This window comes from Pipistrellus hanaki, assembly GCF_964339955.1.
Source record: "Pipistrellus hanaki genome assembly, chromosome: 5".
NCBI lineage: Eukaryota > Metazoa > Chordata > Mammalia > Chiroptera > Vespertilionidae > Pipistrellus > Pipistrellus hanaki.
Window position 1 is genome coordinate 69,893,371 of NC_140507.1, and position 221,899 is coordinate 70,115,269.

Here is a 221,899-nt window from a genome sequence, read left to right on the forward strand (position 1 = left end):
GGCTTAAAACAGCACGTATATTATTTATCTCACAGTTTTCAGGCTGCAGAGCTAGATTCTCTGCTCCGGCCACATCAATGGCATTGGCCAGCACTGTTTCCCCGAAAATAAGACAGTGTCTTATATTAATTTTTTTCTCGCAAAGTTGCGCTAGGTCTTATTTTCAGGGTGTCTTATCTTTCCATGCGCTAGGTCTTATTTTCGGAGGATGTCTTATTCTCGGGGAAACACTGGTAGGTAGGCTAGACTGGGGAAGGTCCCCGCTCAGCTCCCGCAGGGTGTCGGGGGATTTATTCACATATTGTCATAGGATGGGCCCTCCTCCTTGCTGGCTGTTAGCTGGAAGCCACTCTCAGTTTCTGGCCCTGTATTAGCCTTTTACCCCAAGTGAGGCGAGAGCCAGGGAGGATTTGGGGCAGAGGAGGGGCGTGGTCTGGTGTTAGAGGAAGGGGAGAGTCAAAATGGCTGCTGATTTCTTTAGTTGTTCATTTTCCATTTCCTCCATGTCACAGGCACATATGCACACGCACGGGAAGAGGCAGGAGCCGAACCCCTTGTGTCCTGGGTCCAGAACAGCACTGGCCCATGGCAGATGCACAGCAAATACCTGTTGAAGAGAAGGGTGAAGGGGGTCTCGCATCAACATTGTTGCTGCTGCTGGCCTGAGTTTTCAGCATCCTTTCCTAAAATCATTTGGGGCTGCAAGTAAGGACACACACACACACACACACACACCCGCCCAGGAGGCTGGGTTTATCTGGTGACCGGTTGTCTTCTGCCCTTGGTGCACAGGAAGTGGCTGGCCAGGTGTTCCCAAGAGCTGCCACGCCATCCAGTGTCAGCCCACTCCTGCTCTGTCACTTCCCACCTCCCCGGTGCCTCAAAATTGTCCTTTGTCCGGTGGCCAGTCTCCTGACTCAGACTCACGTGCCTCTGTGGCCGCCTGCCCCCTTTTCCGTGGGCCTCTAACAAGGAAGCCTTGTTCTTCCCAGAGGACTAGGACGCAGAGAACCTGCCAGCCACCCCCCCACCCCCCTTATCCTAGAAAAAGCTGGCTCTGCATATGGGACCGAAACAGCTTTGTTCTACTGGGTGCCCCGCTGCCCGGCTGCCAGGCCCCCATTTTACAGACGCGGACCCTGAGATTCGGAGGAAGAGGTGGCTCACATTCAGAGAGAGGACTGGGGGACGGAAGAGGGGTGTCAGCGGCCTTCCCTGGAGCCACACAGTCCTACTGACCATGGGCTTTCTCCTCTCTGGCTTTATCCGTCCCTCCGGTACAGTCCCTCCGGCCCCTTGTCCCCTTGCCTTCACCCCCCTTTTTTGTTTTTATTTTTGAGAACAATGAATACGTTTATTACAAGAACTAAGATAGGAGGGAGGGGAATTTATCTGCCTTTCTGGGCCTTGGTTTTCCTCAGCCAGAACTCCAACGCATAGCCATCTGCATGGCCACACTGGTCTGCTGTTTTTATCCTTACCCAAGGAGTGAGGATCTTGTCTCCATTTATTTGTTAGAGCGGAAGGGGAGGGGGAGGAGGAGGAGGAGAGATAGAGAAACATCAAGATAAGAGAGACACATTGATTGACTGCCACACACACACACACACACACACACTCTTCACTGGGGTCCGAAAATCACCCACCCAGGTATGTGCCCTTGACCAGGAATCGAACCCGATACCCTCCAGTACCCAGGCTGGCACTCTAATCACTGAACCACTTGGGTGAGGCACTGGCGTGCTCTTGAAGCAAAGTGTGCAAGAAGTGTGCCCTGCTGGAACTGCTCCTCTAGAAAATTGCTGATTTGGGCATTCTTTTCCCTTCCATCATATATTTTTTAAATTTTCTTTGATTTGTTTGTTTGTTTGTTTGTTTGTTTGTTTAAAATATCTTTCACCTCAGTAGCTGGCTTGGCCTCCTTCTTGTGGCCCAGGCGCAGTGCATAGTGGGATTTGTACCACTGTCAATGAGCACCAAGCAGTTCTTTACCAGGGTTTTGGTGCAAACTAGGTCATTGTTGGATGCATTGTAGACAACATCAATAACCCCTGTTTTGCACATACAACACTCTGAGCCCCAGGAGAAGTTGCCCATGTCCAGCCTCCCTGCGTGCAGTCTGAGTGTATTCAGTAAGGGCCAGTCTCAGTGGTAACAGCAGGGTTCCCGGCTCCTATATTCGGTTTCTGTGGTAGAGCATTCTCTTGCCCCTGACCCTATGGTGCTTGTGCCAGTTGTCCTGAGAGATGCCCACGGCTCAGCACCCTCTATAAAAGAGGCGGCCCACCTGCTTTTTAAAACATTCCAGGTAACCCAGCCAGGCGTGACTCAGTGGCTTAGAGTCTACCTGTGAAATAGGTCACAGTTCGATTCCTGGCCAGGGCACATGCCCAGGTTATGGGCTTAATCCCCAGCATGGGGTGTGCAGGAGGCGGCTGGTCAATGATTCTCTCATCATTGGTGTTTTTGTTTCTCTCTCCCTCTCCCTTCCTCTCTAAAATCAATAAAAATTCAAAATAAAACAAAACAAATAAACAAACAAAAGACACCAGGTAGCCCTGGCGGGTGAGGCTCAGTTGGTTGGAACCTTGTCCTGTGCTGAGGGTTTGATTCTAAGACAGGGCACATATCCAGGTTGCAGGTTAGATCCCAGTTGGAGTGCCTGAAGGAGGCAACTTATCGATGTCTCCCTCTCTCTCCCTCTCTCTCTCTCTCCCCTGCCTCCCTTCCTCCTCCTCCTCCTCCTCCTCCTCCTCCTCCTCCTCCTTCTTCTTCTTCTTCTTCTTCTTCTTCTTCTTCTTCTTCTTCTTCTTTCTCTCTCTCTCTCTCTCTCTCTCTCTCTCTCTCTCTCTCTCTCTCTCTCATCAATAGAAATCTATCCTCAGGTGAGGATTTAAAAAAAAAAAAAAAAAAAAAAAAGCTCCAGGTAGCCGGGACCGGTTTGGCTCAGTGGATAGAGCGTCGGCCTGCGGACTGAAGGGTCCCGGGTTCGATTCCGATTGAGGGCATGTACCTTGGTTGTGGGCACATCCCCGGCGGGGGGTGTGCAGGAGGCAGTTGATCGATGATTCTCTCTCATCGATGTTTCTAAATCTCTATCCCTCTCTCTTCCTCTCCGTGAAAAATCAATAAAATATTTTTAAAAAATACTTCTTAAAAAGCTCCAGGTAGCTCCAGCCTCAGGGCCTTCGCACTCACTGTACCTTCTACCTGGCACATCCTTTCCCACACAGATGCTTGTCAATTCTCTTCCCTTCCTGCAAGTTGTTGCTCACACTTGTTGATCTGAACAAATCTTTCTCTGACCATCCAACTTGATTCTACAGCTTGCCCCAGCCGCATATTGCTAACCCCCGCTTCCATTTCACTTTTTCCTTGTCTCCTCACTTATTGCCAGCTGGGCACCCAGCTACGAGTGTTTGTAGGGCAGTTACTTGTTGCACGATGGGGGCCGGAATTTGTCAGAGGAGTAAAATGTGCAGTGTCACAAGCTGGCTGATGTAGCTGTGATGCAAGAATCAGGACTCACCACAAAGCAGGACTTTTTGCCCCGGAGCGCCAGTCCTTCAACATTTGCAGTTGTCTGTCTATTATGCCTAATGTTTGTGGTTACCCTGGGCCCCCTTAGAATCTAAGTTCCTGGGACAGGGGTCTGCCCACCTTGCTCTCTGCTGTCACCCTGGCACCTAGGACAATGCTTGGCAACTAGTTGGCACTCAAAAGTATCCAAGGTTGAGGGTTCGATCCCCAGTCAGGGCACACACAAGAATCAATGAAGGAATGCATAAATAAAGGGAACAACAAATTGATGTTTCTCTCCTTTCCTCTCTCTAAATATCAATAAATAAAACATTTAAAATAAATATTTGTTGAATTAATGAGTGGCCCTCATCCGTAGCAACTGATGCTCACAAAGTAGGACCCTCCTGACAAAATTGCTCCTCAGCACACCCAGATCCCTGGCACCATTGTGTCAGTTCCAGAAGCATCTTTTCAACCTTAGATAAAACAGTGGCTGCTCCCTAGAACCTTGATCCTTGGCCAGGCAATAAATAAGACTCTGGATGCCTTAGCAACGTGACTCCATCCAAACAACACGGCCTTTATCATCATCCCATAGCGAGATGCCCAAGCAGCTCCCGGCTTCCTGATCCCAGCCCTGGGGGCGGGGGGGGGGCGGGCATAGAAGAAACGCTATGGCCTCGGACCCAGGTCCCCGGGATCATCCTCTGTGCGTTCATTCAGCACCTTGAGCACCCGTCCTCAGGGCTGAGAGATGCAGTACCTTCTTACCTTCCCCGTGACCTCCCCCAAGCAACGCGACCTGCCCCTGTCCCTCTAGGTCTAGGAAATGCATTGCTGCCAGGAAACTGGGGGGCAGAAGTTGGTTTAAAGAAGCACGGGGGGGGGGGGCCCAAACCGGTTTGGCTCAGTGGATAGAGCATCGGGCTGCGGACTGAAGGGTCCCGGTTCGATTCCAGTCAAGGGCATGTACCTTGGTTGCGAGCACATCCCCAGTAGGGGGTGATCGATGACTCTCTCATTGATGTTTCTAACTATCTCTCTTCCTCTCTGGAAAAAAAATCAATAAAATATATTTTAAGAAAGAAAGAAAGAAAGAAAGAAAGAAAGAAAGAAAGAAAGCAAGCAAGCAAGCAAGCAAGCACGGGATTTTGTAAAAAGGGGGAGAGGGAGGAAGGGAGGAATGAATGGAGAGAGGGAGGGAGGGAGGGAAGTGCGGTGGCGCTGGGTCCGTGAAGGTGGCACAGGGATGCGGTGACAGGCGAGTGGGAAGGGGGGGTGGGCTGCGGTGCGCGTGGCCTTGTGGGAAACGCAGCCCCTGGCCGCAGACCCGCGCGCCCGGAGCATGCTGGGAGGTTTGGTCCCGCAAAGGCCAGGAGGCCCCGGAGCCGCCGGGAGGGACGGGGGCGCGATGCGCGGCGATGGCAGCGGAAGCGGCGACCGAGTCCGGCCGGTCTTGCTGACGCGGTCGAAGCCAGGCCGAGCCGGGGACCGCGGCCGGGGCACCGTGCCCGTGAGAGGAAGCGGATGGACCGCAAAGATCTGCTGATCAAGGAGGTCATCCAAGGATGGTGGAGCCGTGAGCCGGAGGGCCGGCCCCCGCCGCTGCCGCTGACGGCCGGCACCCACAGCCCACCCGGACCCGCTGAGACTCAGCGTCCGCCCTGGAAGATGAGCCCTGGCCTCACTCCCCACTCAGGACCCGCAAACCCAGCCTGGCCCACCCAGGCTCAGTCCTGCAACCCTGGCTCCCCACCCTCCCTGCAGATCCACCCCAACTCCACCGGGACCCTCCTCTGAATCTGGCCGCACCGCATCGCCAGCCTGGCTGCCAGCCTCCCACCCCGCCCGATCCCGCCCCACTCGTGTAGACACTGCGACTGAACGAGGCTCCTTCGGCAGAGAACTTCCCGGAGGGGCTCTGGTCCGGGCGCGGACCGAGACACACCCCCAGCCCCTCCCCCGCTACTGTCAGGCCTCTCCCACGGGGTTTCCCAGCCCCTGACATTCCCAGCACTGCTGGCATTGGGACCTGACTGTTCTCAGGGCATTGTGGGGTGTCCAGCAGCACCTCTGGCCCCCACCCCCCTGATGTCAGGAGCACCTCCAATCTTAATAACCACTGATGTCCCCAAACACCACCCAGTGTCCGCCAGGGTGGGGAGTGGACAAAATTACCCCCTGGTGAGAACCTCTGTCCCAACCCCTTCAAACAGCAGGGGTTCCCAGGTCTCTGCCTGAGGTGAGGGAGAGAGGGGAGTCATCACGTGACCAAAAATATTTCCATTCGGTGTCCCAGGAGGGCCACAGACCCCTGCCCACCAGAAATGGAATTTGAGCTACACAAGATCATTTGAATTCTCCAGCAGCCAAGTTGAAAAACAAAAAGAAAAGAAATAGGTGGCATAAGTAAAATTAGTTTTAGAAAATATAAAATAAAATGTACTTTCCGACCAAAACTGGTTTGGCTCAGTGGATAGAGCGTCAGCCTGCGGACTGAAAGGTCCACTACCTGGGTATATATATATATATATTTTATTGATTTCAAAGAGGAAGGGAGAAGAAGAGATAGAAACATCAATGATGAGAGAAACTCATTGAATGGCTGTTTCCTGTACGCCCCCTACTGAGGATCGAGCCCGAAACCTGGGCATGCGCCCTGGACCAGAATCAAACTGGAGACCCACTATCCACAGAGCCAAACTGGCTAGGGCCGTGAGTGCTCTTGGGACCAATCAAACTGAAGATTTGGAGTCCTCATTTACATGAGAACTGACCGATCAGGAATGGGCTGGAACTCCTGTTTATATAAACCAGCTTTACTTCTGTCTCTGCGGAGGGCACTTTCAGTTTTCATTAAGGACTGTTTCCCTGACTGAAGTTTTCCAGTAACTGAGTTAAGTATCTGTTTTTAAGTTGAAATTAAAATTAAAATTTACAGCCTTGACCCATGTGGTTCAATTGGTGGAGCATCATCCAAAAGATTGCTGGCCGCATTGCCAGTCAGGGCACATACCCAGGTAGTGGATTCCGTGCCCGGTTGGGGTGCATATGGGAGGCAACCAGTTCGTGTTTCTTGCATTGATGTTTCTCTCTCTCCCTCTCCCTTCCTCTCACTCTCTAAAAATAAAATAAGCCCTAGCCGGTTTGGCTCAGTGAATGGAGCATTGGCCTGCAGACTGGAGGGTCCCGGATTCTATTCCAGTCAAGGGCACATGCTCAGGTTGAGGGCTTGATACCCAGGAGGGGGCGTGCAGGAGGCAGCCGATCAATGATTCTCATCACTGATGTTTCTATCTTTGTCTCTCCCTTCCTCTCTGAAATCAATAAAAATATATTTTAAAAAATAATAATAAATAAAAATAAAATATAAATGTTAAATGACATTTCAGGTGGTCAGTAGCCGAGAGTGGCTCAGGGCTGTGCCCTGTCCTGTTTGTTGTGTGACCTGGTTGTTCTCTGCTGGGTCAGTTATCCAGGGGCGGCCAGCTGGTCTGGGACAGGAAATTGCACACATGGGGCCCACAGCTAGCTCTGGTACCCACGCCAAATCCCTCTGTTTTCATTCATCCCCACCACCCACGCTCCAAAGTAGACCACGTTCAGGCCACTCTTCCTCTTCTGCACCTGCTCCCAGAGCCCCTTTCATCGGCCAGCACAAGCACCTGGCCCTGTGGCCCAACACCCACAAGAAGCCCAGTGATGAGTCCTTGAGGCTCCTCTCCCCCCACCCACTCACCCACCCTACCCCACCCCTGCAATTCCCCAGTAAGGAGCTGCTTCTAAAGAACAGCATGGCCTCAGGTAGCCGCAGGGCCTGAGGTCAGAGATCAAGCTTCAGATCCTCTGCCTCGGGGTGATAGAGCCAGCACTCCCAAATCCGCTCTCACCAAGACGTGCCTCCCTGCCCTGTGGGGCAAGTGAGGGGCCCTGGCCCCCTCAGAGCTCCTCCCTACACCTATCTCCCGTGGAGTTGCTCGCCTGAACCCTGTTCCCCAATGGGGGACCAGCTGCCGTCTCTGGGGAGCTTCTCGCCACTTCCAACCAGTCTGAACCCAGGTGTCACCACTCAAAGCCTTGGCTCCCCTTGACACTCCCGGTGACTTGAATCTCGGGCCCCCGACGGCCAGAGGGGCTGGGCCGCATGCAGACCCATTGGACGGCCACCTGCCACCACCTGTTTGGCCAAACTTGAGCTCAGCTTCATCAAACAGATTCATCAAACAATGCTGTCTTCACAGGCATTCTGTTAGTTATTTATTCGGGCTCCTGACCCCCCAGTGTGGTGCCCTGGGTGTCACTCCTGCCACGCCCCCTCAGCTTAGCTCAGGGGCCAGCAGGGGATGGAAGACCTGATGAACTGAAACATCCCTTCCTGCTCTAGAGCCTTCTGTGTGGTCATTTATTACACAGACCCACCCAGGCCTCCACCATCCCCAAGACTCACCAAAACAGGGAGTGACCCCAAGGGGCAGGACTTGGGCTGACATTTCAGGTATGGGGTCCCCCAGCACCAGAGATGGGGGGGGATCTGACAGCAGTCCCAAAGGACCCACCTGCCCTCACAGCTGCAGCCCACCACAAAGAAAGAGCCTCGAGGCCCCCCACTGACCAGTGGTGCCGGTGAGGGGAGCTCGGCCAGGCTGGCGAGGTGTTCCTGGAGGGAAAGGGCGTCTCCAGGGCTCCCTCTCCTGGACACCCTCCTGGCCCAGGTCCCTGCAGAGCACAGTGTGGTCCTGGGGCAGGAAAGGCCAGGATGCTGGGTCTTGGAGAGGGGGCTGGGACCCTCCGTGGGAAGGCAGCTTCCTGCCGTGGCCGCTGAGGACTTCCTCCCCGGTGGGGACAATGCCGGGAAGGGGATCTGGGGAGAGTCTGCAGGAAGCCCAGGCCAAGGGTTGCGGGGAGGAAGGATTGAGCAAGGACCTCAGCCCAAAACCCGGCGGCTCCCGTGGACTGAGTCTTCCAGGGACAGCACCACATGTCCCAGATGCAGGTGTGAATTTGGCTCAGTCCACAGCTATTGTTGCCCTCAGGCTTCCAGGGGTCTCCCCCTCCCCCCTCCCTGAGGCCCACCCAGACTCCTGCCCTATCCCTTCTCTCCCATGCCCCCCTCCTCCCCCCCTCACTTTGTCTGTCTCTTTCTCCACCCCCTTCTTTTTCCTTTCCCTAGGCTGCACCTCTGCCCAGAACCTTCCTCATCTATTCAGCCCACCTATCCTCAGGGTGGTGGCACTGACCACCCACCCCAGGCCATGGGGTTCTCCTCAGTGCTCTCTTACAGCGACGTGAACCTGAATGTGAAGGTGCACCCACCGCTTACACAGGTAGAGCTCAGACCTGGGAGCCTGGGGTGGGCAACAGCGGGGGAGGCAGGGCCCGAGAGCTGGGCACGCCCTGCAAGGGGCCTCAACTGCCAGGGCAGCAGGAAGCAGGGTCAGAGCCTGGGAAGAGGGCCATTCTCCAGGCCAGCTGGGTTAAGGGCCCAGCTTCCCGAGAAGGCCCACACCTCCGGGCTGGGGAGGACAGAAACTTGGAGTCCATCTTCCTGTGCGGCCTTTCCCGGCACCAGGGCAGAGGGGGGCTGGACCAAGGAAGGTGGACACTGAGTTCACACACATGGACCTTTGCCTCTGAGGCCTCAGTCCCTCAGCCTCAGTTTACCCCTTCTGTTCCCAGCCCCTCAGAGCCTCCGTTTCTGCCCCTGACAAGAGGCTGGGGAGACACAGACAGGCAGGGCAGTGGTGCTTAGAAATTCCATCTCCTGGTGGAGTTGTTAAAATACAGATTCCTGAATCCCAACTAAGAAGTGCTAAACTAGAATCTAAGACAGAGCACTAAGTTAAGAATACAATTTTACCTATATGTTCCCAAAAATCCTAGTTTAGCACTTCTTAGTTGGGATTCAGGAATCTGTGTGTGTGGGTTTGTTTTTTTTTTTTTTTAATATATTTTATTGATATTTTACAGAGAGGAAGGGAGAGAGATAGAGAGCTAGAAATGTCAATGAGAGAGAAACATCAACCAGCTGCCTCTTGCACACCCCCTACCGGGGATGTGCTGGCAACCAAGGTACATGGCCCTGACCGGAATCGAACCCGGGACCTTTCAATCCGCAGACCGATGCTCTACCACTGAGCTAAACTGGTTTCGGCAGGAGGAATCTGTGTTTTAACAACTCCACCAGTTGATTCTCATCATGAGAGAAGTTTGGGAAACACTGCTCTATGCTATAGGCAGCCTTGGGGTGTCTGTGTGCTCAGAAGGTTGTGTGCTGAGGGGTGTCGGGTGGAAAGGGCAGACAGGGAAATGGGAACTAGGCTGAGAGGCAAATTCGGGCCTCAGGACGGACTGATGGATGACTGCTGTGGTGGGAAACCTGGCCAGGGTCTCTTCCTGGGAGGTTTAGTCCCGCAAAGGCCAGGAGGGCACCGAGGCCACTCCTGTGGACCCCCAGACGCAAGTCTCTCTATGGAAGGAGGCACCCTCAGGCCAGGGGCTCCCAGGCTCCCACCAGCCTGCCCCTCTGACAGAGGGGAGCATGCTCAGAGGTAGGCCCTGACGTGTCCCAGGCACGGGTGGGCCTCAGCTCCATCACCCCAGGAGACCCCACCACCAGAAAAACCCGCTCCCGCATTAAGTTCCATAGGAAACTCCTTCCCTCCCCCCCAGGGGATTCCCGCACCCCAGGCCGCCGGCTGGAGCGGGAAGGCGGCTGCTCAGCACTGACCCCGTGCGGCCGCTCAGGGCAGTGAAGGCCGAGACTCGCCCGACGGGGCGCGCGGGCGGCGCCGACCCTGGAGCCTCGCTGGGTTTTCCACTCACTTGACCTCACGGTCTCCTTCCTCCGGCCGCACCTCCCAACCTTTCCGTCTCCAAAAGGGAGCCCTGGAATTGGCTCAGAACTACGCCCCGCCACCCCACCCCCACCCCCCAAAACCCCCGCTTTATCTGCTGTGACCTTGGCCCCGCCCCCTTGGCCCCCAGCCCCAGCCTCTCTGTCGCCTGCAGGGTCGGGGGTCAGGCTGGGAAACCCCCAGGAGCAGCTGGGCGGGGGGAGCGGGGGAGGGAAGAGAAGCGGGGTCTTGGGGCGGCAGGAAGGAGCCCGAGGCACCGCTATTTAAGCCACTTTTCTCTTGGGCCATGGACAGAGCCGGGGCCCAGCATGGAACAGGGCCTGACCTTCCTGCTCCCTCTCCTCTTGGGGCTCCTCCAGCAAGGCCGCGGTGAGCCCGGGAGGGGCGCCGAGGGGGCAGGGGCTTAGGGAGGAGCAGGGAGGGGTGCGGAGGGAGCTCGGAAGAGGGGGTTTCCATGAAAAGAGGGGGTTCTGACAGGGCAGGGGGCTTAGGGAGGAGCAGGGAGGGGTGCGGAGGGAGCTCGGAAGAGGGGGTTTCCATGAAAAGAGGGGGTTCTGAGAGGGCAGGGGGCTTAGGGAGGAGCAGGGAGGGGTGCGGAGGGAGCTCGGTGGAGGGCAGTGGGGAGGCTCAGGGAAGGTGATGGGGATCCACAGAGGAACGCTTTGGAGGGGCTGGGAGGCTTGGGGGCAGAGAGGGAGCTGGGGCAGGGGTCTGAGGATGGGAGGGGGTGGGACCGAGAGCGCTGTCTGCCTGCAGGTGGGCGCCTGGAGGTGGAGCCCCCCGAGCCCGTGGTGGCAGTGGCCGTGGGGGAATCGAGGCAGCTCACCTGCCGCCGGGCCTGTGCGGACGGCCGGGCCGCCGTGGTGCAGTGGCGGGGCCTGGACACCAGCCTGGGCGCCGTGCAGTCGGGCGCCGGCAGCAGCGTCCTCTCCGTGCACAACGCCTCACTGTCGTCCGCGGGGATCCACACATGTGTGGGCACCTGCGGGACCAACACTCTCCGGCACCACGTGCGGCTCCTGGTGTTCGGTGAGCCCCCGCCCCTCCTCGCAGCCCTGCTTTATCTGTTTCTATGCCACCTCTGCCCGGGAGCCTTCCCAGATTGCCCACCCTGCTCCAGCTCAAACTGAAATGCAACCCACTTCGTTCTTGCCACATTCCCCCCCTCCCCCCAGGCTCCCAGCCTTCACTCCCACAACCCCAGCCTGTCCCCAAACCTCCCATACCTGACCCCAACCCTCTTTCTGCGCTAGGTCCCCCTCCAGCATCCTTTTTATGTTTATAGCCACTCAAGGTGTGACCACTGGGTCCACCCTGTCTCTCTGCACCAGCAGTCCCTCCTCCATCCTGCTTGGTCCCACACGCATCACCCCCCTCAGGGCCCAGTCTTCACCCTCTAGGCCAGTGGTTCCCAAAAGGGCAATTTGATCTTTAAGGGGGGCAATTCGAGAATGAGTTATTAACAGTGAATTTTTTGCCTTTCTTATGGTGCTAGGGGCCTCATATACAGTATATATATATATATATATTGTGACATATTTATGCATTTCAGCTCTCTATTATATGTTTTGAAACTTTATTTGCTTTTTTTTTTCATGTCACTTCATGTTATTTTTTAAATAATTTCTTAGTGATTTCTTTCTCAGTACTTCAACTGTCCTTTCGTTCTTTTATTTTTCTCTTTCATGGATGCCGTGTTCTTTAAAGCTTGTTTAGACCAAGTTAATGGCCTTGTAGGCTTCCTCCACAAGAATAGAATTCACTTTTTGAATAATGAGAATTACATGGCCCTAGCCGGCATGGCTCAGTGGAGAGAGAGTCGGCCTGCGGACTGAACGGTCCCAGGTTCGATTCTGGCCAACGGCACATGCCTGGGTTGTGGGTCAGTCCCCAGCAGGGGGCGTGCGGGAGGCAGCCAGTCTCTCATCATTGATGTTCCTCTCTCTCTCTCTCTCTCTCTCTCTCTCTCTCTCTCTCTCCCTCTCCCTTCCTCTCTGAAATCAATAAAGAAATATATATTTTTTTTAAGTTATATGTAACAGGGGGGACATCAGGATTTCAGGAATGCTTAGCTGGACCGTGGCCAAAATAAAAGGTTGGGAACCACTGCTCTAGGCTCAGCCCGTGCCCCTCCAAACCTCCCTACACAGCCTTCCCGGACCAGCTGACGGTCTCCCCAGAGGCCCTGGTGGCCGGGCAGGCCCAAGAGTTGGCCTGCACAGCCCACAACATCACGCCTGCCAGCCCTGATGTCCTCTCCTTGTCCCTACTCCTGGGGGACCAGGAACTGGAGGGGGTGCAGGACCTGGGCCAGGAGGAGGACGAGGAGCCCCAGGAGGGTGAGGACCAGTTGTTCCAAGTGACAAAGCGCTGGCTGCTTCCCCCCCTGGGGACACCTGCTCCACTCACCCTCCACTGCCAGGCGACCATGAGGCTGCCGGGCATGGAGCCTCGGAGCCACCGCAAGCCCATTTCAGGTGAGTCTGCAGGGTCCTGCCTGCCCTGCACCTTTGTGTCCCCCAGGAAGTGGGCGAAGTCACACCACCCAGCTCCTAGGAGCCTTGGTGAGTGGTGTGCAGCAGCTCTTCTGTAATTCGGATTCTGCCCCTCACCTGCTGGGGTCCCATCTAGGGCCTACTCTCGGTCAGAGTCCCTAGGAAGGTGGGGAAATTGCATCCCTCTTGAGTCTGTCCCTTACTGGCAGCCAGAGAGATACTTCTAAATCATTTGTTTATTCATCCATTCAACAAATTTACTGAGCACCTACCTTCCATGTGCTCTGGTACCAGTTCTGCCCTTTCCCTTGGTCCCTGGCTCCCACCCTCATCCCCACAGTTTTATTTCTTGGTAGCAGCCACCAGAGGGCGCCTGAGAGCACCTGAGTCCAACCTGTTCTGCTCACAGCAGTTCAGGGCTCCCACCTCCCTCCAAATAAAAGCCCAAGACCTCCCTGGGGCCCCCAAGGCTCTGCACCACCTATACCATCATCCCCTGCCCTTATTTCCTCCCTCACTCTGCTCCAGCCACACAGATGTCCTCACTATTCCTCCATCAGACACGGACCAGCCTCAGGGCCTTTGCATGTGCTGTGCCCTCCACTAGGAATGCTCTTCCCCCAAATCTCTCCTACTCACCTCTCTCAGGTCACCTTCCCAGTGAGCCTTCCCCTGACTTCCCCCTTCCCCTCACAGATGGACATGTTTGCGCACACACACACACACACACACACACACACACCCTTTCTCTCGTTGAATGTTTATTGAAACATTTTTATTAACATCTGACTTCCCATATGTTCTTTTTATTTTCCCCCTACTCCTGGCTTCACCGAAATAGGAATGTGTGTATTACTCATGGTGGTGTTCTCATTGGCTAAAACAGTGTCTAGAACATAGGTGCTGAATAGATACACTCTGAATGAATAACTGTTATAGCGCCTAGCACATGGCAGGTATTCAATAAGCAGGTGCTGAATGATGAACGAGTAATATCTAACACGGGCCCTGGCACACAGCAGGTGCTCAGTTTGTGTCAGATGCACCCTCCCTCTCTCCGCCTCCTAGTCCCATAATAATAAAATCCAATGCTCATGCTCACTGACCCTACGCTCCGGGTGCATGTGTGGGTCTTGGTGGCGGGCTCTCATCTCCTTTACGTGAGGAAAGTGAGATCCGGAGGTTCAGAAGTTCCCTGAGGGTGGGGAGGGCCACAACATACCAACCCCACTCCCACCCACTCGCACACATTGCAATTCACCAAGTGGCCCAAGGTGGGAGTTGAGGCAGTTTGACCCAACCCCATGGTCCAGACGGAGAAACTGAGGCAAGAAAGCAACGGAGGAGACAGGAAGAAAAGCGCTGCCCTCTTTTCCAGTCCGGCCACAACCTCCCTGGACGCCATCCTGGAGCAGAACTCCATCCACAGCCCCGGGAGTCCTGACCTCCTCGAAGGCCCCAGTCACAACCTCCCTGGAGGCCACCCTGGAGCAGACCTCCACCCACAGCCCCCGGAGTCCTGGCCCCGAAGCTGGGAACAGCTCCACCCGGCCCTGCCACCCTGAGATCCACCAGTCGCCAATACCAGGGGGTCTGGAGCTGCTGTGCGAAGCAGCCTGCGGCCCTGGCGTAGCTGTACGTTGGACCCGGGCGCCCGGCGGTCTGGCAGCTTACCAGAGGAAGGAGGACGGGGCCCAGGCTTGGCTGACCGTGCTGTGGGCTGGATGCAACCCTGAGGGCTGGTTCCAGTGCCGCCTGGACCCAGGGGGCCACACAGCCCGTCTGTACCTGCTCCCGGAAGTCTGTGAGTGTGGCGGGGTGGGGTGGGCCCTGGGGGAGCCTGGGAGGGAGGAAGGCTGGCATACAGGCCTTAGATGAGGAGATGCCCTGCCCAGTCTGCTTCCCCCACTGTCCAGCGGGTTCACAGTTGCCTGGCATGGCAAGGCCTACATTTCAGGAACTACATAGATTTCACAGCAGTCTGTAAACTGAACTGTAAGACTACAACAGCCTGTGGAATAAAAATAGAATACAGCCACTTAAGTCATTTCAAATTTTCCAGTAGCCATATTCAGAAAAAGAAGTAAAGTTAATGTATTTTTAAAATGTTTTTATTTATTTTAGAGAGGAAGGGAAAGGGAAAAATAGAAACATCAATGATAGAGAAACATTAACATCAATTGGCTGCCTCCTGCACACACCCCACTGAGGATTGAGCCCAAAATCCAGTCATGTGCCCTGACCAGGAATCAAACCAGCAAAATCTTTTTTTAAAAATATATATATATTTTTTATTTACAGAGAGGAAGGGAGAGGGATAGTTAGAAACATCAATCAGCCACCTCCTGCATACCCCCTACTGGGGATGTGCCTGTAACCAAGGTACATGCCCTTGACTGGAATTGAATCTTGGACCCTTCAGTCCACAGACCGACGCGCTATCCACTGAGCCAAACCAGTTAGGGCCAAACCAGCAAACTCTTGGTGCATAGGTTGACACTCAACCACTGAGCGCACTGGACAGCTCACTTCATATCTAAGGTCCTACATACCTGTCAAAAGATTCACTCCAGCCTCTGTTGCTCCGGGCTGTTCCATGCCCAGCTGCTCCAGGCCTGGCTGCTCCCAACCTGGCTGCTCCGGGCCCGGCCGCTCTGGGCCTAGCCGCTTCCGGCCTGGCTGCTCTGGGCCTGGATTAAGCCAGTGATTTTCAATCAACGAGCACAAGAATTTTTAAAACATGCAATACCTATTTAGTCAGGGGCACTGAACTCCTTTCCCTTATATTGTCCATTTAAAAATGACAACAGCCAACAAAACAATAGCCGTCCTGTTTGAATGAATAAAAATTACACCTGTTTTTATGTCATATCGGCAAAAAATATGTTTTAACGTGCCACAGAATTTCAATAATTTATGTGTGCCATGGGATGAGAAAGGTTAAAGATGGCTGTTCTAAGTCATTACATCCTCCTTAAGTCTTAGGGAATGTGGTACATTTGGAAGCCCTTGGCAGGTTCTGCTGGGCTTATCCCCACCAACTGCAAAGAGGTGTTGAGGCTCCCGATGCTTCTCTCCCCAGGCTCCCCACCAATGTCCGCAGCCCTGTGGATGGGCAGCTTGGTGCTGGGGCTGCTCCTCCTAGCGTTCCTCACCCGTCGCCTGTGGAGATGCCGCCAGCCCACCAGGTGACCACAGGGCCCACCAGCACCGCCGAAGTGGCCTGCCTTCCTTCAACTCAGTTGTGACTAGAGGACGATTGCAGGGCTCTGGACAGCATGAGGGCTGACAGAGGGTCCTTTGCCCTGATGGCCAGAACATCTAGGCTTCTCAGCTGGCCAGGTTCCCCGCTGTGGGACCCCTGGGGACCTGCCCCTGCCCCTGCCCCTGCCCCCAACTGGGAGAATAAAGAGCATGCTGTCTGACCCCGGTGGCTTCTGTTGTGGTAGGAGGACCCTGGACTTCTCTGCCCTGGGCGACTCCCCAGAGAAACAGGACAGACAGACGCCCCAGGCCCACTAGCCTGGGGCTGGAGGAGTGTGCACTTGGCCTGGGGAGGGAGAATACAGATACTGTGCCTTTCCCTGGATACTGGGAACCTGGAACTCAAGAATAACTGGGGGGTCACCAAAAGAAACGGAGAATGTATTTGGTGGGGGATGGGGAGACAGGGTGGTAAAAGACACAGAAGAGATGGCTTGTTAAGGGAGCTAGGGAGGAGACAGAGCAGAAACAGAAGATACACCATCAGCGGATACCAGGGACCAGAGCCCGTGAGCCCCGGGGAACTATGGGGATGTAGAGAGCCCTAGAGGAGACAGCCTGGGATGGGGAGTGTGACATGGGATGGGGGACTGGGGGCTACTGACTCCTCAAACACGCACAGGGGTCTAGGGGCCGTGGGAGCCGAGCAGACCGCAGCCTGGGGGTGGTTGGGACGGGGGTCCCCCAAGCGGTGAACTATAAGCTCAGACCAAGACTGGGTTGGGTTGAAGGCCAGCCTGGGGGGCAAAGACACAAAGACAAAAAATTAAAAATGGGGCAGGGCGGCGCTCCATCATTGACTCCGGGTGGAACAATCCCCTCTCTCGCGCTGCCAGCTGCTCCGGTCACCGAGGAGACTGGTTGCTAGGGAACCGTGCCAGGAAGGACTCGCCCACTACCGAGTCCGCCAGCAACCCCGGCTTCCCGTCAGGCACCAAGCCCTTCCTTGGAAGCCATTTTTCAGTCTGGCAAAGTTCGGGGCCTACGCCAAAAAAGGCAACCAGTACACGTAAAGAGGACACTGGAGCGGGGAATGCCCATTAGAACCTAACGGAAAGGGTGGCTTGCATTACTGAGTTCCCAATTTTTCCAAGAGTCACCCGGCGTCCTCTGCCCTTAACCAAGATGGCCGCCAAGAGGCGCCAGCGCGCTGTGGCATATGACGGCACTTCCGCTCCCATTGCCCTCAGCGAAGATGGCGGCAGTGGAGAAGCGGCGGTTGGCCGTGGCCCCGGCGGCCAATTTCATAGACAGCAACCGGCCCTCGGTGTCCGGGGCGGCAGCAACGACCGAGAGCGAGGAGGACTTCCTGCAGCAGCTCGGCGTGACAAAAATGCTGCGCGCAGCCCTGTTGAAGGTGCTGGAGGCCCGGCCCGAGGAACCGATCTCCTTCCTGGCGCACTACTTCGAGAACATGGGCCTCAGTACGCCTGCAAACAGTGGCGCCGGGGAGCCCCCGGGCCAGCTCCTGCTTCAGCAGCAGCGCCTGGGCCGCGCGCTGTGGCACCTTCGCCTGGCTCACCACTCCCAGAGGTGCGGGACTGGGTCGGGCCTGGGCGGGGGTGTGGAGGGGTCGGACTTCAATTCCCAGCATGCTCCGCGCGGCTCTTCGCCCCGGGTCCCGGTGCTTGAATGCGTGGCATGCTGGGAACTATAGTCTACAGTGCCTCCCTGACGCTAGATCCACCCAGACCGTGATGGGTTAGAGGTCCCCAGGGTATTCTGGCAGTGACCTGCGTGCTATGCGCAAGCTTCAACTTTTGTGATGCCTTTTTGTAGGTAATGAGTCCCCCTTGCAGCCCACCCAACTTTTTTAAGATCATGGAGCCCAGAGAGGGCTTTGCCCAAGGTCACAGAGCAATTCTCTGAGCCAGGTCCCGAGCTAGCTAGGAGGGACCTGTCCATTGAGCCAGAAAAGGAATATTTTATAGGGTTGGGCTGTGGAGACAGAAAGCAACCTAGTCACCCAATGCCCCTATCCTAAAGGGAGGCTCCCATCGTATAGGAGCGGTGTCCAGGAAGAAGAACCCTGAGTGACACACAGAAAGGTGGTGCCTCAGGTGCACCTGCCTGGAGGCAGTACAGGTGCACTGTGGGACACACTTCCTTCTCACAGCTGAAGCATGGTAGGATAGAGGGGGTGGCGCCTCCCCACTCCCCTCAAGTCCCTGCTTACCCACAGTTGTAAGCCCAAGGAAGGTGGTTGAGGAATATGTGTTGAAATTGAATGCATGGTCTGCATCAGGTGGACTGAGGAGAAGCATCATCAACCAGACAAAGTCATTGACTGGATGTGGGTGGACTGGGTTTTGGCTAGGGGCATCTCCAGCAGCAGAGCCTGCGGCAAGCATTCATATGGGGGTGATCTTATAAGAGTGTGCTCCCAGGAGACCTCAGGAAGGAGGAAGCCAACCAAGGGAGCATTTCAGCTTGATTCTCAAGGTATTCCCAGGTGCTTCTGGGCAGACCTCCAGAAAGAGTCCCACACTTTGTGCAAACCACACGAAGGAAAGTACAGAGGTGCTGGGGAGGGAGCTCCTGTGGGAGCGGTGTGGGAAGCAGGCATCTGAGCAGAGCGGTCCCATCTCCACCACAAATTACCACAAACTTGGTGGCTTAAAACAACAGAAATATATTCTCCCACAGGAGAAAAGGGAATACAGGGTATGCAAGATGACAGCCAGACAAGAGAGCAGCAGGGTATCTGGGAGCTGGGCCACCCCTGAGATAGGGACCTGGGAAGAGGAGCAGGTGGGACATCCATGGGCTCTGGACACGCTCTGAAGGCCGAGCTGATGGATTTGCTGGGGCCAGGGTGGAAGGGGGGGGGGGGTAGGGCAGTCCCAGGTATCTACTGGGAGGTTACTGGTTTGGGGAAAGTTCCCAGAGTCAGGCAGCTGGGAGAACCTCGCAGCAGGAAAGTGGACAAGTAGGTCTAAAACTGAGATGTGCAAGTGGGACAGGAGGTTGTCAACTTGGAGGAAAGGTGAAGGCCTCAGAAGAGCTGGGAAGAGCCCAGGCTCCAACTTTGAGGAGCCCCAGCCTCAGAGAACCCACAAAAAGTATGTGAAGGCAGACCAGTTGTGAAGATGGGAACCAGAAGAGAGTGGCATCCAAGGACATCTTCCAAGGAGGGAAAGTGGTCAGTGATAGGGCCACATGTGCAGTTGTTCAGGTCAAGCAATGCACAAGCCACTCTCCCCGTAGACATCACAGACAGGGATATTTATATGCGGCTTTTTATAGAGTTCTTCCCTAATTCATACAAAAACACCATGTGGACAGTAGCCCTGTGTCCAATGGTCCAGTAAATGAAGGCTGAGAAGCATCTGTTGGATTTAGGATCAACAGGAAAATGTATTAGTTCCCTCTGGCGCTATAACAAAATTACCACAAACTTGGTGGCTTAAAATAACAGAAATATATTCTCCCACAGTCCTGGAGGCCAGAAGTCTGAAATCAAGGTGTTGCAGGGCTGAGCTCCCTCTGGAGGTTCTGGGGGAGGGTCTTTCCTGCCTCCTAGCTCCTGGATGTCCCGGGGCTTGTGGAAGCAGCACTTCAGCCGTCGTCTCGTTATCACATAGCTACCATCTCCTCTATGTCTCTCTGTCCTCTCCTAAGAACATTTGGCATTGGACTGGGAGCCATCTCACCCTATCTCCAGATCCTGAACTAATTACAAATACCCTAGTTCCAAATAAGGTCACACTCATAGGTTCTAGATGGATGTACGTTTTGTGGGGACACAAAGGTATTGGGCTGTTGTTGTTGGGAGCAGCAAGGGCACAGGGAGAGCAGTGAGCAGGGGCCCTTTATCACGCCTGTCAGGTCAGGAGTAGAATTGTGACCAGGAAGTCGCAGGTGTGGGAGACAGGTGCTCCGAGGTTAGGCAACTTTACCTGACGCTGCAAGGCTGACCAGGCTATCACGAGGCTGCTCTTGAGCACGTCGTCACAAAAGAGGGTGTGCAGGTGTCTCGAGAAGTCAGAACTGCTGGCCTGCCGGACTGGTGATGGCATCCCATCACCCCCCTGCTGGCCTCAGGACCCGGGGTTTCATCTGGATTTGTGAGGGCTGCATGGCCATGAGGAGACAAAGCCAGAGTCAGACCCAGGCAGTGTGGCTCCAAGGACTTCTCAGCCATCATGTTGCTAATAGTAACTGCAGGAATGCCAGGCACCAACAGGTCCAGGCTAAGGCTCCTGAGCTCACGCCACCTCTGAGGGCTGTCCTGGGTACTGTGGAGTGCTGGGCATCATTCCTAGCCCCCACCTCAGTGTGACAATAACTGCAAATGTCCCCAGATATTACCCAGTGAGCCCTTGGGGCACAATTACCCCTATTAAGAACCCCTGGTCTAAAATGAGGTTTCTGTGACTTTATGAGCCACCCCCCTTAAATATATTCTTTTTTTGTTTTAACAAATGCTCACATATTTCACAAATTGCTGACAGGAATGGAGCCCCAGTAAGTGCCCAGTTCCAATTCACAGAAGGGAAACAGTTCCATGGTGGAGCCAAGATGGAACCCAGGCCGACAAGTCCAGAGCTGGCTGCCTTCTTTTTTTTCTTTTTTTAAATATATTTTATTGATTTTTTATAGAGAGGAAGAGAGAGTCAAAAACATTGATGGGAGAGAACCATCCATCAGCTGCCTCCTACACACCCCCTACTGGGGGGTGCCCACAACCAAGGTACAAGCCCTTGACCGGAATCGAACCCGGGACCCTTCAGTCCGCAGGCCAACGCTGTATCCAGTGAGCCAAACCAGTTTTGGTCCTGGCTGCCTTCTTGCCCGCCCCCCAGATGGCATGGTTGCCCCTCATGATTGGGAACCACCTGGGGAGCCCCCCAGAGGGGCTGTTATGAGGCCTCGGCCTAGAGGTTGGTTGTTGCCTTCTTCTGGGTTTCTTGCCCAATCCTCGTCATAGCTCTGATCTCACTGGGCTGTAATTACCCCTTTGCATGCCTTCCTGCCCCACGAGGCCAGGAGCCTAAGATAAACAGCTTCTGGACAGCCCAGCTGAATTGCAGCCCAGGTTATAGCAAATGACAAGCACACATGGGGCCCCTCCCAAGTGCTGGCACAATCTGGAACGCTGGCATAAGATCTACCCTCTGTCCTCACAAGACTCCAGGGGCTCAGATTACAACCCTCGTTCTCCACATGAGGAAAGTGAGAGGCAGCGGCTAGGACTTGCATGCAGCTGAGCTGGGTCCACCTGGGGAACCTACAAGCACCTAGATGTTTGCCCCCCAGATTCCTGGGAGAGAGCTTCAGGGCCCTGAAACCTCAGTGGCCTCAACACAGCTAAGGTTTGTGTCCTCACACCGCCGGGCTGCTGTGAGCTTACACCGTGCAGGCGACCATGGAGAATGATGTGATGGCTCCGAAAATTTCCATTAAACGTGGCCCTCGCCTGGCTCACTTTCACATTTCAGTCACCAAAGCAAGTCAGAGGGCTCAGTCACAGGGTGGAGGGTTGGACAGCACAGTGCTTTCCAGCCTTCCAGATGCCCCTGGAGGCCCTCACCTCTTGGTATTCACACCTGCATGCACCCGTCTCCCACATCTACAGGATGTGTCAACTCTAGGTGTCACGGACACATGGAGTGTGTGGGAGCACACACGCCATGTGTGGAGGTGCTCATCACTCCATGGGGACGCCCAGGGCCAGGACCCAAGGCCTCCTGTCTGAGCCAGCATGTGAAACACCTCCACTGTCCAGCTTCAGAGGACCATGGCCACAGCTGACATCCTGACCTCGACCTTATAAGGGAACAGGCCAGAATCCTCCCACTAAGCCCCTCCCGAGTTCCTGCCATACAGAAGCCTCGTCATAACTGTTGTTGCCATTTTAGGACATCAAGTGTGTCATGTAGCAATGGGTAACTGATACAGGCACTCATGGCCGCCACAGTTACACCAGATTCCCCCAACTTCCTTCTTCCGGGGAAGGAGCTAATAAAAGCTCCTACACAGGGTTATTATGTGCTAACAGTCGTAATCATGGAAACAAATGTTTGTTGAACATGAAGCTGCATCTGGCACCCCTTCTGCTTCCCTGGATGGTCTTAGTCACTTCAAAGGGCCCAATAAATGGGAAGGCAGAGGAGTTGATGGCCAGATGGGTGCGGACGGGTCCCAGCTGGGAGAGAGACCTCCCAAGCTACTGCCCTCACCTCTGTGCCAGTTTCCTGTGTAATGGGGTTTTGACCTACATAGCTCATCAGGTCAGCACAGCTATTTATAAGCCTCGTGCTGGGCAGCAGAGGCGACCAGAGTATAAGTTTACTGGACACCTCCTATATGTTGGTCAGCATTTACTGGGCACCCACTATACACTAACCCATAGAAAGGTGAGGTGAGGTGCCAGAAAGGTGAGATCAGAGTGGTGCTGCAGCCCTGGGCAGGTGGCTCATGGTCCCGTACACCAAAGGATGTGGGTTCGATTCCCGGTCAGGGCACATACCTAGGTTTTGTTCCCCGGTCAGGGCACCTACCAGAGGCGACCAGTGTTTCTCCCCTTCCCTCCCTCCCTCCTTCCCTATCTTCCTCCCTCCCTTCCTTCCTAAAACATATCCTTGGAATTGCTTCTCAGTCTTTTGGCTAAGATCAAGTGCAGTATCTGTTCTTATCAGTTTGAAAGGCATCCTTGAGGGTTGGAAGAAAGAGTGGAGCTGCAGTGTGAGCCATGGAGCTGAGCTCCCAGAAAGGGTGAATATTAAGGCCTAGGGTCAGGCCCTTCCTCCCTGGGATCCTTGGCCCACCATCAGCCTGCCTTGAACTTCACTTCCCAGCTGTGACTGTGAAACCAGTCAAAGGCCACCAGCCATCCTTCCCTGGGCCACAGGCCAGGTACTGGGCTGTAGATGTGATGAGGAGAGTGAGACACTGGGCACCCACTGTACACTAACTGCTTAAGTGTGTGGGCTCCAGGCTCACCCTACCGCCCACACTTAACCAGTGCTGCCCTACTTTGCTCACGAAGTTCACAACACATATGGCCAGGGAACATAGTAGGACCTAAGGCTGCTCAAGGGGCAAGGAACCATACCCACCACATAGCCCCCACCTTACAGCTGAGAGCAGGGTTGACAGACTTCTCTAAAGGTGGCAAGCTCTCCCAGCTTTGCAGGCTGATTCTGTTGTGAACGTTGGACTCAGCCATTGCAGCAAGAAAGCAAGCTCCCATAAGCAACATGTCACTGGGTTAACGAAGCTGTGTGCCAATAAAATTTTATTGACAAAAACAGGCAGTGGGCTGGGTTTGACCCATGGCTGTAGTTTGCCGACTCTTGGCCAGTGGGACTAGGGGAATGGAATGAGATAGGCACAGTGTTTGGGCCAAGAATGGCCACCCTGTGAGTGCAAGTGTCATCCTTAGAAGGGCAGTTGGAGAGTCCTGAGGGGCAGATGCTAGTCAGCTGACTTAGCAGACCTTTATTGAGCACCTGCCGTGGGCCAGGCACTGGTTTTGCACAGTGACTGACAGATAAAACCTGGTGTGGGTTCCTGGATATTCAGGTTGGAAAAACAAACTCATAAGGACACCATATAGTGAGTCCGGTGGTAGTAATTATTAACAAAGAAAAAGAGGAGGAAAAGATTAAGGAGGAAAGGTCCCCACCAGAACGGCGACTTGGGTTGCCATGGGGAGAGCTGTGGGAAGGGCATCCCAGGGGGAGGTCACAGCCTGTGCAGAGGCCCTGGCCTGTTGGAGGAAGAACAAGGGGGGCAGGAGCCTGGACTAGGCTGGTGGGCGTGGGGGTGGAGGGCTTTGCTGGGCTGGCCCAACACCCCTGTCCGCCTGCAGGACAGCCTTCAACAACAATGTTGGTGTGGCCTATGAGTGCCTGAGCGCCAGTGGGCGCAAGAAGAGGCCGGGGCTGGATGGGCGCACCTACAGCGAACTGCTCAAGCGCATCTGCCGAGATGGGGAGGCCCCCGAGGAGGTCGTAGCCCCCTTGCTGCGCAAGATCCAGTGCCGGGACCACGAGGCTGTGCCGCTGGATGTCTTCCGCACTGGCATGCTCACCTGCTTCGTGCTGCTGGAGTTCGTGGGGCGGGCTGGCGCCCTCTACCAGCTGCTGGAGGACCCCATGCTGGCCGTTGCTGACCGCCGCATGGGCCAGGCAGTGCTGGACACCCTGGAGGGGGTCCTGCAGGCCAGCAGCGGCGCCTCTGCTCCCACCCGCTACCTGGAGGCTGGCTCACGCCTGGGGCCTGACAGCCTGGCGCTGGCCATGGACCGAGCTCTGGTGGCTCGGCGGCCCAGCTCCCCCATGACCCGAGAGGAGTTCCTGGAGAAGGCTGCTGCCCTCTTTATTGCCAAAGTCAAGCCAGTGGGCTGAGCCCCTCCTCACCTGCCTCCTCCACCCTGACAGCCGGGGGCCCTCTGAGGCCTGGCTCGCCTGCTCCTGGGCAGAAGAACACGGCTATGAGACCAGGACTGGGGTTTCTGCATGCAGGGGGGTTGCGGAGAGCCCTCGCCCAGCTTCGGCCCTGGAATGATATTCTAGCCCCCTTCAGGGGGCGGCCAAGGGTACCTGAGGTGGACACCCCTCCCCACATACCTGTAAAGGCCCCTCTCCTCGGCAACAGTAATAAAATCTGTATCCAAAGCAGACCTGACAAGTGTTGCTCCCCACCCTCCAGCCCTGTGCCACAGAAATGTTTCTCCACCCAGCAGGCCCACCACTGCCCGGAAGCCATATTTGCCACCTGGAAATGCCAGGGTGCCCCTGGACGCAGCTTTATGGGAGCAGAGGGCAATGGGTATTCAGTGAGGTGCCCTGCCTCAGGGCTGAGGCCCTGCATGACCAGTGCTCTGGAAGATGACCCAGTCCCCAGCCCTGCTCTCTACACGCCCCACCCAAGCACTTCCTCCCTGGGCCTCCATTCTCCCAGCTATCAGAGGAAGAGTTCACAGCAGATACTACCGGCGATGATGACAGCACAGCTAACATGTTCGAGACCTCCAATGTCACAGCCCTATGAGGAAAGAACATTTGACAGACCAGGAAACCCCATCGGAAAATCAGGTGCTGTGGTCAGAAAATGGGAGGCAGAAACTCTAGCCATCCACCACTGCAGTTTCAGAGCTTGAGCAGGCTTTCCTGAGGGACCGGGCGCCGTGTGGGGCCAACCCAGGGCAGGGGGCAGGAGCCCAGCACTTCCTCTACATTTGCAGCACTTCCCAGTACATAGGGAGGGACTTTGGGAAACCTCTCTGGAAAAATCATGATTAATAACTATTTATTGACCAGCTGCCAACACTATGACATTGGTTTTATGGGCAGACAATGAGGGTAACACCTGGACCATTCAGCAAAGGCAACAGCCCATTTGACAGATGAGGGGGCCCGATCCAGATCCCCAGGGTGCAGGGCACAGGCAAAGCCTAGACTAGGCCCTAGAGCTTTATGGTTGAGAAAGCCAAGGCCCAGCTCTGAGCAGCCACTTGAGCTGCTGCTCTAGCTCTTCTGTCCTTCCTCACTGTTGACGTTTTATTTCCCTTTCCCAGACAGGTTTACCTGCCTGTCAGCGGGGCAGGGCAAGGGGTCAGGTCCTGGGGCAGCTGGGGGAGGGTGTAACTTTGGCACAGCCTGCAGTTGTTGCAGGTGTTGGCTGTCCAAGACACCTGCCAGGAAGGCCACAGGCCCAGCAGGAAGCCTGGGCCACAACAACAAGTTGGTCACCCTCACGGGGAGCTGTCATCCTGTGGAGGTGGAGAAATGGAGGGGCACCACACCTCACTCTCCTGACCAGGTGTCCTGGGTCCAGGGACTCAGCCAGATCAGAGCTCCAGCAGGTCAGGGTGAAGCCCTGGGTCAGGATTTGGGTGGGGTCAATGGTCAGCCTAAAGGAGGGACCAGCCAGGATTAGGGATCAATCAGTCTGGGGATTCCTCCAGGATGGGTGCCAAATGAGTGCTGAAGGAGGAGTGGACTGATTGATTCCCGTTTCTCCATCTCTTCTGATCCCACTCGGTGGATCCAAATGGTGACTAAAGTTCCGCTCAGTCTTCCTCACCTCCCTCGCGGTCGCGGGGGCCTTCGCATCTGCCCGGAGGGCCCAATCGTCAACCCCACCGACGAGAACCTGAGGCACAGCCCGCCGAGGACCGGGTGCGTGAGCTCCAGCGCGGGCTCTCACCTGTCCTTCGCCTCCCCATCCGGTCGCCCGGTGCGATCCGGGAAGGGAATCAGCCAGTTCCCCTCACTTACAGCAAAATAGAATCAGGACGGTAGGGTCACGACCGGGACACTCAGCCTCGCGGGGACCCGGCCCGGCCCGGCCCAGTTCCCAATTCCCCACCCCGGCTCCCAATTCCCCGCCCCGGCCCCGCCCCGCGCCGGGGACGTCACAAAAAAAGACCCCAAAAGCCCGGCGTGCGGGCCGCGGCGGCTCAGCCCAGGCCTGCCCTCCTCGCGGTGGACAGGCGTCGGGGTGCTCGTCCGAGCTGGGGGGCTGCAGCAGCCTCCCACAGGCCGGCAGCACCAAGGCACTCGGGCGTTCGGCCCCCTCCCTCCCGGCTGTCGCGCTCGGCGCGAGCCCGGTGGCCCGAGGGAGGGGGACTCCACTTCCCGGCGCGCCCCGCGGGCGAACGCAGGTGTCGTCCAGGCCGGGCCGCGGCACGCAGGCGCAGTCGGAGCCCGGGGGCGGCGCGCAGGCGCAGCGCGGGGCGGGGCGCGCGGGCCGGGCCGAAGGCAGCGCCGGGCAGGCGGCGGCGCCAGAGCGAGTGGAGCGCTCGGGGGCCCCGGGCGGCGGCGGCGGCGGCGTAGAGGAGGAAGGCGGAGGCGGCCCCGGCGGCGCCCCCCCGGCCGGCGCGCGGCCCGGCCCGGCCCGCGCCCCCGCGGCGGCCCCGCCACCCATCGCGCCCCCGCTCCCGGGCTCCTCCTCCGCCGCCGCCATGGCCCGGCCGCTGGTACCCAGCTCACAGAAGGCGCTGTTGCTCGAGCTCAAGGGGCTGCAGGAGGAGCCGGTGGAGGGCTTCCGGGTGACCCTGGTGGACGAGGGCGACCTGTACAACTGGGAGGTGGCCATTTTCGGGCCCCCCAACACCTACTACGAGGGCGGCTACTTTAAGGTGAGTCCGCAGCCCATTCGGATGCCGCTACCCTTCTCGCTTGGCGATCCCCCCTCTCCCTGTACCCAGGCTCTCCGCTGTCACTCGGGGTTACTCAGTCCCTCCTCCTCAGGCCCCAGGAATCCCCGAGAACTTAAACTCAGACTCCCCCAGAGTGGAGGCATGAACGTTGTTTTGTTTGGGCGGGTTCTTGTTTACCCCGCTCCTGGGAGGTCTCAGCCCCTGGTGCCCCCTTCCCCCGACCCCGCCCTAGCTGGCCCATCCTGCTGCTGCTTTCCCAGCCCCCTGCCCAGAAGAGACAAAGGCCCCCCCAGAACCAGCAAACACTATTGTTGGGGAGCACCGGCCTCGGAGAGGGAAGGAGGGAGGGAGGGTGGCCAGCGGCGTGGGGGTAGGGGTCTGGCTCCGCCACTTGCTCAGATTCTAACAAAGGCCTGGATGGGACCTTGGCAGCCAGGACCTGCTTGGAAAGCAGCCACCCTTTGCCGATAGCAACGGGCCAAGCCCTCTCAGCTTTATCCGGAGCTATACAAACCTGTTCTCTAGGGAAGGTTGAGGCGGAGGTGTCACTCCTATCCACCCTGTCCCCGGGAGCCACACTCCAGAGGAGCCCCCGTGGCCTCCAGGACCCTAGCCTCCGAAGCTCCAGCTCCTCTCTCACCCCAGCTGGCCTTTCTCAGGTTCCCCTAAGCAGATGGCCAGCAGCGCACACTCTGGGCCTTTTATTCTGTGGTCTAATTCCAAGCATTTCCCTTTTGTTGTTGTTGGGATCAGTAAAGGGAAGTTAGTGCTTTCCCTGGGACTGGGGTGACAAAAGGACTCGGGCCAAAACCCAGGCAGCTTTCTCATCCTCATGATCTTAGCCCAGATGGGGCCTTGGAAGGACCCCTTTCAGGTAGCAGCACTTGACTTTTTGAGGCAGAGGGGTCTCCCTGTGGGAGAGGTGAGAAACGAGCATTAAGCATAGGAACACACCCCATCACAGCCTGCCAAGAGCATGGCTAGGACCTGCCAGGTTTTGCCTGGCTGGGAGGCCTGGGTGGGGAGCAGAAACCAGCTAGGCCAGGCTCGGGGGTGGGGAGGGAGGGGCAGTGCTGCCCAGACAGATGTCTCTGTTTGCACTTTTGACTAATGTTTTGGTCTCACCTGCTCAGTTGTCTGTGAGGGAGCCGCCTGGCCTGCTGGGGTGGAGAGGGGGGAGGAGTGTGAACAGCCCTGGTCTGAGTTCTGAATCTGGAGTCAGACTAACCCATGCAGGGAACAGATTTGGGGCCGATTACTGAAAGGTTTACCCAGCCCCCTCAGCCTCTTTTGTCTGCTCGGGAGAGCCGCAGGCTGTGAGGATAAGGGCTCCTTCAGAACCAGGACCCCACCCTTAGGCGAAGCGTAAAGGATGTGGTGTCTAGCTATGGCATACTAAGTGGGTGTGAGTAGAGCCTCCCAGGTTTTTCTGGAGATGATCTAGTTTTCCTAGAAAAGAATGGATTGTGGAGGGAGCCTGCCAGGCTTTGATCATATCTGCCACAGGGTCTAGCCTCAAGGAAGCCAGTATGGAGTTCAGGGTGGTTCTGCCACCCACCCAGTCCTCCCTTTCAGGTCTGCTTGTGGTCAGGTAGGGAGTGGGGGAAAACCCTCTTCCCCAGGAAATGGGGAAATGCCTAGGGGTCACCATCACTTCGCAACCACTTCCTCCAGCACCTTGTCCAGGCCTGAGCCAACTGCCCCAATTCTCCTGATGAGCCTCGGAAGCACTGGCCCAGGAAGGTCCCCGGACATAGGGTGCTAACGCGGCGTCAGAGAAGCCAGGTTCTGGAGTGGCTCCACATCTTACCTGCTGTGTGCCTTAGGGAAGGTGCCCTCATTCTCAGAGCTTTGGTTTGCTCAGAGGTAAACAGACGTGATGAGACCCGGTGGGTGCTTGGTGCAGGGGAGGCCTGTCCCCCTGCTCCACTGAGGAGGCCTCAACCATTTCTCAGGTTGTCGCTTAGAAGCCCGGCACTGGGCTTGGGGGACCCAGGTTCCAGACTTGTTCTGCTGCCATAGCTAGTGACCTCATCATTCAGCCGAGAGCAGAGGGACTTGACCCAAATGACCCCCTCCCAGCAGAGACGCCCTGCTCCTCTGTGGCCCCTACCCTGCTCTTCGCCACTGAGAGCCTGAGGACATCCTGGGCCAGATGTCCCGAAACCTGCGATTTGGGGCTTAAGCAAGCAAACGAAGCTTCCACGCCTACTGAAACTGTGTAGCTCTGTCACCCAGTCAGTCAGGTGGCCCTTCCCGTCTCCCACGTGACCTTCCTGTCTGCCTTCCTGATCTCCCAAGATGGACACCTGCGGGCAGAGAGTGTCCACCCAGCACTGACTCATCTCCTCCCACAGGGCCCACAGAGGTGTCGGGAAGACCTGCCCAGTGAACACACATCTATTTTAATCCTCCCCACAACCTGGGAACTGAGGCAGGGACTCCAGCACTGTACTTGAGGTGCACAGCTCCCAGGGCCAAGGCCTATGCCCCTCTGGTCTGTGGAGCTGTTTGCCGGTGTGAGCCCACCTTAGGCACAGCCTCCTGACCCTCCTACAGGCCTGGGCCAGATGGGCTTGGAGCTGCTCCTTGGGCAACTGCCCGCACTCCCCAGTAGCAGGGTGGTTACCAGGATCAGCTCAGGGGACCCCCCCCCCCCCCAAAAAAAAAAGCCTGTGGCAACCAATTGTGCACTCATACACTCACGAGTGCCCGTCCCAGCTGAGCAGCCCTTCTGTACTGGCGGTGTCCGTCCCAGCCTGATGTCCTTGTTTGTGTGTTTGTGGATGGAGTCCTCAAGAGGTATCCTGTCCTATCCAGCCTGATCCCATACTCGGCACTGATGGGACAACAGGGCCAGCCCTGGTTGAGTCCTCCTGCTCTCTGCCCACCCCCCAGGCACGCCTCAAGTTTCCCATCGACTACCCTTACTCCCCACCAGCCTTTCGGTTCCTGACCAAGATGTGGCACCCCAACATCTATGAGGTGAGCCTGCCTCTCCCAGCCTCTCTGTAATGGGGGCGGGCAGGGGCGGGGCACTGTGTGGCCTTGCGTGCTGGTATGGGCACTGATCCCTCCCTCCTGTCCCCGCACAGACAGGGGACGTGTGCATCTCCATTCTCCACCCCCCAGTCGATGACCCCCAGAGCGGTGAGCTGCCCTCGGAGCGGTGGAACCCCACCCAAAATGTCAGGTGAGGCTGGTCAGCAGGTAGACGTGTCCCCCACCCCCAGCATTTCTGACCTCTTTGCTCCAGACAGAGGGAGACACACCTGTGTCATCCCTGGGGTCACAGCTCCTTGCAGTGCTTTGGCATTGGTTGAGACTGGTCTTCTGCCAGTGTGCTGGGGCCCTGGGGGTCCAGGGCCATCTCTGCTGGCCTCTCCCCTCATTTCCTGACACTCACTGCCCCATCAAATGGGAGCCTTTGTCCATATCTTTCTGCCCACAGGATCTTCCCTCTGCCTTACTCTGAGGTCTCCTCTCCTTCTTCAACCTCCATGAGCCTGGCACCCGCAGGCCTGGCACCCACCTCTTTGTCTGCATATCCTTAGTCCAGTAGCAGGGTGGCCATAGTAAAAGATGGCAGTACAGAGGGACCCATTTGCCAGGCAGGGCACTTGGGCATGGGAGAGGCATGTTTCAAGTGGCAGAAAGGTGCTCCTGGGCTTGGCTGCCCACACACGTCTTGTCCAGGGAGTTGGGCATGCGGCAGAGGGCAGGAGCAGTCCGGGAAGGCCAGTGAGAAGCCCAGACAAATGTTGCTTTTGGGATAGGGAGGTACAAGGGGATCTCTGGGTTAGTGTTGGCTCCCCAGTGACATTCAGGCCTGAGAGGCTGCAAAACTGGGACTTCGTGTGTTCTCCAGTAAATGGCAGGCGCCAGGGGGCTGTGCTCAGCCTGTGGTTCCTGCTACAACGTCGGACCTGGCTTCCAGGATGCATCCCGTGAACACCACCCTCACCCTGTACCTGCTGACTTTGTGCTCCCCTCCCCAGGACCATCCTCCTGAGCGTCATCTCCCTCCTCAACGAACCTAACACCTTCTCCCCAGCTAACGTGGACGCCTCTGTGATGTACAGGAAGTGGAAAGAGAGCAAAGGCAAGGACCGGGAGTACACAGACATCATCCGGTAAGGAAGGGCTCCCAGACCAACCTGGCTTCTCACCTGTCCACAGGGCAGGCGTCACTAATGGGGAAACCTAGCCCACTGGACCGTGGGAAAGATCCAACCGGATTCAAGCCCAACCCGTTGGCTCTTCCTCCTGTTCTCTTTTCTTCTCTCTCTCTTCTTCTTCTTCTCCTTTTTTAAAAAAGTTTTTTAAAGAAAATTGGGTGTGTTTTGCAATTTGAAATATCTTTCATACAGGTCCATGTATTTAATGTAGTAAACAGACATCGTGTGTGTGTGTGTGTGTTTGTGTGTGTGTGTGTGTGTGTGTGTGTGTGTTGGGATGTGGGTGTATCACACACACAGGCATAATAGTGCAGCACAGAAATAGACACCCAGGTGTCCAGCAGCGAGCTCCAGAGGTCCTCCCCGTGTTCCCTTTGGCCCTTGCTGCTCCCCTCTCTCTAGGGCAGCACCTGAAAACGGGGGCCTGTTACATTGGGCCTGTGGTAAGTGTGTCCAGCTAATGGGGTATGGTTTGCCTATCCACTTTTAGGTGCTTCCTGACCCACATCTGGGCATACACGTGTCCACTGCTTGCTTCTGTTCCTCATCAGTTTTTCATATGGTCATTTTTCATGTTACTGAGATTATGCCTTGTGTGATGGTTTATCTTTCCCACTTAATAATTTGCTGCTGTGAACATCACTTAAGTTTGTAATTTTGAAATTTTGAATCATTATTTAAAGGCAGAAAAACCATATGGTATCAGCATATTTAGAAAATAGCCTTTTTTTAAAAACTAATTTTTTTCTTGGTTCTAAGAGCAACATATTAAGGATTTGCCAGAACTAGCCTCTTATTCTCATAGTTGTTACCAGCGCTCTCCCCTCACAAATGAGCAGGCAAACATCTTCCAGACTTTACATAGTGGATTCTCAGCAGTGCAGGTGCCAGATCGGGGACAGAACCTTGTTCAGGGCCCTGGGTGTGCAAGCCATTGGCTTTCTTTCTGAGCTGTCTGACCCATTCTTTTGCATGTTCTGTTTTGTCAAATTCTGTGAGCTCTTGTGTCCATTGTCCATTGTCAATTTTTATCCTGGAGTTTACTGACTTCTTTCATGACAAATAGCCCTTTATTAGGTGTTTTCCAAATACTTTCAGTTTGTCATTTACCTTTTATTTTTTATTTATTTAAATATATTTTTATTGATTTCAGAGATGAAGGAGGAAGGAGAGAGATAGAAACATCAGTGATGAGAGAGAATCACTGATTGGATGCCTTCTGCACGCCCCCTACTGGGGATTGGGCCTGCAATCCGGCCATGTGCCCTTGACCGAAATCGAACCTGGGACCCTTCAGTCCACAGGCTGATGCTCCATCCACTGAGCCAAACCAGCTAGGGCTCATTTACCTTTTAATTAGAAAAGTAAGAAGTTAGACACACCCTGCCTTATGGCCCAGTCATTCCAGACTTACTTACTCAAGAAAAACAGGCACATTCTACACCAGCATCTATGCAAATGTTCAAAACAGCATCAAATCGCCAAAAACAAACAACAGCCCAAATGTACATCCACGGTTAAGGTGAGCGAGCTGTGGCCTGTTCACCAGCCATGTGGGCACATCTCCAGGAGTTAAGCTTCATGAAGGAAGCCAGGCAAACAAGGGACCATGCTCCTGGACAGGAATCCTAGGAAGTGCATCTGTGGCCATCGGGGATATGAGCTTTAAGAGGCATAGGGGCCATAACCAGTTTGGTTCAGTGAATAGAGCGTCAACCGCAAACTGAAGGGTCCCAGGTTGCGGCTCAGTCCCCAGTGGGGGGTGTGCAGGAGACAGCCAATCAGTGATTCTCTCTCATCATTGATGTTTCTATCTCTCCCTTTCTGAAATCAATGAAAATATATTAATAAAAATAAAAGAGGCATAGGGGCATCTGGAGGTGATGGGTACATTTGTGATCTCATTTGTGGGGTGCTTTCAGGAGGCACACGTGGGTCAGAGCTCACTGCTGACACATGGGTACAGTTTGTGTTAATAAAGCTATGAAACAAATCAAATACCAAGAAGGCAAAAACATTTATGTGCAAATAGAAAAAAAACCCATGATCCTAATACCTAATGGTTAATGTCTGGGTGTATCCTTCCAGATTTTTATCCGAAAAATGGGACCATGCGGTATAGGCCACTTTGTAACCAACTTTTTAGTCAGGTTTGTTGAGATGTCATGTGCAGTAGAGCTCACTCATCCTTTTTGGACTCAGTTTGGTGAGGTTTGGTAGTTAACATGATCATCTGCTTGCTGCAGTGCAAATCCAGCTTTACCACCTGCTCTTACCTAGAAAGTAGGAAAGAGCCTTTAGTAGCTTCCTGGTGCCTGACCTACGAGGCTGTCCATGTGCTTAATTTGTCATAACTTGCTTATCCCTTCCTAAGAAACCAACTGGTTTTTTTTTTGTCTCTAAACAGCCCTTAGTTCTCCATTTCACCTCATCCTGCAGTTTGACTAATCCCTGAATAACCCATGTGTGTGTGCACCTCTGAGCAGATGTACATGCACACATGGCATTGGTGGCCTTGCAATGTCAGGTCTTCTACCTCTCCTGTGGTACCCTTCTCTATTTACTTCTGTTTTATTTTCCTTGACTAAATTCTGCTGGCTTCTTTTAGTCTGGCCTATTTTTGCTGGTTGTTCTGTAGTGGTTTATGTAATAATTTTTTTTAAATATATATATATTTTTATTGATTTTTTACAGAGAGGAAGGGAGAGAGAGAGCTAGAAATGTCAATGAGAGAGAAACACCGACCAGCTGCCTCTTGCACACCCCCTACCGGGGATGTGCCTGCAACCAACGTACATGCCCTTGACCGGAATCGAACCTGGGACCTTTCAGTCCGCAGATCGACGCTCTACCACTGAGCCAAACCGGTTTCGTCTTATGTAATAATTTTTAAACCACTTTGACACACACAGCCCCCAGGGGATCCATGAGCAACAGGGTGCACCCTTCTCTGCATCCCCCTATGGTCCCGGGAAAGCTGTCCTTGATGCTGGGCAGTCATAGTTTCCAGTTTCTGGAGCTGATGAAGAACTGTGATGGACATAGCAACACTAGTCCCCCAACAGCCATCCTAGGAGGTGCTTGGCAAGCACCTGCTCTGCCAGCCTCATTTGATACTTGTGCACAACCCTCAGGGTCTCAGAGTGAGTGCAGGGTGGCACCTTCAGAGTATCCTGCCCACGTGGCCCACTCCTTTGCCAGTTCTTCCCCGCCACCTCCCACATGATGCTGAAATAAAATCCAGACTATTTTTATCTCTCCAGACTCCCTGTGGGCCAGCTCACATGTGCCCACGTGGGTAGCTGTGATGGCTGCTTTCTGCCTGTTTGTTCACCCCATCTGCATTCCCACATGTTCTGTCAGCATGACCAGACAGAGCCCCTGGTGGGCTTAGAGGTTTTAGCATCTGTGGATTGGTCCTGTGAAGTTCTAGTTTCAGATGTACGTGATATGGGCCTAGGGTGTTGACGGTCAGGTGCATGTCCCATGGGATGTTACTACCCTGTCACCTCATTTGTCCTCCCTTTCACTATAAACAGGAGCATTTCCCTAACCTGCCTCCTGCCTCGTGAGCAGTGCAGTGCTGAGTCCGCTCTTTCCTGGGTGAGCCCGTCCCATCCTTTCTCTCTCTCCCAGTGTGCTGTCCCCACCGTCCACTTTTCCTCCCCTCTGCCTGCCTTGTAGGCTCCTCAGCTGTGGCCCTGGAGGACCAACCCCCCTGGATATTTTGTCATCTGGGTTAAGTGTATGGTTTGATGGCATCCTTTTAAACCTCCTGTAGCAATCTTCGGGGGTCCTTGGTCCCTGCTGCAGTGTCCCCTGTGGCTTGGCCTCGGTCAGGCCCCTCCCTGGGGCTTAGTGCACAAGTCACCCTCCACAAAGCTGCCTGGTCACCTCCTTTCCTCCAAAGGCATCTGGCTGCGGATCCTGACAGACTCCCTCCCTGTCTCTCCCCCAGGAAGCAGGTCTTGGGGACCAAGGTAGACGCGGAGCGGGATGGTGTAAAGGTGCCCACCACACTGGCTGAGTACTGCGTGAAGACCAAGGCCCCGGCGCCCGACGAGGGCTCGGACCTCTTCTACGATGACTATTACGAGGATGCCGAGGCCGAAGCGGACAGCTGCTTTGGGGACGATGAGGATGACTCTGGCAACGAGGAATCCTGACACCATGTCCCACGCCGAATAAACTTACAGATTTTACCTCACCAGGCCCAGACTCTGTGGGCGCTCGGGCACCTCCTGACGCCGAGACTACCTCAGGGAGGTGGCCCCGCTCTTGCCTTGTCTCCTTGGTCTCGCTTTCCTTTCCCCATGTTTGTTCTGGGTTTTCCTCTGCTTCAGAGAGGAGGGGCCCCATTAGTGCTGGGCACCTGGTGGGCCTCGGGGCAAAGGTGGCCTGAGGGGCCCGGACTCCAGCCCTGTCTACTGCCCCACTGGCTGGAGCCAGAGACTTGGGGCTCCCAGCTCATGAGTGGACAGATTAACTTGTCATCACTTCTTCTCTCGGCTTTGGTGTGTTTGGAATCTAAATAAAACAACTTTATGAGAAGCCCAGAGACCACCCTTTCCTTGGCCTCCCCTAGGACTACAGGGTACAGTGGCCGGACCTGATGCCCGCAGCACCTAAGTGTGTGGAGCCCGGGGGCAGGCCCAGCACCTGGGTGCACTCCTGAGGCTGAGGATGTGGGCCCAAGGTCCTGAGCCCTAGGCTGAAAACAACCTGCAACCTCCAGCCCTCAGGTGGCTCCACCCTGCTGCCTGCAGATGCTACACCCAGTGTCACCCAAGCCTCTGACTATTTCTGGGTAACTGAAAAGCCCGGAGCAAGCTGGATTCAGGGTCTGATGGTGACATCAGAGCAAAGGCCCGAGGGAGCTCTGGCTGACTGGTCACTGTGGCTGGAGCCTGTAGGACCCCCTTGCAGGTGGTGGACCCCGTAGAGCCTACGCGCCTGGTCTGCTTGCTCCACGAATGCGCCACAGCCCAGTGCCACAGATACAGCTTTTATAGTTGGCCCTCACAATTTCGTTTGTTAACATGAATGATTTTCCTACATTAAAATGTGCAAAGTTTCACCCAGTCGTTTTAATTTCTTGCTTTCCTTAAACTCAGCTGGAGGGCAGCACAGGGCCAGTGAGGCTTTACTCTTGACAAACACCCACTCACCAGGGTTCTCAACTGGATCTGAGCAGAGTTCCCCACCCCCATGGCAACCACGCCCATCCCTCTCCCTGGGCCTTGTCCAGGAGCCTCAGCCCCGCTTGCATTACAGGTGAGGCAGCCCGCAGAGCACGCATGAGTATTCATAGACCCCCCCCTCCCCCACATGTGCGACCCTCTACAGGCACTGAGGCCAGGACAGCAGCCTGTGTTTCTAACTTGCAGGCACCTCCTGCTGCTCAGGCCTGGGCATGTACAGCCTCTCTTCACTTCCTCTTTAAGTTAGAGGCATTTCCTGAGGGGGAAGCTGAGTCAGCCTCTGCACCTTGCGGGTGGTAAGGGGGAAGATGTCACCCACAGTGTGAGCTGCTCTCTGGGGCTCTTTCCTGTGTGCCTAGCAAGTTGGTGGCAGCCTTCAGAATGGCAGTGAAAGGGCTGGGCCGCTGAAACCGTTTGGCTCAGTGGATAGAGCATTGTTCTGCGGACTGAGGGGTCCCAGGTTCGATTCCAGTCAAGGGCCTGTACATTGGTTGCGGGCACATCCCCGGTAGGGGCTGGGGGGGAGGCAGCTGGTTGATGTTTCTCTCTCATCGACATTTCTAGCTCTCTATCCCTCTTCTTTCCTCTCTCTGGAAAATCAATAAAATGTATTTTTTTTAATAAAAAATAAAAAATAAATAAATAAGCTTTCCTTGAGACAAAGCATCTGTTAAAAAAAAAAAGAAAGAAAGGAAGAAAGGGCAGGGCCTCCAGGGGCCCAGGAGCCACTAGCCTGCACCAGAAAGCCTTGTATTAGCAAACTAGGACCCTTGGCCAAACTAGCCACACCCACTTTACCTGGGTCTGGCTGGTTATGATCCGCAGCTTCAGTACTGAGGAATGGCCCAAAAACATAGTTTGGCCATTTATAGAAAATTTTGTCAGCCTCTATCTTAGAGTCATGCCAGCACCCACTGCCACTCTCCGGCTTGTTGGTTCAGCCTCTCCTCTGAACCGCTTCCTGTCTCCACACCCAGTGCTGCGGAACAGGCCATCTGAACTTAGTGACATAGGGCCACTGCCACTTTATACGCAGCTTCTGTGGGTCAGGAATCCGGCGGCTTGTCCCGTCTTCACCATGTCTTAGGTGACTTTAACCATGGGACCTGGGGTCTTCTGGAGGCATCTTAACTCAGATTGGGTGAATGGGCTGGGGCAACTTGGAGCCCAGGCTCAGAGGGACTGAGTGCCCACACATGCCCCCACATCCATCACCAGGGCTTCCTCTCAGCATGGTGGCACAGGCTCCAAGATGACCGTCCCAGAAGCAAGGTCATTTCTGAGCAGCCTTGGAGGTCAAACCATGCCGCTTCAGCTGCACACAATTGGTGTAAGTAGGCACAAGCCCACCTAAATTCAAAGAGAGGGGACACAGACTATCTCTTGATGGGAGCATGTCTGAGAATCAGTGGCCATGGTCTACAACCACCACAAGCCCAGCCGGCGTGGCTCAGTGGTTGAGTGTCAACCTATGAACCAAGACGTCATGGTTCGATTCCCAGTCAGAGCATGATAGACACGTACTTGGTTGGGTTCTGGGCTTAATTCCCAGTGGGGGTGGGGAGGTATGCAGGAGGCAGCCAATCAGTGATTCTCTCATCATTGATGTTTCTATCTTCCCCCTCTTCCTTCCTCTCTGAAACCAATAAAAATATTTTTAAATAAGTAAATGAAACCGCCACAATCTGCCCTGGCCAGTGTGGATCAGTTGGAGCATTGTCCCAGACACCAAAAGGTCGCAGTTTGACTCCCAGTCAGGGCACTTCAAGTTCAATCCCCAGTTGGAGGCAACCGATCCTTGTTTCTCATATCAGTGTCTGTCTCTCTGTCCCTTCCTCTCTCTCTAAAATCATAAAAGCATGTCCTCAGATGAGGGTTTTTTAAAAAATAAAACCGCCACAATCTGTCCCCCTTTTCCTCCATAGTCAGTACTCCACATGATTGCCAACAGAGCTTTTGCTCACACAGATGTGACTAAAATATCTGAGGCCTCCAGTTCTGAATCATCTTCACTGACCAAGCCAAGGACAGGTGGCTTTGGCATGCAGAACTTCAGTGTTCTACGCTGCAGAATGGGGTTAATAATTAGAGTTGAGCCCTAGACAGTTTGGCTCAGTGGATAGAGCACAGGCCTTGGACTGAAGGGTCCCAGGTTCCATTCTGGTCAAGGGCAGGCACCTTGGTTACAGGCTCCTCCCAGCCCCGACCAGGGTCATGGCGAGTGCAGGAGACAACCAATCGATGTTTCTCTCTGTCTCGCCTGACCTGTGGTCAGCTGGATAACAGCCCCCACGATGTCCATTCCCTAGTCCCTTTTCCGTCTAGGAAAAGGCAGGAGACAATTCTTCCCTGGAGGCCCTGCCTACACCTGGGGTTAGCCCTGTGCGGCCCACTTGCTACTTCCAGCTTCCAGCACTAAGAGAATTAATTTGTGTGGTTTTAGGCCCTGAATGTGAGGTGATTCCTTCATCTGTTACAGATGCAAGAGGAAACTAGCATCCCCAAACTCAGCTTTCTCTGTGTGAGCCTCATTGGCAGGCGAACTCTCACTTCGGGGCCACCTCCAGGCTGACATCCTTCCAGCTCCAAGCCCAGGAGAGGGTGAGGCTTGTAGAAGAAACCCCCCCATGGCCCTCAGTGAGCCTGCTTAGAACATTCTGCCCGAACCGAAGGAGGGGGAGTGGAGCAATCTGATTGGCCAATTTGGATCACATGGATGGGGAGGGCTGAGGAGTAGCCTGGGAGGGAGGGAGGACTGAAGCCCCTGGGAGCCTTCATACCTGCCCCCACCCTGCCTGGCCCAGAACAGACATCACTGCTCAATACAGCACTCCATGCAGCTGAGCCTGACTAAGGAACCCCAGATTTGTGGTCACCCCCCCCAAGAGCTCATAGCACACGAGTGTTCCTATCATCTATATCCAGAATAACCAAAGATTGGAAATAGCCCAAATGTCCATAGAACGATGAATGGAGAAACAAGATGTGGTCCATCCATACAATGGGATATGATTCAGCCTTACAAAGGAAAGACATGCTGATACTACCACATGGATGAGTCTTGAAGACATGCTCAGTGAAATAAGCCAGACACAGAAGAAGTCAAATCTGTAAAGACAGGAAGTAGATAAGTGGGTGCTAGAGAATGGGAAAGGGGGGCGGGGGGGGGGGAGGTGTAGTGTGTAATGGGAACACACTGTCAGCTTGGGAAGATGAGAAAGTACTGAAGATGGATGGCGGGGTCGAATGGCTACACAGCAGCATGAATGTGCTTAATGCCACTGAGCTGTATATTTAAAAATGGTTAAGATGGTACATTTTGCCGAAACCGGTTTGGCTCAGTGGATAGAGCGACGGCCTGCAGACCAAAGGGTCCCAGGTTCGATTCCGGTCAAGGGCATGTACCTTGGTTGCGGGCACATCCCCGGTGAGGGGTGTGCAGGAGGCAGCTGGTCGATGTATTTCTCTCATCGATGTTTCTAGCTCTCTATCTCTCTCCCTTCCTCTCTGTGAAAAATCAATAAAATATATATTTTTTAAAAAGATGGTACATTTTATGTTATATGTTACATGTATTTCGTCATGATAAGAAACAGAGGGCCAAGAAAACAGACACATTAAAACCACACACACACAGAGGTGTGAGATGGGGTTGAACATGATGGGCTATTAGATGATGAGGGGGAACTTTCGTTAATTTTTAGGTGTGACGTGTGGTGTGGTTTTCTCTTCGGAGAGCCTTTTACAAAGACTTTTCTGAAATGCTTATGGGTGAAAAGCAGTGAGCTGGGGGTGGTGTGTGTGCTGTGGGGAGTGAAGCTGTGAATGTGACCTCCCCTATAGGAAGGGGGAGGTCGGGTGGGAGGTGCCGGGGGCCCAGGCGGCACCCAAGGCTGAGTTCCCCAGCGCCATGGAGGCCTCCTTCTCTCTGCTGCTGCTGCTGCTGCTGCTGCTGGACCTGGGGGCCCATTGGGCAGGTGAGTGAGAGCTAAGCAAGGGGGGGAACGCCTGAAGCTTTGGGCCCCGGGTGCTCATGGGTGGGCTTCACAACAGATCGGAACCAAGTCCCTTGTCCCCAGGAGGTGACTGATGGAAGAAATGTCGGCCGCTCCCAAAAGGAGGCGAGGCTGAGCAGGGGCCCTGAGGTAGCGGAGTCAGGTCACATCAGGGCAGACACTTTAAGATTTTTTCATTTTGACTTAACTTTGATCTTACAGAAAAATCACTAGAATCCTACAGGTAACTCCCATCTCCTCCTCCTAGGTTTCTCAATTGTAAACATGCTGCCTTATCACCCGGCCCTGGGTGTGTGTGCAAAAAATAAATGTATGTCTTATTTTTATGAACCAATGAGAGTAAGTTTCAGGTGCATGGCCTCTCACTCTTAAATGCCATGGCGTGTCTTCTGTGAGCCAGGACAGTCTCTGCACGATCATAGCAGGATTCTCAACACCGTGCATTTGTATTAGCTCATCTCCAGGCCTTACTCAAAAGTCCCCACGGCTTTCCTGTGGGCACAGACCACCTCCTCCTCCTCCTCCTCCACAGCAGTTTCTTCGTTTCCCCTGGGTCTTGTGGCCCTGGTATCTGTGATGCCCGTGGGTCTGCCTGCCGTGTCCCTGAGGATGGGTTCAGGTTGTGCATTTTCTGCAGGAATCACAGAGGGTTCCCGCCTGCTTCCTGGCGCCATTATCTAGATCACGTGGTGACGCTGGCATTCCCCTGGCTCCCCAGAGTAAAATCATTAATTCCCTCCTGTAGTTGTTTTATGGGGAGACTCTGGGACTCTGAGAATATCCTGTGCTCCTCACATCTCACCCTGGAGCTGGATTCACAGAACACCACAGACGATGGGGCAGATGCAGGCTATTTGCTTCCTGGCAGCACCCGCAGGCAGGGTCCCGATAAACATATGTACAGAAACTACAACCTAGTGAGTGAGGCAGCCTGCCCAGGATCGCCTGGTTGGGAAGGACAAAGCTGGAATTTGAGGCCCTGCTAGCTGCCTCGCCAAACCATATGCGTGACCAAGACCCGATGCCCGGGCGCTTAAGACAGAAGGTGGTGGGAGATGGGCATCCCGGAATTCTCACTGGGCTGGATGAGAATGACCCTGTGATGAATTGGGGGCCCAGTGGGTACGTATTCAATCACTCATTTATCATCATTTCTCTCTCCCCCGTCCTTCCATCCGTTCATCATTCTTTCTCACTTTCTTCCTTCCTGCCATCTATCATCCATCATTCTCTCTCCCTCTCCCTTCTTTCTACTACCCATCCATCCATTTTTTTTTTCCATTACCACCAAACCAGCACTGCAATAAATGCTAAAGGCACTGTTGTAAGAAGAAGAAATAGAAAGAGAGGGAGGAAGGGAACATCCATGTGAGAGAAACACATGGATTGGTTGCGTCCCACACATGCACCCCAACTGGGTGCTCTACCCACTTAGCAACACCAGCTAGGGCTATCCATCATTCTTTCTCTCATTCTTTCTTTCTGCCATCCATCATCCATCCATCGATCATCCTTTCTCTCTCTTTCTCCCTTCCTTCCTTTTATTTATTTATCAGCCATCCATCATTCAGTCATCAGCCATCCATGCATCTATCACCCAACTATCCGTCACCCATTTATCATTCATCCATGCATCAGTTATCAGCCATCCATCATCATTATCTATTTTGTCATTCATGTATCAATATTTGCTGAGCACATACTGTTCAGGCCTGTTGTAAACACAACAGGCATGGGGCCTGCCCCCGGGGGACTAGTGGGGTAGGAGGTCAATGAGCAAGTCTGTGTGCGATATGCTGGCAGGGAGGACTGAGTGCTAGGAAGAGAACAGAGCAGAGTGAGGGAAGGAGGGTTATATTAAGGAAGTTGGGGCGCAGGGGTCTCTGAGGAGAAGGCTTTCGAGCAGATATCCAGAGAGGAAGCCAGAGTTGGGAATGCCTGGAGGAAAGGCTGCCAGCACAGCATGTGCAAGGACCCTGAGGCGGGAGTGAAGGCAGCGCACTGGAGGAGCAGCCCCGGGTGGTGTGGCTGAGGGGAGGGAGGAGGTGTGGGAAGGAGGCAGGACTAGCTGATATGGCTCTTGTGAGTCATGGGGAGTTTGGATGGTTAAAGCATGAGGGGAATCATGGGAAGATTTTTATCTGATTTACATTTTAAAACTTTTAAAAATATTTTTTTATTGATTTTAGAGAGGAAGAGAGAGGGAAAGAGAGATAGAAATATCTACCGTGTTTCCCCGAAAATAAGACATCCTCCGAAAATAAGACCTAGCCCATGGAAAGATAAGACATCCCCTGAAAATAAGACCTAGCGCAACTTTGGGAGAAAAAATTAATGTAAGACACTGTCTTATTTTCAGGGAAACAGGGTATGATGAGAGAGAATCATTGATCAGCTACCTCCTACACACCCCATACTGGGGATCGAGCCCACACCCAGGCATGTGCCCTGACTGGGAATCAAACCCAGGACCCTTCAGTCCGCAGGCCGACGCTCTATCCACTGAGCCAAACCAGCTAAGGCTAATTTCTCCACTTTAAACAGCTCCTTCAGCTGCTGCCATAGGCGGCCGCGCTGTGGTGCTCAGGGATGGGATGTGAATGCCAGATGGTCACCTGCTGGTAACCAGGATGTGGGAGTGAAGGATGAGGCGGGACCAAGGGCAGCCCTACCTGTCAATCTGAATGTCTCGGCAGCAGAGGGGGCTGTGTTAGGGTTCAGGCTCCTCGGGCCTGGGGGGGGGGAAGGGTCATGGTGGGGACAGGGCATGCAGCCCTAACCTGGCACTCTGTTCCTCTCCCCAGGAAGTGTCACGTTTAAGACCCACATCATCGGTGGACGTGAGGCTGCCCCCCACTCCCGGCCATACATGGTGTCCCTGCAGAGAGCCGGCGCCCACCTGTGTGGGGGCGTCCTTGTGCACCGGCGGTGGGTGTTGACAGCTGCCCACTGCGTGGATCCGCCGTGAGTGACCCTGCCCTGCCCAGCCCTCTGCCACCCCAGGCACCCCTGAAACTGTCTCGTGGTTCCCTATTCTCACCAGGGGGTGGGTCCTGACAGATTTAAGCCAATACTAGGGTCATAGGGGCGTCCCCTTTCCCTCTCTCTGATTGCTACGGTGTGTGCACGTGGCATCGACCTACGTAAGTGACATTAGACGGCAGGATTCCTAGGGAAGCTTTACTTGCTACCACAAAGCACCTTCCAACTGGACAGAGTCAGGCCTCTTGTGACACCCAGGATGTGTCTCCCTCTGTGGCCGTGGGGATATAGCTGGCCTGTGGAGAGTGGCACAACCCAGGAAGCCACCAAATCAATTAATCTTGGAGCTGCCCTTCCTCTGGACTAGCCAGTAATAAAGACCCCAGACCAAACTGGTGGGAGGAACCAAAGGGGATCTGTTAGCTCATGAAACTGAAAAGTCTAAAAGGACTTCAGGCTTCAGGAACAGCTTGATCCAGGTGCTAGCATCAGCTAGCCAGGAGCCTGCCCCTCAGCTCTTCTGTTTTGTCCCACACCATGTAATCGGGAAGGTTCTCCCATGGTGGCAAGGATGGGCCCCTTATTCCTGTGGGAAGTTTGTTTCTCTCTAGTTTGGGCAAAGTTATGAGGATCGATACTGGTGAGCCTGCCTGGGCCTGGTGGCAGCCTTAGGACACAGCACTGTGCTTGAGGGATGAGCATAGGCACCGGATGAGGCTGGAGCCCCTCCCGAGGGGAGCCCCAGACTGGTGGTCATCATTTTTGGACACATAGCACCCACCTCTGGTCGGGAATGAACTGGAGTCTGGGGCAGGGGCAGCAGCAGGGACAGCTTCCTGGAGAAGGTGGGGGAGGCAGTTGAGAAGGAGCAGGGGAGGGACCAGGCAGCGAGAGGCCAGGTAAGGGAGCAAGAGGAGGGGCAGGATCGCGTGCCCCTTGGCCTTGAACTCAGCCTAGATGGGCCCTGGAAGGAAGGCTCAGGGAGGGGTCCGCAGGCTGCAGGATGGCAGCCCATACCCTGATTCTGCCGCCCACAGGACCCATCAGCTGAGGCTGGTGCTGGGGCTCCATAAGCTCAAAGACCCTGGCCTCACCTTCCGAGTCCAGGCAGCGGTCCTGCACCCCAAGTACAAGCCGGCCCCCAGTCTGCATAGCGACATCGCGCTGCTTCAGGTGCGGGGGCTGGGGGCAGGGGCTGGGGGCGGGGGCTGGCGGAGGTGGTGGGGAGTGACAACTGCACCCAGGTCCTCTCTCCCCCTGCTGCTACCCCAGTCTCTCCCTCCCCTGTCTCTTTCGGTCACCTGTAGCTGGACTCTAAGGTGAGCACCAGCAGGACTGTCCGGCCCCTGGCCTTGCCCCGAGGGCACCAGGCAGTGGCAGCAGGAGCAAGGTGCAGCGTGGCAGGCTGGGGGCGAACTGAGGAGAGAGGACAGCTGGCGGGAGCGCTGCAGGAGCTGGACGTGCACGTCCTGGACGCCAGGATGTGCAACAACAGCCGCTTCTGGAAAGGCAGCATCACCCACAGCATGATCTGCCTGGAGGCCACGTCCAAGAACCAGGCCCCCTGCAAGGTGAGGGGCAGCGGCAGGGAGGCGGGGCAGCCTGGCCTGAGGGGAGGGCAGAAGCCTCGGCCAGGGGGGACCTGGGCCCCAGGTCTGTCCATTCTCTAGGGAATTCTGGAGATTCTCAGACACAGAAAGTGAGGCACAGAGAAGGTTAATGACTTGCCCACAGTCATGTAGTCAATAAGCAGCAGGGATGTGCTTTGAGCTCTAGCACCAAAGATAACCATAGCACGTGCAAAGGTCCTGGGGTGGGGAGAAGAAGCAAAGAGTGTTAAAAGAACAGGAAGGAAGGAAGGAAGGAAGGAAGGAAGGAAGGAAGGAAGGAAGGAAGGAAGGAAGGAAGGAAGGAAGAAAGGATAAAGGGGTGGGGTGGAGGGGTAAGATGTGTGTAGTGACATGTGGGACCAGGGTACACAATCAGCCTCCCACCCCCAGGAATAATCATGCTTTGTCCAAGAGACATCAAATGTAAGCTGTATCCTGTGGGTCCGGCAGGGGGACTCAGGCGGGCCCCTGGTGTGCAGCAAAGGCCGGGTGGCTGGAATCCTGTCCTTCAGCTCCAAAGCCTGCACCGACATCTTCAAGCCCCCAGTGGCCACCGCCGTGGGCCCCTACGTGTCCTGGATCAGGAAGGTCATCAGCCGCCGGTCAGCCCCACCACACGCCTGATGCTCCATGGGTGCTTCTGACCCCTCTGTTTGCAGGACCCTCCCTTGCAGGATTATGGGGAGGGGCAGCGAGGGGACCAGAGACAGCTCATAGGACCAATAAATTGTAATAAAGAAATTGTAAGAGTCCTGCCTGGATTCCTTTTTTTATTATTTTTGATGAGAGAGAGAGAGAAATCAATGATGAGAGAGAATCATTGATCAGCTGCCTCTTGCATGCCCCCTACTGGGGACCAAGCCCACAACCCCAGTCGTGTACCCTGACCAGAATCAAACCATGACCTCCTGGTTCATAGGTCAGTGCTCAGCCACTGAGCCATGTGGCAGGGCGGGGTTGCACTCCTGAGGCTGCTGTGAGGAGCCCAGCAGCCAGCGCGGGCAGGCTTCTGCCAGGAGGGGCTCCAGGGTGGGCGGGGCCGAATGGATGGCAGAGGATGGCACTGGGCGCAGCTGGGGGCCACAGCCAGAGTTCGGCTGGCAGGAGGTGTGCTGGTGCTGGGGAGCCGGGTGGAGGTCATTGAACAAGCATTCCAGAATATTCTTCCTTTCATTTTTTAAGTAATATATTTACAGTGTTGAGATATAATTCACATGGCTTACAATTCGTCCATTTAAAGTGCATAATTCAGTGGTTTTTAGTATGTTCATTAAATTATATAACCATCACCTTCAATTCCAGAACATCCCATTACCCTAAACAGCAGCCCTGTCCCCATCAACAATCACCTCAGTGGATAGAGCGTCAGCCTGCAGACTGAAGGGTCCCAGGTTCGATTCTGGTCAAAGGCATATAACCTGGTTGCGGGCACATCCCCAGTAGGGGTTATGCAAGAGGCAGCTGATTGATGTTTCTCTCTCATTGATGTTTCTAACTCTCTATCCCTTTCTCTTCCTCTCTGTAAAAAAATCAATAAAAATATTTTTTTAAAAATAAGCAGATGGGGCAATGGTAAGATATGTACACATATAATAATTTAATAAATAAATAAATAAATAATAAAAAATAAAAAATAAGCAGAAAAGCCCTGACCAGTGTGGCTCTGTTGGTTGGTCATTGATTGTCCCATGCACCAGAAGGTCGCCAGTTCCATTTCCGGTCAGGGCACCTGCCTGGGTTGTGGGCTTGATCCCCAGTGTGGGACGTACAGGAGGCAGCCGACTGATGTTTCACATTGGTTTTCCCCCTCTCTCTGAAATCAAGAAAACAAACAGACAAATAAGCAGAGCAACAATTCGATGTTTCTTAAATCAATAAAAAAATTAAATATCTTTTTAGCCCTTGCCGGTGTGTCTCAACGTTGAGAGTATTGGCCCGTGCACCAGAAGGTCATGGGTTCAATTCCCGGTCAAGGGCACATATGTGGGTTACAGGTTTGATCCCCAGCCCTGGTCAGAGCGCATTCAGAAGGCAAACAACAGATATGACTCTCTCACATGGGTGTTTCTCTCTCTCTCTCTCTCTCCCTTCCTCTCTCTGTCTCTTCCCATCCCTCCTTTCCTTCTATTCTCTCTAAAAAAAAAAAATTCAATGAAAAAAAATATTCTGGGAAGAGAGCTAACAGAAAAAAGGAAAAAAAATCTTTTAAAATTGTGATGATATTTACATAACAAACTGTTGGGGACCGGCACTATTTCCTGCTCTACCTTCTGTAGTGCTTGTGGCTGAACTAGTAACAAAATAACAAATCTACACCAGGACTAGATCAACAGGAGAAACACCAATTCAACACATGTGCAGGGGAGAGTCAGAATATGATGCTCAGATCATAAGATGAGGCTAAAAAAGTGATCGAGCCAAGACCGGTTTGGCTCAATGGATAGAGCGTCGGCTTGGGGACTGAGAGGTCCCGGGTTCGATTCCGGTCAAGGGCATGTACCTTGGTTGCGGGCATATCCCCAGTAGGGGGTGTGCAAGAGGCAGCTGATCGTTGACTCTCTCTCATCGATGTTTCTAACTCTCTATCTCTCTCCCTACCTCTCTACAAAATCAATAAAATATATTTAAAAAAAAAAAAAAAAAAAGTGATCGAACCAGGCTCTTTCTTTACTTTTTAGACAAAGAAGCAGTGCGTTTGTGAAAAGTCACAGAAGGGAATCTGAGCAGGGTGTGAGCGAGGTGGGGAGTCAGCAGTGTGTTTATAGAAGCTCCTTGGTTCTGGACTCCTCACTCTGGTAAAGAGGGGAGACGTATCCTGAGTTAGAGGGGGACAGAGAGGTCACGGTTTGCTTCTTGCACAGGCAGTTTCTTAAGTAACTTTGATGCAAAATAATTATGTGCCATGAATGTGGGACATCTTGGGGCAGCCGGCCCAGGGCCCTGACCATAGTAGTTATTTAAAGTATACAATTCAGTGGTATTTAGTTCATTCACAATGTTGTGCAACCACCCCCTCTATCTAATTCCAGAACCTTCCATCATCCAAAAAAGATGCCCCATCCCCATCTGCAGTCACTCTCTAGAATAGGGGTGTCGAACTCAATCAGAGAAGGGGCCAAAATCTAAAATCCAGCCTAAATCGCGGGCCGAATGGTTTACTGAACAGTCATAAACTGACAATGTCATAAACTGACAGCGGAGTGCAGTGATGACAGCGCGGTGCGGGCCACATTGCAAGGCCTGGCGGGCTGGATTTGGCCCGCGGGCCGTGTGTTTGACACATGTGCTCTAGAACCTGACAACTGCTGATCCACTTCCTGTCTCTGGATGTGCCTGTTCCGGACACTTCACACTGATGGAATCACACTCTCTGTGCCTTGTGGCTTCTCTCACTGAGCATCACGTGTTCAAGGTTCATCCACGCTGTGTCGTGTGCCAGTGCCTCGTTCCTTTTCTTGGCTGAATAATATTCACCGTGTGTGTATCCATCCATCCCCTGAGGGACACTCGGGCTGTTTCTCTCCCTTTTGGCTGCTGTGTGCATGGTTTCCCCCACCTCAGCTCCCAGAGACTGGCTGTCATCTCCTGCCCTCCCCCCTCAACCAGCACGTGGCCCCTGACTGTCTTTGCAAGAAGCTTTGGGTCTTGTTGTTCTTCATCCTCCTCAAGTGAGCCTGGATCTGGAGGCACTGCAGATGTGAGAGGCGCCCCTGGACCAAGATCAGGGGAGGCCAGGCCTGTGTTTGCAGGGCGGGAGCCCTCAGGGAGGAAGCTTATCTTGCCTTCTCAGCTGTTCCTTCCTGGCCCAGCTGGGTCCTCCACCCCCAGGTGTGCAGGAGGTCTGGGGTTGCTTAAAGGGACAGAGGAAGCCACCAGATGGAATGAGGGGCTGCGGCTCCCTAGGGCTGGCGGGCTGGCGGGCTGGTGCGGAGGGAAGGTGCTGAGCAAGGTCCTGCACCTGGTGCCGTCCTGCCTGGGGACTCAGAGCACTTCCCAGCTGGTCTCTGAAGGTGTCCACGGCCGAGTGCGCTGAGCTCCGGCTTCTGATGCTTTCAACTGGACAGATATAGAGGGGAGAATGACAGTACCCCTGAGTGCTGTCCCTGGGGGGCCAGAACAAAGCACCCCAGTATGGGAACCCCTTTCTTGCATCCCACATGGTTCAGGGTTCCGATTCAGGGTTCCGGTTCAGGGTTCTGGAGAAGGGCAGCACGCAAATTAAAGAGAAACTAGAAGAAATTTAATTTGGCGATATGGGGGGCCAGGCGGGAGCCCACCTCTAGTGGGAGGACTGCCGCTAGGCTCTGGCCTTGCTATCCCTTTTATTGAGACCATGGGATACACCCATGACCCTGAAGCAGGTGTGGGATACACCCATAGCCCTTAGCCAGGTAATAAGCGGATTATCTTTTTTAAAAGAAGGGAGTTGCTTGCCTTGCCCTCTTGGAGAAAGATGTCCAGATCTATCCCAGAGGCTGCAGGCCTCAGAGGCGGGAGGGGAGGGGAGCCAGTGAGTGAGGACCACCCACAGCTAAGCAGGGCAGCTGCTGTGTGCAGATGAGTGCACAGCAGGGGCCCAGAGGAGGTGGTTGTCCCTGACCGCACACAAAGCCAGAGGGCGACCAGGGCCATGAGGGCAATTGCAAAGGGGGATGGAGCCAGGCTGCCTTCAACTGGGTCAGAGATGCCAGGTGACATACAGGCTGGCCAGTTAAATTTGAATTTCAGATATAGAGCAGATAATGTTTTTAGTGAAAGTATGTCCCAGATACTGTGACTGTGTGGGATATATTGTATTTCTAATATATATATTTGCTGATTTTTTAAAAAAATCTGAAATGCAAATTTAATAGGGAGTCCTATGTTTTTACTTTCTAGGTCTGGCTACCCTGACCAAGAGGTCCTGAAGGCCTGCCGTGGGAAGCAGAGGGGGACTCAGATTCTTCTGCCCCGGGGTGGGGCCAGGCCTGAGCAGGGCAGGGATCGGGGAGGAGGAGGGGGCAGGGAAGGCTTTCAAGGGAGAGGATCAGAAAACTGGGTCTTCAGGAGACTGAGCTTTATTTTGAAAACAAAAGCAAAGGCTATTTCCCACGAGAGCTGCCTCAGCCCGGCCTCGGCCTCGGGAGGGCAGGCTAGGAGAAATTCCACCTCCGCGGCTGTAGGGGTTTTGAAGCCAGCTGGCTGTCTTCCTCCCTCTTTCTGCACGTAGCCCTCGACCCCCGTCTGTGCGGCCTCGCGGCCTTGTTAAGCCTGGGGCTTCTGGTTGGTGCTCACTGATTGAATCACACTCGCTGTGCCTTGTGGCTTCTCTTACTGAGGGGGATTCTCACCCGACAGTCCCATCGTCAGCTGGTTGTGGCCTGTCTGCTACATCCTTCCAGCCTTTTCCTCGAATGTCCTCTGTAGCTGGGACTCCACATGCCCTGCCCAGCCTCCTCCCTGAATGCTGCCTCCCCCACCTGACAGACTGCTGTCAGACTACCACTCACTCCTGCCCATGGCTCCCACCTCCTCCTCATTCTTACGTCACCTCACTTGTCATTGACAGCAAGAAACTGCCTAACCCCTTATGCAAAGCAGCCCCCTTACATCACCTTATTATTTTTTTTAATCCTTACCTAAAGATATGTTTTTATTGATTTCAGAGAGAGAGAGAGAGAAACACTGATGTAAGAGAGAAACATGGATGGGCTGCCAGGGCCACCCTTTTTTGTTGTTGTCCATGTTCACCTGAGACCTGAGAATAGTTTTTCCATTTTATTTTTATTATTATTAGTGACCCAGTGCATGAAATTCATGCATGTGGGTGGGGGTGTCCCTCAGCCCGACCTGCACCCTCTCACAATCTGGGACCGCTGGCTCCTAACCGCTTGCCTGCCTGCCTGATCACCCCCTAACTGCTCCCCTGCCAGCCTGATTGATGCCTAACTGCTTTCCTGCCACCCTGATCACCCACAACTGCCCTCCCCTGCTGCAACCCCCCTCCTCTGCCAGGACCACCTCCTCTGTGAGTGTGGCCATCTTGTGGGGGCCATCTTGTGATGATGTCATGTGTGAGTGTCACTTAGGCTTTTATTAGTATAGATTATTGACTAGAGGCCCAGTGCATGAAATTCATGCACAGTGTGGTCCCTAGGCCTGGCCAGTGATCGAAGCACGAGTGTCTGATGTGAAAGGGCAGGTCCCAGCTGACCTCTGGGCCCTGGGCAGCACCTGAGCACTCGGGTCCCCACATGGAGACTTGCAAAGTCTGAAATTATTTTTAAATTGTGGCTGATGCCGCTGGCTGGGGAACAGTGTGGGCCCCTGGGCCACCCAGCAGTGCCACGCAAAAGCCAGGCTGGCCTCACAGACTGGCTCCTACACAAATCCATAGGGAGCCCAACTGGCCCCTGCGGTCCCTGCGGCTGCGGCCCAGCTTCCTCTGAAGATACAGTGCGGGTGTGAGGCAGGCTCCTCACTGGCACCTGAGTGTGTGGGGGCTTCCCCTGCGTGCCAGCCCTGGAACCCCAGGGGAGAGTAGCAGGGGGAGTGAGAGAGCAAGCTGGGCAAATACCCTGCATTCTCACGGCACCTCTGTCCCCATCACACCCATGTTCCACACTGCCCCCTGGTGGTCAATCATATAGAGCAATCAAACTCATTCTCCTGTTGAACTCCTGAGGGGACACTTTGCATATTAGCCTTTTATATATATACTATACATACATATATATACTCTGAATGCATAATAATCTGGCCACTATATATATATATATTTTTTTTTTTTAGAGGCCCCATGCATGGGTGGGGTTCAGCCAGCCTGGCCAGGGGGAGGGGACATGGGCGGTTGGCCAGCCTGCCTGCTGGTCACACTCCTGGTCAAGGGGACAATTTGCATACTAGCCTTTTATTATATAGGATATACACTGAGTGGCCAGATTATTATACATTCAGAGATCATAATAATCTTGCCACTCAGTGTATAGATTTCAGAGAGGAAGGGAGAGGGGAGAGAAATAGAAACATCAATGATGAGAGAAAATCATTGATTGGCTGCCTTCTGCACGCCCCACACTGGGGATTAAGCCTGCAATGCGGGCAATAGCCCTAACCAGAACCAGGAATCAAACCGTGGACTACTGGTTCATAGGTTGAAGCTGCACCACTGAGCTATGCTGGCTTGGCTGTTTGTGTTTTAATACTCACCTGAGGGTATGTTTTATTGACTTTAGAGAGAGGAAGAAGAGATATCATTCATAGGTTGCCTCTGGTACACTCCCCAACCATGGATCAAACCCACAACCTAGGTATGTGTCCTAACTGGGAATCGAACCTGGAACCTTTTTGGTATACGGGACCATGCTCCAATAAATGAGCCAACTGGCCCTGACCAGGGCAATAATTGTGTGTTTAACTGTTGGGGTATTTTTCATCAGTTCCACCATTCTGCATTCCCACAGCAATGAATGAAGGCTCTAGTTTCTTCACCTTCTCCAACACTTATTATCTGCTTTTTAAATTTTTATTTATTTGTTCTTTTTTTAAAAAAAATATATATATGTATTTTTTTTATTGATTATTTTACAGAGAGGAGGAGAGAGGGATAGAGAGTTAGAAACATTGATGAGCCGAGATCGGTTTGGCTCAGTGGACTGAAAGGTCCCGGGTTCGATTCCGGTCAAGGGCATGTACCTTGGTTGCGGGCACATCCCTGGTGGGGAGTGTGCAAGAGGCAGCTGGTCGATGTTTCTCTCTCATCGACGTTTCTAGCTCCCTATCTCTCTCCCTTCCTCCTCTCTGTAAAATATCAATAAAATATATTTAAAAAAAAAAATATATATATATATATATATATATATATATATATATATATATATATTTAAAAAAAGAAAAAAGAAACATCGATGAGAGAAACATCGATCAGCTGCCTCCTGCATACCACCTACTGGGGATGTGCCCACAACCAAGGTACATGCCCTTGATCGGAATCGAACCCAAGACCCTTCAGTCTGCAGGCCAATGCTCTATCCACTGAGCCACACCGATTTTGGCTTATTTGTTCTTTTAATCTTCACTTGAGGACAACAGAGAGAGAGAGAGAGAGAGAGAGAGAGAGAGAGAGAGAGAGAGAGAGAAGGGAGGGAAGAGAAGGAAAGGAGGGAGAGTGAGGGAGAGGGAGAGGGAGGGAGGGAGTTGATCTTTGTCAGGGAAAATATCGGCCTAAGTCCTAGGCCCTAGGACATGACTACCCACCATAATCTGTCTGTAGTTCAATATTTAATTTTCAAACCATCTTTTGTTATTTTAGGTCTCTGAGTTTGCAAGTCTGCCACACAGGCCTCCCCTGAGCTTGTCAAGTTAGCATGTGGCTCCTTTCGTCCACAGAATTGAACCATGACCAGTTCATAGGTTGATGCTCAACCACGGAGCCACACCAGCCCCGCTATTTTGTAACTTTTTTTTTTTAATATATATTTTATTAATTTTGTACAGAGAGGAAGGGAGAGAGATAGAGAGTTAGAAACATCGATGGGAGAGAGTCATCGATCAGCTGCCTCCTGCACACCCCCCACCGGGGATATGCCCGCAACCAAGGCACATGCCCTTGACCAGAATCGAACCCTGGACCTTTCAGTCCCCAAGCCCACGCTCTATCCATTGAGCCAAACCGGTTTCGGCTATTTTGTAACTTTTTAAAGTGTTTGTTGAAAAACACTGGGAACTCCTGTATTTTCCAGACAAAATACAGGACTGACAGTTACATTTGAATTTCAACTAAATAGTGAATGTTAGATAAATAAAGAATACTTTCCTTGCATCACTATCTCCAAATATTGCATGGCACAGTCCCATTAATAAATGACTCATTTTTTTTTTTTTACCTAAAATTCAACTTCTAACTGCCTTCAAGGTGTTTTCACTAACTCTGGCAGTCCCAGCCAGAGGACTTATCCCACTTGCTCACAGGGACCCAGAGGGCCTCCCTTAATGCCTTGTGTGTTTTTTGGAGTGCGGTGAAATACACAGGCTATAGACTGAGCATTTCAACTACAGTCACAGTTTAGTTATCAAGTAACTTAGCTTTGCTTAACATAAATTTTGATATAAAACATGATTTGGATTTAATGGTGGACACATATATCAAACTCTATACCAGTGTTTTTCAACCGCTGTTCCGCGGCACACTAGTGTGCCGCGAGATGTTGCCTGGTGTGCCGTAGGTGCAGACAAGACAAGAATTTTATAATTTTTCACTATTTTGTTTACTTAATATTTCATAATAAAGTAATTATAAAATACTTTCTTTGTGTTTATTTGATTCCTATTCAAGAGAATTACTTTATATATAGTCAATATAGGCACAGAGTTAAATTTTTTAACATTTTCTAATGGTGGTGTGCCTCGTGATTTTTTTCATGAAACAAGTGTGCCTTTGCCCAAAAAAGGTTGAAAAACACTGCTCTATACAAATAAATCAGAGCTTCCTACAGATAATTCGGAAACTATCGAAAATACCTGAGAGACTTTTAAAATGGGTTCTCTTATATTTGATATTGAAAAAAATCTAGGAAATTTGAAAACATAGAAAAGCTATAAAATACATGTAGGCCACTTAATCACTGAATATCTTGAATACATTAGCCATGGATAATCTGACTGTTTAAATGGCCCATTTGAACTCTCATGCTTTGGAGAACTAACTGTTCTTCCAGAGGGTAGCGTTGAAAGTGCCACATTGCACTTCTGCGTGATCTCTGCTAATGGCACTTTGGAATTGTTTTAGTTGTCATTTTAGACATAACATTTATTATCACTGTGGATCCAGTTGTTGGGTATTGAGTTACCAGTTCTTTGAAGAAATCAATTTTGAGAAGGTATGGGGGGTAATACATTTCATAAAATTTTACAATGAAGCTCATGACTAACCTTTGAATAGCAAGAGTTTTAAGTATGCTATTAAAAATCTGTAATAAACAGTTAAATTATCAGATAGTGAAAGAAACGTGAGCTTTCCAAACAAGGATTTCAGTATAGATTTTGTCTTTATTCGATAATCTTAAACAAGTTACTGTTAAACATTGAAGGAAGAACCTGCCATTGTTCCACATCTGGGTGTTGCTGTTTACATTCCTTTGTTGAGCCTATATCTTCATAAGCTTTTTAGCAAGTATATGTTGAACACTTCTGTTTCATGGTCAAGACAGGATCAGAGGCCATGGATACTGACAACAGATTGGTCTTTTTTATTCTGTCTTTTTCCATGATTATATCTACTGCCTCGTCTTGATTTATAAGCAAAACCTAGACAACCTACAAAAATGTGTTTTGTACTTTATCTAGGAATAATACAGAAAATATTGCTGTTATTTTTGGTGAAGAAAGTCAATTTTGTACAGTTTATTTCGACGTAAATAAAATGTGAATTTGTTTAAACAAAAAAAACACTTTCTGGACAAACGAAGGCCCCGCCCCCGTTTCCTAGCGAGGCAGCCACACCCCAGCTCGCAGGGCGTGGCCCCTGGACGGTCACGTGACGCGACCTCCACCCTTACGTAGAGCGGATTTGCGGGCCCGCCCGGGCGTGCGTGAGTACGTGCGTCTGCACGCGTGCGCAGACGGCTCCTCCCTGTACACCCCGGCCCGGCCCGCCTTCCGGGTTCTTAAAGCGCCGCGGGCGGCGGTTGGCGACGGGGACGGCGGCGAAATGGCGGTGGCACAACTGGTGGTTCTGGGGCTCGTCCTGCTGGGCGTCGAACGCGGCTCCGGGGCCGGTGAGGACTGGGATGGGCGGGCAAGCGTCGCAGGCGGGCGCGGGCTCGGCCTCTTGGGTTCTGCGGCCGGGGCGGAAGGCGATACCCGGAGAGCTCCGAGGGCGGGAGTACCGGGCTCAGCAGGCACCAGGTGTTGGGAGGCACCCTGGGGACTCCCCGCCGGGATGGTGTGTGGGGAAACCTTGACTAAGGGGACTGAGATCAGACCAGGGAGATCCCTGGAGGGGAAGTCCTAGATTTCCGACAGCCTGGGGGAGGGACGGGGTCCGGGAGTGGCCTGGCCCCTTCGGGAGGAATTCTGGAGGCGTCCCCTCCCTTACGCTCCCTGCAGGAAACGGACCATCCGGCTGGGTCTTACAATCTCCTTTGAACGGGAGCCCAGGAGCCTGGGGAGGTAGCCTGAGGGTGGGCCCCCGCCCGGGTGTGCTGGGGCGAGGGGTGCGGCGGGGGGCTGGCTCCCTGGCCTCCCCGGAGCCTTGGCTCTCCTCTGGAAAGCAGGCTGTTGTTCCTAAGTGGTCGCTGGAAGCGAATGCATGTGAGCGCCCCGGAGTCAGGCGGCTCCGGGGTTTGGCAGGGATTGTCATTCTTGATGGGATTTAGTTCTGAGACTTGCTCCGGATATGCCCCGGCTCCTGGTATTCGCACAGACACTTTAAGTTCAAACCCTGGTAGAAAGCCAACAGGTTCTGCTGTCTGTTTTTCTGATTTCTCGGCACTGATAAAGCGGCTAAGTCCTCCTCCCTCCCTTTACAGGGGTGGAGTAGCCGTGGAGGGAGGGGGGATTTTCCAAGGTCACCGTAAGGTCGTCCCGGCCTCTAGAAAAGAGCAGGAAGTGGAGAGAGTTTTTGCCGAATATCATCCGTCGTTAGATGTTAGAGCTTTTCCTGGGGGTGACAGGTGTGTGGTTTGGATGCTCATGAGAAATGGACTGAGGTAGAGTTTTCCAGGGGAAGGCCTGATAGAGATGTTTTTTTCACCCGGATAAAGACTTCCCACTTGGTTCTGGGTTAAAGATTTATAGCGGCCAGAATGTAGGGAACAAAGTGCAGACCAGGAATGGTCTGGGGCTCTTGTGGGGAGGCAGGACCTGTTGGGCTCTGAGAGGCTGGTCAGCTGTCCTGGGCAGGAGCCCAGAGAGACTGCCTCTAGTAGAAGCTTCACTGGTTGTTCCTGATCTATTTTATGGTGTCAGTCGCCTCTTTTGTCTTCATTAGAATCCAAATAGCCATTTATTGGATGCTTCTGGGTGAGGGCCTGTCTTCCTGCCAGCACTCTCTGGAAGGACTCGGGGACCTGTAGACAAGTGAACTGGGAGGACACACAGCTGCATTTGGCAGCGTGAGCCCTTTGGAAGTGTCCCTCGATGGCTGCGGACAGCCAGTGGCTGGAAGCCCCTGTGGGCTCGTCTGCTGGGAGCACAGTTCCTACGTCTGTGCCTCTCTCCTTAGAGCTTCTGAGCCCCAGCCAGGAAGCCAAGCGGGTCTGTGCCATTTGTGCATCTTTGGAGCTGTTCTTGCACATTGGCCTGAGTCTGCCCCCCCTGGGACTCCTCCCTGTGTTGTCCTCTCACTTTGGACAGCTCCCCTTTCCCAGGGTGTCTTGGGAAGGTCTGAAAGCCTTCAGAGGACGGCACCACGTGTCCTTTTCCTGCCTGGAAGTGACTGACTCTCTCGGCCAGGTCAGCGCCCCAGAAATGCTTTGGGGGCTCTGCCCGGAACAGGTTCCTTGACCTGAGCATCAGCACCAGCACCTCCCTGTCCCCCGAGGCCCTGGGTCGATTATCCTGCCTCTCTGAGATGACCTAGAACCCTGGAGTGTTGCCAGACTGGGTGGGAGGGCCCTTGGGCTGAGGACTTGGCCTCTCTGAGCCTCGGGTGAAGGGAGCTGGAGCTGCTTCCTGAGGATGGAAGGGAGAGGTGAGGAGCCGCGGCCCGTACCCCTGAAACATTCTTGGCTCCTAGCTGAGCCCTGCCTGCTGCCATGGGTGTGGAGAGGGCGGGTGCCTTGTCTCATCCTGCAAGTTCCTTGGCTGTTTACCACGAGGCCTGCCTGGCTTCACGCCCCGGCCTGGCTGCCGAGTGGGCACGGAGGAGGGTGGCTGTTTTTAGATGAAGGTGACTTTACTTGAGAACGTGGGTTACGGTCACGGGGCCAGAATCACAGAATGGAGTTTTCACTCTTCTCTCCCTGGTCTCCTAGTGTTCTAAGGGTGCAGGCTCCTGCCTCTTCTCCCTGTGAATTCTAGGGGTGCTTCCCCCAAGTCACCTGGGCACTGGGTTTGGTCAGGGGTTGCCAGAGGATTTGTTTTTCACCCTTTCTCCAACATTGCTCAATCCCCTCCACCCCCACCCCCTTCCCCACCCTGCACAGGAACCTTTGAGACTATTTTTCCTAATGGCCCTGTCCCAGTGATATTTTAATCACAGGTTTTGGCATCACTTATAGCAGTAGGTCTGTGTGTGTGGTGACCCTGGGTAGTGCAACAATCCTTGTAATGCCTAAGATACCCCCCCCCCCCCCCCCCCCGCCCCCGAGTCCCCCTGGGAGTGTTGTGGCTCCATTGCGGATGGATGTGGTAGCATGGCGGGAAGGCTGGCAGATGGCCCAGTGGGCCTTGGTCCCCAGCTGTACACGGCCCTCAGGCTGGAGCAGGGGTGTCTGCCTAAGGGGCTTTAGGCTCGCTTTTGAGCCACCTCATTCTCCTACAGGGAGGCAGGTGCCGCTGGGACAAGATCTGACTGACCTCCTTTCTAGCAGCTCCCGGGTGAGGGAATGAGAGCACAGATGGGGGTCCCAGCTCTACTGTAGAGAGAGGCAGGTCTGTCAGAGTAGGGCTGCCTTGTCCTCAATTCCTCAATTCCTTGTCCTCTCCTGACTGCTCCCAGCTTTTCATATAGCTGCTTGTTTTATAATCTTGGAAATTTTGATTCCTAAGAAGTGTGGCAGTGGGGCTTCTAGCTTCACACCCCTGTCTGGTTGTAACTGCCTGTCCTGAGTCCTGAGGGTTGCTTTTAGGCCAACGCAGGTGGGGAGACCTGAAGGCCCACTTGTCCCTGGGGCTTTGGGGTTGGCTGTTGAACTTTTTGCTTCATCCCTGCTTGCCTGGAATTCTGAATCACCGTGTCCTCTTTTAAAGAAAGAGCCAGCAGGTGGCCAGTGGTGGGTCAGGAGGACTGGCTGTGCATGTGTCCTGTTCACAGGCAGGCCACCATCCTCCCAGACTGGAAACAGCTGGGCAGCTGGGTCTGCATGTGTCAAGTTCGCAGTGGAACAGAATGGGGGTGCCAATAGCCCGCTGAGTACATAAGTGCCAGGCCCCTAGCTATTGCCCTGGGACCCAGTGCAGGTACCCAGTACTGCACCCTCAGGGCATGCTCATCTCAGCTGCCCATGGGTCATGTCAGACATTACAGCTTTAATGTCTCTTGAATAAAGCTTTCCTACTGCCCTGTGGGTTTTGAGGTTTATTTTTCTTATGTTAATCATCCGGGATTAACATTTTTCCCATTGATTTTAAAGATAATAGAAGAGAGAGAGAGAGAGAGAGAGAGAGAGAGAGAGAGAGAGAGAGAGAGGGAGAGAGAGAGAGGAGAGAGAAACATCAATGTAAGAAAGACACATCAATTGGTTGCCTCCCACACATGCCCGATTGGGGTTGGTAATGGAACCTGTGACCTTTGGTGCCCAGGCTGATGCTCTAACACTGAGCACACTGACCATAGCTTGAGGTTTAACTTTCTTAGTGACTAACCCGGCCTGTCTGTGGATGGGTGAGCTGAGCACGCTTTGCTTCCATAGTGAGGAGCTGTGTCCATGGATGCAGAACACCTTTCCTGTCATTTCCCTCCAGATGGCAGTATGAGGCCTGAGCCAGAGGTTTGCTGCCCAAGGAATCAATTTATAGTGTTGCTGAGTTCCAGACAGCTAAGATAACTATTCAGATAGGGGTCACTATCTTAGCAATTCTGCCCAGTTTCATGTGTTTTGTTCTGTGATTTCACAGTTTTGCTCTAAAAAGTCACTCTGTGTCCCCAGTGAGGAAGCAGGTGTCCAGGGGGAGCAGACCTGCTGAATGGCTGCTGGACTGCTGGGTTTCTTGTAACTGCTTTTCTGGAATGGTTGACTCTGAGCAGAAGTTGTTCAAATATAGTCTCGTATTCTGCTTTTTTTTTTTTTTTTTTTGCCTCGCTTTATACCACAGGCTTCTCCCCACAAACTACAAGGAAAAGAAGCTCGTTGCAGACAGTGGCTGGGTTTGTTTGCTCAGTCCTGTGGGCATGGCTTTATAAGTACCGCGCGCTAGCCGATTGCGCCACTGGAGCTTTAGAAGACGTGCCTCGCCCTGAGCACCAGAAGGTTGCTGGTTTGATGACCGGGTCAATGTGCAGGTTGAAGGCTCAATCCCCAGTAGGGGGCGTGCAGGAGACAGCTGATGTTCTGCTCTCACATAGATGTTTCTCCTCTCCCTCACTCTTTCTCTCTAAAAGTAAATCATTAAAAAAAAAAAAAAAAAAAAAAAACCTAGCCAGTTTGGATCATTGGCCGTAGACTGAAGGTTCTTGGGTTCGATTCTGGTCAAGGGCACATACTCAGTTGTAGGCTCAATCACCGGCCCCAGTCGGGGTGCATGCAGAGGACAATCAAGGACACCTCCAGGTTCCAGCCTGTGGGTGACCATTCTGGAAAAACATACTCTGAGTAAAGCTCTGCTTTGAAGTGATTCCAAAGAAGACAAATGGAGGCCAGTGTGGACAGCCCTGTGGTGCCTGGACCCTGTGATGGTGGGCGGGTGTCCCCACAGCGCCTGTCCTAACGCAGGGACAGGGCTCTGGTGTGGACATGGGTGTGCTCGCCGCCTCACCAATGGTGGCATGGCTGGGCAGTGGCAGGCCTGCCCTCAGAGGTCTCCATTTCCCTCACCCTCAACTTCCGGTCCGTGGAACACCTGCCTGGCTTTTTATCTGAACACTGGGAGGGCTGGGCCCTGAAGAGGAGTTCTCCCGGCTCACCTCCCGTCTCTTTGCTTCTCCCTTTCGGATTCCTAGTGATTTTCACATTTCGATTCTTCAAGAGACTATATGAAACTAATGGGAACATTTGCCTAGTTGGAAATCGAGTTGAAGGGCCTTTACTCGATTTGAATCCACCCTCAGTGTCCTGGACAGGACAACATATTGTCTCCTGTACAGGGTTTTGTGGCTGTTGTGAGTGGGCTGTGGGAACTCTTGAGCTTCAAGGAAATTGGGATCTATGCTGGTCTGGACCCACAAGTTGGGACCCGGGGTGGGTATTGGTCTCTGTTCCCACGCCTGAGATCCATGTCTCTGTGGCAAAACCTGCATTAGCCCTGCATCCTGCCCAGCAGCCCGTCACACCAAAGCCCGTTAATTCTGTAGGAGGCAGCCTTCCTGAACATGCCCATGTGACTCAGGCCTGTTACAAAGGCTGTGAGTGGAGGAGCCACTGTGAATTAGCTGCGGGCCCTGATCCCTTGGCTAATCTCTCCTTTGGCCACACAGGCAATATCTCGACTTCCACATTTGATGATGGCTCCAAAACACGCCTCACCTGCACCTTGGACTCCAGTGACACTGCCATCCTGGGACACCGCTGGATGAAAGGGGACAAGGTGCTGCAGGAGGACTCGGAGGCCGAACTGACAACACAGTTCGAGTGCGTGAGGCCCATGGAAGCAGCCAGGCCCCATGTCCCGCCGGTCCTGGCAGAGGAGGGTGGGCCTCCTTTCAGGGAGCTGGCTTCACTCTGGGGCCCCTGTTGCCCTGTTTGCTCTGATGTGGTCTCGCTGATAACAGCCGTGTGGTCAGCGGGAATGAAGGCTGTGACCCGTGGGCTCACTTTAGACAGATGTTAGATACAAGCTCTGTTCATGTCCCTCAGCTGTGAAAAACTCAGGAGCCAGGGGGAGACCAGTAGCTGCCAGACCTCACGGCCTCCGTGACCCTTTCTTTTTCTTCCAGGCGCTGAAGGGGAGGGGGGCCCTACATGAGTTCCCCTCAGCCTGGAACCCCTGTGTTCCCCGTTTATTAAGGTCTTGGGCACTCAAGGCTGCCCAAGTTGAAGCCTTGTCTTAACTGGGCCCAAGCCAGCTCTGGAAACACTGAGCTCTGTTTATGGGCTTCTAGAGTCACAGTACAGAAGCCCATTGGTTTGGGTGCCAGGTCAGGAGTGGGGTCAGACCCATCTACCATCCCCAAAATCACCTCCCTTCTCGATGGGATATGGTCAGTATGTGCCCTCCTGCAGGATCTCCTGATCATGACCTCTGAGGCCTGTTCTGGCCCCACAGGGTCACCAGTAGAGGGTCAACTCACGGCTGCATCTGTCTGCAGGGTCGACACACTCGAAAGCCCGGGACAGTACTCCTGCACCTTCCTCTCGAAACCTACGGACAGAACCACCAGCGTGAATGTGAAGGGTGAGTGAACGTGAAGGGGAGCGGCTTTGTGGCCCCAGAGCACTTGGAAGGGGCAGGCTCATCCATTCCTGGATGAGAGGAGCCCGCACACTGAAGGAGGGTCGGCTCCTCCAGGCTGTGGGACTCAGGCTCCACTGTGCTCTGCTCCCCACCAGGCCCCCCCAAGATTAAGGCTGTGAAGAAGTCCGAGCATGCCACTGAAGGAGAGACAGTTGTGCTGGCCTGCAAGTCTGAGTCTTTCCCCCCAGTTACCCAATGGGTGTGGTACAAGATAAAGGGCGATGAGATCGAGGTGAGGGCTGCACCGGCCTCGGGTGGGGCAAAGGCCTGGGCCTCTGCCCTACAAGGTCTGCCTGTCCCCAGGTTTTCAACAACGTGTCCACGGACAAGTTGGTGGTGTCCTCGGAGACCAAGACGGAGTTGCATATCCAGAATCTAGTCCTGGAGGCAGACCCTGGCGTGTATGCCTGCAATGGCACCAACACAGAGGGCACTGACCAGGCCGTCATCACCCTGCGTGTACGCAACCGCCTCGCTGCCCTCTGGCCCTTCCTGGGGATCGTGGCTGAGGTGCTCGTGCTTGTCACCATCATCTTCATCTATGAGAAGCGGCGGAAGCCAGACCAGGTCCTGGATGGTGAGCTTGCCCCACTCCCTCGACTCCCCACCTGCAGGGGACTTGGACACCATCCTGAAATGCTGTGTGGTGGAGAGCGCTTGGGTTGAGGGACAGACCCCTCTTACAGGTCGGGGTCAGGTCCCCAGGCTTCTCAGGAGCTGCTCTACCTTATTTATTTATTTTTTATTTATTTTTATTTATTTCAGAGAGAGAAACATCAATTTGCTGTTCCACTTATTTATGCATTGATTGGTTGATTCTTGTATGTGCCTTGACTGGGGATTGAACCTGCAACCTTGGCATATGCTTTAACCAACTGAGCTACCCAGCCAGGGCCTCCTGCCCCACCTTCTGAGGCTGGGACCTGCTGCCTCCACAGCCTCACTTGGCTGCTAGCAGGTGTCCTCTAGGGAGCATCTGCCCTCAGTTGCTTAGCCTTCCCTCACATCAGCTGCTTGGGTCCTAGGGCCAGGGCCAAGCAAGGCCGTGACTACCTGATGAGGCTCAGGAAACCTGAGCCGCCCTGGCCAGGTGAGGGCATCCGCATGCCTCCCTGCAGGTGGACAAGGAGAGCAGGCAGGGCTCCGGAGGCCCTGGGGCTGACCCCATAGCTCATTTTGAGGGTACAGGTCCCAGGGATGGACTGCCACCCCCATGACCAGTCCCTGCAGCACAGGAACCACGTTTGACACCTGTTCTTCTCTTTCACATGGCTTGGCTGCGCGCCTGCACAGATGAAGACATGGGCTCTGCTCCACTGTGAGTCCTGGCCTGGCTGAGCGTGGGGGAATGGGGAGGTGGTGTGGCAGGATTGGAGGAGCTGCTGCCCTGGATGCCCCTCCATCTGTGACTGGGGGTGGGGGCAGCTGTCTTGTCCTCCTGAGCACTGAAAAGCCCCCTCCTGTCCCCAGGAAGAGCAGCGGGAACATGAATGACAAAGACAAGAACGTTCGCCAGAGGAACGCCAACTGAGTGAGCAAATGAGTGAGGTGAGGAGCGTGGCAGGGTGCGAGCGAGGGCTCCCGCCCTGCCAGAGCTGGCGTCTGAGTGCCCTTCCTTCCTTCCTGCAGGCAGTGAGGAGTCTGCGCAGGCTGAGCTGCTGTCCAGAGGAGCCTGGTGGTCCAGGTGTTCACACCATTCCAAGTCCTCTCCCCTTAAAGGAAACCTACCCTGCAAAGTAGACCACACTGTTGACTCAAATCACATGTTTTCTCTTATTTTTAAAAGAAGCTAAGCTAGGGTTTCCTCTATGTAGAATTCCATTCCTTAGGGGTTTTGTTTTTTAATTTTAAGAGCACTCCAGGGGAGCTGCGAGGTTCTGTGGGAAGCCCCTGCTGTCCCCTGCCTATCCCTTCCTTGTTCCTTCCTTGCACCCCCAACCCTACTCTTGGTGTCCCCTGGGCATTTAATCTAGCCTCTAGTCCATCTGCCGGGGCTGTGGAGGGCAGACTGGCTTTTCCCTGAGACGCCTCCCTCCACAGCTCACCTCCTGCGGCTGCTTTCTGCCACTTCACTGCCCTCTTCAGGAGGTCACAGGTCACAATGCCTGGTGTCCTGCCTGCCTGAAGCAAGCCCCGTCACATCACTGCAGGTCTATGTGACCTGGTACAGCCTGACTTCATGGCCACCCCTCAGAGTATCCCCCTCCCTGCTCCTGCCATCCCCCCGCCGGAGGAGGGGGGTCTGGGTGACCATCATGGGTGGGAGTTGCTGTAACAGTCCCATTCGCATCTGTGCCCATGGTGACTGAAGAGAGCCCCTCCCCAGTTGGGCCTGGGGTTTCTTCCTTCATAGCATCCTGACTTACGTGGGAGCCCCCAACCCCACCTGCCTGCTCACCAATAAAGGCTGACCCACCTCTTCCTCGCCTGGCTCCTGTCTGTGCCTGTCCTGAATCTTACCGGGAGAGTTCACGGGGCAAGCGCTAAGCTGTACTGAGACCTAGAGGTTGCAGTGCACGTAAGGGCCGGACAGTTCAGGGTGGAATGAAGCTGAGCACTTGGATTGGGAGCTTTGTTCCTTGGATAAGGGGTAAAAGGAGGGGTGGGCAGCTACAGAACCATGGGGGGCCCGTACTAGGTCTGAGTGGAATGAGTGGTCACTAGGTTTTAGAGGCCCTGGGCAATTCCTGGGATCCTTCCCCCTGGCTCCCCAGTCGGATAGGCAGCCTTTACTCTCCCGTCCTGTGTGGCTGGTGCAGCCTGGCCTCCTGGGACTGTTGCAGCTGAAGAGGGCTTAGGCCTAGAAAGCAAGAAGGGGGGCCTGCTCATCCAGACGGCACCCCAACAGGTGGGGAGGTATGGACAGGTTGAAGGGCCAAGGAGCAGGGGGTCACAGGAGGGACAGCCTCACTGAACCCTGGACTAGCAGGTACCATATGGGCTCCCACCTGGTATAGTGGGGAAACTGAGTCTAAGAGGGGAAAGAGCTTGTCCAGGCTAAACCCATTTCCACACCTAGGGAACTGGACACGGGCTCGGACTGGAAGCAGGTCTGGGTGAGGATTGTGGGGAGCATTGGACCAGCTCTTCCTGGATCTCCAGAGAAGCAGGCTTTTTCCGGTGTTGGGAAAAGGGGCAGCGTAACTGCCACAAAGCTGAAACAACCGGCTATGCCCACCAGCCACCAGGTGCCCATCCACTGACCAGGCACTTCACTGAGGCCACACAGCTGCCAGCTACCAGTCTGATTTCCCCAAGCTTCTGGAGGTGGGGGGAGAGAATAGAAGGTTCTTTAAAGGATCCCTCACCCTGTTTGTCCTGCACCCCACAGCCTGGGAAAAGTCACCCTTTATTTCACAGAAAACCGAAGCCCGATTATTGGGGACTGTCCCTGCCAGGCCCTATCCTCTGGCCACCACCAGAGGGTGCCACTTGCACACTGTTGAGTGGGATGGGCCAGGGAAGTAAATTCACAAAGCCCCTTGTTTTTTATTTTATTGAGGAAGGGAGAGATCGAAACATTATTAAGAGAGAAACAACATCTATTCGCTGCCTCCTGCATGCCCCCCTGCTGGGCATCCAGCCCACAAACCAGGTATGTGCCCTGATCTGGCATCCAACCAGCAACCTCTTGATTTATGGGTTGATGCCCAACCACTGAGCCACACCAGTCTGGTGAGAGCCCCTTGTTTTTACTGCTTGGTCCTGTGTGCCTTCCCGCTGGACACACCTGAATGCCAACCTCCCTGAGCCCAGGGGTCCCTGGGAACCCACCACTTTAAATTCTGTGGCCCATTGTTACACATGCCTACTCATGCTCAGCAACATTGGTTGGCACCAATAATATACATGGGGCAGAGCAGTCTTTGGAGAGGCCTGAGGTCCGGTGGGAAGGGCTGACCCCTCACTAGGGATGGCTTGGCTAGGCCTCCTGGTCAGCCTATCCAACTCGGGGCTTGAGTGGGTGCTTGCTTTGGGTCGGATGAGGCAGCTGGACTGGGTTCTTCAAGATGGGCAGTGCTGCTCTAGTTGGGTGGCTCGTTGGAGCATTGACCTGTGCACCAGAGGGGGGTGGACTTGGGGTACATGCCTCGGTTGCAGGTTTGATTCCTGGTTGGGAGTATGGGAGGCAACCAATCAATGTTTCTCACATCAATGGCTCCCTCCACCTCGCGCCATTCCTTTTCTAAAATCAATTTTAAAATGACTTTAAAAATTGTTTTTAAATAAAAGATGACCAGTGCCGTGGGGTCAGATGTGATTTTTGTGGAGCACAGAGCAGCAGATGGAGGGTATAGCATGGAGAGGTGAGCAGGACTCTGCCTCCTCGGCAGGTTGCATAAAGCATCCTTCCTCCAGGGAGAGATGTGCTCATGGTGTGTAGGTCGCCGTCCACTTCTGTGCACATAGAAAATAAACATAATTAGCAACTGGGCCAGCAGCTTTTTCCGGTGTTGGGAAAAGAGGCAGCATAACTGCCAGACAGCACCACCTGGGGTCCCTTTCCTCACACCCAGCAAGCAGCCCTGTGCCACCACGGGGTGTTCTTGGTGACAACTCACTGAACTTACCTCAGTTTCCCCGGGAGTGAGATGGAGAAATCCAAGCAGCCACGTCTGGATTTATGAGAACATCTTTGGCAAGTGCTTGGAGGGTTCTGGAACCAAGGTCTCCGGGTCTGCCTGCTCAGGGTAGAGGGGCTGTCAGAGGAACAGGAGCCCATCCCCCAGACTGCTTTGAAATGTTCCATCTGCTTCTCTGTGACACGGTGAGCACAGGGGCTGGTGGAGGCCTCTGTGGGCCCTCCCTGAGCCTCTGCGTCAACCCCCATCTGGTGCCATGACCCTAAGAGTGCCTCTACCTGAAACAAAGGGCTGTCAGACTGGGCCTCCCACCCCTCCTGGCCCCCAGCAGAGGTTCTGGGGGCAGTGAGCTCAGCAGGGAAAGGAAGCCCAGTGAGTCCTAAGCACAACTGACTGGAGACCCCACCCCGTGGTGCAGACTGAGGCCCCGGGAGGGTTGCACTTGCCTCTTGGGGTGGACACCAAGGCGCTGTCCTGCACAGTGGTGTTTAGACATGCCACTCCCCTTCCTAGAGGTGGACGTGTGGTCCCAGTCCTGCCATGCATGGCTGGCCAGCCATTCAGTATTTCTTGAGTGTGGCCATGGATTTCCAGGTAGCTCTTGAAACTTAAACTCCAGGGCTCCTCACTGGTCCCTAAACTACGGACTTTAGGGCTTTGGATCTGGGCCTGCCCCAGCTGCTGAGGGGGTGTGAAGTGGTGGCTGAGGTCATGACCAGTGCTGTGGGGTGGCCTCGAGGGAGGGGAACAATAGAGTAATGGCCTGGGGCCTGTTGGAGTCTCAGTGTGCGGAGGCCTGTGGCCCAGAGCTCTGGATGGTGGGGGAGACGGGCTCCTTTCAAAGCTACTGGGGAGTCAGGAGCCGATTTAGGCAACAGACCATTATAAACTTAGACCATTGTAAACTCAACCTGTGGGTCGCAACCACTAGCAGGATCGCCTAAGACCATCGGAAAACACAGATATTTACATTACGACTCATAACAATAGCAAAAATTAGTTATGAAGTAGCAACAAAAATAATGTTATGGTTGGGGGTCACCACAACATGAGGAACTGTAATAAAGGGTCATGGCATTAGGAAGGTTGAGAACCACTGCCCTCGGTCCTCAATATCCCTTCCCACACAAGGCAGGCACACCTGCGTCAGGCCTTTACACAGGCCGTCTGCCACTCTTCCTCCAGGTCTTCATTCAGACAGCACCACCTGGGGCCTCTGGACATCACACCACACACCTTCCTTACCCCTTTCATGGCTCTTAATAGCTTCTAAAGGACAATATGGTGCCCTAACCGGTGGCTCAGTGGAAAGCGTGTTGGCCTGCACACTGAAAGTTCTTGGGTTCAATTCCAGTCAAGAGCACATGCCCAGGTTTCAAGCTCGATCCCCAGTAAGGGGCATGCAGGAGGCACCAATCAATGATTCTGTCATTGATGTTTTCATTTCTCTCCCTCTCCCTTCCTCTGAAATCAATAAAACATATATATATATATACTAGAGGCCCGATGCTCGAAAATTCATGCACTGGAGGGGAGTCCCTCAGCTCGGCCTGCCCACCCTCACAGTCCAGGAGCCCTCAGGGGATGTCCTACTGATGGTTACCTGAGCCTCTGGTGGTCCTAGGAGGTTGGGCAGCCACCGTCAGAGGCTTGCCTGCACCTCAGGTGTCCAGCTGCCATCCGAGGCTTGCCTGCACAATCATCCCTCAGGGGATGTCCTACTGATGGCTTAGGTCCACTCTTCCTGGGGAGCAGGCCTAAGCTGCAGTCTGGCTCCCTCTGCAGGAGGCAACCAGGTTGATCAGGAGAAGGCGCTGCCCCATCACCCGCTACTGCTGTCATTGCCAGCCACTGTGGCTCTGTCCAGACGGATGTCTGGGAGACATCTGCCCTAATTAGCATGTTACCCTTTTATTAGTATAGTTATGTATGTATGGGGAAAAGGAGAGAGGGGGATGCGGGAAGAGACTGAACATAAATTGTGCACCTATGGATGAGGACAATGGGGGGTGGGGAAAGGGCAGAGGGTGGGGTGGGAACCTGGTGGAGGAGAGCAATGGAGGGGGGGGAAAAAGGAACATTTGTAATAATATGAACAATAAAAATTTATTTAAGAAAATACATATATATTAAATATATATGTAAAATGTTTAAGCCCAGACCGGTTTTGCTTGGTGGATAGAGTGTCGGCCTGCCGACTAAAAGGTCGCAGGTTCAATTCTGGTCAAAGGCATGTGCCTTGGTTGCGGGCATGTCCCCAGTGAAGGGTGTGCAGGAGGCAGCTGATCGATGTTTCTCTCTCATCGAGGTTTCTGACTCTCTATCCCACTCCCTTCCTCTCTGTAAAAAAGCAATAAAATATATTTTAAAAATAAAGTGTTTATTAAAAAAGAACACTATGGCCGAAGCCGGTTTGGCTCAGTGGTAGAGCGTCGGTCTGTGGACTGAAAGGTTCCAGGTTCGATTCCGATCAAGGGCATGTACCTTGGTTGTGGGCACATCCCCGGTGTGGGGGAGTGCAGGAGGCAGCTGGTCGATGTTTCTCTCTCATCGACGTTTCTAACTCTCTATCCCTCTCAATTCCTCTCTGTGTAAAATCAATAAAATATATATTTTTTTTAAAAAAAGAACACTATATTTACTAAACATATGTTTATAATATTAATTATCTGCGTTCCCCTCTCAACTGTCAGCCCCTGATCAGATGCTTAATAAATATTTAAAAATGAATGAATGAGTGAGTGAGTGCATTCAATGAATGAGTGAGTGAGAGAGTGGGAGAGATGCCGGAGGCTGGTAGCAGCCCAACCCAGGGTGGAACCTGTACTCCGTGGAGGAGTCACCGGGACTTGGGGACAAAACTACAGGCTCAGAGAGAGGCTGGAACCTGTAGGCCCCAGAGTCCTTTGACTTGCGGCTCTATCCCAGGTCCCTAGGAAGCAGTTGCAGGTCTGCCTCTCCGGCTGCCAGGCGTGGTGGGTCCTCAGGCTGGTCTGCACCAAGTTCACTTCCCTACTCAGCAACCAACCCCAGGGGTCCTGGCGGCTTGCCCAGACTGACATCTTCCCAGGGCGCACATAAAAGATCCCCCTTCAGCGGGAACACACATCTGCCTTGGGGGGCGGGGGGGCGCACAGCCTGGCCCTGCCAAGTCTGCCCAGCCTCTCTTGCTGCCTCTGGACAGACAGTGGCCCTGCCTGCCTCCCCAGGGTCTGGCTGAGGGCAGCACAGAGGTGGTCCCCGGTGAAGGTGTAAGAATTCCCAGGGCTCAGGGCAGCCTGACGGAGGCAAGAGACGGCCTAGCTCAGCTCACCCATTGTCCAAATGTGCAGGGACAAGTCACATCTCCACTCTCATGGCCCTGACATCCTGGGGGGTGGAGGCACCCAATATGACATCAGTCTGAAAAGTGCCATGAAGGCTGGAGGGTCCCCGGAGGTCAGGGCTCCTGTGTCCTAGGCTGGGGTGTTCCTCCCATTCTTTGAGACCCCTCCTTTTCCTCCGTCTTTCCTTTGTGTCCATATCTAGCTATCTCCATCCTCCTCATGACACCCTGGTTGAGCTGGGGGAAACAGGGGAGGGGCGAAGGACAGAGTCCTGGGCCTGGCCCCCTGTCACCTAACACCAACTTGGCTCCAGCCTCAGAAACAGAACCTCAGGTGCCTTCTCGGAGCTGGAGGCAGAGGGGTGGGCTGGAGGCTAGCGGCCTGTCTGGGGCAGAGTAATTGGGCATCTGGAGGGAAGGGATAGCAGGTTCTGGGACTTCCGATTCTTTTAAAATATATTTTTATTGACTTCAGAGAGGAAGGGAGAGGGAGAGAGAAAATCATTGATTGGCTGCCTCCTGCACGTCCCCTACTGGGGACGGAGCCCACAACCCAAGGCATGTGCCCTTGATTGGACTGAACCCAGGGGACCCTTCAGTCTGCAGGCCGATGCTCTATGCACTGAGCGAGGGCCTGTTTGTTTGTTTTTAATTATTATTATTATTTATTTCAGAAAGGAAGGGAGAGGAGGATAAGAATGATTAAGAGAGAACCACCAATCTGCCGCCAACTGCTCACCCCACACCGGGGATCAGGGATTGAGCCTGCAATCCGGGCATGCACCCAAGCAGGAATTGAATGTGACCTCCTGGTCCATAGGTCAACGCCCAACCACTGAGACACACTGATTTTAAAGCCCACTAATTTTGTCCCGGCTGAGTAGCTCAGTTGATTAGAGCATTGTCCCTACACACCAAGGTTTCGGTTTGATCCCTAGTTAGAGCAAGAATCAACAGATTAATGCATAAATAAGTGGAACAACAAAGTGATGCTTTTCTCTCTAAAATCAGTAAGTAAAAATTTAAATGCCCACTAAATTCACACTGTGTTCCACTGTGATTTAGGACCCTGTGTGAGGGTGTGAGTCACCAGCGCCCTTCCTATCGGCCTCAGTTTCCTTATATGCAGAAGGTGGGGGGAAGGGGCGACTGAGGCGTGAGAACAGCGGCATTGACCCCACTTTGCCCCTTCCCACATAAGTTATGACATAACACATTCTCCCTGGAGGGGGCCCTCAAGTGAACAAGCAAGGCTCTCCTCGCCTTTAAAGACAGCCTTTTCTTATGGAAATCTTCAAACCCAAAGAAAGGAAAGAGGCTGGCGCGGGAACGCCCCACTTCGCGTCCCGCCGGTAACGGTCGCCGCCCCGCCGGGTGCTCTGGGAAGAAAGAGGAGAAAGCCAAGGCCAAGGTCGCGTGCAGAGGTTCAGGCCCCGTGGCTGGGCTCGGTGACCTTGAGCGCGTCCTGCCGTTCCGCGGGGCTCGGTTTCCACTTCTGGGAAGATACCCGGGCCGGTCTTTCAGGGCTCGGGGCCGCGTGACCTTGGGCCGTCCCCGGCGCGCGGCCTCAGTTTCCCGGCGCGCACACGGGCGGAGGCGGGATTCCCGCCCCTGCCCAGCCCCTGCGAGCCAGGCTCCACCCCACGCGACTCCGCCCCGCCCCGCCCCCGCCTCCCCCTCCCTCGGGCTCCGGCCAGCGGCGGCGGCGGCGGCTCCGCTCCGCACTGCCCGGCGCCGCCTCGCCATGGACGCGCGCGGGGGCGGCGGGCGGCCTGGGGAGAGCCCGGGCGCGACCCCCGCGCCGGGGCCGCCGCCGCCGCCGCCGCCCGCGCCCCCCCAGCAGCAGCCGGCGCCCCCGCCGCCGCCCGCGCCCCCTCCTGGCGCCGGGCCCGCGCCCCTCCAGCAGCCGCCCCGCACCGAGGCGGCGCCCCCGGAGGCGGCGGACGAGAGCGGCCCTCGGGCCCGGCTCCGCAGCCGCGACAGCTCGTGCGGCCGCCCGGGCACCCCGGGCGCGGCGAGCACGGCCAAGGGCAGCCCCAACGGCGAGTGCGGGCGCGGCGAGCCGCAGTGCAGCCCCGCGGGGCCCGAGGGCCCGGCGCGGGGGCCCAAGGTGTCGTTCTCATGCCGCGGGGCAGCGGCGGGGCCCGCGTCCGGCCCGGCTCCGGGGCCCGGCCCGGCGGACGAGGCGGGCAGCGAGGAGGCGGGCCCGGGAGGCGAGCCGCGCGGCAGCCAGGCCAGCTTCATGCAGCGCCAGTTCGGCGCGCTCCTGCAGCCGGGCGTCAACAAGTTCTCGCTGCGGATGTTCGGCAGCCAGAAGGCTGTGGAGCGCGAGCAGGAGCGCGTCAAGTCGGCGGGGGCCTGGATCATCCACCCGTACAGCGACTTCAGGTACTGCCCCCGGGAGGGGCGGGCGGGCGGGCGGAAGCGCCGGGGCTGTCGTCCTTGGAGTGTCTCCCGAGGGCGGGGCGGTCGCCCCGCGGTTGACCTCGGGGCCCCTCGGTGACCTCGGGCGCGTCCGGGACCCGGCTGGAAGGACCTGGGCGCGCGAGAGGCTCCGCCCTTGGAGGGGCCCCGGGAGGGGCGCGCCCTCTCACGCACCCACACATCCCCAGCCCCGCCGGGAGGGTGCACGTCACAGCCGCAAAACTAGGGTCTGGGCGCGGAGGGACGGAGAGGACGAATAGAGGGGAACGTGAGCGCCGGGGAGGCGGCAGAGCGGAAGGAAGGAGGAAGGAAGTGCGCCCTGGAAGGACGCGCCTCGGAAAGGCCGGCAGAGAGAGGGTTAAGCGGACACGGCCCGCTCCACGATTTCCACCTGCGCTGCACGCCCCTGGGAGGCGCGTCCCGTCCCGAGCCTGGGTGTTGCGCGAGGAGGGGGCGCTGAGCATCCCGGGTCTCCCGGCTGTCTTCTCTGAGCCGCCCAGCCTCTGGGTGGTAGGCACATGTCTCAGTGGGTGTGTAGATGTTATGGATAAAACCGGTTGATTGATGCGTGGAAAGGCTCAGAGCGAGGTTAGGCGCAGGGTCACCACCGTGCCCTCCTACTATCCCTTTTGCAGCCAAGAGGAATCCTAGGGCCGCCCTACAAGACCTGTGTTGTTGCTGTTCTTGTTCCTTGGCTTGTGCTCTGTGGCCTGCGAGCATGGACACTGCAGACCTTGTGTGTGATCACGAGCATGTGACTGGGGGGCGGGGGTCCTGGGGGCGTGGGCGGAGGAGTGAGGAGGAGCGTGTTCCTAGGGGTGTGTCTGTGTGGTGGGTCACTGGGATGTGTTAGGGGGAAATGGAGGGGTGTGTGTGCGTGTGCCCGGGTGGGCGTGCACCGGTGGGCAGTGTTTGTGAGTTGTGTGCACCGTGTGTGTGAAGTTGTGTTCGCGAGTGGGGTCCATGCGGGACGCTTCCAGGCCTCCCAGCCCAGCTCTCAGGAAAGGCGCGATTTCAGCACCACGGACAGCACCCCAGCCCGGCTCCCAGCCCTCCTGCCAGAGCTCCCTCCCCACAGAGGTTCTCCACCTCCCCGCCACGTCCCCGTGTCCCAGGTCTCCACTTGACAACTGGGGAAGCCCAGGGGCACACAAATCTGGGACAAGGCTGGGAGAAAGTCTGGGGTTTCGACTCCTCAGCCCTCAGCCCTTCCCTGTGAAGTGACTATAGCCTTAACCAGTGGCTTGAGTTTTGAGAGAGGCTGTGGAGGGGTGAAGGGTAGGGGGCTGAGGGGCAGCCCAGAGGGTATGCATCTGGATGGTCTTGACCTGCACGGGGGCTCCGCATTCCTTTGTAGGTGGTACAGGCTGGGAGAGCTGGGGTCTCAGCTGTGAAGGGTCATGTCCCAGTCTGTGAAAAGGGGGAGCTGGGGCCAGCTGGCTGAGACAGTGCCCTGAGGACATGGAAGGCAGGGAGAGGTGGCTGCAGAAAGTGACCGTTTCCTCATCCCTCCAGCACTCAGGTGGTCCTGGGCTTCCTGTCTTCTCAGAAGGGGTAGTGTGGGGTGTGGTTGAGGGGTGCTGGGAGGAGCAGTTGGGCTCCCCAGCCTGTGTCCCTTGAGCACAGTTGCCTGTGGGATCCTGGGCAGGCCATGAGGTCTGGGCTGATTAGATAATTATAAAATAGAACGAGCAAGTGGAGGGTAGCCTGTAGCTGGGACTAGGGGAGCCACAGAAAAACTTAGGTAGGGCCGAAACTGGTTTGGATCAGTGGATAGAGCGTCGGCCTGCAGACTGAAAGGTCCCAGGTTCTATTCTGGTCAGGGGCATGTATTGGTTGTGGGCACATCCCCAGTAGGGGGTGTGCAAGAGGCAGCTGATCGATGTTTCTCTCATCGATGTTTCTAACTCTCTATCTCTCTCTCTTCCTCTCTGTAAAAAGTCAATAGAATATATTTTTTAAAAACTTAGGTAGGGAAGACTGGGGGAAGGTCAGTGGGGGGGGAAAGGAGATATATGTCCTACTATATGTAATACTTGAAACAAACAACAACAACAACAAAACTAAAAACAAAAAAGAAAAGAAAAAGAAAAACTTATGCTGCTGCCAAGCTGGGGTGCAGCAGGACCTCCCCAGCCCCCCAGCTTTCAGAACGTTGCCACATCTAGAACCTCTGATTCAATACGAGACAGACTCCAAGCACGTCACCAAAACAATTCTTCCTGAGCCCCGCCTGGGCCAGGTGCTGTGGGAGCACCTTAGGAATATTCATTCCGTCCTCACATCAGCTGTGCGAGGTGCTGCAGCTGCCTGCATTTCACATACAAGAAAGGTGGGGCACAGAGAGGTGAAGTCACTTGCCCAAAGCTGCACAGCTAGTCAAGGACAGATCAGGTATCTACACCCAGGCAGACTGGCCCATCCATGTTCTTGACTGCTGGGCAGCCTGGCCTCTGGCCATGAGGCATACAGGCCAAGAAGTCATGGGAGGAGAAGGCTTTCTGGGGATTGATCAAGACATTGGGAGCTAAGTGGTCTGAGCAGTGGTCGGCGAACTCATTAGGCAACAGAGCCAAATATCAACAGTACAACGGTTGAGATTTCTTTTGAGAGCCAAATTTTTAAAACTATATAGGTAGGTACATTGTTATTAACTTAATTAGAGTACTTCAAGCTGGCCTTTGCTAAAAACTCAAAGAGCCGCATGTGGCTCAAGAGCCGCAGTTTGCCGACCACTGGGTTAGAGCATTGTCCCTCGCAAGGAAGGGCTGTAAGTTCAATTCCCGGTCACGGACCTGGGTTGCAGATTTGATCCCAGCTGGGTCAGGTGAGTGTGGGAGGCAACCAATCAATGTCTGTCTGTCTCTCTCTCTCTTTCTCTCTCTCTCTCTCTCTCTCTCTCTCTCTCTCTCTCTCTCTCTCTCTCATTTTGATGTTTCTATCTCTATCTCTATCTCTATCTCTATCTCTATCTCCATCTCCCTCCCTTCCACTCTCTCTAAAAATCAATGGAAAATCGTGGGGAGAGGATTAACAAAACAAACAGTTCAGGGAGCTGTGGGGAGGGGCCTGTCTGGATCCACTTTTCCCCGTTGGCTTCCTTGTCCCTCAAACCCTGAAGATGCAGATACCACTTCCGGGGTGTCCCTCCCTATCTGCTCACCATTCCTGATTTTGAGTGGGAATTGGGGCGGTGAGGCGGGGGTTCCCTCCTGAGCAGCCCGCAGGGTCCCGCCTGGGCCTGGGCCACAGAGTCTCCACCTCCTTGAGCTGTGACTCCTTTGCCTGCCAGTGGAGCCCATCCCTGCACCCGGCCTGGCACTTGCCTGGTACCGAGAACAGGACAGTGACTGTTTGGTGTCCTGGCAGAGCCCTGGCAGTGCCCCCTCCTGTGAGGGCTGCGTGGCGTGTCCAGGGAGGAGGCGTTCACAGAGGGAGGCCGCTCCGCCAGGAGGCACTGCGGAGGGTGTCTTCCTCCAGCCCCTGTGCGTCTATCGCTGTCCTGAGTCCTCTCTGGAGCTCCCAGCTCAGTTTCCCCAAATGTGAGGTGGTGGTGGTAGGAGCAGAAGGGGGTGTCTGGCTCTCACAGCTATGCCAGCATCGCGCCCGGCCTCAGATCCCACACTGTCCTCCTCTCCTTCCTGTGGAAGGATGGCCTTTGTACAAGCTGGTGCCCTGCCTCCCCCCAGCTCCCCTGGTTTCCAGCTCCCATTCACAAGCCGCTTCCCCCCGGACCCCGTTCAGCACGTGCACCTGCTGTTCCCACCTGCGTTGTGCCTGCTGCCTTTTCCCTTGGGGTTGTCTACCGGCCCCTCGGTCCCCCACCATGGGCAAGAGGGTCTGTAGAGATCCCTGCCATAGCGGGTGCCCACGACATCTCTGACCTCCCTGAGGGGCCTGCTGGGGTGCTGGGCAGGTCGAGGGGAGCTCTGATCCAGGGGTGGAGTCATCTGCCAGAGAGAGTTTAGGCAAGTGGCTTCCTTGCTGCCTTGCATCCGTTCTTAAGTCCGTAAGTGCCTCTGAGATCCGACTTGAGTCTTTCCTACTGCTGTTGATTTTCATATAATGTTCTTGAACTGTCTGTTGCTGGGAGGCCTGGTATGGGAGGAAAGAGATGAGTGGGTCCCTTTCCTGACCCTCAGAGAGATTTCTACGAAGCCGGGATCTGTGATGCTGACCTGTTTTTGAGTCATGTCCTCTGGGGTCCCCCAGACGGGGGTTGTAGAGGAGGCTGACTTGAAGAAACTTACAGGACTCGACACCCTGTCCCTCCCTCCCCCAGAGGGCCCAGAGATACCAGGATGGGGGGGGGGGGCTCTCTGCAAATCCTACGTTATCTCAGAGGAATAAACCCCACTTTTTCCAGAGTGGGTGGGCCAAGGGCCAAGGGCTAGGGTTCCCTGGCTCCAGAGCCAGCATGAAGGCACTTGGAGTTGGGAGCAGTGAAAAAACCCATTTCCCAGGTGGGAGGATTGAGGCCCAGCCCACCCCCACCTGGAGGAAGTTAACTCCATGATCCTTGTAACGGGGTCAGGGCTGGGGTTCACCGAAGCCTCTCTCCTCTCTCCAGAGGCTTCCTGCGAGAATTTCAAATCCCTGGTCCCTGAGTCCCTGCTCTAAACTCTCACCTCCCCCGCTTCTCAGGGGCTGCTTGGGGCTGGGAGGGAGGAGCTTCCTCAGCCGCCTGCTTGCTTAGGCCAGACCCTGCCACCCTGCCCGCATCAGCAAACCCACTTCACATCCCAGTAGCACAGTTACCTCCCCTCCTGTCTGCATGCCATCCTCTGCCCACTTCCTGGCCTCCTGGCTGCCAGCAGGGGCATCTCAAGGCACATAGAAGTCCATCTCTCCCCTCCCTTCAAGCCTCCCCAGGCCCTGTAGAGCCATCTTCTGTGCCCTCCCCTCATCTCTCAGCTCCCTTACTTCCCTTTGCCCCAGCCCCAGGCTGCCCAGCCAGCCTGAAAGGGGAAACCCCACTGCAGCCACAGGGCCTTTGCACTTCCTGCTCCCTCTGCCATGGCGCAGTGCCCCTCACCCCCAACCAGGTCCTTCTCCATAATCTGCTCAAATGCCACTTGCTTCAAGAAGTCCTCCCAGAAGCACCCCTTTCATTTATCTGTTTGTGTGGAACACCTGTCTCCCCGCCCGAGTTTGGGCCTGAGGGAGACAGGTCTGACTGGTCACCATGTGTCCTCATGGCCTGGCGCACCGTCAGCCCCACAGTCCGCCCCGGCTCGGGGTCAGCTGGGAATCCGGCCTCTTCCCTGGCAGGAGTATCCCTTTCCTAATCCCTGACACTCGCCTCCCCTGTAGCTCTGCATCCGAGGGCTCAGGCCCCTAATCCCCCGTCCCTGCTCTCCCTTAATCACCGACGTGACCCCTAATCCCTCCGATCCGCCGGGTCTGTAATTCCCACGGCTCTGGCTTCTCGCGTCCCAGAGGGAGGGAGCCGGCTGCCTTGTCCGCCGTGTCTCCCACCAGTGGCTGTGGGGGCCTCAACCCAGTTCCTGCCGGGAAGCCTGGCTGCCTGGGTCCTGTCACTTAGCACCGGCCACGCCTCAGAGGGTCCGTCTGCGCCCAGAGAACAGCTGGGCAGCTGCTCGAGGAGAACTGAGCTCATGGTGGTGGCAGCCACCAGGGCCCCCGTGAGGTCACCAGCCTGTGGGGTGCTCCGGGAAGAGGTTCCAGGCCCTCTCCCATCCATAGGGCCGGGGGCTGCGGAGCCTGGGCCTGGGGTCTGGGCCCAGGGGCCATGGCTGCTGAGCCTTCCACTCACTGTGTCTCTCTGGCCTGCTTTTCTCCGTGAACAAGGTGTGAACTGGCCAGTCCGTCCACTGCCCTCCTGGAAGAGCAGCCAGGATTTGGGTGCCTCCACAGAAGCAAGGGCCCCAGTGTGATTTGTTAGGGAGCATTTTACACACAGGACTTACCTGTGGTCGTTGGAGGTGCCGGTACCAGGGCTGACTGTGCATCCGCTCCTGCTTTGCTGCCTGATGATGGCCCAGCAGTCCCTGCATCCGGGTGGTACCTGGGTGCCCGCTGAGGAAGGGGCTGCTGGGATTGGGCGATGAGGCATTGGGGCTCAGAGAAGGAGAGTGGTTAGCCCCTGGCTGCATGGTTCAAGGGGTGGGCAGGGCAAGAAAAAGGTGAGGGTGCTGGGGCACATACCCTGGGTTCCTCTAACCTCCACCCAGTTCCTTTACCCCCAGTCTCAGTTTCCCCTTGTGGGGGACCAGGCTGGCTGGAGAGGACAAGGGTTGAGGCCCCAAGCCAATTTGGGGGCACCCAGCTGGAGCAGGGTACCAGGTCATCCTGCCCATCAGCCCCTCTTCTGCCCCCTGCCTTCTGCGCCAGCACCTAAAGCCCAGGGGACACCACGCAGAGTGGGAGGACCGTGCACAGCATGTGACCGGGCTGGGGCTCAGCCTGCGGGCCGAGTTCCAGACAGCGGAAAAGTAGACAGAGGACAGGCCCTGGGGGTGGCAGTTCTGGGTTCCAGTGCCTTGCCCCGGCTCCCTGGCTGGGGCACCTCTCTCCTCTGTCAGTGCGGAAGTGTGTCTGTCCCTGCCTCCCCCACCCCAAGGATGAAAGGAAAGAATGTCTGGAGAATTCTCATGTCAAGGATGCCCTCATGCTCTGTGGCCATTTTTTTTTTTTAATATATTTTATTGTTTTTTTACAGAGAAGAAGGGAGAGGAATAGAGAGTTAGAAACATCAATGGGAGAGAAACATCGATTCAGCTGCCTCCTGCACACTCCCCACTGGGGATGTGCTTGCAAACGAGGTACATGCCCTTGACCGGAACCGAACCCGGGACCCTTCAGTCCGCAGGCTGACGCTCCATCCACTGAGCCAAACCAATCAGGGCTCTGTGGCCATTTAGATAGTTTCTAGACCCCCTGGTGGTTTCTAGGCCCCCCCCCCCCCCCCCCGCCTTCTTTACTCTTCCTTGCTTGCTCTGTAACAGGGTGTATGCCCCAAAATGGAGGCAGCAGTTCTCATTTCAGCGAGGGTGGGGATGGGATTAGGAGCTCTGCAGTGGATACTCTGGGTATTGGGAGTCGAGACGAGAAGGAGAAGCAGGTGGGGCTCCTCCATCCCATTGGATGGTGAGGCCTTGGGGTCTCGAGGATGAGTGGGTATTTAGATGGGGGGCCTGAGCCCCACACCTTGTCCAGATTCAGGTGAGAAAAGGTCTGGAATTTCTAGTAGTCATTTGATTTTGCCTTTCACACCCACCCCCAGGTCAAGTCAGCCCTTCAGTTCCCTCTAGGTCTTTATCCCAACCCTGATGGGTTTGTCCGGGGCTCCCACAAAGGCCTGGTGCTCACCCCATCGTGGCCAGAGCACCCACAGCCATTCCGAGAGGGTCCCATCTTGGAATGGCCATGGGTGGGGCAGTTCCCTAGGAGGACCCTCCAAGGCTGCCACGCCCGGGCTCCTCCGGACGAATAGAGAGACTGAGGTTCCCAAGGACTGGAAGGACGGGCCCAAGGTCACACCTGCCCGTGGGCAAAAGCGGGTGTCGGCCAGCTCTGCTACTGCCGCCACCACAGGGTTAGTTAGACATTGGGTCTCCTCCAGCCTTTGGCTCTCCCGGCCGAGCTGTTGTGAATATGTTGGTGCAAATAACTTTTTAATTTTTTTCTCTTCCTCTTGGACAGTTTCCTTGGGATCAATTCCCTGGAGCGGAACACCAGCCGGCAGGCGCGGTGTTAATAGCTCTCAGGGTGCCTCCAGCAAGGAGCCAATTTACAGCAGCTACCAAAGCAGGGAGCTCCCTGCAGCCAAGCGGGTGCGAGGGCTCAGGGCTTTTTGTTGATGTGTGCGAGTTAGGGCGAGTCCCTCCAGCCACTGAGGACCTCGGTCTCTTCTTCTGTCCGTCTGGGAGGAGCCCAGGGAGCTGCAGGCTTTGAGGGTCCTTCCGGGCAGTGGCCCACCTACATGGGACAGAGCGTGGGGCCTCCAGCCCTGAGGGGGAGCGTGCTGGTCCTACCGGAGAGCCCGCACAAACCCACTGGGGAGTGAAGACCTCGGGAGGCACCTGAGAGGACCGACACGATGGGGGGTAGGGAGGCCTTTCCCTCACATTAAAGGCAAAATCACATAATTGTTCAAATTCGAGACCCTCCTTTGCCTGAATCTAGGCAGCAGGTGTGGGCTCAGGCCTGTGATCTGGGGCAGCTGCTCACCACTGAGATCCCAGGCTTCGTTTCATTTTTTATAATGTTAACGTGTGTGTGTGTGTGTGTGTGTGTGTGTGACAGAAAATTGGGCATCTACGCATTTGAAAGTGTACAGTTGAGTGGCATTAGGTACAGTCACAATGTGTTGTGCACTCCTCATCCCATCCATGTCCAGAACATTTTCCTTTTCCAAAACAGAAACTCCCTATCCCCCTCCTCACTCCTGGCAGCCAGGAACCCACTTCCTGTGTCTATGGATTTGCCTGTCCCGGACGTTTCACATAATTGGAATCACACGCTGAGTGGCCTTTTGTGTCTGCTTCTCTCACTGAGCATCATTTTTTCAAAGTTTACACACATGTTCTGTGTCAGTGCTTCATTCCCTTTCGCAGCCCAGTAATATTCCTGCAGGTGGTGGACCACAGCCATCAGTGATGGGCATTTGGGTTGTTCCCGCCTTTTCGGTGTTATGAATCGTGAGACTGTGAACATGGAGCACAGCACCTGTTTGAGTCCCTTCTTTCAATCTTTAAAAAAATTATGTATATATATTAGGAATGGAGAGAGAGAGAGAAACATCAGTGATTGGCTGCCTCCTGCATGCCCCACCCTACACTGGGGATCGAGCCTGCAACCCGGACGTGTGCCCTGATTGGGATCGAACTGTGACCTCCTGGTTCAACCACTGAGCCTTCCAGCCAGGCCCTTCTTTCAATCTTAAGATGGAATTGCTGCATCATATGGTGACTCAGTTTAACTTTTTGAGGAACTGGCAGTTCTCGCTCAGAGTGACTTTGATTCCCATTTTCTTGGTGGCTGCGGGGCCGGCAGTTTGTCCAGGTGGCCTGTTGCTGTGTCTGTATGTCCTCATCACTCTTTATTCAGGACACCATGCATGGCCGTCTGCAGATATTCCTTGAGTGGACGGGCCCTTTTCTGAGAGCACTTTCCAGGTGGAATTTCGGAATTGACCTTGGGGTCCTGTTTGTGGGAATAGAAGCAACCCATCGTCACTTTTCCAGGCGTGTTTATGGCACCAAATGTCCGCGCAGCTGCCAAGGGGCCTCCCACAGGCCCGGCCCTCTGCCCCCGCCCCACCTCTTTCCCCCGCTGGACTGGCGCCCCTGCTGCCTCCCTGTCTGTGGCACTCAGGGCGCTTCCTGAAATGGAAGTACAGGCACGGGGAAGCCCACCTACTGAGGTTGGCATCCTGGATCCACCAGGTCAAGCTCCCACCCTGCCCTCTCCAACCCCTGGCGCCCCCCTGAACCCACCTCCTGCTCCTCCTCCCCTGCCACCACCACCCGCTCCCCCCCACACCCTGGCCTCTCTCTGCTTAGCTCCCTCTCCTTGTCCCTTGGACTCCACCCTTATGCCTTGCACATTGGGTGTTTTTTGGTCAAAGGAAACATTTAGTCCATTTTTGAGTGACCTCTTTTTTAGGCTTTGTGAATTCTGGAGCTTCTTTGTGGAGGGAAGGTTAGAACTGAGCCAGCGAGAGGGCCTCGGGCTGGGAGAGCCCAGCTGGCTGCAGGGCTCTGTAAGTGGTTTGGGTGGAGGAGGGCTTCCTGGAGATAGAGACTGTGACACCGGGGCCACAGTCTGGGATTTGCTGGAGGAGGGGAGATCTGGGCTGGTCCCCGAAGGCGCATGTGCACAGTGGGGAGGGCAGGCCTGCGGAGCGCGTGGCGCGGGCCGGACTCCGGGGCTGACGCCAGGCCTCCCCCCAGGTTCTACTGGGACTTCACCATGCTGCTCTTCATGGTGGGCAACCTCATCATCATCCCGGTGGGCATCACCTTCTTCAAGGACGAGACCACGGCCCCGTGGATCGTGTTCAACGTGGTCTCGGACACGTTCTTCCTCATGGACCTGGTGCTGAACTTCCGCACGGGCATCGTGATCGAGGACAACACGGAGATCATCCTGGACCCGGAGAAGATCAAGAAGAAGTACCTGCGCACATGGTTCGTGGTGGACTTCGTGTCCTCCATCCCCGTGGACTACATCTTCCTCATCGTGGAGAAGGGCATCGACTCCGAGGTCTACAAGACGGCGCGCGCCCTGCGCATCGTGCGCTTCACCAAGATCCTCAGCCTGCTGCGCCTGCTGCGCCTGTCGCGGCTCATCCGCTACATCCACCAGTGGGAGGAGGTGAGGCGTGGGCGGGGCGCCGCTGCAGGGGCGGGGCTGTGAGGGCCCGGGGGCGGGGCCAATGCTGCAGGGGCGGGACTATGAGGGCCCGGGGGCGGGGCCAATGCTGCAGGGGCGGGGCTGTGAGGGCCCGGGGCGTGGCCAATGCTGCAGGGGCGGGGCCACAGGGAGGAGGCAGGCGGGGTTCCAGGTACCAGAGAGGGGTTTTGAGGGCTGGAGTGGGGTCACCAAGGCTACCACAGGGGCTAGGACTCGGGCGTGGCGTGGGGCACGGTGGGGTCTCAGGGGCCCCCGCAGGGCGGCCCCACGGGCTGTGGTCACGGGGAACACAGCGCGGACTCTGGACGCATCTGCGCCCCTTTCCGTCATCCTGCCCCGTAAGAGGAGGACTCCACAGCCCCATTTTGCAGTGGGGAAACCGAGGTCCAGGAAGCTAAGTCAAGTCCTTGTCCCCCAAGTCGGGACCTCCTCTGGGTCGCCCATGCCCAGTGATGTCACCCCCGTTTCCAGGGCAGCGACAGGCTCTGAGGGGGGAGCGGGCAGGGGCAGGGTTACAGGAAGGGACAGGGGTCCTGCCCACACGCTCTGAGGACATTTCCCCACCAGGAAGGCAGCGGGGCGTGTGGGGTGCTGGGCGGGGATTTGTGGGGCCGTGGTGTGGCCAGGGTGGGGTGGGGTGGGGGAGCTCCCTTCTACCTCTCTGCGTCCACGCCCCAGATTTTCCACATGACCTACGACCTGGCGAGCGCGGTCATGCGCATCTGCAACCTCATCAGCATGATGCTGCTGCTGTGCCACTGGGACGGCTGCCTGCAGTTCCTGGTGCCCATGCTGCAGGACTTTCCCCGCAACTGCTGGGTGTCCATCAACGGCATGGTGGTGAGTGCCCGCCCCGGGCCCCGCCCCCGGGCCGCGTCCTGGGGACCCAGAATAGCGCCCCTCTGGGGCCAGGAACAGGCAGCTCCTTGGTCACTCCAGGGACTGGGACAACTTTAGTCACCCAGACATCATATCATCTGCTCCCTGCCCCGCCATTGAGTCTGCTTTCTAATGTACGTCACTTATTCAGAAGACAAAGAAAAAAAATAAAAGACAGATGGGAAGGAGGTGTCATGGGCCATAAGATGTAACAGTCCCTGGAGAGCCCGGGCACCCGTCGCTGCCTCGCTGAGATGCCCGCTGTGGTGCAGGGCGAGTCCCAGGTGCCCGTTAGCACCACAGGAGCCTTCTCCCGCCCCTGAGGGCTGTGCCTCTGGCGCTGGTGGGGTGGGTTGCACCGGGAGCTGGCAGGAGTGGGAGGAGGGCCTGGGGGCGTTGATGGGCCAGAGACAGCGGAGGGAGCATCCTCAGGCGCGCACCCAGCGCCTGGCACAGCTGCCTGGCTGAGGCAGCTCATTGTCTGGCCGGACACCCGGGCATGCTGTCCTGTTTCCTGAGTGGGCCCCGCCCCCTCCCCCGCCGGGTTAACTGAGGGCTGGGGCTGGGGTGGGGGTGGGGAGAGCACCCTCCTGGCCCTGCCAGATGCCTCACCCTCCTGGGCTGGGGTCGGATTCTGGTGTCCCCAGCTCACCGTCCCCGGGGTCCCTGGAACTTTCACTTCCTCTTGACCCACTCTGACCCGAGGCTGCAAAGGGGCGGGGCCTCTGACCCTCCGTTTCCCCAGGGGTAAAGCGAGGAAGGAGCTCCAGGCCTGCGCCTGCTGCTGACTCGCCGACACGCGCACACATCACACACCCGCCTGCGTCGTAGTTTTGTGTGTTTTTTTAATATATTTTATTTATTTTTTACAGAGAGGAAGGGAGAGGGATAGAGAGTTAGAAACATCGATGAGAGAGAAACATCGATCAGCTGCCTCTTGCACACTCCCCACTGGGATGTGCCCGCAACCAAGGTACATGCCCTTGACCGGAATCGAACCTGGGACCTTTCAGTCCACAGACCGACGCTCTATCCGCTGAGCCAAACCGGTTTCAGCTTGCTTGCGTCTAGTTTCTTAGTTGTCTCCGGGCAGGGGAAGCTCACCACGCTGGGTGCTGGGGGCGGTGGGCGGGCGGGGCCTTGGGCTCAGGGAGCTCCGGGGGCTGTGAGCGCCCGCCCACCGCCCCCGGTGTGGCCTTGCAGAACCACTCGTGGAGCGAGCTCTACTCCTTCGCGCTCTTCAAGGCCATGAGCCACATGCTCTGCATCGGGTACGGCCGGCAGGCGCCCGAGAGCATGACCGACATCTGGCTGACGATGCTGAGCATGATCGTGGGGGCCACCTGCTACGCGATGTTCATCGGACACGCCACGGCCCTCATCCAGTCGCTGGACTCCTCCAGGCGGCAGTACCAGGAGAAGGTCTGGGGGCCACCCCACTATTCCCCCCGCTCCATGGTCGGGGGGGACCCCAGAGGGAAGTCTGGAGCCTGGGAGGGACGTATGCCGAGGAGGGGGATGGAAGTCAGGGGTCCAGACAGGGCAGGGCCAGTCCCTGAGGCATCAGGGAGCTCTCTGGGGGCAGAGAACACAGGGGACCTCTCTAGGAGGTGACATTCTGGGGTTTCTGGGCTGGCTTGGGAGGGGCTATGGTGGGGGGGGCACTGCGCAGGGTCCAAGGGGACTGGGGTCACTTGAGTGCATGCTGGTCAGCCAGGTCCATCGGGGAGGCCACTGGGGAGCAAATACATTCAGCCACTTGGACCCGGCCTCGGGTTTGGGGGTGCCTCCACAGGGCTAGTGCAAGGGCCCGAGGGAAAGGCTGAGGGAGAGCAGGTGCCGGCCCCGCAGACCAGCCCTTTGTGGAGTATGGCCTCGATGTCTACCCCGTGCCTCAGTTTCCCTAAGGGCCAACGGTGAGCTTGGCCCCCACCCCATTGCTGCCCCTATCTATCCTGCACCGCTACCGGATGGCTGGCCCCGGCTGGGCAGCTGTGAGCACCCCCAGCAGTGCCAGCCGGGTTGGCCGGGTCAGCTGGGCCCAGTGCCAGGTCTCCTGGCTGCCCGGAAGCCACGGCCTCACACCCAAACATGAGCTGGTGCTGCCACCCGCCCCCCATCACGGGATCTGCTGAGCTCAGGGCAGCTGTGGCTGGGTGGGGCTGGAGTGGAAATAGAGCTGGGGCACCTCTGTGGGTGCCACCCGGGGGATAGCAGGGCCTGGCACCTCGACCACATCCCCTGGGTTTATAGAAAGATCCCGGGGAGGAGCCCAGGGCCATGGACAGAGCTGGGGGTCTCTGAAATGGGGGACCAGCATCTTGGGGGCCGGGAGTCACGCTGTCAGGGACAGGGCTGCCAGACAATGTAGGACACAGGAGTAACTTCTGTTAGCATAAGCACATCCCCAGTACTGCACGGGATCCACTCACACGAAACATTTTTGCTGTTGATCGGAAATTCAGATGTAACTGGGTCTTGTGCTCGTGGTGATGGTGGTGGTTACACTCGGGAGCCCCAGTTAGGCCGGGGCAGGGGTTCCCTGCGCCGCAGCCGCTGACCTCGGCCCCTCACGCCCCCACAGTACAAGCAGGTGGAGCAGTACATGTCCTTCCACAAGCTGCCTGCGGACTTCCGGCAGAAGATCCACGACTACTACGAGCACCGCTACCAGGGCAAGATGTTCGACGAGGACAGCATCCTGGGCGAGCTCAACGGGCCCCTGCGGGAGGTGAGGCCGGGCCCCGGGGCCCCCCGCTCTCCGGCTCCCAGTCCCCAAGCCGAGGAGAGCCTGGCCCAGCTGCCACATAAGGACTCAGGCTAGTTGTGTACACACCAGTGTCCCTGCCTGAGCCTGTCACCTGCACTCCCATGATGCCCCAGCCACCCTGGGCTCCGAACCCTAAGCCCGTCCTGCTTACCTTGATTGGGGCTGTGATAGACAGAGGGAGGAGGCAGAGGGAGGAAGGCTGGAGCCAGGCAGCTGAGGCGGGCTGTGGAGTCGATTCCAGCTCGGTCCCTCCGCCTGTGCGACCCTGGGCGAGATTCCTGGGGCGGCCATGAGGAATGGCCACCCCCGGGCAGTGTAAGACAACGGGAACTCAGTGTCTCCGATTCTGGAGATCAGGAGTCCCAGATCCAGGCGTCACAGGGCTGTGTTCACCACCGAGCCTCCAGGGAGGGTCCTTCCTGCCTCTTCCAGCTGCTGGTGTAGCCAGAGGTCATTGGTGACCCTGGGCTGAGAGGTGTGTCCCCCGACCTCCACCACTGCTTCGCATGGCCATCTTCCTGTGTGTGTGTGTGTGTGTGTGTGCACGCACGTGTGTGTGTGTGTGTGTGTGTGTGTGTGTGTGTGTGCTGTGTCTGTCCTCATCAGGATGCCAGTCACTCCAATGGGACCTCATCTTAACTAATGACAACTGCAAAGACCCTGCTTCAACATAAGGTCCCATCCCCCAGGACCCGGGTTCAGGACTTCAACATACCTTTTGGGGAGACACAGTTCAACCCACAACACTCACCAGGCAGCTACCGAGCCGGAGGGAGGAGCTTTGGGAAGGATGGGAAGGCGGAGGGGAGAAGGAGGTGGCATCTTGAGGCTCTGTGACCCTGTGGGTATCCCAGGTGGAGGCACAGCTAGGAAAAGGCCTTGAGGAGGGAAGATGTTTTTTGCTAATGCTTGTATAGCTTCATTCATTTTTGTTTTCTAATCTTTATTATTGAGAATATTACAGATGTCCCTCTTTTCCCCCCCATTGCCCCCTCCACCCGCTTCCTGCCCCACCCCCAGGCTTCACCACATTGATTTTAGAGAGGAAGGGAGAGGGAGAGAGAGAGATAGGAACATTAATGATGAGAGAGTTTCATTGATCTGCTGCCTCCTGCATGGTCCCTACTGGGGATGGAGCCCGAAACCCGGGCATGTGCCTTTGATCGGAATGGAACCCGGACCCTTCAGTCCACAGGCTGACGCTCTATCCACTGAGCCAAACCAGCTGGGGCATTCACCACCCTATTGTCTTTGTCCATAGGTAATGCATATCCTATATAATTCTAAATAATAAAGAAGTAATGTGCAAACGGTCGTTACACCTTGATGTGTAAAGACCGACAGCATAATGACCAGATCACGGGTCAGCAGGAGTGTGAGGCAGCGAGCTACAAGCAGACGGGGGAGAATTACAGGAGGGGGCAGGGCAGCAAGCTATGGGGGAGGCGGAGAGGGCTACAGGAGGGCGGGGCAGTGGGCGGGAGCTACTGGCACACATATTCATGCGCAGGGCTACTAGCCTGCATATAAGATCTTTGGTTAATCTCTTCCCGTTTCCCCCCCTCTTACCTCTGAGATTCATCCGTCTGTTCCATGTTTCCATGCCTCTGATTTTATTTTATTCACCAGTTTTTGTTCATTAGATTTCTTGTTCATTTGATTTTTAGATTCAGTTGTTGATAGATATGTATTTATTGCCATTTTATTGTTCATATTTTTTATCTTTATCTTTTTCTTCTTAAAGAATACCCTTCAACATTTCATGTGATACTGTTTGGTGGTGATGAACTCCTTTAGCTTTTTCTTGTCTGTGAAGCTCTTTATCTGACCTTCAGTTCTAAATGACAGCTTTGCTGGGTAGAATAATCTTAGTTGTAGATCCTTGCTATTCATCACTCTGAATAGTTATTGTCATTCCCTTCTGGCCTGCAAGTTTCTATTGAGAAATCAGCTCATAGTCACATGGGTGTTCATATGTAGGTAAATAACTGCTTTTCTTCTGCTGCTTTTAAGATTTTCTCTTTGTCTTTAACCCTTGGCATTTTAATTATGATGTGTCTTAATGTGGGCCTCTTTGGGTTCCTCTTGTTTGGGACTCTCTGCACTTCCTGGACTTGTGAGTCTATTTCTTTCACCAGGTGGGGGAAATTTTCTGTCATTGTTTCTTCAAATAGGTTTTCAACGTCTTGCTCTCTCCTCTTTCTGGCACCCCCATAATGCAAATGTTGATACAGTTGAAGTTGTCCTAGAGGTTCCTTACACTATCTTCATATTTTTTTCTTTTTGCTCTTCTGATTGGATGTTTTTTGCTTCCTCATATTTCACATTATTTATTTGACTCTTGGAGTACTCTGCTCTACTGTTGAATACCTGTAAATTATTCTTTTTATTTTATTTTATTTTACTCATTTATTTTTTAAAATATATTTTATTGAGTTTTTACAGAGGGGAAGAGAGAGGGATAGAAAGCTAGAAACATCGATGAGAGAAACATCGATCAGCTGCCTCTTGCACACCCCCTACTGGGGATGTGCCCACAACCAAGATACATGCCCTTGACCAGAATCCAACCTGCGACCCTTCAGTCCACAGGCCGACGCTCTATCCACTGAGCCAAACCGGTTTTAGCTATTTTAAAAAATATTTTTATTTATTTCAGAGAAGAAAGGCGAGTTTGGCTCAGTGGATGGAGTGTCGGCCTGCGGACTGAAAGGTCCCAGGTTCGATTCTGGTCAAGGGCATGTACCTTGGTTGAGGGCACATCCCCAGTAGGGGGGGTGCAGGAGGCAGCTAATCGATGTTTCTCTCTCATCAATGTTTTTAACTCTCTATCCCTCTTCCTTCCTCTCTGTAAAAAAACAATAAAATATATATATATATATATATATATATATATATATTTTTTTTTTTTTTTTTTTTTTTTTAAAGAAAGAAAGAAAGAACAAAAGAAAGGAGAGGGAGTGAGATAGAAACATCAAGGAAGAGAGAGAATCATTGATTGGGTGCCTCCTGCATGTCCCCTACTGGGGATCAAGCCCAAAACCCAGGCATATCCGCTTGACTGGTATCAAACCTGGGACCCATCAGTCTGCAGTCCAGCATGCTATCCATGGAGCCAAACTAGCTAGGGCTGTAAATTATTCTTTGTTTCGGTCAGTGTGTGCTTAATTTCTGACTGGTCCTTTTTCATATCTTTGACATTCTCACTAAGATCCTTGAAAGTCTCACTAAGTCCCTGGAAGCTCTCATGCAGATCTTTTTTTTTTTTTCTGCAGAAAGCTTTATTGTTTCATTTGGTCCGATGCAGGGGACAGGGCTCCAGGATGGATAAAAGAATGGCTAGTAGTTTCATGAAGAGGCTCAGGCAAAAGCCAGAGACACCAGAGGGATGGGGGGGAGAGGGGGCTCTGAAAGGTTTCTGGGTTCCAAAGGCTCCTAGTCGTGCTTGAGGGGGAGCCTTTCGAAGAGATATCGCCCAGCCCGGCCTGGGGGCAGCCAGCCTGCGGAGGTGAGTCAGGTGCCGCCCATCTTCTCGATCGGTTTCACCTCCTCGCCCAGGAAGTGGTTCTGCAGGAAGCCGCAGACGTGAGGGTCCGCACGGGAAAAAGCCAGGCCATGCAGCTCCAGGAGGGCCTGGTTCAGGCTCTTCTCCAAGGCCAGGGCGGCTTCCACGGCGTCCAGAGTTTTGGACCCGTCATCCTGGGAAGGTTCCCGGTAGAGAACGCGGCTTTAACAAACGCTCCGCGCCCTCGTGCTGCTTCTCCGCCAGCTCGCGGGAGAAGCGGCCCACGCCCTCCAGAGCCGCATCGTCACGGTCGAAACAGTAGCCCAGCCCGAGGCAGGTGTGGGAGGCCCGCAGGTGCAGGTTTGTCAGGTGAGGCCTCTGCCTCGGCGGAATAATTCTGACGGATTTGGAAGCTCATGGTCGTTCAGCAATGAGGCGTTAAGATAGAAAAACGGTGTGTCGGCTGGCCCCGGAGGTGGCGCTGACGGTGGTGACTGGATGAGAGGCAGGTGAGTGGCCGGAGGCTGGAAGCCCGGGTGTCCCTGGGTCTGTTCCGTCCAAACACTGTTGAAGCGAGAGACAGATCCGGGACCTCCGAGTGTGCTGCTGCCATGGAGATCCTTGAGTAACCTTATAACTGTGGTTTTAAACTCTCTGTCCAGTAGTTTGCTTTCTCTGTTTCTGTCATTTGTGACATGTTCCTTGGTCTCCGCATTTTGGCTGCTTCCCTGTGTTTGTTTCTGTGTATCAGGGAGAGCCGCTATGTCTCCTGGAGTTGGAAGAGCGGCCTTCTGTCCTTTGGGCCCAGTGGCTCAGCCTCCCCTGTCACCTAAGCTGGGTGCTCTAGGTGCACCCCTTTGTGGGCTGCATGGTCTTGCTGTGGTTGAGCCTTGCTTGCTGCTGATGTCACTGGGAGGAATTGGCCTCCAGGCCAGTTGGCTGTGAGGACCGGCTGTGACTACAGCGGGAGAACTGCTGTGCAGGAGACACCCCTGAGGAGCAGGACTTGCTTCAGTGAGGCTTTGGTGGTTTCTGAGTCTGCCCCTTGAGTGTATTGTGTGTCGCTTGCGGATGGTAGAGTTGTAACCTGGGATGGTCTGAAGCCGTCTGATGCTCTGGCTCTAGGGTCTCCAGGGAGGTGCAAAGTCAGCCGCTGCCTGGGGCCACCCGGCAGGCGCTACAGAGAGATCTGCAGATGCCTGCTGTCGGTATTGGGCGAGGAAGTACCCAGGCGAGACCTAACAGTGAAGCAAAGCAGGCTGGTGCTAGTGCTGGTCTTTGGCCTTTTATTGAGAAGTTTGGGGCAGCTTATTTGAGAGGTTTTAACAAAGTCTGAAGCCTGAGCCAGGACAGGCCATTCATATGGAAAAGCTGCTGCAAACAGCTTGGATGGGGCTGCAAATTGGATGGGGCAGGTCTTCAGGGAACCACCAGGTGGAGCAAACGGTGTGCTCTAGGCCCGCGTTCGCCAACCTCACCTCAGGGCCTCACCTCAAGGGCCGACCACTGCCTAGGCTGATTGAGACTCAGCTACGGCGCCTGCCAGTCAGCCCTGCCAGTCAGCCCTGCGACAGGGGAGGTCTGAGCACAGGAAACAGTCCCCCTCTGGGAGAAAGCAGCCCCCGAGTTCCTGCCTCAATGCCAGACAATCCAGTTCCTCCCTGTATGTTTCTGGGTCCCCCACACCTCCTGGCGCTGGAGCTCAGAGGGATGGAGTTCAAGTAAGCTTGTGCGCTGGCTCTTTAAGAGGGGCAGCTGGGTCTCCAGCAGCCTCCCGTTTCCCTGAGCCCCAATCCCCACTGGTGTTTACAGCCCCAAGTTACTGGGACTTCTCTTTTCAGCTCTGGGAGCCTGGCTGGGGGCTGGGGTGCGGCTGGGCCCTTTGCTCCTCACAGGCAGCCCCCACAGGACAGTTCCCTCCCGATTGAGAAAAGTGGTCACGTGGGGTGTCAGACCCTCTCGTTCTGCGCCTCCTTCCCTCCTACCAGTCTCAGCGTGCTTTCTTCTCCTTCTCTAGTTGTGAGACTTCCATTCAGCCAGCTTTCAAGGTGGTTCTGAATGATGGTTGTTCTGCATTTTAGTTGTAATTTTGATGTGGTTGTGGGAGGCCACAAGTGAAAGTGTCAGCGTTTTCCTACGCCACTATCTTCGTTCTCATTTTTTTATTCCCATTTCCCGTCCCCTCCCCTCCGGCAGTCTTTAACTTGTTTTCAATATCTGTAGTCCTGTTTCTATTTTTTTTTTAATTCATTTATTTATTTATTTAGATTCCATATGCAAGTGAAGCAATACAGTATTTGTCTGTATTGACTTAATTTCACTTGACATAATACCCATAAGAGCAAGCGCACAATAGACATATATGTTCACCTTGCAAATGGCAAGATTTCAATATATATATATTTTAAAATATATATATATATATATATTTTATTGATTTTGTACAGAGAGGAAGGGAGAGGGATAGAGAGTTAGAAACATCGATGAGAGAGAAACATCAATCAGCTGCCTTCTGCACACCTCCTACTGGGGATGTGCCTACAATCAAGGTACATGCCCTTGACCGGAATCAAACCCGGGACCTTGCAGTCCCCAAGCCGACGCTCTATCCATTGAGCCAAACTGGTTTTGGAGATATATATATATATATTTTTTTTTTTTTTTTTTAATATATTTTAGCCCTAGCTGATTTGGTTCAGTGGATAGAGTGTCGGACTGTGGACTGAAGGGTCCCAGGTTGCTGACCGGGAGTGGAACCGTGACCTCCTGGTTCATAGGCTAATGCTCAACCACTGAGCCACATCAGCTGGACTACTTTTTTTTATCCAAATACCTAGGCTGTTTCTATATCTTGTTATTGTAAATAATGATGCAATAAACATAGAGGTCCACATGCCTTTTCAAATTGGTGTTTGCTTTCTTTGGATAAATACCCAGAAGTGGGATTGCTGGGTCATGTGGAAACTCTATTTTTAATTATGTGAGGAACCTCCATACTATTTTCCACAGCGGCTGCACCAATCTGTAGTTTCACCAACAATGCACAGGGTTTCCTTTTCTCCGCATCCTCACCAACACTTATTGTGTCTTTTTCAGAATAGCCATTCTGATAGATGTGAGGTGGTATGTCTCATTGTGGCTTTAATTTAAGTTTCTCTGATGATTAGTGGCATTGAACTTCTTCACGTCCATCAGCCATCTGTAGGTCCTCTTTGGAGAAATGTCTTTTCAGGTCTTCTGCCCATCGTTTAACCGATTGTTTTTTCTGGTGTTAAGTTGCATAGATTCCTTATATATTTATTATAACAAGTCTTGTTTTTGTTTCTTCCTCTGTTTTATTTTCCCTTATATATTTTGGATATCAATACCTTATCAGATGTATTATTAATGAATACCTTTTCACCTTCAATAGGCTGTATTTTCATGTTGTGGTTTTCTTCAGTGTGCAAAACTTTAGTTTGCTGTAGTCCCATTTGTTTTTCTTTCGTTTTCCTTGTCCAAGGAGACATACCCAAAAGGACTGCTAAGGCGCGGGCCGGTGTTCTCAGTGGTTAGAGCATCAGCCGGTGCATTAAAGTATCTCGAGTTTGATTCCTGCTCAAAGGCACATACCTGGATTACGGGTTCACTTCCCACCCCTGGTTGGAGCATGTGCAGGAGGCAACCAATTGATGAGTTTCCCTTACATCAGTGTTTCTTTCCTTCCCTCCCTCCTTCCCTCCTTACCTCCCTCCCTTCCACTCTCAGCCCCAGCCATTGTGGCTCAGTGATTGAGCACTGACACATAAATCGAGAGGTCACAAGTTTGATTCCCCGTCAAGGGCACATGCTCTGGTTGTGGGCTTGATCCCCAGTAGGGGGCGTGCAGGAGGCAGCCAATCTATGTTTCTCTATCATCAATGTTTCTATCCCTGTCCCTAAAACAATAAAAACATATTTAAAATTAAATAACATATTTAAAAAGAAAAAACATTCTTGGGTGAGAATTAACAACAACAAAAGATTGCTAAGACCCATGTCAAAGAATTTACTGTTTTCCTCTAATAATTTTGGTTTCCAGTCTTATGTTTAAATCTTTAATCCGTTTTGAGTTTATTTTTTAATATAATGTAAGATAGTGATGCAATTTATTTTACTTTTATTACACATTATTTAAATCCTCACCTGAGGATATTTTTCCATAGATTTTTAGAGAGACTAGAAGAGAGAGGGAAAGACAGAAATATTGATGTGAGAGGAACACATTGATTGATTGTCTCCTGCATGTGCCTGACCTGGGTCCGGCCAAGGAGAAGCCTGCAACCAAGGTATGTGCCTTGAGCAGAATTAAACTTGGGACCTTTTGGTCCGTAGGCCAATGCTCTACCCACTGTGCCAACGGGCCAGAGCAGAAAGTGATCAAATTTAACTTTTTCTCAGTATTACCTATTGAAGAACCTGTCTTTATCCCATTGTATTTCCCTTTTCTTTATCCTACATTAATTGGTCATATGAGAAGGATTTCTCAGCTCCGTGTTCTCTTACATCTATATGTCTGTTTTTATGCTACTGCCATGCTATTTTTAAAAAATATATATTTTATTGATTTTCCACAGAGAGGAAGGGAGAGGGATAGAGAGCTAGAAGCGTCGGTGAGAGAGAAACATTGATTAGCTGCCTCCTGCACACCTCCTTACCGGGGATGTGCCTGCAACCAATGTACACGCCCTTGACCGGAATCGAACCCGGGACCTTTCGGTTCGGAGACCGTCGCTCTGTCCACTGAGCCAAACCGGTTTCGGCTACACTTAATTTTTTTTTTTTTAAATAGCATGGCAGCCGAAACCGGTTTGGCTCAGTGGTAGAGTATTGGTCTGTTGATTGAAAGGACCCAGGTTCGATTCCGGTCAAGGGCGTGTACATTGGTTGCAGGCACATCCCCAGTAGGGGGTGTGCAAGAGGCAGCTGATCGATGATTCTCTCTCATCAATGTTTCTAGCTTTCTATCCCTCTCTCATCCTCTCTGTAAAAACTCAATAAAATATATTTTAAAAAATTAAGTATATTGGGGTAACATGGTTAACAGAATCATACAAATTTCAGTTGCACAACCTTGTAATACACATCTATACAGTCTATTGTGTGCTCACCACCTGAAGCCCAGTCTCCCGCTCCCACCTTATATTTGACCCTTTTACCCTCTGTCCACACCTCTTCTGGTAACCCCCTTCCTGTTGTATCAATAACTTTATTTGCTGCTTTTTGTTTTATATCCAACATGAATAAAATCATATGGTTCTTATCCTTTTTCATATGATATATCTCACTTAGCAAGATTTGCTGCAAATGGCCATACTTCATCCTTTTTATGGCCGAGTAGTATTCCCTACCACCTCTTTATCCAGTCATCCATCAAAGGACACTTAGGTTGTTGCCATATATTGGCCACAGTCAACATAGGGATACATATAGTCCTATGACTAAGTGCTTTCAAAATGTTTGGGTAGCCCTAGCCAGTTTGCCTCAGTGGATAGAGCATTGGCCTGAGGACTGAAAGGTCCCGGGTTCGATTCTGGTCAATGGCATATGCCCAGGTTGCAGGCTTGATCCCCAGTAGGGAGGCATGCAATGATTCTCATTATTGATGTTTCTATTTCTCTCTCCCTCTCCCTTCTTCTCTGATTAAAAAAAAATTTAAGTTATAAAAATCAGGGAGGGTGGGGGACGGTGGGGATAAGATCAACCAAAGGACTTGTATGCATAAATGTTAGCCTAATCAATGCACACAGACAACAGAGGGGAAGGGGGTAAAAGAAGAATAAGGACACATATGTAATACTTTAATAAAAAAAAAAGTTATAAAAAATTTGGGGGGGTAAATACCCAGAAGGATTACTGGTAGCTCTATTCTTTTTAAAATCTATATTTTTTTTATTACTTTCATAGAGAGAGAGGGAGAGAGAAATAAAAATGTCAATGATGAGGGAGAATCACTGATTGGCCACCTTCTGCACACTCCACACTGGGGAACTAGCCCGCAACCTGGGCATGTGCCCTGTCCGGGAATCAAACCGTGACCTCCTGGTCCATAGGTCTACAACCACTGAGGCATGCTGGCTGGATGTCTCTCATCCTATGACAGTGAGGTTATGAGGTTTTCTGTCTAAGAACACCCAGTATGTTCCTGTTTCCTTCAGTGCCTTTCCGGAGCATTTTCGGTTCTCCTATTTAGGTTTGGACACGTCTTACTACCTGCAGGCCACATCTGTTTGTGTAACTCTTTATGCTGCAGTAAATGGAGTCTTCTCATCTATTATATTTTCTTATTTTTCTTTTTAAATTAGAGAGGGAGAGAAACATTCATTTGTTATTCCACTTATTTATGCATTCATTGGTTGATTCTTTTTTTTTTTTTTTTTTTAAATAAATTTTTATTGTTCATATTATTACAAGTGTTCCTTCCCCCCCCTTCCCACCCCACCCTCTGCCCTTTCCCCAACCCCCATTGTCCTCATCCATAGGTGCACAGTTTATGTTCAGTCTCTTCCCACATTCCCCTGTCCCCTTTTCCCCAAGAATCATCAGTTCACTCCCCTTCCATACCTCTGATTCTATTATATTCAACAATTAATATTGTTCATCAGATTTTTTTTTTTTAATTTCCTTGGTTTTTAGATTCACTTGTTGATAGTTACGTATTTGTTGTTCATAATTTTTATCTTTATTTACTTTCTCTTCTGAAAGAACCCCCTTCAGCAATTCATATAATTCTGGTTTGGTGATGATGAACTCCTTTAGCTTTTTTTTATTAGTGAAGCTCTTTATCTGACCTTCGATTCTGAGTGATAGCTTTGCTGGGTAGAGTATTTTTGGCTGTAGGTTCTTGCTATTCATCACCTTGAATATTTCTTGCCATTCCCGTCTGGCCTGCATGGTTTCTGTTGAGAAATCAGCTGACAATCGTATAGGAGCTCCTTTATAGGTAACCACCTGCTTAGCTCTTGCTGCTTTTAATATTCTCTCTTTGTCCTTTGCTCTTGGAATCTTAATTATGATTTGTCTTGGTGTGGTCCTCTTTGGATTCCTCTTATTTGGAGTTCTGTGTGCTTCCTGGACTTGTAAGTCCAATTCTTTCCCCAGGTGGGGGAAGTTTTCTGTCACTATTTCTTTCAGTATGTTTTCGATATCTTGCTCTCTCTCATCTTCTGGGACCCCCATGATTCTGATGTTGGATCGTTTGAAGTTGTCCCAGAGGTTTCTTACATTATCTTCAATTTTCTGGATTCTCTTGCCTTCTAGCTTCTGCAGAGGAATGTCTTCTGGCTCTTTATGTTCCAAATCTTTGACTTGATTCTTGCGATCTTCTATTCTGTTTTTAGGACTCTGTATAATATTTTTTATTTCAGACAATGTATTCTTTATTTCTTGTTGATCCCTTTTCATATCCTCATAGGTCTCATTTATTTTATCGGCCTTTTCTAGGATACTCTTAAAAAACCTTATAAGTGTGGTTTTGAACTCTATATCCAGTCGCTTTTTGTCCTCCATTTCTTTCGTTTGTGATCTATTTGGTTTAGGCATCTTCGCAGGCAGCTTTCCTGATGGGGCGGAGTTTCAGGGTGGAGCCTACAACCTCGGCTTCCGTCAGCCCCACCCTATGCGACTCCTGAGACTCAGGGTCCTTCAGTACTTGTTGCAAGCGCCTCTGAGAGAAAGGTGCCCTCGATTTTCGCCTGCTACCAAACAGTGTAAGCTCTCCCGCAATGGGCCCGAAACTGGGGTTCAGTTCAGTTGGAAGTGGAGTTGGAGATGGAGTTCAGAGCAGTCTGGAGCCCCTGTCTCCTTCCCGCCAGGGCAGTCCTACGGCACAGCCGGCCGTCCCTTCTCTGCGCGCACGCAGTGTGCTTGCCGCCGGGACCTCCTTTCGCCACTTCCCCAGGTACCGCCTTACAGCCCAGCTCCCTGTGGATGAGCCTGGGTCCCCAGGGTCTGGCCTAGAACGGGGGTTCAGAGCAGTTGGGGGCCCAGCACAGTCGGAGTGTTTATCTCCTTCCCGCTAGGGAACGCCCGCCAGGCACTCGGCCTCCCTCCTCTCCGGCTCCGTCCTCTCCTCTCCGGCTCCGTCCTCTCCGCGCGCGCCGCGTGTCTCCGTACCTTGGGCTTTTACAGCTCCTCCGCGCTTCCTTCTGGTTTTCTCCTTGCTTCTCCTTGTAGAATTTCAAGTCAGTCGACTTTCCTGTAGTTCTGGGTAATGTCCATTTTATATTTTAGTTGTATTTTATTGAAATTGTTGCGTGCGGCTGCGGCTAGGTGCCTACCCGAGCAGCCATCTTGGATTCTCCTCCTCATTGGTTGATTCTTGTATGCACTTTGACTGGAGATTGAACCCGAAACCTTAGTGCATTGAGAAGATGCTCTAAGCAGCTGAGCTACCAGCCAAGGCTCATCCGTTATACCTTCTGAGAAGCTACTGTTTGTGTATACAAAAGCTGTTGATTTTCTTTTAAGGCATTTTCCTTCTTATTGAAATATATCTTACAGAAAACTCATAAGGGCAGACTCGTTGAAATCCCCATTGTTCATCACCCAGTTCAAACAGGAAACATTTAAGTCTCCCAGCTTTTTTGTCAAGGTTAACTGTCAACCTGACTTCTTCCACATTGGTTTATGTTAATGTTCTTAGTTTTTATGTTTATTTTTATTGACTTTATTTTTTTTACATATATTTTATTGATTTCTTACAGAGAGGAAGGGAGAGAGATAGAGAGCTAGAAACGTTGATGAGAGAGAAACATCGACCAGCTGCCTCTTGCACACCCCCTACTGGGGATGTGCCCGCAACCGATGTACATGCCCTTGACCGGAATCGAACCTGGGACCCCTCAGTCCGCAGACCGACGCTCTACCACTGAGCCAAACCGGTTTCGGCTATTTTTATTGATTTTAGAGAGGATCAAGCCTGTAACCTAGGCATGTGCCCTTGACTGGAATTTAACCTGGGACCCTTCAGTCCACAGACCAACGCTCTATCAACTGAGCCAAACTGGATATGGCTTTATGTTTATTTTTGTATCACTTGCTAGTATGATTAACTTCCATTATAGCTTTTTATTGATTCCTGGCAGTCACATTAAAGGAGATAGTTTTAATTTTTCCTTTCTAATTTTTTTTTTAATACTTTATTGATTTTTCACAGAGAGGTAGGGAGAGTTAGAAACATCGATCAACTGCCTCCTGCACACTCCCCATTAGGGATGTGCCCGCAACCAAGGTACATGCCCTTGACTGGAATTGAACCTGGGACCCCTCAGTCCGCAGACCGACGCTCTACCACTGAGCCAAACCGGTTTCAGCTCCTTTCTAATTCTTATGTCTGCAATTGCTTTTTCTTGTCTCATGGCCACCATTGCCAATAGAGTTATATTATAGGAAATTAGTATATGTATTTTCTTGACCCATTCTTTTTCTTTTCTTTTTTTTTTTTTAATTATTTTTGGCCGAAACCGGTTTGGCTCAGTGGATAGAGCATCGGCCTGCGGACTCAAGGGCATGTTCCTTGGTTGCTGACACATCTCCGGTGGGGGGTATGCAGGAAGTGGCTGATTGATGTTTCTATCTCATCCATGTTTCTGACTTTCTATCTCTCTCCCTTCCTCTCTGTAAAAAATCAATAAAATATTTTTAAAAAATTATTTTTGATTTCAGAAAGGGAGATGGAGAGAGGCAAACATCAATGATGAGAATCATTGGCTGCCTCCTGCAGGTCCCACTCTAGGGATCGAGCTTGCAACTCGGGCATATGCCTCACTGGGAATGGAACCCTGGCCTCCTGGTTCATTGGTCAATGCTCAACCACTGAGCCACATTGGCCTGGCTCTTGCTCCATTCTTTGGTGGCAAAACCTCTAGTATCTGTCCGTTAAGTAAAGGCTGGCTCTCGGGCTGAAGTGTTAAACACCTTTCACAGACGAAGAAACTGAGGTGAAACAAGTCCCAAAGGTAGACTGAGATGGAAGCAAGAGCTCAACCTGTGTCCTGATGTCAACCTTGCCTCCTGCCCCTACAGGAGATTGTAAACTTCAACTGCCGGAAGCTGGTGGCCTCAATGCCACTGTTTGCCAATGCTGACCCCAACTTTGTCACGGCCATGCTGACCAAACTCAAGTTCGAGGTCTTCCAGCCGGGCGACTACATCATCCGTGAAGGCACCATTGGCAAGAAGATGTACTTCATACAGCATGGCGTGGTCAGTGTGCTCACCAAGGGCAACAAGGAGATGAAGCTGTCCGATGGCTCCTATTTCGGGGGTTAGTGTCTGGGGACCAGGGAACAGCAATACACTGCCGGACCCTTCCTGGGGATGGAGGGTTACGTGGGGAGGCCCGGAGTGCTGGCAGGAAGGACTGACCAGAAGGGCCACGTTAGCAGAGGGCGGGCTAGACTGTGTTCAGGGCAGCGGGGAGCACCCCGGGGAGGAATGGGTGCAGCTGGGTGTTGCCCAGCCCCTGAGGTGCCTCCCTTGACCACACAGAGATCTGCCTGCTAACGCGTGGCCGGCGCACAGCAAGCGTGCGGGCTGACACCTACTGCCGCCTCTACTCCCTGAGTGTGGACAACTTCAACGAGGTGCTGGAGGAGTACCCCATGATGCGGCGGGCTTTCGAGACGGTTGCCATTGACCGCCTGGACCGTATTGGTGAGTGGACCTGGTTATGGTCATAGGAGGAATAGCGCTGAGATGGGAGATGGCGTGGCCTAGATGACCCGCAGGAAATTGGTTCTGACCGGCTTTCTCCCTGGCCAAGCACAGCCTGGTTTCCCAGGGAAGGAAAGTGTGGGGTTTCCAGTTGTGCAGAACTCTGAAGGCTTGGCAAACACTTGCTGAGCACCTACGTGTGCCAGGAGGTACAGCTGGTGGCCGTGAAGATGTCTCTGGTGCTGCCCTCTGGAAGCTTACGTCACAGAGGGCATGTGGGAGCGGTGAGGCTTCCTGCAGATGCTATTGGAAACCAGCATTAGCAGGTCTGCTAGGATGACATGGGAGCAGTATTGGTGGCCTTGGGTGTAAGGTGAGGTAGAGGGAATCTCGGAAATAGTGGGGATGTGGGGCCCTCAGGCTGGTTGGCAACTAGAGGCAGGGAGATAGTGGCCTTGCTGCTACCCGTTTCCCCGAAAATAAGACATCCTCCGAAAATATGACACAGAGCATGGAAAGATAAGACATCCCCTGAAAATAAGACCTAGCACAACTTTGGGAGGAAAAAAAATAAGACACTGTCTTATTTTCAGGGAAACGGGGTATTTGTGGGAATAAAGACAATGGCTGAAAAAGCAGGACTGGATGGGGCTGACGGGTTAGAGTAGTGGTGTCGAACTCAATCAGAGAAGGGGCCAAAATCTAAAATCCAGCCTAAATCGCGGGCCGAATGGTTTACTGAACAGTCATAAACTGACAATGTCATAAACTGACAGCGGAGTGCAGTGATGACAGCGCGGTGCGGGCCACATTGCAAGGCCTGGCGGGCTGGATTTGGCCCGCGGGCCTTGTGTTTGACACATGTGGGTTAGAGGGAAGACTTTTGTATACAGGAGGTGCTCGATACATGTTTATATACAAAAGACACTCAACAATTTGCTCTATACAGTAGGTATTTAACATTTTTATGAGTGAGAGGTGCTTGGACTTACTTGCTAAATACAACAGGCACTCAACCCATGCCTATTCTATGTTATACACTTGGCACTCTGGCAGTGGGTAGGCAGGTATTCTGGGTATGTTGCTGTATACTATAGGTGCTCAATACATGATTGTTACATACAAGAAAAGCTCCATGTATGCTGGCAGTCTACATAGGTGTCTGATACCTGCTTTATATATGCAGCAGGTGCTTTTAGCTTGCTACACACAATAGGTGCTTGGTACCTATTTGTATATAGGTCGTGCATACCTGCTATATACAGAGGTTCTCAATTTTTGCTTCCCATACACAGCAGACACTTGTACCATCCCTTTATATACAGGAGGCTTTCAATACAATAGAGAGTAGGTGCCGATACCCACTTGCTATATGCAGGAGGCACTCAATACACTTGATTCTTATCACTGTATGCAGGAGGTGCTCAGTAGTGCCTATGGTATGCTTTGCATACAGGCTATAGAGAGTAGGAGTCCGATACATGATGCTTGGTGTATACAGGAGGCAATCGCTATACATCTGTACATGCACAGACTGTAGAGAGCAGGGGAGAATACCTGCTGGCTGCGTGCAGGAGGCCGCGGTACACACAGGTGTGTGTGTTCTGGCTCGAGAGAGTAGGTGCCTTACCTGCTTGCTTTATGCAGGTGTTCTGTGCCAATACACGGTTGATGTATGCAGGAGGTGCTTAGTATATGCAGCCGTGTGCCTACTGGATACACCCGCTCACTGTATCCAGGAGGCGCTCCCCTGTGCACTGACAACTCCCCTGTCCCCAGGCAAGAAGAACTCGATCCTGCTGCACAAGGTCCAACACGACCTCAACTCGGGCGTGTTCAACAACCAGGAGAACGCCATCATCCAGGAGATCGTCAAGTATGACCGGGAGATGGTGCAGCAGGCCGAGCTGGGCCAGCGCGTCGGGCTCTTCCCGCCGCCGCCGCCGCCGCAGGTCACCTCGGCCATCGCCACGCTGCAGCAGGCCGTGGCCATGAGCTTCTGCCCACAGGTGGCACGCCCACTCGTGGGGCCCCTGGCACTCAGCTCGCCCCGCCTCGTGCGGCGCCTGCCCCAGGGGCCTGTGCCTGCTGCCACTGCCTCACCAGGGCCCCCACCTGCTGCTAGTCCCCCGGGCGCACCTGCCAGTCCCCGGGCACCGCGGACTTCGCCCTACGGCGGCGCACCCTGCTCCCCGGCCGCCCCCCGAGCTGGGCCCGCACTTCCAGCGCGCCGCCTGAGCCGCGCCTCACGCCCGCTGTCTGCCTCACAGCCCTCGCTGCCCCACGGCGCCGCGGGCCCCGGCCCCGCAGCTTCGGCGCGCCCGGCCAGCAGCTCCACGCCGCGCCTGGGGCCCGTGTCCACCGCGCGGGCGGCCGGGCCCAGCCCGGACCGCAGGGACTCGGCCTTGCCCAGCGTCACAGGCGGCCTCGACCCGCTGGACTCGGCGCGCTCGCGCCTCTCGTCCAACTTGTGACCCTCGCCGCACCGCCCCACGGGCCGGGGGGCCGGGGGCGGGCCTTCATCCAGACCAAAGCCATGCCATTGCGCGCTGCCCCGGCCGCCCACCCCAGAAGCCATAGAGGAGACGTAGGTAGTTGTAGTCGGACGGACGGGCCCTGCCGTCCCCCTCATCACCCTGCGCCCACCCATATCGCCCCCGCATCCCGGTGGTGGCCTCGCAGGCATGGGAGGGGGCTCCCTTCACCTCGGTGCCTCAGTTTCCCCAACTGTGAAACAGGGAGGGAGCCACCCCATGCCGAAATGAGATAGCTGTGGACTTCCGCCCATCCCTACCCTCGTAGCTGGCCCGCTGTCCGATGAGGATTCTGTTTAAGTGCAATACTCGGCCTGCTGGCTTCCTGCTGCCCACATCGCACTCACGCAATAACCGGCCCGGCCCCTGTCCATGCGCACCCGTGGTGGCTTCCTGGAGCGGGCACTAGCAGCATCCTCCAGCACCCAGCGCCAGGGGTCGGCCGTCCTGGCTGCACCTGGGTGTGGGGGCAAGGCTGGGGACTCCCCACCTTTGTGATGAATGTACTGACTAGCCGAGGCAGCAATGCTCCCACCACACCCCCACGCCCCACTAACCTCCACACCCCATTCCGCGCAATAAACGACAGCATTGGCGCCCAGCCTGCCCGCATCTGCTTGCCGGGAGCCCAGACAGCAGGTAGCACACCCCCTCTCCCTGCAGAAGGCAGCGCTCCCCTAGGTAGCAACAGAGCTTTATTTACACTATGGTACAGAGGGCCCAGGGCAGCCTGGCGGGCCTGCATCAGCTGAAGAAGTATGTCGAGTGCTTTACCTGGTCCAGGTCGAAGGTCCCTGCAGAACAGAGCAGGCAGACCATGAACTCTGGTCCTGGGATGGACTAGAAAGGCCCAGCCAGCGATTGGGACACCCTCCCTGCCCATGGCCCTACCTGTCTTGGGTACTGACAGCAGCATTTCCTGCAACTTGACGACTTGGGCGTTGGTGGACCTGAGGCAGAGAGCAGAGGGAGAGTGAGGTCCCGGAAGGATGGGGGGAGGGGGGTGGGAGATACAGAGGGTGGGGGGCTCACCTGGGGCCAGAGCAGTACCGCTCCACCAGAAACCTGGACAGGTCGTGCAGGATAGGCTGGCTGTGCAGGCGAATGAACTGCTCTCGGCACACCTTGTGGGGAGAGAGGACTGCTTCAGGAGCTGGGAATAAGGGCCTGAGGGATGGCGTCACCACCGTGCCCCAGCACCTGAAGGTGGAGGCTTTGGGTTCAAGGCCCCACATGGGACCAGGGTGTCCGTTCTTGGGAAGGTGGGACATGGCGGCACCTGATTCATGATGGCGACGTCGGCTGCGTGGGTCCAGAAACAGTCGTGCACGGAGACGAAGGTCAGGCCCTTCCTGCAGCAGAGGGGGTGTTCATGAGGGCCAGCCCCCTAGGTCCACTCAGGGCCCAGCTCCCGAACACTTGTCTGGGGGCTCAGTCCAGCGATGTGCCACCACCCTCTTCTCTCACGCCCGCCTCCCCCCCATTCCTGCCACTGTCCCTTCGGCACACAGATGAAAGGTTCTCAGAATGAAACTGCTCTACATCCTCTTCACCCTGCTCCCCACTGCGGCCTGGCTGACTCTCAGCTCCCTGTAGGGACCAATGAATGCTGTCCCCCAACCATACCACCCCCCACAGGGCTTCATCCCGTGGGCTCCCATGACATGCACAGGGGAAAAACTGGATTTTAGAGAGGGAGGAAAGGGGAGGGGGGGAGGGGAGGGAGAGAAGAGCAATCAGTTGCTTCACACATGCATCCCTACGGGGGATCGAACCTGCAAACCACGTATGTGCGTGGGATGATGCTACAACTGAGCCATAAGGCCAAGGCTTTAAAGGCCATTTCTAAGAACTGTCCGCACACCTGCCCCACTACCACAGGCTCAGTGTCTGAGAGGCTGAGGGCAGAAAACCAGGAGATCCGCCAGCTGCCACAGGCCCATGCACCTGACAACGCAAGCCTCTAGAACTGGCCACGCCGTGTGTGCCTGCACTCACCTGGTGGATGGGGTCACAGGGACCCTCCAGGGCCAGCTTTACACTCAGAGGAACTACCCCTTCCCTCCATGGCCCACACTCCCCCATCACTCAGACCTCACTGCCCAGGGCCATCGCACCTGCTGGCACAATGATCTGGCCCAAAAGACTCACGTGGCTGGGTTCCCCGCCTGCTGTAGTCTCTGCCCCAACTCCCACCTGCAGGAATGGCTGCACTACCTGCCTCCCGCACTCTGAGGGTCTCCCCCGTGTCCCCAGCACCAGGCCGCCTGCAGGAGGTTGATGAATGTCACTGTGCAGAGGTAGGACCTACCTGTAACAGTGCAGGGCTGTGAGCATCATGTGCGACGAGTCCAGGGAGTGGATAAAGTTGGGTGGGAAGCCATTCTTCTGCTTCAGTGTGTTGGGCTTCCTGTGTGTGGGGTTGGCTATGCTCAGGTAGAGGACCTGGTACCTCTACCCTGGTCAGCACCCCCTCGGTCCTCACCCAGCTGTCTCTCAGTACAGCTGCCCCCTCCTGCGCACTCACTGGTTGGTGTCCCCACTGCTGCAGAAGGTGAGGCTCTGGATCCCTCCGCCGATCTGTAGGATTGGGATGGAAGGAGAACGGGGCATGAGGCCTGCCCTGGCAACGGGGGTGCAGGTGGGGGTGGGGGCCATACATACCGACACTTTGGAGTCGTGATGGTAGGGCTGAATGATGGGGATGCCCAGGGGGGTGATCCACTCCACAGCCAAGCCGGACCGAGCGATGAGCCGGGCACTCTCGGTCAGCCAGCGCTGAGGGATGGAACAGGCTCAGTGTGGGCCCAATCTGGGAAGTCACACTGGGGGGAGGAGGAGGACATACCTGGATGGCCCGAGTGCTTGAGAACATTTCCTGAAGACTGTTGAACACCTGGCGCACGAGGTAGTGAGAGGCCTGCCACACGAACTCCTGGGACGGGCGGGCGCAGAAGTGGTAGGGCAAACGTGGAGGGAAGGGGCAGCCTCTGTGCCCCCCACAGCCCAGGCCACACCTCACAAGGCCGTCCGATACCTGAAGCCCACCCCCCATTTTCCAGGCGTAGAAACCAAGGCCTGAGGCCCAAGAAGATAGCTCGCTCCTCTGGGTCCCTCTCTGTACCCCTCGCCCCACAGCGGGGGAGACAAGCCCGCCCTCCGAGCTGCCTGCGCCGGCAGGGGCGGCGGCGGCTGGCCTGGGGAACCTGCTCACCTGGGGGAAGTCGCTGAGCTCGCGGAGGCGCTTCTCAATCTGCAGGCGGCCCCCGTAGCGGGTGACGCCGTACACCACGGTCATCACCGTCTGCTTGACCACCTTGCGGCTGATGAAGCCCTCCAGCACCTTGGCCACCTGCAGGCCCCGCTCGGCGTCCTGCCTGCGGAACACCTCCACCTGCCCGTGCCGACAGTCAGCAGGCGGCCCGGACCCTCCGCCTGCCTCCCCGTCGGCTCACCCACCCGACCAGCGGCACCCCCATGAGGTCCCTCCTCTGTTGGCCTCACAGTTCCCCCTTCTGACTCCTCCCCTAGGGGCCCAGTCACATCACACACAACAGGAGAGGCCAGGGGCTGGGAACACGCAGTAGTCACAGGACAGAGACCCCGGGGAGGCTTTGGGGAAGAGAACGGGTTAGGGGGCCACAGTGCCCACCTGTGCGGCTACACTGCTGTACACATCCTGTGGCACGTCTGAGGGCATCAGGTTGACAGAGGCAGCCCCCACGCTGTCCCGGCCCAGGGCGGCATAGTGTTGCAGGCCATTACAGGAGCCATCCTAGCCGAGGAGGAGATGGTGAGGGGTCTGGGCAGGGCTGGCAGGAGCATCCTTGGCAATGAACCCAGCACTCTGCTCATAGTGCCAGTTTGCTGGATCCCAATGCTTAGGGGCAGGTGTTGTTAACTCACCACAAAGAGGAAACTGAGGCACATGAAACAGGGAATGTGCTGAATGAGGCTACAGTACAAGCCCCGGGGGACCCACTGGGGCCGGCCCCCACACAAAGACACCAGCTAGATGCCTACTGTCCTGCAGAACCTCAGACTCGAGTCAACTGGATAGTCCCCCTCCACACAAGGGTTCCCACCCACTCACCTGGTGGACGGGGAAATGGGAGATGTAAGCGGCAGGGCTGGGGGCACGCACGGCCCGAGCAATCTCCATGCAGCAGGCCAGGGCCTGCCAGGGCTCATCTGCCTCCATCCACCACTTCCGGCCCTGCAGGGGGCAGTGTGCTGGGTGAGGCTGGGTTGGGGTCAGTGGGCTGGGGCTTCCTGAGCACGAACGGGAGCTGGGCTGGCCCAGGTGATGTGAGGACACACGGAGGCTGAGGCAGAGCCTCTGGGACACAAGGTGAGGACAGGAGTGATGGACCCGGAGGAAGACGGGGCCCAGCCCTGAGGGAGCAGCCATGAGAGGGGGATGGAAAGAGGGCTACACAGAGTGGGAGGGGGCAGATGGACTGAGGCAAAGGAAAGGGCCAGGAAAAGTCTGTCCTCAGGGGAAGACTCGGGAGGCTAGGGTTATTGACTTGGGCCTAGAGGGGATGCCTAAAGGGTGTCCCAGGCGTGTGCTGAGGTGGCTGAAGCCAGAGTGAGGACAGGCCAAGGGACAGACAGAGGGAGAAGGCCGCCCCTACCGTCATGGGCTGGTCGGCCGAGTCCAGGATGTCGTTCATTATCTCATCAGCAAAGGCCAAGCGTGCCTGCAGCGACTCGCGCTTCTTGAGCCCGGTGAGGTTGACCAAGTGAATCTTGAGCCAGTTAAGGCCATGGGGGCCAAGAGGTCGGCCCTCAGCAAACTCCAGCAGGGCCCGTGCCAGGTCACTGCCCAGGTGGTTGAAGTGGGGTGGGCAGGGGTAGGTGCGTCCTCGGAAGTCCATGTTGTGCGGCAGCCAGAAGACATGGTGCCGCAGGTGATGTGCCAGCGAGAGGCGGTAGAGGGCATCGGTCCGCAGGCTATGCATCTCCCGCGCCACCTTCAGGCAGCGGGCCAGCTCCCGCCGCAGTTCCGTCTTGAGCTCCGGAGAGGCATTGGCTGGTAGGCGTTGCTTGGACGGGCGGGGCGCCTCAGAGGCAGGGGATGGCACGCCCAGGCGGGGGCAGCCCTTGGCATTGAAGATGGTCAGCACCAGGTCCAGCACTCGCCCATTGACACGCCAGGCACAGTTGCCCAACTGGGTGAGGGCATCTAGGGCACCGTGCAGCTCAGCGGGAGGGCAGCCCTCCAGCAGGCGCTGGTGCTGTATGGTGCCCTCCAAAGAGCGCATCAGCTTGGTGGGGCTCAGCAGGAAGGCACCTGAGTGTGGCGAAGTCCAGGGCAGGGGCGGGCACAGCATGGGCACTTCGGCTGCCTCAAAGGTCATGGTGCGCTCGGCCGCAGTTTCCAGCAGCTGTACGAAGGCTGGATGTGGCTTCAGGATCCCAATCTGGGGGGTCAGAATGGGCAGACACCAATCAAGGAGTCAACTGCCCCAAAGGCAAGCAGCAGGCAGAGGGCCCCAAGGCCCCATCGATGCCTTATCCTGAGATCAGGCCATGTCAGCGGGATTCCCACCATGGCCCGGAGTTCCCACACCACCCTGAGCCCCTGGCCTCATCTCAGACCCCCACACTCTAAGTGCCTTCTGCTGCTGGAATCAGGGAGGGCTCTTCAGGCCCAGAAGCCAGTTTCACATCCTTTACCTGGCGAAAGCTCTGGAAGGAGTACACATGGTAGAGGACGGGGATGAGCTTCTGGGTGTCCTGTGGCTGGGCCAGGTTGCTGGGCATCTTCACTGTCTGCACGAGCACCTCAGCCAGCTGTTTCCCCAGCTGCACCACCAGAGCCAAGGGCCAGGGCTGGTCTTGGGAGGCCTCAGACGTCCCTAGTGCCTCCCAATGCTCCCGTGGCAGACGGGACATCACCACCTGTGGGTAGCATTATGGATCAGGGGGCTGGGCATAGAGCTCACTCCCAGCCACCCCCACAGGCGCAAAGTTACAGGAGGAAACAAAGTAGGGGCAGCCAAAAAATGGCAGGGGCTGGGGGCATATCCAACATCCCCAGGTGGGAGGGCGGGGAGTAGGGGGGACTCAGTTTCCCCACCTGGAAACCAACCTAGGCTTCCTACCCCTGAGGAACCCCTAAATCCCAGGCCCAGGAGCGGCTCCTCATTCTGCTCCCCTCCAGACCGTACCTGTGTGTCTGATGCCAGCAGGTGCAGGTACTTGAAATAGCGCTCCTGCAGCGCCTGCACCTCATCACTGAGCTGCTTCCTTTGCACCACGTGTCGGTTGAAGATGCGCATGCCCAGCTCTTGTGCCAGGGAGAGAAGCGACTCTCCCTGCTGGGGCAGCACCTGCAAGGCCTGGGGGTGGTGCTGTAAGCCTCTTGCCCCACAGGTGCCCACACTCTACCCACCCCTCCATTTCCTGTCCCGTCTCCACACTACCCACCTGCAGCATCAGCTGCGTAAGCTCCCCCTCGCTGAGCAGGCACAGGTACGGGAAGAGTGAGGGGCGGCCCTTGCGGGCAGCTTGGGCCTCTCTGTCCTTTGTCTGTTGCAGCGCCAGGCACAGCTCTTCCTCCCAACGGGTGCGTAGCTCCTGCAGGGTCTTTCGCTGTGGGGCGGGGTACAAACGAGGGTGACCAAAGTGCCCGCTGAGCCCAGTGCTCCCAGGCGGAGTCCACCAGGAGGTGGTGGCAAGGTGAACCAAGTAGCTGCTCAGCACTCTGCTCTAGCAGAGAGGGCACACGGTGACCTCAGCTCAGGGAAAGGGAGGACAGGACAGCTGCGGGGTGGGAGGAGGGGATGCGGCACAGCATCCAGGGGATGCCTGGTTTAGCCGAGGAGGAACCTGAGCACAGCTGGTCCCTTACCGCTTGCAGGACCTCCTCGGTCAGCGACGGGGCCGTCTCCACGGAGTCCACAGTGACAACGGTGGCCATCTCCACACTGAGCTGCTGCTGAAACAGGTCCTTCAGGGTCTCCAAGGGCAGGTGCTGCTTTGGGTAGGTCGCAGGCTTGTCCTGCCAGTGGGGACAGGCAGGTGGTGAGGTGCCTCCTCTGCAGGCTGCATCTCTCATAGGAAAAACTCGTCCACAGCCACGGCAGAGAAAGCAGCTGCCGCCCTGTGCTGCCCAGAACCGCCCTGCCCCTTGCAGATAACATCCGTTTCTCCTGAAAATCATCCATACTGCACATCCCAGGGTGCAGAACAGCGTGAAAAATAACTACACTGGTTTAAAAACAAAAAGCTCTGTATCTGTCTAGCCTCACTGGGCTAGATGCTCACAGCCCAGGAAGGCAATTCAAATCCCCAGATATCACTTTTTGCTTTTTAAACTTGAAACTGAGTGTGTGACCCGCTTCAAAATAGATAAATTAAAAATAGCAAAACTCAACATGCTGATAATCAAAAACACAAAACTTGCCCAGCTGGCATGGCTCAGTGGTTGAGCTTTAACCTAGGAATCTGGAGGTCATGGTTAGATTCCGGTCAGGGCACATGCCTGGGATGCGGGCTCAATTCCCAGTAAGGGGCATGCAGGAGGCAGCCGATCAATATTTCTCTCTCATCATTGACATTTCCATCTTCCTCTCCCTCTCCCTTCCTCTCTGCAAAAGATTTTTTGAAAACACCACAAACAGCCCTAATAAGTTTGGCTCAGTGGATAGAGCGTTGGCCTGCAAACTGAAGGGTCCCAGGTTCGATTCCAGTCAAGGACATGTACATTGGTTGCGGGCACATCCCCAGTAGGGGGTATGCAAGAGCCAACTGATGTTTCTCTCTCATCGATGTTTCTAACTCTATCCCTCTCCCTTCCTCTCTGTAAAAGATCAATAAAATATATTTTAAAAAACAACAACCCACAAACACTTGTATATGCACACCCATAGCAGCGTGATTCACAACAGCCAAATAGTGGACACAATCCAAGTGTCCATCAGCTAATGAATGGATAAACACAATGTGTCTATCCACACACTACAATACAGGGTGAGACAAAAGTAGGTTTATAGTTGTGAATACAGATTTTATTCTTTTTCTTTTTAAAAAATATATATTTTATTGATTTTTTACAGAAAGGAAGGAAGAGGGATGAAGAGTAAGAAGCATCAATGAGAAACATCGATCAGCTGCCTCCTGCACACCTCCCACTGGGGATGTGCCCGCAACCAAAGCACATGCCCTTCACCGAAATCGAACCTGGGACCCCTCAATCTGCAGGCAATGCTCTATCCACTGAGCCAAACCAGTTAGGGCTAGATTTGATTCTTGTATTCTTATTTGCTATATTGTTCTCCATATAAACCTACTTTTGCCCCACCCTGTATGACTCAGCCATGAAAAGGAGTGAGACACTGACACTCGCTACACCATGGATAAGCCTGGAAAACATGATGCTCAGTGAGAGAAACCAGACACAAAAGGCCTCACAGTGTGTGATTCCATTTATGTGAAATGCCCAGAACAGGCACATCCACAGAGACAGTGAGTGGGTTAACGGTTGCCAGGAGGTTGGGATTTCTCTTGGGATGATCCAATGTTCTGGAATTAGAAGCAAACCTATTAAAACATACTATATTAGCCCAGCCGGGTGTAGCTCAGTGGTTGAACGTCGGCCCAGGAACAATGAGGTCACCGGTTCCATTCCTAGTCAGAGCATATGCTCAGGTTGTGGGCTCGATCCCCAGTGGGGGGCATGCAGGAGGCAGCCAATCAGTGATTCTCATCACTGATGTTTCTATTTCCCTCTCCCTCTCCGAAATCAATAAAAATATCTATTTAAAAAAAATACTAGCCAAAACCGGTTTGGCTCAGTGGATAGAGAGTCGGTCTATGGACTGAAAGGTCCCAGGTTCGATTCCAGTCAAGGGCTGGTTGCTTTATGTGTTCTTCATGATGAAAGATGCCGGCCTCGCCCCAGACCTGCTGTCCTATGTACATTGGTTGCGGGCACATCCCTGGTAGGGGGTGTGCAGGAGGCAGCTGGTCGATGTTTCTCTCTCATCAATGTTTCTAGCTCTCTATCCCTCTCCCTCCTCTTTGTAAAAAATCAATAAAATATATATATATATATATTTTTAAATACTGAATTATACTTTAAAAGGTAAATTGTATGGTTGGTGAATTACATCCCAATAAAAACAAGTAAGAACCCAAGGCATCCAGGTGGCTATCCACCCTTAGTGCTGTCCTCTGTCCTGGGCAGCGGTGCTGAGGTCTTGCCCCACCAGCTGCCCCTGCTGCTTCAGACTGACAATTACACCCTGCTCTGCTAGCACCCCTGTGCTCAGCCTACAGCTGAGTCTCCAGCGGGACCGTGACTGCTGTGGTGCCCGAAGTGCACGTGGCTTTTCCTCCTTCTGGCACCTCCCAGCTTCAACCCTGGGTGATGCCCTGCTGGGGGCCAGGAACTTGCCAACTCTGAGTTGGTTCAAACTCCGAGGAGCAGGGAGGAAGTCCCAAATATGCAGGCAGCTCAGTGAGGAGAAATAAAGGGAGGGCTGAGGCTCCTGATGCCCCAGAGGGACAGGATGACCGACACTCAGCCCACACGTGATAGGCCCCCACCTGCAGGCTGCCGCTCACCGTGCTGTAGATCTCCTTGAGCAGTGGGGAGGAGTTGACCTTGGACGAGGACAGGGGTGGCTGTGGAGGTAGGAAGGTGGGCTCAGCCTTGCGCACAGCCCGCAGGAGCACAGCCTTGTCCTCCTTGCACAGTGGCAAGTTCGTGAAGAGCTCCTGCAGCTGCAGTCCATCCTGTGCCATCTGCTTCAAAAACCTGTGGGGAATACATGGTGAACCCCCAACTCACAGAGGCACCCCCAACCAACCTGGAGGTCTCAGCACCAGAATCTGGGCCCCCTGCGCAGGCTATGCCACCCCCCCAGGTCCAACAAGTCACTGTGTTCCTGGTAGGTCCACCAGGACACGCACCCACCTTTGAATGGCGCTGGCATCCTGGTTCAGCCGTCCCATGCACTGCAGGGCGGCCGCATAGGACAGCAGGTCTGGGGCGAGGCCGGCATCTTTCATCATGAAGAACACATAAAGCAGCTCTCTGAAGGAGCCCTGGGGAGACCAAGCCAGGGTGAGGGTCTGGGATGGCCCAGCTTGCTGCCCCCAGACCCCTCTCTGCAGTACAGAATCGGGCTGAAAAGGCCCACTAGTTGGGAGTGGCGAACTCAGCTGATGGCCCATCTAAGGTTTCCGTGAGCAGCAGAAGTGCTAACGCAACGGTAAAATCCTGGCTGGGTCACAAAGGAAGCTTAGGTACCAGGAAGGAGTGTTAATACTGTTTGGTTTTGTGGTTTTGAACATGCACAATTTCAGGGCAGCTAAAAAGGTATCCCTTTCCAGGTTACTGAACTGCAAGAAGTTTCTGAAGTTCTATTGCCTCCTCAGAGCACCCACTTTCAGGTTTGTTGGTTTCCTGCTGTTTCTTTTCTCTATCATGGCCTTTGTATTTCTCCCTGACCACCTGCTTTGGGTTTCATTTGCTTCTTTTCCCTAGTTTTCCAACCTGGAAGTTGTGATACCAGTTGGAGACAGCTGTTGTCTTCCTTCCGAGCATGGCTCTACTGCACCCGTACAGTCACTTAGTTAAATTTCAATTAAATGTTCAGTTATTCAAATGCTTAGTAACTACACAGACTGACGTAGGAAAAATAAACATTTCCACAGGGAGTCGGAGATGAGGCAATGTGGAATTTGCCCCCTCCCATTCCAAACTCAAATATATCAGTAAGTAGACAAGTTATTTCTGTGAGACAACTGAGGACTATGAATGGCTTCTGACAACAAACAAGAGGAAGAGATGAGCAGAGAAGGCTGAGGGGGAGGAGCCCTCTGGGCGGAGGAGCCTGGAGCACCTTTGTACACGTCCCCTCCACCTCCTAGGGCCATGGGGATTACACAATGGTTCCCAACTCCACCGCCAGAGCCTTTTCCTCTGCACAAAGGGACAGGCGACATCACCACACCCACCTGGCCTGCCAACCTGTGGGCCAGTGCCCATGGATGCCTACTGACTTCCAAAAACCACCCAGCACACCCAGCCTATGCAGAGGTCACTTCTAATCAGGCCACTTTTTCATGGCTGGGAGAGAGCTGTTTTCTTTTTTTCTTTTTTTAAATAATATTTTATTGATTTTTTACAGAGAGGAAGGGAGAGGGATAGAGAGTTAGAAACATAGATGAGAGAGAATCATCGATCAGCCGCCTCCTGCACACCCCCTACTGTGGGATGTGCCCAACCAAGGTACATGCCCTTGACCAGAATCAAACCTGGGACCCTTCAGTCCGCAGGCCGACACTCTATCCACTGAGCCAAACCGGTTTTGGCGAGAGCTGTTTTCTTTAATTAATATAAACAATTATAGAAAGTCAACAAAATGGCCGAAACCGGTTTGGCTCAGTGGTAGAGCATCGGTCTGCGGACTGAAGGGTCCCAGGTTCGATTCCGGTCAAGGGCATGTACATTGGTTGCGGGCACATCCCCGGTAGGGAGTGTGCAAGAGGCAGCTGGTCGATGTTTCTCTCTCATCGACGTTTCTAGCTCTCTATCTCTCTCCCTTCTTCTCTGTAAAAAAATCAATAAAATATACTTTAAAAAAATAAAAAAATAAAAAATAAATAAAAATCTTCAGGGAAAAAACAAACCCTAAGAAAACAGAGATAGCCGAATTCCTCTCTGTAAAAAAAAAAAAAATTAAAATCAATAAAAATATATTTTAAAAAAAGAAAACAGAGATAGCCGAAACCGGTTTGGCTCGGTGGATAGAGTGTTGGCCTGCGGACTGAAGGGTTTGATTCCATTCAAGGGCATGTACCTTAGTCGTGGGCACATCCCCAGTAGGGGGTGTGCAGGAGGCAGCTGGTCGATGTTTCTCTCTCATCAATGTTTCTAGCTCTCTCTCTCTCTCTTCCTCTCTGTAAAAAAACCAATAAGCTATATTTTTAAAAAAAGAAAACAGAGATAAGTAATTTGATTAAATATTTAAAGAAATGGCGATGCTCTAACCAGTGCTGCTCAGTGGTCAGAATGTCAGTCCACACATCAAAGGGTCATGGGTTCGATTCCCAGTCAAGGACATGTACCTGGGTTTCAGGTTTATCTCTGGACCCAGTAGGGGCATGTGCAAAAGAATGAACCCCAAAACAATGAACAAAATGGCAATAAGTAAACACTTCTCAATAATTACATTAAATGTAAATACATGTAAATTACATTAAATGTAAATGGTCCAATAAAAAGATATAGGTTGGCAGAATGGACTCATCTATATGCTGCTTATAAGAGACTCACCTCAAATTGAAAGACACATAGGGACTCAAAGTGAAGGGATGGGGGGAAAAAATATTCCATGCAAATAGAAACAAAAAGAAAGCTGGAGTAGCAATACTCATATCAGACAAAATAGACTTTAAAACAAAAAAAAGGACAATACATAGTTATAAAGGGGTCAGTCCAAGAGGATATAATAATGGTGAATACCTATGCACCCAACATAGGGCCACAAAACAAAAAAAGTAAGCTGATGCAAAATTAGAGAGTTCAGTTTTCCCTCTCCGTGCTCAAAGTCTCCGGTACTACTGGTCTGATTCTTTTAAGATTTATGTGAACAGTTTTCTGCCAAAATGCAAAAATTCTATGATTTATCAAAATAATTTACTGTATTTTATGCTGTCTTACTCAGGTCCTCCATTACTTAAGAAATCTGAATCTTAATAGTAAGAGCTGTTTTACTAGCAATTAGACTTATTTGGGAAGCACTATCAAATACATAATAATATTAAACTTTCTTTGTGTTATGTTTGTATAAGTGTAATTTAGAAGTATTCCAGAAAGTGTGTGAAATTCCCAGAAATCTGAGATGTCCTGGCATAGGATGTCTATCATCAAAATTGAGGCACACACTAATAGGACTGAACTCGAGTGTGAGCATGTGGCGCATGTGGATAAAGTCCATTATGCTTCAACAAAAGCGGCCCCTCCCCTGGCCAGCTGCTCAGTCAGAGGTTAGAGCATAGTTCTGTTCACTGAAGGGTCACCGGTTGGATTCCCAGTCAGGGCATATACCCAGGCTGCAGGTTCGATCTCTGGTTAGGGTGCATATGGGAGGCAGCTGATGAATGTTTACTTCTCGCATCAATGTGTCTCTCTCTCTTTCTCTCTCTCTTACCCTCTCCCTTCCTCTCTCTAGAATCAATGAAAAAAGCATGTCTTTGGTTGACAATTTTAAAAAAAAGGACCCTCATTGCCAGGCTTTTGCCATCCAGATGTCCTTGTAACATGGCAGCAGTCTACTCCTGAACGAGAGAAACTAAGATGGGTACACAGTGACTGTAAGTTGAACAAATAACCAGCTTCCCTGGAAAGCCCCATTTTTCCAAGTTTGCTTTCCTTCATGCATCACAGTGCATTTATGCTGGTCTTTAACTGTCCTAGTGAAGGCTGATGCCCTCACAGTGACAGAGACTATTAGAAAATGTCTCCCACTTGGAGTATTCCTTCAAGTGCTCCTTCAAGACTATTGACCTAGCCCCACCTAGGAATGGTGGCTCGGGACAGTCATTGTTTTGCTTCCTGACCCCTGTGAAAGGGATTCATTAAGTTAGTGACATAACATTAACTTGTGAAAATTTGCCTCTGCTACAGAAAACCTTGTAGGCTTTACTGGATCATCTACAACAGAAAGGATAAGCAGTGAATATGCAGAGAATTCAAGGTCTAGACACCACAGTAAAGTTTCTGTAAAAGCCTACCCACACCAAAAAAGGTAAAGAGGTACAGGCTCTTATAGGAATTTGGGGTACTAGTGAACATTTATATCCCGTTTAGTGCAAAGCCTTCTCCTTGTTTATTTATTTATTTACTTTTAAATATATTTTATTGATTTTTTACAGAGAGGAAGAAAGAGGGATAGAGAGCTAGAAACATCGATGAGAGAGAAACATTGACAGCTGCCTCCCGCACCCCCCCACACCTGGGATGTGCCCACAACCAACGTACATGCCCTTGAACAGAATCGAACACAGGACCTTTCAGTCCACAGACTGACGCTCTAACCACTGAGCCAAACCGGTTTCGGCAGCCTTCTCCTAGTTTAGAAGGGGCGTATATGGGACTGGGGAGCTGAACAAGAGTCCAGTCTCCCTTTGAGAAAGCAAAAACACTGGTCCTACAAATTGAAGTTCCTGGACTCTCCTAAGCAGGCCTGCTATTTGACTTAGATGTCTCAGAACCCCAGAAGGTCTGGGTGGGGCTTGACAGCAAAAACAGCAAAGGGAACCCTGGCTGGTGCGGCTCAGTTGGTTGGGTGCTGTCCTATGCTCTGAAAAGTTGCTGATCGATTCCTGGTCAGGGCATATGCCCAAGTTATGGGCTTGAACCCTAGTGGAGGGTGTGCAGGAGGCAGCCAATCGCTGTCTTGCTCTCGCATTGATGTTTTCTTCTCTATCTCCTTCTCCCTTCCTCTCTCTCAAAAAAAAAAAAAAAAGGCCCTACTTGGTTTGGCTCAGTGAATAGTGTCAGCCTGCAGATAGAAGGGTCTCAGTTTGATTCTGGTCAAGTACACAATGCCCAAGTTTTGGGCTCAATCCCTAGTAGGGGGCGTGCAGAAGGCAGCCGATCAATGATTCTCTCTCATCATGGATGTTTCTATCTCTCTCTCCCTCTTCCTTCCTCTATGAAATCAATAAAAATATATTTAAAAAAAAACAACAAACTAGCCGAAACCGGTTTGGCTCAATAGTGTCGGCTTGGGGACTGAAGGGTCCCGGGTTCGATTCCGGTCAAGGGCATGTACCAGGGGGTGTGCAAGAGGCAGCTGATCGATGACTCTCTCTCGTCGATGTTTCTAACTCTATCCCTTCCTCTCTGTACAAAATCAATAAAATATATTTAAAAAAACAAAACTAAACTAAAACGTTTTTGCACAGCAAAGGAAACCATCAACAAAAGAACAACCTCTGAATGGGAGAATATATTAGTCAATGACACATCCAATAAAGGGTTATATCCAAAATATATAGGGAACTCATACAACTTAACACCTCAAAACAAACAATCAAATTAAACATTTGGCAGAGGATCTGAATAGACATTTCTCCAAAGAGAATACACAGACTTGAAAAGATGCTCAATGTCACTAATCATCAGGAAAATGCAAATTAACCACAATGAGCTCTCACCTCACACTTAATAGAATGGCTATCATCAATATACCAACAAATACCAAGTGTTGGCAAGGATGTGGAGAGAAAAAGAATGCTCTTGCACTGTTGGTGAGATTACAAATTGATGTAGCCACCATGGAAAACAGAATAAAAGTTCCTCAAAAAATAAAAATAGAACTGCCTTATGAACCAGCAATTCCACTTCTGGGTATTTATCTGAAGAAATCCAAAGACTACCAGTATATATGAGAAGACATATGCACCCCCATATTCATAGCTTAGATATGGAAGCAACCTAAGTGTTCATCGAGAGACAACTGGATAAAAATGTGATACATATATACAATGAAGTATTACTTGGTCATAAAAAAAGTGAAATCTTATCATTTGTAACATGGATGCTAAGTGAAATTAGTCAGACAGAGAAAAACAAATACTGCATGACCTTACTTATATGTGGAATCTAGAAAACAAAACAGAAAGAAACCCATAAATAGAGAACAAGCTGATAGCTGCCAAAGGGGAAGATGGGAGTACAAAATAAAAAAGAGCCGAAGCCGGTTTGGCTCAGTGGTAGAGCGTCGGTCTGCGGACTGAAAAGTCCCAGGTTCGATTCCGGTCAAGGGCATGTACGATACATTGGTTGTGGGCACATCCCCGGTAGGGGGTGTGCAGGAGGCAGCTGGTCGATGTTTCTCTCTCATCGACATTTCTAGCTCTCTATCTCTCTCCCTTCCTCTCTGTAAAAAATCAATAAAATATATTTTAAAAATAAAATAAATAAATAAATAAATAAATAAATAAATAAATAAAATAAAAAAGAATATTGCCAACTGGATTGCACTGGTCTAGGGTAAGCATATCTATCGCACCTTCCAAAAACACTTAATATATATATTTTATTGATTTTTTACAGAGAGGAAGAGAGAGGGATAAAGAGTTAGAAACATCGATGAGAAAGAATCATTGATCAGCTGCCTCTTGCACACCTCCTACTGGGGATGTGCTCGCAACCAAGGTACATGCCCTTGACCAGAATTGAACCTGGGACCCTTGAGTCTGCAGGCTGATGCTCTATCCATTGAGCCAAACCAGTTTTGGCCAAAAAACATTTCTAGTAGTATCATCACCCATGTGAAAACACATTTAAAAATATCACATACCTAAAGATTTTTTTTACCTAAAAAAAAAAAATAAAGAATTCACACACATACACACACCTCACATACTCTCCCACCCCTCTCCTACACACATGTGGAGGAAGTCCTAGGTTCAGTGCCTCGCTCCTCCCAAGACACTAGCAGAACGGTTCCCACCTTACAGATGAGAAGGCTCATAAAGAAGTGAGTGGCAAGACAGCCAAGTTCATCCTACACATGCCGGCCACCCAGAAACATTACTTAGGACGCCGTGCAGCCCTGCAGTGTCATGGGCCCAGGCTAATCAAACACATCCTGCTGTAACGGTGCTCTTTGCTGGCAATTCTGGAAGGTTCATGGACTCATCTTAACTAACTCAAGGAGCTGAGTACATCCCCCACAGTGACGCAAGCGAACACCAGCTGGCTGTCCCCTGGGGAGAGGCCGGCTGCTCCTCCCAGGGACTCCTGGGCCCCGCTTAGTACATCAGTCAAGCACATGGACGTCTCCACCATAGATGTCCTCACATGTTGGTGCATGTGTACACAAAACTGGCTCCTTTGTCCCCTCAGCATAACCGTTTTTCCTACAGTTCCATGAATGGAAGCTGCATGTGAAGAACATTCTCCTGAACAGCCAGAGTCAAAGAAGGAATCACAGGGTGACTGGAAAATACTCGAGGTGAAGAAAAGGGAGAAACACAGGAGCCGGCTAACGCAGCACCCAGAGGGAAGTCCATAATTACGAATGCCTGTGTTCAAAAAGAGGAGTCTTAAGGCAATCACCTACACTTCACCTTAGGAAACAAAGAAAAGGAGCAAACTACACCCAAAGCATGAAAGTCATTATCCTGGTGAGGGTGTGCAGGGTATTCTAAACCCCAAAAGTGTCCCTTGCCCTGTGGACCAGAAGGAAATGCACAGGATTTCTTCCTTCATTTTGGTTATTTTCAAAACTTGAGGGCCACATGAGATTTATATCCATCAAGCCTACAAGATTTAGAGTAGTAACAAAGCACTTGAACTTTGGGTCTAAAAGAGAAAAGCATAAGGATCTAAGTGCAGCCGAAGCCGGTTTGGCTCAATGGATAGAGTATCGGTGTGCTCAATGTCAAGGGCATGAAGAGTCCCAGGTTCGATTCCGGTCAAGGGCAGGTACACTGGTTGCAGGAGGCAGCTGATCGATGATTCTCTCTCATCGATGTTTCTCTATCCCTCTCCCTTCCTCTCTGTGGAAAAAAATCAATAATATATAAAAATAAAAAAATCTAAGTGCAGCCACAGGCAAATTTCGCCCCCCAGCCTCACCCCCACCTGTGACAGGCAGTGACCCGTTTGCCCTGGCCCACCTAGCCCCGCTCACCTTACGAGCCCAGCCAAGCAGAAGGGTGTTGTACATGGGCAGGGTGAGCGCCCGTTGCTGCCGGAGCTTGCTGTGATGCTTGACCAGCACGTGGTGGGCGAGGGGCAGCTGGTCCACCAGCAGGCAGCACTCCAAGAAGGACAGGAGCCTCTGCTGCTGGGCCTCGTACCGCACCTTGGAGATCCTACCCATGTGACCATGCTCCTCATTGCGGCTCAGCTGCTTAGGGGCCTCCTGCAGCAGCTGAGCCAGCTGCTCCTCCCAGGGACTCCTGGGGGAGCCGTGTTCCCATCGCTGCAGCCAGTCTGCCAGCTCCTTATTCAGCAGTTGGGGCTCCACACGCAGCTGATGCTTGCGGTTCTCCTTCTGCAGGGTTTCCTCCAGCTTTTGCTTGCGCCTCTGCATCACCAGCTTCTCCTTGTGCAACTTCTGTGCCCAGTGGCTGGTGAACCCCAGGGCAGCACCCTCGTTTCCTGCCTCCACCTTTCTGGATGACTGGGAGCCATCGGCCTTTGGGAGTCGAGCCACATCCACCAGCTTCGCCCTCACCTCTGAAACACTGTTGGTCTGCAGCTGCCGCACTCTGGCCTCAAGCACTGTGGGGAGGCAAAGGGCAAGGATGTCAGGGGAAACTGGTTCAAATCCTGATCTCTCCAAACACCCTGCCAGCCAGGAGATAGGAGGCAGCTGGTCTCGCCTGCTCTTGAGGCCTCCCTTCTATGTATTGGTTGATAACTCCCCCATGTCCCTGGACTTCTAAGCATATGCACCCCACTCACTACTTAGCACCTCTCCACCCAATCCCCTTAGCACTCACTTCCCATACAAGCTCCTGGTGTCCCCTCCGCGTCTATCACCACAGCTCTGTCTTCCAGGTGCTCAGCCCCAAACCCCAGGGATGTCCACACTGCCCTCCCTCCAAGTCCATTCTGTCAGCACATCTCCAGGGCTGTTCTCAAAATCTACCCAGGCGCCCCCATGGCCTTCCCCTGCCCCTACCACTCACGCTGCTCCAGCCATAATGGCCTCGGGGCCTTTGCACTTGCTGCTCTTGCTGACTCAAAGGTCCTTACCAAGGATTCCCAGCCCAGCCCTGCTCTGTAGAACCAGCAGCTCTGTTCTCTGCAGTTCTGTTCTCAGAGTTGCCAAGACACTGAACTAGCAAATACAGAGCCACTGCTCCTGGGGAAACACAAGGTTCCTGAGAGCTTCCAATCACATTTCTGCCCGCTGATCAGCACATGTTTTAGGTATGTTTCTGTTTAAGAGCCCTTACCTCACATATATTACTAATTCAGTAACATCAAGCTCACAGTAAACAGCACTATCACTCACACCTCAACAAAGTGAGCTAACATTTTCTCCAAAAGGCACAGCACTGCCTTCCTGCTCAGGATCAATGGACAGAACCCCAGCTTTACACCCGATGCCACTTAAACAGCAAAATCACCAACAAACAGCACAAAAATGTAAAAGCATGGCACCAAGTACACAATGAAAAGGCGTTCCCATGGCTGGTTTTTTATAGGATGTACTGAAATAAAGCAGAACGTCCTTGGTTCCACCTCAACGGGGTACACATCAGGAAACAGCAATATTCACTGCTCTGCACATGTCTTTACATGATCGTGAAAACTCCCCAAGAATTTGGGGTTGCAAATAAATTTTAACTGCCTTGCAAATATGCAATCAGTGGATCAACTACATTTAGCTTCTGCTTGCACCTCTGATTAGAACATCAAGCCCCAGAGTAATGGGCCAGCCCACAAAAGGGGCTCTAGATGGATTCATGGAAATGAAAAGACAAGCATAAACTTGGCCCTCAGAGTGGCTGAAATTCAGGAGAATCAAACACACGGAGATACATGCAGGCTGGGACATGTTGAGAAAGAAATGAGGCTGATGTGAGAGGGACTGGGGACATCTAAGCTGAGCTGGAAGACTCAATCCCTCACTCCTGTGGGAGGCAACCAATCAATGTTTCTCTCTCCCCCCCTTCCTCCATCCACTCTCTCTAAAAATCAATGGATGCTGCCCTAGCTGGTTTGACTCAATAGATAGAGCATTGGCCTGCAGATTGAAGGGTCCCAGTTTCAATTCCAGTCAAAGGCTCAATCCCCAATAGGGGGTGTGTAGGAGGCAGCTAATCAATGATTCTCTCTCATTATTGATGTTTTTATCTTTCTCTCCCTCTCCCTTCCTCTCTGAAGTCAATAAAAATATTTTTAAAAAATAAAAATAACCCTAATCAGTTTGGCTTGGTTGATGGAGCATCGGCCTATTTAAAATAATTATAATAATAATAGTAAAAATAAAAAGTAAATGTATTAAACAAAGATTGGATAATTTATTATAAACCTAAGGGGGGAAATTCAAACATTGTATTTTCGATATTTTGTTCATTAATATATTATAAACATGAAGATTTGTGAAATTTTATTTTAATTGGTCATTTCCTTTATAAGGTCAAGTGTTCATTTTTGTTACTGCTGCCTTAGTTCTAATTGGTCTAGACTCCCTCTGCTATCATTTTTTGTCTGTCTTTTAAAACATTGAGTTTTTTGGGAAGGGGGGAGTGAGGGCAAAGAAATTTCTATATGACTAAGATTGGAATGAATAACTAAGTCTGTGGCATTACTTGTCCTATCTAATAGAGAGGGGATATGCTAATTGACCGTCACAAAGATGACTGCACCCACAGCTGAGGCCAAGGAGCCTTAACAATCAATCAATAGGGACCGGAGGCTACCCCTCTCCCACCCGTGGGACTTGACAGGACTTGACACTGGGCTGTGCCCCCTCCCACTCGGCAGGGCAAATAGCAATATTAAATTATTTCCTCTAATTAATCCCCTTTTAATGTGCATGAATTTCATGCTCCAGGTCACTAGTATGTATATAAGTATGTGTATAAACTCTCATCAGATCTTTAATCATGGTCAGTTAAAAATCTTCTGTCATCCAACTGGCGTGGCTCAGTGGTTGAGTTGAACCAGGAGGTTGTGGTTCAATGCTTGGTCCGGGCACCTGCCTGGGTGGAGAAGCAGCCAATCAATGATTCTCTCATCATTGCTGTTTCAATCTCTCTCTCCCTCTCCCTTTCTCTCTGAAATAAAAATATATTAAAAATATTTTTTTTTTGTCATTTACAGAAAGTTATTATTTTACTCTGATCGGTAAAATGTTTCTAAAAATGTTTCTTCTTCAGAGAAATTTATGGAAGACGGACACTCTAAGATACAGATTTCTAATTAACTTTCAGATCACAACATTGAATACAATGAAGATTTAAAGAATTCTAAGAAAAACTGGATTCACAAAACTGCTAACAAAAAGATCAAGATCAATGCCGAAACCGGTTTGGCTCAGTGGACAGAGCATCGACCTGCAGAATGAAAGGTCCCAGGTTCGATTCCGGTCAGGGGCATGTACATTGGTTGCGGGCACATCCCCGGTAGGGGGTGTGCAGGAGGCAGCTGGTCGATGTTTCTCTCTCATTGATGTTTCTCACTTTCTATCCCTCTCCCTTAATAAACCTTAAAGGAAGTTGCTGGAATAATTAATAAATAATAAACCTTAGAGGAAATTGCTGGAACTACCGCTAAAACAATAGCCAATCAGGAAAAAAAATCTTTAAGTTCCCTGTGTGAATTATATTATACAACAGAACTGCTCTCGACCATATCCTAGCTGAGCAAGGTGGGGCTTCCTCTGTTAGTACCTCCTGCTGTACTTGGATAAAACACCTCGGGTAAAATAAAGAAAAAAGTAGATAAAATTCAGGCACAAGTCTGATTAAAAACAGTGCCCACTGACACCTCATGGTTCCCTAACATCTTCAGCTGACTTCTCTCAGGTATCACCACTGGTTCAGATCTAGTCTTCATATTGGACTTAGCATTTTGTTTGTATAGAAGCTTTTTTAAAAATATTTTTGATTTTAGAGGAAGGAAGAGGGGGAGACAGATAGAAACACGACTAGAGAGACTCATTGATTGGTTACCTCCTGCACACCCCTACTAGGGATGGAGCCCACAACCCAGGCATGTGCCCTGGCTGGGAATCATCATGGTGAGGCCTCAGGATCACCAGAGCAGAGAAGCGGGACCACATTAGTTACACCGTTTTACAGGCTGACATCCCTACTTGTGGGGGTCACTGTGAGAAACGAGGGAGGTGACCCCTAGCAGAGGGGACAATGAAGGGGCTTCAGGCCTCAAGCTTTAGGGCTCACCCTCCAACAGCTCCGCGTGGCCCCAGTCCCTCCGGCGGTCTTGTTCACAAGGGCTGGCAGACGAGCGCCTTCTGCAACCCCGTAGGCCACCCAGGGTCCCTGCGGGAGAGAGGGGTAAGTTAAAGGGGGTCTGGCGCCGGGAGGAGTGGGGCTACTCACATGGACAGATATTGCAGGATCCAGGGGCAAAGAAGCCCTAAATTTTCAGTGGAAGCTGTCTGTAATCAGAGGTCTCAAACTGGGGCGGGGCGGGGAGAGAATCAAAGTTAAAGGGGACCGCACGCGCTAAGAAAATTGCGGTGAGGGAACAGGATATAGAGTTCCTCCAACCAAAGGTACAGCAAATTCAAATGTCAAGAGCAAACAGGGGCTCAGAAGGCACCCAAAGAAACCAAGAGTCGAAGGTCAAAGTGTCCTGCCGACCCCTGTCAGAAGAGTGTGCCAAGGGCAAGTGAAAGCGGGGTCGTGTTAATGGGTTCCCCAGAAGCTCAGAAGGCAAAGGTCGTGGGTTTGTAGCCAGATCCCAGGGCGGAAAAGCCAAAGGTCACGGCCGGATGTTAAGGGTTGGGAGTGACAGTGGCCGCGACGTCGCCCCTGAGACTCCCCCCGTGTTACCTTCCTCGGCCCGGAGGCCGGGGCGGCCCACCGGCCACAAGGCCCATCCGAGCCCAGCAGCGCCGCGGCCCCAGCGCAGCGCCGACATGCCGGCCGCACGAGGACTCAATTACCCTCCCGCTCTGCGGCTGCGCTGCCCGTGCCTGCCCGTGCCTGCCGGGAGTTGTAGTTCCATGGCCTACGGAGGCTGCGAAGGCACTCCGGGCCGCAAAAGCACCCTCAGAACTACAATTCCCAGAAGCAGCGAAGCCCAGGAAACAGGCGCAGAAACAGCTTTCTGATTGGCTCTTCCTCTGCCAAGAGAGGGTCGTCAGAGTAGTTGTTTGGGCGACGCTAGGCGGTCTTTGGGAGGATCCAGAACCTGGATTGATTTTTTTTTATTTATTAAGATCGCATAATAATTAGGACAGCGTTCTACAATTTAGAAATTTATTTTTAAAAAGTATGTTTTTATTGATTTGAGATAGAGGAAATGAGAGGGAGAGAAACTATGAGAAGAGAAAAATCTCTGATGGCTGCCTCCTTCACGCCCCCTACTGGAGATCCAGCCCCCAACCTACGGTAGGCATTTGCCCTGACCGAGAATAGAGTGGCGGGCTCCTGGTTCATGGGTTGAAGCTCAACCATTGAGCCACACCAACCGGGCACAATTTAGATTTCTGTTTGAAATCTTCATTAATCCAATAACATCTTTGGGGCAAAAACTATTATTATACCCAGTTTAGTGTGAAGGAAGCTGGGGTTCAGAGAGGTAAATCAAGTTGCCCAAAGGTACAGTGAGAACATTAATTAGGGAGACTGGAATGAAAGCCCAGATCTGTCTGTCCCCCGGACAGATGTATTTGGGACACTTCCCTGGACATTATCCTCTTCCATTCCTCTGGCTTTGATTTACCCATTAGTCCCCAAACTCCAAGGACAGGAGCATAATGGGCAGAAAGAGTGGATTAACATACTAAATTGACATGAAAAATGCAAGGAAATAATCCCTGAAACCTGGAGCGTCCCAGCCCTGGCCTCCAGGCCAGAGCTTTAGAATCAGACCTGAGGTATCCCCACTGTTGACCAACCGAAGGTCACTGCTACCAATTCAATATCAGGAGTCCCCAACTTGGGATAGACTTTATTCAGTAAAAACAGCTCTCCTGAGGGAATGGCTCAGGTAAACCAGATCAAACATTAAAGCTAAGTAACAATCAGGGGAAAATGTAGCCAGGTACTCTGCTGAAGCAGAGGTGAGGTGAGGCTGGCTTATATAGAGATAAATGTCCACCTCCCCCGTCCCCCGTCTCACTGATTGGTCCACTCCTATGCAAATGAGGGCTCCAAATTTGTTCAGTTTGATTGGTCTATATAGCGCTGTCCTGATTGGTAAGCTGCATAGTTGGTCAATAAATATGCAAATACTAGGGGCACAGTGCATGAACTCATGCACCTTGAAAGGGCCATGAGGCTGCAGTGGGCACAAGTGCAGGTCTTGGCCCATCCTCCATGCCTGGCCCCTCCCACAGTGACACTCCCCACGTTCCCTCTCTGCCAGCAGCCCCGCTCCCACCACTGTTGCTCCCACACACTGACAGCACCGCCCTGCTTGCACCTACTGACAGCACAGGGCACCAAGCTCCAGTAGCAGCAGCTCCGGCGCTAGTAATGTAACAGGTGCAAGCAGGAATGGCGCTGGCAGTAGGTGTGAGCACTGGGCAGGACTGCCGCATATGTTCCATGCCCTGCCGCCTGCTGCTGACGCCTGCCATGTTCTGCGTGCACCCCCTGGTGGTCAGCGCACATCATAGTGGCCGGTTGTTCGGTCTATTTGTATATAAGGTTTACATGTATATGGATTTGACCAAGTCTTCAGCCATTGGTCAAATTTCAATGCAGTGGCAGGAGAATAATACAGGAGGCTGGCAGCCTAGTCTGGCTTTTCCCTGATATGCAGCTTGGGTGAGAGTCTCTGTAGACATTGGCTGCTAGACTCTGGTTATGAATTTGAGCCAAATTAACCACAAAGTCCTTGTTGGAGGGTCTGTTCCTTTGGGGAATTAGCACCACCTATCGTTCAGTTGGGAAAACTGAGGCCAGGGGAGGGGATCAGCTGCCAATGTGGAGGATGAGACTATCTGGGGTAATGATGTTCCAGGCAGAGGTCATAGCAAGCATGGATAGTTAGGGGAACTCAATCAGAGTGGGGTTGGAGAAAGGAAGCAAAAAGGACATTGGAGTGATCCTCAGGAGCCTGACCCCAGTGGGCCTAGGGGTCAGCTCAAGCTGCCACCAGTCCCCTTATGCTCCTACTTCCGTTGAGTCTGTGAGGTTCGTTGTACTCACCACTGGCTACAGGCGTGTCCATGAGTTCCGTTTCCCCACTAGAATGGAGGTTTAATCTGTGCTCTGGAAGGGCCAGACTCCTGGGCCTGGAGGCCTCTTGACAGCACATTCCAGATGCAACTGCCCACATGGGCAAGTGCGCTGTGAGGCGCAGCGATGTCACTGCTGGAAATGTCTTCAACATCCTCCCAATCCTATCCCAGTGCCCTCCAAGAAGCCCTGAGGGGCACTGACTGCATACATCACTCAAACTGGTTGCCTTTCTGGTTCAGGGGTGGTGGTGACTGAATCATCTGGGTCTGGTACCCTAAGACCTAAAGACTCCCCCTTGTACCCCGAAAGTCTGACAGAGCCAGGAACCTGGGCTGGAAGCCAAGACTTCTGAATTCTTTCATCTTTCCTTATGCCTCAGGTTTTCTTCTATTCTGCGGGACAACAGATGCCCTAAACCAGTATTTTCCCAAGATCTGGATTCCACTGGGGGGAAAAGGACACATATATACTACTATTTGTAATACTTCAAACAATAAAAAATAAATAAATGAAAGAAAAAAAGAACAAAGACCTGGATTCCTAGATCTTAGCCTCAAGAAAACTACTCTTCTTTCAGTCCCACTAAAACATGGGAAGTCTCACTTGGTGTCCACCTATATTTAACTCCTTTCTCAGCTCCCTGGCTGTGATCTTTTTGATCTGAAACTTCTTCTTGTATTTCCATTTAATGTCAATGTGTCAATATATGGCACTAGCTTCCACTCCCAATGGTGTTAACAAGTTAGTTTCCTTGTAAACTTTAGCAAACAAAACATTAATAAGGCATAAGGTATGTGGAAATAAATGTAATTAAATGGGGAACATTGGTCCTGACCAGTTTGGCTCAGTGGATAGAGTGTTGGCCTGCGGACTGAAGAGCCCCAGGTTCGATTCTAGTCAAGGGCATGTACCTTGGTTGCAGGCGCATCTCCAGTAGGGGGTGTGCAGGAGGCAGCTGATGGATATTTTTCTCTCATCGATGTTTCTAACTCTGTCCCTCAATAAAACATATTTTTAAAAATAGGGGGGCGGATATAATATCAAGAGGTTGGAGTTTGTCCCTAACCAGTTTGGCTCAGTGGATAGAGTGTTGCCTTTGGACTGAAGGGGTCCCAGGTTCGATTCCAGTAGAGGGCACGTGCCCTGGTTTCCGGGTTTGATCCCCAGTGTTTGGTGTGCAGGAGGCAGCCGATCAATGATTCTCTCTCATCATTGATGTTTCTGTCCGTCTCTCTCCCTTCCTCTCTGAAATCAATTAAAAAATGTTCTTAAAATTTTTTTTAAAAAGTATGTGAATATATCTTTGGAAGCTGTTATTCAGCCAATCCCAGAGACTAGAGAAATGAATGTACTTCATGGTTTGGGAACAGAAAAAAAGCTACTCAAGGACACTATGGGAACACTAGGGGGCATTTGAGCATGGATGGTGAGTTAGATTGCAGCGTGGTTATGACAAAGGACTGAGCCTTTAGGAGACACATCTAATGTGCTTACAAAGGAAGTGGCACCATTCCTGGGGCTCACTGTCCATTATCCACTTATGTAAAATATTACATATGTGCATTTTTTAAATTTATTTTTTGTTGATTTTTTACTGAGAGGAAGGGAGAGGGATAGAAAGTTAAAAACATTGATGAGAGAGAAACATCAATCAGCTGCCTTCTGCACACCTCCTACTGGGGATGTGCCTACAATCAAGGTACATGCCCTTGACCGGAATCGAATCTGGGACCCTTCAGTCCACAGGTGGACACTCTATCCACTGAGCCAAACCAGTTAGGGCTACATGTGTGCATTTTTTGAGGTGTAATGTAAGCAGTGCATACATCAAGAATACAGTTCAGTTAACTCTCACCAATGAATACACAAGTGTTCCAAAGAACACCCAGCTGCCCAAATCCCCTCAGGCCCCACCCTGTCACTGCCCCTGCGGTGACACACCCCTATCCTTATGCCTCACACCATATATTGATTTTCCTGTTTTAGAATGTCACAGAAATGGACCTCTTCTGTGCCCGGCTGCTTCTTCTTAATATGGTGTCTGAGGTTCATCATGTTGTGTGTTTCAGGAGGTTATTCTTTTTCAAGGCGGCATTGTACTCTCTTGGGTGCATTTGTTACATTAACCCATTTTACCGCTGATGGAGAGCAAAAAAGAAGATGTTTAACTGGGGACTCCAGGAACAGAGCATGCATTGTGCTTTACCCACTAAGACGGCTTTAATCAAAATGACAGACAATCACAAGTGCTGGTGAGAATATGGAGTAACTGACACCCTCACGCACTGTGGACGGGAGGGAATGTAAAATGGTGCAGGTGCCATGGAAAATAGGCTGGGTGGAGGAAAAAAGAAAAAAAGAAAAAAAAAAGAAAATAGACTGGAAGTTCTTCAAAAGGCTAATCATAGAATAACTATATGGCCCAGGAATTCTACTCCGAGGTACACACGTGAGAGATATAAAAACATATGTTCACACCAATGCCTGTACACACATGTCCACAGCAGCAATGATATGTAGCAGCCAAAAGGTAGGCACAAGCACGTGTCCATCGATGGGGAAATAGATAAACACGGTGTGGCCCATCCACACACTGAAATATCACTTACTCAGCGGTGAAAAGGAATGAAGCACTGACACATGCGATAACGTGGATGGACCTTAGAAACACAAGACTCAGCGGGAGAAGCCAGACACAAAAGGCCATGAAGTGTGATTCCACTGATGCGAAATATCCAGAACAGGCAAATCCATAGCTGGGTTAGTGGGCGCCAGGGGTTGGGGAAAGTGGTAAGAAGTACGTACTAAAGGGGAAGGAGTTTCATTTTGGGGGTGACAGAATGTTCTGGAACTAGATGGAGGTGGTTGAAAACTACTGCAAACACTGTGTGGTATGTGAATTATATCTTAATGGAACTGTCATTAAACTCCAACAACACTCGGGGCAGGGCCAGCTTCCCAGGCGTAGGTGCCCCTGTCACACAAGGCCCCCCGCATCATCCTCCTGGGAGGGGCTTGGAAACACGTTTCTGGCGGGCTGGCTGGCAAGTGGGGAATGTTATTTCGAGCCTGTGTGCTGCACCTCTGCCCAGCAAGGTGTAGAGTTTCTCATTCCATCCTTCTAGCCTTTCCGTGTCCGGCACATTTCACAGAGAAGGAACCGAGGCCTGGGGAAGTGGTGAACTTGTGCGGGAGCCTCAGTGCGGGCCTCAGGGCGCCCAGTGCGGGGAGACAGGATGAACTGGACCCGGCCATAGGAATATCCTCCCCAGCGGGAGTCCTGGGGCAGCCCCCGTGGGGCCCTCCTGGGGCCAGGACGAGGGGCCATGGAATCCCCCAGAGCCTCTAGGAAGATGACTCAGCTTCCAGCTGGATCAGTTAGCCCTCCAGTGTTCCAGCAGGGTGGGCTTGTCACCTTTTCTTCACCCTGGTGCTATTGAAAGGTGCCACCTGGCTGAAACCGGTTTGGCCCAGTGGATAGAGCGTTGGCCTGTGGACTGAGGGGTCCTGGGTTTAATTCCGGTCAGGGGCATGTACATTGGTTGCGGGCACATCACCAGCGGGGGTGTGCAGGAGGCAGCTGGTCGATGTTTCTCTCTCATCGATGTTTCTAGCTCTCTATCCCTCTCCTTTCCTCTCTGTAAAAAGTCAATAAAATATATATATTTTTAAATAAAATAAAGGTGCCACCTGGGGCTCTGGCCATGGGTCTGGGCTGATGGGAGCCAGAGGGTCAGGGATTGGAACCCTGGGATGTGTCCTCTGAGGGCCTGTCGGGAAATTGCTGCCCCTCCCAGGCCTTAGTTTCCCCACCTATCAATGGCGCCTCTTGGCTTTGAGTCTGTGAGGTTCGTTGTACTCACCATGCAGGACCAAGGGCACAGGATGGTTCCCAGTGAGGCTTGGAAGTCTCTGTAAATGATGAGCAGATGTGGGTATAAATGGGGCCACCCCACTCCTCATGCTTAGGACATGCAGCTCCAGACGCTGGGGATGGGGTGCTGGCCTCGGTCACCATCCACTGGCTACAGGCATTTCCATGGGTCCCCATGGCCCCCACCCACAACACCCCATTCACTCACCTGCTCAAATGCCTGGGTGCACTGTCTTGCAAGCGATCATTGGCTCTTGTACCCACATGCTCCCCCACCCCCAGGCCCACCCCTCAGCAAAGCCTCCTGCCCAGAGGCCTGGCTCTCAGGAAGCTCCAGTTTGGAGGGCAGACAAGTTCCATCTGGACATGCTCAGCCCAGGGGCCTGGCTGGCACAGACATCAAACACTCAGGCCAGAACTTCCCACCCAATCTCTGACCCCTAATCCACTCTACTGTCTCTCCATCCGACTTATCCTCTGTCTCTCCCGCATCTGTCTCTCTCTGTCTTTTAACCGTCTTCCCGTGTCTCATCTCTCCAGCTCAGTCTGTTTCCCTTTGTAGCTCTGTCTCGTAGTCTCTTGGCCTCTCAGTCTTGGTATCTCGCTCTCTGCATGTCTCTCAGGTCTTTCTCTGCCTCATTCTCACTGTCTGTCTCAAGTCCCTGCCTCTGTCCCTCAGTCTCTCTGACTCTGCGTTTATGTCTCTGTTTCTTTGTCTATCTCTGTCTCTCTGTGTCTCTGTGCCCTGCCTGTCTCACACTGACACCCCGCAGCACTTGCAGGCCAACCCGGTGATTCACAGACACGCACCGCCCTCCCCACAACGCAAGACAAACACACGCCGAGGCCCCAGCAGGTTTTCCTAAGTGGGCCGCCCCCGCCCCTCGCCCACTGCGTCCTGGCGCAACTCCAGGGGCCCCGCCTGGTCCCCAGCCCGAAGGCTCCCCATTGGCCCGAACGGGGCGGTCCCTTCGGACTCTCCGCCCCTGACTCAGCAATGGCAGAGCCGCGGACTTGCTGCGGGAGGCAAAAAGCCGGCAGAGAGCGGGCGGCGAGGCCATGCGCTGCCGCCTGTGGCTGGGCCTGGCATGGCTGCTGCTGGCACGGGCTCCCGGCGCTGCGAGGACCTCGAGCGGCCTCCGGAGACCACGCAGCTACCCGCACCTGGAGGGCGACGTGCGCTGGCGGCGCCTTTTCTCCTCCACCCACTTCTTCCTGCGCGTCGACCCCAGCGGCCTCGTGCAAGGCACCCGCTGGTGCCACAGCCCCGACAGTGAGTCGCGTGGGACTGCCTGGTGACGGGGATGGGGGGCGGGGGCGCGGGGCGCGGGAAGGTTCTGGACAAATAGGCGGGCAATGACAACTGCAGCAGTAACCTTAATGATGAGCTGGGCCCTCCCTCATGCGACAAATGGTCCTGGGGGCTCCTGTGGTGGTATGGCATTGGTCAAGTCATTTACCCTTTTGGCTTCATTTTCCTCCGCAGTAAAATCGGCCAAACCTTAAGGGTCACAGAGGAAGCTCCCAGCTCCAGGCCTGGCTCACCAGCAGAGAAAGGGTGTTTACAGATAGTTGAGTTTGGGGTCACTGGGCCCATTTGTAGAGGGGAAACCGAGACCCTAGAAAGTTACATAATGCCGTGTGGGTCAGAGCTGGGCTCTGAACTTGACTCCCACAATACAGAACAAAACTCAGGATCTGCATGGGTTAGGGACCCCTCTATTTCTTTCTAGGAAACTGAGACAGAGAGGAGAAATGACCTGCCCAGGGTCACACTGCTGGGGGTTTGTATCGCTGGGGTTCCTTGATGCTCCCAGAACCTCATTGAGACGGAGTCACTGTCCCAGTTGCCCCGCCTGGTAAACAATGGCTCTCAATAAGTATCTGTGGAATGCATGAGGCAAGAGGAGACGCAGGGGCAAAGAGAAGGGGGTTGGGGACAGTTGGGAAGCCAGGGTGGTGGGTGACGCCATGAGCCTGCCTCAGTCTCCCCACAACCCTGAGCCCTGGGCGGGGGTGGGTGGGGGGCTGGAGGAATGAAGCTAATCGCTGGCCACTGCCTGAATCACCACCATTAGGGCAGATAATCACCCCTGCCCTTCCCAGATGCTTTCATCTGGGGCTCCAAGGCCCTCATTAGAGTCACTAGACCAGGGCAATGACAGGGGACTGGCTGGGCCGGTTGACTGGTGGTGGACACAGCCAGGCAGGGTGGCCTCAGGCTGGGGATGAGGCCTGGCTCTGCTGGGTGACCTGAGACAATTGCTTCTTCTATCCCAGCCTCAGTTTCCTCATCTGGGCAGTGATGGGATGATAGATGGTCGGTTGATGGCTGTGTGTGGGTTGGACTTGGAGGTCTTATGTCCTTCATTATTAATTCAGCATGCTGTACTGGGCACAAGGGACACAGGGGTGACCGGGACAGCTCACCTTCACGTGGTGCCAGCACAGAGGGTAAAGAGGTTAGACGTGTGATATAATTTCAGAGGGGACCACATGTGGTGCAGAGAAAATGAAAACAGGGCAATGTACAAGAGGTGACTGGAGGACTGCTTTATCTGGGAGGTCTTGGGGCTTCTCCAAGGAAGTGGGCTTGAGTTGAACCTTATATCAAGAAAAGGAGCTGACCATGCACAAGAGGAGCCAGGGGCCTGGCTGAGGGAACAGCAGGCACAGGCCCCATGGGGCGTGGGGTAAGCTCAGTGCTATCTCAGGTGTCCAAGTACACACTGAAGACCGGAGGGCCAAACCTTGACTCCAGATTAGACCTCCGTGCACAGATTTGACCCCATGAAGGTGAGCTGTCTCTGGTCACCACTATGTCCCTCATGCCCAGCACAGCATATAGGAGGTACCCAGGTTAGACCCCAGTGCATGGCTGAGGGTATGTGTGGCTCATCCTGAAGTCCTGCTTCACTGGACAGGAAACCCTGGCTCAGAGCCAGGCAGAGCTCACCCAGGGCCACCCACCAACAGGTGGGGCCTGAAGCTGCCTCTGCTCCTTCCCAGGCCTGTTTCCCCCTTGGGAAGTGGGCACAGTCCACCCAGTATCATCACAAAGGCCCTCAGAGGAGGAAGGCAGGAGGATCAGCTCAGAGATGGAAGAGGCTGCGCTGCTGGCTGTGAAGATGAGGAAGGGGCCATGAGCCAGGGATGTGGCACCTCTTAAAGCTGGAAAAGGCCAGAATGATTCTTCCTGGAGCCTAAGGAAGGACCAGTCCTGCCCACACCTGGGGTTAGCCCCTAAGATTATGTAAGACGCCTGACCCCAGAACTGTGTGGGCTTAGTGGGGTACAGTGCTTGGCATAGAGTTGGCACTCAAACAGTGCTAACAGCTATCAAGTTGAATGCACTGTGCTGTAAACACCCATGTCCCCCCTCAGCCCTTTGCCTGGGCAGTGCTCCCTTCTGGAGTTTCCTCTCCCTGTAACTGAGTGGCTACAGCTGGCGCAGTTGTCAGGGCCAGACATGGCAAAGGCAATGAGAACTATGGAGGAAGGTGCACAGCCACGGTCACGGTTACACTCAATACTTGTTCTTACTGAAATTGACAGCTCACTCAGACAAGCACTTAACTCCTTTGGCTTGGTTTTCTCATCCCTGACCTAACAGGACTCCCCCTGCTCCACAGCTTGCTCTGGTTCCCCAGTACCCTTTGGAGAAAGCCCAACTATCCACCACTTACATCCTCCAATGTGTCAGGTCACATCCTCTGGATAGGCCCACACAGATGAGACTGTGTGGGCCCCAGTGTGCTCCCATTCCCAGCACAGGGCCAGGCACACAGGTGGTGCTTGGTGAATGAATGAATGAGCAAATGGGAAGCAGATGGGGCTGAGGGCCCTGACCGAGCCCTTCCCAGCAGGCATCATTGAGATCCGCTCCATCCACGTGGGCGTCGTGGCCCTCAAGGCTGTGCACACCGGCTTCTTCGTGGCCATGAGCCGCCGGGGCCACCTCTATGGGTCGGTGAGTGCATGGTGGGGGTGGCCGGTGGTGGGCAGGCACTGGCAGGAAGCAGGGTCCAGTGGCCTCATGTTCCTGACCCCCCGCAGCGGATCTACACTGCTCACTGTAGGTTCCAGGAGCGCATTGAGGAGAACGGCTACAACACCTACGCCTCACTTCGCTGGCGTCACCGAGGCCGGCCCATGTTCCTGGCGCTGGACAGGCGGGGGGTCCCTCGACGCGGTGGCCGGACACGGCGGCACCACCTGTCCACTCATTTCCTGCCCGTCATGGTCTCCTGAGGCCCCGAGGGGCCGTGAGGAACAGCTAGACAAGATCCAAAAGACATCTGGGCAGGTGGCCAGGGACCAGAAGCTGGAGGAGGCCCAGGCTGTGGCCAAACCATGTCTGGTCACTCATTCCTTTCACAAGCACTGAATGCCTGCTATCTGCAGGGCTCTGCGGACCCTGCAGGAACCCCACACCCACTCTTGTCTGAATCTGAGGCGGGTGAACACTGAGCTGAGTAGGGGCTGTAGCCGTTGAGCCATGAGCTGGGGAGTGAGGAGTCCCCAATCAGGCACCTCCTGGACTAGAGACTGAAGGTCACGAGGGCTTGGAAGAGTATTCTGGGCTGGGATACAACCTGTCAAAGACTCAGCAATGGGAACCCATTGGAGCGTTGAGATAGAGAAGAGAGGGGAAGCTAGGGACCAGGGAGTCTAGGGACCAGGAGGGAGAGGACAACATGGACATGCCGAGGGTGACAGGTCCTGACCTGTGGACATGTTGCCTCACACTGTAAAGGGACTTTGCAGGTAGGATTAAGTCAAGGCCCTGAGATGGGGATGATCCTGGATTATGGGAGGGAGCATTATCATTACAAGGGTCCTCCTAAGAGGGAGGTCTGAGCATCTGAGTCAGAGATGGAAGAGGCTTCGCTGCAGGTTGTGAAGATGGAGGAAGGGGCCACGAGCCAGGGTGTGGCACCTCTAGAAGCTGGAAAAGGCCAGAAATGATTCTTCCTGGAGCCTCAGGAAGGACCAGTCCTGCCCACACCTGGGGTTAGTTAGCCCCTGAGACTTATGCAAGACTCCTGAGCCCAGATATGTTCAAGAATAAATGTGTGTGGTCACAGCAGATATAGAAACACACATACAGGGTCTGAAATTGAGTAATGTCTTCAAAGCTTCTTAGTTCTTCAGGGGGAGGGGTGCCATGTGCAGACCGAGGGGCTTCAGGTCAGTGTCCTCCATAGCTGGGGATGGAGGGGAGTACATGGGAAGTGTTGTGCCTGGGGGAGTGCCCACCACTCTCCCAGAACCCCCCATCACAAGGCTGAGTTCTGGAGCCTTGGGTCAGACAATTCCATTCTGGGCCTGTTTCTCCTCCTATAAAGTGAGAATAATGATTGCCCAGCTGGTGTGGCTCAGTGGTTGAACATCCAATTATGAACCAGGAAGTCACAGTTCGATTCCTGGTCAGGGCACATGCCAGAGTTGCAGGTTCGATCCCCAGTAGGGGGCATGCAGGAGGAAACCGATTGAGGATTCTCATTATTGATGTTTCTATCTCTCCCTCCCCCTTCCTCTCTGAAATTAATAAAAATATATTTTAAAAAATAAAGTGAGAATGATGATGCCGTTTACCCCATGGGGTTTTATGGGGGTGGGGGGACTAACGTGGGAGCTCCTCCTCAACTAAGGTGGGACATTCTGCTTGGGGCAGGTAATCCCTGAGGAGTGAGGTGAGGGCTTCCACCCATCCCAGCCTCCTGCCACTTAAAATACAGAACACAAAGCCAGGGGTCACTTACGGGGGGTGGAGGATTGGGGTAGAGGGGGGGGGGGGGTAATACAGAGTGGACACTCACTGTGGTCAGGGCCAATGGTTCCACCCTGGTGACCCTGCACTCCAGAATAGCCTTCGTACATGAACACCATCAGCTGCAGTAAGCACAGGCTGGGAGGCCCCACCTGACAGCTCAGCACATTGGGGTTTCCTGTTTCATGTTTCCAACGACGCAGTGACCCTCTGCACCTCCTGGTCGAACGTCACCAGTCCACTTCCAGGATTCTGGTTTGGGACAGCGGTGTTGGCTGGTGCCCAAGAGGCACAACCCAGGGTCCGGCGCAGAAGGAAAACGCCAACCACCTGCTTCTCTAAGTAGGTGTATTTTTAAATAACTTCCAAGATACATATATTTTTTCCTTTAAAAAACATCTGTCAGAGCAGTTCAGTTCTGTTTTGCTGGTCATTCTTGTGGTCCCGAGCCCCCTGTACTCAAGGCGGGGACTGTTGGCCTGTCTGGTGGGGCCAAGACCCCAGCTGAGTGGCTCTACCCCGTCTTTCCACAGATCATGCAGGGCCGCATGTGAGCTAACGTCCATTTATTTCAAAGCAGTAATAATTTAAAATTATAAAAACCTTTCCACTGTTGAACATGTAGAGGGTGAGGTTAGAGACAAATGGGACAGGGGATGTTGGGGACGCCTGAGGGCGACATATGCCCTGCGTCCCTCTGTGCCCAGCCCCTCAAGGGACATCCCTGGGGGAGGGCCGGGCTTCCTCCACAGCCTGGAGGCAGTGGATCCTCCGAGCCTCTGCCCACAGCTGGGGCACAGCTGGCACCAGAGTCCATGGGAGCCATGGTGGTGTGAGAGCTGAGGCAGGTGGGGGGCACCTCCTGGCCTCTGGGATGTCCATGTCCCCCCTGCCCACAGGGCCTGGTGCTGGCTGGGGTCCTGTGCTTACTCTGGGGACTGCTGGGGGGACTCAGGAGTTGCTTGCTGGGTTCTCGTTGCTGGGCGAGCTGGAGGAGGACGACGATGAGGAGGAGGAGAAGCTCACCGCGGTCAGGCCTGGGGGGTTGGTGGCCGTGTTCTGTCCTGTGAGGCTTTTTCGGCAGACAGGGCAGCTGTCGTGCTTTGTGGGGAGAGAGGGGAGCAATTCAGAGGCTGGCAGGGGGCAGGGGCGGAGAGGGCCAGTGCCATGGCCACCCACCTGCTTACCTGCTCCAGCCAGGGCACAATGCAGCCATCATGGAAGAGGTGGTTGCAGGGCAGCTGCCGCACACGCTCACCCAGCTCGTAGTCGTCTTTGCATACAGGGCACTCCAGCCCAGAGCCTGCGGGGAGTGGGGATCCGTGACACATCCAATCAAAGGTGTCCCTTTGGGGAGACTGTCCATCCAGAGCCACCTTGGACCCAGGGGAGGGAAAGAGGCTATGTCCTGAGTCTTATGTCCCAGAGGAACAGAGGAGACACTGATAAAGCCTCCCCTTCAAGCCAACCTTTGGTCTAACATAAAAGTCCTAGAAAATAAAAGAAGCTGGTGACTGAGGGCCACGTACCTACGTGTTCCTCGGTGACAGTGACGGTGGGGAGGGCCTGGATTTTCTCTTTGTCTGCGGGTGGGGGGCCTGTGTTTTCAAACTGATTGAGGAGCTGAAAGACAAGAGGCCAGAGTGCAGGAGCCCTGCCCGACTCTGAAATGCAAGGCTAGGTTACCTGCAAAAGCACTGAGGCCGCTTTTGTCCTGGTTCCCCAGATCCTCCATTTAGGGATTAGAGGTCAGTCACCCCATGAGGCCCAGCCACCGGCTCCTGCCCACTCTTCTGCTCATCTAGTTAGTGTCACCTCACAGCCAGAGCAGGAAGACAGGGCCCTGGGCTCATGCGGTCTTGTGTCCTGTGAGGCATCAGCTAGAACCAGAGGGCCAGATCCCGTCAGAGACAAAATACTCAAAGGGGTCACTGGCAAGCAGCCCCGAAAGTGGCAATGTTCCTGCCTCACAAGTGCCACAGAGGTTATGGTGAACACCCATCCTTGGCACGCAGTCTCCTGCTCTACAGTGGTGCCATGCCAGGAGAAAGCATTTTGGCTGGTGTGCCCCAGCCTCAGGATGGGAGTTCTGGGGCACTAAGAAACTGAGCATCCACGCCAGGGATGTAATCCACCAGAATACTTCTACAATCCTCTCATCCTCTCAATGCTGGGAGGCTGGCGGGGGCAATAGGCTGTTGAAACGATGGTGGTGATCCTAGTGCCACCTGGGGAGGCCCACCCTGTACCTGCGTGATGATCGCATCCAGCCCGTTGGCCCCCCAGGCGTAGTCCATCGGGTTTGAGTGCAGGACACCCCTGGGCAGAGACGTGTGGGGTTCAAGTAGCAGAGGGACTGGAGGGCACTTAGGGGACCCGCCCACCTACTCACCAGGGGCCCAGGCCCAGGTTGGGGATGGTGGCTGGAGTGATGATGCCATTGACCAGCTGCTGGATGATCCTGGAACAGAGCAAGGCCAGGCCTGTGGTCAGTGCCTTCCCAGGGTCAGGGCCCCTTTAAGGAGGACATACAGAAAACTGGAGCCCACTTCTAAATCCATAACATTTAAAGGTTGTGCTTTTGACCAGTAAGATTTGTGATGAGGAAGAAAGAAACATGAGGACCCAGAGAAGCATCCCCTCTGGAGTTCCAGGCCAGGTTTTCCCAGGGCCCGGATGGAATCTATGGCTGTGACACCATTATACAACCTGGGGGAACATCCTGGAGTTCATGAGAGCCATGGGGTCAGCCTTGCTGTTTGCAGCAGGCCAAAAACATCAATCCAGACCCTGCTGTACCAGAGCCCAAGGTCTGTAGGGTATGGGTGCTGCTCAGACGTGAGACAGCAAGGGCATCAGGGACTGGCTGGGCCAAGCTAGAAATGCCTCCAGCTCAGTGAGGGAAATGGATGGGCTGTAGATTTAAGCCCATTTTAAGTGACACAGGGGCTTCATGTACAGTCAAGTCTATCTCAGAGATATGTGAGAAGCCTAGCCTTGCCTCCTCTGGAGAGATGGGCCTGCAAGGAACAATGTTTTTATTCTCAGTCCTATGAGCACCTTTCCCCTTCCTGTGCAGTCATCAAGCTAAAAAACCATTTGGGTACCTGCACACAGGAGGGGGCAAGGGGCCCCGTTACAGGGCAGAGATATCAGGAACTACCAGCTCGCTACTGCTCTGGGACAAAGATCTGAAGGTGAATCAGCCACATCCAATGAAGCCCTGCTCAGAAGGACAATGGGGACACTCAGTGGACATGAGGCTCTCCCAGCCCTGTCCAGGTCCTTGAGCCACACTTCAGCCCCCTGAGTCCCCCAGCAAGGGCCCCGACCCCTATCTGCACTACTCCATTTTGCATGGTGGGCTTGGGTGGCTCTGCCAGAACTCATGGGAGATCTGCCCTGTCAAGAAGCAACATCCGCACCATCTTCTGGATGGGCAGATGGTCTCCGAGTGGGGTGGGCAGGCCAGGAGCCCCCAAGAGCAACCCACCCACCCACCTGCCCCCCACAGCCCTCTCACCCTTCTAATGTGGGGACGCCTTCATGCCGGCCGGTGGCCCTCCTCGCAGTGAGGCGGGCTCGGGGCTGCCGGGCGCCATACCGGTGCCGGGACTGCTGCTCTCTCTCCCGCCGGCTCTCGGGGTCTCTGCCATTGTCGGACAGCGCCCCTGGGGGGAACGTGGGGATCTCAAAGCTGTCATCAAAGATGCCGAAAGCAAACTGCCCGTAGCCCTGCGGCAGCGTGAAGAGGTGTTGGTCCACGTTCTGCAGGAGGAAGGCCGTGACCGTGGGCCCCTTGCATGGGAGCCACAGTTCCTCCCCACTGTGGGCACTGTTCTAGGCTCAGGGCTTCAAGGGGCAGGAAGACACCAGAGAAATCTTGGTGCACATGCAGGATGCAGGAGGCTCTTGGAGGAGGGACAAGGATGGGGAGTTCAAGAGATTCCAGGACTCAGTTGGTTAGAGTATCATCCCAATACACCAAGGTTTCAAGTTTGATCCAAGGCCACAATCAACCAATGAATACATAACTAAGAGGAAAAACAAGTTACTGCTTCTCTTTCTATCCGCCCCCTTCTTCCCTCTTTCAAATCAATTAAAAAAATTTTTTAAGTTAAAAAAAACAAAGGCCCCAGTAGTCGGGGAGGACAACCCTGCCTGTTGGGGAGCAGGGGGAGCAACCACCTGCAGGACGAGGGGCTGAGTCTGTTTCCTCAGCCATGCAGGGCATGATCCTTTGTCAGGGGAGGCCAGTCAACTCACCTCAAATGGCTGCCTGCTTTGGTCTGTGGGGGCTGTGGAGGGAGCGGAACCGTTCTCTGTACTCCTGGGTGGACACGGTGCAAGTCAGCAGTGGGGCGACCCGCTGGAGAAGAGGCAGGACCCCCGCCTGACCCCCACGGGCCTCAGGGTCACTCTCCACCCTCAGCAGCCCCTGCCCTCATCCCAAGTCAGGAGAGTGAAGACCATCTTAATCTCTGGCTGCCCAGGGACTTCAGGGCACTGCCCCAAGCCCACCCCATGCCCACCATCACCCTCCCAGGATCTGTTCACCGAAACGGCTCTGAACCAGCACTGGGTGCAGCACCCAATGTCCCCTCGGCACAACTCTGCCCTCTCACCCCAAAAGCCTGGATCCTACCAGCATGCACCCGGGCCCGAGGCCTCTGTGACCAAGGGGCTGCATTACCTGGTCTCTTCTGGCAGCTCCTCGATGAAACCAGACTCACATCGTGGGCAGATGTAATCCTGTGGGAGGAGAGAGCAGGTGAGTGTGATCTCAGGATCCTGGCCCCCATGGACTCTGCCTCTGTGGGCTTACTGGACATCCCTGCCTGGAGCAGGACACATCTTGGGCCCTGGTCTGAGGCCCCAGCAAGCAGCAGAGGGATAGGAATGAGCCCAGGATGGGTGTCACCTCAAGAAACTGCTGCATTCCAGGGAAAGACTCAGCAGAGGTCCAGCTTGGTGGGTATGGACAGGGCTTGGCCCCGGGCACACATCAACCAGAGCTACAACCTCTGTATCTTGACCTGCTCCTCTGCAGGTGCTCTCCCCACTCACCCACCCGCCCACATCCCAATCACAGAGTTTCAGTGTGTCCACTCAGCCTATTAGCCGATGAAGGCTCTGACAAGGCCTGTAGCAACCACAGGCCAGCTAATGAGGGTCCAGTAAAGCTGTTTAAGAGAATGTTCAAGTGACCCCCTACACACACATAAAGGAGATGTGGTCCCGGGCCGGCGCCTGACCCTATACTCTTAGATGGCTGCACAAGAGACTGTGTATGGGACTCCAGGGATATCTGGGCTCAGAGGACGTTCAGCTCCCAGGAAGGTGGCCACTGAGGGCAGAGGGACCGGCCTGTAGATGCCCCACAATGGAATTTCTGGAACATACTAACAGCCCTGGCAGAGGATCTGTGACCCCATCCACACTGGCCATGCCCCCTGCATTCCTCCCGCCCACAGCTTGGTGGCAGAGACTATGATGTCCTGAGGGAAGAGCAAAGGACCAGCCTCAGACACAATGTATATGAGCCCTGAAACCATGCCATGTCCCTCAAACAAGCCCCGCCTACATCGTGTTGTTGGGTGTGTGCAGATTTCAGGGTTATCACAGGTGTCCCTAAAGCCATAAAAAGGACACAAGACGTGTGCAAGACCTGCTTCTGCCCAAGGTGACTTTCAGAAGCATGTCCCATGTGCTGAGAGAGAAGGTGTGGCTGTTTACAGTCCCATGTGGCACCACTTTCTGCAGGAGTAGCCCCATGATGGGGTGCTGGACACCTTCATCTGGACAGTGGGCACTCCACCTCGCACCTGGTCCCTCTCACCTGCCTGGCTGCCAAAAGCAAAGCTGCCGGAGCCAAGGGGGGAGGGCAGGTCATTGGGCCTTGTATCCCAAATATATAAAGAATCCTTACAATCCAACATTAAAAAGACAAACAACCTAGTTAAAAAATGACCAAAGGATCATTTCTTCAGATACACAAATGGCCATTACCCATAAGACACTTGACACCACTGGTAACAGGGAAATGCAGGTCACAACCAATGAGACAGACTGCACACCCATGGGACGACTACACTCAAACAGACGACAGTGACAAGTGCTGGCGAGGATATGGAGGAATCAGAACCTCCATCACGCTGGTGGGAAAGTGCAATGGGCAGTCTCTCTCTAACACAGTGAACAGTTCCTCTGAAGGTCACACATGACCTTGAAATGCCAACGCTCAGTGTCCACCAAGAGAAATAAAAACACACCTACAAAAAATCCTATCCAACTATGACCATGTCTCAAGTCACAAGAGCCACAACCCAAGTGTCCATCAATGCTTGAATGTGGTCACCCACATATTGGAACATTACTCAACCATGAAAAGTGTGATGCAGACACTCACTATAACAAGGATGGATCCCGAACACACAAAGCTCAGTGGGAGAAGGTACAAAAGGCTACACACAGTGCATGATTCCATTTATGTGCTCTCTCCAAAACAGGCAAATCCACAGGGGCAGGAAGTGGGTTGATGGTTGTCAGGGGAGGGAGATGAGGTGACTGTTGATGAGGACAGGTTTCTTTTGGGGTGATAGAATATTCAGAAATTGGATGGAAGGCTTTGGTGCGGGACTCCAAGTATACTAACCACACTGAAGTGTACATTTTAAATGGGTCGTATCTCAGAAAATTGTTATAAGAAATGGTGAGGACAGCAGTCCTCTGCCCTCCTAAGAATGGGTGTGAGGCCAAGGGACAGCTCTACCACAGAGAGTGATCACCATAATCATAACCCAACATAGGATTCCCAGCCAGTGGGGTGTCACTCAGGTGCTCCTCCTACCACCCACCTGCCAGCCCTCAGCCTGTTGTTTACTTCACAGTTTCACATGAGCTACAGGAGGCTTTGTGAACAGGGCCACGGGAAAATGTGGCTGCAGGAGGGTCTGCATTAGGATGCAGGGAACCAGACACCCCATAAACATGGCAACGTCAGACAAGCCTGCCCATCACCAGGAGTCTGCCCAGGGAACCCTTCAGCTCCAGGTTCACAGGAAGGTCCAAATCCTAGTAGAGCCCTCACCACAGACTTGTAGATGTGCCATGTGGCCTCAGAATGAACTTCAGTTTGACCTGCTGGAAATGAGCAACCTATTCTCCCACTTTTAAGGGTCATTACAGCTCCTGGGCACTCACTTCTCTCCTGTCCCATCATCCTTGTCCTCCAACATCCCAAAAGCTGCCTGAACCCCACCACTGTGTGCAGGTCACTATGGAGCCCTATCTCAGCACTAAGCACAATCAGCACATGGTCAGGTCCAGAACCATCTGGCAAGACCACCCCCACAGCTCCGCCTCCTCCAGACCCAAGTCCAGGCTGCCTCTGCCCTCCCTCTTGACCTCTCACCCTGGCAGCCTCACACTGGTCCTGCCCATCTCAGGGCCTACACACCATCCCCTCTGGAGGAGCACTCTTCCCCATATATCTACCTGGCTGGCCCCCTCACGGAAGCTGGGTCTCTGCTCAAAAGTCACCTCCCGGCTGCAATCCTCGGTCTCCCCACCTATAAACGGAGGATGGCCTCAACCCCAAGGCTCTGAAATCCAGCAGCAGCTGAGGACTCAAGGTCTGTGGTTTGACATTGGGTCGTGGTCAGACCCTGCCTCTGTGCTCCGTGCAGAGTCCAGAGCAGCCCTTCTGAGCCATAGGCTGCCCCAGACTTGAGGCAGGGCTCCAGCCAGTTTGCAGGAGATGGGGAGGAGCCAGAACCAGGAGTCTCCCATGCTCTCCTTCTCAGCATATCGCAGACATTTTAATTAAATCAGAGTGGCCAATGGTAGAAACCCACATCCAGCTAGGGGACTGTGAGATGGAATGAATCCTCCCACCGGCAGAACTTATCTCCAAGGGCCAAGGTGGCAACTGCTCCTCTTCTAGGTGGGGGAAACAGCCCGTTCGCTGGGCCCTAACTTGTGAGCACTGATCCTTAGCCAATGACTTGTCATGAATTAGTTACTTCTCCCCCCAGCATCATCACCATAGCAACAACAGTGGCCAGAGCACCAAGGATGACACATAGATGCTAAATTCACTGAGCACTCACTCCATACACTGGGCAACTAGGTCAGAAGTTACTACGGTATTTGGCTCCTCCTTGGTGATGGGAAGGACATGGGGGCTTTAACATGGGGGCTCATGTCACCTGGACCAGCTCAGGACAGACACTATCCTTTGTCTAAGTCTCCTTCACACCACACACAGGCAAAGGGCCAACAGTGAAGTTGGGAAAACTGAGGCAGGAGCTGGAGAGATGACTGCCCCATATGATCACCCACTACAGTGAGAGTGCCTCAGTGGCCCAGCCCCCTCGGGAAAAAGCAGAGCTCCAGGTGCAGCAGAGACCCCAGAAAGGGCTGGTGCAGAGGTGTAGCAGGGGTACATGGATTCAGACCCAAACACAGACAAAATGAGACCTCTATAGCCCCCAGACCTCTTTGCTGCTCCCTCCACCCCATGTAAACCTCCTCAAATGTCACTGGCAACTATCCCAATCCCATCCCTGTCCCTTACACCCCAGTTATGCCCCATCTGTCTCCGTGAGCCCTACACACACTGCTGGATGCCGGAATGCAAAGCCCTGCCAGTGCCTGGCATCATCTAAGGCCCATTTCACATCAGCCACATACACACACACAGACCTCAGCAGATAGTTTAACTCAGGGGCAGGAAGTGGGTTGGAACCTCTCTAACCCAACCTTCCTCAATCTTCCCAGGCTGCTTTTGACACCATCACAGGAACTGAGACTCCCATCTCCCACGACGCAACTGGTGTGCAAGAACCTGCCCTGGAGAACTGAGCTCTGCACAAGCCCCAAGGGCGTCGGGTGCAGCAGGTCCACTTCCAGGACCCTGCAGTCATGCACACCCACCACGTCCCCAGCACTCCAGTTTCCGGGTAAGATGAGTCTGGGCTTGTGCATTAGCCTCAAGGCCTCCAAGTCAGCTTGCCTGTCTGGTTCCTGCTCTCACATGCCACAGCTAAGCGACCCACCTTTCCCTTTGCGTTCTGGGAGTCAGGTGCTGGGCTCCTTTGTACAAAGATTCTCCCAGAGGACTTCATCTAGTGAGTGTGGATTATCTCATCAAACCCATCTGACAGCGAGGAGCCTCGAGGCCCAGGGAGGTTGAACACCTCACCCACACACAGTGGAGACGTGCAGCTGGGGGCAGCCTCAGCCGGATCCTAGATTCCAGCCCAGCTGATAGAGCCCATGAGTCCAGGGTACCTGAGAAAGAGCTACGTGACAACAGCCATTTCCTGTCACAACTGCAGTATCTTATAGCAGATACAGTGGAGCTAGTTTCCCACAAACATAAGTCCCCATTTCTGAAGGTGAGTGCTGGCTGGGACCTTCTGCTCTTACCAAGAACCAATTTTCCCTCTCTAAGAACACCAGGTGCTCCCCTTAACGATACACATCACCCTGTCTACTGAGCCTCACTGAACCCCACGCCAAGACCCTCCCGTCCACCCAGATACCCCCTCCCTGCCATACTTGCTCTTAGGATATTTACCACCATTCCTAACTAAATACTTGGCAATCAGTGTTCAGGGTTCACTCCCTGACCAGTCTATAAACCCTGAGGGCAAAGGTGATGGCTATCCTGACACCACTGGATTCTGTGACTAGGAAAGTCCTCATCAGCCCAGTGACAGTCAGAAGAGGTCAGAGTCTTTCTGGTCCGACGCCATAGAGTCAGGAAGTGGCCACACCAGGCCAGGACCCAGGCCCTATGCTGGCCCCAGAACGGGAAAACCTAGGACAGCTAACTGTGCAGATGCCCAGCTGCAGCCTCGGCCTCAGCCTCCAGCCAGGGCCTACCCTGGGGCTCACACCAACTGTGAGGGACTGCATCCAACTAATCCAGGCCGGTGGCTGGTGGGCTGTCGGGCGACCAGCCCCTTCCTGCCACCGAGGAGAAAGAAAGAACCAAGAGCTGGGGCTCAGGAAGCCAGAGAGACATAAGCAAGACTGGAGTTCAGCTCCCCAAGTGTGTGCTCACCCACCCCGGTTCCGGTTTCATTTTATTCTCCCCTTTCCCTCGGAAGGGCAGGAAGTCCCTTGCTTCTGGAAGCCACAGCACTCCTACAGTTTCTCTCCTCCTGGACCCTAGGCACCGCTCTTCAAACCCCAGCTCTAGGCTCATTTAAACAGACTCCTTTTCCTGGCTCTTCCTGGCCCTCTCCCAGCAGCAACCCCTCTTCTCCGGGAACCCTGGAGCTGGAAAGGAAGGACTGAGGGTAGCTCTGAAATCAAAACAGGCTCCTCCACCCACCAGCCAGGTGGCTGTGAGGAGATAAAGTACAAGGTAAATCCTAGCCACTTCCAGACCCCACACTGGCTCCCGGTGAGCTGGCCCCGCAGCGAGCGTCAGTCAGGGCCGCGGCCGGCGTGAGCCGCCGAGGGCCGGTTTTTCCACCTGTGAAATGGGACCGGGTCAGCCAAGAGCAGAGGAACACCGATCCCACCCCAGACCTACTGACTCGGAATCTCCGGGATGAGGGGCCTGGAGCACTGTCTTTACCGAGAAGCCCCCTCCTTGTACCACTCGGCGCGGTCAGGCCATCTTGGGAAACACTGGCCTCAAAGAGCAAGATGTTGGGTGGGCTCAAGGCCCACGGAAGCGCAAGAACGCGGGCTCGGGTCAGCTGTCAGACCGGCGCAGGGCCACAGCCCTTCGTCCCCGGGACGGACGCAGGTGGTGGGGGGCCTCCCACCGGGCGGCCCGCAGCGAGGCGCAGCGCCGGGAACGGCCCCCGGTCACCTTTCCTCCGCGGCCCCGCTTCCTCCCGGGCGGCGCGCCGGCGCAGGTCACGCGGCCTCCGCGAACCTCCGTTTCCCCGCCGGGGACCCAGCGGCCCTCCCGGGGGGGGGTGGCCGCGGACCGGGATCACCGGCCCCCGCTGCGCCACCGGAGACAGGCCCCGCCTCGGAAACCCCCGCAGGGCCCATGCCGCCACCGTCGCCGCCGCCGCCGCCGCCGGGGCTCAGTTTCCTCGTCTGGGCCAGCTCGTCGCAGGACGCAGGAGCGAGCCCGCCGCCCCACGCCCGGCTCGGGGCTCACCGGCAGACGCGGTACGATCTCGACCGAGCAGCAGTGGCAGAAGTACCGTCCGGGCTGCGGCGACGCCTCAGCCATGGCCGCCGCCGCCTCCTCCGCGCCGCCCGCCCACCGCGCGGCGTTCGCCGCCGGCCGTTTGCTGCTCTCTCGCCGGCCGACGGGCCCGCGCACGCTCACGCACGGCACGCACGGCGCACGGGGCGGAGTGGGGAGCGCGGGAGCCGGGCTGGCGGCGCGCACAGCGGGCGGTGGCCCGGTCGACGGTGGCCGCCGAGGGGCAAACTAGGTGCAGGCGCCTCTGGGGCTGGGCTTTGGACAGTGGGGCGGGGCCTGAATGGAGCGAGGTCAAGCTTCTTTTAACCTGCAAAGGCCCCTCACTTCCCCTCCTTGTTCCTCCGACCTCAAGTCCCAGTATCTCCCCTCACTGTCCTTATTGCTCCTGGAACGCGACAGGCGCGCTCTCACCTCCGGGCCTTTGCACTGGCTGTGCTTCTCCTGGACGCACAGTTCTCCTAGATACAGGGGCATTCTTCCTCATGTCTTCCATTTCTTTCAAAATGTCTAATCAATTGAGATGCCCTCCTCACTAGCACTTATTTTTTTATTTTTTTATTTTTTACAGAGAGGAAGGGAGAGAGATAGTTAGAAACATCCATGAGAGAGAAACATCTATCAGCTGCCTCCTGCACACCCCCCACCGGGGATGTGCCCACAACCAAGGTACATGCCCTTGACCGGAATCAAACCTGGGACCTTTCAGTCCGCAGACCGACGCTCTATCCATTGAGCCAAACCGGTTTTGGCACTAGCACTTATTTTCACCTAGTAAACTGTTGGGTCAGCTCCACAGCTGATGGGATGTTTGTATTTTGTTTCCGGCTAGACTCATAACAATGCCTGGCACACGGACATTCCCTAAACAATTGTTGAATGAATACAGACAAGAGACCCATTCCTGGATCAAAGAAGGTCCCCGCTCAATCATGCATTTACTAGCATTTCTTTCTCTACTCAGCAGATATCCATTGAGCACCTGGCTGCAAGGACACCGCATGGGAAACGACAGTGAAAAGGGTACTCTCTGGCTGGAGCAAACACAGATAGGCTCAGACACCTCTAGCTGCTTGAGGTTGAGCCAGAGGATGGAACCCTAAGGTGGCCCTGGCTCTTCCTGGGGAGACAGTCAGAGCTTCCTAGGGGAGAGGGCATTAGCCAGGGTGTTGAGGAAATAAAAAGTGTCACCTCTGTGTAAAAAGTCTTGAATGGCCGAAACCGGTTTGGCTCAGTGGTAGAGCGTCGGTCTGCAGACTGAAAGGTTCCAGGTTCGATTCCGGTCAAGGGCATGTACATTGGTTGCGGGCACATCCCTGGTAGGGGGTGTGCAGGAGGCGGCTGGTCGATGTTTCTCTCTCATCGACGTTTCTTGCTTTCTATCTCTCTCCCTTCTTCTCTGTAAAAAATCAATATATATATATATATATTTTTAAGTCTTGAATGTCAAGAGGCTAAGGAGTTGTCTGCCAGTGTCTAGTCTCACTAAAGGCTCAGGGTGATTCCTGTTTTGACCACCAGAGTGCGCACTGGCCCCATCGCTGGGAATCTAGGAACTTCAGATCCAGGGAGGAGTAGATCCTTTGCCTAAGACCTCTCATGCCCAGCTACTGGCTCCCATCACACTGCCGACATTCATTCTTTAATTCTGCAGAAGTGTATGAAGTACTACCCAAGAGGCCTTGGAGCCAGTAGGCTCATGTTCAAATATCACAAACCACTGGCTGTGTGACTCTGGGCAAGTTGCTTGACCTCTCTGGGCAGGAGGCAAAAACTGCCTCCCAAAGCTTGGATGAGACTTGGGACACACATAGATAGCCATAGCATCTCCTTGGTCTTCAGTGGGCCCTGCTGCCTGCCCTGAGGTCATCTGCCCCTCACCCATCCCCTCTGCAGCTCAGCCTCATTGGCCCCCTTGGGATGGCCCAGCTGGATCTCACCTCAGAGCCTTTGCCTGGGCATGCCCTCTGCTGGGAGTGCCCTTTCCACTGTCCCTTCTCTTTTTCTGCTTCTCAGGAGATTGCCCCCACCCATTCATGGGGGAGCCCCATCCCCCATCCTGCTGCTCAGCACCCTGATCTCTTCCACCACAGCCATCTCCTAAGCCAGGAGTTAGCAATGGTATCTCCCAGCATGTGAGGCCAACACCCAACATACAGTACGTCTTGAGCAACTAAACATCAATGAGTACCTGCTAGGTGCCAGACCCATGCAGTGGGAACAAGAACACATGGTTTCCATGTTCTAAAACTACGAGTTAAGGCCCTGGCCGGGTGGCTCAGTTGATTGGAGCATTGTTCCGTACACCATGTTGGCACAGTCTGGACTAGGCTTCTACAGACACCCCTAGGCCTCAGGGTCACCTCTTCAGAGACCCCACAACCTTCCTGTTCCCAGAGTCTCCATACTGCCACCTATCTTCACACCTTGTTTGTTTCCAGCCTGGCAGGGACTGTATCGTTGTGTCAAAACACTGAACCCAAAGGTCCATCTGTATTGGCCTATTGCTGCTGTAACAAGTCACCACCACTTACTTGGTGGCATAAAAAAACCACAAGTCTTTCTCTTCCAGTTATGGAGGTCAGAAGTTCAACATAATTTTTGCAGAGCTAAAATCAAGGTATCAGCAGAGTTGCATTCCTTCCCAGAGGCTCCAGGGAAGAATCTGTTTCAAACCTTTTATAGCTTCTAGAACTTGCCCACATTCCTTGGCTCTTGGCCCCTTCCTCCATCCTCACAGCCAGCAATGGCAGGTCATGTCCTTCTTACGTATCATCTCTCTGGACACAGAGGGAAAGGTGTTCATTTTTTTTTTTTTTTTTTTTTTTTTTTTGTCTCAGCTTTTAAGGATCCTGTGATGACACTGGGCTCACCAGGAAACCCAGGATTATCTCCCATCCGAAGGTCCTTAAAATGCAAAGTGTCTCTGCTATCGAAGGTCCAGAGATTAGGATCAGGTGTCTCTGGTTGAGAGGGGCTTTCTCTTATAGTACTGTGCATTTGTTCCCACCCCCCTCTTACACATGGTTCAATCCAACTCCCAAGTCTCAATTTAAATGTCCTGTTCCTCTGAAAAGTCTTTCTTGGTCTCTCCCAGGCTGGGTCAAGTAAGGCTTTGGGGTGTTCATCACAACTCTGATCACAATCAGTTGTTACTGCCAATTTACCTGTGGGGTCGGGGTAGAGAGAAGCCTGGAATGGAAAGCAGGGTCTATGGGGAGTCATGGTGGGTGTTTGAGCTGGGAGTAGCAGGTAAGGCTGAGGCTGGGTCAGGGTAGAGAGGAAAAGACTTAAAAGGGAAGGTAGAGGCTCCCCAGAGAGGGCCAGTGACTTGCTTGAGGTCACCCAGCACGTGGCCTCTGGGGTGGGGAGACACGCCAGGCTAGGGAGCAGGAGGCCACTGGCAGCTGGCCTCTGTTTGGAATCCACACCAGGCTGACAACGACCTTTTGATTTGCACAGCCCAGGCCAGGGTGTCTGAGATCAGGTCTCGGCCAAGGTCGCACTGTCCAGCCCCCACACATCCTTGGTGAGAACACAGAGTTTTATCCCTGCTCCATTCCCCAACCAAAAGAGAATCTCCTCAGACTGTTAGAGGCCAAGGCCAGGTCAAGACAGCTGGGCATCTTCCCTCAGTCCTCTGGGCAGTAACATAGCCCTTGGCCACTGGCTAGAGGATATGGGTCAGGCTGGCTGCTAAGGTGGAGGAAAAGGTCTGGACTTGGCACCTGATGGTAGAAATTCTTTTAAAAATATATATATTTTATTGATTTTTTTTAAAAAAAATTTTATTGATTTTTTTACAGAGAGGAAGGGAGAGGGAGAGTTAGAAACATTGATCAGCTGCCTCCTACACACTCCCTACTGGGGATGTGCCCGCAACCAAGGTACATGCCCTTGATCGGAATCAAACCTGGGACCCTTCAGTCCTCAGGCCGACGCTCTATCCACTGAGCCAAACCGGTTTCGGCTGATGGCAGGATTCTTAAGCATGCAGAACAGGTGCTGTGCTATGTGGCCACAGGAACCCTCAATTTCCACCCCTGAAGAGCAGGCAGATGCAGGAATGGGGAGTGATGAAGCAGATGTGGCCCTGGGAGATATTCAGTTGTGCTCCATTTTTAAATTTTCCCTGAAAGCATTTACCACTCTTTGAAGTTATATATCAATTTATTTGTCTATGTGTTTTATTGGCTATGGCCCCTACAAACCGTGAGCTCAGGGATGACAAGATTGGGTCTGCCTTGGTCACCCTGACAGCCCAGCACCCTACTACAGTCCCTGCCACCAGGAGGTGGTCATTCATTATTTCTTTTTCTTTAAAAAAAATATATTTTATTGATTTTTTTACGGAGAGGGATAGAGAGCTAGAAACATCGACCAGCTGCCTCTTGCCCACCACCAATGTGGTGGCTATTGGGGATGTGCCCACAACCAACGTACATGCTCTTGACCGGAATTGAACCTGGGACCTTTCAGTCCGCAGATCGACACTCTATCCACTGAGCCAAACCGGTTTCGGCTCATTATTTCTTAGAAGCACAAGCATAGAGGAGCTGCACAGAACCCATGAGCACTTTGAGGGTGCCCTGAACAATTTGGGAGGCCCCCACGGTAGAAGGGAAGAGTGTCTGGCTGCACCAAGGCCCCCGTGGACTCACTTCCCAGGTCCACACGGATGTCAACATAAACTGCAGGACACCCCAGATTCCAGGGCACAGAACCTGAGCGGAGAGGAGGGAATTCCCCCAAGACAGTAAGTTACTGTGGGTGCGGTTCTGGCACACTTTCCGCAGAGGTCTGGGAGGGGTGCACGTCTCCCAGGGTGTGAGGGGCAAAGAATAGGTGCACAGTAGGCACTTTGGAAGTCTGATGCTGTGCTTATTGCAGTCAGTGATGTTGGGGCCATTTCTGTCCCTGGTCTCTCCCTGCAGCCCCCAGCTCCTCCCCTCCCCAAAACACTTGCTCACCCCCAGCTGTGCCCGCTGGCTAGCGCAGCCAGGTAGCTAGGTAGAGGGTGGCCTGGCGTGTGAGCAGTCAGTCTGGGGCTGAGGTCCCCCAGTATGGGCAGAGGATCACATATGAGCCATACCAGTGACCGCATGCAACCCAGGAGGTGGTACATACTCCCCATGAGTAACCAGTCAGCTCAGCCACAGCCCTTCAGCGGATGAGCCCCAAACTCGCGGTGACGCCTCGAACTCACAGCTCGATCACCATTTGGCCCCCTAGACTTCGCTGCAGCCATACTAAGGTCCCAGGTCGGGGCCACCACCCACCCGCCGCCACCCCGGTGGCCAGGCCCAGCCCCTGCACACATCGCGCACGGCTCTGCCTCGTGCCCCGCCATGCACGCGCCCCGCCCCGGCCCGGCCCCGCCCGCGGGACCTTTATAGGGAGCGCCGGGCCGGAGCACTGGGAAGTCGGTGCCGCCGCCCTCCCTGCTGCCCGCCTGCGCGTCCTGGTCCGACGCGGGGGCCGCTGCCGCCGCCGCTGCCGTCTCTGCGTTCGCCATGCGTCCCAGGGCGCCCGGGCCACTGTGGCCACTGCCCTGGGGGGCCCTGGCTTGGGCCGTGGGCTTCGTGGGCTCCGTGGGCTCGGGGGACCCCTCGCCCGGTGAGTGGGGTGGCCGGAAGAGGCGGATGGGGTGGACCACCCACGTGGGCCTGCCCGGAATGCGGACGGGGGGAATGGGGGGGATGTTGGGGGTCGAAGCAGCGGTGGCAGCTGGGAGGTGGAGGGCGATGACCAGAGGCCGCTGCAGATTGGATCCGGGAGGGCTTGGGGCTCCCCCTCCCCCAGCCCCAAAGGGCCTGGAAGAGGGTAATCAGGAGGTCAGCAGAACAGATGTGACTCTGTCACAATTATGGCCAATAGCAGTCACAAGGACTGACATTTATTGAGCGCTTAGTGTCAGTCTCTTATCTCCCTGAACCCATATAGCAGCCTGGTGGTGTGGGAACTCATCGTGACCGTTTTCCAGACGGGGAAACGGAGGTTTGGGATCACACAGCTTGTAAGTGGCAGAGCCAGAATTGGAGCCCGTACTGTCTGGGTCCTGACACCTCAGAGAGGCAGGGCTGGGTGGCCGGACACAGGACCTCCAGCAGGGGCTTCAGGTTTTCCCTGGGTCTGGCTTAGGCAGACGGGTCCTTAGAGCGTCCTACCTGCCACTCATTGGGAGACGCCAGGCAAGGAACATCCCCACTCTTGGACTCAGTTTCCCTTTTTATGAGTGCCAGGTGCTGACTTCCCAGAGTTGGTCCCTGGGAGGCATTTAGCACGGCACCTGGGAACCAGTGAGTTCTCTGGGATGGGGGCCATGGCTAGTCCTACCCCCATTTAAGGGTGAAGAAACTGAGGCTATGTACCTCACCCCCCCCCCCCATACCCAGCAGCTCCACCCAGCCCTGCAAGGAGGGAAGGGAGGGAGAGTGGAGCCCCCTCCCCGAAGGCCATGTCCCCGGGGAGACAGTGAGCTCATGCAAAGGGAATGTTCCCAACTTGGAGTGAGTAAGAGGCAGTCCAGGCTATGGAGGGGGGGGCGGGGGGTGCAGTGCTGCAAGGAGAAGGGGTTCTGCATGCCCTCGGGTGCTGTTTAGACAAAGGGCAGGCAGCTCCAGAGCCTACTGACCCTGACACATCCAGCTCTGAGTGTTTGGGCAAGATGCCAGGCCTGGGTGGGTAAGGGGGCAATTAAGGAGGTGCGTGGATAGAAGAGAGCTTCCAGGATGGTTGGGGTTTGGCTAAAGGCTGGTGGTGGAGTAGTTGGGGGATGAGGCTGAGAGAGGAGGATCCCAAAGGATCTGGAGCTCCCGCTTCCCAGGTTGGGAGCCGGTCACCCTCGTAGTAATTACTGAGTACCAACTGCATGCATCCCCAGGGCTGGGAGCTGAGTGGAAGGTCCAGGCGTGGGTGTCAGGAATGGTACAGGAGGGCACCTCTGGTCCCATAGGAACTGCCCTCCTGGTCCACAGGTGGTGTCTGCTGGCTCCAGCAGGGCAAAGAGGCCACCTGCAGCCTAGTGCTGAAGACCGACGTGAGCCAGGCTGAGTGCTGTGCCTCCGGCAACATTGACACCGCCTGGTCCAACTTCACCCACCCAGGGAACAAGATCAGCCTCCTGGGCTTCTTGGGCCTTGTCCACTGCCTCCCCTGCAAAGGTGAGACCCCAGGGATCGGCCACAGTCCAGGGTCACTATGGTGGAAGGTGGACCTGCTGGAAGCGAGCTTCCTGTCTCGGGGGCATGCAGGAGGAAGTTGAGGCAGCTGAGAGGAGCAGTTGTGGAGGGGATCCCGGCCTCAGCGTCCCTCAGTTGAGGATTCAGGAAGAAGCTCTGAGGACTCCCCAGCTTGGTTTCCATCCTCGAGGCCTTTACTTATCCCAAGCCCTCTGCCAGGACGGCCTTTCCCCCCTGCACCCCACCTGGTGGAAGTATACTCAACTCACAACCAGCTCCTGGGAAAGTAGATTTTCCTGGTTTGTGACCCCCACACTCAGTGTCCCAACTATCCTTATCTGCCCTTAACCCCATGGATTCCAGGGAACTGTGGTGGACCCCAGTTGCATGTTTAGTAATCATGTGCCTTCTGGACCATGTTCTGAGAAATGCTGCCTCCTCCATCAGACAGCTTCTTCAAGGGCTTTCCCACACCCCTGCAGTCAGGGCTGCACTTGCAGGGACCCTGAAGGAGCATGACTTGAAGGAGGTGGGCAACAGAGACAGGTTATTGGGGGATGATTAGGAGTGTGTCAGCTGTAGAAAGTATGGGGGAAGAGCATCAGCAGACACCATAGCCTGAGGTGAGATCCTGGTGGGTGGGGCAGGGCAGGGGAGCAGGGAGGAGGCTGGAGCTGAGGGCTGCAGACCTGAAGAAGGCCAAGCTGAGGAGGCTGGCTGAGCTCTGAGATGTGATTAATCCCAGATCAGCCTGGCTGGGTGGTCCTGAAGTCCATGCCATGTACCCTGGCTCACTCTAGAGCCCCCTTCGGCTTCTGGGAGGAGGACAGACTTCAAAAAACGCCTGGCCTGGACATGAGATGGTCCAGGACCCCACCCCACCCCCCTTCTGGCCTTGGGGACAGGAACTCAGCCCCCACTTCTCCCTCTTGTATGAAGCCACACAGGCAGAGCATTTCCAGATGTGGATGTGGGCGGTCGGCGCCCAGGTGCAGCCCACATGCCCTGGCATGGGTAACCAAGGCGGGGGCACAACCCATTCCCTTAGTAGCATCCACTTATTTTATGCTCACCCTGTAAGGTGGGTTCCCCCATCAGCCCCACCTTACACACAGGGAAACTGAGGCCAGAATGTAAACTTTGCTCAGAGTCTGCCCTCTAGACCCACCAGCAACAGAACTGAGTTGGGAGGGCAGGCCTGGAGATATGCTGAGGGGCTCCTGGCTTTTCTCCACTCACAGCAGTGATGGGACTCAGTTTTCCAAGCAGCATGACCTCGTACAGTGGGTGGGAGGCTGCAATGAGCCTGGGAGAGCCCGAGAGGCAGGAGCAGCCATTAGTGGGGTCTGATTTGCATTTCCGAAGGACCCGGGGCCTGAGTAGGGGCAGGTACCCAAGAGGCAGACTTCCCCTGGTCAGACTTGTTTCCCTACCTGAGAAATGGGGCTGCGAGGGGTGGATAACTCCCAGTTCAGAGGGCTAGGGCTGAGTCTCATTCCCCAGGAAATGAGACTCACGCCAGGCGCAACGCCCCGCCCCGCCCCGCCCTGCCTGTCCCCTCCTCTGGGGAGGTTCTGGCAGGCATGGGGAAAGGACACTGTCTGGATGGGGTGGAGCCCCCCACCCTACCCCCGGACTGACGCAGCAGGGCCTCCCGCCGGCGAGTCCAGTCAGGGAACAGACGTCAGTAGAGCGGGCTGGACCCCAAGATTGGGGCAGAGACGCCCTGCCCGCCCACACTGAGCCCCGCCTCCAGACACAGCCCCCAGCCCCAGGCGTCCACCCCGACAGTGGCTGAATCTCTCCCACAACAGACCTCCCCCCCAGACCCCAAACCAGTATCCTCGCCGCCGTGCGCCCCGACTTCGTTCGCCCCCCCCCACTCCGGCCCCCACTCAGAAAAGGGGGCGAGGCGCCGTGGACTCAGAGGACCTCTGGCCACGGCCACGAGCCCCAGCCCACGGGCGCATGTCCTGTGTCCGCAGATTCGTGCGAGGGCGTGGAGTGCGGCCCCGGCAAGGCCTGCCGCATGCTGGGGGGCCGCCCGCGCTGCGAGTGCACCCCGGACTGCGAAGAGCTCCCGGCGCGCCTGCAGGTCTGCGGCTCCGACGGCGCCACCTACCGCGACGAGTGCGAGCTGCGCGCCGCGCGCTGCCGCGGCCACCCGGACCTGCGCGTCATGTACCGGGGCCGCTGCCGCAGTACGTGGGGGCGGAGCCTCAGTACCCGGGGCGCAGTGGGGGCGGGGCCTGGTGGGGGCGGGGCCTCCAGCGCTGAGTGTAGGTATGAGGGTTGGGGCAGGGCTTGTGGTGGGCGGGGCCTAGGTGGCGAGGTCGTGGGCGGAGCCTAATAAAGGGAGTCTTTATGCCGCTGAGAGAGTATCAGTGGGTTGGGTCTCTCTTTTTATTTTTGTAGTCTGTAGTTTTTTGTTTTTGTTTTAAAAAATTATTATCTGTGTACATATCTTACCATTGCCCCCCTCCCAATGGGTTGGGTCTCTTGTGGGATCGAAAATAAGGAAGAGTAGGGTGGAAGTTTGGAAAGGCACAGCACCCCTAGTGCCTGCTGACCCGTCCACAGGGGTGCGAAGTATGGGTACTTGACTCAGGGGCTTGAAGGTGCAATAAGAGGGGACGGAGCTTGAGGGTGGACTTGGGCTGTGGGATGGATTTCGTTGAAGGTTGAAGGGGTGTGGCTTCTGCCACAACCGAGGAGGCTGGGCCTGAGGGTGCCCTCAGTGTGGTGAGCGGGGTTCGTCATCCAGGTGGCGCCCCTGACCCACCCTGGCGCCCTGTCCACAGAGTCCTGCGCACACGTGGTGTGCCAGCGGCCGCAGTCGTGCGTGGTGGACCAGACAGGCAGCGCCCACTGCGTGATGTGTCGCGCTGCGCCCTGCCCCGCGCCCTCCAGCCCTGGCCAGGAGCTCTGCGGCAACAACAACGTCACCTACATGTCTTCGTGCCACCTCCGCCAGGCCACCTGCTTCCTGGGCCGGTCCATCGGCGTGCGACACCCCGGCAGCTGCGCTGGGGCGGGGCAGAGCGGGGAGCCGTGGTGGACTGTGGGCCCCAGCCCCTCTCCAGACCCCCATTTCTCTGTTCGTCCCTCCCACTCAGCAGGCACCCCTGAGCCAGCAGAAGTTGAGTCGGAGGAAGAGGAGGAGAACTTCGTGTGACTTAACAGGGTGGCCTGGGCCTGGCGTTCAAGGCCTCCCCCGTTTTATTTATTGCCAGAGCAAAGCCTAATTTATGTCCCATGGACACTCCCCAGAGCCAGGACCGGACCCCTTGCGGGAGCCCTGGACCCTTCCCCACAACCATATCTTGGAAGAATTGGGGGAGGAGGCCTGGGAGCAGTGCTGGTAGGTGAGCCCTCCACCCTAAACACCCTACTGCAGTTCGAGAGGACCCTGCTTCTGTTCCCTCGGGAATAACTATTAATTATCACTGCCGCTGAGAGGGCTGGGAGTTCTTTGCCAGCAATGAATGAAAAGGCACCCTAACCTTGTAGAACAGGAACCAAGGGGTGAGGAGGAGTCCACAACCTGGATGCATATACATGAACCTCAGAACATGCTCAGAACCCCGGACAGGCCAAGGAAGCAGTCTGTTCCCTACCGACCCAATAGTCAGGGCTTTCCTTCCCCACTGCCTCCACGCACCCAGTAGGTCCTGTAAAGGCCTCTGAGGAAAGCCCAGCTTACCCCCTGATGGGGGAGGCACTGTGTGTGCCTCCCGACACAAGCCTCCGCTCAGCATTAGCTCAGTTCAGGGCCCAACCCACTTCTGGTGAGATCCCCTAGGGCCCATGAACCCCTACTCACCCTAAGGGATGTAGACACCTCTTGGAGCTAGGTGTCTGCAAAGCACCCCTAGTGCCTGCTGACCCGTCCACCAGGGAGGTCCAGACGCAGGACCCCCTGGTATCATGAGGCCTGCTCTTGGGTCTCTAAGCCCCATTCCTAGGTGAACCCTCTTTGCCCACCAGCTAGGCTCAGGGTTCTCACCCCAGCCGATACCAGCCTCGGGCCAATTCCCTGCATTCCTGGGCTGTCACTCCATGCCCCCTCCTTGTGCCTTTGTGTAGACCAGAGGATCAGACCAGATATGGGAATTCAGCTCCTCAAGTTTGGGGCAAGGAGCTCAGAGGGCAGTGTGCCCACCTTCTCCCAGCCCCCAGGAAGTGCCTTACCTATGTCACCCAGAAAAGTGTCCTTGAGTGAGTGAGTTTGCCCAAGCCACCTAATAAGGCAATCTTCCCCACCCTGGGGTCCTGCCTCACCAAAGAAATAAAGATTGTAAAAAGCCACCTTGTGGTCAATTCCTGGTCTGCTCCTCTCTCTCTGAGCCTCTGTGCTGCCCACTTTAGTAGAGGTTACCAGTCTGGAGCCTGGGTTAGTATTAGGGTAGTAAATGGGGGCTCTAGAAGCATCTGGAAGCATCATGAGCCTATGTCCTTGGGGCAGCCACTGTCCATCGTGGCCTCAGTGTCTATCTCTGGGCAGTGGGCGGCCCCCAGAGAGAGCACTGAGGCAGGTAGAGAGGTGGTGGGCGTGGCTGGAAGAGAAAGGAGGCCGAGCAAGTGGCTCAGGGAGGAAGTGGCTCATCTGGACCCTCAGCCACCTGAGGCCAAGAAGCAACTCAAGGGATGTGGGTAGAGCATCATGTCTGGTTGTCAGTTAACATTTTATTCAGTTTTTTGGCCCTTGTTGTTTGGAATTTATGCCCCTCCCCCTACCCCGAGCTCCCTGGAAGGTTCTGTGGACCCCCTGCCCCAGCCACAGGCTCTTCCAGGCCAAAGCTGTTTGCATTGGCTGTCATCTCATTTGCATACACAGTGCTGCTGCGGTTCAGGAAGCTCCTGTGGGGGCCCCAGCGGTCCTGGGTGAGGAGGTGAGCTGGGGGCTGTGGGGTCGATGCTGAACCACACCCCAGATCCAGGTCACGAAAGCAGACACCTGGGTGTACACATCTGGGGTCTTGGGGTCGCCACACCAGAGGCCGGAGAAGGAAACGAGGCCATGGGCAAGGTTCCTGCACACCAGGGGCCCCCCGGAGTCCGCCTGGGATGAAAGGAAAGGCGAGGTCAGGGCATCTTCTCTCAGCCTCACTTTGCCTGAAAGGAGCTTCTACATGTAACGCCCACCAGGACCCTTTCCTGCCCTCAAAACCCTTCCATGACCCCCTCGTGCTCTTACAGCAAAGACTAAACCCTCACCTCAGCCCTCAAGACTCTGAAGGTCTATATCTCTACCCACATCTCCCACATCTCTCTCCCTTATCGGGTTCCAGCCACACCAGCCTTCCGGAGCAAGCCAAACTTCATCAGCCTCTAAGCTTTTGCGTGTCTTTGAGATCTGTCACTGCCCCCTACTGGACACTGCTTGTATAAACCTAGAAGTCTGCAGCTGTTTGTGCAGTGCAGACCTGAACAGCTGTGCAGGCAGCACTGGGACTGTCTCTCTGCCTGTTATGCCTTCCCTCAGATCTTAAGGCTCCTTCAAGTCTCAGCTCAAAGGTGCTCTCCTCAGAGAAACCTTCCTGAATACTCACCCTGAAACTCCTGCTTTCTCCCTTCCCCTCCCCTCCTGGTCCTGGCACCCTAATGGTCATCTGGAATGAGCTCTGCTCCTAGGAGGTGACAGTTCTACAGATGGAGAAGGTGGAGTGAGGTCCAGAGAAGCGAGGCGACTTTTCCAAGGCCTGGAAAGGGGCACAGTCTGGACTGGGGCCCAGGCAGTTGGGCTCCAGAACCTGTGTTCTGAACCACTGAGCTCTCTTGCCTAAAACAAAAGAGCCTCCAGGCTGAGCTTCTTCCTCTGGCCAGGGCCAGGGTATTAGCAGCAGGAGCTGTGACTGCCTGTGCTGGATCCTGTTTATAAACACACAAATCTGTAGCTCTTTGTGCACGGCACAGCCATACATGGTTTGGTGTAGGGTAAGCTGGACTTGGTTCCCAAGGCTCTGCCCAGCTCTGACCTTCTCCGAGGGCCTTGGTTTCCCCATATGGTAAGGGGGAGGGATGGACGACGAACATCTTACCGAGCAGAAGCCTCGCCGCCGCCGGTCCCCACTGTGGGTGCAGACCATGGCCGGGCTGAGCTGGCCCTTCCAGGAGCTGTTGCAGACGTCCAGGCCCAGCACGCGGACCTCGGCCTCCATCAGCCCGGGGGGCGGTTCCTCAAAGTTGGACACAGAGCCCCAGCCGGCCACGTGGCACCTCGTCTCAGCCCTGGGCGGCCTGGCGCCCCTTTGTGGCAGCCTCAGCAGCCTCACCGCAGGACCCAGGATGGCGGAGCTGTTCAGCTACGGGGAGAACACCGAGTTTTGGACCACCCAAACCGTCACCACTGCTCCTGCCTCCGTTTACCCGTCTGTGACACCTGGTCTCTTGGCCTTATGGAGAGAAAGCAATGGCTGTCAGAAGGCCACTGCTTTTGCCACCGCATGCCCCCTGTCCATCAGCCCTTACCTGCTCAGCCCAAATGGTCTTTCTAAACAGCATTTCCTTCCCTGCTCTAAGCCCTCCCATTGCCCTTGGAATAAAACTCTTACCCCCCACTAAGTCCTCCCTTCTAGCAAGAATGAATTTACTGCCATGTCCTGGGCCCACCCCCACACTTTGGCTCATACTATACCCCCCACCTGGAGCATCTTTCCTATCCAACTTTCAGATCTCAGCTTAGACACCACCTTCTCCAGGCAGCTTTCCAAGACGCCCAGGGTAGGGTAGGTGCCTCCTCTGGGCAGCCATGTGCCCCTGCCAAGGCCAGTTTACCCAACTGCCACTCGCTTAGACTGAAGGCTTTAAGGGGTCAGCCCCATGGCTTGTTCCTGGCTGTGTCCCTGCTAACCGGCACATAGTTGGCACTCAATCAACAGTTTTTGAATGAATGACTCGGGCCCCTCATTTTGGTACACACCCCCTGACCTTGGGCACATCCCTAACCACTCCCAACCTCAGTTTCCCCATCTGCACAATGGGATGGGTGAGTCAGAGCAGTGGGTTCCAAGCTCTGGGGTCCCACAGGTGAGTAAAATCCAGGCTTTGGCTGCTGACATCCGCTGCCGCCTTTCTATTTGCCAAGAGAGCCCCACACCCCAGACCTTCCTGTTCCCAGGGACCCATTCAGTCATATGGAGTATCTCTCCCTTTTTAATTTTTCAACACATTTGGAGGGCAAGTTTGGGACATCCTCCCTTTGAAACAGAGGCCCTGGGGGTTCCGAGAGTTGGATTTGGGGTGCCTGGGTGGGAACTGCAGGGGGGTGCTTTGAAAGGGCGCACCTCATGGGGAAGCAGAGGGAAACTCACATTGATGGGTGAAGCCACTTCCTGGCCAGAAAACCCCAAGAAGGGCCCAAGTGGCAGGGGACTGAGGTCTTTCATGGCCCTTATCTGTTCCCCCCACCGGCCTGAACATTGAGCACCGGCTGTGTGCCATACACGAGGTAAACATTCCTGTCCTCGGGTCCCGAGGAGGCAGTGAACAATGGTGAGGTAGCAAATGCGCAGGTGCTGCTTGCTAGCAGGTGACAGTTGTGCTGGGCTTAAGAAAAGTGGAGCAGGGAGAAGGAACAGCAGGACAGGGACAGGTTGTAGGATGAGGGGGTCGTCCAAGAAGGTCTCCCGAGAAGGAGGCATTTGAGCAAAGACTTAACCTGACTCAGGTGTTTCAGGATCCTTCAGCTGTTTTAAAACAGGCGCAGCCATCACGGGAGTAGCTGGGACAGGCCAGACCTACACGCAGCGTTCCTCCCCACGAAGCTCACCTTCAGCAGGCAGATGTCGTTGGCGTGGGTTGTGGGCTGGTAGTCGGGGTGACTGGTGACAGCTGAGATGCTGAACACCTGCTGGGTGGGCTCTGAGGTGCGGATGTTGTGCGCCCCCAGCACCACCAGGAGGGTCCGTGGGTCTCTGCGGCGGGAGGGGCACAGTGGGTGAGGCTGGGGGAAGGCTGCCTGTCACAGGCTTTGGTAGCCCCATTGGCAAAGCCGGTGCACAGTGATCTATCTAACCTTGATAATCATGATGCTTGTTTCATTCCCACCTCAGTTACAGTATGAGTGCTAATCATCAAAGTGCTAATTCTAATAACTAAGCTATAGTTAGGATGGATTGAATATGTTTATATTTATTATAATCCCCACTTCAATTATAACATTACCTCTGAAGGGGTTCAGAACATGCTTCCCCAAGATGTGCCCCTTTGGCGTTTGGATTTTTTTTTTTTTAATTGATTTCAGCCCTGGCCAGTTTTGCTCAGTGGATAGAGCATCGGCCTGTGGACTGAAAGGTCCCAGGTTTGATTCCGGTCAAGGGCATGTTACCTTGCTTGCGGGCCCATCCCCAGAGAGAGATGTGCAGGAGGCAACTGAATCAGTGTCTCTCTCATCGATGTTTCTAACTCTCTATTCCCCTCCCTTCCTCTCTGTAAAAAATCAATAAAATATATTTTAAAAAACTGATTTCAGAGAGAGGAAGGGAGAGGGAGAGAAACATCAATGATGAGAGAGAACCATTGATTGACTGCCTCCTGCATGCCCCCCTACTGGATATCAAGCTTGCAACCCAGACATGTGCCCGACTGAGGATCCAACTGTCACCTCCTGGTTCATAGGCCAAAGCTCAACCATTGAGCCACACTGGCCAGGCTGGCATGTGGATTATTTTGAGCTAAAGGCCATCAAGATTCTCTGGGCTCACAAGAAACGTCTGCCTCTTGCTTAACCACCTACGTGAATCTAAATTGGGGGCTTGGCCCATGATGAGACTTAACCACCAAAGACCATCTTATGGCCTAAGAGGGCCTGGCAAGCTTCTAATTACTGAAGGTCTTGAGCAGCGTTTTTCAACCGCTGTTCCGCGGCACACTAGTGTGCCGCGAGATGTTGCCTGGTGTGCCGTAGGTGCAGACAAGACAAGAATTTTATAATTTTTCACTATTTTGTTTACTTAATATTTCATAATAAAGTAATTATAAAATACTTTCTTTGTGTTTATTTGATTCCTATTCAAGAGAATTACTTTATATGTAGTCAATATAGGCACAAAGTTAAATTTTTTAACATTTTCTAATGGTGGTGTGCCTCGTGATTTTTTTCATGAAACAAGTGTGCCTTTGCCCAAAAAAGGTTGAAAAACACTGGTCTTGAGGATGACCCTTCCTCCCTCTGATGCCTCAGGCACCTGACCTCATCCCTAGCTCAGGTGACATGTGTACCTCATCTGTCCTTTCTGTTCCCGAACCTCTCATGGATGTGGGGTCTCTGACTCCCTCTGTATATGGGTCATCCACATGTATACATGTATTACATTTGGTTATTTTCCCTTGTTAATCTGTCTCATGTAGATTTAATTCTTAGACCATTGGAAGGATCTGGAGGAAATTTTCTTTTTTCAATAATTTTCAATGTTGCCGAGACCGGTTTGGCTCAATGGATAGAGCGTCGGCTTGGGGACTGAAGGGATCCGGGTTCGATTCCGGTCAAGGGCATGTACCTTGGTTGCGGGCACTTCCCCAGTAGGGGGTGTGCAAGAGGCAGCTGATCGATGACTCTCTCTCATCGATGTTTCTAGCTTTCTATCTCTCTCCCTTCCTCTCTGTACAAAATCAATAAAATATATTTTAAAAAAATAATAATAATTTTCAATGTTAATGTTATTAATTATTATAAACCAAGCACAGCGATGACAACGTCTACTTATTGTGGTGGAGGTTCCTTGACAAGGTGGGGGTAGCCCCACCATTTCCCTTTTGTTGTCCCAGAAAGCTGGCCCCAGAGATGCCTCCTCCTTCAGGGGAGAGGGCGGGATCTGGCCATCCCAACCCGCCCCCACTGGAATGCAGCAATGCCCACACCAGGAACACCCGTCACCACTGCCACCCCTGAAATACAGCCAGAGCATCCCAGGGTCCCAAGAAGCAGGAGGCAGGAGGAGCGCCCCAGGAGGGCTCACCTGTCGCTGAGGCAGTGGGCAGCTGTGACCACCCAGCGGGCACGGAGCAGGAAGCCGCCGCAGTGATGCTGGCCCTGGAACTTCACCGATGCCATGTAGGGACGGGAGTGCGGGGCCACCTCTCGGCCCCCAATGATCCTAGCCCCCCAGGAGCCTGCAGAGGAGAGGAGGGGTATGTTGGGAAGGGCAGAAGATGGGTTAATGGGGACAGTTTAGGCGCTGGATGGGATGGGGGTCGAGTTAAGGGAGAGTGAGAGATAGACAGGGACGGAGGTAGAGAGATGCAGAAGGACTCAGAGTGATGAGGAGCCCAGAGAAGGCCCTTGCATGTGCCAGGAGGAGAACTGGATCCCAGAAAACCTGCACCTGCGCCTGCGCCTGGTCAAGATCCCAGCTGGGCCTCCCACCCCACTCCCCGGTGAGGCCCTGGAGGGAGACCAGCAGGGGTTGTGTGGCTGCACCAAGTCGGGGCCCGCGTGTGGGGTACCTCAGCATTTCTTGGGGGAGGTCTGGGAGGGGGCCTTGGGGCACCTGGGGAGTTCCTGGGGGGCCTCTATATGGGGACTCCTGGGGTCCTCACCTGGAAGCCTCATGGACAGCATCAGAGCAGTGGCCACCGTCAGCAAAAGTCGGTCCCAGCCCTCCACCCCAGGCCCCATGGCCCCAGACTTCTCAAGGCTGAAGTCTCCCTGAGAGCGTTGAGGACCAAGGCACCTACCCTCACCAACGGCCTGGAAAGGGGGAACTCAGCTGTGGTCTGTGGTTGGAGGCCCCTTCAGCCCCCACCAGCAACGCTCAGATCTGAGCTGGTGATACTGGGAAACTGATGATTTGACTGCCTTGGGGTTGTTGATCATAATTGCACAGGAGGAAACAGCAGTGGGGGAAGCAGGGGGCTGCCTGCCCAGGCAAACCCTGGCTCCACCAGTCCCTGGGACCCTGGAGATCACTTTCCCTTGCTGTGCTGGTAGGGCCTCTATATGGGCTTCAGTTTCCTCAGCATCTTCCCTAGGCCTTGGTCAGTTCCCCCAGCCACACACCCCTGAGGGGGTTGGTATAAGCATCACTGAAGCTGCAGGAGTGTGGAACCTCATTTAGTCCTGGAGTGACCCGAGGATGTCAGTAGTGTTTCTATCCCCATGCTACAGATGGGGAAACTGAGGCACAGAGAGGTTAAGTGCCTTGGCCAGGGTCATACAGAGAGGGAGTGAGAGGCCAGGGTTGCAGCCTCAGGACAGCTCCTATTGCTCCTGCCAGGGGCCAGTTCTACCCACAGCCAGGCCCGTTTCCTCCCCATGTGATAAGCAGTTGTGAAACAGACAACTGTCCTTCATGGTCCCACCTCACCAAGCTTTCCGTTTTCCAACCCGAGGTGCAGAGCGGGGAGTGTTTTGTCTGGGGCAGCATGGAAGATGGCCGTGAGCCCAGGACACTTGGACTATCGTCCTTGACTGTTCTTCCCATGGAGGATTTGGGTGGCTTTCCCAGTCAGAGCAGACACAACAACAACAGTGACAATGATAATAACAACAATCCTATATAATAAAGATGATGTAGCATGCAAATTAACCTCACGCCCTTACAAGATGGCTGCCTACAACCAAGCTGACAGGGGGTTAGTGAGGGACTACCAAACAACTGAACAAGCAGGCTGCATGGGCCGAGTAGGCTGGGGGAGGGGGGGTTAGTGAGAGATGACCAAATGACTGAACAGCAGGCTGTGTGGGGCAACCAAACCGGGGGGCGAGGCGGGGCGGGGAGAGCAGTTGGGGGAAACGAGGTCCACAGGGGTGACAGTTGGGGACGACCACACCAGCAGACGTGGGCAGTTATGGGTGACCAGGCCAGCAGTGGGGCAGAAAGAGAAGACCAGGCAGATGGAAGGGGGGAGTGATTAGGCTGGTGTGGGGGCAGTGAGGGATGACTTGGCTGGTGGGGGGGCAGTTGGGGGTGACCAGGCAGGCAGGCAGGAAGGCAGGTGAGCGATTAGGAGCCAGTGGTCCAGGATTGTGAGAGGGATGTCTGACTGCCAGGATCAGGCCTAACCTGGCAGTCAGACATCCCCCAAGAGGTCCTGGATTAGAGAGGATGCAGGCTGGGCTGAGGGGACCCCCCTCCCCGCTGTGCATGAATTTTTTTTTTTTTTGTACCGGGTCTCTAGTAATGGTAACAATAGCTCCCTTTACTAAACACTTACTATTATTATTTTTTAAAATATATTTTTATTGATTTCAGAGAGGAAGAGAGAGACATCAATGATGAGAGAGAATAGATTGGAAGCCTCCTGCACGCCCCCTACTGGGAATGGAGCCCATAATCTGAGCATGTGCCCTTAACCAGAATCGAACCCAGGACCGTTCAGTCTGCGGGCGGATGCTATATCCACTGAGCCAAACCAGCTAGGGCCTTACTTTTATTATTGATTTGTTAGAGCTCTTTATATGTCGAAGAGATTGACTCATGGTCATATTAATTTCTTTTCTGAGAATTCTCAGGTGCAGAGGACACAGCCCTCCTGGGGAGTGAGTTTGGGTTCTGTTGATCTGCAGATGGACCAATGCTGAGCCAGCCAGAGCTGGGTACCCCATCAGGTCCCCATGCCCCTTGCCCGTGAAGGCCGGGCACCCCAGGGCCACGGAACAGGCCAGGAAGACAGCAGGAGTGAAGGCTGTGGCATTTTACTCTGTCAAGGGCCTGACCTCGTCTGGGCCTGAGGTTTGGGGTTATAAAGCTGGGGTGGGGAAGCTTGAGCCCCTTTCTTTCTGGGATACAGTCCCTCTCATGTTTAGCTTACACCTCCTTGGCCCCTTTTGGGATGGGAAACACAGGCCTGAGCTGAAGTCAGGGCTAGGGGAGGGAAAGGGATCTCTGACTGAGCGATAGAGGAGGCTTTGGGGGCCTGCACAGAGCCTGTGTGAAGCTTCCCCGGGAGTCAAGGGCCCCAGAGGGTGTCCCGGAGCAGCCAGGCTGTGAGGTGGGTGCAGAGCAGGGGCAGGGGTGCTGGGCCGCGGTGGCTAAGGAGGTGGAAGGAGAAGGGGCATCATCATGGAAATCGTGGTTGCAAGTGGTACAGGAAGGGGCTGTGGCCAGAGGAATGGGAGCTGCAGCTCCGTGAGCAGAGGATTAAGAAGTGGGTGATGTGGCTGCCTCTCTGGAGGGTGAAAGGTCAACTCAAGCCTACTGCTCTAGTTCCGGACACACCCTGCCTTGTCCCAGCTCCATGCCTTTTGGGGGTCTGTCCTTGCTACTTGGGATGCTTCTCCCCACCATCTCTGCCTGACCTCCTTTCCCCAGCTCATGTGTCACTACCTCTAGGAAGCAACTGCCTGCATGCCTGAGTCTGGGGTGTGAATGTTGGGGTCTTGGGGCCCCTAGGCAGGGCCTTGAGAGCTCTGGGAAGGAATTTCACTTTTGATGTAAGGGAGGTGGGAGCCCTTGAAAGTCTAGGGCTGAGAAAGGTGTAGAATGTTTTGTGGGAGGAGAGATGCTCCCAACAGTCCCTCTCCATCCTTCTATTTTTTTTTTTTTTAATCTTATTGATTTTCCACAGAGAGGAAAGGAGAGGGATAGAGAGGCAGAAACATGGATGAGAGAGAAACATTGGCCAACTGCCTCCCCTACTGGGGATGTGCCCCCAACCAATGCACATGTCCTTGACCGGAATCGAACCTGGGACCCTTCAGTCCTAAGGCCAATGCTCAATCCACTGAGCCAAACCGGTTTGGCTCTATTTTCTTTCTTTCTTTTAAAAAAATATTTTTATTGATTTCAGAGAGAAAAGGAGAGGGAGAGCTAGAAACCTCAATGATGTGAGAGAATCATTGATCTGCTGTTTCCTGATCGTCCCCTACTGGGCAACCTGTGTACGTGCCCTAACTGTGACCTGGTTCATAGGTCAATGCTCAACCACTGAGCCACACCTGACGGGCTTTTTTAAACAAACAAACAAACAAACAAACAAACAAAAACTTTATGAATTTAATTGTCATCCTTTCACAGGGACCATGCTAATTTTCTGTCTCCTTCCAATTTTAGTGTATGTGCTGCCAAAGCCAGCACTCTTCCTCCTCTTTTTAAACAAAATGCATCCAGCATCACTAGAACCTTGAATCATTTACTTAGGAGACAAAAAAATGCCATTTCTCTGAGGACAAGGTTCCTGCATCCCTGACACCTAACTCTGCTGGGTGCACAGTAGGTCCTCAATAAATCTTTTTGGACCGAATGAACACAGAGACAGAGGGCAGCGATGGAATTACTCACAGCTTCCTTTTGCTGAGCAATTCATGTACTAAATATTGCCTCTGGCTGCTTTCATGTTGCAATGCAAGACCTGCGGTTGCAATGCTGAAAATATTTATTATCTGGCCCTTTATAGGAATAGTTTGCCAAACCCTGGGCTACTGTGTGCTGGGCCTTGTTTCAAGCCCTTCCTGTGTATTCACTCTGTTAACCCTCCCAGCTGCCCTAAGAGATGGGGAAATAAGGCTCAGAGAGGTTAAGAAACATACCCAGGGTCACACAGCCCATGTGGCTCTGAGCTGGGACTCAAACCCAGGGCCCTTGATGTTTCTCTGGGTCTTTTTTTTTTTTTTAAGTTTGCTAATTTATCTCATTATTTTAATGCTAAATGAATGCACATTCATTGTAAAAAGGGGGAGATGAAAAGGCCTATAAACAAAGAAATAGCAGTGTTCCTGTCCCCTCTGGGGTGCATCCGGATACTTCTCTAGAGCCCCTCCAAAGCTATTTCCCTTTGCACACACATCCATTCATTAAGCACCTGCTGAGTAGAACTATTTTACTTACAAGAAAACAGTTTAGCCAAGACCAGTTTGGCTCAATGGATAGAGCGTTGGCTTGGGGACTGAAGGGTCCCGGGTTCAATTCCGGTCAAGGGCATGTACCTTGGTTGCGGGCATATCCCCAGTGGGTGTGTGTGTGTGTGTGCAAGAGGCAGCTAATCGATGACTCTCTCTCATCGATGTTTCTAACTCTCTATCTCTCTCCCTTCCTCTCTCTACAAAATCAATAAAATATATTAAAAAGGAAAAAAAAAGAAAAAGAAAATAGTTTAGAAGGGTTTTAGGAGAATCTCTCTTCCCTGCCCTCCCCGAAGTCAGACCCCAGTAAGTAAGTGTGTTTGGGGCCAGGAGACTAGAGTTCTTATAAGAACCTGGGAAGTCAGGGCTGCAGAACACATGTTGGCAGTGACAGGTCCTGCCTCTCTCCTGGTCTGTGGGTCACATGGTGACACGTGCAGCACGAAGGACTCAAGATAGTCTGCAAGACATCAAGGGGTAGGCAGGACTGGTTGCCTCTGTCTTCTGCCTGTGCCTGCTTCTCACATGATCTTGTCCAGACTTCCCCTAGCTCAGCCCAGGCCTCACCCTAAACCCAGACGGCCAGCTGACCACCCAGTGTCATTCTTTGTTGTCCCCCTCCCCAACCCCATCATGTTAACATGTCCTTCAAGTGGCTCAGTCTGGAAATGGGGAGACCCCAATGCCTGTCATCCCACAACCCATCGGTAGCAATCCTGTCAGCTCTCCCTTCAAGATCCATCCACAATCCACCTGCCTTTCAATCTTATTCAGCCTCAAAGGGGGGTGGGATCCCAGTTCAGCCTCTGCCAGGCCTCCATGCCTCTCCACTTTACCCTTAATTCACTCCCCACCTGGCAGCCAGAGGGGCCATCACAAAAAATAAATCAGATTGGTTCATCTCCTGCTCTAAACTCTGCTGTGGCTCCCTACTGCCCTCAGGACAAAGCCTGAGCTCTCCTGGCTCCCTCCTCTAGCCACCTCACTGGTTCTGGCTACAGAGGCCTGCAGTGTGTGCTGTGAGAGCTGAGGCAGATTTAAATCATTTACCCTCCTCCAACTCCAGCTCCAGGACCAGCGCCCAGCAAGCGCTGAGAAGCTTAAGGAATTGCTGTGTTATTATCATTCCTCCTCACCCGGGCCTGGCTGGGTCCCACAGCCCCGCCTTTGCACTTGCAGCGCCCTCCGCCTTGAACGCTCCTCCTGCAGACCGCCAGGCTGCAGCAGAGGCGTCAGTTCCTTGGAGCGGCCTCCCGGACTCCCCCTCCCCGCCCCTTCATCCCCCAGGTCCTTTGCCCCCAGCCTCCCCTCCCCCGCTTCCCTTTGGACCGGGAGCTGGGAGGGACAGGGTTTTGTCCAGGTCAAAACCCTAGCGCACAGACTCCGCCTCAGCATCGATCCCTAGACTCTCCATTCCAATAATCACAGGCTGTTGTTGTTCCTTGGGATGAAGCCCCGAGGACAAGGGATGGATGACTCCGGCGGGGCGTGGGGCGCAGCTCCGGGGAGGCTCCAGGCCAGGTCCACGGGCGGCGGCGGGGAGGCTGCGGGCACGGCCGGCGCGCGGGGCTGGGGGAGCTGCCGCATTGCCGGCGGCCGGCAGGGGGCGCAGCGCCGGCCGCGGCGCCGGGAGGTGGGAGGGGACCGGGCGGGGAGGGGAGCGACAGCGAAACGCGGTGGCGGCGGCGCCGGCGCGCGCGCTCAGCCCACCCCCCGCGCCCGCCGCCGCCCGGACAATAAACAGCCGCTCGCGGGGCGATGCCGGAGCCGGCGCCTGCGCCCCCGCGCCGCGCAGCCCGGGCCGCCTGGCCGTAGCCCGCCGCCCTCCTCCCGCCCCGCGAACCCCCAAAGCTCGCCCCGGCTCAGCATCGCCGACCCGATCGGACCTCCGCAGGGAGATGGAGTGAGTAGGCGCGCCCGGGCCGGGGCGGGGGGCTGTGGGCGGGGGCGCAACCAGGGGCGAGGCCTCTCCACCGCCCCCACCCGGAGCGGCGCGGCCCCCGCGTGGAGGGGGAGGTGGCGAGGGGCTTCCGGGACCCCCAGCTCAGTCTTTCCCCCGGAAAGACTCGGGCTGGGCAGCGCCGATCCTGAGACCTACCCCACCCCACCCCACCCCACTCCACCAAGGGGCCCACGGGCTCGCGGGGACTCGGGCGCGAGCGGCTGGGGGGCAGCCCAGGACACAGGGAGGGGGAGGCGCGCGTTTCTGTTCCTGCCCGGCCCGCGCCCTGCCCGCGGCCCCTGGGCTCGCCTCGGCCACCTGTGGGCTCCCAAGTGGGCCCCCTGGGGTGATGGAGCGACCCCTTCCCATGGCACAGCCAGGCCTTGAGCTCACCCGCCACCCCTCACCCCCTCACGCCCCAGCCTGAGCTCGCTGCTCCCTGCGCCCTGGACGCGCCCACAGGTCAATCCTCCCTCCATCTGGCTGCCCTCCCCACCGGCCTCTGTCTAGAGCCCCTGTTAAGGCGGGGGGGCGGCGGAGTGGGGGGCTAGGGGGCTGGGGGTTGGCTGACAGATGTTGTCCCGAGTTACCACTGGAGGGAGGGGCCTTCTCTCCAGGCTTCCGGTCTGGGGTGTGTGAGACTGGGGTCCAGGTGCCTTCCAACAGGGGAGCAGGGAGTTGATCCCCTCCGGGGAAAGTGCCCCCAAATGGTGCAGCCAAGAGTGCCCTGACCGCTCGCTCGGGATGGGATGGGTGGCCTGGGTCTGGAGGGTGAGGTGCGGAGTTCCTGGGCCAGGGCTCTTGCACAAGCAGGTGCTGAATGAGTGTGCACGGTCATTTCAGACAGAGTCCTTCTTTCTGGCGTCAGGGTGGCCCCGCGCCCCCACTCCCACAGGTGGGCGCCGGGAGGTGGTACCGAGTGTTTGCCAGGGCAGGGAGTGGGCAGCAGGTGCCTGGGGTCCCGGCGGCCTGCTCGCTATGTGTGTGTGGGGGGACATCTGCTGTCGGGCACTGGGGCAGGTCCCCATGGGGCAGGGGGCCTGGCCTGGTAGGTCTAGCCAGTCCAGCTCCCCCTGCCCTTCCCACTGGGTGTGTTTTCTGAACATACAACTTCCCTCCAGGGATTCACCCCTGACCCACCACACCCTCCGCTGGGTGGGAGCCCCCGCCTCCTGCCCTCCTCGGAATGTGACACCCAGTGTCCTCTGCTTTTGAAAACCCAGACAAAGGCCTTAGCTGCTCCTCAAGCCGCCCCGGGAGCCCAGCCAGGGGCTCAGGGGAGCCAGGGCCCAGACTTGTCTGCGCTACGATCCCCCACTTGTTTACCTGCTCTGCTCCCAGGGACCAGGGGGAGCCTCTAGGCCTGACAGCAGGCCCCGGGCAGGGTGTGGCCTCGGGGAGGGGGCTGCCCTGGAGAACGAGAGCAGAGCTAGGAGGGCTGTTTGGTCGGATCTCATTGTTTCCTTCCCCACCACCCCTTTCTTTCTCAGTGTGGACACTGAGGCCCTGGGAGGGGCAGTACTGCCCCAGCGTCACACAGCACAAGGCGGGTGCCCTGTCCTGGGCCTTCTTGGTCACAGGTCAGATATGGTGCTATGCGCCCCCTCCCCCCCCAATTAGGTGGATCACTGGCTTTTCTGGGTACAGATGTGGGGTGGGACTTGGCATTACATGGCTCGAATAGACTTGAGAGAAAGCCTCTTTCCCCAGCGCTTGGGCTGACGATGGTGAGGAGAGGCTGCCACGGCGCTGCCCGGGCTGGGACACCTGCCCCTCGCTCATTCCTCGCTCGCGGGCCTTTCCCACGAGGGCAGAGCAGGCTCCAGGCACAGAGGCAACAGCCCCCAGGACAAATCCCTCCCCTCCTTCGGTTTCCATGGATTTTGCCATCGGAGTCACAGGAGATCTTGGTTGTAAGGCTTATGGTGGTGCTGGAAACTTTCTTTTAAAAACAAAATTTTAAAAAAGAGAACCTGAAAAAATAAATGTAAGAATTTCACAAAATGTTATTAAAGGATCAAACAGATTTTCATTCGTTTAGGAATGTAAAGATTAAACCTGTTTTCATTAGTTTAAGACTTTAAGGGTTTATTGAAAAGTAGCAGCTGATCACCGAGCTATTGGGCTAGATGGCTGATGCTGCAAAGATGGGACAAGGGCCGAAACCAGTGTGGTTCAGTGGATGGAGCATCGGCCTGGGGACTGAAGGGTCTCGGGTTCGATTCTGGTCAAAGGGCATGTACCTTGGTTGCGGGCACATCCCCAGTGGAGGGTGTGCAGGAGGCAGCTGATCGATGTTTCTCTCTCATCGATGTTTCTTACTCTCTATCCCTCCTCTCCCTTCCTCTCTGTAAAAAATCAATAAAATATATATTTTTTAAAATGTGACAAGGGTGGGAGTGGCAGAGCAGGACACACTCCTGGTGGGGAGAGCTGGACGCCGGTCCTGCCTGGGAGGGAGGATTTGCTGTGGGGGCCCCATGAGGTACTGCTCCTCCAGGAGCCTCAGGATCTGGCTGATAAAGGAACGATATCTTAGCTCAGGGCGGCCGTTCTCAAATGCCCAGGCTCTGTCCTGGCTGAAGGCAGGGGGGAGAGGAGCGAGAGAGCAGAGCTGGGGCCGGACCTTCCCAGATTTCTCCCCACCCTCGGGCCTGGACGGCTTTAAGGAGTCTCTGTTGGGTGCTAACGGATCCTTCATGTTTCTCTCACACTTGCTAATCTCCCTTGTTAATGAGAGGCACAGCCAGTTAAAAAGCAGCAATATCCAGTGGTAATTGAATAACAAGCTTTCGTTTTCATTGTGTCTGTTTCTCCATGCTTTTACTCTGTGGCCGTGGCTTCTTATTTTCCCAGTCTTGGTAACAATGAAATGTTTCCATCTAAAACCGAGGGGGTTGGATTCAAACGGTGAGCGATGGGAAGAAAAGGGACAAGCAGATAATCCTAGAGGAAGTGGCAGGAACATGGGGATGTGGTTCGAGAAGCGCTGGCATCCTTTCTTTACGTTAAAATCATTTAGTGAGCACTTGCTGTAGGCCTGGATGGAGCGCTTTGTCCCTGTGAATTAATTTTCTTCATCTTTACAGCAGCCCTGTAAGGTGGGGAAACTGAGGCATGGAGGGATGACACGACATGCTGGAGGCCACAGCTGATCAGGGGTAGGGCTTGGGCTTGCTGGGCTTTCCTCTTAGCGGCCAGGGCAGGGAGGGAATCTTTGTACCTTCCTATGTCCCAGGGGCTTTTGTCTACAGCAGTGGTCAGCAAACTCATTAGTCAACAGAGCCAAATATCAACAGTACAATGATTGAAATTTGACTTCTGCACATGCATGGGCCATAAAGTTTCCATCACACTGTACGTGCATGCCCGCATGTGGTATTTTGTGGAAGGAGCCACACGCAAGGGGCCAAAGAGCCGCACGTGGCTCTCGAGCTGCAGTTTGCCGAACACTGGTCTACAGGGTTCCTAGGTATTCTGGCACCAGCTTTCCAACCTGGTTGGTAGTCTTGGCTCCTGGGGGCATCTGCCCCTGGCCCCCCCTGTGACCTCTCTGTGACTGCTGCTTTGAGAGCAGGCCATGGGAAGGCAGTGTCCTGCCTCCTTGTGAGAATGGGTACGCCACTCACCTTCCCTGGGCTCGCTTTTCACACTAGGTGAGTGGAGACGTGAACCTACCGAGCCCCCTCCCAGGGGGGTCACAGTTGGGAGAGGAGCGGGTGCCATATGGACTTGGATCTTGTAATACCAGCCCCAAACGAGACCCACCCTCACAGGTCTCAGATTTGATGCTGGGAAATAGGTTGAAGTTCTGGGGGGATGGGGGGGAGGGGGGGCGGGACTCACATCTCCTCTTTCCAAGCCTGGGACCCTGCTCCCATCCATCCTCCCTCCACCCAGGAAGTGTCTTACCCATTCGTGTAAGGAGCACTCCCTCCTGACCATCCGAGCCCCGTGCTGGGTCCGAAGGCCCGGGGCAGCCCCTGGACGGTCTCCTCGGAGGTGTGAGGGAGGCGTCCAGTCTTTTCCGTCACGGGCCTTTTCTGGGAAAGGTGTTTAAGGGTTTGCCCAGTGGACAGAGGGAGCACCTGGCAGGAGAGAGTGGCCTGTGCGTTTCTGCTAGAGGTGGGAGAGCACTGGGAGAGGGGAGCACGCTGTGGTTTGTGCTCTCGGGGCTGGGTCCTCACAGGCCTCCAGTGCCCAGCGGGGGGCCACGGGAGCCGTGGATGGGTCCGAGCAGGGGAGAAGGGAGAGCTGATGCCAGGCACCAGAAGAGACTCTTGCAGGTGAGGGGCCAGGTTGCTGAGGAGCTAGTCAGGGTTCAGTCTAGACGGGGCAGGTGAGGGCAGCTCAGAGACAAGGGCCAAAGTCAGGGGAGCAGGACCCAATGTCTGGGTGGGCATAGTACTGACTTCAGAGGTTTTTTTTTTTTTTTAATGCATATTTTATTTATTTTTTTTACAGAGAGGAAGGGAGAGGGATAGAGAGTTAGAAACATCAATCAGCTGCCTCCTGCACACCCCCTACTGGGGATGTGCCTGCAACCAAGGTACATGCCATTGACCAGCATCAAATCTGGTCCGCAGGCCGACGTTCTATCCACTGAGCCATGCTGGTGGCTGATTTCAGAGTTGTGTGGTGTCAGAGCCATGCACAGGGCCAGGCCTTCCTGGTCAGAGAGAGATGGCCCGGCCCCTGGATGCTCAGAGAGGCTGGAGGCGCCCTGGCCATGCGCCAGAGGGTCTCTGTGCGGTGTATGATGGCCAAAGAGAGGCCTTGGTTCTCAGGAGTGGGGAACTGGGCTGGGGTATCCGTCTCCTGCTCCTTTAAACAAGAGTTCAGGGACAGTCAAAGCCCGTCTCTGGGACAGAATGGATTGGGCTGAAAATGGAGAGCTAGAAACCAAGCCAGGCCGTGTGGTGGGCAGATTAGGTAAGGACCCAAGTGAGGCCAGGCTGCGTGGACAAGGGTGGTGGTGGGACGGGGCCACGCCTCGGAGCCCAGCGTGTGTGTGTGTGTGTGTGTGTGTGTGTGTGTGTCAGTGATGTGGGTTCCTTGAAGGCGGAGTGAAGGGAAGGGGCTTGGCAGAGGGCTTGCAGGGAATGAAGATGATGTCCTAGTCAGTTGGTGTTCACACCCTTTCGATCATGGAGAGTCTCCGGGCAGGACCTGTGCTCTGACCCTGGCCTGGCCCTTGGTGAGAGGGTCGGCATTTCTGCTATAGAAAGGTACATGTCTATTTTTACCAGCTGTATTGCGATATCATTCACACACCACACAACCCACCCCACTAAAGTGCACAATTCAGTGGTTTCAGCACATCTACAGAGCTGTACAACCATCACCACTAATTCCAGAACATTCCATCAGCCCTAAAGCAGGCCCTGTCCCCTTTTGCAGGCATCCCCATCCCGGCAACCCTAACCCATTCTCTGTCTCTGGAATGTGCCTGTTCTGGACATTTCACGTAAATGGAACCACATACTATGTGGCATTTTGTGTCTGGCTTCTTCCACTGAGCATCACGTGTTCAAGGCTCACCCACGTTGTATCAGCACTTGTTTTCATGGCTGAGTAATATTCCATCGAGTGGCCGGACATATTGTGTTTATCCATTCATCCCTGGTGGGTGTTTGGGTTGTTCATATATTAATTTGTACAGTCACTTCCAAGGTAGTCAGAACCTATCCCATGTCCTCTATTAGATGGGGGCAACCCTGATCCTGCTTTAGATCGATGTGACAGTGTTTCTTTTTTTTTTTTAATATATTTTATTGATTTTTTACAGAGAGGAAGAGAGAGAGATAGAGAGCTAGAAACGTCGATGAGAGAGAAACATCGACCAGCTGCCTCTTGCACACCCCCCACTGGGGATGTGCCCGCAACCAATGTACATGCCCTTGACCGGAATCGAACCCGGGACCTTTCAGTCCGCAGACCGACGCTCTACCACTGAGCCAAACCCGTTTTGGTGACAGTGTTTCTTTAAAAGGAAAGCATGGAGGTGGTCGTAGGACAGGTGGTCAGTCCAGGGGGTGGCAGGAATGGGAAGAGGGGACTGGCGGGGCCTCCTCTGAAAGTGGAAATACCCTAATTGACTTGCTGGCACAGTGACTGTTTACTGAGAACCTGCTGTATCCTGGGTGCTGGGTACGTGGCAGGGACAAGAAGAGACAGTCGCTGTCCTCGCGAGGAAATAAAAAACAAAATGAGCAAAGGTCCAGGGCGTTGCAGGAGGGTGAGAGCTGGCAGGGGCACTGGGGGGGTCCCGGGGCTGAACCTGCGTAGGGAGATCAGAGGAAGCCTAAAGAAGGAGGTGGCGTCTGAAGGAAGCCCTAAGGGAACGGGCGAGGCCCGCGATGCAGGGACAGCCTGCGCCAGGCAGAGCACACAGCCAGTGCAAAGGCCCTGTTTTTTGTTGTTGTTTTTAAAAAATATATTTTATTGATTCTTTCACAGAAAGGAAGGGAGAGGGACAGAGAGCCAGAAACATCGATGAGAGAGAAACATCAATCAGCTGCCTCTTGCACCCCCCCCCCCTGGGGACGTGCCCACAACCAGGGCACATGCCCCTGACTGGAATCGAACCCGGGACCCCTCAGTCCGCAGGCCAACGCTCTATCCACTGAGCCAAACCGGCCTCGGCTAAGGCCCTGGGTTGTAACGTGCTTTGGACGCCTGAGTGTGGCTGGAGTCGAGTGAGGGGTGGGCAGGAACCATGGTCTCTGCAGCTGGATTTGCCGTGGCCCCGGGGAAGGCTCTGCCTCTGTGGCCTCCCCTCATGCTCCGCTGCCCTCCGCTGAAGGGCCCGGGGCAGGGTCCAGCCCGCCCTGCTCTCTGCCCAGGTTAATGGGCAACAGGCTCGCCCCTCTGGGTCTGTGTCCTGCCCTGACCTGTCTCCACCACCGGGTGCTGTCTCCGCCTTGAACCTCCGGGGCAGCGAATGCCTCATGGCTGTCCACCTCTTAGTTAGCGACAGTCGTGGTCCTGGGAGTCCCCGGGGGAGGGAGGGGACCAGGAAGGCTTGCTGGAAGAGGGGACTGTGCGTGAGCAGAGCTTGGAGGTGGAGGAGGGAGAGGGGAGGCCGAGGGAGGCGATGAGGAGTGACGGGTAAACTGTGGAGGCTGGGAGGCCCAGGCGTTCTCAGGGTGACAGCTGTGGAGGGTTTGGGGCCAGGAAGGTGCTGGGCAGACAGAGGACCCACCGCGGGGAGCCAGCCAGTGGGATGGGGACTTCCCGCCTCTCCATCCCCCCCTTCCCTCCCTCCAATGAGGGAAAGGGCCCATTGGGCCACAGGGCTCCCTCTCTCCCCCCTCCTCCCAGCCCGCGTGACTCTGCCCCACCCTCCCCTCATGGCCAAGGTCGTTGTCAGCTGTTTCCTTTCAATTAACGCAGGAATGTTCCAGCACCGGGCTGTGAGCCTGCCTGGGCCAGGACCCCCTCGTTCTGGCTGGAGCTGCCCAGGCGTAGGCTCTTGGAGGAACTCGGGCGATCCCCACACCCGCCCAGGGCCCGCCCGTTCTGCCCGCTGGGTGACCTTGGGCCCGTTGCATAACCTCTCTGGTCTTTAAGACATAAACGCCCTGGCAACGCCAGGGCCTCGCCCGGCCCATTGGGTTGGGGCCTCCTTAGCTCATCCTCAGGGGCCGGGATTATCTCACGGCTCACGGCCCACACCCTCTCCCGGTCCTGAGCCGCCCACATTGCCTCTTTGAGCCCAGAATTTGCTCCAAGCGCCATAAAAATAATCGCGCGGGGACTGGAGCCTTCGCAGGCCGAGGGTGGGCGTCCAGGCAGAGGGCGTGTCCCCCCACCAGCAGCCCTAGCTGCGGCCCATGGCGAAGCCAGACGGCGGAGCCCAGCGACTACCCCCCCCCCCCTGGTGAAGCCAGTGGGGGCAGCTGCCACGCAGTTCTAAATCCTCCCCTTGTGTTTGAGCCAAAACGGAGCTTCTCCGCTCAGCCTGTCCGATCTTTTGTGATCCGGCCTCTGCCTTCCGCACTGAGCCCCAGAGGGCATGTCAGCCACGCCCCGCCCCACCCCTGCCCCGCCAGACCCCCGGGAGGCCCCTGCTCCCTGCGCCTGCCTGAGCACAGGTCCCACCGTCCCCGCTGAGCAGCTTCTCTCCATCCACCGGTAAAATGGGTCTGAGGGCCCTCAGGAGGGTGGGCACTTAGCATGTGTCCCTTACAGACTTCCCTCCTCCCCAGCCTCAGTTTCCCCTCCTGCTAGAAGAGGCTGGGACCCGCCTGGAAGGTGGGGAGCTCCCGGGAGGGGGTTCTTACTTACAGCTGTTTCGCGAGAGGGCTAGGGCCCTACTTCGTTCTGTTTTTCTCATTTATGATGTTGAACGTTATCTTGGCTTCAACTTGGCTACCTTGCGCCAGGGGCGGGCCCAGACCCTTTGGGGCGGGGGTGGGGGGTGGGGGGGGAGAAAGGGGGTGGTGGGAGCCCCTCCCTGGGCGGGTGCCCCTGGACCCAAGATGGGACTCCATCCCCCAAGCAGTGGGGGGCGGGGGGCGCAGTTACCTCGGCCTCCCATCCTTTTTCGGCAGCCCCTGGAGCTGGGGCTGGGGCGGGAGGAGCGTGGCGGCCCACACCCTCTCGCAGGCCTCCGAGTTGCCTTGGGGATGGCGCGGTTGCCAGGGCAACCGCCTTCCGCGGGCCTGCCATCCATCACCAGGAGGCAGAGGCGCCCCCGGGCCCGGGAGGGGCCATGGGAAGGGTGCACAGCCTGCGCCCCTTGGGCTGTGACAGGGACGGGGGAATGGGGAGGGGTGAGCATTCTCTTCCAGCCCCCTGACCTCCCCCTGCCCTGGCTCGGCCAGCAGGGGCCGGCCGCCTGAGGAGGGACACTGCCCGCCTTGTCTGCAGCCTGTGGAGCTGGCCTCACAGCCGTCCCTGTGTCCCTGTGTCCGGTCTGAATGACCACCTGCCCACCATGGTAGAAACATGCCATTAGGTGGCTGGTGCCTCTGCCCAGCAGGCGCTGCGTGCCCTGGGGTCTCACCTGCTATATGGCCCCTCCCCAGCTCCGCCTCCTTCTGGAGGGATCCCTGGAGGCTGGGTTGGAGCTGGGAACCGGGTGGCTGGCGTGTGTGTGTGTGTGTGTGTGTGTGTGTGTGTGTGTCCAGAGCTGGGCAATGGGTTTGAATCCGAGCTCTTCCCCTTTGAAGCTGTGTGACTTTGGGCAAAGACCTTGCCCTCTCTGGGCTTAGTTTCCAGCCATGGGAAGAGCACACCAGGCAGAGGGAACAACAGGTGCAAAGGCCTTGAGGTAGGAATGGCCTTGGAGGCACAGCCAAGAGGTCCTGCTAGCGGGAACAGTGAGGAAGGAGAAGAGGGGGTGAGGGCAGGGAAGCGGATGGGGGTTGGGTTATGCTAGTTTCATCATTTCTCTCCAAGGGTGACGGGAGCCAGGGAGACAGAGCAGGAGCGTGGCGGGGTCTGATTCTCCTTCTGAGATGCTGTCTCTGGTTAGAGGGTGGAGAGGGGCAGTCTGTGCCTGGGGGCTGGCAGGCGGTGGTAGGGTTCTGGGCTGTGGTGGGACATGTGGGGTTGTGAGAAGTGAGGGGCTGGGGACACAGGTGCGGCACCTGCCTCCGCACTCAGGGCAGAGGGGCAGGCCCAGAAGCCTAGCTGATCTGGCCCTTCAGGGCGGGCCTGTGAGCTGAGGAGGTGGATCAAGCTTTTCCTGAACTCCATCCAGCGAAGCAGCTTTTCCTGAGAAAGGAGGGAGGGAAGAGGCAGAGGGTGCAGCTGGTGCTGCTGGGGCCCTAGGAGGTGAGGGCGGGGGGGAGGTGCCACCCGCCAGGAAGGGAAGAGTCGAGTGGGGTCACCTGGCTGGGGCGTGGGAGCCAGATGACCTCAGAGGTCTCAGTGAGGCCAGGAAACTGAAGCTGACGGGACAGGCGGACGGGCACTGTGGTCCAGGGTAGATCGCCCCAAGGGCACCTGGGCGGGGCTGGGGGCGGGGCTTTGGCCCAGGGTGAGCCCAGTACACTGTGAACCACGAGGGAAGGGGGGCTTAACAGGAGGGTGTGGAGCTGGGTGTCTGCTCCAACTACCCATGTGGGTAAACTGAGACCCAGAGACCACAGGGTGGTTCTGGGCTCGGATACAGTCCAAGGGCTGTTGGGGCGGCAATAGATCCAAAGAAGGTCTGTAATTTCAGTCCCTGTGAAGATAAGGGGCTTTGGGCAGGGAAGGGAGACATCCCACCGCCGCCACTGTGCCCAGCTGGCCCTGGCGCTGGCCCTGGCCCTGGCCCTGGCGCTGTAAGCCTGGCCTGTCCACGCCTCCCCGCCTCCCTGAGGGGCCCCGGATCGTTTGGGATTTGGGGCAGAGGTCGAGAACCACCACCCCAGGACCTGAGAATGCTCCACAGGCGGAGGCTGAGCAGGGGCTGTCCTGATCTGTCTCCCGTCCCGGGCAAGGAAGTGAGACGGCTTGTCTTGAAACGCCCTCCAGCCTTTGATTCCTGGTGAACCCCTATCTGTCCTTTACAGCCCAGCCTCCCCAATCCTTCCTGGGGCTTCAGACAGAGCCTCACCACCCCCTCCCCGCTCTTGGTTCTGCCCTGAGGGAAGGCAGGAGGACCTGAGGGGAGAATGAATGAGGCAATAAGGCTGGATGGAGGCAGGCGGGTCCCGGGTTACAGAGGGGAACTCGGGAAGGCCGGCCAAGCCCTGGCCATGCTCACCCAGCTGGCAGAGCAGCGCGGGGGTTTGAACCATATCTGCTGAGAGTAGGGGTGGGGTGGACCCCTGGCTTGACCTTGTCTGTCTCCCTCCTCCCCCAGGGTCCTGGCCGGGGAGACCACATTCCAGCAGGAGCGGCTGCAGGCCATTGCAGTGAGTTCTTCCTACCCCTCGGATGGTGTGGCCAGTGGGGGGCCGGGGGTCCATGGGTCCTACACTCAGCACAGGGGCCCTGCGGCTCAGTGGTGCCTGCTGGTGCTTCCCCACAGACAGCAGCCTCCCTAATTCCTGGAATGTAGAATGTTAGAGCACTAGCCGTCTTAGAGCCCCTTGAAGGTGGGGAAACTGAGGCATGGTAGAATGCTGCCCTTATTTATACCCAGGCTAGGGGAATGGGCTGGGGGGGGGGGGCGGGCAGGTCGGAGGTCAGTGGGCCAAGTGGGTGCCATTTACAGAAAAAACAGGCTCTTTGTGGCCAGGGCCTTCGGTGGGTTGGTGAGGTCTTCACGGTGCCCCTGCCTGGTCCTGACCCCACCCCGTCCGCCCGTCTGTCCGTCAGGAGAAACGGAAGAAGCAGGCGGAGATCGAGAACAAGCGGCGGCAGCTGGAGGACGACCGGCGGCAGCTGCAGCATCTGAAGGTACGGCCTGGTGCGGCCCCTCCGGAGCCCGGCCTTGGCGGGGGCGGGAGGGGGCGGCGGCGCCCAGACCCCAAGTCTCAGTCGAATGTGGGGGCCGGGAGAGCAGGAAAGCTGAAGGGACCCGGATCCGGACTCCGACCCTGATTCTGGCCCCGCCTCCCGCTGCCCCCAGTCCAAGGCGTTGCGGGAGCGATGGCTGCTGGAGGGGACCCCGTCCTCGGCCTCGGAGGGGGACGAAGACATGAGGAGGCAGATGCAGGAGGATGAGCAGAAGGCCCGGCACCTGGAGGAATCCATCTCCAGGTGGGTGGGGCGGCACACCGCCCTGCACCAAGTCTGGGTGTGGGAACCCCGAGCAGGGGGCCCCGAGGACTGGGCTGGGGTGTGGCCACCTTGCTGTGTGTGTGTGTGATGGGAGCAGGGAGACCTCCACATGCTGGATATGGGGTGCACAGGCTTTGATGCCACACCTCAGTGCTGTAATGGGGATGTGTAGCCGGGCTTAAGGTGGCTGAGGGAGGCAGTGCGGGCCATCGGGGGCATCGGCGGTCCTGCTCGACCCCTCCCTTCCATGGACACGCCAGCAAAGCAGGTGCAGGAGGTACGCGGAGTCAGGGCGGATCCCTCAGTCCCTGAGGATGGGAGTTGCCAGCAGTGGCCTCCCTAGGGGCTTCCTGGCGCCGGCCCAGCCAACGAGCTCTTCCCGGCTCCCATCTAATGGAGGCCACAGAGGCCCTGGCAGCTGGGCCTGCAGGAAGGCTGGGAGGGGCGGGCTGGGGAAAGTGACCATCCCCCCAGGCTGGGACAAAAGGCCCAGAATTTCCGGGCAGGCGAGAGGCCCAGGCTCAGCTCCAGGGTAGCGGGGTCAGGGGGGGAGGGAAATGACAGCCAACATTCCAAACGTCCGCTTGGCCAAGGAAAGGCTGAGGCATGAGACCTGCCCAGGGCCCATAGCACACCGGGCCATCGCCCAGGGAAGCTGGCCCTGCAGTGGGGACTCGGGACCCTGTCCTGGTGTGTTCGGTCTGGAAGAAAGTGGGCCGGGATTTCCCTCTCTGGGCCCCAGTTTCCTGCCTGTGAACAGAGAAGGCAGAAGTCCTCCTGTGCATCTTAATGCTTTTTTTTTTCTTAAGTATATCTTTATTGGTTTCAGAGAGGAAGGGCGAGGGAGAGAGATAGAAACATCCATGATGAGAGAGAATCATCGATTGGCCGCCTCCTGCACGCCTCCCACTGGGGACCGAGCCCACAACCTGGGCATGTGCCCTGACCGGGAATTGAACCCTGACCTCCTGTTTCATAGGTCAACGCTCAATCACTGGGCTATGCCAGCCAGGCTGTGCATCTTCATTCTAACAGACATTAAGCTGAGGGCTGAGACGGGTCTATGTAGAGACCGTCAGAACTGACCAGGCAGAGCAGCATGTGCTGGGTGGGGTGGGAAGTCAGTGGAAATGACTGGCCACTGGGATTACTGGCTGGACAAGGTGGACTTCTTGAGTGCAGCCCTGGGGTAAGGAGGGGCTCGGTTGAACCCTGCTGTGAGTTCAGCACATGCCAAGTGCTGTGGAGGGGCCTTGGCTTTCTCCTTCTCAGAGTAGCTCCCCGGTGGCTCTCGCAGCCGAATTTTGCCCATTTGGTGTCCCCTGACTGGACACCTCCTCCAGGAAGCCCCCCAGGCTGACCCTCGCTGGTCCATCCTGTTGACGTGGGCTCATTTTGTGAGAGGGCTGCAGGCTCATCCTGGGTGGGGGCAGCGGGGCAGGATTTAACATCCCAGCTTTGTTTCCACGGGTTTATGTTTATCTTCTGATACTTGGAAAGTGACATGTTTTTTCCAGTTTTCCTGTAGAGATAAAGCTTCCTGTAAAAATAAATGTATTTGAGTGGGGAAAAAAGGAGCGTCAGCTGGAAGTAAATGAAGTCAGCAACAGCATGGGCGATGAAAGGTCCGAGCAGCCTGGGTTCAGGTCCCAGCTCTGCTGCTACTTGCTGGCTGTGTGCACACGTCACCCTGCCTCAGTTTCCCCAGCCCTGAGGGGAAGTGACAGGAACACCTCACAGAGTGTCAGAAGTCCCCTTATGGGAAGTGCCCGGAGTGGCGCTGGGCGTGCGGGAGGGCCGGGTGCGGCTGGCACTGCGCCCTCTCCCCAGGCTGGAGCAGGAGATCGAGGTGCTGGAGAACACAGACGCCCGCCCAGCCCCCTCCAAGGAGAGCGTGGCGGCCCCCAGCCCGGCCAAGGAGACCCAGAAGGCAGCGGTGGTTCTGAATTCTCAGCAGGTAAGGAGATCCCGAGGGCCGGCCGCAGAGCGGAACCCCACCCCTGCTGGGGCCGGATTTCAGAGCTTGCATTCAAACCTCATGCCCTGGCCAGTTTGGCTCAGTGGATAGAGTGTCGGACTGTGGACCGAAGGGTCCTGGGTTCGATACTGGTCAAGGGCAAGTCCCTCGGTTGCTCCTCCCTGGCCTGGCCCTCACCGGGGCATGTGCAGGAGGCAGCCCATCGATGTGTTTCTCTCACATGGGTATTTCTCTCTGTCTTTCCCTCTCTCTCCACTCTCTAAAAATCAATGGAAAAATATCCTTGGGTGAAGATTAAAAATAACAAAAAATAAATTAATTAAAAATAAAAATAACAACTACAAACAGTTCTCAGCCTGCCACTTCCCAGCCATGTGACCTGGGACACCTGGCCTTGCCTCTCTGGGCCTCGGTTTCCCCACCCGTAAGATGCCACAGGGGATAAATGAATCCATGGACGACTAGCACTTCCTACGAGACCTGATGCTTAAGGAGCTTCCCACGAGTGCCACCCCTTCTCATCTTCGCCGTTACTTTGAGCACCTGTGCATGCCTGATCCATTCGATGGAAGACCGTGTTCGCATTTGACGGGAGACAAAAACTGAGGCCCAGAGAGCCTGAGAGAGGGGTTCAAGGATATACAGTGAAGAGTGGTCTTTATGGGACTTAGCTATTGATTTGAGGGCCCGGTGTCTATACCAGGTTCTGTTGATACCAGACCCTGGAACAATGGGCCCCAAGCCTGTGGTCACCGCAATACATTCATGCAAATCCAGGAGCCACATTTGTGCTTAGGACCCAAGGGGCCTATGGGACCTTCTTCCTCTCCCCCCACCAATCCTTGTGATCCTCACCCCAGATGCCCAAGGAGGCATCTGATTCCTGGGGGAGAGGGAACGGGCAAGCTTCTGGGAAGGAAGTGGGCTTTGAAGGTTGAGTAGGAGTTCTCCCGGTGCAGACACAAGATGAGAGGGGGCTTTCAGTGAGATCGATTGAACGTAGACTGTTGGCATGGTCCCTGCCCTCATGCTGTCCATATTCTGGGGGATGGGGGGCAAAGTCAGAAACTGGCCGGGGGAGAAAATGAAAAAAAGAAACCTGGCTGGGCAGGTCATACACAGTATTAACTGACCTGAGAGACTGCAGTGTGTTTGGGGACTGCCTGTGGTTGGGTGGTCAGGGAGCTGAGAGAGGAGCCGGACAAGAGAAGTCCAGGGCACGGCCTTCCTAGGCAGAGGTGGCACACAGAGGCCCTCCCCGGAACGGGAATGTGCCCACGGAACCATGGGAGGCCAGGGAGGCCCGCCGGAGAGGGCGGGAGGAGAGGCCGGGGGCACGGGTCTGCTCGCCCAGAGCCCAGGGCAGTGTCAGAGAGGACTCGGGGCACTCGGAGCCACTGATACTGCTGAGCTGGGCAGGGACACCTGGCTGTCAGGCTAGGGGTGGGGGGTGGGTCCAGGAGGAGATGGCATGAGGTGGGGTCACGGCTGAGGCAGACCTTCCCAGGCTCCTACCCCTGTGGGTGGGGCCCTGGTTCATGGGAGGGGGCACGGGCACCACTAACCCCTCTCCGTTCTTTCTTACAGACCCCGGTGGGCACACCCAAAGGTATGCTTCTGGAAGGGCCTGGCTGAGCCTCAGCACACTGGGCTGCCCTGAGTGGGGATGGTGTGCGTGGGGAGAGGGCCTCGTTGCTAATAAGTAACAATAATGGCAACCAGACCGCTATTGCTACTCTTCCCAAGGAGCCCACAGTGGAGCCTGGCCCCAAGCCCTCATCACCATTGCATTTAGTTTCACCACGTCCCTGGGGTGGATTTCGGCAGTCCTCCCCGCACTCCCCTGTTACAGATGAGGAAACCAAGGCCTCGCAGGGCTGTGACGGCGCGGTCCTCGCCTTGGAGTTGATGCTGTGGGTCCGTCCTGTCCACTGAGGGTGTCTGGCCTTGGCTGACCCTCTCTGTCCACTTGCTCTGGCAGGTGGTGTGTGTGGGAGGGTGTGCCTTGGTTTTCACATCTGTGAAATGGGTTATGTGGGGATGAGAATTCAGAGGGGCTCATGAGGAGAGCAAGGTCCCCGCTTTTCTGGAGATCAGGCACCGTTTAAAAGAACAAGAGTCCAGGAGACAGATTTAAAAAAAAAAAAAAGCCCCAAATTTGAACTCGGGGACCCATTTTACTCCCCGCTAAATTATTATAGGTATATTCTACAATTCGCAGATATTTCACATGTGTATGCTTAGGTATAAATATGATAGTTAATTACATTAAAATGATTTCCTATAAATTATATTGTTAAAGTAGACATTAAACGTGCCTACTTTCCTGTGGGGAGTATGGCAGGAGATTCACCAGCTGGAAATGAAGGCGGCGGCCAGAAGTGCCTGGGCCTGATTTCTTTTGTGTTAATTATTCATAAGGAGAGTCTCCTTGTCTTACTGGGGAATTAAAAATTTATAATTAAAAAAAAAAATCTACGCAGGCTTCTCAGGGATTTTGTGAAAATCACTTGAGCCGAGAGACAGGAAATGGGCTGCGGGCCGATGGGTGTTCGGTGAGGGGAGGGGTTCCACGTGTGCCTGGGAGCCGGGCACGTGGAGGGGTGTGTGTGTGTGTGTGTGTGTGTGTGTGTGTGCCGGGGAGGGGCCGGCGTCTGGGCACTGTGCCTAGGAGGTGTCTGCGTGTCTGGGGGCCTGTGTCATCCTCTCTCCTCTGACCCGCACCTCTCTCTCCCTCTTTGCTCCCGAAGCAGCGAAGTCCGTCTCCAACACCCCAGTGCGGACGGTGGAAGGCTCCACCATGATGAAGGCAGGTAGGTCGGCCCCGGCCTCGGCCCACGTCCAGCTGCTGTCCTGGGCCGGGCGTCGGCCCTGGGAGCCTGGGCGGGGGGTGGTGTGGATGGACCAGGGTAGAGCCTGGGTAGAGCCTGGCCGATGCCTCTGCTTTGGCTCCTGGGTCACATGCCGGTCCAGCTTCCACAGGAAGACGGGCCCCCTTGCATGGCTGCTCTAACCCGTCACGTTCTACAGCTCCCATCCCCTTAACCACGCCACTCGCTCCCGGAGCCCCAAGGGGATGGTGCAGGTGTTCAAACACGCACACACCATAAACCCTCCTCCACACGCAGGCCGCCTGGGGGGGGGGCGTGAGTGCCCTGTCCCAGGAGGTGACCACGCTGGGCCTCAGGCATGCCTTCTAGGAAGCAGGAAGAGACAGGGTTAGCACTGAGCAGTCTATGAGGTCAGGTTCAAATCCCTGCTTTGCCCCCCAACACCTGAGTCTCCGCCCGCGGGAGGGGTGGACTTGCAGTGACCTCACACCGAAGGCCTGGCAGGGAGCCACAGAAGTCACAGAACCTTCTTGCTACTCCTGCTGTTCTTGGGGCGAGAGGGGAGGGGAAGGCCCTCGTAGGGGCAGGTGGCTGGGCTGTAACAGCACTCGAAGGCAGAGGCGGCAGCAGAGGCACAGGGTCTCCTGCAGGGTCCAGGCGGAGTTCTGCCCCAGCGGGCAGGAGGCAGAGGGCACTGTTTTCCAGAGAAGAACGGGGTATCTTCAGGGCTTCTGTGCCAGTTTGGCCACCCCGAGGCCAGCACCTGTCCCCTCAGTTGGCAATCTCGTACAGTGTACGTCCTGTCGTCCTGTCCAACTCTGTGTCTGAGATGGGGGTGTTAGGCTGTGTAGGGACATGAGATTAAATGACATTCTTTCAACAAGTGCTCATTGAGCCCCTGCTGAGTGACACAGCTGGTATGCTGATGGGTCCGTAGCCCATAAAATTAACTTACAGAGGAAATAGGCAGATCATGAGGTGCTGAAGGGGGGGCAATTTTAATAAGAGGGTTCAGGGGAGGCCAAAGTGAGGAGGTGACATTTGGGCAAGGACCCAAAAGAAGGGAGGGAACAAGGCATGCAGACACCGGGGTGAATGTGGTCCCGGTGGAGGGCCCTGCTCAGGCAAAGGCCCTGACACTGGTACGCTGTGCTGTGGCAATGGAATACGTGAGGGAGAGGGACGAAATGAGGCCATGGGGGTGACAGCCAGGTCTTACAGGGTCCTGTGGACATGGGAGCCAGGGAGGGCCCTGGGCAGAGCAGGGATGTGCCCACTGGGTGCTCACTGGCGTCCTCTGGTGGCTGTGGGAGGCCAAGGCCAAACCTGACTCGAGTTCTCACAGGTGCCCTCTGGTGGCTTTAGGGAGAACAGACCGTGGGTTGCCGGGGGGTGAGAAGTGTATGGGTTTAGGGTTTTCTGATGGACAGCAGAGAGGGTGAGAGAGGGAGAGGTGGGAGCTGATCTTCCTGGGGCAGTAAGACCCAGGAGGGGCAGGTGGGAGGGGCAGGTTGGGAGGGCTCTTGGACGTGGTGATTCCCATGGGGAGGGTGGAGGGAGGCAGTGTGATACTGGGTTTTGGGGTGAGGTCCTGGGGGTCAGTGCCAGGACTCAGTCTCCCCGTGCAGTGTTTTGGCAATGAGTTCCACAGAGCGTGTGTGAGATGCTGGGCATGGAACAGTGGCCCTGAGGGGTAAGATGACATTCACTCGTGTTGAGAGGAAGTGATCCATTCTCCATAGAGGTAGACAAGGGCAGATTCCATAGTTCACTGCACAGAGGAGTGGACAGGTAATGCGGGGGCTGGCCCGTGAACCCGAGTCCTGTTGTAGCTGCGACCATGGGCAAGGCATTCCTCCTTTTACACACTCTCTCCTCGGAGCAAATGGGACAGTTTAAGGCTTCCCACATAGGATGGGTGGCAAGGATGGGCCTCGTGTGGAGCGCAGGAATACAGGCCTGCGGCCAGGGCACTGGGGAGCCACAGAAGGATGTTGAGCTGGTGAGGTCTGCGCTTAAGGTGTCCCTGCTGCTTGGCTCTGTGCTGCCAGCTCCCCTCCCCAGCTTGGCTGCAGCCCCGCAGGGGGCACTTGAGCGGGTGGCCATGGCGTAACCTGTGCCTCTTGTGCCAGCCATGTACTCGGTTGAGATCACAGTGGAGAAGGACAAGGTGACCGGGGAGACCCGGGTGCTGTCCAGCACCACCTCGCTCCCTCGGGAGCCGCTCCTTCAGGGCGTCAAGGTCTACGAGGACGAGACCAAAGGTACGAGACCCCCACGCCCTGCCGCAAACCCCCTCTCGCTGCCCGAGCCAGAGCCCGACCCCCATCTGACTTGACAGGGCCTCAGCCCCCTCCGTTGCTTAGAGCTTGAACCCGTGGCCCAGTCCTTCTTTCATTCCAGGCACTTGCCTTGAAGGCTGACTAAGCGCCAGCTGCCATACTGTGCCCGGAAAGCAAATTCCCGGTGGGACTCCCCGGTCAGTGAGCCAAGCCCTTCAATCCTGAGATCACAAATAACTTGTTGAAATAATTACTGTTGTGATGGAGGCTACAAAAGTCCCAAAGATAGAGGGGGTCATGAGCTGGTCAGGCAGGAGGGGGCCAGGGAAGGATGCTCAGGGGAGGTAAACAGGAGCTAATTGGGTGCACACTCCGTGTAGGGGAACAGTGCACGTGCTAGAGGCCACAGCATGTGCAAAGGCCCTGAGGTGGGATGGAGTTTGCTGGGCCGGAGGAACTGAGAAGAGCCTGTGGGCTGATAGGGAGTGGAGGGAGGAGACTAGAGAACTTTGGGAGGGGTGAGCAGGCAGTGAGATCTAACTTGTTTTTTATGGTCCCCCTAGTGACTGGGAGGGGAACAGGCTGTGGGAGACACCCAGTAGGAAGACTGGAACACAGAGGAGCCAGGGAGCTGGGGCAAAAGGCCCAAGTCCCTGTGTGTGTGTGTGTGTGTGTGTGTGAATATAATTCATTTACCATCAAATTCACTCTTATTTAAATAAGGAAAATGTTTATTTAAACTGTACACTCCATCAGTAATTACAGAGCAGTTTCTTTTATTTTTTTTTTTATTATTTCTTATTGATTAAGGTATCACATATTTGTCCTCATCCCCCATTCTCATCCCAAATCCCTCCCCACATATGCCCCACACCTCTTTTTTTTTTTTTTTTAAGTATATTTTATTGACTTCAGAGAGAGGGAGAGGGAGAGGGAGAGAGAGAGAGAGAAAAATATCAATGATGAGAGAGAATCATTGATCAGCTGCCTCTTGCACACCCCCTACTGGGAATTTATACCGCAACCCAGACATGTGCTCTGACTGGGAATTGAACCGCAACCTCCTGGTTCATAGGGTGATGCTCAACCATTGAGCCACACTGGTCAGGCCACAGAGCAGTTTCATAAACATCTGTGTTCACTTTCGGCAGGAGTGGTAGGATATATGTAAAGGACCCTGGGGAGGGGAGTTCTGGCAACGTTTTTGTGATGCTAGTAAAGAACATAAATCCACTTTAGTAAACAAAATATGTTTTAAGAAGACATGTTAAAAGGTACATTTAAAAAATCAAGCAAGCCAAAACCGGTTTGGCTCAGTGGATAGAGCGTCGGTCTGCGGACTGAAGGGTCCCAGGTTCGATTCCGGTCAAGGGCATGTTCATTGGTTGCGGGCACATCCCCGGTGGGGGGTGTGCGGGAGGCAGCTGGTCAATGTTTCTCTCTCAACGACGTTTGTAGCTCTCTATCTTTCTCCCTCTCTGAGGAAAATCAATAAAATGTATTTTTTTAAAAATCAAGCATTGCTCGCTTTGGCAGCACATATACTAAAAAAAGAAAAATTTTTATTTGGAACGATACAGAGAAGATCATCATGGCCCCTGTGCAAAGATGACACACAAATTGATGAAGCGTTCCATATTTAAAAAAATAAATAAAAATCAAGGCAAGCATTATCTTTCTTGAGGGAATGGAGTTCACAGGACCAAGTCCCCTGAGCCAAGTATAAGGTGAATACAGTTCAGCTCTAGAGCCCATTAGCACGTCCGCAACCTTTCCCTGGTGAGGAAATGGCGTATGAAGTGCTCAGCGCACAGTGCAGTGGGTTTGGTACGTCCACCACGTTGTACGTCCTCACCAGCTGATTCCAGAGCATTTTTGTTCCCCAAATAAAAACCCCATCATGGCCGAAACCAGTTTGGCTCAGTGGATAGAGCGTCGGTCTGCGGACTGAAGGGTCCTGGGTTCAATTCCTGTCAAGGGCATGTACCTTGGTTGCGGGCACATCCCCAGTAGGGGTGTGCAGGAGGCAGCTGGTCGATGATTCTCTCTCATCGATGTTTCTAACTTTATCTATCCCTCTCCCTTCCTCTCTGTGAAAAAAATCAATAAAATATATTTTTTAAAAACCCCATCATTGCTCCATGGCTGTGCCCCTCCTGGACGTGTCACACAAAGGGGATCGCACGCGGCGTTGCCTTTGGTGTCTGGCTTCTCTCACGGAGCGTCACGTCTTTAAGGTCCATCCATGTTCACATCCTGTGACTGAATGATACCCCTGTTTTATGGACCACATTATGCTTATCCAGCCGCCCGTGGAGGGAATGGTTTTATACGTTTGTGTGAGTGAATGATTTCCTTTCTCTTGCGCCAACACCCAGGAGTGGAATTGCCGGGTCAAGTGGGGACTCAAACCCCATGAGGAATGGCTGGGTGTTTCCCACGGTGGCCCGACCACGTTATTTTCCCACCAGTAGTGCATGAGGGTTCCAATTTCTCCGCATCCTTGACATGTTCATGTGGGTTTTTTCTTTGTTGGGTGTGAAGAGACATTCCACTGCCGCTCTGATTTCCAACACCTCCTGTTCTTGGTTGTTATTTGGGTCTTTGGGGTGTCCAGAATGCTATCGTGGGGGTCCTGTGCTAGCGCGGCTCTGCCACGCTTTAGCCGCAGTCACCGACCGGTGGTCCGTGGACCCCTGGTGGCCCATGAGGTCCAAAAGGTTGGCGACTGCTGCCTTTGAGGATAGACCCAGGGAGGATTTTGGTCCAGCTCTCACCAGCTGTGTGATCTTGGCAGACATGACTGCATGAGGCTGAGGGGCGAAGATTTCTGTGCCAGCGGAAGGTCCTCACCATGGCCACTCTGCCCAGCCTGGCCCAGCCCCTGGGGAGTCAGGACCCTCCAGACTGGACTCTGGTTGCTTAGCAATGGGAAGGTGATCCACTTCCAAGGCAGCTGAGGGCTCAGATTCCTATCTTGGGGCAATGGCCATTGGGAAACACTCAGCTCGATTCTGCATTACCTGGGCATACCCATCCTCTGGGCCTCCAGCTCAAAGTCACTTAGAGGCCTTGAAACGTGGACCTGCCCCCCACCTCTCTCTCTGGAAACTGAAAGCTGAGAGCACTTTCCGTCTGGCCAGGAGCCAGGAATCGGAGCCCTGACCCTTGTCCAGGGAGGAGTGAATCCTCAGGCTCTGTAAGTCCCTCCTCCCTCCCCAGGCAGCCGGGCAGCTGTGCTTCTAGGGCTGTGATCTGGGGCTGGCGTCCAACTGTGGCTGGGACTCCTTGGTGCTGAAACCTCATCCTTAGAGACCGCAACACAGTTCAGAAAGAGACACGGAGCAGGAAGGTTGGAGAGATTTGGAAAATGCATTTCACAGATTGATTGCAGGGGATAGGGGGGGAAAGATTGATTGCAGGAATAAAACTCTGCCCCATGGAGAATGAATGTTCTTGTCAAACACAGGTAAAGCATCTCCAAAAAGTGACCATGTTCTGAACTGCAAAGGTGTCTGTAATATCTTATGCTCTGTATCCCCAATATTTATCCCTCACTCCCCAATATTTAAAAACATCTTTTATAATATATCTTGGCTTAGAGAGACAGTCAGTCAAAATGGAAATTATAAGATATTTAAACTTGAAAGAGGACAAAGTAATTCAATACATGGGTGCAGCCAAAGCTGAACTCAGGAGAAGGTATAGCCTCTGGGCATTTATAGGAAAACAAGAAAGACTGGGCGAATGAACTAAATTAATTCAGGATCAACCACGTAAACCAGAAGAAGGAAGAAAGGATCCCTGCAACTCACTGAATTCCAGTCTTTCTTTGTTTATAAAGAATTGCTGGGTCATATGGGGACTCTTTAACCTCATGAGGAATTGCTGGGGTGTTTTCCACAGGAATTTTCCTGTGTACTCCGATTTGGCTGTGCCCACAGATCCCAACAGGAAGCTTAGACTGTCCATCTAATTTGGCTTATCATTTTCTCTCTTTAAAAAATATATATATTTGCCGAAACTGATTTGGCTCAATGGATAGAGCATCGGCCTGCGGACTGAAAGGTCCCAGGTTCGATTCCGGTCAAGGGCATGTACATTGGTTGCGGGCACATCCCCAGTGGAGGGTGTGCAGGAGGCAGCTAGTCGATGTTTCTCTCTCATCGCCGTTTCTAGCTCTCTATCCCTATCCCTTCCTCTCTGTGGAAAATCAATAAAACATATTTAAAATATATTGATTTCAGAGAGGACAGGAGAGGAGGAGAGAGAAACATCAGTGATGAGAGAGAATTACTGATCAGCTGCCTCCTGCATGCCCCCTACTGGCGATGAGCCTGCAACCTGGGCATGTGCCCTGACAGGAATCCAACCGTGACCTCCTGGTTCACAGGTCAATGTTCAACCCCTGAGCCACGCCAGCAGGGCTGTGGTTTTCCCTTTAGCCTGGAGTGTGGCTTGCAGACCTGCCAGGCCCTCTCTCCGGTCCCAGGTCTCACTCTCTCTCTTCCCCCCCCCAGTGGTCCACGCCGTGGACGGCACCGCGGTGAACGGGATCCAGCCGCTGAGCTCCTCCGAGGTGGACGACCTCATCCACAAGGCGGACGAAGTCACGCTGAGTGAGGCGGGCCCGGCGGCGGGGGCCGCGGAGGCCGGGGGGACGTCTGCGGAGGCCGCCCGGACCGCCACCCCCTCGCGGAGGGAGATCACCGGCGTCCAGGCGCAGCCGGGCGAGGCCACGTCAGGCCCCCCGGGCATCCAGCCCGGCCAGGAGCCCCCGGTCACCATGATCTTCATGGGGTACCAGAACGTGGAGGATGAGGCGGAGAGCCAGAAGGTGCTGGGGCTGCAGGACACCATCACGGCGGAGCTGGTGGTCATCGGGGACGAGGCCGAGCCCAAGGAGGCCGCCCCCCCCAACGGCAGTGCGGCCGAGCCCCCCGCCGCCTCGGGCGCCAGGGAGGAGAACCGGGTGGGGGCCGAGGCCCCTGCCGGCGACGCCCAGGACCTGGACACCAAGAAGCAGCGCTGCAAATGCTGCTCCGTCATGTGAGCCGCAGGCCCCAGACCCCGGCCCCGCCCTCCACACCGGCCCCGGGCCCGCCCGCCCTCCACCCACAGTCACGGCCCCAGGACACGCTCTGTTGTCACATCTTCCTTCTGAGTTTCCTTCCACTGGAAAGAGAGGGGCAGGGGTCCCGTACCCATGGCCACCCCGACGACTCCCCCTGAACCACTGAGCGGGGTGCCTGTGCCTGGCAGGACAGAGACACGGACAGACCCACTCTCCCCACCGCGAGGATCCCCCACACGTCACGGCAGCTCCAGCGACGGGCTTCTGCCCACAGAGTGCTCCTGGCCGGTGGGACCCAGGCCTCTGTGCCGCCCAGGCAAGCCCGCCACCCTCCGGGCCTCTTGCCTGTGCCTTCCTGCCACCTCCAGCAGGGGGACATCCTGCAGAGAGGGACTGGGGAGCCGGGGGGTCCTGGGCGCCTCTTCTGTCCCCACTCAGCCCCTGGGCGTGGGGCTCCCCGGCAGAGGCACTGGCGTCGGGATCCTGGGCAGTTGGGGTGAGGCTGTGCCTCACGGGGGAGCCTCCGTTGGAGACCAGGCTCCAGTTCTTAGAAGAAAGCAGGCCCCCCCCCCCTCCTGGCACCCCAGCCCAGTGTGCCCGTCCCTGGATGCTCTCCGTGGGCATGACCAGTGCACGATGGAGCCTAGGAAGGGGAGCCCAGAGGATGCACACCCCACTTGGGGGCGGGGGGTCTGTGACCCCTGTGCTGTCCTCTGGATGGGGCCGGTGAGGTGAGGGTCTTCGAGTTGCACCCTGCACAAGGCAGGGTCACGTGAGCCACTTCTTGTCCGGAGCTCCCACCCTCACTGGGCCCTCCTTCCTCCTGGTGCTAATCTGAGGACCCTAGGGGGCTGCCCCAGCCCATTCTCCAGTCTACTTGGGCCAGAGTCCTGGGTCTCCCTAACTGTACCCCAGAGATCAGGCCTACTGCCAGCTCTGCTAGGCGTGGCACATTCTGGGCAGTGGAGGGGCCCACAGCCTGGGGCAGGGAGCTCCCCCTGGGCTGCAGCAGGAGACCCCCATTGGCTACCCCGCCCAATGGGAGCCGCCCCCACCTCGTTGGAAGGGGGGAGGGGGGAGGGCCTCTCCCGCGCTGGGCCGCTGACACCCAGGCGTGCACACACCTCTCCCAGGTTGCAGCCACACTCATCCTCAGAGGCACATTCATGCCCACGCTTACGCACCCTCTCCTGTGTAGGCTATAGGATGACCGGGCCCCATCTGGGCCCCTCCCCTGGCCCCCAAACCTGGTGCCCAGGCTGAGGTAGCCCCCCCTCACCACTGCCTCCGAGGAGGAGCCGTGCAAGGGCTGCCTGAAACCAGCCCGGCCTGCCTCAGCTCTGCCCCCTGGTGGTGGGAGGAGAGGCCCTCTCTGAGGTGGCCCCCAGCAGTGGCATGGACCCCCTCCCTCCTCAAGCCGCCAGGTCCTCGAGCCCAGCGCCGACGCTGAAGTGCCCTTGCCGCCCCCTCTGCTTTCGATGTGTGACAGGCCCGTGTTCCTGACCTTCCCAGAGAAGCAAATAAACCCCGTGAACGCCCTGGGTCTGGAGTTCTCTCTTTCTCTGGGGCCGGGAGGATGTGGCCAGCCAGGGGGTGGGCGGGGCCGCCTGGGTGGCCTTAAAGGGAGGCTGTGTGGGGCCCCGCACTCCTCCCGCTCACCTGGCTCTGCGGTGGGGACAGCGGCGGAGGCCACACCTGCGCTTGAACACATCTGACGGCACCTGGGCAGGTAAGACCTGGAGGGAAAGGGGCGGCAGCCAGGATCAGGACTTGCTTTCTGTTTCCCGTGGAGCCCTCCGTTCCAGCCCCGCCCTGCCCCGCTCTCACCCCTTGGCTGTGAGGCTGCCCCGTGCCGGCGCTCAGCACCCCAGGAAACCGAAAGGATCCCCCAGACACGCCCGAGCTCTCCGGAACCAGCCTCTGAAAGACAGGCGGGGCCCTGGGGGAGGACGCATGGATGGGGGCTGCCACCCCATGTCCCCTCACCGCCTGGGAAACGCCCTTGGGCCTCAGCTTGCCCGTCTGTCCAATGCTCTGAGCCCTGAGTGGGCCGCCTGTCTGGGAGCAGGACAGGGGGGTGCTTGTCTCCACAGGACTCCCAGCACGCTGGGTGACAGTCTCTGCCGTGTGGGGCTTCAGTTTCTCCAATAGGGCGGTAAGGACGGTGGGCAGGTCCCAGCTCCCCCACCCCACACCCCACACCCCACCCCCACCCCCGGCCCCGCACTGTGTGCCCGTAGCCAGGACTGTGCTTCAGTTTCCGCGTCTGCAGACAGACAGAGGACGTGCGGTGAGCGGTGTGGAGGGAAGGCAGCGAGGCCGTGCGCCCCAGGTTTGGCAGAACTGGCCCAGGTTGAACTCTCAGGCTGTCATTCTGGGCTGGGCCCCCAATGTGGGCCTGTCTCAAACCCTCATCCCAGGCAGGCCGGCCAGGCTGGAGCTCAGGCCCATGCGCTGGAAGAAGAGTCAGGTTGAGAGGGACCCTGCAGCCAGCCACGGGCAGGACAGAGTCCCAGCCCACTCCACGGTGTCCTCCGCCCCGGAGACCTGGTCCCAGTGGCCTGACGTCCCTGCAAACACGGGGCTCCCGCAGCCCTGGCCAGGCTCTGCACCTCAACCAAGAATCGGGCGGGTCGGCTGAGCGCCTGGGAGCACCCGCCGCCCAGTTAGGGCCTCTGCTCCGTCTGTCAGCGGGACCCAGGCCTTGCCCACCCACCAGCATTCCCACCACTTTTGAGTCTTCAATCGGCTCTTTGTGTCCGACCCCCAAGCGGCCGGGGCCTCCTCCCCGCTCTGTGACTTTGGCCCCATTTCATGGGAAGGAAACAGGCTCAGAGAGGTGGCGGGGAAGTGAACCCAGACCCGCCGGGTCCCCCAGAAACGGACGGGCGAACGGGCTGGTCCCAGAAAGGACGCTGGTGGAGTAGCCAGAAGGCGGGGGAGCCAGGTGGCACCATGGAGGTGTGGGACCGGACCCCCGCACCCAGCAATGGGCAGCCGCTCCTGGGCCCGCTGTGACCCTGGGCGAGGCGCCCCCTCCCTGGGCGGCCCTGGACGGGGTGGGGAGCCGGGTGGCAGTGACAGGGAGGTTTCGGGTGAGTTCCAGCTCCGGGGGCTGGAGGCCCCGGGGGCCGGGCCGGGGACAGAGTGCAACGGGCATGGTGCCTGCCCTCCACGCCGCCTGGGTATCGGCTTTCTCTCTCCTCCTCCGGACTTTGTTTCCTGGTCCCGGGTGGGGCCGAGGAGGGGGAGTGCACCTGCCTCCCTTGGGTGGGGCCCTTCCCCGGCAACCTGAGGGAAGGGCGGCGCCGCCAGAGCGGAGCCGGGGCTTGGAGGCTGCAGCTGGAGCTGGCGGGTGAGACTGGGGGCGTGAGGGGCAGGATGCACTCAGAGCCACGGCCGCGGGGTGGGGTCTGCGTGGGGTGGGCTCTGTGTTTGGCGTGGGGACTCCTGTGTCGGTTGGCATCCTCCACTCACCTGTGAGGCCCTTGGGAAGGAGGGAGAGAGGGACTCCGTTCTCACCCCATTCCCCTCTGGACCGGCTGGGGTCTCAGGGGCTGGTGGGGTTCTCCCATTGTTCTTCAGCCCCATTGCTCTGATGCCATTGAGGTCTGTGTCCTTCCTGCCCTCCCCACCCTGCCCCCCTGCCCCTGCCCCCTGCCCTTGCTAAGCTCTCAGTCTCCACCCTGGGCTTCTGGCCTCAAATCTAAGAACCTTGAGCCCTGACACCCTCCCCCCTAAGAGAGGGGCCTGCTGGCGCCATGGCCAGAGTCCACAGGGGCCCCGTCCCCCTCCGCCTGTGGGTTCCGAGAATCCTGGAGGCTGATGGAGAGGCATGTAGCACCAGCCACAGCCTTGCTTGGGGGGCAGCACTTAACAACTGCCCGGGGCCGGGGCTTGGTGGGGGCACTCGGGAGGAGGGGTGTGGTGGGGTCGGGCAGTGTGTTTGTGTGAGCGTAGAGCTCTGTCCAGCAGGAGACACAGAGACTCGGTTGTGTATCCAAGGGACAGAGGCTCTGCCCCGCCCGGGCCTGGGAGGCTGCATCGCTGAGTGATGAGGGAGGAATGCCTGGGGCCCCTTCCCGCTGTGTGACCCTCCCTGTCTGAACCTCCGCCTCTCCCTCTCCAGCCGGCCTTTGCCCTGGTGGCGGGAGGCCAGCTGGTTTCGGTGATGAGCAAGCAAATGAGTGGCCCCAGGGGCCATAAACCCCCGTTTTGGTTTTGTATTGACATGGGTGTGGAGGTGGGGCTGGGATGGAGCAATCCAGGAGGGCTTCCTGGAGAAGAGCGGCCAACTGGGGGTGAGGGCTTGAACTTCAGGACCTGTTTCCCTGTCACTCCCGTGGGTCCTGAGGTGAGCCACTTCTCCTCGCTGGGCCTCGGCTCCCTGTGCTGTAAACTGGGGATGGTCCCCTCATCACAGGATCTCGTGAGGAGCAAAGAAGATGAGGGGTGAGCCGAGACTTGCTCAAGATCCTAGGTGAAAGGGACCCTGGGGCCCTGAACCCAAGACCCAGACGGAGTCCCACCCCTCGTTATCCTCAGTGAATTGCCTGGGAGAAACGGCGAAGGAGGAAGCAGTGTCCTGCCCTCCCCCGCCCTGAAGGAGACACCCAGCACGCTCAGGGGCAGGCAGATCTCTTTTCCGGAACCAATGTGCCCGGTGGGTTATAAATCCTGGTGAATGAGCATCCAGCTATTCACTCCGCAAACACCCTGAGTCACCCCTGCCACACCTGTCCTTCCCCGGGAGCCCCGGGGCGTGGGGACGGAGCTGGCCCAGAGGACAAGCTGTGGTCTCTAGGGGAGCCCCAGAGGGGCAGCCAGGTCTGCAGCTAAAATAACCCAGCCCTCACCTCCTGAGAACCTGGAGTGAGTAATGTTTGCAGAGACCACACCCTGTCCGCCAGCCATTATTAAATTCCTGCTGAATACCAGCCTCTGGCTGGGCTGCCGGAGAGCTCGCCGGGGGCGCCTGGGAGAGAGGGTCCTGGGCTGACAGGTGGGGGAAGACAGGCCTTAAGTAAACGTGTTCCCCTTTCAAAGACGTGTTTACCCCCAGTCACTTCCAGAGAGAAAACCTCTGCTCTGTCATTGGTACGGTGGCTCAGCCCAGAGTCTTGCGGTTTACTATCATAGCCACTATTTTAAATATTGTTTTTCTAATTATGGTCTCAGCAATTGATATATACAAAAGATTGGATGATAGATAACCTCGTTAGTTGTAACATTGTTCCCATGATCAGGTTTTATGTTGCTTGATAACACTTCCCCAGTTCAAGGACATGTTGTGTTTTTCCTTTTAGAACCGCATTTAGCCTTTATAAGCTAGTTGGTATAAAAAGGTAGCGGAAGGGGGGGTGGGGGAATGTGTGGGGAGGGGTTTGGGATGGGAATGGGGGGGGGGATGAGGACAAATATGTGATACATTCATCAATAAAGTAATTTTTAAAATAAATTTTAAAAAAGGTAGCGGATGTGCATAGCAGCTCTGGTGGAACCAGGGCCCAGGGCAGAGAACAAGAGCTGCGTGAGGAGTCGGGAACAACCTGCCTTCCTTTTCACAGCCGTGAAAAGGTGACGCCTAACATTAGGTGCTGGGCCAGGCTTAGATGATAGCTCCAACCATGGGGCAATCTGGGGGACTCCCTGGAGGAGGTGTCCTGTAGGCTGCAGCTAAGGCGGCCGTGGAGGTGCAGAAATGATGGACTTTCAGGCAAAGGGAGCTTCAGGGGGGTGAGGCAGTTCAGGTTTGAGGTGGAGGCACCTACAGAGTTGGGGAATTTGTGCTGAGGCCAGATGGAGGCCTCGAGCACCTGGGAAAAGCAGTGAGAACGGAACCGTGGAGATACCATGATATGAGAGATGAGATCAGGTGTGTGACCTTGTAGAAAGCTCCCGGACATTCAGACACTCAAGGGAGGAGGGAGGCGGCTCTGGGCCTCCCTGGGGCACTGGGTTGGGGCGTGGTCTGCCTAGCAGGATTAGGTCCAAGCATTCCTAGCCTATCCTGGCTTTTATGTGGCTGAGGAGGGGGGGGGGGGGGGTTGGGTTGGGTGAACTGAGTAAAAGAGGAGAGTAGTAGGATTCGGGCAGAGGGGATCCCCAAGACTCGATGGGCAGTGTCTGGGAGATGGTGAGCAGGGGTGCCTGCAAATGGCAGATATACGTGAGGCCAGTGGTTGGATCAGTACGGGGGTGAGATTCAGGTATGGCTGGATCCAGGCGTTCAAACAACATTTTTAGGATGCTGTGTTGGGGTTGAGGTTGCTCTTGAGCAGGGTGTGTCCACAAGGGGGTGGCATGTATGGCCCCCAGAATTTGTCCGTTTCATTCCACCAACCCAACAAGCCTAACAGGAAGAGGGTCCAGTTTCCACAGTCAAGTGTCAGGATTTCACGTCATCGTTGTTGACCAGGTTGAGTCATATGTCCAGCCCGGAACCACATAGGCCAGGGGAGGGGGTGCTCTGATTGGCCAGGCGGGGTCAGTTATCTACCTCTGGACCAATCACAGAGGCCACTGGGGCAGGACTTTGCCCTTGAAAGAACTGGACATTGTGCCCCTCCCCAAGCGCTCTTACCGGGCAGCTGTGCTTCCTTCTCATCCTCAGGGAGCTGAGAGCGCCTCCACCCCAGACCCTGTGGTGACTGAGACCCCCGAGAACATGGACCGAGTGACCAGATACCCCATCTTCAGCATCCCCGCCTCGCCAGGCATGGCGGGCCCGGCTCTCAATGGGGACGCCTGCTACACGTACCAGCTGGTGCATGTGGAAGCCTCGGACAGCGACTGGGGCCCGGACCAGACTGCAGGGTGGGGCGGTGACCGCAAGGCCCAGCCGGACGTGCTGCGGGCAGGGGCGCCCCGCAGCCTGCGCACCTGCCTCTGCCAGCCGTCCCTGCGGCCCGAGGACGAGGAGGAGGAGGAGGAGGACGAGGAGGTGAAGGCCTACCGCCTGCACAGCGGGGACACCCAGCCCAGGCGGCCGCCCGACCTGGAGCGAGAGCGCCGGGCGGTCATCCAGGGCCAGGCGGTGAGGAGGAGCAGCACGGTGGCCACGCTGCACGGCGCCCCTGACCCGGGACGGCCTCCGCTCAGCCCCCTGGAGGACAGCGTGGTGGACAGGGAGCAGATTAACTTCCTGGCGGCGAGGCAGCAGTTCCTGAGCCTGGAGCAGGCCAACGCCGGGGCCCCGCAGACCCCGCAGACCCCGCCGGCCCGGGCCCCGCAGACCCCGCAGACCCCGCAGACCCCGCCGGCCTGGACCCCGCAGACCCCGCCGGCCCGGGCCCCGCCAGCCTGGGCCCCGCTGACCCCGCAGGCCCGGGCGGCTCCGGAGCGCGCCCCCCCCAGGCTCAGCCAGGCCCCGAACCCACCGCTCCTCCTAGCCAATGGCTATGGCTATGCTGCCTCGGCCGAGCCCCGGGTGAAGGAGGTGGGCGCGGGAGAGAAGAGGCTCCGCGGTTTGCCCCTGGGGCCCGGTGTCCAGGCCAGGGGAGACCCCGGCGCCTGGCCCCCCGCGCGGTCCCGGGAGGCCCCCCCGGAGACGCCCATCGAGCGGGAGATCCGGCTGGCCCAGGAGCGCGAGGCGGCGCTGCGGGAGGAGCGGGGGCTGCGGCGGGCCGGGGCCCCCCAGGAGCTGGTGCAGATCCCCGCGCGGCCCCTGCTGGCCACGCTGAGCCCGGCGGCCCCGCGGCGGGACCGGGGGCGCCCCTCGCTCTACGTGCAGCGCGACCTGGCGCAGGAGACGCAGCGGGAGGAGGACCACCGGCGGCGGGAGGGCCTGCAGGGGGGCTGGGCGCCCAAGCCCGAGGGCAAACCCGGGGGTCCCCAGCCCGGACTCAGGAGAGCGCTGAGCTCAGACTCCATCCTCGGCCAGGCCCCAGACCCCCCCAGGGCGGCCGACGCCCCCACCCCAGAGCTGAGGAAGGTGAGCCGCATCCCCCCGGAAGCCTACCAGCCGTACCTGGGCCTGGGGGCCCCCCAGCAGCAGCAGGTCCCGGCCTCCCCCGCACCCGGCAGGCCCGGCGGGCTCCCCGCGGGCGAGGCCAAGGCCGCGGGGCCGCAGAGGCCGCCCTCGGAACCCTCCAGAAAGCCCCCGGGCACCAAGCAGGAGGCCTGGAGGCCCCCCGGGGGGCCCCCGCCCGCCCACAGGGGCATCGTGCGGTGGGAGTACTTCCGCCTGCGCCCCCTGCGGTTCGGGGTCCCGGAGGCGCCCCAGAAGGCTGAGGCCCCCCGCACCTGGGGCTGGGAGGTGGCCGGGGCCCCGGCTCTGAGGCTGCAGAGGTCCCAGTCCTCCGAGCTGCTGGAGCGGGAGGTGGAGAGCGTGCTGAGGCGGGAGCAGGAGGTGGCGGAGGAGCGGCGCCAAGCTCTCTTCCCCGAGGTCTTCTCCCCGCAGCCCAACGGCGACGGCGACCCGGACTCCAGGAGCTCCTCCCGGGCGTCGGGTGAGGAGGGGTCCCGGCGGGAACCGCTGCTTCGATCTGGTCTCGGGGACTGGAGCAGAGAAGGGTGGAGAGGTGGAGTCTGGGCTATCCAGAGGGACATCTGGGGGCTCTGTCCACTCCCCCAGCTGGCTGGTCTCTGCCTGTGTAAACGTCGGTTTTGGAGAGAGATGTCAGCTTTGCCCCGTGGCGTTCGCTTTGTGGGTTTGAAGGCTTTGCTATTAGGCGCATAAAAGGGTTACAGGTGCTGCATCCTCTTGGTCAATTATTCCCCTTTGTCAGACGAAAGATCTCCTGCGTCGCTTTTAAAAAGATATATATACTTTATTGATTTTTTACAGAGAGGAAGAGAGAGGGATAGAGAGTTAGAAACATTGATGAGAAACAGCGATCAGCTGCCTCCTGCACACCCCCTACTGGGGATGTGCCCGCAACCAAGGTACATGCCCTTGACCGAAATCAAACCCGGGACCCTTCAGTCCACAGGCTGACACTCTATCCACTGAGCCAAACCAATTAGGGTTCCTGTGACACTTTTCATGTTTTCACCTGGCATGGTTGCCCATCCGTCTGTCCAGTTCTTTCTGGCTGGCTGGTTTGGTCATTCTATCCATTTTCCTGACAAGCTCTCTGCCCTGCACATCTGTTGACTCACCTGTCTCCTTAAGTGGTCAGATGTTCTGTGTCTCCCAGGCCTTGGTCTGATAGATGTTCTGCCCTCACGGGGCTATGGCACCCTCCCTGATGCTCCATCCTCCTCCCTGCCCCCCGCAGGCACCACCGGGAGTTACTCAGTGTCCGAGTCACACTTCTTCACCCCCATCCGCCTGCACTCGGGCCTGGTGTGGACGGCAGAGGCCCCCGAGGAGGCTGCTCCTGGGCAGGGAAAGAAGAAGGAACAGTGGGTGAGTCTAGGACCCTGGCCATGCCCGTGGAGGCCTGGCTGAGCTCTGGCACCTCCTACAGGACGGTGGAGGGAGACTTGTCAAAGGTCGCGTGGACTGAGAGTTCCCGAGCCGGGACCTGAGCCCAGGCCTGAATGCACACCTCACCTTTGTAAGGATGAGGCCAGCTCCTCCCGGAGTGGGGCTCTGGGGGCGCCATGGAGAGTAACACCAGCTCCAGCCTCACCCACCTGGAACTCATAGCCCGGCCTCGTGGGTTCGGGCACAGAGAACTGGGTTCCACTCTCCGCTCTGCCACTTGCCTCCTGTGTGACGTTGGACAAGTCCCTGCCCCTCTCTGATCCTCAAGCTCCTCCTTTTTTTCTTTTTCTTTTTTTTAAAATATATTTTATTGATTTTTTTACAGAGAGGAAGAGAGAGAGATAGAGAGTTAGAGACATCGATGAGAGAGAATCATCGATCAGCTGCCTCTTACACATCCCTGACTGGGGATGTGCCTGCAACCAAGATATATGCCCTTGACCGGAATCGAACCTGGGACCTTTCAGTCTGCAGGCTGACCCTCTATCCACTGAGCCAAACTGGTTTAGGCAAGCTCCTCCTTTGTGAAATCGCCACGAAAGGAGCCATCTCCGAGCCTTAGAACAGGGCCTGGCCATGGGAAAAGTTCCATACACAGTGACTGTCTTTATTAAGCTGAAGTTTACAGAAAGATAAAAAAAAAAAAAAAAACAACTGCAAATGCCAGCCCGAGGCTGCACGGGGCGGGGGGGGGGGGCAGGGGCAGGGGGTTAGCATGAGGGAACAGCGTGGTGGATGGCTGAATCTGTGGTCATCAAGGGCCCCTCAGAGGTCCGTGTGGGCATGGAACACCTTCCCTCCTGCCTCACGGGCTGACCGAGTGGACTTTGCATGAGTTCCAGGCGGGCTGTGGGGGGCAGGGCCGGAGGCCCAGGGCTCACGCATGTTTCCTTCCTGCAGTATGCCGGCATCAACCCCTTGGACCACGTCAACTCGGAGGTGAGTGCACTCCGGGGGCAGGGGCGGTCTTTTCCTCCCCGTCGGTGCCCCGCCCCACGGCACCGGGGCCACCAGAGGCTTTTCTTTGGGATGTGGAAACGTCACTGGGCAGCTCCTGGGTTGGCAGTGTCTTCCCGCAGTGGATTTTGCTCTGATCTGCTTGTGATGCCTGCATGGGCACAGATTGTTGCAAAAAGGGTGCATTTGCAGCTTCTTTGCCAAATGATGAAGGTTTTGGACCAGATTGGGTCCAAGACAAGGGTGCTTTCTTTGAGGGAGGGGTTCATCTGAGCGTGTGGACAAGGCCAGCTACCTCGGTGGGTTTGTGGAATATATTTGGGGCCATCTTTGAGCTGAGCCTACAAAGCCAGACCCGGATATTTCCCCTGCTATGGAGCTTGGCATAAGTAGGAGTAGAAGGTCTGAAACAGAGGAGGGGGTGGCCCTGCTTTGCCCCTGTGCTAAGCCCATCCTATGAGCTGGCAGTGGGAGAAGGGGGTTAGGACGCTGATGGGGACCCTGTACCTCCTCTTGCAGCTCCTGGAAGCCACGCGGGTCACCCGCCACAAGAACGCCATGGCTGAACGCTGGGAAGCCGGCGTCTATGCCAGCGAGGATGAGGACTGAGCCTGAAGAGGGGGCACCTGGACCCTGTGGGAACTGCCAAGACCATCCCTGCGACCCCCACCTTAGGAAACAGGTCCCCACTTAACCCCACAGTCCGAGGACCACTAATGACACGCCCACAATCCCGAGGGCGGGTGTGCCCCCGGACTCGAGGGCTTTCTGTTCTGATTTTATTTTCCTAGAGAAATCGTTCTGCTTTTTCTGGTTCTGAAGCCGGGGGTAAAATGGGACCTCTGTCAATTCCTCCTGCTTCGAGGGCTTTTCGAGAAGAAAGGAGACCAGCTCCCCTCCCCCGCTCGTCATTGTTCCCACCCGTCTGAGGGCAGGGAGGTGGGTGGGGGGAGGCTTGTGTCCTGGCACCTCGAGGAGCCGCGGGTCTGAGCGGCCCCCTCGGCCCCCTCGGCCCCGTCTACGTCCCAGTCTGAGTGGGGGCACGTGCCAATTTCACGTGCCCCCGCTCCACCCCTGGGAAACCGTCCAGGCTGAGGAAGGAAACCTGAGTGCCCAGCCTGAGGGCCTCCGCACGGCCCTCCGTCCCCGCCGCCGCGCACGGCAAAGCCCTGGGGACGGCACGTGGCCTGCGGAGGAAGGGCTTGATCTGTGGGCTCAAAGGGGTTCTTGTGTCCACGTCCACCGTGAAATAAACCCTCCTCCCTCTGGCTCATGCCTCTCGGTGACACTCCCTGCTCCCAGCCCGCGGGGTGTCGGGGTCTCCCGGCGCGCGGCACGCAGTCGGTGCTCCATCGGAGCTGGTGGGTGACCTCTGCAGTAAGGCCAGGCCCAGACGGTCCATCCCACTGAGCCGGGCACTGCCCTGCAGCCCGTCAGCGCTGACTCAGGACAAGAGTGTGTGGTTCCACTCACGGGCGGTGCCTAGCGGAGTCAGATTCACGGAGCCGGAGAGCCGATGGTGGGCGATGGGCTGGGGAGGAGGGGGGGAGTGTGTAATGGGGTCAAAGTGTCAGTTTGGGAAGATGAGAAAGTTCTGGAGATGGGTGGTGGGCTTGGCTGCAGGACAGTGTAATGCCACGGAGCCAAACACTTAAAAATGGCTAAGACAGTAAGTTTTGTTATTTGTATCTTAACACTATAAAAGGTAGGGGTGGGGTGGGGGATTAGTGGCTCTCTTGAAGACATAAGAAGGCCGTTGGGGACCATCAGGGAGACTTAAAAAATTTAGAAGTGGCCCTGGCCGGTGGCTTAGTGGTTAGGGTGTCGGCCTGCACACCAAAGGATCACAGGGCAGGTAAGTTGGTTGCAGGATTGATCCCTGGCCGGGTAGGGGCTCATGCAGGAAGCAACCAGTAGATGTGTTTTTCTGGCATCAATGTGTGTATCTCTCTCTCCCCCCACTTCCCTCCCACTCTCTCTAAAAGCCACGGAAGAATGTCCTCAGGTGAGGATTAACAAAACACACACACACTTGAAGTGCCCTAAACATGCAGTGCCCTCTGAAATTCTTGACTTGTCCTGACTGGCATGTCCTGAGGAGGCCAGAAGTTCAACCACTGGAACAGTCTTGTTTTTCAAATGCATGTTTCATTTTGATTCTTTTAATGAGGCAGCTCCCTTAGAAAGCAGCGGGAGAATTCTATCCACCACGGCCCGGCTGGCTGCCCAGGAGGTATTTGGTAAAAGGTTTAAATAAACTCTTAGTGGAATTCCCAGCGGAGGACGGGTCTGTCTGGAGAGAGGAGGGACTCTCAGGGTGAAACGAAACCGGGCGGCCCAGCGGACGGCACTTCTCAGATCTGGTATCTGGGCTCGGCCGCCCCTCACTTTCCTGTGAGCTGTAGAGCTTTCCCCTGGTCTCCCCAGCTCCTGTATTGTGATCTGTGAAGGGAGGAATGCCCCCCCCCCCCCCAGGCCATTAGAAAGGCTGAAATACAAACCGAGCTCCTGACTGAAATGCCAGAACCCTGCCTCCCTCCCTCCCTCCCTCCCTCCCTCCCAGGCCTGCTTCTCAGCACTTTTCGCAGCACCCCGCCCCCCTCTCCTCTGAGCATCCTTGTTTAATGACCTCTGCAGGGTCCTGGGTATACAGGGCCCCATGCCTCCAGGGAACCCCTCTTATGCAGGTGGACTGCCATCTGATGAGGGGACAGGGTTATGAGATAAAACCGGGACCCCCAGTTAAATGTAAACTTTAGGCCAATAACAAGTGACTTTTTTTTTTTTTTTAATAATAGCAGATTAGTCGAGACCGGTTTGGCTCAATGGATAGAGCGTCGGCTTGGGGACTGAAGGGTCCCGGGTTCGATTTCGGTCAAGGGCATGTACCTTGGTTGCGGGCATATCCCCAGTAGGGGGTGTGCAAGAGGCGGCTGATCGATGACTCTCTCTCATCGATGTTTCTAACTATCTCTCTCCCTTCTTCTCTGTACAAAATCAATAAAATATCTTTTTTTAAAAATAATAGCAGATTAAAAAAAATTTTTTTATTGATTTCAGAGAGGAAAGAGAGAGGGAGATAGAAATATCAATGATGAGAGAGAATCATTGGTTGGCTGCCTCCTGCACGCCCCACACTGGAGATTGAGCCAGCAACCTGGACAGGTACCCTGATGGTGAATTGAACCATGACCTCCTGGTTCATATTCAGCCACTAAGCTATGCTGGCTGGGCAACAAATGACTTTACACACACACACACACACACACACACACACACACACTGTAGAGGCTGGGTGCACGAATTTGTGCACAGGTGGGGCCCCTCAGCCTTGCCAACAATCGGGTCTGATGGGGGGCAGGTGGCCAGCAGAGGGAGGGACCACAGGAGGCTGGCCCCAGCAGTAAACTAATCAACGACCGATTCCACAAGGAATCAGGCTCCCTCCTCCCCCCTGTCTGGGTCGGGGTGTGGGTGAACCAGATTTAGAGCTGTCAGGGTCCCAGCAGCAAGGACTGGGTCAGTGTGTATGATAGCTATCGGCTGGCCGTCAAGTCATTCTGGTCATTTGGTCATAAAGGTCGCGTAGGCTTTTAATATAGATAGATAGATAGATAGATAGATAGACAGACAGATAGATATTTTATTGACTTAAGAGAGGAAGGGAGAAGAAGAGAGCGATAGGAACATCAGTGCTGAAAGTGAATCATTGATCAGCTGCCTCCTGCATGCCCCCCATTGGGGATCGAGCCCACAGTCCAGGCATGTCCCCTTGACAGGAATCGAACCCGGGACCCTTCAGTGTGAAAGCTGATGCTTTATCACCTGAGCCAAATCAGCGAGGGCACAAATGACGTTTTTAGTCTAAGCATGTCCCATGCAATATCGGGGACATCTGAATGCTGAGAAAAACCACTCACTGCTCATCTGAAGTTCAATGTACCTGGCCACCTGTATGTTTAGTTACTAAATCTGGCTGCCCTTGGCGGGGCAACTGCCAGGCTGGCCGGCTCCTCCCCTGAGGGATCTGTGGGCACCCAGGAGCAGCAGGCAGGCAGGTCCCGAAACATAAGCACTTCAGATGCAGGTGTCACGCGCTGCTGTCCCTCCAGCCGCATGCGGCACATGCCCAGGCTTGAGTCAGGACGAGAGGTTACGTAGGAGCATGGGAGGCCGGGCCACCAGGACTGTTCCTGGACTAATCTGTCAGACCGTGGGGGCTGGAGAGACCCTTACCCTCCCCGTGCCTCAGTTTCCTCATTTGTACGATAGCATATCAATGGTATGGTATCACCTTCACAGGACAGTGGTGAGGACTAACTGATTAACAGAGTACTACCACCTGGTACACATACAATAAATTCCAAATGAGTATTGGCTCTGATTAACCATGGTGTGATCATTTGATTTATATCTATTGTCCCACCAGGCTGGCCACCTGATTGGTGGGGGGAGGAAGTGTCTGTTTTGTCCCTGTCATGTACCCAGTGCCCAGACCAGCGCCTAGCAAACCATAGGTGCTCAATAAATATCAGCCTCTCATCAATTACTAAGTGTCTGGTGCTGTTCAAATCACTGTGACCCAGCCATGACTTAGGGCCGTGGTCGGAAAACTGCAGCTCGCGAGCCACATGCGGCTCTTTGGCCCCTTGAGTGTGGCTCTTCCACAAAATACATGGCCTGGGCGAGTCTATGTTGAAGAAGTGGCATTAGAAGACGTTTAAGTTTAGAAAAATGTGGCTCTCAAAAGAAATTTCCATCGTTGTGCTGTTGATATTTGGCTCTGTTGACTAATGAGTTTGCTGACCACTGCCCTATGGGCATGGTGTCCCTGCCACAGAGCTCAACGACACTTACATGGTGACATAAAACAAGGCGATGAAAACCGTCAGCAGGAACAGGACACAGGGCGTGACGAGGTGGCTTCCTGAACCAGGGGTCAGGGGAGGCCTCTCGAAAGACGTGACCTTGAAGCAGCAGCCAGAATTGGGTGAAAGGATGAGCCAGAGGAACATAACCAGGAGGCGAGCACAGCAGATGCAAAGGCCATGGTGCTGGACCATGCCCGGGGCGTTCGGGGAACAGAGGAGACCTGTGTGGCTGGAGTGGAATGAGGGAGGGGGATAGAGGGAGCAGGTGATGGGGAGGAGATGATGAATAGGGCAGGATTTGGGCTTTTACCCCTGGGATGTGGGAGCCATGAAGGCTGCCGGCAGAACAGAGTTGGTGCTCACAGCGCCCTCTGGTGACTTTGGGGAGGACAGACCGTGGAGGACAGGGCAGAGCTAGGCAGGGGGACGGACCTGGAGGACCCTGGTGGAGTCCCTATGCTTTGCCGGTGCAGGTGGATGAGAAATGTTTGTGGAGAGAAGGCAGGGAATAAATAGCCCCAAGGTTGACCCCTCCTGGTCAGAAGGCCTGTGGCTCCCAGTTTTCTTGCTGCCTCCCCAGGTGCTTGCCGCATGGCACCCTCCATGAGCAGCTCACTCAGGGCTGCTGGCTGCTCCCCAGGCCATTACAAAAGGCTTGCCGGGTTACGTCGGGACCACCCGCCATAATCTCCTTTTGGGTCAACTCAGCATCAACTGACTTGGGAACATTAATTAACATCTAAAAAAGCCCTCTCCACCTTTTACCAAATAAGGTTCTACACACACTCCAGGGGGTTACAAAGGGTGTGTACACGGGGTGTGTACACAGGGGCAAGGCTCCTGGGGCCACCTCTGAATTCTGGCCATTTTGGGAGGCCCTGAAGTGGGGCTGGGGCATGGGCTCTGGTAGGGTGAATTGGGTTCAAACCTCATCCCCAGCACTTAATCATTGGGCTGTCTTAAGTTAACCAGCTATGTTCCCCTTCTGAGCCTCAGTTTCCCTCTCAGTAAAGGGGAGATTACCCTTGAGCCCACAGAACGGATGGGCCCATGAAATGAGGTGAATGGTAGTTACTTGCCCTTGAGTCTCAAACTGGAGAATTCAGAACACAGACTTCTCTTCCTCGGCCATCAGCGTGCTCCTTTGTTTGTTTTAAAGATTTTGCCAACAGCCCTGACTGGTGTGGATCAGTGGTTGGAGCGTTGGCCTGTGCAACAAAGGGTCACAGGTTCAATTCCTGGTCAAAAGCAGGTACCTGGGTTGCAGGTTCAATCCCCGGCCTCAGTTGGGGTGCATGAGGGAGGCAACCAATCGATACGTCTCTCTCAGATCAATGTTTCTCTCTCTTCCCCTCCCTTCCTCCTTTCCACTTTCCTTCAAAATAAATGGGGAGAGGGGGTGGGCGGAATTCTCAAATGAGGATTAGCCAAAAAAGAAAAGAAGTTGCCAACAGTTAAAAAGCAGGTCATTTTTTTTAAAAAAATCTGGATTTCTCACTTCTCTCGAGAAGTCCCCACTCTCTGGCCAGGCTGGCCAGGGTCTTATGGAGCCGCACTGGGGCCAGAGTAGAGCAGACAGGCCCCAGGCCCCGGGGACACTCCTGACTCGCTCCAGGGGGCTCTGAGTGGATCCATTAGGGAGAACACCTGCCTCTTTTGCATCCCATACACATCCACAAGCGTGGATTTTACAAGAGTACGGAAGAAACTGTAATTGGATAGAAACCAGCGATGGCCTTGTGAGAGCAGTTTCTTTAAAACGATTGTAAGGTTCCAGCTGAGAGGTCTGCGACGCAGAAGCAAGACACGGAGTCCAGGCGACTAAAAGGGGGGAGGTTTTAATTTGTGCTCCCGGGGAAGCTCGCTGGTCCGAGGGTGGGCCGGGGAAGTTTGCTCCAAAAGGCGGCTTAGGTACTTCTTTTATACAGCTGTTTAGGGAGGGGAGGGTGGAGGGCTTGAGAGGCGTGGAATTCCTGCCTTGGGCCAGGGGTCTAGGAAGGCACCAGCTAGCCAGCTATCTTTGTCACCTTGCAGATGCTTACATCGGCTCTGGGCTTCCCCCCTGCCTCGACCTAACAACTATATCCTCCAATCCTAGCTGGCGTGGCTCAGTGGTTGCGCGCCGACCTATGAACCAAAAGGCCATGGTTTGGTTCCGTCAGGGCACATGCCTGGGTTGCCAGCTCAATCCCCAGTTTGGGGTAGATGATGCCCAGTGTGGGGTGTGCAGAAGGCAGCCGATCAATGATTCTCTTTCATCATTGATATTTCTCTCTCTCTCCTCTCTCTCTCTCTCTCTCTCCCTCTCTGAAATCAATAAAAATACACGGTAGGGTGGGGAGAGGGTTAAACCTGGTCCCTGAAGCAAATTCCAGGTGTCTTTCCAGTAGGACCTACCTGGAGTGAAAACTGGATCTGAATATGAGGTCATTTGCAGGGCCCCTGTACCCTGCTTAGCAAAGGCATTTGCTGTCTTGCCTTAAATAGGGTTCCCCCAAACTCATGTCCACTCGGAACTTCCGAATGTAATATCACTAGGAGACAAGGCCTTTGCAGACAGGAGGACAGACTGAGTAGGTGATATAGTGGTTTATGGCCCTCAGTGTGTTTATCTGTGACACGATGGGTTGTCAGTGACTGCAAACGCCAAACGTTGGATGTGAAGCTCATATGTCCCCATGCTGGGCTCCTTGGCTTGCTGGCTCAGGTGTCCATCATCACTGCCCATTCTCTGCCAGCCTCAGTGACCCCCAGGGGCATTACGTATGAGGGTTACCAGGCACCAGGCGCACGATCGGTGCTGAATAAATGTTGGTTCTGGTTACTATAGATCAAGTAAATAAACTAATCCTCACCGGACAACCAGGGGTTTAAAGCAATTTCCTGATTTGAGGCCGAGATGAGCAACTGCAGCTACCACCAGGGGACAGCAAAACACCAGCAATGTGGTATCTGCTCCCACCCGCCCAGAGACGCCGGCCCTCTGCATTTTGCAAGTTCCAGATCCTCTCTCTGGCCTAGGCTCCCCAGCGCCCCTGAACACCCAGCTGGAGAAAGCACAGCCCCGGCCCCACAAAACGCCCCTGGGCTGCTGGGAACAACAGAGAGGGGAGTGGAGGCGGACGGTCCATCAAGCCATACTACAGAGAAAAATGCACACCCTCTAATACATTTTAATGTTTTTGAACCTATTTTAATGGATTTCTTCCCCAGCACATTCAAATAGTTGAAATTTTTGAAAAATTAAAAAAGGATGTGTTGGCTGGGTGGCTCAGCTAGCTGGAGCGGTATCCCATACAACAGAAGATTGCAGGTTTGATTCTAAGTCAGGGTGCATACCTAGGTTACGGGTTCAATCCCCAGTTGGGGTGCATACAAGAGGCAATCGATTGATAATTCTCTCACATCAATGTTTCTCTCTCTCTCTCTCATATATCCATAAAAACATCCTCGAGTGAGAGATACAAAAAGTATGTGTATTAAAACTCATGGCAGCCAGGCAAAGCACAGTGAATAGAGCGTCAGCCTGCGGACTGAAGGGTCCCGGGTTCGATTCCGATCAAGGGCATGTACCTTGGTTGTGGGCACATCCCCAGTAGGGGGCGTGCAAGAGGCAGCTGATCGATGACTCTTTCATTGATGTTTCTAACTCTATCTCTCTCCCTTCCTCTCTGTAAAAAATCAATAAAATATATTTAAAAAAAACACAAAACAACTCATGGCAAACACACACACACACACACACACACCTCATGGCACTATTTTAGGTTTAAATGTATACTTTTGTATTTATCGTCCAAACAGAATGCATACATTTCTTCCAGTCCTGCTCCTGCAAACTAGGTTTCCTGTGTTGGTTTCCTGCCTGGGACCTGCTGAGTGAGGAGTGACAACTTGTGGGCATGGAGTGTCCTTTGTGAGATGATGAAAATGTTCTGGAATTAGACAGTAGTGAGGATTGCACAAGTCTGTGAATGTCCTAAAAACCACTGGATAGTCCACTTTAAAATAGTGGATGTGTATGGGTTGCAATTACATCTCAGTTAAAAGAAGACATCACATCGCTAGAACTTTCTGAAGGTGGTGCCTCCTTTGCATTCGCTGTCTGCTGCGATATCGGGGTTCCCACTGGCAGGTGTTGGCCAGCACTGGGCACTACTGATCTTCTTGGTTTCAGCTGTTCCCCTAGGGTCATGGTCCCTCTCTAGGTTTTAATCTGCACTTCCCTGTGGGCTGGCGCTGTCAAGTACATGCTCATGGCCTTGGGGGTCCCTCCCCAGGACCTGCCCTTTCAAGCCCTCGGCCCATTTTCTTAACTTGGGTTGGCTGATTTCAGGTCATTGATTTGTGAGAGTTCTTTACATGTGTTAGACCTGAGTTCTTTGTTGTATTAGGTTCTGCAAATACCTTCTCCCAGCCTGTGCTTTGCCTTTTGACTCCCCTAATGGTGCATTTGAATAAACCAAATTGTTTAAAATAAAATAGTAAATATTTTAATTAGAAATACATTCTACAGGCAAGGAGGCTCAGCAGATGAGTCACTGAGGAGATAGTTTGCCAACAGCAGCATCAGCTTTTCCATGTGAAGGGCAGAGAAAATGAGATTGGCTTCATTCACAAAGAGCCCAAAGTTCTCAGAAGGATCCTGACTTATCCTGGGTCACCTGAGGCAGCAGCCCCTGATCTGAGTAGAAGCCTGGGAGAGATGTTTCTGGAAGACGCACCGCCCTGCCCCCTCCTCCCTCCCCCACACTCCCTGCTGCCGCAGCCGCCCACATCAGTATATTTCTAGCAAATCTGCAGGTTTGGCATGAAACCCCCAGTTTCAAGTTACAAAACCTCATTTCCTGCCAAAGGGAATGGAAAAGGCTGGAGACGGAAGGCCACTATTTATGTCTTGTCCCTGCTGGCTGGCTGCCTCGTAGGTCAATCATTTGTGTAGCTCTGTGGTGTGGAATGAGGACATGGCCACCCAGGGGGCTCCCTGAGGATGTGGCCCATGCCTGTCCACTTCTAGGTCCCCCAGGGGGCCCTGGGTGCTGGGCGGTGCCAGAGCGGGCAGCTGGAAGCTGTGTGTTCACCCTGGGTCATCAGTGCCCAACCTTTCTGGGCATGGGTCTTGCAATTCTTTTCTTTCTTTCTTTTTTAAAATATCTATATATATAAAAGGCTAAGCGACTGTCCAACCGACCGACCATCTAACCAACTGTCTGACTAGCCAGGAGATATAACGTGCACTGACCACCAGGGAGCAAATGCCCAATGCAGGAGCGGCCAAGTGACAGCAATTCTGCAGAGCTCCCTCTCACACTCCAGGACCCCTTGGGGGATGTCGGAGAGCGGGTTTCAGCCCGATTCTCCATCCTCGCAGGCCAGGCCGAGGGACCCCGCCTGCCAAAGTGACCTCGCTCATTCTGCCCCTTTGAGCCCCGCGGGAGGTTGGCTCCAGTGAATGTCCAGCCAGTCTCGCCCAGTCCCTCCCCAAGGGCCACCTTCTTCTTCTTCTTCTTCTTCTTCTTCTTTTTTTATATTTTTATTGTCTTCAGAGAGGAAGAGAGAGGGAAAGAGAGATGGAAACATCAATGATGAGAGAAAATCACCAATCAGCTGCCTCCCACACACCCCCACACTGGGGTTCAAGGCCACAGCCTGAGCATGTGCCCTGATGGGGAATTCAACCGTGACCTCCTAGTTCATAGTAAGACGCTCAACCACTGAACCACGCCAGCCGGGCTGGGGTCTTGCAATTCCTCACAAAAGAATTGGAAACTGGCTGGTGGCTGAGGGGCAGGTCAGCCCGAACCTCAGCCGCTCTTGACTCCAGGTGGCTAGCAGGTGGCACAGGCAGCATCTGAAGCAGAGCTCCCTGCCCCGGAGCCGGGCAGGAAGTGGGGCCAGGACTCCCCCCTTGCCCAGCACACCAGCCCTGTTTACCAGGAACCCATGGAAAGTTCTCCTGGTTCCACGGAGCGGCTCTCATCAATAAGTCACTGGCAGGACGGATGATCCCTCCCCAGGGAGCAGCGGAGAGGCAGCGCCTCTCCATTTCCATGCCCTGGATGGGCCACGTGGGGACCTCAAAACTGCTGGCCAGGCCAGGCTCGGAAGTTCCAACAGGGAATTACGGTGTGACCAGCCATTCCCCTCCTCGGTGGAAATGAAGATGAGAACTGAAAACATGAACACACAACCTGCACACCCATGTTCAAAACTCGCAGTTCACAGCAGCACAGTTCACAGCAGCCAAAGGTGAACACAACCCACGGGTGCATCGATGGGTGAATGGACAAACACAAGGTGGTCCCTCCACACACGGGAACAGCACTCAGCCCTGAACAGGAGGGAAGCACTGAAACTGGTTACAGCGTGGGTGGACCTTGAACACAAGACGCTCAGTGAGAGAAGCAGACACAAAAGGCCACACACAGTGTGTGGTTCCATTTCTGTGAAATGTCCAGAGCAGGCACATCCACAGAGACAGGAAGTGGGTCAGAGGCTGGGGAGGGAGATGGGGGTGACTACTAATGGGAATATTTTTTTGGGGGTGGGGGTGATGAGGATGTTCTGGAATTAATAATATTGGTGGTTGGACAATTCTATGAATATGCTAGAAACCGTTGCATTCTATAATTTATTTCTTCTGCATAGTTGTGGCTTTTAAAAAATCCTCAGCTGAGATATGTTTTTAATTGGTTTTGGAGAGAGTGGAAGGGAGAAAGAGAGACAGAAACATCGATGTGATAGAGAAGCATTGATTGGTTGCCTCCCAGGCCCTACCAAAGATCGAACCTGCGACCCAGGCAAGTGCCCTGATCAGGAACCGAACCCACAACCTTTAGGTGTAGGAGACGATGCTCCAACCAGCTGCCCTGGCCAAGGGCTCTGCGTAGTTTAAAGTATATATTTCCCAGGTACGATTTGAACAATGCAGGTGGGTGTATTAAAAAAAAAGTCTGTTCCAGCCCGGCTGGCGTGGCTCATTGATTGACTGTCGACCTATGAACCAGGAGGTCACAGTTCAATTCTCAGTTAGGGCTCGTGCCCAGGTTGCGGGCTCAATCCCCAGTGAGGGGTGTGCAGGAGGCAGCCGAACAATGATTCTCTCTCATCATTGATGTTTCTATCTCTCTCTCACTCTCCCTTCCTCTCTGAAATCAATTAAAATATTATAAAAACCAAAACAAAGAGTCTGCTCTAACTCACCATTTCACTTCTTTAACCAGTTCACCTTTCTGGGAGCAAACCCTGTCCACACTCCTTTTCCCAGCTTTACTGAGGCTTGATGGACCTGTAACAATTGTGCGTGCTCATGGGCACCAAGATGCTGAGGGCATGAGGCTTCCGCGGCTGGCGAGCCCCTCAGCGGGGCCTGTGCACCCACCGTGGTGCCAGTGGTGCCAGTGGTGGCGGAGGACACAATCACCGAGTCTAGGGCTTCGTGTGGGGCCATGGAGCTTAGAGGGGGAGAGAAACTCACTGCATCGGGGGCTGGCTCCGGGGAGGGGCAAACAAGGGGATGTGTGTGGAAGCTCTGCACACCAGCTGCAGTGGTGAGGTGGGTCACGTCATCGTGGTGGAGAGGATCACAGAGGTTCACAGAAGAGACGGGAGGTGGAGGCCGGCCCCGGGCTGGACTCAGTCTTGATTCTGTCCTCCGTGAACCTTCCCACAGGAGAGCCGAGGAGCCGGTCTGCAGAAGGTGAGCGGGCGATGTGAGAGTTTTTACAGAAAGGGGATCTTATTAGTGCCAAGGGCCAGGCAGTGCTGTCTCTCTGCACACGAGTGGTCTGGTATTCGAAAAACTAGGTCAGGGTGTTTTGGTCCTGGTTTCCCGCTCCCTAGTAACATGGCAGAAGATGCTCTTCCATGGCGTGCCTTGTGGTGTCTCCTGGGCAGCAGCAGCTTCATCTGGATGCACCCTCCACCTGGGCACAAGGAGAGAGATGCAGGGGCTTCATTCCATCTCCCGCTGCGCACGTAGCTCTCAAATGGCAACAAGGGGAACGTGGTGTAACACACACCCTCACCAGCAAGCCCTGACTCAGCCAGGCAGCCTCAGGGGCCAGCACCCAGGCTCTGTGTGCATCCACATCGCGAAGGAGCCTGCTCACCATGGGAACGAAGTAAGACAAGCCAGCCACTGCAGGAAAGTCAGGAGTTCTTTCAAAAAGCCAAACCTGGAGCCCTGACAGGCATGGCTAAGTTGGCTGGAGCATCGTCCTGTACACCAAAGGGTCACAAGTTTGATTCCTGGTCAGGGCGCATACCCAGGTTGTGGATTTGATCAATGTTTCTATCTCTCCCTTCCTCTCTCTGAAAAGTCAATAAAAGCATCCTAGCTAATAAAGATGGAATATGCAAATTGACCATAATTCCACGACAAAGCTGGCTGCGCCCACAGCCAATAAGGAGGGAATATGCAAATCAACATGACAAGGCGAGAGATGGAAGGCGGCTCTGGCCGAGCGAAGGCGGAAAGAAGGCTATTCTTGCGTGAATCTTCGTACGTTGGGCCTCTAGTATTTTTTAAATATATATATTTTATTGATTTTTTACAGAGAGGAAGGGAGAGATAGAGAGTTAGAAACATCGATGAGTCATCGATCAGCTGCCTCCTGCACACCCCCTACTGGAGATGTGCCCGTAACCAAGGTACATACCCCTGACCGGAATTGAACCCGGGACCCTTCAGTCCGCAGGCCGATGCTCTCTCCACTGAGCCAAACAGGTTTTGGTGGGCCTCTAGTATTTTTTATAAAAAGGATTTGTGCTTAAAGTAGCTTTGCTCCCAGATTGCTCACACCCTATGACAGCCATGGTGTGCCTGCTGTGCTGTGCACAGTGATGAGCCTGGGTGACAGTAAAGGCCCAAGGATAGCACCTGTGAGGACTGGAGCAGACCCCAGTTCCCCAGTCTCATTGGAACAGCTGAAGCCCCCTGAGTGCCTGGGACCAGCTGAGGCCTGGCCCGTGCTCGCTGGTTCTGTCCTGCTTTCCTTCCTGGAGGAGTCACGGTCACACAAGAGGGAGGTTTTCTCTCTAAGGGCCGAAGGCTCTCCACAGAGCAGCACCTCAGCTCCACACAGGGCAACCCAGCCCCTCCTTTAGAGACGCCATGGAGGCTCGGGTGGTGAACAGCTCCTGAAATCACCCAGCGCCCCAACCACGTGCGAGCCCACAGGGCCCCAGGCACCGGGAACAGAAATACACACTCCGTAGGGTGGATCCAGCTGAGGACCTGGGAGAGTGATTTATTCTGTTTCAATTTATCGTTATGGTTTAAAGTCTTACAGATGTCCCTCATTTTCACCCCATTGATCCCCTCCACCCCAGGCCTTCACCTCACTATTGTCTGTGTCCAGGGTTATGCGTATGTGCAAATAAATTCTCTGGTTTATCTCTTCCCTCCTCCCCCACCCCTTTCCTCTGAGATTTGTCAGTCTGTTCCATGTTTCTATGTCTCTGGATCTATTTTGCTCATCAGTTTATTTTTGGCGTGGAGTGATTTTAACCCCTGCCTCAGTTTCCCCGCCGGGAATCTGGTTGGCCTCCAAGGCTGGCCACTGTCTAACTGTTAGGGGCAGAAATAGAATAGTGGGGACTAGCTATAATGACAAGGAATATTAACCATGCTCTG

At 54.7% G+C, this 221,899-nt stretch overlaps 13 protein-coding genes across 25 annotated transcripts; 10 read left to right on the top strand and 3 right to left on the bottom strand.

Moving 5' to 3' along the window:
- The first annotated feature begins 10,616 nt into the window (after positions 1 to 10,616).
- On the top strand, positions 10,617 to 16,295 carry MADCAM1 (mucosal vascular addressin cell adhesion molecule 1). Its single transcript, XM_084886449.1, has 5 exons — positions 10,617 to 10,745; positions 11,133 to 11,405; positions 12,527 to 12,853; positions 14,250 to 14,675; positions 15,954 to 16,295. The coding sequence occupies exons 1-5, from the start codon at positions 10,685 to 10,687 to the stop codon at positions 16,061 to 16,063; spliced, it is 1,197 nt and encodes a 398-aa protein (XP_084742575.1). The 5' UTR covers positions 10,617 to 10,684; the 3' UTR covers positions 16,064 to 16,295.
- Positions 16,296 to 17,298: 1,003 nt separating this feature from the next.
- Positions 17,299 to 24,762, top strand: TPGS1 (tubulin polyglutamylase complex subunit 1). The gene is made up of 2 exons (XM_084886464.1): positions 17,299 to 17,668; positions 23,952 to 24,762. Exons 1-2 carry the CDS (start codon positions 17,331 to 17,333, stop codon positions 24,487 to 24,489), a joined length of 876 nt encoding a protein of 291 aa, XP_084742590.1. The 5' UTR covers positions 17,299 to 17,330; the 3' UTR covers positions 24,490 to 24,762.
- A 2,130-nt stretch (positions 24,763 to 26,892) lies between these two features.
- On the top strand, positions 26,893 to 36,503 carry CDC34 (cell division cycle 34, ubiquitin conjugating enzyme). Of its 2 annotated transcripts, none has more exons than XM_084886462.1 (5): positions 26,893 to 27,227; positions 30,069 to 30,233; positions 30,344 to 30,441; positions 31,247 to 31,381; positions 35,385 to 36,503. In XM_084886462.1, exons 1-5 carry the CDS (start codon positions 27,051 to 27,053, stop codon positions 35,590 to 35,592), a joined length of 783 nt encoding a protein of 260 aa, XP_084742588.1. In that variant the 5' UTR covers positions 26,893 to 27,050; the 3' UTR covers positions 35,593 to 36,503. The 2 variants fall into 2 exon arrangements, with proteins under 2 accessions (XP_084742588.1, XP_084742589.1); XM_084886463.1 differs by having other exon boundaries at positions 26,895 to 27,227; positions 30,147 to 30,233.
- Positions 36,504 to 40,289: 3,786 nt separating this feature from the next.
- Positions 40,290 to 46,093, top strand: GZMM (granzyme M). 3 transcript variants are annotated; one of them, XM_084886486.1, is made up of 5 exons: positions 40,290 to 40,604; positions 43,448 to 43,607; positions 44,663 to 44,798; positions 44,933 to 45,196; positions 45,686 to 46,093. In XM_084886486.1, exons 1-5 carry the CDS (start codon positions 40,538 to 40,540, stop codon positions 45,857 to 45,859), a joined length of 801 nt encoding a protein of 266 aa, XP_084742612.1. In that variant the 5' UTR covers positions 40,290 to 40,537; the 3' UTR covers positions 45,860 to 46,093. The 3 variants fall into 3 exon arrangements, with proteins under 3 accessions (XP_084742612.1, XP_084742613.1, XP_084742614.1); XM_084886487.1 differs by having other exon boundaries at positions 45,715 to 45,965; XM_084886488.1 differs by having other exon boundaries at positions 43,448 to 43,571; positions 45,686 to 45,965.
- A 9,689-nt stretch (positions 46,094 to 55,782) lies between these two features.
- Positions 55,783 to 182,507, top strand: BSG (basigin (Ok blood group)). 2 transcript variants are annotated; one of them, XM_084886484.1, is made up of 8 exons: positions 55,783 to 55,989; positions 61,509 to 61,662; positions 62,340 to 62,425; positions 62,581 to 62,717; positions 62,789 to 63,062; positions 63,779 to 63,803; positions 63,956 to 64,033; positions 64,115 to 64,907. In XM_084886484.1, exons 1-7 carry the CDS (start codon positions 55,923 to 55,925, stop codon positions 64,014 to 64,016), a joined length of 804 nt encoding a protein of 267 aa, XP_084742610.1. In that variant the 5' UTR covers positions 55,783 to 55,922; the 3' UTR covers positions 64,017 to 64,033; positions 64,115 to 64,907. The 2 variants fall into 2 exon arrangements, with proteins under 2 accessions (XP_084742610.1, XP_084742611.1); XM_084886485.1 differs by lacking the exon at positions 64,115 to 64,907 and adding an exon at positions 182,496 to 182,507 and having other exon boundaries at positions 55,833 to 55,989.
- Positions 72,138 to 104,155, top strand: HCN2 (hyperpolarization activated cyclic nucleotide gated potassium and sodium channel 2; the record flags this gene model as incomplete). Its single annotated transcript, XM_084886381.1, has 8 exons — positions 72,138 to 72,781; positions 82,735 to 83,158; positions 83,876 to 84,037; positions 85,280 to 85,498; positions 86,661 to 86,807; positions 100,396 to 100,636; positions 100,861 to 101,025; positions 102,805 to 104,155. 8 exons carry the CDS (start codon positions 72,138 to 72,140, stop codon positions 103,497 to 103,499), a joined length of 2,697 nt encoding a protein of 898 aa, XP_084742507.1. The 3' UTR covers positions 103,500 to 104,155.
- POLRMT (RNA polymerase mitochondrial) lies at positions 104,236 to 126,286 on the bottom strand. Its single transcript, XM_084886375.1, has 21 exons — positions 126,078 to 126,286; positions 125,463 to 125,561; positions 121,229 to 121,824; positions 113,488 to 113,618; positions 113,136 to 113,328; positions 110,419 to 110,568; positions 109,995 to 110,159; positions 109,736 to 109,906; positions 109,242 to 109,466; positions 108,197 to 108,985; positions 107,653 to 107,775; positions 107,212 to 107,334; positions 106,774 to 106,953; positions 106,408 to 106,494; positions 106,224 to 106,337; positions 106,087 to 106,139; positions 105,871 to 105,969; positions 104,839 to 104,911; positions 104,592 to 104,683; positions 104,451 to 104,509; positions 104,236 to 104,353 (listed from the first exon to the last, which is right to left on the bottom strand). Exons 1-21 carry the CDS (start codon positions 126,163 to 126,165, stop codon positions 104,304 to 104,306), a joined length of 3,660 nt encoding a protein of 1,219 aa, XP_084742501.1. The 5' UTR covers positions 126,166 to 126,286; the 3' UTR covers positions 104,236 to 104,303.
- On the top strand, positions 132,596 to 138,351 carry FGF22 (fibroblast growth factor 22). 3 transcript variants are annotated; one of them, XM_084886503.1, is made up of 3 exons: positions 132,596 to 133,585; positions 136,179 to 136,282; positions 136,392 to 136,543. In XM_084886503.1, the coding sequence occupies exons 1-3, from the start codon at positions 133,372 to 133,374 to the stop codon at positions 136,407 to 136,409; spliced, it is 336 nt and encodes a 111-aa protein (XP_084742629.1). In that variant the 5' UTR covers positions 132,596 to 133,371; the 3' UTR covers positions 136,410 to 136,543. The 3 variants fall into 3 exon arrangements, with proteins under 3 accessions (XP_084742629.1, XP_084742627.1, XP_084742628.1); XM_084886501.1 differs by having other exon boundaries at positions 133,291 to 133,585; positions 136,176 to 136,282; positions 136,369 to 138,351; XM_084886502.1 differs by having other exon boundaries at positions 133,293 to 133,585; positions 136,369 to 138,351.
- RNF126 (ring finger protein 126) lies at positions 138,637 to 149,405 on the bottom strand. Of its 3 annotated transcripts, none has more exons than XM_084886460.1 (9): positions 149,220 to 149,404; positions 142,779 to 142,837; positions 142,352 to 142,415; positions 141,609 to 141,820; positions 140,478 to 140,546; positions 140,335 to 140,404; positions 139,615 to 139,708; positions 139,273 to 139,388; positions 138,637 to 139,186 (listed from the first exon to the last, which is right to left on the bottom strand). In XM_084886460.1, the coding sequence occupies exons 1-9, from the start codon at positions 149,292 to 149,294 to the stop codon at positions 139,037 to 139,039; spliced, it is 909 nt and encodes a 302-aa protein (XP_084742586.1). In that variant the 5' UTR covers positions 149,295 to 149,404; the 3' UTR covers positions 138,637 to 139,036. The 3 variants fall into 3 exon arrangements, with proteins under 3 accessions (XP_084742586.1, XP_084742585.1, XP_084742587.1); XM_084886459.1 differs by having other exon boundaries at positions 141,609 to 141,853; XM_084886461.1 differs by lacking the exon at positions 139,615 to 139,708 and having other exon boundaries at positions 141,609 to 141,853; positions 149,220 to 149,405.
- Positions 154,647 to 160,752, top strand: FSTL3 (follistatin like 3). Its single transcript, XM_084886466.1, has 4 exons — positions 154,647 to 154,883; positions 156,245 to 156,430; positions 158,434 to 158,649; positions 159,250 to 160,752. The coding sequence occupies exons 1-4, from the start codon at positions 154,781 to 154,783 to the stop codon at positions 159,621 to 159,623; spliced, it is 879 nt and encodes a 292-aa protein (XP_084742592.1). The 5' UTR covers positions 154,647 to 154,780; the 3' UTR covers positions 159,624 to 160,752.
- Positions 160,865 to 174,547, bottom strand: PRSS57 (serine protease 57). 2 transcript variants are annotated; one of them, XM_084886471.1, is made up of 5 exons: positions 174,499 to 174,547; positions 166,408 to 166,561; positions 164,220 to 164,364; positions 162,490 to 162,753; positions 160,865 to 161,510 (listed from the first exon to the last, which is right to left on the bottom strand). In XM_084886471.1, exons 2-5 carry the CDS (start codon positions 166,500 to 166,502, stop codon positions 161,298 to 161,300), a joined length of 717 nt encoding a protein of 238 aa, XP_084742597.1. In that variant the 5' UTR covers positions 166,503 to 166,561; positions 174,499 to 174,547; the 3' UTR covers positions 160,865 to 161,297. The 2 variants fall into 2 exon arrangements, with proteins under 2 accessions (XP_084742597.1, XP_084742596.1); XM_084886470.1 differs by lacking the exon at positions 174,499 to 174,547 and adding an exon at positions 166,988 to 167,120.
- PALM (paralemmin) lies at positions 172,878 to 198,539 on the top strand. Of its 4 annotated transcripts, none has more exons than XM_084886414.1 (9): positions 172,879 to 173,133; positions 183,974 to 184,025; positions 184,432 to 184,512; positions 184,685 to 184,815; positions 186,667 to 186,793; positions 188,402 to 188,423; positions 189,568 to 189,627; positions 191,778 to 191,909; positions 196,448 to 198,539. In XM_084886414.1, the coding sequence occupies exons 1-9, from the start codon at positions 173,129 to 173,131 to the stop codon at positions 196,978 to 196,980; spliced, it is 1,143 nt and encodes a 380-aa protein (XP_084742540.1). In that variant the 5' UTR covers positions 172,879 to 173,128; the 3' UTR covers positions 196,981 to 198,539. The 4 variants fall into 4 exon arrangements, with proteins under 4 accessions (XP_084742542.1, XP_084742540.1, XP_084742541.1 ...); XM_084886413.1 differs by having other exon boundaries at positions 172,880 to 173,133; positions 189,565 to 189,627; XM_084886416.1 differs by lacking the exon at positions 191,778 to 191,909 and having other exon boundaries at positions 172,878 to 173,133.
- Positions 198,540 to 202,474: 3,935 nt separating this feature from the next.
- MISP (mitotic spindle positioning) lies at positions 202,475 to 208,661 on the top strand. The gene is made up of 5 exons (XM_084886391.1): positions 202,475 to 202,578; positions 203,615 to 205,451; positions 206,223 to 206,353; positions 207,335 to 207,373; positions 207,911 to 208,661. Exons 2-5 carry the CDS (start codon positions 203,669 to 203,671, stop codon positions 207,998 to 208,000), a joined length of 2,043 nt encoding a protein of 680 aa, XP_084742517.1. The 5' UTR covers positions 202,475 to 202,578; positions 203,615 to 203,668; the 3' UTR covers positions 208,001 to 208,661.
- The last annotated feature ends 13,238 nt before the right edge of the window (positions 208,662 to 221,899 follow it).

Excerpts from the sequence above, each read along its gene's own strand:
- MADCAM1 (XM_084886449.1), top strand. The coding sequence starts at position 10,685 with ATGGAACAGGGCCTGACCTTCCTGCTCCCTCTCCTCTTGGGGCTCCTC. Across the intron at positions 10,746-11,132 it reads GCTCCTCCAGCAAGGCCGCG|GTGGGCGCCTGGAGGTGGAG; the intron begins GTGAGCCCGGGA and ends GTCTGCCTGCAG. Across the intron at positions 11,406-12,526 it reads CGTGCGGCTCCTGGTGTTCG|CCTTCCCGGACCAGCTGACG; the intron begins GTGAGCCCCCGC and ends CTCCCTACACAG.
- TPGS1 (XM_084886464.1), top strand. The coding sequence starts at position 17,331 with ATGGCGGCAGTGGAGAAGCGGCGGTTGGCCGTGGCCCCGGCGGCCAAT. Across the intron at positions 17,669-23,951 it reads CTGGCTCACCACTCCCAGAG|GACAGCCTTCAACAACAATG; the intron begins GTGCGGGACTGG and ends GTCCGCCTGCAG.
- CDC34 (XM_084886462.1), top strand. The coding sequence starts at position 27,051 with ATGGCCCGGCCGCTGGTACCCAGCTCACAGAAGGCGCTGTTGCTCGAG. Across the intron at positions 27,228-30,068 it reads ACGAGGGCGGCTACTTTAAG|CCTGATCCCATACTCGGCAC; the intron begins GTGAGTCCGCAG and ends TGTCCTATCCAG. Across the intron at positions 31,382-35,384 it reads GAGTACACAGACATCATCCG|GAAGCAGGTCTTGGGGACCA; the intron begins GTAAGGAAGGGC and ends TCTCTCCCCCAG.
- GZMM (XM_084886486.1), top strand. The coding sequence starts at position 40,538 with ATGGAGGCCTCCTTCTCTCTGCTGCTGCTGCTGCTGCTGCTGCTGGAC. Across the intron at positions 40,605-43,447 it reads CCTGGGGGCCCATTGGGCAG|GAAGTGTCACGTTTAAGACC; the intron begins GTGAGTGAGAGC and ends TCCTCTCCCCAG. Across the intron at positions 45,197-45,685 it reads AGAACCAGGCCCCCTGCAAG|GGGGACTCAGGCGGGCCCCT; the intron begins GTGAGGGGCAGC and ends TGGGTCCGGCAG.
- BSG (XM_084886484.1), top strand. The coding sequence starts at position 55,923 with ATGGCGGTGGCACAACTGGTGGTTCTGGGGCTCGTCCTGCTGGGCGTC. Across the intron at positions 61,663-62,339 it reads GAACTGACAACACAGTTCGA|GGTCGACACACTCGAAAGCC; the intron begins GTGCGTGAGGCC and ends ATCTGTCTGCAG. Across the intron at positions 63,804-63,955 it reads GACATGGGCTCTGCTCCACT|GAAGAGCAGCGGGAACATGA; the intron begins GTGAGTCCTGGC and ends TCCTGTCCCCAG.
- POLRMT (XM_084886375.1), bottom strand. The coding sequence starts at position 126,165 with ATGTCGGCGCTGCGCTGGGGCCGCGGCGCTGCTGGGCTCGGATGGGCC. Across the intron at positions 106,954-107,211 it reads ACAGCAGTGTAGCCGCACAG|GTGGAGGTGTTCCGCAGGCA; the intron begins GTGGGCACTGTG and ends CGGCACGGGCAG. Across the intron at positions 106,140-106,223 it reads ATCACGACTCCAAAGTGTCG|ATCGGCGGAGGGATCCAGAG; the intron begins GTATGTATGGCC and ends CCAATCCTACAG.
- FGF22 (XM_084886501.1), top strand. The coding sequence starts at position 133,372 with ATGCGCTGCCGCCTGTGGCTGGGCCTGGCATGGCTGCTGCTGGCACGG. Across the intron at positions 133,586-136,175 it reads CTGGTGCCACAGCCCCGACA|CAGGCATCATTGAGATCCGC; the intron begins GTGAGTCGCGTG and ends AGCCCTTCCCAG. Across the intron at positions 136,283-136,368 it reads GGGGCCACCTCTATGGGTCG|CGGATCTACACTGCTCACTG; the intron begins GTGAGTGCATGG and ends GACCCCCCGCAG.
- RNF126 (XM_084886459.1), bottom strand. The coding sequence starts at position 149,294 with ATGGCTGAGGCGTCGCCGCAGCCCGGACGGTACTTCTGCCACTGCTGC. Across the intron at positions 140,547-141,608 it reads GGCGTCCCCACATTAGAAGG|GATCATCCAGCAGCTGGTCA; the intron begins GTGAGAGGGCTG and ends GCTCTGTTCCAG. Across the intron at positions 139,389-139,614 it reads TGTCACCGAGGAACACGTAG|GCTCTGGGCTGGAGTGCCCT; the intron begins GTACGTGGCCCT and ends CACTCCCCGCAG.
- FSTL3 (XM_084886466.1), top strand. The coding sequence starts at position 154,781 with ATGCGTCCCAGGGCGCCCGGGCCACTGTGGCCACTGCCCTGGGGGGCC. Across the intron at positions 156,431-158,433 it reads CCACTGCCTCCCCTGCAAAG|ATTCGTGCGAGGGCGTGGAG; the intron begins GTGAGACCCCAG and ends CTGTGTCCGCAG. Across the intron at positions 158,650-159,249 it reads GTACCGGGGCCGCTGCCGCA|AGTCCTGCGCACACGTGGTG; the intron begins GTACGTGGGGGC and ends CCCTGTCCACAG.
- PRSS57 (XM_084886470.1), bottom strand. The coding sequence starts at position 167,066 with ATGGGGCCTGGGGTGGAGGGCTGGGACCGACTTTTGCTGACGGTGGCC. Across the intron at positions 166,562-166,987 it reads GCTGTCCATGAGGCTTCCAG|GCTCCTGGGGGGCTAGGATC; the intron begins GTGAGGACCCCA and ends TCTCCTCTGCAG. Across the intron at positions 164,365-166,407 it reads GCCCACTGCCTCAGCGACAG|AGACCCACGGACCCTCCTGG; the intron begins GTGAGCCCTCCT and ends CTCCCGCCGCAG.
- PALM (XM_084886413.1), top strand. Across the intron at positions 184,026-184,431 it reads AGCGGCTGCAGGCCATTGCA|GAGAAACGGAAGAAGCAGGC; the intron begins GTGAGTTCTTCC and ends TCTGTCCGTCAG. Across the intron at positions 184,816-186,666 it reads CTGGAGGAATCCATCTCCAG|GCTGGAGCAGGAGATCGAGG; the intron begins GTGGGTGGGGCG and ends CCCTCTCCCCAG.
- MISP (XM_084886391.1), top strand. The coding sequence starts at position 203,669 with ATGGACCGAGTGACCAGATACCCCATCTTCAGCATCCCCGCCTCGCCA. Across the intron at positions 205,452-206,222 it reads GAGCTCCTCCCGGGCGTCGG|GCACCACCGGGAGTTACTCA; the intron begins GTGAGGAGGGGT and ends TGCCCCCCGCAG. Across the intron at positions 207,374-207,910 it reads TGGACCACGTCAACTCGGAG|CTCCTGGAAGCCACGCGGGT; the intron begins GTGAGTGCACTC and ends CTCCTCTTGCAG.